At 48.2% G+C, this 215,931-nt stretch overlaps 18 protein-coding genes, 1 long non-coding RNA gene and 3 pseudogenes across 21 annotated transcripts; 7 read left to right on the forward strand and 15 right to left on the reverse strand.

The window, feature by feature from the left end:
- Positions 1-13,967: 13,967 nt before the first annotated feature.
- Positions 13,968-17,677, reverse strand: RND2 (Rho family GTPase 2). Its single transcript, XM_054593817.1, has 5 exons — positions 17,481-17,677; positions 16,916-17,003; positions 16,016-16,125; positions 15,175-15,309; positions 13,968-14,979 (listed from the first exon to the last, which is right to left on the reverse strand). Exons 1-5 carry the CDS (start codon positions 17,580-17,582, stop codon positions 14,725-14,727), a joined length of 690 nt encoding a protein of 229 aa, XP_054449792.1. The 5' UTR covers positions 17,583-17,677; the 3' UTR covers positions 13,968-14,724.
- A 1,405-nt stretch (positions 17,678-19,082) lies between these two features.
- VAT1 (vesicle amine transport 1) lies at positions 19,083-26,014 on the forward strand. The gene is made up of 6 exons (XM_054593890.1): positions 19,083-19,558; positions 22,377-22,584; positions 22,983-23,153; positions 23,247-23,336; positions 23,926-24,167; positions 24,325-26,014. Exons 1-6 carry the CDS (start codon positions 19,151-19,153, stop codon positions 24,406-24,408), a joined length of 1,203 nt encoding a protein of 400 aa, XP_054449865.1. The 5' UTR covers positions 19,083-19,150; the 3' UTR covers positions 24,409-26,014.
- Positions 26,015-26,067: 53 nt separating this feature from the next.
- IFI35 (interferon induced protein 35) lies at positions 26,068-35,405 on the reverse strand. The gene is made up of 7 exons (XM_054593891.1): positions 35,242-35,405; positions 27,829-27,945; positions 27,312-27,459; positions 27,133-27,239; positions 26,844-27,030; positions 26,641-26,747; positions 26,068-26,380 (listed from the first exon to the last, which is right to left on the reverse strand). The coding sequence occupies exons 1-7, from the start codon at positions 35,260-35,262 to the stop codon at positions 26,186-26,188; spliced, it is 882 nt and encodes a 293-aa protein (XP_054449866.1). The 5' UTR covers positions 35,263-35,405; the 3' UTR covers positions 26,068-26,185.
- Positions 35,406-37,252: 1,847 nt separating this feature from the next.
- On the reverse strand, positions 37,253-40,172 carry RPL27 (ribosomal protein L27). 2 transcript variants are annotated; one of them, XM_054593788.1, is made up of 5 exons: positions 40,051-40,172; positions 39,726-39,808; positions 38,608-38,777; positions 37,458-37,568; positions 37,253-37,347 (listed from the first exon to the last, which is right to left on the reverse strand). In XM_054593788.1, exons 2-5 carry the CDS (start codon positions 39,804-39,806, stop codon positions 37,299-37,301), a joined length of 411 nt encoding a protein of 136 aa, XP_054449763.1. In that variant the 5' UTR covers positions 39,807-39,808; positions 40,051-40,172; the 3' UTR covers positions 37,253-37,298. The 2 variants fall into 2 exon arrangements, with proteins under 2 accessions (XP_054449763.1, XP_054449764.1); XM_054593789.1 differs by having other exon boundaries at positions 39,726-39,937; positions 40,051-40,109.
- Positions 40,173-43,675: 3,503 nt separating this feature from the next.
- RUNDC1 (RUN domain containing 1) lies at positions 43,676-52,146 on the reverse strand. The gene is made up of 5 exons (XM_054593668.1): positions 51,640-52,146; positions 48,175-48,333; positions 46,712-46,910; positions 46,159-46,278; positions 43,676-45,730 (listed from the first exon to the last, which is right to left on the reverse strand). The coding sequence occupies exons 1-5, from the start codon at positions 52,135-52,137 to the stop codon at positions 44,865-44,867; spliced, it is 1,842 nt and encodes a 613-aa protein (XP_054449643.1). The 5' UTR covers positions 52,138-52,146; the 3' UTR covers positions 43,676-44,864.
- Positions 52,147-52,316: 170 nt separating this feature from the next.
- PTGES3L (prostaglandin E synthase 3 like) lies at positions 52,317-56,886 on the forward strand. Its single transcript, XM_054593654.1, has 7 exons — positions 52,317-52,607; positions 53,174-53,287; positions 53,394-53,460; positions 53,566-53,664; positions 55,139-55,228; positions 55,890-55,943; positions 56,443-56,886. Exons 1-7 carry the CDS (start codon positions 52,600-52,602, stop codon positions 56,476-56,478), a joined length of 468 nt encoding a protein of 155 aa, XP_054449629.1. The 5' UTR covers positions 52,317-52,599; the 3' UTR covers positions 56,479-56,886.
- A 1,594-nt stretch (positions 56,887-58,480) lies between these two features.
- On the forward strand, positions 58,481-68,156 carry AARSD1 (alanyl-tRNA synthetase domain containing 1). Its single transcript, XM_054593653.1, has 12 exons — positions 58,481-58,576; positions 58,807-58,938; positions 60,808-60,967; positions 62,976-63,033; positions 63,466-63,622; positions 63,719-63,835; positions 64,060-64,190; positions 64,388-64,454; positions 64,644-64,735; positions 65,162-65,216; positions 66,392-66,486; positions 67,919-68,156. The coding sequence occupies exons 1-12, from the start codon at positions 58,538-58,540 to the stop codon at positions 68,052-68,054; spliced, it is 1,239 nt and encodes a 412-aa protein (XP_054449628.1). The 5' UTR covers positions 58,481-58,537; the 3' UTR covers positions 68,055-68,156.
- Positions 68,157-94,246: 26,090 nt separating this feature from the next.
- G6PC1 (glucose-6-phosphatase catalytic subunit 1) lies at positions 94,247-102,320 on the reverse strand. Its single transcript, XM_054593623.1, has 5 exons — positions 102,016-102,320; positions 99,779-99,888; positions 98,059-98,164; positions 97,336-97,451; positions 94,247-95,912 (listed from the first exon to the last, which is right to left on the reverse strand). Exons 1-5 carry the CDS (start codon positions 102,243-102,245, stop codon positions 95,401-95,403), a joined length of 1,074 nt encoding a protein of 357 aa, XP_054449598.1. The 5' UTR covers positions 102,246-102,320; the 3' UTR covers positions 94,247-95,400.
- Positions 102,321-106,941: 4,621 nt separating this feature from the next.
- Positions 106,942-110,145, reverse strand: LOC129086917 (uncharacterized). The gene is made up of 3 exons (XR_008530866.1): positions 109,952-110,145; positions 109,123-109,359; positions 106,942-107,736 (listed from the first exon to the last, which is right to left on the reverse strand). It is a non-coding gene; the product is annotated as an uncharacterized LOC129086917 (long non-coding RNA).
- A 4,371-nt stretch (positions 110,146-114,516) lies between these two features.
- On the reverse strand, positions 114,517-123,374 carry LOC129087072 (membrane primary amine oxidase-like; annotated as a pseudogene).
- A 2,032-nt stretch (positions 123,375-125,406) lies between these two features.
- Positions 125,407-130,519, reverse strand: AOC3 (amine oxidase copper containing 3). Its single transcript, XM_054593865.1, is given in 6 exon segments — positions 125,407-125,726; positions 126,482-126,611; positions 127,029-127,314; positions 128,800-129,877; positions 129,879-129,920; positions 129,922-130,519. Coding segments are annotated over 6 exon segments (2,292 nt in total). The 5' UTR covers positions 130,402-130,519; the 3' UTR covers positions 125,407-125,450.
- Positions 130,520-131,218: 699 nt separating this feature from the next.
- On the reverse strand, positions 131,219-136,379 carry AOC2 (amine oxidase copper containing 2). Its single transcript, XM_054593886.1, is given in 5 exon segments — positions 131,219-131,680; positions 132,027-132,156; positions 132,392-132,677; positions 134,694-135,942; positions 135,944-136,379. Coding segments are annotated over 5 exon segments (2,271 nt in total). The 5' UTR covers positions 136,283-136,379; the 3' UTR covers positions 131,219-131,413.
- Positions 136,380-137,163: 784 nt separating this feature from the next.
- On the reverse strand, positions 137,164-144,751 carry PSME3 (proteasome activator subunit 3). The gene is made up of 11 exons (XM_054593618.1): positions 144,492-144,751; positions 143,791-143,823; positions 143,611-143,673; positions 143,312-143,416; positions 142,081-142,129; positions 141,445-141,557; positions 141,145-141,213; positions 140,955-141,022; positions 140,801-140,855; positions 140,587-140,673; positions 137,164-139,419 (listed from the first exon to the last, which is right to left on the reverse strand). Exons 1-11 carry the CDS (start codon positions 144,531-144,533, stop codon positions 139,339-139,341), a joined length of 765 nt encoding a protein of 254 aa, XP_054449593.1. The 5' UTR covers positions 144,534-144,751; the 3' UTR covers positions 137,164-139,338.
- An 82-nt stretch (positions 144,752-144,833) lies between these two features.
- Positions 144,834-146,727, forward strand: LOC129087027 (uncharacterized). Its single transcript, XM_054593803.1, has 2 exons — positions 144,834-145,275; positions 145,587-146,727. The coding sequence occupies exon 2, from the start codon at positions 145,602-145,604 to the stop codon at positions 146,649-146,651; it is 1,050 nt and encodes a 349-aa protein (XP_054449778.1). The 5' UTR covers positions 144,834-145,275; positions 145,587-145,601; the 3' UTR covers positions 146,652-146,727.
- Positions 146,728-155,247: 8,520 nt separating this feature from the next.
- BECN1 (beclin 1) lies at positions 155,248-164,323 on the forward strand. Its single transcript, XM_054593802.1, has 12 exons — positions 155,248-155,379; positions 155,668-155,796; positions 156,847-156,914; positions 157,802-157,860; positions 158,526-158,616; positions 158,725-158,861; positions 159,018-159,212; positions 160,112-160,258; positions 161,503-161,652; positions 162,128-162,188; positions 162,630-162,772; positions 163,517-164,323. Exons 2-12 carry the CDS (start codon positions 155,670-155,672, stop codon positions 163,683-163,685), a joined length of 1,347 nt encoding a protein of 448 aa, XP_054449777.1. The 5' UTR covers positions 155,248-155,379; positions 155,668-155,669; the 3' UTR covers positions 163,686-164,323.
- Positions 164,324-165,145: 822 nt separating this feature from the next.
- CNTD1 (cyclin N-terminal domain containing 1) lies at positions 165,146-172,000 on the reverse strand. Its single transcript, XM_054593656.1, has 7 exons — positions 171,832-172,000; positions 168,853-168,928; positions 168,396-168,564; positions 167,273-167,435; positions 166,656-166,800; positions 165,920-166,016; positions 165,146-165,316 (listed from the first exon to the last, which is right to left on the reverse strand). The coding sequence occupies exons 1-7, from the start codon at positions 171,998-172,000 to the stop codon at positions 165,146-165,148; spliced, it is 990 nt and encodes a 329-aa protein (XP_054449631.1).
- A 362-nt stretch (positions 172,001-172,362) lies between these two features.
- On the forward strand, positions 172,363-173,458 carry LOC129087076 (cytochrome c oxidase assembly factor 3 homolog, mitochondrial). Its single transcript, XM_054593885.1, has 2 exons — positions 172,363-172,599; positions 172,919-173,458. Exons 1-2 carry the CDS (start codon positions 172,386-172,388, stop codon positions 173,023-173,025), a joined length of 321 nt encoding a protein of 106 aa, XP_054449860.1. The 5' UTR covers positions 172,363-172,385; the 3' UTR covers positions 173,026-173,458.
- Positions 173,459-174,019: 561 nt separating this feature from the next.
- On the reverse strand, positions 174,020-188,978 carry WNK4 (WNK lysine deficient protein kinase 4). Its single transcript, XM_054593813.1, has 19 exons — positions 188,364-188,978; positions 186,807-186,979; positions 185,499-185,719; positions 185,077-185,234; positions 184,506-184,594; positions 184,200-184,416; positions 182,345-182,609; positions 182,003-182,124; positions 181,713-181,771; positions 181,496-181,613; positions 181,115-181,231; positions 177,013-177,150; positions 176,418-176,472; positions 175,711-176,312; positions 175,575-175,635; positions 175,056-175,464; positions 174,770-174,969; positions 174,499-174,596; positions 174,020-174,387 (listed from the first exon to the last, which is right to left on the reverse strand). The coding sequence occupies exons 1-19, from the start codon at positions 188,976-188,978 to the stop codon at positions 174,385-174,387; spliced, it is 3,720 nt and encodes a 1,239-aa protein (XP_054449788.1). The 3' UTR covers positions 174,020-174,384.
- Positions 188,979-190,098: 1,120 nt separating this feature from the next.
- Positions 190,099-195,007, reverse strand: VPS25 (vacuolar protein sorting 25 homolog). Its single transcript, XM_054593664.1, has 6 exons — positions 194,906-195,007; positions 194,551-194,696; positions 193,654-193,707; positions 193,199-193,287; positions 192,351-192,426; positions 190,099-190,733 (listed from the first exon to the last, which is right to left on the reverse strand). The coding sequence occupies exons 1-6, from the start codon at positions 194,956-194,958 to the stop codon at positions 190,621-190,623; spliced, it is 531 nt and encodes a 176-aa protein (XP_054449639.1). The 5' UTR covers positions 194,959-195,007; the 3' UTR covers positions 190,099-190,620.
- Positions 195,008-200,343: 5,336 nt separating this feature from the next.
- RAMP2 (receptor activity modifying protein 2) lies at positions 200,344-202,060 on the reverse strand. 2 transcript variants are annotated; one of them, XM_054593666.1, is made up of 4 exons: positions 201,878-202,060; positions 201,387-201,452; positions 200,900-201,008; positions 200,344-200,786 (listed from the first exon to the last, which is right to left on the reverse strand). In XM_054593666.1, exons 1-4 carry the CDS (start codon positions 201,975-201,977, stop codon positions 200,531-200,533), a joined length of 531 nt encoding a protein of 176 aa, XP_054449641.1. In that variant the 5' UTR covers positions 201,978-202,060; the 3' UTR covers positions 200,344-200,530. The 2 variants fall into 2 exon arrangements, with proteins under 2 accessions (XP_054449641.1, XP_054449640.1); XM_054593665.1 differs by having other exon boundaries at positions 200,900-201,017; positions 201,878-202,058.
- Positions 202,061-204,929: 2,869 nt separating this feature from the next.
- Positions 204,930-205,122, reverse strand: LOC129086930 (H/ACA ribonucleoprotein complex subunit 3-like; annotated as a pseudogene).
- A 2,730-nt stretch (positions 205,123-207,852) lies between these two features.
- LOC129086912 (heterogeneous nuclear ribonucleoprotein K-like) lies at positions 207,853-209,327 on the forward strand (annotated as a pseudogene).
- Positions 209,328-215,931: the final 6,604 nt, after the last annotated feature.

A 215,931-nucleotide genomic window follows, 5' to 3' on the forward strand; every position in this document is an offset into this window, starting at 1 on the left:
CATCGGCTTAGAGCTGGGGGCACAGAGTAGCTGCGCTCAGAACAGATGGTTTCCCTGAATTAGTTTCTCTAAAACCCTGTGTTCATAAAGGCCAAGAGTCAAACCTTTCAATGGAAGGTGGTGAGTACTTAGGGATCTGTGAATGCAACTCAACATCAGAACAGTCTGTGGGCAGCTCTCAAAGGCTGGAGTGGAGCATTGGGCAGGGAATTCAGAGGCCAGTAGTGGATAGAAATATGAAATTTGAGGGTTAATTAGAGAGGGGAGGTCACGCTGACTCCGATCTCCAGAAGTCTGGGCAAGAACTGGTGTCCAGAGAAAGTCTTCTAATTCCCTGTTGGTAATAAATAAAATATTTACTCTTGTAGCTCTGATATGTAACCCATTCCTCTTGAAATATAAGATCTCTGATATGAATATTTCATGTCTGTAAAATGACGGATCCCACCAGGAAGGGAGCTGTTGCTTTCCTTGAGGTAATTTTTTTTTCCTTTTGCTCCCTATTGCTGAATGTACAGCTTCATAAATAATTTTGTTTGCTGAAGGAAGAGAAAGTGTTTTTCATAAACTCATTACCCGGGACTGTTTATAGCTGTTGGAAGGACTGGGTCTTCCTGAGCCCCTAGTGTATGAGGGCAGTGCAGACTTCATTGTACATAATACGTTTAGTAAATGTTGTACTGTTCATCTGCAAATAAACTTGGTAGCAGACACTCCCACCACGTATGACTGTTCTTAATGCTCGTGCCCGCAGACTTCTCAGATCCTTTTCACTGTACTTCAGTCTCCTTGTCTGTACGAAGCAGGGACTAATAGTACCTACCTCCTAGGGCTGTTAAGGGTCTTTACAACCTATTGTATTAGTTTCTATTAACTGCCATAACAAATTGTCACAAATATAGCGGCTTAAAACAATGTCCATTTATTACCTCAGCTCTATAGGTCAGAAGTCCAAGATGGCTCAACTGCTTTTTTGTTTGAGGTCTCACAGGGCCAAAATTAAGTGTCAGCAAGGTTCCTTTCTAGAGGCTCTGGGGGATGAATCTACTTCTAAGCTCAGTTTCATGTTGTTGGCCAAATTGTTCCTTGCAGTTGTAGGATCTCTGTGTTTTTGCTGGCTGTTGGCCAGAAGTCATCCTTAGCTTCCAGAGTCCACCTGCATTCCTAGGCTCTGACCCCTACCTCCATCTTCAACACCAGCAATGGCTGGTCAAGTGTTTCTCACATATGGACTCTCTCTGACTTCCTCTTCTGTCTCATCTAACTCCTACCAGAGAGTTTCTATTTTCTTTATTTATTGTTAATCCTCACCCAATGATATGTTATTGATTTGAGAGACAGAGGAAAGGAGAGAGAGAAACATCAACATGAGAAACATCGATCACTTGCCTTCCGTACACACCCCGACCAGGGATCGAACCGACAACCTTTTGGTGTATGGGATGATGTCCAATTAACTGGGCCCCTGGTCAGGGCAAGAATTTCTGTTTCTAAGGGCTCAAGTGATTAGATTGTGCCAACCGCGTAATCCAGAGTGATCTCCCTATCTAATAGTCCATCACCTTAAGTACAGCACAAAGCCTCTTCACAGCAGTACCTAAATTCCTGTTTGATTAAATAACCAGGGGGCAGAAATCTAAGGAGGACATCTTTAGAATTCTGACAACCATTCCTCTTTAACACGCTTAATCCACAGGTAATAGTCTGTGCCATCATTTCTTGGCCTTTACACTGTCATAGATTGGAATCCTCTTTGAAGCAAAGAGAATGCAGTCCTCACACGTGCTGCAGTATTTGTAAGGAGGGTGGGCAGGTGAGGGTAGAGTAGAGAAAATGGAACTAGCTGCCATTATTACATTTTTATCTAGTTTAGCCTTCATCACAGCTCTGTGAAGTGGGTATTTGTCACCTCATTTGAAGAATGGGAACCAAAAATAAAGATTTTGCTCAAAAGCTTGTACAGCTAGGAGACGAATCCCATGCCCTTTTTATCCCATCAGTCAGCTTTTCATCGGCATCAGTCACTGACCCCGGGCCAGAAGGCGCCGCTTCAAGCCTCAAGGAAATTTGGAGATGGGTGGGTTGTGAGGGGAACTCGCACTCTACCTTCTTTTATGGGTCAGGTAGGGAGACAGTAGAAGGGTCCTGCCTCCAAGTGCCAGCTCTGCCTGGGAAAGCAGCCTTAGGCAAAGGGACTTACAGGATTGGGTCATGCCTACTCCTATTTCCGCTCCCATCCAGCATTCCAGCTTATGGTGCTTATCTTCCAGTTGTCAAAGCCTTCCAGTTCAGCCTCGCCTATAACATGACCTCTCTAGGGCCGCTACAAGCTCCCCATCTACCTGCCAGGAGTCCATGGGTCCCAGTGTTAGCGGTAAAGGCAGGCAGGAAGCAAGTGCTACACGCCCAGTCAGTCAAAAGTGTTTCATTTCCAGTGACAAGCCACGGCTTACTGGACCCTGGGGGTGAGCCAGGCCTCAGCCTGCTGCCCTCATCACTGATGGGTTAATAGAAAAAGCAACATCTATCTAGGACAGCCTGCATTCCCAGGAATCCTGGCTGAAAGCAGAGATGACTAAGAAACATTAAAACATTTTCTTGATTGTCTCAGTCTCCCAACAATTGTCCCCCCAGTCTTTTTTTTTTTTTTTTTTTTTTGTCTTTTTTTTTTCTTAAAGCTCTGTAACCTTTTCCCTAGAAGTCAACTTCTGGCCCTGCCTCATGATGCTTGGCTGGGTTTTTAAGCGTCTGATCTGATGATGGAGTAAATCTACTTGTTCCTTTCACGTCTGGCTTTAAGATGTCCTCCCAGTTTTCCATCCCACAGTTTTTAGCCCTCTCTAGGCAAGGCAGTGTTTAGGGAACTAGTTCTGTACTGCCTTTATCTCATTTTGAGACAGGATAGTAAAAAGCTAGGAAAATTCCTTGGCAAGTGGGATAGAAAAACAGACAGCTGAACAAACTGACCAGGCAATTTACAGCCAGCTGCAGATGGTCACCAGGGCAGAAGGCCTGGCTGGGGGCAAAACTGGGAAAACAGGGACCTCACCCCCAGGGGGCCCTTCCTCCCTGGAGATAACATCCAGGCCTCAGTTGTATTTCAGCTCCAGGCGCAGAAAAGCAGCAGAACCAGATAGGTGACACCAGAACCAACGGTGATGACTCTTAAGACCCCTGCCCTCCACTGACTAATCTGTAGAGACCATGACCCTGAAAGGGTGCACCTGGAGAACTGATTAAGAGTCTACTGAAACCCTCCCCTGAGACCTCCCCTAAGATTCCCACCTGCCAAAAAAAGATAAAAGCCTCAAGACAAAGGAACCCAGTGCATGGTCTCCCTCTGGGAATGCGCCTTTCCCTTCTTCCTCCCCCACTTCTTTTCCCACAAGCACGCATCTCCTAAACGATAAGGCAGTGGGCAGCTGGCAGCTTGTCCCAGGCTCATCCCCTGTCCCCAAAGCCCCCTCTGACTTCCCAGTGAGCTAAGGCAGCCCAGCCTACGCTCTCCTTTTGCTTTCTCTGTGTTATGCACTGCCTTGTTGCACTGTCCCCAGTTTTAATAAATGGTTCCTCATAGTCACCTGGATTCGTGCTGTGAAAGCTTCCCTACACAAAGTCAAGAACCCACATGTGACCGCTGGCCCCGGGCAGGTCTGCTCAGGGCCAGGCCTTGTCTGGTAAGCATTTCAGGAGATGAACCGCAGAGGAGCTGGAAAGGAAGAAGAGGATGGATTGTCATGTGGGTGCAAGGAGGGTCCTAGAGAAGAACTGGTAGATGATCTCCCTCCTCAAAAATACAGCCAGAATCACTAACAAAGTATTGGCTCAAAAAACATGCAGGAGAAAAGGAAAGAAATCAGTGTTGGGGTGGTTGGAGCAGAAGGAGCCAAGCCGCCCAGAATGTATCCTGTGAAGGCTGTGCCGAGTAGATAAGGGCAGCGCCAGAGGCAGGCAGCGCGGAGGGAGGGCAGGGTGAGGGGGGACTGCAGATCTACCCTCAGAAGCCCGAGAGGGAATGGGGCTTGCTAGCCAGGCACCTTGGGAGCTTGCTTATCAAAGGCTGTAAAATGGCTGAGCCAGAGGCCCCTTTACCGTACTTCAGTGGTGTTTAGCTCCCTCAAACAGCCTGTAAATCTGCCCATAACAAGGAGAAAATTAAAGAAATGAATCTGGGCAAGTAGGTAATTAAGGAGAACTGGAGACAGCCAGGTCCTGTGGAGAGCAGGGACTGGGGAGGGGCAAAGGGAGCTGATTCTGAAATGAATCTGAATGATCAGGAAAACCTAAGTGATGGTTTGAGGGAATGGAGAGCTAGAGAGACCCCCCCCTTTTTATGGGGGCCAGGAAACAAGAAATTCGGACTCCTAGTTTCAGGGACCCTGGAATCATAAAGCAGCTTAATACGCAATTTAGTGTAGTGATTCTCAAACCATGGTCCCCTGATGGGGAAGGGAAGTAGGTAACAATACCATCTAGGAGCTTGTTAGATATTCAAATCCTGGTGCCTCACTCTAGACCTACTGAATTAGAAACGGGGCGGGACCCAGAAACCTTATTCTGAAGCAAGCTCAAGTGTGAGAACCTGGCTTAGTGAAAAAGGGTGCTAATTGGTATAAAGTGTTACTATGGTCTAGTCTTTTGACTCCAGAAGAAGTGAATCTTAGTTTAGGGCTGTTAAGGAAAGCTAAGGTTTATGGGCTTAATAGTTAGTTCCTATCTACAAGGTTGCAGCAGCTGGCTTCAGTTGACTTCAAAATGGCCCTTTAAACAAATACAAAGCAAAGGACAACGATTAAATTATGTTAGCAACCTAGGAGCAGAAGGGCCAGATTGCTTAAAAAGAAAACCAAAAACAAAAAACAAAAAAAAAAACAACCCCCAAAAAACACCACACCAGCTAGCGGTTTAGGAGGTTTTATTAATATTTAAATTGCAGTGAAACCACAGCTGCAGCCTTTGACTCCAGCACAGAGATATGCAAATACAGCTTTCTAAAGAAAGGCAATTTCAGACAGCCCTCAAGGTAACAAGAACAAATAAAACAAATGATTTTGTAATTTATTTTTATTGACTGATCAAGAGCAAGGCACAGACAACCTGCCCAGTGACAGTCAGCTACCAGTGGGCTCTCTGAGGGAGGAGGAAGGTGACCTAGAAGGAGGAAGGCAGGCAGACTTGTAGGCTGCTGACAGAAAAGATCCAAAGAGGACAAAACAAGCAGCAGATGGAAGAAAACCAGTGGGGTGAGCGCCAGCTTGTGAACTGAATGGTCGCAGGTTCGATTCCCAGTCAGGGCACATGCCTGGGCTGTGGGCCAGATCCCCAGTTGGGGGTATACGAGAGGCAACCGATCTGTTTCCCTCTCTTCTTCCCTTCCCCTCTCCCTAGAAATAAATAAAGTCTTTAAAAGAAAAAGAAAAAAAAAGGAAGGAGCCCTGGCCTGTGTGGCTCAGTTGGTTGGAGAGTCATCCTGTAACCAAAGGTTGCAGGTTTGATTCCCAGTCAGGGCACATACCTAAGTTGCCCCAGTCTGGATGTATATGATTCCTGGTCCAGGTACATGCAGGAGGCAGCCAATCAGTGCTTCTCTCTCATCGATGTTTCTCTCCACCCCCCACCTCCAGCCTCCCTCCCTCCCATAAATTAAAAGGGAGGAAAAATGGAAACCCAGCAAACTCAGCCCTGGATTCTGAAGACCATTTCATCTGATCTTGCTGGCTCTCAGAAAAATAATAAGAATCATTAATGACTCTCATTTACCATGCTCTTACTAAGTCCCATGAACTATTCCCAACATACAAAGGAAGAAAATGATGCCTTAAGAGATCAAGCAAAGGTGGCAAAGCTTTGATTCAAACAAAGACTTGTGTAAAGCTAAATTGTGCTGGGAACCAGCCCTCGGAGGTGGTGAATAACAATAAGCTCAATGACTGAGGGGAGAATCCATGCCCAAGTCTGTGGTAGCCTGTGCTTGTGTGTATATGTGTGCATACATGTACTAGGGCTGTGGAAGACAGAAAAGATCCATTTCTGGCCTTCAAATTGCTTACTATTCAATAGGTGAGGCAAGAAAGCTATAGAAAATCTTTGCAGAATTGTGCCTTCTGGTTCAGAAGCCCTTTCGGGGCTGTGTGGTAGAGTCAGGCCTTGCCTGCTATGAGAGGACCTCTAGGGAAAGCATCTTAAGCCGGCCCTTAGAGCTGGAGAAGGATTTGACCAGGTGAAAAGGAAGCCAGGAGATTCCAGAAGGTCCAGGTAAGAACCACACCTGCCAGAATGGGGGGAGGGAGCACCTGATCCAAAGAGCAGAGTCTTCTGAGGATATATTTCTCCGACCCACCCTCCCAGTTTCCCCAGACTTTCCATCCCAAGCCCAAACCCCACAACCCCATGCTCCACCTGCTGCTCCCTTTCGGGCATCCTGACCAACAAATATGGGGACCTACAGATTTTGCTCACACTGTATCTGGTACTGAGCCTGCTCTGCTCTGCCATCTCCACAAGCCCAAATCCTACCCACCCCACCTCCTCCACAGAGCCTTCCCTGGTATTCCAGGCCAAAATCTCTCCCCATTCAGAACACCCCAGGAGTTTTGCTTTATTTATGACACTTTCTCCCTTTAAATAAGTTACTGAGTAAGTTATTTCTCTATCTGGCTGGAAGGTCCTTATGGGCAAGATTAGTATCACTTTATCTTTGTTAACCCAGCTGTGTTCCTGGCAGATTCCTAGCTAGGCACCCAATGAGTATTTGCTTAATGAGTAAGTTCAAGCGTGAATGAATGGTCTCACTGAGTGAAGGGTTTATCTGACTGCTGGCCCCACCCACAAAAACTTTGGTTCCTGATAAACTACTGATATTTGACATTCTGCCACTGGGAGCGGTCATTCCCTTCAATCTTCCCACTCATTTTTCCAGGACCCTGATTTACTCCAAAAACAATATAAAAGGTCTAAATGTCCAAGAATGAATCACTCTTCCTCTTCTCAGCCCACAAGTACAGATTTCCTCCTTGATTCTCTTTTGCCTATCAGAAGCCTACCCCTTTGTTAATCAAAACAATACCCCTACTCATGTGTCCTCCAACAAGGCATCCTCAAGGCTGGTTACTCAGGTCAGATAAATTGCTGCCACCATCACTGCAGAAATAATTATGACGTTCATGATTATCTTTTTGCAAGTTCAAAGCACTGGCTTTATTATTTCTCCCTCCTCACTTGTTCCCTGGGAGATGGCTGGGGTAAAGATTACTATCCCCACTTTATAGGTGATGAAGCTCAAGGCCAGGGCATTGCCCAGGGTCACGTAGTGAAATGGTGGCAGACCTGGAGCTAACCAGCCCGGGACTCCACGGGTGGAAATGCCCTCATTATGCTGTCTCGACTGTGTTTTGTCTGGGAAAGAGGGAGTGTGGACTCTGGTTGAGTGAGGGCAGGGGCTGGGGAAGATTAAAAAAGTTTGTGACCCTGTAAAGTTTTTTCTCTGCAATGCTGCAGCAGTTGGCACTGGTTAATTCCAGAGGAGCTGTTTGTTTGTTTGTTTGTTTTTAAGGCCTTACTGCATGTCCTAGATTAGAGAAGGGGAAAAACGGTGAATCTGACGGTAACAGACACACAGGTAAGCAGATGTTTGCCATCTTCTCTTGAAAATGACACAAAACCAAATGGTATTGTATATTAGCAAGAGAAACTCAAATTACAACTTATGTGGTTTTTCCCAGCTGTTAGGCTATAGGACTCTGGAATAAACTAGTGCCAAGTAGGTAGAAAATCTTCCCTTGGTGAAGCCTGTCCCGGGGGTTGGGTGAGGAGAGATCTCTCCTGGAGGGGAGATCTCTCCTAAGGGCTGTTTTAGGGCCCTCCGCAGCTGTCAGAGTGGGGTCATCCCCAAGTCCACAGAGGCTCTGAGAACCATGGAAACCAAGATCTGGTGCCTAATCAAATGCCAGAGAACTTAAGCGGTGCGGGGTGGGGAGGGCAGATCTCCATAGGAATTCAAGAGGCCATCTCCTAAAGCTATGGTCCTGGGGCAGGGCTGGCAGCGATGAGCTTTCCCTTCCACCAAAGCTCAAGCCTTCTCCCTGGCTCCAGCTCCAAGTGCAGAGCTTGTCCCCTTCACCCCAAGCCAGCTGTGGACTTTCCTCAGCTGTTAGCCCAACACCAGCCTCCATTACTCCTCAACCCTTGGCCGAGGGCTCAGCAGCTGCCTTGCGTACCGGAGGCCACGGGGTGCAGAGAAGGGCAGAGAGCAGAGCTCCTGAGCCCAGAGAGGTGGAGCCACCGCCCTGTGAAGGCACGAAATGTCACGGAATTGTACACCTTAAAACGGCTAATTGTATGTTGCATGGATTTCACCTCAGTTAAAAACAAAAACCGAGCCCTGTCTGATGTGGCTCAGTGGATTGAGCTCAGGCCTGCAAACCAAAGGGTCGCTGGTTCGATTCCCAGTCAGGACACATGCCTGGGTTGCGGGTCACGTCCCCATTAAGGAATATGCAAGAAGCAACCACACATTGATGTTTCTCTCCCTCCCTACCCCTCTGTCTAAAAATAAACAAATAAAATATCTAAAACAAAACAAAACAAAACAAAACTGAGCTGCCCTGAGAGAAGAGAGGCTGGGCCTCTCAAGGCTGTGAGGATTGAGGCTGCTTGCAGGGAGAGGCAATGAGTGACAAAAGGAAGGGTCTCCCCCCTTTTTCAATGGGACCAGATGGCAACTGGGGCTAGGCAGAAAGGCCCAATGGGGCAGCACTGGGGTCTGCGCAGAAGAGAGGCCCTCAGTGGAAGTGAGGAGGCTGCAGCCGCCGCTCATTTGCATCATAAGTGATTGGTTTTCCCTGCTCGTCCCTCATTAGGACACAATGGACAGTTGTTTGCTGGCGCAGCAGATCCCTTTACCAAGGGGAAGAAGAGACAAAGCAAGAGTGACTGATGGGCCATAGTGGGGAGGTGGCAAGTCCGCCTCCCCTCCTCTGTGTGCCCCCAGGCGCTAGAACTCTCACACAATGAGAAGGGACCTTAGAGAGCAAACCAACCCCATCCTTTTACAGATGAGGAAGCTGAGTTGCTAAGAGTGAGTGAGACTTGCTAAGTAAAGTCCAACAGTGAGTTCATGGGAGAACTGGGGCTTCCAGAATCTACAGTCTAGATTCTTGGCTCATTCCAGGGTTCACTCCACCTGCCTGCAATACCTACTCCATTTCCAGCTAGCTCAGGGGTCTTTGTTTCTGTGGTTTCTTTCCTTCTGTTCCAGACCTGGTTTCCCTCGGTTTTCTCTCCGGTGGCCATCTAATCATCTTTCTCTATTCCTGCCCCTTTCTATCGTTTCCTCTCAGTTTCCAGGCAGCCAGCGCAATTACTAAACTTCTAATTAACCCGTACCCTAACAAGGATGGGTCTGATAGGGGAGGCAGCAATTTTCCAACTGTCTTGGTACGTTTTGAGGGATAGATGGGGAGAGGACAAATATGTGTCGTGACCTGTCATAAACCAAGCACTAAGAGAGATACATGACACTATCTCATTTCGTCCTTTCAATCTTTCAAGGTGGGTAGGTATTCTTAGAGACAAGGGGCAGGGGCGTGAGAGGCTCAGAAAGGGTAGGTAACTTGTACTAGAGAACCCAGCTGGTTAAGTGGTACCTGTCAGACTCCAAAACCTCCGTTCTTCCACCTCCCACCCTGGCACAGGAGCTAAAGCAGAGCAAGAGACCGGCTGTTTCCAGGCTCAGGGAGGCACAAGCTCACTGAAGGAAGCCACTGCTTTGTTGCCCTCCCCCAGGCAGCGCCTGCCTCCCCCCCGACAACCCTCTTTACTCCCTGGTTCCCACCTTCCTTGGGGCCCCTTCTGCACAGCGGTGAAATCTCACAAATGCAAGCTTTTGCCCCTGGGGGGTTGGGGAGAGGGCAATCGAGAGGGAGAAACCTGACAAACCCGGTCCCAGACCTCTGAGGTCTCCCTCCTGCTGACACCCCCCACCCCCACCACGGTTCCCTGTCTGCCCCTTCCCTCTGCGGGTCAGTCTTGCCAGCATCTGCGTCTGTCTCATTGTGCTCTGGGGGAAGCGGAGAGCGGGGCGGGCGGTTGGTGAGTGGGTGTCTATGTGCATGAACATAAGGCCTCTGGGTTCATTCTGACACTGAATGAAAAACTCACCAATTATTCGTCCAATCTCATTAATATGCAGACAGACATCTGTTATTTAGGAGTCAACAGCAGAGGCATTTTCTTGGGGGTAGGAGCACTTATGTGCGTGTCCCTCTTGTCTCTCTGGCTTCTGGGAGGTAGCTGCTTGGGAATCACCCCACTGGCCCCAAGCTGGAGTCTCCCTCTCTCAGACCCTCACCCCCAACCTTGAGGAGAGGGAGTAGGGGACTGATTAGAGAGATGGAGAGAGACCTGGGAACCCAGCAGGAGGAAGGTGGGGGAGGGGCTGGAGTGTGTAGAACAAAGTCTTTTGTTGGTAGAGAGGGAAGAGGGGATACAACAAAGAGCTGAACCCCGTTCCTGGGGAAGAGAGTGTGGGGCTGGTGGAGAGAGCTGTGTCGGATTGCTGGTGTCCACTGGCAACCTCTGGGGCATGACTGCTTCTTCCTACCTCCCTCAGCCTTCAGAACCAGCCTGAGTGTACCTGGGGTAGGGTCACCATGGCAACATGGGGTCCTCACTCAGAGACTTCAGAGAAGGTAAGGGGGGGGGGGTGGCATTTAGAAAAATGGAGACGAAATGCCCCAGCCTTTGGAGGAGTCACTACAGCTCATGCTAGTCCTTAGGGCAGGTGTAAGAGCAAGGCACGGCCACCTCCCCTTCCTGTGCTTTGGCCTTGCTCCAGCCTTTGAATCCCTAGCACAGAAACCTCCTCCCAGAAGCCTCTCCTGATTCCCTCAGGCCCAGCTCCAAAGCACTGGATATCTAAGTTGTAAAAAATAAAAGGCGATGACATCAGCTCAGCCCTCTAAAGGGTCAAACAGCTTTCTACATCCTTTCTCCTCTGAATCTTCCTCAACAACATGAAGGAGATGTGGTGCCAGCTCCCTTTTTCCAGATGTGAAAACTGAGGTTCAGACAAGTGCAGAGCCTTGCCAAAGGCTCCCAGGGAGGAGGGGGAAGTGCTGGGACCCAGGTCCCCAAACCTCTGCCTCCAACTCTTAAGCTCTTTACATGACTGTCCCTCCTGGGAAGACCTACGACACAAGGAGATGACCTTCAGTCAGCTGAAGCATCTCAGGGCTTAGACCCAGCCCCTGCCCCTGCCGCAGCCCTTCCTTCTCCCTCCTCCCTCCTGGACAGGCTGATTGCTGAGGTTAAGAAGCACTGAAAGCATCACAGCATGATTAGTTGTTTATTTCATTAAATGATTAACGAGGCTACATTGTTTCCCATACGGGTGTCTAATTTGCAGGGGAAACAGCTGCAGAGGAGGAAGCTGAGTCTGACTCCTACAGCTGGGGTTGAGGGGTGGGAATCAGGTCCCCTCCCTCCAGCTTGCAGGGGCTTTGAGGATCAGGGGACGGCCCTATTGCCTCCTCCTACCTATCGGGCTCCTCCCTGTGGGGGTACCACCCCTCCCCAGAAATAAAATGTCTGGCAACCCAGCACTGCGGAGGGGACCAAAATCTGTTGCAAGTGGTGTTAGAAATGTATTAAACTTTGGGGGCTCCTCCAGCTGATTTATCTTCCTAATTATGTTTGCTTTAGGCGGATATTGAAATGCATTTGCCTTCCCGACCATGGCAGGAGAGGGAGGTTGGGAGAAGAGAGGGGCACAAATACTGCACTTTGGCTGTTACAGGCTTGAGCCTGCTTTGTACCAAAATCCAAAGTGGAAAAAGGAGGCCCTGACCCCACACAGCTCAGTTGGTTAGAGCATCCTCCTGATACACCAAGGTTGTGGGTTTGATCCCTGCTCAGGGCACGTATAAGAATCAACCAATGAATGCATATATAAGTAGAATAACAAATTGATATTTGTTTTTATGTCTCTCTCCCTCCCCCCACCTCTCTAAAATCAATAAAAAGAACCCCAGCTGGTATGGCTCAATTGGTTGGGCACCATCCTGCAAAGTGAAAGGCACATGCCTGGGTTGTGGGTTCAGTCCCAGGCAACTGATTGGTATTTCTCCCCCTCTCTTTCTCCTTCCTTTCCCCCCTTTCTAAAATAAAAAATAAAATTAAATAAAATTTTTAAAAAATCTAATAAATAAATAAAATCAATGAAAAGAAAAAGAAAAGAGAAGCTGCATGGCCCAAAATTCTAAGTTCCCTGTGGGGGAAGAGCTAGTCCTCCGGGCCTAAAGGCTGCGAGATGGGTCTGGGAACCCTAGCCCTTTCTAGCAACCTGAGTCCAGGACGCAGGGTCTCCGAGGAGGGCCAGGGTCAGCCTCTAACCGGGCTGCAGTTTGAGAGGGTGGGGTGCTCCTTGGCCTGAAGCTGTCCCAGAATCCCTGCGGAGATTGGCTGAGATGGACCAGGACTGGGTCCTGTAGGAGACGGATGGGAAGGAGTGTCTGATGAGCAAAGAGTAGGTGGGGATTTCTTTTCCACTCAAGGCTGGGCCCTGGGGAAAGAAGCAGCTAATTTATTTATTTATTAAAAGATTTTATGTATTTATTTTTAAAGAGAGGGGAAAGCAGGGAGAAATAAAGGGAGAGAAACATTAATCAGTTGCCTATCGTAGGCGCCCTGCTCCGGGGACACACTCACAACCCAGGCATGTGCCCTGACCAGGAATGGAACCAGCGACCTCTCACTTTTTGGGAGGCTGCCCAGCCAACTGAGCCACACTGGTCAGGGCAGGAGAAACAATTTTAAATGACTTGTGTTAGAACCAAACCTCCAGCCTCCATCACCTCATCCAGATAACCATCTATCCAAAAACCAAATCTGGTCACTTCATTCTCTGCTTGAAATCCCTAGTACCTCTTCACATCCTCAGAAGGAAGTCCTGATTCTTCTGTGGGCCCTGCACTGGCCTTAAAGTACCTTCCCGGCCTTGCCTTCTGCCCTTCCCACCATGGCAGCCCCAGCCGTGCCATGTTCTCTCTCGTCTCCATGTGTCTGCACATGCTCCACCCTCTGTCCTGAGTGCCTTTCCTACCCCTTTCCTGCCTGGCAAACTCCTCTTCAACCCCCAGGACCTGGCTCAGAGGACTGGCTCCCACAGCCAAGGCACTGCTGCACCTGGGGTACCTCTTTTTCCTGATGGGCTGGTCCCCAGGTCAAAGAGACTGGTCCTTTCAGTCTCCCAAGCCAGTGTCTGGCACACAGTTGGTGCTCAGTACATAGTTGCTGAATGAATGAGGGAGGGATTGGCTGTGGATTACGGGGGGAGCCCAGAAGATGGGAGGGAAAGGTCTGTGTTCTCTCCCAGAGTGTCTGGAAGAACTGTCTGGGGCTGGGGGAGGGGAGGGCCAGGGATGGTTCCTGGGGGAGAATGTCACCGAAAAGAGGCCAGTGGGACTGGAGCCAGCGAGGGAATACAGGACAATGTGAAACCAGACTCCGCGAAAACAGACCAGCACTGTCTTTCCTGGCAACAAGCGCTCCAGCAGCCCCTCCACCAGCTTTCCTTCTCTGGGAGGTTGCGGGGGGGGGGGGGCGGGGGACCCTAAACTCAGCTGATGCTCTCTCCAAAACCATTAAGGAAATCAGAATGGAAAGAGGGTGAAAACTCCTGCCCCCCATCCCCGCTCTGAGGAGACCCCAGAATTAAACCTCTGTCCCCTTGGCAAACTTCACTCTGGCCAGGGTCAGCTTCTGTGATGGGGAGGCTTTTGGTGCCCTCCCTACCCCCACTCCCAGGGCATTAGCAGATTCCAGGATGGGGGTGTACGGAAATGGTGAGCTAGGGGCCTGGACCACTTCAGCAGGACCCCTCCCACACTAGCAGGGAGCCCCAGCTGGGCTGACTAATGAATTGCACATCAGTCTACTTCAGAACCCCCCTAATGGCTTTAGAATTGTCTGGGTCATTAACTGAGATGAATATTCCCAAAATATCTCACTTCCCCACCTCCAGCTCCTAGGACATTGCTGATCCAACCCGTGACTTCCTCTACTGCTTCTCCGTGAGCCAGTTCTTCCTGAAGTCTAACTTTCCCTCCTGCTGCTAGAGATTGGTAGACTGTTTTTTGTTTTGTTTTGTTTTGTTTGTTTTTTTAAGCAACAAAACTAAAGCCACAGCCGTTTTCCATGGACATGGGCTTTATTTGGGGACTGTTGGGGGAAGAGAGGAAGGAGCTAGGACTGGTGGGTAAATGGGAGGAGGGGCTTCTCAATTTGCTTTTTAATTTAGTGCATGTTGCCTGGAGGTTAGGAGGAGTGAGAGCAGCTGTAGAAGAGAGAGGAAATGAAATAGAAAGTCATGGAATGGACACTTTTCTTAGGGATGAAAGCCAGGACCAGGTTACGGGGTCTGGGGGTGGGGTAGGAAGGCACCCTTCATATACTGAGGCTCAACCAAGATCCCCACTTGATGCCAGCTCCCCCTGCCCCATCCCAGCTCCTGGCCCAGATGCTGGCCCTGCTAGCTCCCTCAACTTCCTGTGGAGAGGAGGGGGATGATGATGTGGGGGATGGTGGGGTCCCTTGCCTGGGGGAAGTGCTCACTCAGCCTGCCCTGAAGTCCCAGCCAGAGTCAGGAGGTCAGGAAGTCAGGGTGCAGGCAGGGGAACAACTGTGCCCTTCGCCTCCCCTCCTGACACTCTGTCCTTCCCTTGCTCTTCACATGAGGTTGCAACTCTTGGCTCGATCCTTGTGTATCTCGCCTTCGTTCCCGTTCCCCCGGTCTGGCCGTCCTGCCAGCTGGGCAGATCGCTGTAGTCCCCGGCGTGAGTCAGTACGACGCAGTTGCCTATGACCACGGCCAAGGGAGGCCACTGTGGCCACGTGGAAGACATCCCTCACGCTGCGCTCAGAGGACCGGGACGAGCACTCCACATAGGACACGGCCCCCACCTGCTTGGCCAGCACAGTGCCCTGGAAGGGTGGAGTGCATGAAGAAAGTTATGAGGACTAGCCTGCAGCTCAGCAAGGTGTGTGTGTGGGGGTTGTCAAGGGGTAAGGTCAGAGGTCAGAGGCCAAGACAAGGGATGAACAAAATAGGGTGTTTTCAAATCAGAGTCCAAAGTGGGAGATGTAGGCTGGGATGAGGCCAAAGGTCAAGGGTCCCACCTGCTCGTGTGTAACAGGAATAAGCCTCTGCTTGGACAGCTCCCTCAGTGTGGTGAGGTCGGTCCGCATGTCCAGTTTACAGCCAACCAGCACAACCTTGGCATTGGGGCAAAACTCCTGAGTCTCCCCTTGCCACTATTTGGGGAAAGAAAGTAAGAGTTATGGAGGGGTAGAAGGAGGCACAGGGTGAACCATCCTCCACACCAGGAGGCCACCCTTCCTCACAGCATGCAAACACCAACACCCCTGCGGGCTGTCCTGAGTGAGAGGTGGGAACGGTGGGCTTGGGCTGAAAGCGAGGGGGGGGGGGGCGGTGAGAGAAGGAGCAGGAAAAGAGGGCCCGGGTAGGGCTGTAGGGTCTGTACCCGGCTTCCAGTTCATGGGCCATGAAGTGCCTGCCAGCCTGGAGCTTTGCCATTTCCACCCTCTTTCCCAAATTTGTTTCTGGGAACAGACAGAGTCGGCCCTCCCCGCCCCCACCTGGGAACTGGGGCTGCCTTAGCGGACTTCTGTCCTTTCACCATGGGCTTTTCTCATGGAAACAGGTGCCTGGAGAGGAGACCACAGGGCTCTCCTGAGCTCCAGGAGCAGCATTCTCATCCTGTCCATGCGGGGCTCCCATGCCCAAGAAGATGGGGAGGGTGGCTAAGAAATCTCTTGCTTACCTCTCCCTCCTCTCCCCCAGCACCCCCAGATGCCCTACCCAGCTCTGAGCACTGATTTCCAGGGAAGGGCGGTCAGGAGTCTGAGAGCTTCACCTACTCCCCAGCTGATGGCTCATGTTGTGCCATAGTTTTCTTGTCCCCCTCAGCCTAGCTTCCTTGCATCCCCAGGCTCCCACCTTCTTGAGGACACTGTCCAGTGTTTCTGGCCGGCTGATGTCGAAGCAGATGAGCACAGCGTCTGAATCAGGATAGGCCAGGGGCCGGACGTTATCATAGTAAGAGGAACCTGAGAGAAGACGGGGGAGGGGGCAGATGAGGGTCCTGAGTGAGTGGAAGGCCTGGGAGGGAATGGGAGACCTTAGCAATCTTGGCCAAGGGATGCTAGGGGCAGAGAATGGAAAAGAGCAGTTATTAATACCCATCAAGGAGTCTGTATTTCTCCAAGGCAGGGGCAGGCAGAAGAGAGGTTAGATGGCAGAACACAGCTCTCCACTTCCCTAGGGGTTTCTCTAAAAGTAATCATTCAATCTTTTCTGCATCTGAGGAACTCATGAAATCTCTCGACATTCTCGCAAAATTTCGTGTGTGCTTTCTGGGCTTTGACAGACATCTTCTAATGACCTCCAGGGGACTAGAGTAAAAATAAAAACCCTCCTCCTTTTCGGTCAAGGGAGAGAGCTCTCCCTCCCATCCTCTTGGGATGTGATCTCAAATTTCTATAGTTCAGTCTAGAGAAGTAGTTCCCACACCCAGAGACATTCTAAATATCTTTCCTAAGCCCAGCAATTTCCTAAAAAACATGTACCCAAATTTAAAAAAAAAATTCCTTTTCAACTTTCCCAGGTAGGCAGAATCCAGCAGAGGGGATTGCATACTGGCCTTTATCCTTCAGGACATGGTCTCTATGCATGTAAGCAAGCTCTGCCTCAGTTTCCCTAGCTCTAAGCAGAAAGTGGATTTTCCTTCCTCCTAGAATTAGATGTATGGGCTAAAGTGACTTAAGCCTAAAGGTCTAGCCCAAGGAGAGGTCAGAGTGGGGGCCTTGGAAGCCAGGGTGACCCCAGAGAGTTGGTTACCTGAAGTGTCCCACATGTTGAGCTCAATGCGGCGCTTGTCTATCTCAAAGCTCGCAGTGTAGTTCTCAAACACGGTGGGGACATAACTCTGCAGGCACAGATGGGTCAAGATGAGATCCTCCAGTCCTCTCCCCAGACCAATGCCCTCCTTACTCCCACACCCCGTCCAGCCCAGTCCCTGGACACAAGTTGGTTTGCTGTTGGGCAAAGGGGAGATCCCGGGAGCGGCTGCCTCAGGGAATCTCTGTTAGGCTCCCAGACCTCCTCCCAGCCCCTTCAGCCTCTAGTTCTTCCCCTCTCCGATGCCCAGGAACCCCGAAATCCTCCTAGCGCCCGCTCTGGGATCTTCTGTTTCCCCCCAAACCCCATTTATCTCACCCTGATCCTGACTTCCTCCCACCCCAATCCTCTGCAGTCCTTCCAGAGCCCCCAACACCACCCCACCGTCCTCTGAGCCTGTCTCTCGTCCCTGCAGACCCCAGCGCCCATTTCTGTCCGTCCCGCAGGCCTCAGTCAGGCAACCCCGCGGCCTCAACTCCCCTCTCCCAAGGAGCCGGTCCCTCACCCCGGGGTAGGCGTCCTTGGCGAACACCTGCAGCAGCGCCGTCTTGCCGCACTCCGCGTCCCCTACCACCACGATCTTGCAGCGGCCGCTCTGGCCCTCCATGGTCCCGGCTACACGCCGGTCCGCCGCGCAGCCCCCCTCCTGGGTCCCACTGCTGCCTCCCCAGCCGCTGCAGCTGCAGCCACTCGGGCCGCCGACACCGGCATCTCGCGGGCCCGCGCCGAGCCCCCACCGGGGGCCGCGACACCCCTTCTGCCCCGCCCCCAGCCCCGCGGCCGCGCCCCTGGCCCCGCCTCCCGCCCGCGCAGCCGGGAGGCGGGGCTCAGGGGAGCCGGGGGGAGGGGGAACCCGGGGAAACCAAGGCCCGAGAGCTGGGTTTCAGCGCGTTGCTGAGATCCAAGGGGCCCCTGCCGGTTTGAGATGGCCGAGCCGGGCCAGGTGTCAGATTTGACTTCCTCAGGGGCGGGGGCGAGCGGAGCTTGGGTGAAGTTCTGAGGGGTAGGGTTCTGAGGGGTAGCAGGCGCCCGCAGTTCGGGCCTTTTGCTTGCTTAAGCGAGCACTCAGGTGTGCTAGTGCAGACACACGCGGGGGCAACCATCGTCTTCCTGAGCAGGAAGGGGCGCGAGACTGTAGGAGAAGGAGGTAGCTTTTCGGGTTCGATCTCCATCCTCCTTGCTGATGTACTAGCAGGGATTCTTGGAGTTAAGAGGGTCTGGACTCGAACACACCCACCAGGAAAGCGGTGACGTCAGGGCTTTCCGTCCCTATGGCAACGGATGGCCTAGTCTGGGGCTATCTCCACATAACACCGGCCTGGACTAGCGGGGAGGCAAGAATGAGTTTCTCCAGCTAAAAGCAGGGTGAAAAGTTTTGGGGGAGCTATGTCCTCTGGTGGATACTACGGGAAGACGGAGTTGGGGAGTGAGGAAGAGGCAGATCAAATTGCCCAGAGTCACAGCCCGCTGGAGCCAGAGACAAGCTCTAAAGTCATTTCAGGCTTGATCCGGAATCTAACAATAATCGAGCCACTTCTTTGCCTTTATATGACATCTTTTACCTTTTAAAAGCCTAATCGAGGGTACTCGATTTAATTTTATCTTTACCCTTTAACAAGCAACATTTTCACCATTTTACACAAGAGAAAATTGAGGCACTGTGCTTTAACAAACAAAATCAAATGGAAAGTGTTAATGACTCCATCTCTCTGCTCCAAGTTTGCTAGTGCTAGACCACACGAAATAGGTCATAAATGGGCAGTCAGAGCCTGGGGAACAATTTGGTTGGGTTCTGGTCTACAAGTAGCTGGCTCCCCAACTCTGATGTCGGCTCAGGTTTTGGGGTCGTCTTTCAGACTGCCCCTTAACATATATTTTTAACTTGCATAAGGTTTATTATGAATAAGTAAGTGAATTAAGTCGTGATCTATATGACCCAAGAATGCCCTCCCATGTGTCTGTCCACAGACAACCCTCATCTCCACTTTTCACGCGTCCGCAGCACCCGTACACTGCCCCTGGCCCTTTAAGGAGGCGCGCGAGGCCCCGCCCCCGGGCCGGCACCCCGCCCCTACAGCTCCCGGTCCGCAGCTGCGGCTCCTCCTGACGCGCGCCCCGCCCTCCCCAGTTTTGAACCCTTCGTCCAGCTGTGCGCGCACGTCGGGAGACTCAGCCATGTCCGCGGAGAGAGAGGTAGCCGAGGTGGCCACCGTTGTGGCGACGGCCGAGGCAAGGGCCACGGAAAACGCCACTTCTCAGCCCCCGAATGCCGAAGCAGCTGGCGACGCCCAGCCACCCACGGCCTCCGAGGGGGCCGCCGCCCCCTCGCAGCCGCCGGTGCGATACCTGGTGCTGACGGGCTTCGGCAGCTACGACAAGGTGAAGCTGCAAAGCCGGCCGGCCGCGCCCCCGGCCCCGGGACCCGGCCAGCTGACGCTGCGCGTCCGGGCCTGTGGGCTCAACTTCGCAGACCTTATGGCTCGGCAGGGGCTGTACGACCGGCTGCCGCCGCTGCCCTTTACCCCGGGCATGGAGGGCTCAGGAGTAGTAATCGCGGTGGGCGAGGGAGTCAACGACCGTAAGGTGAGCGGGCCAGCGCAAAGCAGGGCTGCGCCGGCCTGGGTAGTGCGGCAGGAGGGGCGGGCGCCGGGGGTGTGGCAGGACAGGGGAAGCTGGCACGGACCCGGGTAGACGTGCATGGAAGGCGTAGTAAGAAAGGAGCCTGGGTTCTGAGGCTGGTGGAGAACTGGATTTGTATTTGGAGCTAGGGGATGGAGACGGAGTTATCGCCCCCTTCCCAACCATTTTTAATTTTGGCCGCCGCCCAGAAGCGGCCTTGGTAGTGGTGGGTGCGTGGGGCCGGGGGCGGGGGGGGGAGAACAATAAGGCGCCCACGCGCATGCGCGCAATGACCTTCCACAACGCCCCCCCCGCACCCGCCCCAATCCCCACACACGCAATCCCTAATAAAACCACACCTGTACCCCTACCCACCAAACACTCCCCGGGTAATTGTGGTCTATGGCTCTAAGTGACTGTTGATGTCTCGTCCCTCAAGGGAGCTGGAGGAGCTATGTAGTCGGAGCTGGGCGGGGGCACGTGGCTGTGCCAGAGCCCTAGTCACATGCAGCCCCGTGGTCTGTGGGTGTGTGAGGCGGCCCCTCCCAGACAGGGCCAGGAGAATGAGGCAGTCCCATCGTGGAAGAGAGGGAGACTGCTACCACCGGTCGCCCTAGGCTGCCAGTTTGATCTTGGTGGTGGCAGGGGTGACGTAGAAGGACAGAGTTGAGATTGGGTCTCTGGTTTTTGGTTTTGGACTCTGTCTCCCGTGATTGCAATCTCTCCACCTCCGGTGACTCAGCCATCAAGTCATGACCCCCATGGCTGCTCTTGGGAACGGTCTGGCGGCAGAACCTGCCTCAGCCTCGCTTGTGGAGGACCCTCGGAAACCCCGGCGGGGCCCATTTGGACTGGGGTGGGAGGTGTGGCCCCGGCAGCAGGTTGGCCCAGCTCTGCCGGTCTCTTTCTCCTTTTTGTTTACCATTAATCTTGGCCACAACCCCGGACACCGAGGAGTTCCAAATGACCAACTTTTGGAGAGACCCGGGGTGAGCCTTTGCCCGTCATTTGTTTAGAGGTTTATTTACCAATCAGGCCCGTGCAAGAGAGTCTTCTCTCAGATGTAACCTTTCTCTTGCGAGACCTGCCAGCCCTAGATCTGAGAGCTGGCATTCTAGGATTTATTGTACAAGCAGACGTCTCCTCTTTAAAGAATTCAGCTGTGGCCCCACCCTTTCCACTGACGTCTAAATAATCCCACTCTTGAGAAGGTACTAAGAGGATTTTTTATTTTTTTATTTTTTTAGTGGGGGGAGTCATAGTTCGTGCTACCGCTGAAGGCCACCCACCTAATCTCCCCTCCCCACACTTTCCACTTGGTAAATACAGGATATCCTGTCCAGGGCAAGAATCTGATTGTAAGAGGCTGAATTCTGTGGGGAGAGCCCTCCCTGCCTCCTGATATCAGGGCTGACCCTGCACCGTGATGGGCTGAAGGGTGGGCATTTAGTTTGGGTAAGTGGGGAGCCTAGTTCTGGGCCAGATCTGAGACTGGCTACCACCCAGACTGACCGCTGGGCTCTTCGCAGTCCTCCAGAGTGATCGCAGGATCAGTTTGTCTGGAGTCCTGGGGTGGAATAAGCTTCCATTCCCCAGACTTCACCTCAAATCAGTGCTTACAGGGAAAGATCCCAGCTGGCCCTCAGTCCTCCTCATTAATGGAATGTGGGGCCCTGAGGACATGAAAAAGGGTGTGTGGGAGTCCCATCCTCCTTCCCTGTGGATCCCAAGTCTCATTAGTATACAGAATTCCCATCATTCTTGGCAGGGCCTGAGACAGACCTGGTTGTCCCAGAAATGCACCCACACCTCCCTCTCCACGCTCTTCAGAGAGTGAAAAGACGCCTTCCTTTCCCCTGAGAATGCCCAGACAAGGCTTCTGTTTCCTTTGCTCCCTTTCCTTCCTGAAAGGAGGCTCTCCTGCGGGTGGCCAAGAGTGAGAAAAATACCTTTCCCTGGTGGGAGGGATTATGTGGCTCTCCTTGTCCATCACCCCTGTCCCCACCTCTGAGTGAAGGTATCTTTGGGCCCCCAGTACTTCTCCTGAGGTGACCACACCCAACCCTAACTCCTCAGAGACCTTTGCCTGTGCTGTGATACGGCCCTGACCACATTCTCCCTCGTCCTTCAGTTACTGGGTTGGTGGCCTCCCTCCTAGCTACTGTTCCTGTCATTATTGTTATCATTATTGTTGGCTAACACTACCAAGTGTCTTACTATGTGGCGCACATTTGGTAAAAAAAAAAAAATCACTAAATGATTTTTTGTCATTTAATCTTCATATCTGCCCTGTTTTACAGATAGGAAAACCAGGGTTCAAAAGGTTAAGTAATTTTTTATTTGCCCAAAGTCACATCATCAATAAACAGTGGAGCCTTTTTATTTTATTTTATTTTTTAACAGAAACAGTTTGATCTCTTTAACAGTACTTCATGCTTCTCACCTCAGGGACCTTACACAATAGTGAAGTCTTAAGATGTATAAAATGGAGATAAGGATAGTATCTACCTGAAAGAGCTGGTATAAGGATTAGTTAAATGTTTATATATGAAGCTCTTACAGTAGAGCCTGGACCTTGGTAAGCATTCATAAAGGTAAATTGTTATTGTTTTTGATGACATTATTATTATTATTATTACTACTACTATTAGTGTAACTAGTGCTGCTGCTTCTGCTGCTACTTCGTTCCCCGGAAGAGGGCCTTGTACATAACAGAAAGTCATAGACTGCCAATGGGTGAATGAATGAGTGACTGAATCATGCTCTTCTTCCGTTCTTCAAGGTAGGGGACCGGGTGATGGTGTTGATCCGGTCGGGCATGTGGCAGGAGGAGGTGACTGTTCCCTCGGTCCAAACCTTCCTGATGCCTGAGGCCATGACCTTTGAGGAAGCTGCTGCCTTGCTGGTCAATTACATCACAGCATACATGATCCTCTTTGATTTTGGCAATCTGCAGCCTGGCCACAGTGTCTTGGTACACATGGCTGCAGGTAAGAGGCCCTTCCCTTTATCCCTGCTCCTTACCCCACCCAGATTTCCTTCGAGGCCCCTTCTCTGCAGCACGGCTGGACTGTTGTCATGGTAACACTGGCTGCCTTGGCCTATGGCGCCAAGGCCTCTGCAGTATTGTTGCCATGGCAACATTCAGGCATCAGGTCCAGCCTGGTGTGCTATCCATAGCAACATGCCCTTGCTCCAGCACCCCTTCCTAGTCAGCCACCCTTCCCCCAGTTCTCAGTCATAGAAATTTGATGTAAGATGAGGGCAGAAGGTCTCCAAAGGAACCCAGGCAAAATGAGGGTGACGGGCTCGGTTCTTGAGAGGCAAGAATGGAGAGTGGTGGCTGGGTGACTCTATATCCCCTCCTTATGAAAGTGTCTTGTTGCAGGGGGTGTGGGTATAGCTGCCTTGCAGCTGTGCCGGACGGTGGAGAATGTGACAGTGTTTGGAACAGCCTCTGCCAGCAAGCACGAAGTGCTGAAGGAGAATGGGGTCACATACCCCATTGACTACCACACAACCAACTACGTGGATGAGATCAAGAAGGTCTCCCCCAAAGGTGGGGTCAGGGCAGGGATGGCGTGGGACAGAAAGGGGGCTTCCGGATTGATGGATTCTAATGCTATTCCTGGGCCCCCTTATTCTGTGGCAGGTGTGGACATCGTCATGGACCCTCTGGGTGGGTCAGATACGGCCAAGGGCTACAACCTCCTCAAACCCATGGGCAAACTGATCACCTATGGTGAGTCAGTGCGCAGGGATGGAGGGGAGAGTTAGGGGAGGCAGGGCGGGATGCAGGGGCACAGGGCTTTCGAATGAAAGGGGGCGGCCTGGCTGTCGCATTCAGACTGCTGCCTCCTGGGCATGGCTGCGGTCATTTTCTTTCACAACCTTTCCTGCAAGTCAGTCAATTCTGTGTTGTTTCTGGGCTCCGGTTTGGAGATTATTCTTGATGTGAAATCAACCAGTCTGCCTTTCTCTGTCCTACCCTCCTGAGCTTCTTGGGCAAACTGCATTTCCAGGTAAAAAATTAGTTTCATACATCCGAAACGAATACAAAACAATATTGAATGTACACTGTAATTGAAAAGTAAAATTTAAAATAACTACTTCACGTACATGAAAGTAAAGAAATAAAGATCTGAGCCGTTTTTGAGTTAGCTGGCATCTTTTTGGACCTGGGAGCCTGCAGGTGAGGGATTATCCAGTCATTCCCTGGTACTGGTGTGGATCGTTGTAAGGGGCCCCTCGGGGGCAGATGAACGTGGATCCAGACACGCAGGGATGTGCCTGGCACCTGGATTCACAGGCTGTGTCTCCTTGTTTCTCAGGCATGGCCAGCCTGCTGACAGGCCCCAAGCGGAACCTGATGGCCCTGGCACGCACGTGGTGGAACCAGTTCAGTGTGACAGCTCTGCAGCTGCTGCCGGCCAACCGGGCTGTGTGTGGCTTCCACCTGGGCTACCTGGACAACGAGGTGGAGCTGGTCAGCCCTGTGGTGGCCCGCCTCCTGGCTCTGTACAAGCAGGGCCACATCAAACCCCACATTGACTCCGTGTGGCCCTTCGAAAAGGTGAGTGCGCTGGCCGTGCTGAGAGGGCCTGGGCGGGGCTCCGGAAGGCTGGGGTCGCGGTGGCAGGGCTCCTGGGAGGAGGAGAGCCTCCTCCTTTAGGCTGCCTGCCTGGAGGGGCTGGGTAGCAATGGGAGCAGAGTCTTGTCTTCTTCTTCAGGTGGCGGATGCCATGAGGCAGATGCAGGAGAAGAAGAATGTGGGCAAAATTGTCCTGGTACCTAAGTCAGAGGAGGAGAACTAGGGCGGGGCTGGGAGACCCCTGGGACCCGGGAAGAGAGAAGCTGGGAAGCCATTTATGTGGACTGCCAGACCCTCCAAATTTCGTCCTCTGTCATAATGCTCTGCTCTCTCTCCCCCCAAGGTCTCCATGGTGATGACCTCCTCCCCCTGCCCCATTCTTTCCCTGTAGCCAGGGCTGCCCCCTCCCTCCTTCCTGCCCTCTGAAGAGGGTGGGAAGTGACCACTTGGATGTCTGGGCCCTGCCAAGGGGACAGGGAGGGTCAGAGGGAGACCGGCTGCTTCCTGCCCCCACCCTTTCCCTGGGCCTGCTGCGCTGCTTTTGTGCCAAGGCTAGCCAGTCCCTCCCCGTTCTGTTCTGCGTGCTTCCGCCTCTGCCTCATCTCCCCTCCTGCCCCTGCCCCACTGCCTCCCCAAAGAATTGAAATGTCAGCTCAGGATATGGGGCCAATCTCTGTGAGTCCAGCATGTCCCTGTTTTGCCCTAGTGCCCCTTGAATCCCAGGCCGACTAGCACCCATCTGTGAACCCCCTTGCCTCATTGCGTGGCCTCGTCCTCTTGTCCCCAACTTCTTAAGCACAATTGGGCTTCTTCCATCTCCTGGTTTTCTGCCACTCTTAACCAAGGTTGCCTCTTACAACAAGGGCAGGAACCTTACCTGCTCCCCCAGGTCAAGACTTTGTGGGAGGGACGCAGAGCCCCCTGCCTTCACTGAGTTCTCTGGATTTGTTCTCAGTGCCTTAGCAATGGAAAACCTGTGCTTGTGTATGTGTGGGGGGTCCCTGTCTCGCACCTCCCTCTCCACCCCTGCACTCCCCAGTGCCTTCCTTGTTCTGGTGGAGCTGGGGCTTTGCTGCTCCCCAGCCCCACAACACTGCCAAAAATCTGTGTGTGTGCCAGGGTCGGGGGTGGGAACGGGGAGCGGGGCCGCCCCTAGCCTTCTGGGTTCTGTGCCAAGTCCTGTCTCTCTCTGAGGCTGCCATTTCTCTGTCAGTAGTTGAGGAGGAGGTGGGGAAGTTTTCTCAGCCTTGCAGATAAGTGTGGCATTTACCAGCCGGAGCTCTGGAAGGCAATGCTATTTCTTGTTCTGGGACCAAAGTAAAAATTAAAGCACATGCCCATGCAGTCGTGGGAGGCTCCCTGCCCCCTGCCTTCTCAGAGCAGGGAGACACCTTGTCACACTCAGCCCCAAACTTTGTTTACATGGGTGGGGAGATGGAGCAGGGGAGAAAAAGGAGGGGGAGGGGTTAGGACCTGGGCCGCTGGAACCAAAGTGGGGACTTCCTGGGGTAGGGGTGTCACTCCCTCTGCTCTCTAAGCTGGAATTTAAGAAGGGTTAGTGCCCCAGCCATTGCCAATGGGAGGTGGTGGGGAGGGCTCAGCCTGTTCATTGTCTCAATGAGGCCTTCATGGTGTGAAGTGCGACTTCTGCTTTTGTGTACCCCACCCCGTTACCGAAGCTGCCTTTGTGTTTGTGTGTCAATAAAAAGCCAAACCCTGGTTCCTGGATGTTGCTTCTGAGAGTAGAGGGGAAGGTGAGCTGGTGAAAGACCAGCACTCACGGTGGAAAGAGGGTTCTGCCTCCATCCAGCCTCCCCTTCCCTGCCCAAGTCAAGTTTCCTTTCATGAAATAAAATGGGGAAGAAGATCATGCCATGCAGACACTTTTACTATTGTGGGGCGGCGTTTCACAGCCCGGAGTCCCTGCCCAGGATGATTGGCACGATCCCTCGCACCTGCGCGCGCGCCGGGCCCCAGCCCAGTTTGAGACGGGCAGGCTCCTAGCGGGACTCCACTGCGCTGAAGACCGCCAGGCCTCGCTCTCCGGGAGGCACGACCGTCAGGGCCTCCACCTCTCCTCCCCCACGGGTGGGCTTCTGGAAGTGGATCTGCAGGATGTCGTGCAGCTCCGGGCCTTCCAAGACGTCGGGAATGTTGAATACCAGCACGGACTGGGGCACTGGCTGGGACCTGACCTGGAAAGGGAATCGGGAGATGAGCAAAGGCTCGTGAGAATCAGGGGGCTGCGGACTGATATTGGAGCAGGCAGTGCCGGTGGGAGCGCGGGAGCTGGGGCGGCGGCGGGGGCGGCGGCGGGGACGGTGAGGGGGAGGCCTGGAGAGGCTGGCAACGGGCAGGTTGGCGGGCTGTGGGGACTCATATTCTTCCTCGGGCCAGCCTCTGGCAGGCAGGCAGGTTACGTGGACCGGCCCCCATTCTCCGCCTTCCTACTTACCTCTGCTTTCTGAATCTCTCCAGTCACGTAGGGAGAGACTTTCAGACGGAACTGCTGCCTACCCAACGGCACTGTGAACTCGCCAATCCGGCACAGGTTCTGGGCCACTGCAGGGACAGAAAGGGGTAGACCTTTAGCATCGAGGGGGTTCTTCCTCGGGGGCCTTATGCATTTGCTGTAATCTCGGTAGGGCCCTTGCTTACCTTCGTCATTAGCAAAGCCCAGCACGACGCCCCCATGCAGCAGTTCCCGAGTTTCCACGTCACCACCCCCATTCTTGGTCTTGCCAAAGAAGATTTCCAGCTTGTCCAGCAGTTCCTCCTCACTCAGCTTGAGCCCAGCAGGAAACCCTCTGATCAGCACTCTCTGGCTACTCACCTGGCTGGACACCTAGGGGCAGACAAGAAGGAATGGTCCCAGGCACGCCTCTACTCCTCAGTGCCCAGGGGCATGGCACCCCCTGCATGTCCCAGGACTTGGCTGTTCTATCACCTGGATGGTTGTCACCATGGGCAGCTCCAAGGGCTGGACCTGCACACGCAGCCGGCACTCCTCCAGCTTGATCTCATGTTCCTTTAGTTGCAGCACCTGCTTGGCCACTGGGTGGGAAGAGCAGGGTCAGTACCCAGAAGCCTCCCAGCCTCCCTCCCAAGGCTTCCCCAGGAGCTCACCCTTGGGGTCATCGAAGGTGACTAGAGCAGAGCCTCCAGGCAGAGGGTAGCAGATCTTCAGGTTGGAAATCAAAGACTTGGGCACTTCCCTGCCCTCCTGAGTGTGTCCTCGGAACACCACCGGGACTTCAGGCATTGGGAAGGGGTCCTGGAGATGGGGGAGGGGAGGCTCATGCAGCCTTCGAGGCTGGGAGAGTTCCCCACTCCCTCCCAGGAAGGAAGTGTTCCCAGTTCCATGTGACTGACACTGGGTAGAGGGATGAATACATTTATTGGGAGAAGAGCTGGAAAAGTGAGTGGATGAAAACAGGTCAAGCCTGTTCTGGCACTTTACATACAAGGTCTCGGTTTGTCCTCGCACAAGGCTGTGAGGGAGGTAGCTCCACTTTACAGGTGAAAAGACAGATTCAGAGAGTTCGAGCAACATACTCGAGGTCACACAGCAAGACGTGGCAGAGCTGCGGGTGAAACTAAGAACGCTTCTGCTTTTTCTACCAGGCCCCTTCTCCCAGCTTACCTTGTCTTGGGTGGAGTTCCTGAGTTGCTCTTTCATCTGCTGCAACTTCTGCAGCTTCATCTTTAGTATGGCCTGCTCCTTCTGAATGGTCTGGAATAGACTCCTTGTGTAGGTTGCCTGTTAGAGCAGAGGCGAATGACCAAATATCCACTGTCCTTCCCAGACAATGAATGAGACCAGGGGACGGAGGTTCCTATTGTGGACTCTCCAGGAACAGAGTTGATGCTCAGCCCAAGAACAACCCAACCCCTTTACCTGATGCTAAGCTGGTCCCAACCCCCTCTACTCAGAACTTGGTGGCCTCAGCTACTCTCTGAAGGCCAAGAGCTTTTGTAGCAGCCATGCTGGTTTATTATTGAGACCTAGAGTTTAACAAACACGGATTGAGCTGCTGCTGTGAGGTGCCGGGTACTGACACAGGGCAGTGGAAGATAAGGGTCTAGCCCTCAGGCCTGTACGAAACAGTGCCCAAGACTGTGCACAATCACACAACCGATCATGGGGGACAGCAGGAGTGTGGAGGAGGGACAGTCACAATGGGGTTAACATGGCTAAGGAGGCCTCCAGGAGGAGCAGGTGCTTAAAATTGCAAAATGTCATAATGCTATTGACTAACATGTATTAAGCACTAACCTGTGAGACATTGTGCTAAGCCATTTTGTTTTTTAATTAAAAAAAAAACTTTTTTTCAGACCTGGCTGGTGTGGATAGTGGATTGAGTGCCAACCTGTGAACCAAAAGGTTGCTGGTTCAATTCCTGATGAGGGCACATGCCTGGGTTGCGGGCCAGGTCCCTGATTTGGGGGCGTGCGAGAGGCAACCAGTTGATCGCACATCCATGTTTCTCTTCCTTTCTTTCTCCCTTCCCCCTCGCTAAAAATAAATAAAAACAATTTTTTTTTCAAATTATAAGAGGAAGTTTATTTAGAAAGTTAGAGGTAGTAAAAGTGAGCCAGCTGGGCTGCATAGACAGGGAACACGTTACAGAGGCAGAAGAATGGCCGTTTGAGCTTAGGAGAGGGAGAGGCAAAGGTAACGGGCCTGAGGGGAAGAACCGAGGGACTGAAAGGTGCACGTGTGCTCCTGAGGGGAGCGTGCCTGTGCTCAGCCATTTATATGGACCTTATCACTCAGTTCTTCCAACAGCCCTACAAGACAAATGCCCTCTTATCCTTATTTTACAGATGAGGAAACTGAAGCTCAGAGAGGTTAAGTGACTTTCTGGAAGGAATTCGTCCTAGGCAGTCTGACTCCACGCTGCTAATTTGCTCTCCACAATGAAGGAATTAAACCCAGAATTGGGGAATAATTTACTCCACATCTCCCATCTTGTCCCTTGACTGCCACCCTTTCCACTGTTCCAAGCAGCCTTTCGGGATGGTTGTGATTTGGAGCAGGTCCAAGGAGAGAGAGAGAGAGAGCGCGCCGAGGACATGGGCAGGGGAATGACACCAAGGATAGGAATAAATGCACCTTTGTTTGCGGATTGGAGCAGACGTTAGCTGGCAGAGTTTGCCCTGTGGTTGGGAAGCCTGATATATAAGGTCAGCCCAGAGTCTAAGAGTGAACTCTCTGAGGGTGACGAGACTCTGTCCTGGGCTTCTCCGTATCACCAGTGCTCAGCAGAGTCCCTGGCACAAAACAAGAATTCAGCAAGTGTGTGTTGAATGAATGAAGTGAATAAAGAGTAGGATGGAAGCGTGTTACAGAGAGCATTGAAGACATTCAGTGAGTTCACCAAATTTTCCATAGAGGAAAATTAGGGCTTGAGTAATGCTGGTTTATGAATAGTGAGAAATGTACCTCATTCTTTACATTTCTGTAAACAAGGGGTTGTAAGCGCAATACCTATAAGGGCCAGTGAGATGATGTCAGGGAGCTGAGGGAGCCAGGATAGCCTGATAGGGAGTGGTGAGGACACTGCCAGACTGGAAGAGCCTGTCCCTGCTGGAGTGGCAACCTCGGGCAGCTGTAACCGAGTTTTTCCACATGGGAATGTGGTTCCAGTAGCCCATACCTTCTAATTTTTAAGGAAAGTCAGAAATTGGTATTTTCATTGGAAAAAGATGGCTCAATTTTTAAAAAATACATGAAAAAAATAGGCTGGATTCAGTCCTCAGTCCAACCTCTTTTTACTTCTGCTTTAAATATTTTTTTAATTAAAAGATTTTATTTATTTATTTTCAGAGAGAGAGGAAGAGAGGGAGAAAGAGAGGGAGGGAAACATTGATGTGCAAAAGAAGCATCAATTAGTTGCCCTAGTTGGGGGCCTGGCCCGCAACCCCAGCAGGTGCCCTGACTGGGAATCAAACTGGCAACCTTTTGGTTTGCAGGATGACGCCCAATCCACTGAGTCACACCAGCAAGGGCCTGATTTAAATCTTGATCTAATGATATATAATCAGAAATCCAGTAGTTGGCAATGCTACTTAATAAATAGCTTAAGAAAAAGAACTAGTTGCTTCATAAATAGAGTATTTTACAGGAAAATTCAACCAGGAGAGTTTAGATGTGATATCAGCAGGAAATGGGGAATAGTGAAGATTTCTGAAAGGGGGAGCGAGGTGACGGGTGTGGCGTTTAAAGGAGATCCTGGCAGCGATGGCAGGATGAACTGGGGCAGGAGCTGTGGAGCGAGGGAAACAAATGCCGGCTCCGCATCTCTGGTTTCCACTGACCTGATAGGAGCTGACTGGGGCCTCCCACAGGAGGCACGAAGGGGCACGTGGGGGTGAGGACATTTCAGGAGGAAAAGCTCCAGCCTCTGTGGGTGTCTGCATAAAGGAGACAGAGGAGAATGACCCGGAGAGACGATGCCAGGTGGCAGACCTGGGTGCCCCAGAGTTTGGTGTCATGCCATTGTCCCAGCGGGCAAAGCAAGAGAGCCAGGCCTGCTAAGTGCCGGGCACAGTTGGACATCTCATTTAAATATCACGAAATGCCTCCTGTCTCCAACTCCTAGTTGAAATTGTCTCTTCCAGGGCCCTCTTAAGGATGACACAGGCCAATTGTAGTCACTTGAATTCAACGATACAGGCTATTTATTTACACAACAGGAGAACATGGCCCCCAAATGCGAGCCCCGGCCCATGTGATGCGCAGCTGAAATGGATTGCAGTCCGCCCTACATTGAGCTCATTGAGGGACTGTACATTCTGGATACTTTAGGGTTAAGCCTGTGATGTAGGGTTAATTTTGACTGCATACATTCTTCTGCCTCACTTGCTGAGTTTAGACCCTCACCGGCACATAAGATAAAATCTCCTGCTGTCTGTGCGCATCATGGGACGATCAGGAGCAGTTCAGCATAACGGTTAAGAGCACCAACTGGGGCCAAATCGCTGGGGTTTGCCTCAGCTCCTGCTAACTACTGCAAGTTTTTTAAAACTCTCTGTGTCTTGGCTTCCTCACCTGTAAAATGGGCAGAATAGCAGTTTCCACCTGTATTTAATTTTGTTTGGAAGTAGTGCCTGGCACATAAGTGCTATGTCATGTGTTTTCTATTTTAATAAACTCCATTTTATAGATGAGGGACCTGAGATTCATCAAGTTTAACTAACGGAACAAAGTCAATCAAACCCAAGGCTACTGAAGACGCGTAAGGTCAGGGACAGGACGTGGTGGCCAGGACTCCGGTCAGAACATCATGTGGTAAAGGTCGAAGCCAAGAGGATGGGAGAGCTCTCTGAGGAAAAGAGCCTTAAAAATGTACTCTTCGAGGTGACCAGGGCACGGGTCAGGAGAGAATGCAGAGGGGGAAACAGAAGACGTGGTCAGAGATGAACAGAGCCAGGGCCAGGAATGGGAAGTGTCACACACAAAGGAGGAAGAGGGACGAAACTGAGCTGAGGAAAAGGGGCTACCAGGAGGCCGTGTGCTCACTGCTCACTTCCTCACTCATTCACTCACTGAACAGTTAACATCTACCATTTGCCAGGCTCTGTCCTCGGCTCTGGGGACACAGAAGTGAACAAAACAGATGACACTTCCTTGCGGAGTTTACATTCTAGGGGATGAGCCAGACAACAAGCAGAATCAGTAAGTAAAATGTGTATTATGTCAGTGCTAAGTGTTATGGGTAAAAACAAAGCAGAGAAGGGAGGACAGAGAATGCTGGAGGACAGTTTTAAAAGGGGTGATAAGAATAGGCCTCAATGACATAGCTCGGTCATACACTTGAAGGAGAAGAAGGAGCAAGCCACGTGTAAATGTGGGGGAAAGTTCTATGCAGAGGAACAGCAAGAGCAAAGGCCCTGCGGTGGGAGTTTGCCAGGTGTATCTGAGAGGACAGTGCAAGGAGGGCAATGTGGCTGGAAGAAGGGGAGTGAGGGAGAGTGACTGGAAATGACGTCCCAGAGGAAACGGGGTGGGATCATGCAGAGCCTTTCACTAGATGTGAGGTGGGAAGCCACAGGCAGGCTTAAATGTTAACAGGATTCCTTGGCTGCCATGGGAATAGACTGATGTGGGGAACTGGCACAAGCAGGGAGATCACCCAGGAAGCCATTACAGTGTCCAGGTGAGCGGTGTTAGTGACTTGGACCAGGTGGTAGCAGTGGAGGTGGTGAGGAGTACTCAAGACTCCATAAAAATGAAAGAAAAAAAAATCAAGATAGACTAATTGCTGATGGATGGGAAATAGGATGTGGAAGAGAGAGAGGAGTCTGGGATGACTCTAAGCTTTTTGATCTGAGCAGCTGGAGGGGGGAAAAGCCATTTGCTGAGATGGGAAACATTGTGGGTCGAAGAGACTTGGGATAGAAAGTTAGGGGGTTATTTTGCACGTGTTATGTATGAAGTGCTTATTCAACATCTCAGTCGAGACATATAGTGGCAGTTGCGTCTACCAATCTAGCATTGAGGGAAGAAGTTTAGGCTAGGAGTATACATTTGGGAATTATTTACGCAGAGAGATTTAAAGTCATAAAACTAAATGAGAGTGACGGGGAGGGGGCGGTGTAGGCAGAGAAGAGGTCCAAGGACTGATTTCTGGGGCACCCAGCACTAAGGGGTCAGGGGAAAAAGGAAGAAGCAGCCAAGAAGAACACAGAGGAGTTGCTGGCGAAACCCAAGGGAGCGGAGAGGTGTGAAGAAATGAAGAAAGATTTCAAGGAGGAGGAGGAGCCAGCAGCTGTGCCAAATGCTGCTAACAGATTAACAAAGATGAAAAATGAAAAAAAGACCGTCAAGATTGAGGGGGAAAAAAAAAGTCCTGTTTATCACAAGGAAATGGTCAAAAGTTCATGTACAAGATTTCTTACTATTGTAGCCTTGTTTACAACAACAAAAAGAAAATGTCCAACCACAGAACAATAGCCAAATAAATATAAAATATGTAGCAATTAAAAGACATTAATAAAGAACATTTAACAACATGGAAAAATGCTCACAATAAGACAAAAGAGCAAAAGATAAAGCTGTATATAAGGTAGGATGTCCAGTCTGTTGATTTAAAAAGTTTTAATTCAGCCCTGGCTGGTGTGACTCAGTGGATTGAGTGCGGGCCTGTGAACCAAAAGCTCACCGGTTTGATTCCCAGTCAGGGCACATGCCTGGATTGCCAGGCCCCCAGCGGGGGGTGTGAGGCAACTGATGGATGTTTCTTTCCCTCTCCTTCTCCCTCCCTTCCCCTCTCTTGAAAAAGAAATAAATAGAAATCTTTAAAAAAAAAAAAATATTGTCCTGGGGAACTGGGTTATGAAAAGAGTGGTGATAATAGTAACAATAATGAACATATATTTAGTGCTTGGTGTTTTCACTATATTAATTTATGGATTATCTAGTTTAATTCTTGCAGTTAAGTATTCTTATGAGGAATCTTTGTTATATCCCTCATTTTTTAAACATTTTTTAAATCCTCAACTGGGGGTATGTTTATTGATTTGAGAGAGAGAAACATTGATCAGTTGTCTCCCATTTGCACCCTGGCCACGGATTGAATCCACGACCTGTGTACATGCCCTGACTGGGGATTGAACCACCAACCTTTTTTTTGGTGTATGGGATGATGCTCCCATCAACTGAGCCACCTGGCCAGGGCTAATTCTCATCCTTTAGACAAGGAAATGGGGCATAGACAACAACTTTAGAGTGAACAATAATTTGTCTAGGGCCATACAATTGCATGAACCAGTGTTTGGAATCAGGCAGGTTTCCTCTAGAGCCCATGGTCTTTCATATTACATTTAAAGGGCAAATGAAAAATATCTAGGTGAGAGATCAGCGTATTTGTAACAGGGTACTCTCAGGGAAGGGAAGAAACTGGAAAGGAGATGAGGTTCATTCATTCAACAGCTGTTTAGTGAGTGTCTACTGCATGCCAGGAACAGGGCTCGGCACTGGGGATCGAGTGAATTAGGCTAGACTGGGGACCAGTCCTCACCGAACTTAGTCTGGCATGCGTAGGGGCGTTCACAGGCCAGGAAATCGTGGCATAGCAGGCAGTGGGGAGGTTAGCTCTCAGAGGAGGTACACTTCTTCCTCTGACCTGGAAGAGGGCCCAAGGTTGAGAGGTAAATATGAGGAGGGAGAATTTGTTGGGGAAGATCTGAGGAAATAAGAATGTGAGAATTTCTTAAATGTTTAGAATTGTAACTAGAGCATTTAAGAAAATTTTTTATTGATTTTTAGAGAGAATGAAATATGAATTTGTTGTTCCACTTATTTTATTGTTCCACTCATTTATGCATTCAGTGGTTGATTAAGTCTTTTCTAAAAAAGATTTTTAAAAAATGTATTGATTCAGCCCTAGCTGGTGTGGCTCAGTGGATTGAGTGCTGGCCTGCTAACCAAAGGGTCGCTGGTTCAATGACCCTTGGGTTGCTAGTGTAGGGCACATGCCTAGGTTGCAGGACAGGTCCCCATTAGGGGACCCACAAGATGAAACCAAAAGATGAATCTTTCCCTTCCTCCCTCCCTTCCCTTCTCTAAAAATACATAAATAAGTACATCTTTTAAAAAATTTATTGATCCCAGACGGAGAGGGAAACATCCATTTATTGCTCCACCCACCTATGCGTTCATTGGCTGCCTCTTATATGTGCCCAAACTGAGGACTGAACGGAAACCATCGTGTATTGGATCAACGACCTAACCAACCACCCAACCAGGCCCTCCAATTCTTAAAATTATAGGTCACAGAACTCTTTGAGTATCTAATGAAAACTATGAATCCTCTCTCCAGAAAGATGCATTCGCACAAGGAATTCATCAGCTCCTGAAGTGCAGGTTACAGAATTGTCTTTGAGGCGATGGGTTAGGGACTTAACTCCACAGAGGACAGAAAACCCAGCCAGGCTTCTCCCCAGAGTTCTAGCAGCTCTAGGGGATGGACAGGGGAAGGCCTGGCCACCCAGCCCTGCCAGGAGTGCTCCTCTGCTTCTCCCGGTCCCCAACATTGTCCTCCTCACTTACATCATCTTCAGTCACTGACATGGGTCTGGGATCTGGCTGGCAGGAGCCGCGTCTTCAGAGCTGGAAAGAAGTGGCAGAATCCACCGGACTCAACTCTGGCGTCTACCGTCTGAGGTGCACTTTGAATGGTTCTGCCTGCAGGCCGTTGCTTCCACTTTCATTTCAGATAAGTCCCTGCCCTTCGTTGTTCACACGCCCTCCTCTGGTTTTTCCCCACCCCCTAGGAGGAGCCTTCCTGGGCTCTAGGGCGACTTCACTCAGCTAGGAAGCCTCAGGGGAAGTTACCTTCTGAAGTGCAAACTGAATTCTGGCCCCCAACCAACCATTCATTTCCTGTCAATCCCAGCAGAAGCCCATTGGTAGAATTTTGTCTGCTTTGTTAATGTATATTTCCCTAGAGCCCAGAATCATGCCAGGCACATGCAGACATTGATAAACCTATTGAATGACAAATGCAACCAGAACAAATCTCCATCAAGTTCACAAAGCTGTCACAATACCTAATCTGTTGAGAGCTGTTTTGTGCCCAGTATTGGTTCTGCTTTGCATGAATTAAACTCAAGTCTTTAAAACAATCCTTCTTAGTTTTACTTTTCCTGATTTTACATACGAGATTCTAAACTCCTGAAGCACATTAGTATATAAACTTGCCCAATGTCACATTATGTAAGTGAAGCATGTATCCAAACCTGGTTGAACATTTTTTGAACCTGGGGTTTGAGACAGAGCAAGAAACTTTTATTTTTTTGCAAAATGGAAGAGGGAGAAACACTGATGTCTGAGGTACACATTACCTGCCCCCAACCTGGGACCTGGCTCACAACCCATGCCAGGCATCAACCTTTTGGTTCACAGGCCTGTACTCACCCCACAGAGCCACACCAGCCAGGGCGAGAACTTGAATTTTTAGTTAAAGGAAGACTTTAAATTCATTTCCATTTGTGATTGAGTAGACAACGTAACAGAAGTGTCTCGATTAAGAGATGCCCAATACTTACAGGTGAGGAACCAAAATCAAAGTACGTAACAGTGTAAGGTTCCCTAGTATTTTCACCTAGTCCAGGGTTTTTACACCAAGAGTAACTTATTGAGCCCCTTTCTCACAGGCCCCCAACCCAGGTAGAAGTGTGCCAAGTGCCTCAGGTAAATAGGCCCCTGGATTCTAGTTTCATCTAATAACTTAGAACGAGCCCAGCTAGAAAGCCTATTTGTCTGTAAAACATGGTCCAAAGTATCCCAAGCCCCTTGAATCATACATTCCTAGCATTTTGTCTCTGCTAGTCAGGCTGTTAGGGTACCTCCCCCTGGTCCTGCTAGGAATGGCTGCTCTGGGCCTTCATACCTATCCAGTGTGGGCCTCATCAGGTACCAGCATTACTAGAGAACTAGCTTTAAATTTTTTAAAAAAGATTTAGAGGGGAAGTGGGGAAGAGAAACATCAATGTGTGGTTGCCACTCACAGCCCCCCTACTAGGGACCTGGCCTGCAATCCAGGTGTGTACCCTGACTGGGATTTGAACCAGCGACCTTTTGGTTCACAGGCCGGCACTCAATCCACTGAGACACACCAGCAAGGGCTAGCTAGAAATCCTCACCAACTAAATCTAAATCATAGGGTGGGTCTCTGGTGTGTAAAACCACCAGTGTTAAGGTTCGAGAACCTCGGTTAGTTCTCAATCCAAAGTAGCCAGTGCTCACCCACTCAGAGGGGCCTTTGGTTGTCACAACTGGTTGTGGTGGTGGGTAGCTCAGGCTCTCTAGGTATGAGCGAAGCCAGGGATGTCGAAAACCTGCACCTAAAAATGTCAGCAGTAGCCATTTTGGGAAGCAGTTTAGTAGATCACACTATCCTTTGTGAGACTTTGGCTAGTGCTCGGGTTGATAATCACAAAGGCAGATTTAGGTTTTATATTTTCGAATTCTCCCACAGTTCCTCATCTACTACTTTTTCATCTTATGACTGTTCTCCTTTCCCAGATTTAATAATACATGTAACAGGCAGAGAGATGGATTTTTTTTTTTAACTTTTAATGACTGAAACAAACAAACAAAAAGATCTAAAACCGCAGCTTCTGGAAGAACCATTTGTTCTTGCCGGTCTTGTACCTAGAGGGGAAAAAAGGACACCAATGAGTAGAGGACTAAAGAGAGACAAAATTCCCTTCACGGGAGTCAGTAACACCATACCCCAACACCCACCACCAAGCCTAACTTACCTCTCTTCGAACTTGACCTTGGCCTCCCGTCGGGCCTTGCGTTTCAGAGCAGGGTCTCTGAAGATGTCCTTGTTGACGACAGTTTTGTCCAGGGGGATATCCACAGAGTACCTGGAGACAATGGTGGGGAGGTAGGATCAGCTCATACACTAGCAGGGTCTTCACACAGTCACCCAAGTTCTCCCGGGACACGGGGGTGCCAGGATCTGACTCCACAGCAGCAACCATCAAACGCTGCCCCAAAGCCCTGATGGCAGTCTTTGGAAATCTCCAGTGTTAACACTCATTTACATAGACTTAAACCACTGAAAAACTTCACGCTTCATTCTCAATTTCCCCAACTACTCATTTGCTAGCTAAGAACCATCACTTGATAAGCATTTTACTTCGATCCCCATTGCATTTAGTGCTGTTCAAGTTCTGCCTATGCAGGGTCAGTCTTATGATGACAACGCAAGAGCCGGGCTGCTGGCTGCCTCAATCTCTTAGCTTCCCAGCACCTGAGCAATGAGAAACAGCCCTGCTCTTTTATGCCAGCAAACTAAGAGTAAACAAAGTCCCAGCAGCTAACTCTAAGGCACGTGCTGCTGGATTTTTGCGATTATTGTTTACGACTCTTCCAAATCTTGCATTCCTTTATAATCCTTGTATCAGGGTAGTGTTTGCATCGCACAATACTGGGAAAGGCCAGGAGCTAAAGGATCCAACAGTCAAGTGAAATTGAAGGAGACTTGTTTTCATTTTTTCACCTTTTCTGAAAGCCTGTAATAACTATCCTGTGAGAAAGGAACAGTGGAAGAGAAGGACAAGCCATATCCTACGCCCGTGTATACTGTGGATGGAAACAAGTTGAACAAATCTTTACTCAAGATTTAAAATTTCAGGTAAGAAAGAGAGCAAACTTGGAGATTTTTCACCTCTGCTTGGTTAAGTTAAGGAAATCACAGAAAGCGACAGGAACGTGGCTCCAAGATGTGTGAAAGGGGCAAGACTGGAAACCACGGCCACTTTCTAAGTCACAAATTGGAAACGGTATATTTTCCTTCCCCCCCCACACTGGCATGGTTGCAAGGTGGTGTCTCCTTACCCAGCAAGGCAGAGTTGAGAGTAAACAAATAGTCACTTTTATTCCCACCTGTGAAATGCTCACCTTGTGGGCATGAGGTGATTGTAGTTATACACTTTCACAAAAGACTTGATCTTAGACCTCTTGGCGATTTTCTTCTTGCCCATGGCAGCTGTCACTTTGCGGGGATAGCGGTCAATTCCAGCCACCAGAGCATGACTGTAAGGGCGGTCTGATGTGCCATCATCAATGTTCTGAATGAGCAAGAATGGCATTTGTTATCGATTCAGGGCCTACCAAGGCCATCTTAGATGTAGGTACGGCACGTACAGAAGGGTTACCCCCACTCCCAAGTCTCTGAGACCCACTACTTCATAGGGAAAAACCACACAAAACAGACACTTGAAGAGCAGTAAAGGTAAGAGCAGTATTCATGTGCACCAGGAAGAATCTGGAAAGGCTCCTGGGAGGTAAGGGTTTAAAATAAGTTAACATTTATGAAGTGCTTGCTATGTGCCAAGGACTACTTCTTTGGACTTTACAATCCTTAACTTCGTCCACGACTGCACTGTTGGTAAGGGGTGGAGAGGCAGGATCCCGAAACTGGCTGGCGAAGTCCACAGACCAGTCTCAAGTCGGTAGGGGAAGAGGAACTGCGAGTACCAGTGTCTGCCAAACATCTAACACCAGTACTGTACGTGGTCAGCGCTTACAGATATTTCAAGAGAATAAAAGATGTAGGTAGAGGGCAAATAGCGAAGGGAAAAAATATGCTAAATGACCATTTTGGGTAGAAACAACTTCTCCTTTTCTTACAGAATCCCAGCTGCTGCACTTACTCCCTGTTTGACCTCAGGTTAACTAGTCGACACCTCTAAAGGAATCCCCAGTGGTTACAGCAAGGAATGGACACGAAAACACCTGTAAATCGGCGTGCCAGGAACCAAACAAGCGTTCAATAAAAGTTAGCCATAATTACTATTTCAAATCTCTTTGGTAGAGGACGCATTGTGTGTGCCCAATTTAGATCGTTTGTTTTTATTTTCCATTTTCCTCTTCCAAAAGCTCTCTCCATCCCCACCTCTACCCGCAATGCTCAAGGATCCACGTCCTAAACTAGTTCTTTAATTCCAAGCTTGCCGCCCTCCGAAATCAGCCCGATTCCTGGGAAACACGGGTATACAGGCTCGCGCGGCTGGTACCTTTACGATGACCGCTTTGCGTCCGGAGTAGCGTCCCGCCAGGACCAACACCACCTTCCCGGGTTTCATAAACTTGCCCATTTCTGCAGAGAGGAACAAAGGGCCGCTCAGAAATCCTTAAGTCCAGCTGCGTGCGGGGCCGGAACTTCAGGCTGCGCTTTCTGTCGTCTTGGCCCAGGCCTCCGCGAGCCCTGTTCACAGGACAGGATCCACTACGAAGCCGCCAGAGACCGAGGAACGGTACGTACTCAGTACCGTCCCACAACTCGACCCCCGGACCGCGGATGGCGGTGGATTAGAAGACCCTCCCCTACTCTCTACTCACCGACAGCAGTCGCTCGGGCCTAGAGCAGAAAGGAAAGAACTGCACTTCCGCTAACCTTTCACCCCGGGGGCTGTGATCTCACTTCCGGTAATGCCCTTAAGTCTCGACCCGCCTATTGAGAGGTGTTCAGACTGTGGGTTGCTGGCGGAAGAAGCCGTTGTCGGGAAAGCAGGCCCTGGCCTCTCATTAATTCAAATCAAACTTTATTAGCAGATCCAGCCGTAGAAAAGAGCCACAGAGCGCCGTCTTTCGCGAACCGGTAGAAGAGCTAGGAAGGCTAGTATGCTCGCAGCCTTTTGATTCAGCAGCTCCGGGGCCCCCTTGGTTGTAGTTCCTTTTTCTGGCGCTAGGAGGGGACAGAGTTTGAAATTTCCTTTCTTGCTTTGGAAGAGTCAGGGAATCAAATGGGACATTTTTTAGGGTCCACCGTGTGAACCGTTGTTAGGGGTAAAGAGGGAGAGACGAATATCAATCAAATAAGACTCTTGTTCCCAGCATTTAGAGTGTCGTGATGTTTAGGCATTACAGACTAGAATAAGCAGTGAAGGAGGAGAAGGACGACGATGGTGCTGGCAGCTGCTTACCCTGTGTTAAGTCGAGTTAATCTATTTACGTATATTATTTCATCTGATCTTCATATCAACACTAGGAGATGGGTACTATTATCTCCATTCTATAGCCGAAGAAACCATGGTTTAGACAAATTAAGTAATTTGCCCAAAGCCCACGGCTAGTTAGTGCTAGAGCTGGGACACAGTCTCAGGCAGTCCTGAGCCTACTCTGTTTACCCTGTCACCACACTGAGCACCCACTCTGTGCTATTTAAGTCGACAGCCTATTTAATTCTCACAACTCTGCATCTTGGATATTCGCATTTAGACATGAGGAAACTGAGATTCAGAAAGGATAAGTTACCTTTCTGAGGTTGAACCTAATCAATAGTAAGAGTCAAATCTAGGTTTCAACTCAGGCCTATTCGGCTCGCAAATTGAATTTCCACTACTTACTGGAAGTGTTTTTAGATGGTTCTTTAGGTGTCTTCTGAGTGCAAAAAAAGAGAAACCATCTTGTAGTTTTTACTCATCCGAACACTGAAAAATCTCTAGGACTGGTCTCTGGCAAGATGTGGGACCAATCAGGTTCATCAGTCCCTTCTTGAGATTTTTCAGGCACCAATGTTTCCCTGCAGCCCTTAGAACACCATTGCAATGGTTTATCACCCTAATTATGTGCTTATATTTTTATATTCAGTTAAAATATTTTCTACTTTCACTTGGAATATGACATTTTAGAGTTGGAAGGGACCTCAGAGGTCATCTACTCTGCCCTCTCAAAAATGACAGTTCTACAGCAGCGAAGTCACAGAGTTGGTGACACAGAGCAAGGTCCCTCCATTCCCAACCCAGTGCTCTTCCTACTGTAAGATACTAGCCTGTCCATTTCTGCTTCCATGGACTCCTCCTAGCCTTCTTATCTGCTTCTGCCTCTTGCTCTTGCTCCCTTGGAAAATACAAACCAAACCCTGAAATCTTATAATTGCCTAGATTCTTCTCGCACTCTCCCCATCAAATCAGTAACTAAATTCTGTGAATTTTACCTTATGTCTTAAGTTTTTCTATCCTTTTACACCTGCTCCCTAACTGATCCAGCCTGAGTTCTTTTTCTTCTCCAGTCCCTCCTCAAACTTTTGTGTGGGTTGGAATTGCTTGGGGTGCTTATTAAAGGTGCATCTCTAACCCAAAGATTCTAATTCAGGCCTGGAGTGGAGCCGTATGATGTGTATCTTATTTTGGGAAGCTTCTCTAAACACAACTCTGAAGTCCACCACTTACTTGCTTGAAATACTTTGTTGACTCTTTGTACCAAAGTTTGACCTCTCCTTTCCTTTCTACCTTTCCTTCAGCATAAGATCTGGACTCCTCTACACCCTTCCTGTACCCTTTGTGATCCATCCAGCTCAGCAACTCAAAAATTCAACCTCTTCTGAGACCTGGGGTCTTTACTCAGGCTGTTCCATGTGTCTTTATTCTTCTTCATTGTAGCCAGACAAAAATCCTATCCATTCTTCAAAACCACTTCAGAATTCTCCCAGGTAGAATTAATCTCTTCCTTTTCTGGGTTCCTTCAGTAATCTAATTCATACTCATCTTTATTATAGAACATATCTTAGTTGGTTTGGATCAGTGGTTCGTAAAGTGTGACCCCCAGACTAGTAGCAGCAACAAAACCTGGGAATTTGTTAGCAATGCAAGTTCTCAGGCCCCATTCCAGAGCTAGCGAATAAAACCCTCTGGGGATGGGACCCAGCAATTTGGGTTTTAACAAGCCACCTAAATCTCCATTTGGCTTGGTCTCTCCTTAGCTACATGTGTGTCCTTTGAAAGCAGGGAATATGTTTTTCTTATCTTTCCTCAGTACCTAGCCTGGCCCAGGCGTTGATAGACACTCAGTAATGAATAATGTAGACTTTAGAAATCTTTCCAACAGACCCTGCACTTTCATTGGATACACATGCATTTTCCATTCTATACTTGCACACCCGTAGACCAGGGCTGACTATTCCTCTTCTCCTCCCTTGTTCTGTCTGCCTCACTCCAAGCGAAGGGCAGAGCTCTGTCCTGTTATAATGCAGATGATGCTGGTGACTAGCAGGTATCTGCTGAGATGCTGCTGGGGTTGTCTGTGTCTACACATCTTTGTTTCATGAAGAACTTGGCAGAGCAATGGCTGTATGCCCATTGCCCTGCAGCCCAGTTCTTTGGCAGCTGAAATTTCTGGCAGGTACGTGGAAAATATCTTCTCTTTCCTGAAGTGATGGTAGAGTGAGGGTGTGGACAAAGGAGAGAAACAAAAGATCTAGAAGCAGCATGATTCAATGAGGTAACATGATACAGTACAAAGACTATAGGATGTGGATTCAGGCCACTCGAATTCAAATCCCAGGTCTTTTCATCATGTAAACCTGGACAAGATATTTCACCTTTCTGCCATTTCCTCGGCTACAAAATGGGGATAACAATGTCCTGCCTTACAAGTAGTGACAGTTGAATTAGGATGGCACAAACAAAAATGCTTCCCATAAGCTAGCACAAAGCCTTAATAAATATTAGTTTTTGAGGATTAGAAAAATACTGGGGTGATATGGGCCTATGTCCATATAGCTATACCAGCTATTTCCCACCCTAAATGATATCTAGACAAATGGGTTTAAAAGTGCCAATTCCAGAAGTGGCATCTGTGGTGACACCTGCTGTGGGGATGCACGTGCAGGCCTGGGTGAGATGGGATGATAAAGCCAAGGGCACTCTTTAGCAAATTTACTCAGGGGAAAAACCCACCAACAAAGCTGAATTAACCCGGGGCAGAGGGCAGAGAAAAAGCAGAAAGGCCAGGAGCCAGACGTAGTGCAAGGAAATGATCTGGGTCAGATGGGTTGATAATACCCAGATACACCTACAAATCAAAGCCAAGGATCTCTAAGATCTTTATAGAGAATCTACACAAAATACTAGATTTTATTAGCAACCACAGGTATATCCTTTTTCACAGCATTTGCATTTATTCTGCTTCACACAGGAAAACTAATTCTAATGAATTCTCAACAATACATCTTAAATAACATTGAGGGAAAAAATTAAGTTAAAATGCACTACATAATAGTGCAGACGTAAAGTGCAGCTGGCAATTTAATACATGAAACATGCTGAATCAGTAGTGTTGGGGGCCCATTTGGTTTTCTAGAAAGTGGTAACACTTTGCCCGTCGTAGGCCAGTCCTGGAGCAGTATGCAGGCTGAATGGCAAATATGAAAAAGGCTAAAATACCGAGGACCAAATAGGACTGATCTGGAGTCGGTTTTATAATGAAGTGCTCAGCCCCTCGCCTGATAGCAGCAGTAGTTCCCACTCCCGCTGTAGTACTTAATGCATAATCAGACCTCCTCCCTCATCCAGCCTCTGGGACGAATGGAGTCACAGCTCAGGAAGGAGTTGCTGCTGGTCACTGATGTTTTCCTATCCACACTTGACTCAGTGGCAAGGGTTCTCTTGAGAAGTATACCTTTAACACGTCTACTTCTCAGAAGATTGTCAGTGTATTGTTAGGAGGTGCACAGAAGATAGATTACCTGCCAGAGGACACGGTACCAGATGATGGCTGTCACTCCTTATAAACCCTCTCAAAAATCAAAACACCATCATCGGTGCCATGAGAAGAGGACCACCTCATCAGGAAGGGACTTCAGTTCTTAACTCTACATGAGAAAGGGTTCGCATTAAAATTCACTTGTGGTTAACTCCCTCAGAAATGCTGTTCTCAGAATCTCACTGTCCTGGTCTTGGAGGCAGCTATGGACTCTACGTGGCCTCCGCTGACCTTTCTCCCAACCTGACTTACAGGAGCCTCAACTCAAATGTCTTCCAGGATCAACAACGCACTCATGTTGTCACTCACCATCACAAAGAGAATGGTTAGAGAATCCATTTGCTAGAGAATGGTTAGAGAATTTTCTAAAACCCAGACCTGGCAGCAGGAGTCAGTACATTAACGGTGTGCCACGACTGATTTCTTTTAGGTAGGCTCAGATACACGGGCCACAGGTACACTGTGGTTGCACACCACGTTACACACTCTTTAAACAAGAATCTCAGAATTTCTTTCTGAGATGCCAAGTTGGCAGGGAAAACCAGACTTTGCAGTCATTCGGCCTGGGGAGAACATTTTTAATCCTTCCTCCTACTCTCTACTCCTATCTTAGAAGACTGACCATCTATCTTTGCTGAGGAAGGTGCTGGGGTAGGGCCAGGGCACTCTCATCAAAAGGCATCTTTGATGTTTTTGAGCTGGCGCACAGCCAGGTCTACAGGGAGGCTGAACTTGAGGCTACTAAGGCGACTAAGTAGGTTGAGGGCACTCTCAAAGCCTGTGTGTGCCATGTAGCTCCAGGGCTGGTAGTGGGGCTCGATGAGCGACCCTGACTTGCAGATGAGGTTCACCCAGGACACGAGACGCTGCTCATTCAGCGCCATGCACACCAAGGCCTTCAACTCCGAGTCTGCACTGCGCTTAAAAGGGTCATGTTCCGTCAGCACCATGTGGATGGCTGTCAGTAGGCTCTGCTTGGGAGTCACAACAGTGCCCCCCATGACAGGCAGGGCAAAGGACTGGGAGAGCTTCCGGGCTGGGGATTCCACATAAGCGCGGCCGTTCTTAGCATGGTAGTACTTTACAAAGAGCTCCCAGGGATGCATGGCCTCAGGGGTCGAGGAGAAGGCTGGCAGCAAACAAGCAATGGGGGCCATGGCGAGGCTCATCCCTGGTGAGGACGCATACAATCCATGGGCCAGCAGGTCCCTCACGGCCACTGTCAGCTCCTTGCGCACAGCGGTAGTCAGCTCGTCCTTGCCTCCCAGAGACAGGTCCTGGGGGCTGGCAGAGGTGATAACGTGGTCCTGTGGCTGATGCCTTAAGGCTAGTTGCTTTACTTTGTCTACTGACACCTCCAGCCTCTTCAGTAAAGGAGAATAGTCCCTGTCAGCCTGGCCCCTTGGCCACAAGGTCTGTGGGATCTGGCCCGTGGTGCAACCGAACTGGCTAACAGCAAACATCTGGAGCACTGCCAGCGCTCGCCGCATCAGCTGCAGCCCCGTCTCCTGAACTCGCTTCCCGTCTTCTGCCTTTGCTGTTTGGAAAACACAGTGACTCATCAGTTAGGGCCATAATGACACGGGGGTGCATTCAACAAGTCACCAGATGAAATCAAGTCTTGCTTTTGAGCTATGTATGAGTCCCACATAAATCCAAGAGGCAACCAGGATGTCACTGGACTTACATTTTTTTAGTTAAGGATGCCACTGGGCTTCTTTTTTCTGTTAATAACAGCTACATTAAAATGTAATTCACATAGCATACAATTCACTTCTTTAAAGTGTATAATTCAGTGGTTTTTAGTATATTCACTGAGTTGTACAACCCTCATCCCCAAAATGAACCTTGTGCCATTAGAATTTCCCATTCCCCACTTCTTCCCAACCACTTGGTTAAGCCCTAGGCAACCACTAGTCTCTTTTCTCTCTCTACAGATTCACCCAATCTGAAAGCTGTACTTACCTTTGCTGTTTCCCGAAGGCAACCTGCTGCCGCCAGTCCCAGAGGTGCCGTTTCCTGTCTTCCCACCGGCCTTGCACTCGCAGTGCCCGTTATCTGTCTGCAGTGGGCTTCCCACTTCATCTGTAGTCAGAAGTTACAGAGAGACGATACTTCTTTAGCCCCTTGATGGCAGATTTTTAAAGAAGAGCATTTACTAGTGCCCACTACATGACAAGTCTTATGCATATATCTAATTTAATTGTGTAGAACAATGACTGGAATATACTAGTTGGCTCAATAAATATTTGCTGAGTGAAGGAAGCATGAATCATTTTATGGGTGAGGAGAGCGGGACTAACGAGGTTAGGAACCTGCCCGAGGATGTGAAGTCAGTAGGTGGCAGGGCTGGGATTTCAGCTATCTGGTTCTAAAGTCCATGTTCTTTCTACTCTACCATGCTGGCTTCCTTACTAAGTGATCAGAGCTCTCAACTAGTACGTCAAGACTGACACCTTTATGTATTAGTACTTATAATACATATAATTGTCACAACATCTGTTTGCCGTCCTCTGACCTTGGATGAAATTGATGAACATCTCGAGGTCTCGAATCTGAGTTTTCAGCTGCTCCACCAGCTGTTCTTTCACTCGGGCTGGGTTTACGATCTGAGCCACAGCTGCATCCACACGCTGCCGAAGCTCCTCGGTGGACAGTGAACTGATGTCCTCATTCAGATTCATGTCCAGTTTCTTTATTAACTCATCTATGATCACCTATCAAGACCACAAGCAATGAGCATACCCTTTGGAATTTTCAGGGAAAAGATTACGAAGGAGAGTCTTTATTAGTTTATCTCCTACCCTTAAAGAGAAATCAAAGACATAGATAACTCTCAAATATGTGAGAGAAATGATACAACTGCTGATCAAGGTAAGGAGAGACCTTTCACTTCTACATGAGTAACAAGAACCTTCGGTTCCTCTCTGACAGAAATGGCTCCTCTCGCTGTGAACGTTCCGCCAGCCTAGGCAGCTTTCACTCAGGACACCACCAGTGTGAATAATCCGAAGTGGCTGACGATCCAAAAAGCCTCATACTAGCTTCCCCCCGAGGTCTCCAAGAGAATAAATATTGGTTTCTCTTAGTTTCTAGTGCTCTCGTCCCTTCTTGTCCTACTCTAGGCAACAAAAGAAAAATCTTTACAAAACATCAAGGTACATTACAGCCAAAATATCCCAGTGACAATGCTAGAAACAATGAAATGTATGTAATGTAACTCCAGCCAGAGAAGCAGCCACATCACAGGGAGAGACAAACGTGTAGGGAGGCTGTAGCTGTATTTCTTTTCTTTAAAATTTTTTGTACCTTTCTTTTTTTGAGACTATTTTTAGAGAGAGGGGTGGGAGAAAGCGTGGGAGAAAGAGTGGGAGAGACATTGATGTGTGAGAGAAACATTGACTGGTTGCCCCTCACATGCCCCCAACTAGGGACCTGGCCTAGGTGTGTGCCCTAACCAGGAATCAAATTGGCAACTTTTTGGTTTAGCAACTTTTTGGTTCGCAGGCCGATGTTCAATCCACTGAGCCACCCAGCCAGGGCTGTAGCTGTATTTCTACCAGCAAATTTACCTGTCTACCCAGATGTTGCTTAAATAAATACAGCACTGAAGTCAGTCTGGATTCCTGGTATATCTATCAGCTGGTTGTAGGGAAGAAAGAGCTAGTTTATGTTGTATAATGTGCCGAAGTAGAATTGTTTTAATGATCCAATGAAAGTATTAGTTACTATTATATATCACTACTATTATTAATAATAACCAACAAAAGTATAGAGCTCAATCATATTATAAAGCTTTGTAACTTGTGTTTCCATGTGTGAATAAAGACTGGTCCCATGTAACAATAAAATTTCCCTTTGACGTGGGTCAGTGAAGGGATTCTCAGTGAGGCCCAGGGCAAACAAGCTGGGAAGGAGCAAACACCGGAAGGAGCAAGGGAACCTTAGGGAGTGGTGGAGGCACCTCTGATACCTACTTACCCGCTGTCTTTCCAAGACCATGGACTGCGGCAGGGAATCGTAATTTCCCTCTTGGTAGGCAAACGTTTCCAGGTCATCTAGTTGGGTTTTGAGCTGCAGTATCAGTTCCTTCTGCTTCTCCCTTTGGGTTTCCAGACGTTCCTGTTTCTCCTGCTCACTCTAAGATGAGAAAACACTTAGGTTTATTTCATAGGAAAAGAAAAATTCAGGGCACATCAAGAAATCTCTAAAGACAGTAATAACTAACAAAATGTAAAAGGTTTCCAAATAATCCAGATGAAATACAGAATTTATAAAACAGGCTCAAAATAAGAATAATTATTTCATACAGGGAAATTTATGAACTTTGTGTTTTCTTTAAGAAGCATTAGTCCTCATTGGAAATAGGATATGAATACAATGGGGCCTTTTGTTAAGACTGCTTTCCCCCGCTCCCCGCAAAGGTCTAGTTAGGATTGAGACAATTTATCTTAGACAAGACAGCCTCCCAGGAATTAGCCATGCCATCCTCTGTAGCCAATTACCACAGGACAACTCCTGAATGTTCTGTGCAGAGAATATGGACTTAAGGTTGCAGAGAAAGGATCTATAACTTTTAACTAGTTTTTTAAAGATTCAAAGTCCCTCCAATGTATTATAGACGTTTGTAAAATCAAAGGAATAAACAGATACCTGGGGCAATGAAAAAATATCCAGAGACAAGTAATGGAGGTGGGAAGATAATAGTGTTTTGTTTTTGTTTTGTTTTGTTTTGAATGTCTGGTTAAGCTACTCTGAGCAGTGACTCCTTTTCCCACTGTTGGACACTAGGCAGTTTCTGCATTTAAATTATTAAAATCCCTTCAGGGTGGTAAAGTCTTGCCAATATATACTCAAACACTGGTTCTTCCATGCCTTTCTTGAGTAGCAAAACAAAGCAAACTCAGCAAATCATGCAGGCATAAGGCTGCATTTTGATCTATAAGTCTATAGGATATTAAATTTAACCTTAAAATGGTACTTACCAAGCCCTCCAGAAGTAAGGTATGAGAGAGAACAAATGAAAAACAACAATTAACTTTTTGTCCAAAGTTATTTAAAAAGCAATGCTCTTTCTTTACTTTTATTCAACATGGAAGCACAAGCCTTTTCTCAGGATACTCCTTCTCCAATCCTTTCTGAGTGTTGTGGTTTTTTCTTAGAATCCTGTTCCGTTTCCTGTCTTAATGCAGGCCTAGCTATCCTTTATGAGAAGGTTTCCTTGATTTTCCCAGGCAGAACTGGTCATTTTCTCCACTGTATTTTGTACACACTTCTACCCTAACTCAGGTCACATTATAATTATTTACTTAGGATTCTGTTTCCTCCAGCCTACGAACTCCTGACAGGCAAAGGCTTTGACTCTGCACCCTGAGGGCCTAGCACAGGGTAAGTGCTCAATATACGTTTGTTTTATGCCCCTGAATCAGGTACAGGACACATTCTAGACACAACAGTCCTCCCCTCTCAGCGGTTTTGTCTTCCATGGTTTCATTTACCTGCAGTCAACCAGTGTCCGAAAATATTAAATCGAAAATTCCAGAAACAAACAATTCAAAAGTTCTAAACTGTGCACAGTTCTGAAATTCCGAGTAGCATTATGAAATCTTGAGCCTGAACAATCCCTTTTGTCCAGAGGATGCAGGGGTCCACGCTATATCCTCTGCGCGCCCACCCTTAGTCAGGAGCCATTCCGTTGATCAGACTGACTGTTGCAGCACTGTGTTCAGGTGACCCTTATTTTCCTTACCAACGGCCCAAAGCCATTCACCCAGCTTTTATTACAGTATATTGCTATAATTGTTCCTTTATTATTAGTTGTTGTTAATCTCTCACTGTGTCAAATTTATACATTAAACTTTATCATAGGTATGTATATATAGGAAAAAATATAATATATATGTTCAGTACTAGCCAAGCTATCAGGCATCCACTGGGGGTCTTTGAACGTATCCCCTCGGGTAAGTGGGGACTCCTGCGATAAACTCTGACTAGAGGAAGTTGTCTAACCAGCTCAAGAGGCAAGAAGTGGGTAAACTTTGTGTTTTCATTGTACCCCAATTTTATGAAGCTAAGGAAGAACGAAACCAGGTATAAATCCTGATTCCATTATCATGAGAATATTTGCTGAACTTTGTCACTTGCCATAATAGTTTTAATATGCTATGTATTGGAATATGAGCAAATGAGTTTAAAAGGATAGAACACTGAGCCCTGGTGCAAGGTAGGAAATAACAAATAATTTCCACTATGAAGTGAGATATACTACTGCTTTAAAATAATTAGAAACTGAAAAGAAGTAAATCATTTGGTTCATACATATCCCCCACTTGGCACTACCTGTTCATGTGTCAACATATGCACATGAGATTACAGCTGCTTATTAGGTATTTCTGGGCACTACACTTCCCCCGCCCCCCGCAAAGCTGTGCTGTTTCCAAAAGTGAAATGAATGACCCAAAGAGCACATCCACAGAGAATCCCGAAGTACTCCTCACACCTGAACAGGACCTGGCCCATAGAAATTTTTTTCCATCCTTCTCATTCCTTAAGAGTCTGCCAGGTATGTGGGTGGAACAGTAAACATAGGAGTGCATTGGAAACATTTCAGATGAAAATAATTCAGTATCTGTTACTGATAACTATTCTTGGTCAATACCAACTTAAGTGGGAAGAAAGCCATATGTGGATTGTAACTTGAAGAATAAAAGGTGAAGAAAAGACAGCGAGCCTCTTCAACGCCTGTCTACAACCGCACACGTGCAGAGGTTCAAAGACTGTAAGGCAATGTTCCCTTGGCGTGGTTTACAGATTCTAACTTCTTGAGGTAGGCTAACTTAAAGAATCCTGCCGGTTACCAGGGGAACCTCACTTAGAATACCTAGTTATTAAGCAGAATGGGGAAGGAGTTTTAAAATACCAGCATTAGAAAATTCATGTAATCAGTTGTGTTTCATTTTAATTACTAAGGTACTCTGCTATTCACCAAAGCTCTCAATCAGACAAGAAAGTCTAAAGATAAAAGATTCTCTAGATTCCAAGAAAGCACGGACAGATTAGACCTGCATTTCTATGATTTCCAATTAACTTGCCCTTCACTAGCCAATTTTCCCAGTCTCCAGGGTCGGGGCACTCTGTCAGCAAATGTGCCGGGACTTAAGTACTTTATAAGGTGAGCGGGAGCAGCATTGCTTTGGTGGGTTGCTCTGCTGCCCTCCTCGTCATCACGCCTTCGGTGGACACCTTCCAGCACAGGTTCGCAAGCCTCTCGGTCCTCCTGCCCTTCAGCGGGCTCCGCACACCTGTCTCAATCTTCCTGTCCCGGATGCGCGTACTCACCTAGACAGGTCAGCTTCTCGCCACTACTACCTCCGCCCTCGTCAGCATCGCCACCCTCCCAACTCGTCGTATTCCCATATCCCTCGAGCCCCAGCCCCAGCTGCTCACCTGGTCCTCGCCCCGCAACTGTGGCCGGTTCCCCGGCAGCCTGTCGCCCTCGTCGCTGGTGGGATCCTCGGGCCCCCAGTAACCCAGGACGTGAGGGCAGCCGCGAAAGGCAAAGTCCTCGAGCTCGCGCAGGAGGCGCTGCTGCTCCGCTGGCGCCCCGCGCACTACCTGGCGCAAGCGGAACTGCACCTGAGCGAAGTGCGAGGACAGCGCGAGCAGCGCTGAGTCCAGCCGCCGCCGCTCAGCCCGTAGCCGCCGCAGTGTCCTGCCAGGCGACTCAGGCGGGGAGCCCGGGGCCGCGCCGGGATCCTCGGCAGCCGCCTCTTCCGAGAACGCAGTCGTCCCAGGACCGGCCTCCGCCACCGCCCCCACCGGGGCCCAGCGCACCGCCTCGCACGGTGGCAGAGACTCCTCTTCTTCCTCCTCTTCGTCCTTCGCCTTTGGTCCAGCCACCGCCACCACCGTTACCGGCTCCTCAGCTACTTCGACAGCCGCCATCTTCCCGGAAACGCCCCACACGTCAGCCGCGCCCCCTTGCTGCCTTGGCAACGGCGCCGGGGCTGGGAAACCCGAGGAGCGGGTGGGCGGGGCTCAGGTGTCACCGAGTTCAGACGTCACGGAGGGCGGGCCTTCCCTGAGGATTTAATTCAGGACAATAATTTTGTAATGGACGCCTATTGTGAATCAGTTATTCTGTGTGTTTCTAAAGTAGTGTAGCCCTTGCCCTGCTTCCAGAGGGCGGGTTGTCTCTTCCTAAATCTGTACATTTCTGGAGACTCCACGCTGTGAAGGGCTGCAGGGATAATACTGTCCTACAGTCTCTCCGGAGTGCGGCTCCCTTGGTTGTAAGGCCACATTTTCCCAGCCTCTAAAACCTTCCCCTGCCCATATAAGGAGAGGCAGCTGCTGGGGGAGAGGATCTAAAGATAGCGGCCCCTGCCCCGGACAGCAAGAGCCGCCATGGCACGGTGAGTGTTTCTGGCAGCTCTTTTCCCTTTATATTAATTCCTTGCCCCACGTTTTCTGGGCGCAACAGGTTCTTCGAGGTCCCGTGGGAACCCCATACCCCGCGTCTCTGTAACTTTGGGGAGGTTAGAGGCAGTGCGACCTCAGTGGTCTCCATGACTGACTACCTCTCTACTCTCACACTTTAATTTTTTTTTTTATTAAATTTTAAAGAGAGAGAAACATTGATTTGCTGTCCCACTTATTTATGCATTCATTGGTTGATTCTTCTATGTACTCTGACTGGGAATCCAACCCACAACCTTGGCACATCAGGATGATGCGCTAACCAACTGAACTACCCAGCCAGGGCCAACTCTACTCACACTTTTGGGTCTCCCGAGATTCACCCTCACCACACACAGCCATTCCCATCATCACCCTTCCACCTCCTCTTGTTTCATTTAGCTCCATTTTGAGAGGGCCGTAGCATAAAATATCCCTATATTTTCCCCTCCTCCCATCTTTCCCAAATGCTCTCAGTCTTCCCTCTCCAACTCCTATGAAGCCCCCCTCAACTCCCCTTCAGGCAGCATGCCCGGACCCTGTGGTATGACAGGCCCAAGTATGTGTTCATGGAGTTTTGTGTTGAGGACAGCACCGACGTCCACGTGCTCATAGAAGACCACCGCATTGTGTTCAGGTAACAGCCCTCCCCTTTGTAGAACCTGGTTTCCCAGGGACATCTCCCTTCTCCTATTGCCCTACACTCAGCCTCCCGCATTTCCTCAGCTGCATTGTCTCCTCAGCTGCAAGAATGCTGATGGAGTGGAGCTGTACAATGAGATTGAGTTCTATGCCAAGGTGAACTCCAAGGTAAGGACGGGATGGGACAATAAGGTTTGGATGGGAAAGCTGCTGGGAAAATGGGAGATTCATTCTAAACCTCATACCCTAAGAATGAGACTGTCTATCTGGCAGGACTCTCAGGATAAGCGCTCTGGCCGCTCCATTACTTGCTTTGTGAGGAAATGGAAGGAGAAAGTGGCCTGGCCCCGGCTCACCAAGGAGGATATCAAGGTAGGGGGAGGCCTGCTCTTTCTCCTGTGCTCTCTATCCATGTATGCAGGTACCCGGGTTAGGTCTGGGAATCACCGTAGCCACCTTTGCCATCAACATTTAGTCACTCACTAGGTCCTGCTTCTTTGATTTCCTGGGTAGTATTGAATCCATTACTTTATTTCTTCCTAATCTGACCTCACCTATCACTGGATGAAGTTTGTTGCGTATTTTCAGCTCACCCCTGATCTATTTATTGCATCGCTCCCATTATGGTCTGTCTTAAACACACATTTGACCATGCTACACCCCTACTCAAGATTCTGCAGTGGCTTCTTTTCTCCTAAAGATTTGTAAATTGGCTGTCTACTGGTTGGGTCTGGCTCTCAAATTTATTTTACTACTCTTCACAGTGTTAAAAATTACTTTGGTTACTGATATTTAGAATTTTTGATTAGTTGTTCATATATAAAAGTGTCATTTCATCTACAATTCAGATTATTAGCTTCTCTTGAAAAATGGAGATTTTGGCCACACTGGTCTAAAATTCCCAAATGCCTAGAGTTGGAGCTTTAAATGGGGTGTGTGGTCCACCTCACTTTACTCCTTTTCATTATCTTCCTGACTCTTTCAGGCATTTGAGCTCACAACTTCTGCCCTTTACGTCGAAGTCCAAGCGCTGCAGCATGACTATAAGATCATGGCCTCCCTATTCCTCTCTCTGTCGCATTATATCCCTGCCTCAGACTCTCTGCCTCAGACTTCACATTCCAGCCACAGCAAGCTGCTTGCAGCTCTTTTGCACATGTCAGGCTGTTTCTCAGATTTGTACCTTTGCTCAAGCTGTGCCTCCTTCCTGGAAAGCCTCCATCACCACTACCTTCTCCCACCCAACCTCTGCTCATCCTTCAAGGTCATGTGACTCCAAGAAGCTTGGGTTCCCAAAATATCTCCTATACAACTCACCACCACCCTTCCCACACTGTATTATAATGGTTTACTTACATTTCCCTTCCCTACTTGCTTCCTGAAGGCTGGGACTATGTATTGAACATTTTATAATCCCAGGGCCAATCTCAGAGTCTGATCCATTGTATGCGTTCAGTCAGTATCTGTTAAATGAATGAGCGAATAACTTCTCTATTTGTCTAAGGGTGGGGACTTGGAAGATGGGCTTTGAAGGGTTGTCCCTGTCTTGCTTGGTTGACTCTATGATACTTTATGACAGTTATATTTTCAGATATGTTATCTCCCCAGTCCATCTTCTCTTGGAGGGCAGAATTTCTGTGCTTTTCCCTACTATGCCTGGCATTGTGCTTAATAGTCCTTGGTAAATTTTTATGGATGAGGATGGTGACGTGGCAGTCTGAAGGTGGGGTTAGTCAGAGGGGTGCGGTAGGGAAGGTCACTCCCATTGCCCTTCCTCCCCAACCACACTTTTCTATACACTTCTGCTGCCTTCCCGGCCTGCGACTCTCTGTGCTTTTCCTTGCAGCCGGTGTGGCTGTCTGTGGACTTCGATAACTGGAGAGACTGGGAAGGGGATGAAGAGATGGAGCTGGCTCAGGTGGAACATTACGCAGAGGTAATGCCGTTTTCTGCCCATCTTGATCCTGCTTTGCGTCTCTGCACACATTCTCTGGCGGATTGTCGTCAGGGCTAGGCAGAAATATATGAGCTCCTCAGACTGGCTGCTTATTGGTGCTGATATTCTCTATGTTTTTTTATGCAATGTTTATTTAGCAGGGATGGGAGATATGAATATTCTATTAGTGAAATTGTACACATAGATTCACTCGCTATTCATAGAGTGTAGCCTGTGTTCTGAAAAAGTTTGGCTAAACCTTTTTCTATTTTTCTGTAATTTTTGTTCTTTATTGTGTGTGTTGTATATGTGTATTTTCTTGAGCCAGACAACTTCATGGGAAGCTCACACTAAGCAGCATAAAATTCATTATTTCCCAATAAATTGCACCCTTCCATGTGTTAATTTGGTTTCAGAATTTCAGTACTAGTTACTCAAGTTGCAAAATACTACCAGACCCTGACTTGGATTAATAAGGAGGGTGCTCCGTGTGTTAAATTTCCTTTTAAAAAGAAAATCAATTTACTTTTCTCTAATTCATTCCCCTGATGTGTTAGGGGCTTTAAAGATAGGGCAGTTGTTTGGCTGCAGCCGTTCTTCTCTGGTCCGTCAGTATGCAGGTTGCTCTTCTCTCTTGTGACTACTTTACTCTTCCCACTAGCTTTTGAACAAGGTCAGCACCAAGAGACCTCCCCCTGCCATGGATGATCTGGATGTAAGTAAAGCCTGCCCTCAACCTTTCAGTTTCCTATTTGTCTTTAGAAATAAGGTACTAGAAAGTTCCTGCCCCTGTTCCTAGCATACAGTAGTTCTCAGTGCCTGTTAGCCAAATTTGAATTTGACACAGGAGGTTGAATGTTCTCCCACCTTCGAAAACCCCAGCAAGACCCTCCTCGCTCCCGTCGCTCCCTCTGCTTCTCCATCCTAGGGCAGATCTGGCCCCATTGACTATCTTTACAGCCATAAGGAGCAGTAGCATTAATTGAAATTCTGAAACTACATGATATATGACACAGTGCTGTGTATTGAGTCCTAGCGATTTGCTTTATTTTCTCAACTTTAAATCCTTCTATATTAGCCTCCCAAGAACTTGATTGACTCAGAAAATCACAAAAGAAAAGTGGGAGAGCAGAAGGGAGGGAGCAGCGTTTCTGAACACAAATGTTCACTCTCTGCATACTCTACAGGTGCTTTTGTCTTTTTCTTTTTCCTAGGATGATTCTGACAGTGCCGATGCAACAAGTAATTAACTTCGCTGCAGAGCTGGGGAGGATGCTGTGGCTGTCTTCTGACAAGCGAGGGCCTAGGCCTTCGTCCAGCTCTTTGGCTGTGCACCAGGGTCCTCTGGGATCTCAGATCTTTCCTAGAAGCTCTTCATTCAGGGTCCTCCTATTTCTTTACCTAGGCTATTTCTTTTACTTGACTATGGCTGCTGTATCAATGGCAGACTAGTAAAGAAGTAGACTGGCGGCCCTTCTGACTTCCTACCAATTGGCTATAATCTCAGTGTTTGGGCCACTCATCAGGGCTCTCCTGAGTATCTGAGCATGTGTACGTATGGATGTGGTAGAGCAGAAGCCAAAGCAGCAGCATGTAGATTATAATAAATCTCTAGGAACTGGTCTGTTTTCTTTCCTGCTTGTACTTCTTCCTCCTGGAAGCCTCTTCTCTCTCTATAGTTACCCTCTAAGGGAGGGGTGGGTGTCAGAGTTCCTAGCTCTCATTGTTGAGGCTGGAAGAAGGATGGTGGGAGCAGACGTAACCAAGCTGGGGTTCTTCCCCATGCACAGATCTATGCTCCGATTTCTCAGAGCAGAAACCAGGCTTTTGCTATAAGGCTTATACTACCATCCCTAGAACCAGCCAGAAACCCACATCAGCTTCCTGCATACTCCAGGAATCTCCTTATACTTTTATTTATTTATTTATTTATTTATTTATAGTTTTTAAGAGAGAGGAGAAGGGAGGGAGAAAGAGGGAGAGAAACATTGACATGTGAGAGAAATATTGATCGGTTGCCTCTCACATATCCCCAAGTAGGGACCAGGCCCACAACCCAGGCATGTGCCCTGACCGGGAATCAAACCAGTGACCTTTTGGTTTGCAGTTTGGTGCTCAATCCACCGCCAGTGCCAGAAATCTTTATACTTTTAAAGCTGACATTAGTTCTTAAACTTTAAAAACAAGACTTCTGATATAAAGTTATATTTGTATTATATTCTACAATTTACTATTTATTATCTCATTAAAAATTTTGAATCTCATATCCTATAACATAATGAAGTTTTTTCTTTATAGGTGATCAAAGAGGTTACAATAAGTGGCAAAGTTGCCACTTGAATTTGTACAGCACATCTCCTATCCACAATTCTGAAAACTGCAAAGTTCTGAAAACTGACCAAAAAAAAAAAAAAAAACAGAAACCAAAACTCAGCAAAGTAAAACATGACCTAAAATGATGTGAGGCTACTTATAGTATGTTTGTGCCATTTAGTGTATTTCTCAGCATAAATGAGTTTGGTTGCATGATGTTGCTCCAGAGTTCCAGATGGAGTGCGTTAGGTAACACATGGAGTGTGCGCTCTTCGTTACTACCTGAAAAATCCTACATTCTGAGAAATCCCAAATTCTGAAACATCTGGAGTCTTCAGGCTTTTATCGATTTGAAAGAGCAGAAAGTTACTTTTAACTTTTAAATGGTTTAAAGTTTTAAGGTATCGATTGCAGCTTGCTAAGTTCTTTTAACTTCTTTATCTACAGGGTCCAATTAGGTAGCACTAGTCACATGCGGTACTTGAAATGTGGCTAGTTTCAACTGAGATGTCAGTGTGAAATACTAGGTTTCGAAAACTTTGTATGGGGGAAAAAACTTATTTTTATATACCTACTACATGATGAAAAATATTCTGGATATGTGGAGTTAAATAAAATACATTTTTAACAAATGTGGCTTGCATTACATTTCTATTAGGCACGCTGCCTTGCATCCAAGCCAGTACCTTCCCCACCTCTACCTAACGCATTCCTGGAGACCAACGGGCTAGATTCAGTGCCTTGACAAGTTTAGGACGCGGTTTTGTCTTCCGGTCATTGTCAAAGTTTTACAACAGTTGCTGAACAGCCCAGAACGCCTGCAAGTAATATTTTCAATAAATTTGACCCAATCAAACTCCAGTCCTTGCTCTCTCGCTTCTGCGCAGAAACGCGCCCGTACTGAGGATTGTCCCCCTTCGGCCTCCATCCCCCGCCCCCCGCCGGCGTGTCGGGGCGGGCCGAGCCCCGCGTCTGGTGTCTCGGGAGAAAACGACGATGGCGTTCCGGTGTCAGCGTGACAGCTACGCCCGGGAGGTGGGGCCGGCCTGGCGAGGGACCTGATGCTGCCGAGCACATGGGGCGGTGCGGGAAGAGGGCGCCTTGTGGAGGGAGAGCCGAGCTAGGTTCAGTCCCGGTGTATGAGGGCTGGGGTCGGGGCAGCTAGGTTCAGTCCCGGTGTATGAGGGCTGGGGTCGGGGCAGCTAGGTTCAGTCCCGGTGTATGAGGGCTGGGGTCGGGGCTTATTCTCTCCCGTCTCTGTTCAGTTCACCACCACCGTGGTCTCCTGCCTTCCAGCGGAGCTGCAAACCGAAGGAAGCAATGGCAAGAAGGAAGTGCTGAGCGGCTTTCAAGTGGTGCTAGAAGACACGCTACTTTTCCCCGAGGGCGGGGGACAGGTAACTAGCACCTCCTGTCCTCCTCCCCGCTCCCTCGAAACCCCTGATTCCTTTCTGCCCCGATAGAAAATGCTCTCCTGTCCCTCTGTCCCCCAGCCGTAATGAACACGGTGGAAGTTCAATTCACTCCATTTGTCCATTCAGTAAATGTTTATCAACTAACCATAGCACATTCTGGGTACTGTTCCATGCTCTAAGGATAAGAGGTTAACAAAACAGTTCCTCTACATACATAGAATACTAACATTCTTGGAGAAGACAGACAAAACTGTTAATAGATACGTGCTATAAATAAAATTAAAGATTGAGAGGAGTGTGGGGATATTCTTCGAAGGTAGGGGGCAAACTATTTCAGTAGAGACTAAGGGAAGTGAGGTGGTTAAGCCATTGTGATTGTCTAGTGGTGCTGGTGGGGGAGGAGCAAGTATTCCAGGTGGCAGGAATAGCAAGTGCAAAGGCCCTGAGGTAGGATTTAGCTTAGTGTTTGATAGGAACTAAAAATGATTCCCGTGACCAATCATGACAGAGGACAGACTTCTCACGGCTGTGACTGGGTAGCAACAAGGTCCAGTGTGAACATGGGAAAGGCGGATACCACCGCCAAAGGTGGTGTTACGGGAGAGGCTTTAATAGCACAAAGGTAGGGAAGCCTGAAAGAATCTGACAGGTCTCGTTAACTGCAAATAGTCAGATATAGTTGAAGTGTATGGTGTGTGTTGATGGAGGACAGGCTGGAGATGACCTTGGAATGGTAAGTGGGGGCCAGTTCAGAGGTCCTTGAAGGATGTGATAAGGCAGGTGGACTTTATCCAGGGAGCTAGCATAAGCCATGAGGGTACTTAGGCAAAGCAATGACATGAGAGAACATGTTCAGTAAACTTGATAGTGACAGAGTTCCAATTTCACACAGCAGTGTCCTCGTTATTACAAGGATTTTCCCAGCACAGGTTTTCTGACCCGCTGAAGAAAATTTGTGAGCTCAGGCAGCCTAGAACATCTCTTTTTATATGTCAGTTCTTTTAGGAGGTCTTCCTTGATTACTTAAGACTGTTAGTTATCTTTCCTTTGAGCTCCTCCAGAACAAGGTACTTTTTCATGTTATGGCATGTTGTAGGTCATATTGCAGTTACTTGTTTGCATGTCTCTAGTCTTCTCCAGACTCTCAAGTTCCACGAGGGAGCAGGTCTTCCTTACATTGTATTTTTAGGCTGGCACAGTGTCTCGTAAGCAGTTGGCACTTGATATTTCTTTTAACTGAATGAATATTTTAAATTTATTTTTTATTTTAATCCTTACCCAAGGATATGTTTTATTGATTTTTAGAGGGTGAGGAAGAAGGGGGGGGGAACATTGATGTGAGAGAGAAACATCAGTCGGTAGCCTCCTGTAACCTAGGTATGTGCCCTGACCAGGAATCAAACCTGCAGCCTTTCAGTGTATGGGATGACCCCCCTGCCAGCCAACTGAGCCAGCCAGCCAGGGCTGAATGAATACTTCTGAAGTGCAGAAGATGGAGTGGAGGGAAGGAAGAAAATTCAGGTCATTTTAGAAATTATTGAAAAATAATCATCTAAACTAAGAGAATGAGGATTAAGATTCTTTGGGTTTTACTAAAATCTTCATTGTTGTTGTTACAACCTTGGTTTTAATCCTGTTATTTTATTCTGAAAAACAAAACATAGAGGTGTTGAGAGTGAAAAGGACAGAGACGGCTCCCTCATGGAACAAGGTGGCCCGCCTCCCTTGGCGTTCCATAGGGAATCTCAAACTCTGGGTGTGTTTCTCACACACTCCCTAGAGGGCCTTTGTATCCAGGAGTTAGGGTGAGCCCTGCCTCCCACCACTGATTATCCTACTTCTTTTCCTCAGCCCGATGACCGTGGAACAATCAATGACATCTCTGTGCTGAGAGTGACCCGCCGGGGGGCCCAGGCTGATCATTTCACACAGACACCCCTGACCCCTGGGACTGAGGTCCACGTCCGGGTGGACTGGGCTCGGAGGTTTGACCACATGCAGCAGCATTCGGGTACGTACGGCAAGGGCAGGGAGTCTCTCGGAGGGACAGGTGCCGTGGACGAGGACACCACGATGACAGAGATGTGGTCTGGGCTCTTTGGGAGTTAGCCTTTTGGAAAAGACAAACATTCAGAATCAGCTCCGATTGAGGCAAGATATGGTAGATGTTAGGAAAACAGTATGAGCAATTAAAGTTAAAGCATTAGGAAAACTGCTGGATTTGAGTATTATTAACTTCCCATTTGGTATCTTTATCTGGACGTCTCATAGGCTTCTTAAATGCAAAATGTCCAAAATGAGATTAAAAAGTCACCCAGCCTTGACCAGTGTGGCTCAGATGGTTGGTGTCGTTCCTTCAGGCGAGAGGCTGCTGGTTCCATTCCCAGTCAGGGCGTGTGCTTGGGTTGCAGTTTTGGTTCCTGGTTGGGGCATGTGTGAGAGGAAACCAGTCGATATTTCTCTTGCACTGATGTTTCTCTCCCTCTCTTTCTCCCTTCCTTCCACTCTCCCTAAAAATAAATAAATCAAATCTTTAAAAAAATTGCCCGCTCCTCCAGACCTGGTCTTCCGTTAGCATTGTCTGTGCCCAGCGCAGGGCGTTAGCAGCCACCCCATTGCCAGAATCCTGCAAGTTAGTCCAGACATCTCTTTGGGGGTAGCCAGTCAGTCACTGAGTTCCGCCGGTTTCTTTTCTGAATACGTCTTTCTCTTCCCGCAGACAGTGCGACCATCTCAGTCCCAGCTCTGGTGGTCTTTCCCCACATCTCTGTAACAGCCGCATGGCTAGTTCCCCCCGCCCCGTTCACTCTTGCTTCTTTGCGGCCTATTCTTCACAAAGAAGCCAAAATAACCTTTTAAAAATTAAAATCTGCCCCTGGCTGGTGTGGCTTAGTGATAGGAGCACTGTCCCGTAACCCAAAGGTTGCAGGTCCAGCTCCTGGTCAGGGCACATGCCTGGGTTGCAGGTTCATCCATGGTCCGCACTCGGGTGCATGCGACCCCGGTCTGGGTGATGCAGAGGCGTATGATCGATCGATGCTTCTCTCTGATCCGTGTTTCTCTCTCTCCCTAAAAAGGCAAAAAAAGAAGTCCTTGGGCGAGGCTTAAAAAAAAATTAAATCTGATCATGTCACTTCCCTATTTAAAGCTTTTCAGATGAGATCAGGCACATTCAGAGTGATATAGCTTTTCAAAGTCTTCTGTTGCTCATGACGAAGCTAAATTTGTAGTGGCGCCCAAGCCCTATCTGGGCTGGGACTTTTCTGCTGCTCCGGCCTCAGCTGGTGTCCCTCCCTCTTCTCTCTGCTCTCTGGCCATGCTGGCCTTCCTTTTGGTTCCTTGAACACATCCTGTTTCTCTCCTTTCAAGGCCTTTGGCTGTCTTGTTCCCATTGCCTTCATAGTTAATTCCTTCTCATCCTTCCCCTCCCTGTCATCAGTCAGGGATAATACTGTATCTCTAATATTAAGCCCTGTGCCTTGCATGTGGTAGGCACTTGATAAATATTTGTTGAATGAATGTGGCATATTAGGACTTCAGTTCAAATCCTGCCTCTGATAAGCTGCATTGCTTTGGCAAATTCTTTAACATCTCTAGGCCTCAGTTTCCTCATTTGTGAAATGGCATCATAAAGCCTCTTGAAGAATTCTTGTGAGGATTTTCAATAATGTATCTCAAGAATATTACCCATTGCATCCTGGCTGGTGTGGTTCAGTGGATTGAGTGCTGGCCTGGGAACCAAAGGGTTACTGGTTTGATTCCTGGTTGGGGCACATGCCTGGGTTGCAGGCTGGGTCCCTGGTGGGTGGTGTGCAAAGGCAGCCACACAGTGATGTTTCTCTCCCTCTCTTTCTCCCTCCTTTCCCATCTCTCTAGGAATAAATGAATAAAAATCAGTTGAAAAAAATATTATCCATTGCCTGACAAGTCTTCAACAAGGAAAATTTCTGTGATGATATTGTGGGAATATGTGGCTGTCTGGGCTTCTCATTCTTCTGTCCCTTGTTCTCTCTGCTCAGCACAGCATCTCATCACAGCAGTTGCTGATCATCTCTTTGGGCTGAAGACAACATCATGGTGAGCAGGAGGCGTTGGACTAACCGTAGAGCGTGGCCCCTGAGTGCTGGCTGCTTCCCCAAGGAATGGGTCGGGGTAAGGGGTAAAAGAAGGAGCAGCGTTCAAGGTCTGCCGTGTTCTCCTGTTCATCTTGAAGACGGGCGGTGGATGACCTTGTGTTTCTTAGGGAAGCACTAGGATGAGGAGAGATTCCTGCCTTTGTTTAGGATTTTGAGCCTAAAGACCTACAAGGTGAATCCTGGCTGTGTGGCCTTGATCACGTTTGCTACTACCCCTCACCTGTAAGATGGAAGTGACAAACTTACCTTGCAGGACTTTCCTGAAGATTAAATTAGTTAATTTACATGGCCATTCTTTGTAAACTGTAAACTTCCTTATGTTATTACTGTTGTCATTATCCACATCCTGTGGCTCTTCTGCTTCTTCGGACAGGGAGTTAGGGCGACTCCGGTGTGCGATTGAGCTGGACAGCCCCTCTGTGACGGCGGAGCAAGTAGCTACCATTGAGCAGAGTGTCAATGAAAAAATCAGAGATCGGCTGCCTGTGAATGTGCGAGAACTGAGCATAGACGATCCTGAGGTGGAGCAGGTGAGGGAGGAGCCGGTGGAGTGGCTTCCGGAGAACGGCCCTCTGAGGGCTCCTGATCAAAGTTCAGACAGCCCCCCTCCTTCCCCTGGGTCCTAGGTGAGGGGCCGGGGTTTGCCGGATGATCACGCTGGGCCCATTCGAGTTGTTACCATCGAGAGTGTTGATTCCAACATGTGCTGTGGGACCCATGTGAGCAATCTCAGCGACCTGCAGGTGGGTGAGGGGGGGCTTTTGAACGGTTGGGAGAGAGGGTGTTAGAGGAGCATGGGAACGTGACAGGGTTGCGAGTGATGGAGGGGGACAGCTGGAGAGTCCTGAGCGAAGTCACTCCTTTATTGCTTCCCAGCTGGGGGGGCGGTCTGGGTGTCTCCTCACCTCGGGTCCGGCACCCGCTGTGGTTTCTGCATGTGTGCGCGCTGCCCCCTTGCCTTGTGCAGGTCATTAAAATTCTGGGCACTGAGAAGGGGAAAAAGAACAAAACCAACCTGATATTTCTGGCTGGGAACCGGGTGCTGAAGTGGATGGAGAGAAGTTACGGAACTGAAAAAGCACTGACCACTCTGCTTAAGTATGTCCCCTTCTGTTGCCCCCTGTTTCTAAGGTCCTGGGCACCCCGGGGCTTAGCTTTCCTCCCCATAAGGCAGACAGAATAACCTGTCTCTGGGGGGTGAGAGGCATTCAGAGATGTTCAGTGCCCTGGGTGTACGCCCAACACCGAAAGCAGTTGGGAGGTGGGGCAGATCTCCACGGGCCTTTCTCTAGCAGGTGTGGCGCAGAGGATCACGCGGAAGCAGTGAAGAAGCTGCAGAACGCCACCAAGCTCCTGCAGAAGGTGATTGTTCCCTGGAGGCTGGAGAGGGCGTGTGCTCTGCCTGGAATAGGCCCCCGGACTCAGCCTCCCCACCCAACCACATGTGCAGTCTGTCAGAGCCCGGTGGGCGGGTGGGCGGGAGAACGAGGCGGAGGGAAGGCAGCGCCCTCGCCCTCGTTATCCCTCCCACCACCCTGCTGCCCGTTTCAGAACAACCTGAATCTGCTGAGAGACCTGGCCGTGCACATTGCCCACAGCCTCAGGAATAGCCCTGACTGGGGAGGTGTGGTCACATTACACAGGTGAGAGGTGGGGCAGGTGGCACTGGGCTTTAGGACTCGGGTCTCTCCCGGTTGCAGTGCCTAGTGGGTGACGGGTCTCTCACTGGTATTCCCAAGGCTCGGTGGACCCTAAGAAATGTGTGACCTGTAAGATTCCTTGGGTTTGCTATATCTTCACTCTAACTTTCATCATCTCCCCTCCTTCGCCATCTAACATGTCTGTTTGGCTTGGTGAATCCTATTAAGTGGAGACAGAACTAAATGCAAAGCTTGTTATGAACTGCTGGTTCTGAGAAGGACGTGGCGCTGGCCCTCAGCCAGCGCTCTTTCTCTTTGCTAAGGGTGTCTGGGCCTTCGCACAAGCAGGCGGCGTGGGGGCTGGGCACCCTGCAGCTTCCCAGCTCCTTCTCAACACGCGACTCACAGAGCCTGTGCCTCTTGTTGTAGGAAGGAGGGTGATTCTGAGTTCATGAACATCATTGCCAATGAGATCGGGTCAGAGGTAAGAGGAGCATGAGGTTCTCTGTGCGCCCTGGGTAGAGACCTAAAGGAGGCGATTAGTTTAGCTGAAGTCCCTCTACAGGAACACATGAAGAACAGGGAATAGCAGTTCATTCAGTACTGTTTTCTTATGGCCCGACCTTTGAGCCAAACTCTGTTTGAGGTGTTGAGCTAGGTCTGTGGTATTGACTGTTCTTGGCCTGTGACATTCACCAGTTTCCAAGCTCCTTTTAGCAGAGCTGGACCTTCTCTACGCCACCCTGGACTGAGGGCTTATTTTAGATACACGAGGATCGGCTAGGCCTTTGAAGGCCATCCCTTCCATTTTCCTTTTCCTCTGGCTTCAGCTGCCCTTCCTCGTCCCGCCAGTCCTAACTTCCAGGTCTCTCTTTCATATTTATTCTAAAAACCACATTTTGGAATACCTCTTCTGGGCAAAGCAGTGTGTCTATCTCGCTGTATCATCCTGTCGCATTTATAACTTAGGGTGGTAAACACTAGAGGCAGAGGAGCACCTTACCTGAAAAGATGCGGAGGTTTGATGGAAGGGGGCCTTGAAGACTGCGTGGTGGTCAGAGACAAGGGAGCAAAGGTGGGAGGCGAGGGAAACACAGAGGCTTAGGAAACGGGGTGCATACGGGATAGGTGGAAGCCAGGCTGCAAAGGTTAGGGAGAGAGAAAGGGCGGGAGAGAAACATCAGTGTGTGGTTGCCTCTTGTGCGCCCCCAACTGGGTGTCTGGCCTGCAACCAAGGCATGTGCCTTGACTGGAAATCAAACCGGCAACTGCTTGGTTTGCAGGCTGGTGCTCAATCCACTGAGCCACACCAGCCAGGCCAGTTGTGTCTTTTTAACATTGAACCGAAGTTCCTGTGGTCACTTTGAAAAAGTTTCTTGGCTCTGGTGGGCCACAGTGGATGGTCTGCATCATCACTCATCCAGAACATCACTTGTGATTTAGGGGAAAAAGCTGTTTTATTTTGAATTGAGATATGACACTGTATAAGTTTAAGGTATACAGCATGTTGATTTGATGTATTTATAATTGCAATACGATTTTGAAATCGGTTCTCCAGACTGAGCATAGTGCACAGGTTAGGGGGCTCTAACCTGTTAGGTTAGAGGAGAGATGAACCCTCAAGTAACAGAGGGTTCATCTCTCTGTCTTCCCTCCTAGGAGACGCTCCTGTTCTTAACTGTGGGCGAGGAGAAAGGCGCCGGCCTCTTCCTGTTGGCAGGGCCAGCTGAGGCCGTAGAGACCCTGGGGCCCAGGTAATCTGTGGACCGTCTTGCACGTCGTTAAGCCTAACATTCAGCCCTTTACTGATGACAGAAGCCACCATATCTACAATCTTGTATTGATTCACATCACAGACCGGGGAGGTGGGCTGAAATAATTATCACCAACTCTCATTCCCAGTTTTACAGGAGCCAGCACACCATGTGCCTGGGAGCTCACAAAGTGGCAGAACTGAGACTTGAACTCAGGTCTTTGGGCTCTCCATCTCCTGTGTTTTGTTTCTTTGTTTAGAAATTGGGATTCATAGGTTACACATGAGTACAGGTGCTGGGTTATCAGTAGGCAGATAAAGCAGGTGCTTAAGGCACTAGCAAAGCAGAGGCAGAAACTCTTTAAGGAGGGGAATTAGGATTTTTGAAATGAAATAAAAAAAAGCATTGATGAAATTGTTAGTGAAAAATTAGAACTTTATGGGACTCCTTTCCCGTTACTGTTTATATCTTACTTTAAATTAGATATGGTGGTGTAGTGCCCCCTGTTTTTTCTTATAAGAGTTTTCAAAGACCTGAGTGGCTCTGATGAATGTGTGTTCACACTAAGCATTGTAGGGAAGCAAGCTTTTAAAACAGTTCCTGACAGGTAGCCAGAATTGGCCTATAGACTGGTCTGGCCTGTGTACTATTTTAAACTTTTAAAATTAGTTGCTACATTTTAAAATTAGGAGATTTTCATTTATTTTTTATTTTCATTATTTTTTTTAAGATTTTATTTTTTAGAGAGAGGGGAGGGAGAAAGAGACAGAGAAACATCAGTGTGTGAGAGAAACATCGACTGGGGTTGGTTCTCCCAACTGAGCTGGCCCACAACCCAGGCAGGTGTCCTGACTGGGAATTGAACCTGTGACCTTTTGGTTCACAGGCCAGTGTTCAACCCACAGAGCCACACCAACCAGGGCTAAATTACATAGTTCTAGCTTTTTTCAAAAAAGGGGGGGAAGGCACTCTGGCAACGTTGGGCTCACATTCCCACGTGGTCCGTAGCTACGAGGAGCTTTACGGAACTTCTTTCTCCTTATATTTCCCCTTCTTTCCTTTTCAGACGGGACAGGTGTGTCCAGGTCACCCCAGTCCCACCTTTCTCCCTCAGGCCCAGTTTGCCTCACTGCTGCTCCCCGCAGGTGTTATGTCTGTGGCCCTTTACCCCAAGTGTGCACTCACCCTGCTCCCTGGAGGTGGCCGTAATTTATCTAGACACTTCTACAGTTTCCAGTTATTCACTCTTACAATAACTGTGGCATATTACGTTTGTGCACATGGGTATTTTTATGAAGGATTTCTGGAAGCCACGTCCTCCCCTCCCTCTCCCCGGCCCTTGGGGAAAGACTCGGGGCTGCTCTGGGTTTTTCTGTGGCTTCCCCTCTGAAGACCTCCCTCCCCCCTGACTGTGTCTGTGTCTGCTTCCCAGGGTGGCTGAGGTGCTGGAAGGGAAAGGAGCGGGGAAGAAAGGCCGCTTCCAGGGTAAGGCCGCCAGAATGAGCCGGCGGGCAGAGGCGCAGGTGCTCCTGCAGGATTACATCGGCTCCCTGAGGGCTGAGGGCTGAGGGCTGAGGGCTGAGGATGCGGCGCCAGCCTGGTGCTGCCACCACCGAGGCGGGGTCTGCATGGTCCACGGAAAGACTCTCTTGCACAATAAAATAGTTTGACTGGCAATGGTTGTAGTACCATGTGTAATTAGTTTATATAATACACTAGTGTGTTATGCAATAAGTATCTGAATAAACAGCTTACTAATTTGGCCCCATTAGACATAACCTCTAAGTGATGAATGTTATGTTGATGAAGTGCACTAATTTATCGAAACCTAAGCCTTTCAACATGCAGAAATGTAGCTGCCAAAGGAGAATGTGAGTCAGGCTGGAAGCTTAACCTGGCTAGGGCTTAGACTCATTCACATTAAAACAATTTTTTTTGGAGAGAGAGAGACATCAAGTTTGTTGTTCAGCTTATTTATGCATTCATTGGTAGGTTCTTGTACATGCCCTGACCGGGGTTCAAACCCACAACCTTGGCGCAGTGGGATGACGATCCAACCAACTGAGCCACCTGGCCAGGGCGTTATTCACATTTTTTTGCTTTTTTCCTTATCTCTTTTTCTAGTCTTATATTTCAGAACTGTAAAACTTGAATGACTTTGCAAATAGGTCAAGAAGCCACAATAATATGTAGTAGAAAGATGCTCCAACTCTTATTGAGGCAGAAAAAGGATGGGAAAAGAAACCATGAAGACTAATCCAAAGAAAGCTGGGGTAGCATTATTAAACTCAGACAAAGGAGACTTTAAGGCTATAAGCTATAATAACTTTAAGAATCATTGTAAGAAATCAAGAGGGACATGTAATGAAAAAAGGAAGATAAAATTCTCAATTCGTATGTGTTTAATAACAGCCTCAAAATACATGAAGCAGACAGTGACAGGTCTAAAAGGAGAAACAAATTCATAATTGAGAAAAAAAATCAGCTGATAGAACAAGGGGAAGCATTATCTTGAGGTTAAGAGCATAGACTAGGGTTTCACAGACCTGAATAGAAATCCTGGCTTTATATCTATTAGGTGGTGAAATAACAAATTAAAATAAAGCAAGGAAGTGACTGCTTTGAAGAGCCAGGCCAGCATTGCCTCTGGGCGAGAAGGAGTGAAGTGGGACAGCAGGGGCCCGAGGTGGGGGAGGGTGGCTCGGGGTGCCGACAACGTTCCATTTCTTCGGTAGCAGTTACATAGGTGTTTGCTTGATAATACTCATTAGCATCTACGTGTTTTATTCCGTGAGGCTGTATTTCACAATTTAAGAAGACCCCAGAAAAAAAAATTCTGGTTCTGTCACTTGCCTTGGAAAAGTTATCTTGCCTTTTCAACCTTTGGTGTCCTCACTGAGCACATGGCAGCGAGCGGGCAACATGTTCAACTGTAAGTGCCTAACACTGGATTCCCCAAGCGGACCTAAGGGCACGTAACTTTTTGCCCTACCGCCAGCCCCAGGCGAGCTGTGTCCTGGGGGTGCTGCGGACATGGGCGCACGTCCCCGTGTGCTTTCCTAAGTGATTCTGGAGCTACGACTGAGCCCAAGGGAGGCTCCTTTTGAGCCCAGCAGCTGCTGGCAGGTAGCTTCCATTGAGATGTTCACCTTGCTCACACGAGGACTTTGTTCAGGTGAGAGCTGTGTACGAGGCAATCCTGCTGCTGTTCTGCTAGAGCAACTGAGACAGGCAGGGAGCGTGGTACTTCATAGGATTTTGCTGGGAGGGAGGGAGTGGTTACCCAGTGCAGTGGCTTCCAAACTTTCCAGTTAAATGATGGGAACTTTCCTTCATAAAGTTTTGCACATGAAAGCCCAACGGAAGTGGAGGGAAGCTGCTCTCGCCTGGCTGGGACAGGGAGTTCTGGGGGCTCTTGGGAAGGCCCCGAGGTGCTCCATGGAGCCACGGGGCACCACTTGAAAACTGTTGATTGAGTGCAGCCGCCTTATTTTATAGATGAGCTTCAGGGAAGTCAGGTGCCAGAGGATACAGAATTAGTAATAGTACCATTGTGCAATAAGCCCCTGACGTAATTACTTGTAAAGATTAACTTCCAATTTAACAAGTAATATTTAGTGCGCCACTGCATTTAAAAAGTAGACCAATCCACCCAAAGAGCCTCCGGGTTTTTTCCTTACAGGGTGGGTCAGTTATGAAGTTTGGAGCTGTGCTGCTCCTCCAGATCAAACGCCTGGGTCAATCCAGGGCCTCCTGGTGAAGTGATGTGATGGCATGCACACGTGACATCCGTGTAGAAAGTTCAGGGTGCCGTGCCTGAGAATGTAGTCTGCAAAACTAGGAAATCTGACGGATAATCCTTGTAGTTTTTGAAATGAAAAGGAGGCATTTATTTACGAGTTACCTCTTAATCACAATGCCAATTTAAAAAGTTGTTTAGTACTGATTCCCAATTTCCTAACTAGGTTTCGGATCTTTCTAGGACTACCCTAATTAAGGTCACAGAATCAAAACAAAATTCTAGGCCTAGAGGAGCCCTAGAGATTGACAACTTGATCTAGTAAATGAAGAAATGAACTACACAACACAAAATTTACCATTTTCACCATTAAAGGAGATAATCTTTTTTTAAAAAAAGATTTGATTTATTTAGAGGAGAAGGGAGGAAGAAAGAGAGGGAGAGAAACATCGACGTATGAGAGGAACATTGATTGGCTGCCTCTCACACGCTCCCAACTGGGGGATCTGGCCCGGGCAACCCAGGCATGTGCCCTGACTGGGAATTGAACCAGCTGCCTTTCAGTTGTCAGGCCGGCATTCAATCCACTGAGCCACACCAGCTAGGGTGAGGAGATAAACTCTTAAGTGACTTGCTCAAATATATCTCTTCCCATCGCAGAGCACTGCCTCAAAATGCAAGGTTTCGTAGCCCAGGTGACCTTGTGCCTGACTTACAAATAATGCACAAACTCCAGTTATGTGTGAGTGAGTAAAACAGCTCAGTCCATGATGGGCCCAACTCCGACATTGCCACGTACAATGATAAACATTTAGCCCTTCCTTCAGGGTAAAAGCTCTCTGTTGGTGTTGGCAAAAATTATTCACTTTTATAATTAAAATCTTAAACTGAAATCAACTGAACACTCAGGTCCAACTATAACCTTTGCTGGAAGAGAGATGGTCAAGGCATGGACAGCCAGGATGAAATGACGGAAGGAGAAGAAAACCGACCCCCGGGGCAGAGAAGCCGTGGTTGTGGGTAGCCGTATTCTCCTTTCAACCCTGAGAGGATCGTTTTCAAACGAGCTCCTGGCTGTCAATGGGGTTCGGTGAGAACTGAGTTGCGTACACTAGACCTCTGGGTGGGTACAGGTCTGGTGGGTGAGTACTTTCCCTCATGTGTCAAGAGCCCCTAAGAAAGCGAATGACAGGGTCCAATTAGTCTTCTCCCAAAGCGAAAGGAGCTGAGACAACTTGTCTAGTAAGATTGAAGCCAAGGCAGCCTACTTGTCAGGGGCAGGAATGCGGAGTCCCAGGATCTCAGCTGGAGCCAGGAGGCGGGTGAGGGACAGCTGAGTGGCGGGGCGGTGGCCGGAGGAAAGGGGGATTTGAGTTTCGGAGGCAAAATGTAGGCATGTCCTGGGATATGAAAGGCATCATCAAGAGATTTTTAAAATGTATTTTTTAGAAGTCTTCTGCCATAGTCAGATGGCTCAGTTGGTTGGAGTGTCATCCTTCACATCAGGAAGTTGCAGGTTCAAAATCTGTGCAGGGCACATATCTGGGTTGCGGGTTCAGTCTCTGGTGGGGGCACGAATGAGAGGCAACTGATCGATGCTTCTCTCTCACATTGATGTCTCTCTCTCTCTTCCTCTGTCTCTAAAATCAATAATAAAACAGCCTCTGGGGAGGATTAAAAAAGTCTTCCTACCACCCTGCCCCTGAGCTACCCCATTTCCCTTGCCAGAGACAACTGCTGTCATCAATTTTGTATGTATCCTCTGGTAGTAGTTTTTTCATAGATGTGTATGAATCTTCCTTCTTTTGGAATACAAATGGCAGCATACTGTACACTCCTCTGTGTTTTGCTTTTCTCCGTTAAAGGAGTGCCATATATTAAGACAAAACCGTAGTGTAAAATTCATGCAGTACAAAATGACTCATTGGTGGGAGATGGGGAAGTATTATTTGCTTCAAAAGAAGATTCCTTACTTGCAGATGGACTCAAGCAGGATTCCCTTGAACAGAGACCCACGTGAATTCATTTCCTTGTGTGTGTGTGTGTGTGTGTGTGTGTGTGTGTGTGTGTGTGGTGTATGACCTCCCTCTGTCCCTCTATGTCTTTGTTCATCAGTTTATAATAAAGAGAGCAGTGGGCTGGAGGCCGCCCTTGCTTGCCATTGCTCAGATAGGTTCTGGTTATTATCCAAACCTGGGCACTTCTGGGAGTGAACGGGGACCCCCACACACCACACCAGAGCCACCGTTGCAGACCAGGGTGGTCCCAGGCCGACTGGGGTGTCTGGTGTCCCCGTGGAGACTCTCCCTGAGCCTCCTCACTTAAAAATGGAGACATGAACACGGCACCCTGAGAAAGGAGAAACTTTCGAAATAACTCAATGAGCAAAACACATAAACACGAGCAAATTCTGTGAAAACATCATTAGTTGTATAAATAAAGGGAAATACAGCAGCTGTTTTGTGAACTGGTGATGTCATTCCCGCCTGCGAAAGGGGCCTTCATCCAATGCCCCCAGGAGATGGAGGCAGAGGGAGAGGAACAGTTTGATTATTTGTTAGAGTAACATTAAACCAGCAAACAGTACCCATTAAGCAGATTAATGGGTATTTTGTTAATTAGAACAAAATGTGATAGAGTTTTATGTACACATACATGTAATAGATTATGTGTCCCAGAGCATTAATTTAACCCACTTTTACAGCTTAGAAACAATGAGGAGGGAGGGACTCCTTGTCTAAGAAAGTTTTATGATTCAAGTTCCCATAAATTGCTACAGACACAGACGCTGCAATTCACACAAAGGGGCGGGCCTTCCACGTAACTGTATGTGCACAGGTAGGTAGGAACTGGGCCAAATGCCAGCATGAGAAACGGGCTAAGAGCAGCGGCGGAAAGCCCTCTATTATTGTGCCTGAATGTCTTCTAGCCCCACCCCACCCTTTAGTCCTGAGTAGAAACCAGTGAGCTGGCCAAGCTGAGCTGGAATGCCAGGTCTCTTTCTTAGGGAGAACTTAAATAAACTCTAGGGTCCCGCTGGGAAAACAGATGGCTCAACATACCCTATTGAGAAAACTTCTTTCAGAAAGCTTGTGTGGCTCCCATTCCTTTCCTGAATTTGATCCAAACTATGACTAATGCGCCTTCGATGGAGGGCAACCAGGGCTACTTGGTGATGAGTGATGGAGAAGTTTCTTTCTTTTTCCAGAGAAGTCTGCACCTTCTGTGCAGACTACTGCTGGCAGCGTACCAGGCTCTCAGCGTTCGGGAACAAGAGCAGGTCTTGGTTAACTAACCTGGGCCTGTGTCCAGAGCAGAAGAGATGCCCATAGGGACAGTCTCCTCTCTCTTTGGCTGAACCTTTTAATAAATTCCCTTTAGAAACAACCTCCACCCAAGGCTTGCTGGTAAAATCCCTGTTCATCTTTAAACACCAACCTCAAAGCCACGTGTTGCAGAAATAACATTTCTCCTGTGTAAATGACAATTCCTCTTCCTTTCATATTGTCTTACTTGTTTTTGTTGTTCCTGTGCCTCTTACAATCGCAGAATTACTGTATTCATTTGTTCACTTATTCAACAGCTATGTATGGAGAATGACAATTCACTTGTTCATTTACTCAACAGGTATTTATTGGGAGTAGCGTGTGCTGGACACCGTTTTAAGAGCTGGGCCACACTAATGAATAAAACAGCCACGGTCACTGTTCTTATGGCATTTATGGCCATGGAGAAAAAAGGAAAGAGACAAGAGAATAAATGTAAAATTAGACAGCTGTTAAATTAAAGGAGAAAATGTCAGGGTGAAGTAAAAGTAAAACAGGGGCGGGGAGGGCTGTGGCGGCGACAAGCGCGGCTCGGAGAGGATTCAGTCTCGGGGGCCCCAGCGGCGAGCCCCCTCAAATGAAGCCGTGGGCCTAACAGGCAAACAGAAACAAAAGTTTGTTTTAAGACAATTCTGATGGTTTCCCCTTACGAGGGCCATCGCTAAGCCCTTCTTTGTAGGAATTCTGGAGCCGAGACTTGTCTTCAGCCCCAGAAGGTGACCAGGATCTTGAAGAGGCTCCTGGATTCATCACTGTGCTGTACGTAGTTCAGGACCTTTGATGTGGCTGCTCCAAGGAGGCAAAGAGTGAGACCAGCACGAAGCCTGTGCTATTCTTCTCCCCAGCGAGTCCCTCTCGGCGCTGCCAGGCCATCTCTTCTGGCCCCTGAGGCGGCCCTCCCGGCTTATTAGCAGAAGGTAGACCTGTTTCATACGCCTCGGCAGAGAGAGGGTGGAAGACGCACAGTCCAGAATAGACCTCATGAACACAGGGAAGGTGTGCTTGATAGGAACCTCTGCCAGCTGCAATCTCAAGTAATGAAAAACAGACTTCAGTGCCACTGCACTATTTTTATTTTATTGTTTGGTATGAAAAACCATTAGTTCTACCAGGCATTGTTCTAAACGGCTCATTTCATTCTCACAGCCGCCCCAGGAGATGGATCCTATTGTCATCCCCATTTTGCAGATGAGCGGACCGAGGACCAGGAGCTTGCCTGCGGTCGCTCAGCTAGTGAAGGGCAGGGCCCAGCTTCGAGCTGGCGGCCTGGCTCTCAAGTCCATCCGCCTGACTATCGTGCTGCGTGGCCTCTTGGCATGCCCATTAACATGCTTTAAAAGAGCACAAAAATTATATATATGACCAATATCTTTTCTTTTATAAACTAGCCTTTCTCGTGATGAAATAAGTGATTTTAGGATGAGGGCGTTTAAGGACTTTGAGGCTGTCTGGTGCTTCTGGCAAAGAAAAAGGATCAACTAAGCAAGCTATAAATAGAAATGAAAACCTTCCATTATAATGTTGCCATGCAGCCTCTAATTTTACCTCTGTTAGGGCAGGTACATACATTATAATGTTGGAACCGAAAAGCCAGGGGTTTATGATTTTAGAGTCCAAAAGATAAGCCCCTAATTCCCTGTATTTAATTCTAATCCTGTCTCCCCGTTTCTGTTATTCTGGCTTCTATTTCTATGGAGACAGAATTTCATGTGTTTCACATATGGTGCTAGAAAAAGTGTATTTTTCCCCCGGTTTTGGAGGCTCAGTGTGGGTGAATGGGGAATTTCACTCAGCTCGGAAAAGGCTGAAAGGCTGCCTTGTTGGACACGTTCGGCTGCCCGATTTTATTTTGCTTTGTCTTCGCGGTCTGTTGCCAGCAAGATTAACTCATCCTGAAGGTTTGCATGAAAACAAAATTTGAATTTTTTCTGCTCTTGTAATTTGCTGCTTGCCCCGGGCCAGAATCCTTTAGCAGCCTCAGTCCCAACAGCCGGCCACCGTCTTTGGAAATGTAACAGCAGAGGGCGCTGTGAGCCTGTGGTTGCCCAGGTCGGGCCAGAAAAAAGAAGGGAGAGAAAGAGCCCTGCTAATTCAGCCAGCCTGAAAGAAGGCTTCTAATTGTCTTGTTCTCTTGTTGCTTTTGAAGACCTTGTCTGTGGGTTGTGGAGTAATCAGACGTTTCCCAAAATGCAAGCAGGGAATCAAGAGATGAGGTGTGGCCTCTGGAAATAATCTATCATTTGCGTTTTTGAGAATTTTAACCCTTTTCCGATTCAATGGATGCTTGATTTGCCATGCATTTAACTCCACCAGGACCAGAGATTCTGACTAGTGGTGGGTCCTGGTTTACTTCAGAAAACGTCTGTTACTCCCACGTTACTAGGATCCCTCTGAATTCCCTTGTACTAATTCTATCAATGTCTACAAGATAACGTTTTCTTCTTCTTCTTCTCATCTGTTCTAAAACTGAGGCTTAAATGTTACCTCCAGGTTGTCTCTCAATCTTTCTCCATCTTCCTGACATTCTGCATCTTTAACTGCCTACAGCCCTCTTACCTCTTGATTGTTGATAGAAAGCAGCAATGATGTTCCCTATTTTTGGCTCTTTCAGTCATGCTTTGTTCTAAGCAACTTTGCTTTATGAGAATCTAGACGTCCCCCAGTGATAAATCAGTGAGTGACTGATTTTTAGAAAACCCTTCACGGCAGGCTTTCATAGCAAGACACGCAGATGAGTTCATAATATCACCTGATGGACACACATTGAGTTTGTTTGCTGCTTCTTACAAGCATAGAGCCTATCTGCCCTGGAGAGCTGGCATTAACTGTTTCTATGTGGTTTCATAGCCTCTGTGAGAGAGAGGGATGTGCAGAGGGAACCTGGGCACCATACGAAGACAGCTGTGGCTGCAAGACCAGCCTCGGACGGCGTCGGCTCTCACCTGGAATGTAAACTTGACAAGATTCTAGACAAGAACGAAATAGGCATACTGACAGACGGACAAGGACTCAGAAAGATCACCACTTGCGCTTCCTTTCTGGAACAAATGGACAATTTTTGGTTTGATTTGTTGGGTGAACTTCAGCAAAACAAGAGAAGATTTCAAGAAAGAGGAAAACCTAGGATTTAAGGAACAGCAGAACGATGGAGGACTGCAGGTACGGAAATTGTGATGTAGCAGCTGAATCCTATAACAAGGAACATTGAAGTCCTTGATGAGCTGAAGGCAAATGTCTTATCTCCCAATGAGAAAGTGGAAAAACAGTTAAGAACTTCTAAAAAAAGAGATGGACTGTTTAAGAAAGACACACTCTGAAAATAAAGCAAGCTACAATTGTTTGAAATGAATCTGAGAACAGACGAAGCAGAAGGAGCAGCATTTTCTATAGCACCAAGGCCAAGCCTCCTTTAGTCAGGTAATCTGGGGGCGGGGGAAAAGGACTGATGGATACTCTGAATTTGGGCACAGTAATTCTTTTTTGGGTCCGATCATTTTGGATTTATGATAGTTGCTAACCACAATTGTTTCTCCGTGATGCACTTTGCCGTTTCTTTTTCCATTGACTGCTTTTTATAGGATAGTTTCATTGGATATTTTTAGGTGATGTATTTAATTTATTAATTGCTATGAAATGAGCACTGACCAATTTCAACAAATATTTACTGAGTGCCTACCATGTGCCAGGAACTATTTTGGGTGCTTGGAATGCAACAGTGAACAAAACAATTCCTGCCCTTAACTGAGCTTATGTTTTGGTGATGCAGACACACGATCAACAATAAATCTGATCAGTATAGGAAAATGAAAAAGGTAGAAGGGAAGGGGAGAATTGGGAGGGGGGAGAGAAGAGTAGGAGGGTGGGCTGAAGTTTGAAATCGGTTGGGCACGGAAGTCCTCATTGAGAAGATGAGATTCAAGTGAAGACTTGACAGAGATGAAGCATCAGGCAAAGGGGTATCTGAGGGCAGAGTGTGGGGACAGAGTGCCAAACCCTGCAGCTGGAATGCGCCTAGCCTGCTCCAGGGACCGCAAGGAGCCAGGGCGGCTGGAGTGGGGGCTGGAGTGGAAGAGGGGAACTCAGAGAGGTAAGGGGTCTTGTGGGGCTGCCAGAAGTACAGCGCTTACTCTACAGGACATCTCACCCACTGAAGCATTTTAAGTACAAGGGCCAGGGTCTGACTTTCATTTTATTTCTTTGTTGTTGTTGTTGTTGTTGTGTTTGTATTGATTTTATTTTATTTTTTCCCTGACTTTCATTTAAAAATTAATCAGCATGGCTGCTTTGTTGAGAGAAGGCTCTAGGAGGTATGGGAGGTGGTGGGGCCTGTTAGGAGGCGAATGCTGGAACCCAGGTGACGGAAGATGGCGGCTCAGAGCCAGAGGCTGGTTTCTAGATGTACTTGGAGGTAGAACCTGGGGGACTTCCTGCCCGACAGGAGGTGGGAGTGAGTGTGAGGCACGAGTGAAGGACAACCCTTGCGCTTGGAGGCCGGTGCGGGTCAGGATGGGGCTGAGCCCTGGGGCTGGGCCCTGGGCGTCCCTGGCTAGGCCTCACTGCCGGGGTGGTGTTGGGTGCGGGTCCCAGGGGAGGTGCCCGGATGGCAGGGTCAGTGGGGGAGCTCTGCGCACGCAGCCAGTGTGTCCGTACCGGTGCTTACTGGCTGGTAGCAGCCCTAGATATTGTGCTTATCACTCAGCTTTTCCCTATTCCTTTCTCTTGGAAAATGAACTTAAAAGTAAGCTTGAATCTTAAACTGCTTTATTTTTTAAATTAAAAAAATAGGTTTTTGATAATCCAGGTACATATCAGAAAGGTCTTCAGATTTTTATGGGATTGACTAAATTTAACCCTCTAGAGACAAATGTTTCTCAAATTAATTAAAAAAACCCCAGCTAAGTATAGTGAACAAAAAAGAAAAAAATAATTGGGGAGAGCCTGACACTTTTTGACCCCACAGTTTTTATTCTGCTGTTTTGCTTATAAGGATCTTTTAACTCAGGCAATGTTTTCTCATAAATACACACCTTTCAATCAGAACTATAGCATTTTAATGACTTCCATTACAACTATATAAGCTGGGGGTAAAAAAAATCATAGTGGCCCAACTGACTCTTAATATTTTTTTATTTTCTTTTTTTATCTTTTAGAGAAATCTCTAATGTAGCTGATGAAATATTTGTATGAAGTTCAGCAGCTATTTAACTTGATGTTGATTTTTTTTTGGTTACATTCAATACTTCTTACTTCAAAATGTTAGCTGGAGTTATTTCTGGGTGATGAGATTGGATTTTTATTTTTTAAAATAAAAATATTTAAATTGTTTCAATTTTCATCTTTATACTTACAGTAGTTTCCAACACTTCTTAGAGAAATGGCCTTCTTTATAATTCCTTTCTGTGATACTTTTCTAATCAGAAAAAGCAAGAACTATGATTTTTTTTTTAATCTTCACATGAGGATTTTTTAAATTGATTTGAGAGAGAGAGAGAAACATTGATGTGAGAGAGAAACATCCATCGGTTGCCTCTGATTGTAGGTGCTCCAACCAGGCATGGAAACTGCAACCTAAGTATGTGCCCTGACTGGAAATTGAACCTGCAACCCTTTGGTGTATAGGACGATGCTCCAATCAACTAGCCACCCGGCCAGGGCAAGAGCTATAATTTTTAAAAATTAAAATAATCTGTGTGAACAAATGTCAACTCAGCAAAAAACAAAAACAAAAAACAAAAACAAAAAACAAAAACCAAAGTTCCTTGAAACTGTCTTGAGTTATGATTTTACCAGGAGTCATTGTCTTAAAGGGATGTCTGGCTCTCAGGAGGCCAGCTGCTTCCCACGACGCACAGGAGAAAATGCTGGCCCTGGTCTGTGTGTGTGGGTGGGGGAGGGGGGCTTCCTGGCTTCCTGCTGTTTGTGAAAGAGGGCGGCTTAGTCAACTAGATCAAGGAGACCGACCCAACAGACAGCATCGTCAACAAAGGGATGGCGTGATGGTGGTTGGCAAGGCATGTGAAGAATAAAAAAGAAAAGAAACTGTAGATTCAATTGGAAAAATCATTGTAAGTTCAGGACCTTGAACAGAAATGTGTTTTCCTGGTTCTGCCCCTGACTGTAGCCCGTCAACGGCAGCACTTCTGCCAACCCCCGACTCTCACCGAAAGGCATGAAGACTTCTTGGAGGATGGTTCTGCACCTTGGAGCAAGGAAAACGCAGAACGGGCCTAGAAAACACAGATCTCAGGCAGGTAGCGGTGGAAGCATAAGGAAGCCATTGGCTGAATTGCAACAATTTTGACATTGAAATGAAAAATAATTATGATTAACTGAAACAAGCTCAATTGTGAAAGGCCTCAACAAAAGTTGGTATATGATTTATTAAAAGGATGAATATAACAGGATATGTTAATTTTAATTAATGGAGGAATGTCAATAAATATGGATTTTTATTTTTTAAAAGCCCTCACCTGAGGATATGTGTATTGATTTTACAGACAGAGGAAGGGAGCGAGAGAAAGAGAAAGATCAATGTGAGAGAGAAACATCAATCAGTTGCCTCCCTTATGTGCTCTGACCAGGAATCAAACCTTCACCCCTTTGGTGTACTGGACGATGCTCCAACCAACCGAGCCACCCAGCCAGGGCTAAATATGGAATTTTAAAATTAAATAAGTAGGTTTGTATATGTTTTAAATCAGGAAACTGTGACTACACGAAATTAATGTGAGACAAATAGTTGTGAGAAAAGGTGGACGTTGTACTCAGAACAGGAAAGATTAATCAAGACTGGTGGTCACACACAATTAACAGAGTGTGTGTTGGGGCCTTGTAGTCGATCGACCCCAAAATTTCCCAAGATGAAGAATTACCCAAATATTCCAGAAGAGGAAAGATGAAACCTTAGAGCTCAATATTAATCATAATGAGATATGAGAAGACACACATACATTTTTAACACTTGTATCAGACACAGTCAATACTGTGTATCTGAATGAGAAGACAGTGGGATTTGGCTAAGCAAAATTGGAGAATGCACTATTTTGGTAAGACACACCAGGTTCCAAGGGATGAATTTTAAAAGCTGTATTGATGTATCAGGTCAAGTTTAAACAGAAAAGGGGAGCTCGGTTTGAAAAGTATGAGCAGGTCCGTATCCAGGTTCACAAACAAGCGGTTTACGATGCAGAGTCTGAACCTCGGCTGGTTAGAGGTATTATTGTTTTCTCTCTAATTTCTGAATATTACTGTAGCTCTCCAAAGATATACAAATGAAAAATTCTGTGAACCTGGGACAGTGTCCAATAACCCTGGAAAGAGAACCCAGGAAAATAAGAAAAATGTAGAGAGATGCTGAAGATGAAAACCGACACAACACTCATGTAACTACTAAGTGTAACTATGTGAGGATGAATTCTGTTATCACTGGGGTGTTTTGTGTTCCCGCTGCCTTTATGATGTTCGAGGCTTCATAAAGGTGACAAGGAATTGTAGAGTCATGGGGGCTGTGGAAGCAGTGTGGTCATTGTTGGTTAGGCCACCAGTAGGCTGGTAACTGCCAGCAAAAAAGTGAAAGTCATGCACCAAAAGCCCATGGCATTGAGGGTTTGGTTCACACCATCTCCCAGACCCTAGAACCTTTGATAGTCCATCTATATCTTGAAAAATAGCAACAAGTCTTCATCATGACTTCCTCATAATTGGCTGCTCAGTTTGTTCTGCCTACTGGGGAGAAATTTCTCCTGGGAAGAGGTCAGTGTTTCTATAAAAGCCTGCCCTGTTCCTTTGGGTTTTCAACCTCTTTGTAATTTTGAATTGGGAGTGCCTCGGAATGTCTTTTTATTGAGTCATTTGTGGAACTCTAACCTACTTGAATCTATAATTTGTTAGCTGGTTTTCTAACTTGGCAGCAAATAATTGTGTGTTTTTCATTTATTATTCAACAAAGAGTTACTGAGGCCTCCTTTTTCATTAGACCCTGAGGTCATGCACGATCATGATCAAAGCAGGCACAGAGCTGCCCTCATGGGGCGTCGAGTCCAGTGGAGAAGACAGGCAGGACTCTGGTAACCACAGACTTTAACGCTTGCTGGAGTAAAGGGGGCTAAACGCAGGCGTAGCAAGGGCTCCTGATCCAGGGTGGAAATGGGTGGACGAGAAGGTTTCCTTGCGTTAGCGCTATTGAATGCGGAGGAATTTACTACGTGAAGAGCAGAGAGAGTGTTCTGAGAACAGGGCTGTGCAAAACGCCAGAGGAGGCTGGAGCGTGGCAACCTAGGCTGTCATACGTGGGCTGAGGTGAAGGCGGCAAAGTAGATAGGCCCAGATCAGACCAGCTCCTGGAGGCCATATAATATACATATTGGGGGGTAAGAGCTTTATTGAGATGTAATTCATATACCATAAAATTCACTCATGTAAACTATAGAATTCACTTATTTTTAGTTTATCCACAGAGTTGAATAATCAACTACAGTCAATTTGAGAACATTTTCATCATTCCCAAAAGAAGCTCTATATTCTTTAGCAGTTATTTTCGTTCCTCCCTATTTGGGTTCTGGACTCAACACCAATGTGTGAAGTGGGACATACACCCCTCACACCTCCAACAAGAAACTCTGGGTGGGCGTGTGAGGGAAACACCTGCAAGCAATTCTGGGACCCAAGCTGGGTGCCCTGCAATTCAACTCGATTCTGCCACTGTCTGCCTGGAGTTAGTATCAGATTCCAGATAAGAAGGGTTTGGTCCTCCAGGGCTGTTGCCCCTGCCCCCGCCCCCGGCCGCTCATTTCAGATGCCATTCACAAGCTGAGGCTGTCTGTCACCCGCACTCCGGCAGGCTGGCTGTAGATCTATATAGATCAGAGTTTACAACAGCCCCTTCTGTGGACTTGATTAATTTGCTTGAATGGGTCACAGAACTCAGAGATACATTTTACTGATTAGATCACTGGTTTATTATAAAAGGATATAACTCAGGAACAGCCGGATAGAAGACATGTGTGGGGCACGGCATGGGGAAAGGACGCAGAGCTTCCCTGCCCTTTCCCAGCGAGCCACTCTCCCCACGTGTTCACCAATCCAGGGGGCTCTGAACCCCGTCCTGTTGGGTTTTTATGGAGGCTTCATTACATAAGTCATGGGCAATTGGGACAACCTCTAACCCCTCTTCCCTCCCTGGAGGTGGAAGCTAGGAACTGAAAGTTCCAATTTTGTAATCCTAAGCTTGGTTCCCCTGGCAACCAGTTCCCATCCTTAGGTATGATCCAAACATAAACTCAGACATGGTCTAAAGGGGTTTGTTATGAATATCAAGATGCCTTTGTACAGCCCTAGAAACAGCAGGCGTTGGTCTGAATGGGGGATATTAATGTGACAGTCATTGGGGAACAGCCAGAGGTCCCTGAAGGAAACAAATGGCATGCTCCAGCTAGACACTTTCAGGAGAGTTTAAGAGGGGTGTTGTTGGTGAAAGTGCAGGTGGGGTTGAAGGAAATCAATGGAGAGGAGTACAGCGTCCTGGGGGGCCAACAAACAGGGAGACGTTACACACTACACGGCTCACCACCCGCCCGCCAACCCCCCGCCCCCGCCCCGTGTGAACGGTTACCAGAAGCCAGAGAGCAGAGAGCTGTGTGGAGACGGGGGTAGGGGGGTGGGGGGGCAGGAGGGTAGGGGGGCGTCGCTCGGCAGAGGCTGTGGACCTCTGTCTGTCAGGGGCACCTGACAGATGCTCAGTGACCTCTGCTAGAGAAAACAGCACAGGCCCCAAACGGCATCCCTGATGTTTAAAGCTCATGATGCCAAACGTAAATTGAACACCTGGTCCAATCACGGTTTCAACCTCTCCCAGAAACGCAGTCTTAACCAATCAGCATGGAATTTTCCGGTTAAGCGCCAGTAAGGTGATCTGTCACCTGGGTCCTCTCCGCTGTGGAATGAAAAGGCCATCTGCATGACGAAACCCTTTGTTTTCTTTCCCCAAAGAAAAAGTGCCCCCTCACATAACCCTTTCTTTTGTTAGTAGCTCCCTTGTCCCACCCTTCCTCCTATAAAAATCTTCCATTTTGTACAGCTCTCTCTATTCATGCTTCTAGTTGCTAAATGGGATGTTTAACAAAGCCGTTTACATCTTCAGATTCACTCAGCTGAATCTTGTTTCTTTGACACCCTTCTGGAAATAAATGCCCTGGTCCCACTCCCGGTCCATTCCTTGTTTGTGTCCCCATCTGCAAAACCCAAATAAAAGCCTTGGGAACGGGAGCCTGCGGCTGCCCACGCAGGTCGGGAGCGGACAATATGCAGCACAGACGTACATCTTGAATAGGACGGGAGAGAAAAATGTGGCCAGAGGCAGAGCCCTGAGCCCTGGAGATGTCGCAAGCTGGGATGAAGGAGGATGAGCAAGCTGGCAAAGGAGGAAAGGGAGGAGTGGCGAGACAGAGTCGAGAAATACCGAGAGTGTCCTAGAAGCCAAGCTAAGGCCAAGACTTCATTGTCAGTTTTTGCAGATATAATTACCCACTCACAGAGCCATAATTTTCTTGCTTTTATCTATTTTATCCGCTACAGCCCAGAAGCATGGAAAATAGAGCTGCCTTTCGGATCGCTCCCTTGACCGCGAGCAACCCCACCGAAGACAAGAAGCCCCAGTGTCTCACAAATGCTAGAGCCCTCGCGGACTGCACAGAAGAGCCGCCGTTAAGGCCCGCCTAGCAGTTTCCCGGGCGCCTGCCAGCACAGGTTCTGGACAGAGGCAGACAGCCTGGGCTTGAATGCTGGCTAGCTACAGCGCCTTGGGCAAATGACCGAACTTCCCGGTTTACCCACCTGGGAAGTGGAAACGATCATGGGTGCAAGGATTAACGTAGGTATCCAGGTGAAGACCTGGGACATAGCAATGCTCAGAGTGCTAGCTATTTTAATTTCAGAAATGTCCGAAATATAGGAGATGCTCAATAAATATTTGTTAAGTGAATAAATTATTCCAGTTGAAAATTATTAAGTTAAATAAAAAAGATGGGCCCCTAAGTGATCATTGTAAGAGATTATCTTAAAAAAAAAAAAGAATTAAAAACCTTTAGGGTCTAAAAATTTTCAATACAGTAATAAAATGAAGATATCAACTGTAAACCAATAGTCATCTAAATGTTACATTAATTGAATAATCCACTTGTTGGTTTTCAGAGAAGAAAGGAGTTGCACAGATTGGTACAAAGAGGCGCAATGATATCAAGGAGCCAAGGGGTGTTCCAGAAGCTTTCCTGACAATGACGGGGCACAGCTGGTCATATGGGCAAGGATAGCAGGGCAGGCAAATTTCAGTGAGCAAGGAAAGGTCATTTAGCCCAGAATGCAACGCATCAAAACAAAAAGTATTATGTTTGCCTTAATTTATTTTTAATTGTTCTAAACAGAGGTTCCTTTGGATTAAAAAAGAAACATATTATTGTGGTTATGTAAGAGAATGTCCTGTTCTTAGGAGATAACATTCTCCTAAGTAACATTCTCTTATGAAGTATCCACAAGATAAAGGAGTTATGATGTTTGCTAATTACCCTTAAATGAGTGATCAAAAATAAGAATGTGGTCCTGGCTGGTGTGGCTCAGTGGATTGAATGCTGGCCTGAGAACTGAAAGGTAGCCGGTTCAGTTGCCAGTCAGGACACATGCCTGGGTTTTGGGCTAGGTCCCCAGAAGTATCTCCTACACATCGATGTTTCTCTCCCTCCCTTCCTTTCCCTCTAAAAATAAATAAATACCCCCCCCAAAGAAAGAGAATATGTGCATATATAGTGTGAGACAGAGAGAGAGAGATAAGGCAAATCTGGCAAAATGTGAATAATTGGTGACTTATTTTAGATGAAAGGTATATAGAAGTTCACTGCCCTTTATTTTTCACTTGAATTTTTTCAACATAAAGGTAACATGCTTATTATGCGACAATTGAGAAAAATAGAAATATGAAAAGACACAAATACCCATGATTCCATGTTGCCATTTTGGTGTATTGCCTTTCATTCTTTCTTAGGCTTTTAAAAATCATGTTTGATATTATAATATACAAACACACATATAATTAAAATTTAAATAAGACACATTTGAAATAACCCATTGTGTCAATTTAGATGAGGAGAAAGGAAACAAATAATTTTAAACACACTGAGTTTTGAAAAGAACCTAAAATTGACTATTTAAAAAAAGATTTTATTTATTTATTTTTAGAGAGATGGGAAGGGAAGGAGAAAGACAGGGAGGGAAACTTTGATGTGAGAGAGAGACATCGATCGGTTGTCTCTAGTATGTGCCCTGCCTGGGTACAGAACCCACAACCCAGACATGTACCCTGACCAGGAACTGAACTTTTGCTTTGCGGGATGATGCCCAACGAACTAAGCCGCTCTGGTCAGGCCCTAAAATTGACGATTGCAGTGCATCATTCAACCATGTATGCCATTTTCTACTGTAGTTCCTGAGGCTGTCTGGTGCAGTGGCCAGAGCAAAGGTATGCTGGTTCATTGACTTGGCTTGAATTTGACTCAGACATTTCCTAGCTCTGTGACCTTGAGATAATTTCTGCGCTTTCCGATTCTGTTCCCTCGGCTGTAAAGTGGGGATAACAATGGTTGTTGCGGGCACGAAATGAGTCGTATGCGTGAAGCCTTTAGCTAAGCGACAGGCACACAGTACGTGCTTATGCAGGCTGCTCATCGCCCTCATCACCCCGTCATCACTGTTAGTAGCTCAAGGAACCAGATGGTAAGAATGACTCGCTAGGTTATTTTTGTTTTGTTTTCGTTCGGTTTGGTTTTGATTATTAAACCAGGGAGACCAAGGCCCTCACGCAGTCACAGTTCCTAACGGTCACCTCCAGATGGTGGGTGATCTGAATGTCAAAGGCACAGAAGCAGTTCATTTCTCTCGCGGCCGGTGCCATGACCCCAGAGGCAGTGATGCCGAGAGTGCTTCTCCACTTCGCTTTCCACCTCTCTCTCGCCCTCTCCACCAAGTCTTCCCGATCCCTTGGCATTTGCCAGCTTTGCACCCTCCCCGGAACTCTCTCAGCCTCAGGTATCATCAGCTGACACGGCTCACAGACCTTGGGGGTCATTTTCTGCTCAGCCTGGAACACAGATATCGTTGGTGGGGTAGCGTTTTCTCAAGTTGGCCTAAAAGAGCTTGCCTCTGGCTAGACAGAGTGCCTCCATCTTTATTTTTGTTTTGTTTTCAAATTTTGTAACTCCCTCCCCTACTGAAGATTATACAAGAATAAGAGGAAAGTTAATTTTGTATATCGTGGGAAACCCAGTCAAACATTTGAAATGTTCAACTATACTACGCTCTGCCTAGAGAATATTCTGGCAATGGTTAACAAGAGCTATGAAACTTTTCAAACTTTGGCCCACTAATACCAGTTTTGGGAACATAACCCAAGGAAATAACCCAAAAGGGGAAAAAATGTAATTTGTGCAAAGATGTTCGTGTGCTGCTATTTATAGGAGTGAAGAGTTGGAAATAAGCCAAATGCCAAATAAGGGAATGTTTCGGCAAATTATGGTATAGTGACATAAGGAAAGACCAGTGAACTGTTTTAAGTGATAGGAATGTAGCCTCTGCTGGTTCCAGGGAATGTGTCGATTAAATTAGTTTAAGTGACAGAGAATACTGAACAGAAAGTTGACAACTATATAAAATTTGTGTTGAGCAAAAAAATTTGGAACTGAATTTCCAGGAAAGGAAAATGTAGTTCAGAGTTGAATTTGATACCTCCTCTGTAAAGTTGCTTGTGAGTTACAATATCTATTGCAATACACTCCAGAGTCTGACCATTTTGAACCTTAGAGAGCTATTTGAGCATATACAGTTTTATAATATAAATCAAACAGCAGAGTTCGTTGTGCAGCAAGTTTTCATAGCTACGCGCCAAGGCATGAGGAAGTGTGAACTCTAGCATCAGAACTCTTTGCTGTAGAATCGAGAGGCACCGAGGAAGACCCGGAGAGGTGCAGAAAAGACACGGTGGGTGCCATGACCTGTTAGGAATCAGTCTACTGTCCCCTGGCAGAGCGATCCTCAGACCTTGCTGAAGGCTTACCAATAACCAGTCCAGCTGCAAGGACCGATTTTTCAAATGGGCAGAGAAGAGGAAATTAGATTTCAGAGGCCAGACTATATCAGAGACGCCAAAGAAACATTTACAAAAGTAATACCAGCTTTTTTATGACTGTCACAGAGTCAGGCTATAGGCCTCATTCATACTTTTTTAAAAAACAAAACAAAACAAAACAAAACAAAACAACTAGAGCCCTGACTGGCGTGGCTCTGTTGGTTGGGTGTAGTCCAGCAAACCAACAGGCTGATGGTCTAATTCCCAGTCAGACGCATGTGGGGTGAGGTGGTGGGGGTTGCGGGGGCGACTGGTCATTGTTTCTCTCTCTCATCGATGTTTCCCTCCCTCTCTTTCTCCCTCCTTTCCCCTCTCACTAAAATCAATGAGCATGTCCTCTGGTGAGGATAAAAAAACAAACTAGAAACGAAAGAGTTCAGAATAGGAAGCTGGACAGCATTATTACAAAAGTAAGAGGACATTAACTCAGGGAGCTGTAAAAAGAGGAAAAAGGTGGATAAATATTTGTGGCAAGTTTGGGGTATATAGAATATTTTAAATATAATATATCTTGGAATTGAGTTAATATTTAACAGCTAGAAAGCAAGGAAATAGTCATTGGAATAATTAGTATTAAAGTTTACACAGCATTTAAAATGCGTTTTTTTAAGTGAATTCTTCCCTTAACATCATCATCAGAAGGCTATCTGGTATGGGATTGGTTTTGTTCTTTCTCAACCTTAACTTGGGCAGTAAGACACGAGCAAATTAGGCTTTTTCCATCAGCAAGTAATAGAAACTAAAACAGGAGATTGTACCAGCAGAGTTGGACACTGAGATTTATAGCAATGAGACATCAAGGAAATGCCTCATCTCCTCTGCCTTCTCCAAAGAAGTCAAGTCCAAGGTCAGCGAGGTTAAGCACGGGTGTGATGCAGTGTGTCTTAACTACGATCCTTGTTTGTTCATCAAGGATATGTTTTGTTTTCCTCATTCCTCTCCCTGGTGACTTAACAATGTTAAAGTAAGTCCAGAGCCTTTGGGGGGCAAAGGGAGGGCAGTTTGTCTACCAAATTCTTCCATTGGTGGCTCCTTGCCAGACCCCCCCCCCCCCAATCTTTTGCACATTTTATCCTGTGTTTAATCAGATCCACCTCTGTGGATACCTAGTAACAACTTCTGCTTCAGAATCTCTACCAAAGGCCTAGAGAGAGACAAGAGTGATTTTACTCATGTGAACCCGGAGGCAAAGGACTCTCTTTACTTGAGCAAGTTGACCTCCTTGGAGGGAAAATTTTAGAATTTAGAGCCACAATTCTCCCACTTCCAACAGGACTGGAAGAGGGACTGCGCAGCACAGAGAGCGGAACATTCCAACTTCATCTTCTCTGTCCTGGGCTTCCCGGGAGGCTCAGTGAAAAACAAAACTCGAAGGAAAACCTGTTTCCATTCCCAACTCTTCCCCTCACCAAGCTCTTTTCCAACACTTTCTTTCTTGCTCTTCCTCAAATTCACTTCCCCCAGGTAATCTGCCTCCAGGACTGCGTGTTGTAGGTATCCCCAGAGAAAACCCATAACTAATTGGAGATCCTAAACTCCTTCAGGAGAGGAGCCCCAAGTGAGCAGAATCCTCCCCAAGTCTTTTATTTGCCTTAAAGTGAAGTGAGCTCAGCTGCCCGCTCAGCTTGGGGAACTGACTCACCCCCAGTCATTATGTTTGGGGTCATTTGATCTTTGGAAGTTCTTAAAGCACGTTGTGTAGCTGTGCAGAACGCTGTAGATAGAAAACGAGCAAGGACGTCGCTCTGGAGACAGCTGTTTGACAGCCAGTATAACTAGTGAAGCTGCTGACAAAGCTTGCAGAGCCACCTCAAAGGCCGGACCTACTGAATCAGCTTTTCTTGGACCAACTCGGGTACCTGTCAGGATCCAGGGCCTCGCCTGAGGCTTCTGAAGCACAGGAACGAACTCTTTGGAGGCTTTGGTGCATTGACATGGTGGTTTCACTAGAGGCCGTAGGGAAAGACTATGCCGTTGACATTCCGTTGCAGTCATTGTATGGCCCGAAATGGATCTGTTAGGAGGGCGCCGGCAGCCTAAAGGCATGACCAAAATAAAGACATTGATTTGTGCCCCTTGGGTTATCACATCAATTAAGCCAAATTAGATCTCTCAACAGGTTCACCTGAGTTCATTACGAGCGTGGATCAATAGCGATCAGTGGCACATGGCCAAGGGGCTGGTGTTGAAGGAAGAGATTAGAATGAAAGTTGGGGACATAAAGATCAAATTGGAAGGTGTGCCTCTGCCAAGGGGTCCCAAACCGTTCACCACAATGGATGAGAAAGTAATTACATTTTCCAATCTTTTTGCCTCTGGATAGAAATAATGCAGCTAACATAGGACTGGATCCCCAATTCTGTGATGGAGCAGAATGAGGGGAGTCCTACCAGCCTTCGTACTTGCGAATTGCACTGAGCTTACTTGAAGGCAACGGAACACAAAAAGCAAAAGACGACAGAGAGAAGAAGGCATAAAGGAAAGCACTCGCCGTTTGCTGGCTGCAGAACTACCCTCATGCTAAAAACAAAAAACAGAAACAAAAAAAAAAAATCCCATAAGAACATCATGTTGTAGTTACATTTCTGCTCTGGAAAGACTTATGAAAGCAAAGGAAGAGAAGAGCACATAATTAGGAACAGGCCACCTTGAACACAGTTATTCTAGCTGTGGCTTTAATTTGGTTAACAAACCCTGGATCTAGTTCAAATGAGCGGGTTCAGTGTTTACTTAGGTCTCTTGCTTCTGTTTCAATAGCTTCATGTCCACATAGCAGCCCAGGCAAACGCAGGAGACAGGCACAGAGGGGACTGCTCTCTGCTAAGAATCGCGAGACCTGGGAACAGGTTAGTTATGTGACTTAAAGGAGCTAATTTATCTCTCTAAGCCTTAATTTTTGAATCTGTGAAATGAAAAAAATTTTTTTGAATAGCATTAATGGTGAGCAACTTTAAAAGGAAATAAGGGCCAATTCAGGAAAAATAAAAATAGTTATAGTCTTTTCTCTTTTTATTAAGAAGTAACAACGCAGTGGCAGCTTTTTAATCTTTCACTCTGAAATTAGATTTTGGGCTTTGGTTTGCCCATTAGTGGACTAGATAATATCTCGTTTCTCTTCTAGATTCATTAGGTTTTTGTTCTCTAATGGAAGTAGCTTTTGTTGACTGCTTCTTTGTACTATTTCAAGTTGATTCTTTCCTTAACAACATCCTCAGAATTCTATCTGGCCAGAGTGTTTTCCGTTCTCAAGAAGCTTTTGAAAAACTCTTGGATACAAAGACTCTTGGATATTGTTCTATTTTATTTACAGATACAGACTTTAAAGGTGACTATCCTAGTTCGGCAGTTACAAAATCGATAAGTGTTAATAATTCAACAGCTAAAGTAATGGTTTTCAAGGAAACAAGTCAGCAAATTTTGACAGGTTACAAATAACTAGTCAATTGATAAGGCTTGGAACTTCAAATATCCAGACATGTCTTCAAATGAAATGCTCTTGGAATGCACATGGGAACAATAAAGCCATTGCCAACAAAAGTAGGAGGAGCCCACTGACATTTCATCATTAAAATCAGATCACCTGGTCAATTTTGCTTTAAAAATCTTCTAAGGTGAAGAATTAGACAAAGTTATAATACAGGGTATGATCCTGGGAAATCAAGAAATGGCAAAGCCAAAAACACTATACAACTCTCTTACTAAGCCTTTGGAAAAACAGTGTGACAGTTCCTTAAAAGGTTAAACAGAATTACCATATGACCCAGCACTTCCACTCCTAGGTATATATACACAAGAGGAATTGAAATCACGGTTCCACACAAAAACTTGTACACAAATGTCCATAGCAACACTATTCCCAATAACCAAAAAGTAGAGACAACCCAAATATCCATCAACTAATGAACAGATAAACAAAACTTTGTATATCCATATAGAGAAATATTGTTTGGATATAAAAAGAAATGAAATACTAATACATGTTACAACACAGATGATCCTTGAAAACATCATGCTAAGTGAAAGAAGCCAGTCACAGCGAGTCACATATTGCATGATTCCATTCATATGAAATGTCTAGAATAGGCAAATCTATGAGACAGAAGGTAGATTAGTGGTTGTCTAGGGCTGGGTGGGTTGGGGTGAAATGGAGGTGACTTCTAATGGGTATGGGGTTTCTTTATGGAATGACAAAGAAGGTTCTAAAATTGATTTGTGATTATGGTTGTACAATTTGCTGGCTATGTTAAACAGCATTGAGTTGTACACTTTAAATGGATAAATTGTATGTTATGTAAATTATGTCTCAAAAAAGTTGTTCTAGCCCTGACTGATGTGGCTCAGTTGGTTGGGCTAAAGGTCACCAGTTTGATTCCAGGTCAGGGCACATGCCTGGGTTGTGGGTTTGGTCCCCATTCCGGCATGTACAAGAGACTACCCGTTGATGTTTTTCTCTCACATCTATGTTCCTTTCCCTCTCTTTCTCCCTCCCTTCCCCTCTCTCTAAAAATAAATGAATAAAATCTTTTTAAAAAGTTGTTATAAATTTTTGGAAAGCTATATAAATTTTGTTAAAGCACAAAAGCAAAACAAAAGCCTTTAGTGCAGCAACATTATACCAGGGAGCAGAAGCTGCACTTTCTTAACTGGTCTGTTTTCCCAGGGCAATAGCACAATTGCAGTATGTGTGTGTGTGTTTCATCCCCAAACTACCTCCCTGAAACTGATAGGCTGCTAGAACAATCTACCAAATTATAACATGCCATGAACCTTGGTTTAAAACTGTCCTTGGTCACTTAAACTTATTTCTAATCCTGAAGATTCATGAGTCATTTCAAAAGCAAACTTACCTCTATACCTTGAGGAGAGACCAGTGATCAAAATGTGTTAATACAATGGCTGTATTACGAGTTGATCATGGGCTGACACTCTTTCTGGGATTTACCCATCACAAATTCTAAACCTTTAGGGCTGTCCATTTCTAGACCTTGCCCATTCCAATAAGAGGTAGCAATCCTGTATTTGTAGAGTCTCTGATGTGAACAATTCTTCATAGTGTCTCTATTTTCTGTATATGAATTTGTACCCAAAGTTCTTGGTGGTAATTCTATCTTCTTGCTCTAGCTTGATTGTAGAAATAGTAAGCTGCCTTACTGTCTGGCTCAGACAGTCTGAGCATGACTTTAACTCTTTCTTGAAAGAAGACAAAGAGCTAGCGTTGTTTCGACACTGCTGTTAAACTTACATGGTTAGGGCTGTTCTAATACTTATTTTATGAAATACCTTTGAAATACGGCATCTTCATACTTAGAAACAAATATTAGCTCACTGGGAAAATTATTCTAAGTTTTATAATGTCTTTTGCCCACAGAAATCAAATTTTCCATGGCTTGAATTAAGAATCATATCTGGCATCTGAAGGGTGGTTTGCTATAGCCGCCAGCCTTACTGGCATCGTGGGGTACAGAGGTGAGGCGGGGAGAGGATGAAGCATGGACTCTGGAGTCAGGCTCCTGGCTCTTGAACTGGCCCCTCCATTCAGGGCAAGATCCTTAACCCCTCTGTGTCTACTCATATTCAGTGTGAGGATAAATTATAGCACCCACCTCAGAGAGATGTCGGGAGAATCGAGTTAACTGTATAAATAAATAAAATGCATAAATTTTATCTGTCGTTATGAGTCTTTATCAACCTTACCAACTGCTTGGTCCAGGGGCACTATTTACTTTCTTCCAGGATCCCATTGCAAGGAACCTGGAACAAATAAGTCACCAAGGAGGGGGGCCCTGCCTCGGCAGTGGGGTTCAATTCAGGCAGAATAAGGCCAGTTCCCTTCTCCCTTCGCGAAACCACCCGAGTCTGTTAGGGGCCTGGTTCCCCCTGAAGAAACCAAATCCAGGAGGGGGACTTAACTTTCCCTAAAGAAACATGTTCCAAAGGGCTGAAGTGAGTGAGCAGATCTCCCTGCCAGCCGACCCAGGGCTATGCTGACGGGTCAAGGCCTTTGGACCCAGCATGAATAAATAGAAAAACTCATAGTAACTCCCTTCAGCACTCCTTGGTGCTATGACTTTTCCTGTTCAGACTTTCTTTTAACTATACCCCAAACCTTGTGGACACAGGGTCATGAATTCCAGAGTCTGCCTAGTCTTGTTCTGCTGCTACAACTTACATTCCCTGACTGCTTAGTTTGGTAATGACCCTGCCTGTCTGCCCTCAAGTTGTGGCTTGATCCCCGAGAGCAACTCATTCTGACCTTTGGACTGGTAACTGATGTTGAATCTTGGCCATAAATGTTGTGCCTATGTCGATGTGCTCAACTCTACCTGTGCCCCATGGACACTTCGTAAGTCTCCATAACTCTAGTGGGGTTGCTGGCCAACCCAAGATAAAGCACCTTTTTTCTCCAAAGGGAAAATATAGGTACACAGAAACTAAATTATTTGTTTAGGGAAATAGAGAAGGAGCTAGAAATTTAGCGGAGCCAGAATTAGAACCTTCAGATCCCATTGCATCTAAAACATAGTAATCAACAAGACTTCATTCTTAAATAAAATGTTGTTTTAATAAAATACTGCACATATGTATTTTTCTTTTCAAAGATGTTATGACCAGGAAGGTTGGTGTGAATGATAATATATGGGGAACTATATAATTAGTAGCAAAAACAAGGACTCTCAAATAAATAGGCTTCAGCATTTTTTAAGGACATATTCTGCAAATCAGCTGAGACTGAAGAACAGGCAGGGAGACTTTCCTTCCAAGAATGTGCTCTTGGTTCACTTGGGATAGGGAAGGGCGTCATGGTTACCCTCCAGGAGTCAAAAGTAACATTGGAGTGACTTTCTGGAGCGGGAAACCCTTGCCTCTTCTTGCCTTTTGCCCCAGATTTTAAAGCGTAACTGAAACATAACAAAAGCACTGCCACGCAGTCACCTGAGGCATCTGAGTATCCAGCAGGGCGGGTGGGGGAGACGGTGGGAAATTCTGGGGGAAACAGAGCTGGGCTAATAAGAAGGAAGAGCCAGTGAGAAGGAGTAGAAGCTGACTCTGCCTGAACGTTCTGGCCACTGCAGCCATTCAGAGATCCCAGTAAATACAACAACCATGGGCGTATAATAGAAAAATACAAGATGCAGAATTATCCCAGTAACGCCTTGTTAGTCACACCTTAAGTTGGTCCCCCACTATTGAGAGTCCCTTATCTGAAGATTTAAGTACAATCAAAGGCACTTAGGTATCGTTTGACATAGTTTGAATGATATTCCAGATATAAAAAACCCCTCCTTTAATCCATCCTTCTTTTCCTACTAAATCCACTTCTCTTTTCTCCTTTTCTGGGTAAGAATGAGCACGGGTAGAGCATTCTCACGTGGCATTTCCGACCTGGGATTCCGAGCTGTCCCTGCCTGGAAGTCTGTCTTTTGCATGTCTGACAGCAGAACAAGAAATGCTTCAGGGAAAAACCCAGAACTACTCAACTTCTAACAGACAAAGGTATTCTCAGATACCCTTATTAGCTTTTCAAAAAACATCCCCCAATACAATTAGAAATGCACAGGCAGAAGCGGGTCACCCTAGCAGACTCTGGCACTTCTGGCCCCAGAGTGGGCTGGCAGAAGACGCTAGTTGCCCTCAATCCTTGGCACAGTCATTGACTTTAAATACTGAAGGCTCCACAGTCTTTACAAAGACTTCTTGTCTGGCTGGCCCAGGACCCGGGCGAGGCAGTAGGGGATGAGACTGACGGATGCCAGGGGCACTGTCAAGCTCTTGCAGAAGGACAGGACGTAGAAGATCAGCTCGACTTGGGATGGGGGTTTCAAAGAGTCAAAGAGGTGCAGGAAGACAAGGGAGGCCACGATGCAGCTGAGGCGGAACGGGAACCACTTGCTAAGCTTGCCCTTGCAGCTCTCCCTGTACATGCTGGAGTTGAGAGCCAGCCCCAGGCCAAAGAGGGTCCCCAGGTTCTTCAGGAGGCTGGCAAAGGGGGTGGTGTCAATGTGGACCCATTCTGGCCGCTCACACCATCTCTTGGCTTTCTCTAGAGTCCACAGGAGGTCTACACCCAGCCCCTTGAGCAGCAGGTAAAATCCAATGGCGAAACTGAACAGGAAGAAGGTAATGAGAAAGTATTTCTTGAGACTGGCATTGTAGATGCTCTGCATGTGGCGGAAAGTTTCAGCAACAGCAATGCCTGGGGGGAAGAAAGAATGACAATGAGAAATAGGAAAGAGTCTGGACCATCAGCTATAGGTGGGTTGGGAACCAACGGGTGACATGTCATCTGTCACCCATTAAATCATAAATGCTAGAGGGTCACCTGGTTTATTCTCATATGTGACTCCAACTTTTTCTCAGCCATAGACTCTTTCAGATGGAAGAGTCATGTCACATACAGACGCCTACTTCAGGTATGTTTCCTGTCAGGGGACCCTCATGTCCTTAATTGAATACCCTCAGGGCTGGAAAGCTCACTCCCACTTGGGCAGCCCATTTCATCTTTGAATGGGTTTGATTATTGAAAAGGTCTTTCTGCCCTGGCTGGTGTGGCTCAGTGGATTAAGTGCCAGCCTGCGAAGCAGTGGGTCGCTGGTTCGATTCCCAGTCAGGGCACGTGCTGGGTTGTGGTGGGGTCCCCAGTGAGGGGCGCGCGGAGGCAACCACACATTGATGTTTCTCTCCCTCACTTGCTCCCTCCCTTCCCCTGGAAAAAATAAGTAAATAAAAACCTTTAATAATAAAAATAAATAAAAAGGTCTTTCTTTTGCTGAGCTGAATGAAGCCTGTCCCCCTCCAATGCCATCTGTCAGTCTCAGCTCTTTCCACAGGAGTTAAGTTGTAAATCCAGAGCCCCTTTAACACATTTGAAGATAGGGCTCCTCCTCTCTGACCTACACGTTCTCAGATCTTTCCTGTAACCTGGATTCCAGGCTCTTTCTCAAACACGGAACAGGGCACTGAATGCTGTGTTACTTCTGTGGTTGCCATGGAATCGTCATCTCTCAAGTTCTCAGCACTGTTTTCAGCTCTTTGAGGTCTCCAGGGGGAAAATTCACAATTTCCCTGAAGCTTTATATTCCAATGCCTCCCACAAAGTCAAGAAAGTCTTTCTATACTTAGCCCAAATCTTTTCTGCCCCTTATTAACTGGATCTAAGAAAACACAAATATTCAAAACCCTGAACCTATTAAAAGGGCAAACTGTGAGTATCTATTTGGTTTGCAAATGAGTTTATTTAAATGAAGAGCTTTCCTAGGACACTGTGTTAATTTGTTAAATTTGGTATAGTCCCTTAAAATTAAAGTAGGGGCCACTCCCAACTGAAGACCAGTAAGAAATAAAGACCATAAAAACCTCAGAAACGTCAAGCTAATTTAACTGGATAAGCTATTTGGTGTAGTGCAACTTTCCTGGAACACACTTAATTGTGTAGATCTGGGCGCTCCTATAGGAGTCAATCATTTGAAATTACCCACCCACTAAACTTGACTTTCAACCCCCTAAACCTCTGTCAGCACTGAGAGCTACAGAACACGGCCGGAATGCTGGGTTTTGCCCTGATTTGGGAGAAGCAGGATAGGCGGGGGAGGGAGGGAAGGAGCCAGAGCAGCAGGTACCTGACAAGACTCCGGCTACAACCTGATGGGGAAAATGGGCAGCGAGGTAGATGCGTGACAGGCAGACGTTCAGCTGCACGGCCCAGAATCCCAACCACAAAACGACATTCAAAAACCTGCAAAAGAAGAGGCAGCCATAACAGAACCCCGATGCAGGTCCTTCAGCAAAGAGAACGCTGTGGAAATTTCACTTCCAGCTTCAGCAGGGGCATTGAAGCCCAGCAAACTTAGATGCCATCAGCGGAATATTTGTAAATTAATGCCTGGACCCAAAAGCTCAAAGATGCCTGTGAGCATCTGTTGGTAAACCCTTGCGTATGAGAAGTTGATTTGCGCAGTGGCTGCATACCCAGAATTCCCTGTAGTAAGAATGTCTTATGTTTCTCTGTTTATTTTAACCTGGATGGTATGACTCTGTGGCTGGTACAGAAATGGGTCTTTATTTAAATCCTACCTCACTGCTTGATCTCAAGAAGCCCCCTTACAACGTTAGGGCTTGTTTCCTTATCTGTAAAATTAGGGTGTGCCCTTGTGGGTGTCTTCCAGCCCTAGCACTCTGTGACACTAATCTTCACCCTCAGCAGACATGACTCAACTGTTATCAGTACCAGCCCCAAGTGTGGGATGGGCTGGGGGGATGTGAGGAGGAGCAGGTGGTGCGTCAGCCACAGAGAGGGCCACTTCCCACTCTCCGCCCCCCATACCCCAGGGCTGAGTTCTTACCGAAATCTGTAAGTGGGCTTTTTCTTTCCTCGAAAGATAGAGAGGGTGGATGTGACCATCACATAGTATACACCTGCCGTACCCATAGCATGGCCGGAGGGACTCCCTAAAGGGCAGGAGAGAGATGAATGAATGGATTAAAGGTGAAGGTCTCCATCTGGGAGACGGCTAGGTGGTGTCATCCATCCATCCCTCCATCCATCCATCCATCCATCCATCCATCTTGACATCCATTCATTTATCACCATTGAGCAAGTATCTACTGAGCTCCTATTACAAGCCCAGCACTAAGCTAGGCTCTGGGAGTACAGTGGTGAGCAAAACCAGAGAAAGCCCAGCTCTTGTACTTTTATACGGTTTACAGACTATACAAAACCATCAGAGAACTGGATGAATAATTGCAAGCTGATTTGCCCTTCAGTACCTTTCTTCCACTCCTCTTGTGCCCTCTGCTCCACTTGCGCTGGCCTCATTGCTTTCCTTTAAACATATTCCCACCTCGGGGCCTTGCCATTGTTAGTCTTTCTGGTTGGACAACTTTTCCTCCAGAGTTACCTTCTCCCCAGGGCTGGCCTGTACCCAGTCACTGGACTGTATTGGAGTACAAGGGCCTGGTCCTCTTGACCCAATTCAGGCAACTCAGAGGGGTCACCCCCAATTTCAGAGCTCCCTGTGCAGTTGGCTGAGGCTGCATTGCAACTAGACTTCTCCTTCTTCCTGGTTGGCTTCTGTATTCCTTCCCGTAAGAGCTACTCCTGATGGTAGCTAGACTCCTGCATGCTGATCTCCACCTGAGTCTGCTTTTTAAGGACCCCATAGGCAACACCTGGCCTTTTCTTTTCTCTTCCTCCTCTCTACTTCCTCTTCCTCCTTCTTCTAAATGGTCATCTTCTAATATTCTATATATTTTATTTGTGTTATGGTTTTGTATGTTGTGTGTGTGTGTATGTGCACATACACACCATTTAAATATCAGTTCTACAAGGGCAGAGATCTTGGTTTTAGTCACTGAGGTATTCCAAGTTCCTAGAACAGTGTTTGGCACATAGTGGGTGCTCAATAAATAACACCTGAATGAAGGAATATGGTCTGAAGTGAACAAAAGGCTTGTGATAACAAATAACTACAGCCCATGCCCTTGTTTAGGGATCAGGAATAGAGTCCCCGAGGAAGGGATGCCAGCACCCTACCCAAGGGTGAGTGAGACCTCAGGTGAGCGAAGGGGATGGATATTCCGACTACCTACTGAAAAACAAAACCTGTCATTTGATTGAACAATACCAGTATGGCTATAACTAGCAAAATACAGGCAGCGGGTGGGTTTGGACAGTCAGCGGCCAGGCCAGGCCAGGCCACTAGGAAGGACAGCCAGGGCCTCAGGTCCCTAGGGCTTAACCTTTCTTGGGCAAAGGGCCATAACACACTTACTTTCATGAGCCCTTTGCCCGTAAGGGTGCTGGCCTCTCTGGATTGGCAATTAAAAGTTCTGGAAACACTAGGCAGATTTCCAATGTAACGGCAATATACTGTTCAGGAAGGCCTTCTTGAAGTCAATTAAAATATGGAACTGCACCACCTTGAAGACCACGAGAAAAAGCTCGAAGGAATGGCTTTCCTCACATCCCCTCAAAGACAGCTTCACCCACAACAAATGTTCATAGTGGCCCACAGTGAGCGAGGGCCACCCAGCTGCTGTCTTTATAGAGGGGGGGACTCTCACCTGGCCCAGTCTCACAGGTGACTGGGAACTGCTTTATGTGTGGCACGGAGGTATTGCTGTAGTAGTCGGTGTCCAGGACCCACCAGTATGGGCGCTGCCCGAAGAGAATCCTGCGGAAAAGCAGAACTGGTGAGGGCGCCACCAGAGGAACCCTGGAGTCAGGAGCCCATGCCTTTGCGAAGGGAGAGGGGCTGGAGCAGATCCGTGTGAGACTAAACAGAAAACTGGCAGAGTGGCCGCCCCCAAGAAGGGGAACTGGGTGACAGGGAAGATGGGGGAGGGAGATATTTTATAGCACCTCCTTCATCTGACTTTTGCACTTTGGATTATTTGAATGCATTATTTATTCAAACAACAATAAATAAACCTGAGATGCAAAAATCAACATTGACAGCCAGCTATGTGACTTTTTTTTAAAGTCGAAGAAAAATTTGTCCTGGAAGGACACATGTGGAACTAGAGTTTGCAGCCTGAACTTGCATATCCTACCAGGTCCTACCTGAGTCTTTCTTCAGGCCTCAGGAAGAATAACTCTCTGTAAGGACAGACAAGGCTTCAGGTGCTTGCTCTGTATCCTCTTTTCTTTGAAACAGAGTATCTCAGACAAACCACTTCCTTTCTAAAAGGACTAGATATGTTTTTCTTGAAAACATTCGAAAAAATCTTACCCAAGGATATGCTTATTGATGAGAGAGAGAGACAGACAGACAGACAGAGAGAGAGAGAGAGAGAAACAATCTGTTGTATCCCATACACACCGGGACCGGGGATGAAACTTGCATCCTAGGTATGTGCCCTGACTGGGGATCGAACCTGCAACCTTTTGGTGTATGGGACAATGTTCTAACCAGCTAAGCCACTTGACCAGGTTGGACTAGATATATTTTTCACTGTGGAAAGAGGTGTCAGAAGTCAGCCTGGATACCTCCCCCGCACCCCCCGTGGTGGTGGAATAGTGATTGCTCATCAAAAGCAGAGATAGCCACTAACGCACCTCTACCAATTAAGAGAAAATCCATCATCCTTTAATTGAGATCAGATGTTTGGAATATCCAATTATATTTTTTTATTTTTTAGGGTCACGCTATTGAAAAGGAGGTGTTATAGACAGAACTTAGTAGATTTTTCAACAGAAATTTCAGAATCCCATCCATATGACTTGGGCTTCTGAGTCCAATACTTTTTTTTCTATTCTAAAGGACTTTTATTGTTTATGTCCAAAGAATATTAGAGCTGGAAGAGATTTAAGAATCATCTGATAAGAGTCATAGGTGGCGTTAGGGACAGTAAAGCTCGTAGAGGGCAACTAGTCCAACTCCTCATTTTCTACGTGAGGAAAGAGAGGCCGAACCAGTAATGTGCTGAAGTCAGCTTGGCACTGACTGATAATTATAAAATATTCAGGTATTTTTGCAAGTCGAACCCATCAGCAGCTTGAAAGTGGCTATAGTGGGAATATATGAAACAGTAGAAATTGACAAAAGTTAAAATCGGGGTTCTTCCCCACTCACTCCAAGAGTCAGTTTATCAGCACTGGATATGACGTGGTTCTTAAGTGCTTTGCTCCTGAAGCTCGCCTGCCTGTGTTTGAATCCTGCCTCTGGCCCTTGCTGCCCGTGTTGGTCTCGGTGCAGTCTCTTTATCTGCAATATAGTAACTACCTCCAGAAAAACACTTAGCGTGCGGCTTGGTGCTTACAAATGTTCAATACATGTTAACTATAATTATTATTGAGGTCCCAGGGGTAACCTGAATCCACAGATTATAAAACAGAGACAGACGCAGAGGGTTACTCTGACTTGCCCAGGACACGCAGCTGGCAGGTGGCTGAACAGAGCCTGGATGCAGCCCCGTTCTCTGGGGTCCTTCTCACTGCCCGCACAGGAGGCTTTTTAATGGTCTGTGTGTTCCCTGTTTTCATACATCGGTTTCCTTCTTTCATACCTATTCTGCTGCAAAGTGGTAAAACTGTGTTTCTTTGCCTGTAGCCTGTAGTTCAGACTTTTCACTAAGTCCTGCTGACCTTCCATCCATATAACAATAGCCTTTCCTGTATCTTCAACTCCCTGACAGGGTTTTCTGTCTTCTCTCTTTGTGCAGCTGATTGAAAGTCAAGAGGGGAGTGACCCGTGGCTTTCGGATTAGCGTGGAGAAGGCACCTTCCGACGGACAGACAGCTCCAGAAAGCATGCCAGGCTCTTCCCTTGCCAGGCTCCTCTCTGATGGCTCCTACTCACCACTTAAAGATGAGGTTGAGCCAGTCTCCAATCACGGCTACCCAGAGGAGCTTGATGCCCACAGCTTCTCGGAGGTGGAACCAGATGGGGAAGAGGATATAGAAGGCATTCCTGAGGTCTGCGATCACGGACACCAAGATGAACCAGTCCTGGGAGTCCTTGTAATTCACCTGGAGGTAGTGTGTGGACTGGATCCCGAAGTCGTGCAGGACGTTCATGCCTTCCTCCATCCTCACTCCCTGGTCCCTCAGGAAGCCGTCAGCCGAGCTCTTACAGACTTGGCGGTGATAGCTCTGCTATCAGCCTGCGTCTTGCCGGTTTTATACACCCTGTAACCAGTCTGCAGGTCAACCCAGCCCTGATCTTTGGACTCAAAAACCACTTTTGTCTGAAATCTACTGATCAAAGGTGCATCATCAGTAGGTTGATACAAATATGCTCAGGGTGATTTACGTAAAATAGAAAAACAGGCACAGAAAAACAGCCCGACCGGCCGTGTACTCTGCAGGGCCAATGATTAACTTTGGCACGCTGCTCGCCAGGGCCGGGGGCTGCCCTCTGGGCTCTGAAAGCCAGCCCAGAACACAGGACAGAGTCTAAATCACTTAGCTTCTTGCAAAGATGCCTGATTTCCCGAGCCTGCAACTGCACTTATTTGGGGACAAAGAAAAGTCTAACAAATCAAGTTTTAAGTTCTTAATTTAGAAGACAGGAAATTCTATTGTACTGGGTACATTCACCTTGCTGGGCCTTTCTTAACTGCATTAGGTCTAGGAAATACTTCTGCTTCGGGGCTCACACCCGTATGATTCCGTAGCTTAGGGATAGAAAATAATGATCTTGGAATACACTGATTAATTAATTCATTTAATGTCCTTAAAGTTAGGCCCCGTGTGGTTTTAACACATACGTTTAAGCAATAAAATGAATGTCCGTTCATGCAAAAACAGTGTGATGAATATGTAGTTCCAAATAAAAACACCAGCAAATTAGTGACTGTGGACCCTGGAAGGGGCTTCTATAGTTTGATCTTTCTTTCCTTTGTACTTGGAGATAGATCTATCCACCAGGAAGTCAATACAATTTTATTGTAGCCATGGATATAGTCAAGGAATAAATAAAAGTAACAAATGGCCAGTCATGGGAAGCCATGCTGCCTTCTCACCGCACAAGCGAAATCGTCCTGCAGCAGTGAAGCGCTGAGACCCCTCGCCTGCGTCCGCCAGGACTCGGAAGGAAACCGGGGCCGAATCAGGCGATGAACTGAGGCACGTTCTCTAGGATAAGGGCTAGTGGGGATAAAACTGTAAAAAGTCCACCTGAATTTCCCACTAGGAAGTCCACACTGCCTTGTAAGGGGTAAGATGGGGACAGGGAAAAGGAGCTCAGAGCTAATGAGTCTGCAGCAGAGGTAGACAACATCCCATGCTGGAAATGATTAAAGCACCATCCAGGAGGTATGGTCTGGTATTTTATCCCCAGTCTCATGGGCTCCCACCCACCTCAAGCAGACTCCAACTGCCCTTGACCACACTGTGCCTGCTGGTCTAAGCAGCCCTATCTAACCACGCCCAGCCTGGAGAGCTGGTAATGGTGGCGGCGGCTGTGGGTGGGTGGCAAATAAAATATGAACGTGGCAGGGTTGTGGGGAAGGGTGCTCTGTGTTCTCAGGACTGCTAGGCCACAGGCAGTGGGCCCCACTAGACGAGATGGCCTCTTCCCTCCACCCAGATAAGCCTTCCTCGAAAGTATTGAGTAACTACTGTTGTGATCCCTGCCGACTGGAATGTCTATGGTGTGAGGTGAGGTGAGGACACATAGGGCAGATACTCTCACAAAAGACTGAAAGGCCACTATCTTGTGCTCCACAGGGCTGCTAAGATCTCTGAGTGAGGTGGGGTTCCATCATGTGCTCAGCATATGGGGGTGGGGCAGAGGAGAGCCCTGTCTTTTGGAGGAACCTTGGGGAGAATGCTCATGTGGATAAGGGGTCCTGCTGGAGCCGATATCTGCCCCCAGGGCAGAGGACGAGCCCCACCCCCCCGCAGGCAAGGGGACCCTCTGGGTCTGAGCAATTATGTATCATCAGGAGATGCTTGGCTGGTTTCCACCTTTCTACTTCCAGGCCCTTCCTGCTGCCTCCAGAACATTTTTATAAGGTGCAGAGTGAGGTGAGGCCCCCAAAGACCCGAACCTGCTAGAAAGCTGACTGAAGAGAGAAACTGTGGAGCCTTCCACTGCTCAAAGGACTTGTGGGTATTTGAGGTGGACAATGTGGATGAGGTATTTGAGTTGCCGAAGGTTTCCATGAGAAATCACTTATTTAAAGAACTCTCTCCGGAGAGGGCATTCCATCACCTCCTTCTCACTCCTGTCATCTTCCCTCTCAAAAAGTTCTCCAGTTTAATTCAACAAACGATCCCTGAGCAAAGCCCCATGCCTGGCCCTCTGAGGAATTCCAGGTTAAATCTTGGTTGTCTTCTGGGACCTTCACACTCCGTTGGGGCATTGACACAACTGAACGTGTCGATTGGGGGACCTTTACGTTGAAACTGAATCCATACGTGTACCTATCAGTGAGCTCTCTATTATTTTGTCCCTGGTGGTGATGACTCAAGACTTACTGATGGCCTCTGGGAAAATGATCAGCTGAGTTTCTGGATGGAAAGTTACGTGGGCCCCTCAGCAGGAACACCAGCGGGGCATTCCTCGGGCACTTTCTCCGCAAACAGAAAGCCAGAGGCTTGGGGATCTTGGTTTGGGAAGAACGTGAAGGGAAGGTGCCAGACAGCACAGTCTGGTCTGCTGTTAAATAAGCTCAGCTGGTTCCAGCGCCCTGGCCCCTTCTCCTCCCAGACGAAGGTTGACTCATTCACTCAAACAAGTTTATTTGCCGACAGGGAAGCAAAGAGGGGAAGGAGTCATAATTTACCACACATCTCATCCAAAAATTGCTTTTATTACCCAAAATAAAGTCTGACATTACCTACAGCCAAACCCTCTATTCTGGCTGGGGCTCTGGGTTCTGTTGAGAGAGGAGCTGCCTTCCCACTCAGCCATGGTCACTAGAATGGGTCTTATCTGGACATCGATTCAGGGACACGAATCCCAACTTCAAACCAAAGCTTTGTCTGAGCAGCGAGGGAGGTTTCTCCAAAGGGTTACAACTCAAACTGAGAGATGTACAGCTTTTTTGTTGCTGTTTATTTCTTTTTAAGTGCTTTTTTCCCTCCCCACCAGTTGATCAGTGGGGGAGGTATTTGGGGGTAGACAGTCGAGACTGGCTAGCTCAACTGCTGTCACCTTGTAAGTGAGCGACCCTGTTCCATTTTTTTTCCAAAAAAAATATGTTGGGGAAAGCAGGTGAAGGGGCAGGCAGATTAATCATTGTTAGCCAGTGAAAATGGCTGACTTATCTCCGGCACGGTGAGAAAAGTTCAGCTTCAGGACCTTGAACCGTGCACTTATTGACCAGGTGCGGGGAGCGTGCTCTCTGTCTCAGGATGGGCTGGACATTCTGTCCACAGAAAAATAGCAGAGGACATTAGCTTCATTGTAAACAGTTGAGCTCCCTGCTCACTGCCTTCCTCCTGCCACTGCGGGGTTTGCTTTCTACTGAAATTAAAATGAATCATTGGAATCTTTACGGAATTCAGACCGCAGACTGACCTTCCTCTCCCCCTCCTCAAAGAAGCTGTTGTTCCCCCCGGAGAATATCCTGTTCCCACAAATGGCCAACCGGTTCCCTAATGACCAGATGGTGATACTTCCTCAACTCCCAATCAATGCTTTGGTGGTGCCAACCCACCCTGGCAGCCAGGAGACATCCTTGCTGTCGAGTTTGATCCTTTCAGCCAAGAGTTGAACTTGGTTGATGGTGCACAGCAGAGACGGTCAAGGATAGTAAGCCTCTAAGATAACGGTGGGGACTGTTTGGCAAAAGCTGTTCCTGGTCTGTACCCAAGGGGCAAAGAGGGGCTGTCTGAGGAGAGATGGGAGGTGTGAGCGGAAGGCCTAGCCCCAGACTGCTGTTCCTCCTCGCTCGTCTCACGGAGTCTTGGAAAGGATTGGGGCCAACTAAAGAAAAAGGGGAGGGCGTATGCCATCACTCACTCAGGCATAGCTCCGCCTGGTCGGGTGTGGAACACGGTAGGGACTAGGGATGGGTGGGGCGTAAAAGCTGAGTGGGTTTTTCCGTAGAAGACCCTCAGAAAACATCCTCAAGCTTCCAGCAGGCAGCCCAGGAGACCTGTCCCACACCGCCATCGCTAGGGCTTATAATGTAAAAAGAGATAGAATAAATAGGAAGAGAAAGCGTCACGTGATCTTGGTTAAGTCACTAGAGTTCTCTGGATTTTACTTTTGTCAGCTGTATGAGGAGGCTTGGTGACTCTCTCGCTCCTTTCTAACATTTTCTGACTTGGGGAGCTCCTTTGAAAGTAGCTCCAGTGAGGTGGTGCCTGACTTTTAGTGACTTAACAGAAGTAAATGATTCATTATGGCCAGAAAAAAAAAAGGGGTGCTCATATTTCTTAATTAAAATATGTCCAAAAGTAATGTATTCCCATGGCTGAAAAAAATTCAGAATTCGAAAGAGTATCCAGTGAAGTCAATTCTTCCTCTCACCTCGGGGCACCTCCCAAGCAGTGGCGCTGCCAGAACACAGCCGGGGCCTGAGGTGCGCCCAGTCAGAAAGCCTCCCCATCCCCCACTCTCAGTCAGAAGTCAGCCCCCTATGGAGAGCCCGGCACCCAGCCAGGATCCCGATCAGGGAGGCGGCCATCTTTCCCCCCTCCCACCCCCTCTTTCCCCCTTCCCCCTCCCCCCAGCTCCGCCCTGTAGTCCTTTAATCAACTCTTTCTTTAAGAGCTGTGGAATTTTTATCCCAACCAAAATGCCCATGTTGTACAGTCAGTTATTGTCCTTCTGTCTTCTGGAACCCAGTTGGGGAGCATAATTAGGAAATTAGTAGTCTTGGACCCTCTTAACCCACAACCTACCCCTTCTGAGGGTTCCCAAATGAGGATCATGATGCAGAGAAAGAGGAAGAGGTGAGGCCTGGAATTGTCATGAAAACAAACAGTGAGGTCCCCCCCAGCCACCCCCCTCAGGCCTGGAGAGGTCCAAGGAACTATTCTGAGCTATGAAAACACAGCAGGGCTATGCTAGGGAGTAAATAGCAGTCTGTCCACCGACGCTTGTCTCCCTTGGATGCGAGTCCTGACGGGGCCCGATGGCCAGCCAGCCGGTGGGAGAGACGCTGAGAAGGGCGAGGAGAATCTAGCACGCCTCTCCCCTTTAGGGTAGGAAGGAAAGTCAGTGTTTGTTTTATTTTGAAGATTTGAAAGATTTTCTTCGCTTTAACAGGTTTGAAGTGGAAGGAGGGCAGCCTCAGGATCATGTCAAGCCCTGGAGATCTCTCCAACCTTGAATGTCGGAGAGCAGGATGCTCCCTGCGCAACCGCAGCCGCCTCTGCTCTTCTGGGAAGTCATGGTGACCTTCTCACTGTCAAACCTGCTTCTTGGCCTTTTCTCATCCTTCTTTTTCTTTAATCTTTTGTCCATGTCTTCAACCTTTGCCAGCCCCAGCTGCCAGGTGCGAGCGAGGCGTCTTAGGCCGTCCAGCCCTAGTCTCCGTGCCAGGGAGCTGCAGCCATGACAGAGGTTCCAGGCGACTCAGGCAGAAGGACTGTCCGGCTGAGTCCAGCTCAGAGGGCCGACCTACAGGATAATGACCAGATAAAATGGTGTCTGATGGGTTCAGCCACTATTTTTCAGGGTGATTTTTTATGCAGTAACTGAAATACCCAGTAGATGCTGGTTAATAAAAGATTAAATAATAGCTAGTATTCATTGAGCATTTACTATACTGCAAGAACTAGTCTTGAAAAACTATACAGATTAACTCATTTAACCCTCATAAAAATTGTGCCCCCGTTTTACAGGTGATGAGGATGAGACCCAGAGAAGCAAAATAAGTTGCCCAAGGTCACATTTGCCAGGCCTCAAAAGCCCAGAATCTGGCTCCAGCAGCCACAGGGTAAACCTCTGCACCACATTGCAGAGTGAGGAAAACATTGACTCATGGAGCTCCTGCCTCAGAAACACCCTTCCTCACATGCATGCCAAGTTCTGTAGCATTTTGGGGTCCAATGCCCAGCTGGTGCTTCAGACTCGCCCAACCATGTCCTCTTAGTTTTGTCCCGGGCTCTGGGCCCCTCCTGCTGGTTTTAGGAAAAGCCAGGGATGGGGAACTGATTTACAGACCAGCTGCCTGTCTGTCCCATTTTCTCCTTCCTGCAACCTTTGCTGGGCTGCTGATTCCAGCTGCGCCGGGGTCACCTGGGGAGGAGTTGCTGGGGCTCAGCGTGTCAGCACAGCCCTCTGACCCGTGTCCTGGCCTGACCCGTGCAGCCAGGGGGATTTTTCATGGAGGATCTCTGGACGTTCTTCAGTCTCCTCTTTAGAGGTAGTCAAAGGAGAGACTGGATATGAGATGGCTTTTTACAAGGCAAAAACTTACTGGACTCTGACAACTGTTAATTGTTTTTATTTCGGATTTCAATAAAGATGTATTTAAGCACTTATAATGGGTGTGACACCATGCTGGGCAGCCGAGGACATGGTTCTTGTCCCAGGGAGCTCATGTTCTGTGATGAGGAACGGGGGTAGGGGAGGGGGGACGTGTAGACAATGAACTAGAGTTCGGTGTGTGAACTTCCGCTGTAGAGTTTTGTTTAAAGTACTAACAGAGCAGGGAGAACAACGCAATGAGCAGAGAAAGGTGGGGGGCGATATTTGAATTGGGTTTTAGAAGATGAATAAGGCATCACCAGATAAGGAGGGAGGGAAGGGAGAGAAGAAGGAACCAGAGGAAGGACGGAGGAAGAGCGTAGGCATAGGCGCGAATGGATGGGGACAGCCTGTTTGGGGGAGGGCATGGGGTCACGACTCTGTCGTTCAAGGCATCAGGATGGCAGGGGGCGTGAACAGGCTGTGACAACCTAATGCTCCCTGGAGAGCCAGAAGTTCTGAAGATTTTTAAGAGGCAGTTGGCCAAGGAAAAACTACAGAAGGAGGAGGGGAGGAAGGCGGGAATTCACTTACAATGGGTGTTTGTTCAGGACGTAGATGTGAAGTCCATGGCGAGGCTGGTGTGGATCTACCAGGAGAGTCTGGCTGTCCCTAGGACCCCTCGTGGCGGTTTCTTGGTGCTTTCCCCACGATCAGAGCGGGGGCATAAATCAGAAACTGGATTCATCAGCTCTCTGAGGGAGATTGTTTCTCAGGGAATATCTCAACGTCCCAAAGTAACAACTGAAGGCTAATCCTCAATGACAGTCACTGTCAAGGAAAAGCAATTATTATCAAAATACCAAACTGGTTCACTTACACAAGAGATATAACTGACTGGCCCACTTTTTCCCATGACCAAGGTGTGGCGGGGAACTGGCCCATCAAGCTATGAATCAGAATCAGCAGCTGGTCATGAGATAGGTTTTTTTTCTTTAAGTGTATTTTTTGATTATGCTATTACAGTTGTCCCATGTTTTCCTCCCCTTTAATCCCCCTCTGCTCTGCACTGGCCCCCCCGCCCCCGCCCTGCCACCCCGCCCAGCATTTCCCTTCTTAGTTCATGTCCATGGATCGTACATATAAGTCCTTTGGCTTCTCCATTTCCTATACTATTCTTACCCTCCCCCTGTCTATTTTGTGCCTACCAACCTTGCTTCTTATTCCCTGTACCTTGTCCCCCATCCTCCCCCTCTCCCCCTCCCCACTGATAACCCTCCATGTGACTTCCATTTCGGTGATTCTATTCTTGTTCTAGTCATTTGCTTAGTTTGTGTCTGTTTTTGTTCTTTCTAGGTTCAGTTGTCGATAGTTGCGAGTTTGTTTGTCATGAGATAGGTCTGACTGGGTCCGGTGCTGTCACCTGCATGGCTAGTGTGCCTCCGGGGCTGCTCCTGTACTGGCCGTGGGCCAGGTCCTCTGCGGCGGACATGGTCGGGCTGTCATTGCGGGGTCAGACTCTGTAATGACCCTTTTCTGTCCCTTCTGACAGACACATTATTGTTATTATTTTCAATCCTCACCTGAGGGTATGTTTATTGACTTTAGAGAGGGAGTAGTGGAGAGAGAGAGAGAGAGAAAAACATTGATGTGAGAGAAACATCAATCAGTTGCCACCTGTATGTGCCCCAACTGAGGATTGAACCCACATCCTGGGCATGCGTCCCGACTCAGGATTAAACCCACAACCCTTTGGTGTATGGGATGACGCTCCAACCAGCTGAGCCACCCAGCCAGGATAAACATATTCTATATGCATTTTATATTCTCTGCTCAGGCCCCTTTGGACAGTTTGAAACTAAACTGCTGTCCCAGCGTTTTCTCAACCTTGGCTACATGTTGGAATCACCTGGGGAAAATTTATTCTGCTAATGCTGAAGCCTCACCTCCAGAGACTGATTTACCGGTGTGAGGTGCCGCCTGAGTACGTGGAGTTTCACAAGTTCCCCTGTGATTGCTGGTACAGTTCAGGTTGAGAGCTTTTGCTTTAAGGCAATTGTGCATATTTTTGCTCTGATCCGTTGAATGTTGATTTTGCTCTTAGAGGTTCACTTACCCCGGATCAGGTGCCAAACGCTTCTCGAGTGTGACCTTGTTGAATTCTTTCACCGGGCCTGCCGGTCAGCGCAGGAGAACAGTGCTGCTGGGAAGGCAGTCAGGAACAATTCCACAGAGACCCCAGTTCAGCCCCAGCCCCGCCACTTACCAGCCGCGTGACTTGGGGCACGTGGCCTAATCCCTGCGAATCTGAGTTTCCTCATCTGTGGACCGGGACTCATAATATCTGCTTTTCAAGATTGTTGCGAGGAATCAATGAAGCAACAGGTGAAACTCAGCTAGCCCAGCATAGTCTCCGCCATGCTGGCTCCATTTCAATGGGAGAAGTGGGAGAAACTGAGCCATCACGTTCCTTGGGGGTCCTGAAGGACGGAGGAGCCCCTGTCCTGTTCTGGCTCATGGACATAGGTCAAGAGCATGAGAAATGTGCAGTGGGAAGGCGTCGGAGACCCACGCTCCGCTGAGAACACTGTAGTCGAGTTCTCCCCTCGGGACTGGATGCAGCCAGGAGGAAGGCTGCCATAGACGCAGACACCCACCCACCTGAGCCCGAGGGGGGCAAACGCGGTCACCCATCAGCCACAGGCCAAGTGTGGGAACGTGAGGCCGGCACCACTGAGAGGCCAGTCCGGGGAGCTCACACTGGTACCATGTGTGTTTGCAGGGGTCGGGGGGGATGCAAGGCTCCTTCAGTAGGATCTGTATGTCCAAGGTCCCTGGATGGCCGACATTCCCAAGGTGCCCTCACACTTGCCACATTCCCCCTAGAACTTTACTATTCTGACCCTTTGGTTTTCTAGGTTGCATTCCTCAGGGTCTGGTTGCTTCCTTCTCATGGCTGGAAAGGGACGTTCCCAGGAGAGCCTTCCAACGGGGCTCTCTGCGCACATCCTCCCTTGGGGCAGCTCAAGCTGTGCCCTCTGGCCCCACTGGGGAGCCCCTTGCATACGTCACTGGCTGGCAGGTGGCCAGAGTCCGCCACACAACCTAGGGACACAGGTGCCCTCCCCCGATTCCTGCACCTGGAGCAGCAGAGGTGGAACAGCCAGGAAAAGGATCCTTGGTTCCTCCACAGTGTCTGTTTTGGGATCATTTTCACCCCCGTGGTACAAATTTCTTTAAACAAGGAAAGACAAGGAAGTCAAAACATGGCATTTGTTTGGGTTGAGAGGGTAAAGAGAAACTAAATCTCTGATCCAAAAAGCTGAAAGGAAAGAAGGACCAGCAACAGCAAACCAGCCCTGCCTTAACCCTTCCCTGTCTGAGCACCTGTCAGCATATCCTGCTATTATTCTTGAATCAAGATCAAGGCACCCACGGTGTTTAATCTTTGTTCAAAGATCCCTTTGCCAGAAGAACTTCCTTTCTTTCCAGCTCACCTGGTTGAAGCTGGAGTGCAGGCAGCTCGTGAGGGACCGCCAGGACTTCCGTGGAATCTGAGCTCCCCGTGTGCCATTGCTCTCCGGTAACAAGCTGAGTTAGACCCAAATCTCTGTGCCCCGAAGACCCCAGGGTCGGCCCAATCAATGCCCTCCCCTACAGCTGGATCAGTGGCCTGGGAAAGGAGACCCCCCTTCCTGACCTCAAGGCCTCCCCTTCTAGAAAGGACACTGAGGGAAGTGGGCAAGATGTGGAAGCGGAGCTGTGGACGCTGTGTATCATGTGGGTTTCTCTGGCCTGGAGGCAGCTGACAAAGCTCGCTCTTTGAGCCCTACATCCTCCCACTTACTCTTGCCCCCGCATCCCTTCCTGGAAAATACCCCAGTTCTTATTCAAAGTCCACACCCCAGGAGGAACGGCAGCGACATGAGGTCCTGGAGTCTGTGGCCTGATCAGGCCAGGCCGGTCCCTACTGGGACGCTCCGAGCTCATGCACGTGCCCTGCCGCCCGCTCTCCCCCGACCCCCCCGCCCGCCCAAGATCAGGCCACTCCTGGCCTGGTTGCCTGAGTTCCCAAGGCTCTTTGGTTCCTACACTCAGTAACATTCTGATCATCTATCCTGACTGCTGCACAGTAATGGTCGCCACTGTCACCTAACGTTTCCTTAACGTTTCACCCACAAAACTCCCTAAATCGCTGCTGTCATTTGACCATATTACCCATTCCCAAAAGCACACTCCACATAATCTGTGTAAAGGGCAGGAACTGGAAAGAAGATTATTTGGCAGTGTACACAGATGACAAGGTGACAGGAGGAACATTTGTGTTCAGGTAGTGAGAGGCAGAGAGACAAGATGAGGAAAGCTGCCCAGAGACAAGTGACTCCCTCAAGGAAACAACCAGGGATTGTCTTTCCTTCCCACGAGACAGCCCCCTGCACGCCCAAGGCCCCCCCAGCCCGGGCACAGAGGAGGGCACCGGAGCTGAGGGATGGGGGAGACATACACGACCTGGGCAGCGGGGACATCCCCCCAGGGACCTCAGAAGGAAGACCAGGGAGTAGAGGCTGAAGTAACAAGAGGAAGAGAAGGAAGAAGGAACAGAGGGGGAATGTGCTAAGATGACATGGAATGAAGACAGAGAAGCACCTTCCCAAGAGCCAGGGATGGGATACAGGCCAGGAAGGGACTCTACCCTGGGGCCTGAGAAAACGGTTGGTCTCTAGAGGCCTTACCTTCATATTTGAGACCCAGGACAGAGGAGGAGCTGAGCAGGCCCCAGAAGGGTTCTGAATGTGCCCAATGCCACTGACCTGTCCATTTAAAAATGGTCCAGTGGTAAATTTTATGTATGTTTTAACCACCATAAAAAACATGGTGCAGTCACTCTGGAAAACAGTCTGGCAGCCCTGGCTGGTGTGGCTCAGTGGATGGAGCACAAGCTTGCAAACCAAAAGGTTGCTGGTTCGATTCCCAGTCAGGGCACATGCCTGGGTTGTGGGCCAGGCCTCCAGTTGGGGGTGCGTGAGAAGCAACCGATCAACATCTCTCACACCCATGTTTCCCTCTCTGTCTCCCTCCCTTCCCCTCTCTCTAAAAATAAATACAATCTTTAAGAAAAAATAGCCTGGCAGTTCTTCAAATGGCTAAACATAAAACCTAGAAATTCCACTCCCAGATACCCAAGAGAATTGAAAACATGTGTCCATATGAAAACTTGTACAAGAATGTTCACAGCAGCATTATCCATAATAACCAAAAAGTGGAAACAGTCCAAATGTCCTTCAATTGATAAATGGATAAACAAAATGTGGTAACATTCATACAATGGATTACTGTTCAGCCATATGGGATTGAAGTACTGTTTCAGGCTACATAATGGATGCACCTCAAAAACATTATGCTGAAAGAAGCCAATCACAAAGGACCACATGGTATATAGATACATTTATATGAGATTTCCAGAAAATAGGCAAATTTATAGTGACAGAAAGCGCGGTGGTTGCCTAGAGCCGGGAAGGGATTGAAGGGAAATAGGAAGTGATGGCTAACAGGTATGGGGTTTCTTCCTGGGGTGAGGGAAATGTTCTGTAATTAATGGCCAGTAAATTATACATATTAAAGACCTGAATTTTATGGCATGTGAATAATATCTCATTGTAAAAAAATAACATTTAAAAACTGTTAGGAAAAAAGTCTTCTGGGAAAAATCTTGGTCATCTCTCCAGCTCCGGCTGGCCATCCCTCTCCCATCTGGGACAGAAACCCAGCAGGTCTCGGGACAACAAGGCTGAGTCCCCCCTGTATCATGCATCACAGGTTCAGGATGCTCCCAGTAAGGACGGGGTTGCAAAGGAGGGTGATGAGAGAGAGGACCTTGGGGGCAGGGGAGGAGAGGATCTTAGAGTGAGACCAGGCCTCCTGGCTCAGTACCCACCTACTGCTCCCACACGCCCTGGCCCTGGACACAGTCCCCATCCCAGGGACCACCTAGTTGTGAGAGAAGCCCCCATGAGAGAAGGCAGGGAGGTCGGGGGCACAGTCGGCAGCCTTGGGGAGGCCAGCCAGGGGGTGCAGCATCCTGGCCCGCCCGGAAGTAGATGGAGTCAGCAGAATCGAAGGAGGGGTCCTGGTCAAAGAAGTTGTAGGGTCTGAGGAAGAAGCCCACACTGTTCCCCGCAGTCACCGTGTTGGAAACGTCCTCTGCATGTGAGATGTGCAGGAAACCAGCTGTCACCCAGGTCACCAAGTCCTAGCAGGGCAGAAGGAAGGGGATCGTGAGGCCTGGCTCTGCTAAGGACATGCGTGCCTCTGACAGTAGCCTTGTATGTAAGGACTCCACTGACTAACCCAGGAAAAATGTGATATCATAAAACTTCATTTCTTAGTATGTTCTAAAGACCCTGGAGGACCCCAGCTTGGGAGGAGGCGAAGCGGCCCATCCTTGCTCCTGCCACTTCGCCCTAACTGTGTTGCCCTGCAATGGTCTCGACGTTGATGAAGTCAGCGAAGCCCACGGTGGGTGTCCAAGGGTCGTTCAAGTTGTAGGTGCTGGTGCTCTGGGCTCCTCCTCCTTCTCCTGGGTCACAGCCAGCTGGTACCTACAGGAGATTTAAATTAAATCCACAAGGTCATTGACCTAGCCTACTGTCTGAAGCTGCACTGAAGAGGGAACAGAAAGGACCAAGCTCCCGGCTCAGTGAGCCTCTTTATTAGTCTCTGCTCACTTCCCGTTCCCCCTCTCTGTCTCTCTAACGTAGAGTTCCCACACTCGTTCAGCATCCTGTATCTCAAACATCACCCGGCCTATTGTTCAGACTCAGGGCCTAACGTCACACGTGTATCCGTTTAGGTCAGAGCCCGGGCCCTGGGTGCAAATGCATGGGCGCGGCTTGATTCCCATTTTAGGCCGATTGCAGTATCTCCAATGCCTGGATTTTAGAGGATACTCCCTCAGATCTGTGCTCCTCTCTTACTCTGTTTCTTCCTCCAATGCTTATCGTGAACATTTTAAACCTACAGAAAAGTTGAAAGAATAGTGTAGTGAACACTCATGTATATACCCATAATGCAGATTCTACCTTTAACATTTTATCGTATTTGATTCTACATGTATCTCTCCATTCATCCACCCAGTCAGTAGACTTCATTCTAAATGGCTGGAGATTGTGGCCACAGGACTGTAAGTGTGTGTGCGTGTGCGTGCACGTCCGCAGGAGCGGGGAGAACCTGGGTTCCCAGCAACATGGACCCCTCTTCCAAGCTGTTGCCCTCAGCTGCTCTGACACGCCCCCACTCACCTGCCCCAGCTGAAGGCTCTCTCCATGGAGCTGTTCTGGGGCAGCGGCTCTCCGGCAGAACTGTGGACCTGGATGCGGTAGCCCCGTGGGTGACCCCACTTGTTGCTTTGGTTGCCTTCCCAGGGGGAAGGTGGCCTGCTCCTCCGTCTCCAGCAGCTTCCGGGTCACCTGCAGCCTCTGCGTCTGGTGCTTGGGGCTCCAGGGTACCGTCATGGGGACAAAGCCCATGTCCTCAGCCTTGACCCAGTTCTCCAGTCCTGCCGGGGTGCAGGGAGGAGGAGGGAGAAGCAGTGGGAGGAAAGGCTGATCAGTGTCTGGGCCCCAGGAGAAGCCCAGAGCTGAGTATGCCCTCTACTTCCCTTCCCCCTTCCAAGATACCCCTGATCCAGAGGTGTCGAGAAGGTCTTCCTCCCTCATGTCATCTAGGGTAACAGTCTCAGATGCCTTGTGACTGGGCCTTCCCTGAGCAGCTGCAAGAAAGGGGGTTTACCTGAGGCTGGAAGCAGCCCAGCAGGTGATGCACAGTCGGACCTGTCTGACCTGAGGAAGGGGTCTGCGCCCCACATCTGATGCCCGAGGCATCGCCAGAACTGCCCTATCATGAAAATAATAGCAGCTGCAGCTCACGTTTATTGAACCTGAAGGTGCTGTGCAAGGCAGCATGCTGAGAGCTTTACATGTATGGATGCCTCACTTGTATAGCAGCCTCATGAAGGGAGAACTACAGTTTTCCCCATTTTACAGATGGGACAACTGAGGCTTAGAGAATTTAAATAACATGCCCTGGCTTACCACCTATGGCACTTGGTTAGTATTGTGTCAGTGCTGGGACCCTGGTCTGAGTCTGGCACCACCGTCTACCCATCTACACGGAGGAAACCAACAGAGAGTGGCCCCACTGCACGTGGACAGCAGACAAGTGGTCCCAATGCTGCTGGAGCTTGGAGGTGTTTCCTGTAGTTTGAGGTTTGGTAAGGAATTAAGAGCAGGGCCAAAGGCAGGCTGTTCCCTGAATTTTGGAGTTTTGAATGATTTGTTAGAGTCTCACTAGGTCCTGTATGAGGAGCCAATGTAATAATCTAAGACCAAAGAGCAGTAAACCAAACCATGTCAAAAGCTTCCTCCATACTTTCCAAGACTGGAAGAAAAGAGACTTATTAAGCAAACCTTCACTGCCCTAGTGCACACCTTGGGGTTTTCACCCATAGGTGATAATTAAAGACTAAGAGTTCTTTCTGGCATATCCACACAAGGCTCATGCAGATAATAACAATAGCTAATATTTCTCCATTCTCTGTCGGGGACTGTCCAGTGTTTTAACAGCCATCCTTGCTCTGATTGCCAGAGGAGTTGGAGGTTGGAGAGACGGGGTGAAAAAGGTGAAGGGATTAAAAGTACAAATTGGCAGGTACGAAATAGTCACAGGGGCCCTGGTTGGTGTGATTCAATGAATTGAGTGCCAGCCTGTGAACCTAGAGGTTGCTGGTTCAATTTCTAGTCAGAGCACATGCCTGGGCTGTGAGCCAGGTCCCTAGATGGGGGCGCGTGAGAGGCAACCAATCAATGGATCTCTCGCACATCCAAGTTTCTCTCCCTCTCTTTTTCCCTTCCTTCCCTTCCCCATAAAAATAAGTAAATAAAATCTTTTAAAAAATAGTCACAGGGATGTAAAATACAGCACAGAGAATGTACTCAATAATATTGGAATAATTTGTATAGTGGCAGGTGGGTACTGGAAATATCAGGAGATCACTTTGTAAAGTTTGTGATTGTCTAACCACTACGCTGTATATCTGAAACTAATAAAATAATGTTGAATGTAAAATGTAATTGAAAAATGAAATTTTAAAAATGAAAAAGAAAAGAGTTGCCATTGCTTACATGCAAAGATAAAAAAAGATGTGTGTCAGTTACAATAAGCACATATATTTTCAAGCTAAGTCCAATGAGAGAGCCTAAAAGCAATGAGATCCGTCATAATGAGCTCACCTGGGACCCAGATCTTGATTTCTAAATACTGTTCTGGAGTAAAAAGAACAAGAGTTTCTTGTAGAAATGGCTCATTGATTCCAGGGCTGGAGCAGGGAAAAAAACAAGATGAAACTGGAACATCTTGTGGTGCCAGTAAATAAACAAATGCTCGAGAAAGAATGGAGGTGTGTCAGAAGGACGCAGGCACCAACCGCGGGAACAATTTAAGCAACAAAATAAATGGTAGTATTGGGAGGACTGGGTTCTGACCCTTAAAACAAAATAAATATACAAGTACATATGATTATGTATATAAATAATTGAAAAAGGAGGGATAACTCCTCCCTATGGAGAATTCCAATTAATAAATGAATAAAGAATCAGGACAAAATTTAAGTGACCAGTGGGGAAGTAACACAGTAATAACTGATGCAGGGAAAATGCACCAATATATACTAAAATTAGTGGGTAAGAGTTTGCGAAGAGAAGAAATGGGGCATTTGTGTAACACCACAGTAACTTCTGCAAGATCTTTATTTTTTTAAAGATTGTATTTATTTATTTTAGAGAGAGGGGAAAGGAGGAATGGAGAAAGGAAAAGAATCCTTGACATAAGAGAGAAAAATCTATCAGCTGCCTCTCGTATGTGCACCGACCAGGGGCTGGGCCACAACCCAGGCCTGTGTCCGGACCGGGAATCGAACCGGCCCCCTTTCGCTTGGCAGGACGACACCCAACACACTGAGCCGCACCAGTCAGGGCCCCGAGGTATTTATTAAATGCAAATGAAAAAATATTAACTTTTACTGTGGAGAAAGCCAGAAGACACCACCTTAATCAAGTGTTCGAGGTCAACACCACTGACAATAAGACAGACATGCTGACATTGTGCAGCCCCTGACGTAATGCACTGAGAAGGACGTGACATCATTTCTGTGGTTTTCTCCTCCATTAAAATGTAAGTCTTTTGAGAGCAGGGATGCGGTTTCTTTTTCCTTTTTTTCTTTAATTATATTTTATTGATTATGCTATTACAGTTGTCCTGATTTTTCCCCCTTTGCCCCCCCCCCAGCACCCCCGCTCCCTCAGGCAGTCCCCGCACCATTGTCATGTCCATGGGCCAAGTTCTTCGGCTGCTCCCTTCCCCATACTGTACTTTTCATCCCCACGGCTATTCTGTAACTACCTGTTTGCACCTCTTAATCCCCTCACCTCTTCGCCCATTCCCCCAGACCCCTTCCCATCTGGCAACCGTTTGGTAACTAATGACTTTTCTCTTGCTGTTTTTAAGATTCTCTCTTTATCTTGCCCTGGCTGGTGTGGCTCAATAGATTGTGTGTCAGCCTGTGAACCACAGGGTCGCTGGTTTGATTCCCAGTCAGGTCACATGCTTGGGTTGTGGGCCAGGTCCCCAGTAGGGAGCGCACGAGAGGCAACCACATATTGATTTTTCTCTCCCTCCCTTTGTCCATCCTTTCCCCTCTCTCTAAAAGTAAATAAATAAAAATCTTTTTAAAAAAAGATTCTCTCTTTATCTTTAACCTTTGGCATTTTAATTATGATGTGTCTTGGAGTGGGCCCCCTTGCATCCATCTTGTTTGGGACTCTCTGTGCTTCCTGGTCTTACATGTTTCTTACCTTCCCAAATTAGGGAAGTTTTCTTTCACTATTTTTTTAGATAGATTTCCAATTTCTTGCCTTTCCCTTTCTTCTTCTAGCACTCCTATGATGTGAATATTGGATCTCTTGATGTTGTCCCAGAGACAGCTTATACTGTCCTCATTTGTTTTTAATTCTTTTTTCTTCTTGTTGTTCTGATTGGTTGTGTTTTGGTTCCTTAGGTTCCAAATCATTGATTTGATTCTGGGCTTCAAACACTCTACTTTTGTTTCCCTGTAACTTGTTTTTTATTTCAGTTAGTGAATCCTTAATTTCTGACTGTATCTTTTTTATGCTGTTGAGGTCCTCACTAAGTTCCTTGAGCATCCTTATAACCCGTGTTTTGAATTCTGTATCTGTTAGATTGCTTATCTCCATTTTGTTTAGCTCTTTTTCTGGAGTTTTGAAATGTTCTTTCATTTGGGCCATGTTTCTTTGGCTCCTCATTTTGGCAGCCTCCCTGTGTTTGTGTCTATGTATTAGGGAGAGCTGCTTTGATTGTGTGTCTTGGTAGTGTGGCCTAATGTAGTGGGTGTCCTGTAGGGTCCAGTGGCATAGCCTCCCATATCACCCAAGCTGGGTACTCGAGGTGCGCCCTTCAGGTAGGCTGAGTACACCCTCCTCTTGCAGTTGAGCCTTGGTTGCTGTTGGCAGGTCAATGGAGGGATTTACCCAGGCCAGTCAGCTGCAAAGGACCGGCTGTGACCACTTACCACCAACCTCCACCTTCCGTGGAGAAGCAGCTATGCAGGGGCAAGGTGGTGGTGCTCTGACATGGTCTATGGCTGTCCACTGGGTGCGCTGGCCCTGGGTATTTCCTGGGTGGTGCAGGCCAAGATCAGCTCCCTGCCAGGGCTATAAAGCAATCTGAGATGGCTGCTACTTGTGCTGGGCTTGGAGATCCCCAGGCAAAGCCAAGCTGTGATTCTAATCTGACTAATGTTAGTGCTGGGCCTGGGGCTCACTGAGGCCAGCTGCTGCTTGGTTAATAGGATTTAGGAAGTTCTGAAGTGTGAGTCAAGATCAGTCTTTCATATGGAAAAGCAGCTTGGATGCCCTAAGCTGGGTGGGGCAGAGTCTCTGAGTATCTCCAAGGCAGGTCATACAGTGTTAGCCAGGTTGATGGAGTCTCAGATATGGTATCAGCTTACCAGCTTTGTTGGGGGAGGGTTTAGCAAAGGGACAATGGCCTTTGCTGACCCTGATGCCAGACACTTCAGTTTTTCCCTGTTTACCACGGGTGCCTTTCAAGCTGCTACCCCAGTGTGGGAGCTCAGAGGGAGTGAGTGGAAGTACGTAAATCTGTGTGTGGGTTCTTTAAGAGGAACTGCTTGGGGCTTCAGAAATTTCTTCCATCAACTCAATCCCTGCTGGTTCTTGCAGCCAGAAGTTTTGGGGACATATCTTCCTGGCAGTGGAATCCTGGGCCGGGGGACCTGGTGTGGGGCTGGGACTCCTTGCTCCCAGGTTATCCCTCCTGATTTTTATCCACCATACACGGCTGTGGGACCTGCCCGTTCTGTGTCTGTACCCCTCCTACCAGTGTAGATGGATGTGGTTTTTTTAATACCGTAGTTGTCCAACTTCTATTCAGCTCCATTTCTGATGGTTCTGAGTGTTGGTTGTTCTATATTTTAGTAGTAATTTTGATGTGGTTGTGCGAAAAGGCAAGCCATGCCTGCTTATGTTGCCATCTTGACTAGAAGTCAAAGATGTTGTTTCTTTTGCTAAATTGGTTGAGTGCCGTGCTTGGCATAAATATGCATTCAGTAGATATTTGTTGTTTGCATGAATAATATGTCATGTGAAAAAATAAAAGTGTATCATATATTATATTTCTACATAATATACAATATAATAGATTCTATAATTGTACATGCAATATTTATTTTTTTATATGTTATCCTCACCTGAGGACATTTTTTCATTGTCTTTTTAGAAAGAGGAAGGAGGAGAGGAAGAGAGAGAGGAAAGGAGAAAGAGAAACATCAATGTGAGAGAGAATTGGATGAATGCGATTGGATGCCTCCTGTGTGTGCCTGGAGCTGGGATAGACCCTGCAACCCTTCAGTTATAGAGTGACTCTCCTACCAACTGAGCCACACTAGCCAGGATGCAGATGCAGTATTTTAAAATATGGAAGAAATTTTTTAAGTGGGGAAGAACAATTAATCAGCTCGGGGAAGGTCTCTTAGGAATTGAATGATTTACACATGTAGTCCATATATTTTTACATTTTTAATATTTCAATTACAATTTTTAAAGCTAGGCATGGAAACCTCAGCCCCCTCTCCCAGAATACTTTCCCCTCCAGGATGTCTTACCTCCTACATCCAGATCCACCTTGAAGTGGGCGCTGTGGGTGCGGACGGTGCCCAGTGTGTGCTCCTCAAACCAGGTCCCGTAACTTCGGGCAGCACCAAAGAGGAATGCTGAGCTGATGTAGCCCGTGGCATGGAATTTGACTTCTATGGCTCCACTGGGGTAGAAGATCGTATCCCACAAATAGTCATGACTGAGCAAGGTGGACACAGATCTGATGACCAGCACTGTCTCTTAAGGCCCCCAAAATAATGGGAGTGTCCATCCGAGTGGTATTGCCTCAGGGGGAGACCCTGGTTCTGTTCAAACACACAAAAGGCATCTGTAATGTCTTGGGGACTTGGGACTCCAAAAGGAAGTGCCAGTCCACGTAGGTGGCCAGGTAGGGGCAGTCTACCCCTCGGGTCAGGGGTGAAGAGAAGTGGTCCACGCCAAAGCTACCATCAGCGTACTGGCTTTGCAGAGCAGAAAGAGAATTGCTGCCATAGATGGTTAAGGCCTCCCGGACGCTGACTTCATAGGCCACTCTCTCTCCTTGGAAGCAGATGGCAAAGATCTTCGGGCCACTGAAAGCTCCAAGGCCAAAAGAGAAAGTCCACAATGAGGAGGCCACTCGACTCCCCTGGACACTGAAGCGGGGGCCCTGGGGGTGGAACTGCAGAGGGGGAGCCGGACCTGGGGGCGCCTGGGACTCCAGGGACCAGGACCCACCTGTGCCGTTGTCTGGGATCAGCACCACATTCACCAGGTCAGCCTCAAACTGCTCCTCCAGCTGAGCCAGGCTCTTATAGTAGCGGCCTTGAAAGAACACCTTCTGGATGGTCCAGCGGGCAGGGTCCAGGGCCTTGTGGTCTACCAGCAGCTCCAGCCCCACGGGGTGCAGGAAAACCCCAGCGCCTGAGGTGTTGTAGTAGAGGCCAAACCAGGTAGCTCGGTCCCCTGACCGCAGACCCCGGGGGGCCGTGTTCACTGCCACTAGGTTCCCTCCTTGGCGTTTGTAGAAGCAGCAGTGGTGGAGGAGACCGGCAGCCTGGGGCAGCTCTCTGTCGAAGATCATCTGGTCTATGTCCAGGTACTCCCGGAAGAGCACGGGGCGCCGGTGATAGGGCAGGGGCCCCCCGTGCCGCTCCACGGTCACATCCCGAAGGTAGGAGGGCCGGGGCAGCGGTCCCACCACCAGCTCACTCACGTTGGGCTGGGGCTGTCCGCCGAAGAAGACGATGGCCAGCGCCTCCCGGGCAGGTGGGGGGCTCCCCCCGTCCAGGTGGGCCAGGGCTGCGGCCTTGCGGGGCAGCTGCAGCTCCACCGAGAAGATGCAATTGTCCGAGGGGCGGGCCTGGGCCGCATCCACCAGGCCTGGCCCCAGCTGCTGGGTCAGAAAGCTCATCGCGGCCGTCAGCTCCTCTGGGCTCAGGTCTGCAAACAGCTGGCTCTGGCCAGCGTGTGTCCAGGGCTGCGCACTGGGAGGTGTGGAGGGGCAGTGGGGAAGCAATCACGTTCACGTTCCTTCTCGAATCCTTCCTCACCCCCAGCTCCACCTTCAGCCATGCCTATCACCAAAACACTACAAAGAGACAAAATAATGAAGACAGCCATAGCTAAGCTCCCGGGGTGTCTTCAGGCTCTCGAATCAGAAGGCAGAATGGTAAATAGAAAGCTAAGTCAATAAACAGGACCTGGGTACACGATGCCTCTTTCAGGTCCCTGGTCTCTAGCTGCTGCTGGGAAAGAGGCAGGATGCATACACTGGAGACCATCGGCCAAGCGCAGAGGGTTGAGTAGGCACGGAGCTGACACTGGAAGGGTCCAGGGCTTGGGCCAGGCTGGGGAGGTGGGGCAGAGGTAGGAACTTGGACTTTCAGTGGCCCACATAAGCCTCTGTCCTTCTGTTCCAAATCAAACACTCAGGGTCAGGGTTGGGGAACAAAGTCAGGGAGGGCTTTGTTTTGGAGATAACACAGATGGAAAGAGGAAGTGAGAGGGGCAGAAAGGGACTGTTCTTGGACTCTTCCTTCATCTTCCTGCCCGCTGCGCAGCTGTAAGTGAAACACGCCTGGCCACACCTATCTGCTCAGGTTCCATCATTCCTTCCTTTGGTTCAGGGTGCCTTCCAGACTCTGTTCCTAGTCACTCTCTCCTACTCACCCTGCCAGCCAGAACCTACTGGCAGCCCCAGGGATGCTTGGGAGTAACGCTGTGAACACCAAACACCTGGGAGGCGCTGAAGGCGGAAAGGCTGAGTGAGACAGGTCAGCGCTGTAAGCACCCTGCGTCACTGGAGCGTGCAGGGTGTGGGAGAGTCGGAAGCTGGGGGGTGGGGGGGTCCAGGGGCTGCAGAGTATAACAGAGACCCCCCCACATGCAACTTGAGCAGGACTGATCGGACAGGTTAGGGATCAGGGGGCCTGGAAAACTGGCTATGGAATTAACCTAGCAGCCTACAACCCTCAACTCCAGAAAACCTTCCTCCAAAATGTTGCAGACGCAGAGAGCAAAGCCACCTCTGTTTTCTGCTCAGTGATGTGCAGGAGGCCACCACGATCTGAGGAGCTGGGTCCTGAGGGAAACTAGGAGAAACTGGAGGATCCAGAGAAGGTTTTTGTCAGTGGGAAAAAAAAAAAAGTCAGGTCCTGGTTAGGCCCGTTTATTATTTAATTTGAAGAGGTAATACAGTCACATGGTTCAAAATTAAGAATGTACAAAAGGGCATGCAGTGCTGAGTCCCCTCCCTCCCCGGTCCCCGACCTCCCAGGTCCCTCTCCAGAGGCAACCAGTGTTACCTATTTCTTCTGAATAGGCTTTTTCAAACAAATCTATATTTATATTTTTCTCCCTCCTGAACCACAAACGGGAAGTGCATCATACACACTTCTGCACCTTGCCTTTTCATTGGAAGATTATTTCCTATTATTATACAAGAAAAATATAAACATATTTATAGGGCATAATATTACATTGTAAAGCTGTAACAAAATGTAGTTAGCCAATCCTCTAGGGAAGGAGACGTTCCTGTCCTTTGCAAACTCTTGCTATTTGTATATCCACCCCCAATCCAGACTCCCCAGGGATTAAGCCCTGGCTCATTGCATGCCGGGAAGGAAAATCCCAGGATATAAGAAAGAGTAGGAACAGGAGGAAGATGCGGTAGCCAAGAGGAAGAGGGAAAGAGGGAGGAGGACTTGGATAAGAGGGAGTATGGGTCAAGGAGCCCCTTGCGGCTCATCCGCACATTGCACACGATCCCCATTGTGGAGACCCGTCTCCATCTCCCAAGGCAAGGACTGGGGAGGCCAGGAGGGACCTGGAGACTGCCTGAAAACACTTGAGAAAGCCAGAAAGAAAGGGAGTCTTCTGGGGAAAAGTTTGGCTATCACTCCAAGCTCCTGGCTGGCCATCCCTTTCCTCTCTGGGACAGACACCCAGCAGGTCCAGTGGCAGCAAAGCTGGGTCTCTCCTGCTTTCCCCCACAGCCAGCATCACAGGCTCAGGATGCTTCCAGTAGAGAGGGGAAGAAAGGGAGGGCGATGACAGGAAGTGACCTTCGGGGATGGGAGGAAGGAACCTCAGCGGTTAAGGAAGGAGAAGAGGGCACCAGTCTGCCCAACCCACTGCCCACGGCTCCCACACGCCCTGGTCCTGGGCCCTGGACACAGTCCCCATCCCAGGGACCACCTAGTTGTGAGAGAAGCCCCCATGAGAGAAGGCAGGGAGGTCGGGGGCACAGTCGGCAGCCTTGGGGAGGCCAGCCAGGGGGTTGACCTCACAGTCCCCAGCATCCTGGCCCGCCCGGAAGTAGATGGAGTCAGCAGAATCGAAGGAGGGGTCCTGGTCAAAGAAGTTGTAGGGTCTGAGGAAGAAGCCCACACTGTTCCCCGCAGTCACCGTGTTGGGGACATCCTCTGCATGTGGGATGTGCAGGAAACCAGCTGTCACCCAGGCCACCAAGTCCTAGCAGGGCAGAAGGAAGAGGATCGTGAGGCCGGGCTCTGCTAAGGACATGCGTGGCTCTGACAGTAGCCTCGTATGTAAGGACTCGCCATGTTAGTCCCCCTTTCCTCAAAAGTGTCCTAAGTCTTTAAAGTTTTTCCTACTGGTCCAGAAGCCAAGGCATAGTGAATTCCATATTCACATTGGGAGCAACACCTGCCTCTCTGACCTAGCCTGTGTTCTACGTCTCTGACCTTTCCTATCACATCTCCATCAGCCTCTCCACAGCCACACGAATGATGACGCCACAAGCTACGCCAGCTCCTCCCCCTTAATTCCCAGAATTCCCAGGCTAGAGCTGATGGGAGGAGGATGGAGGAGAGAAGATCAGGTTGGGAGGCAGAAACGGCCAACATTCAGAATTGATCCTTTAGTGGTCACACGAGGAATGGGCTTTAGATACAAGAGAGGTGGTCCTCCCTGGTGACCTCCAGCCCTCCTTGACCCTGGGGCCTGAGAAGGACTCAGTCCACAAAGCTGAGACTTAGCGGGCTCTAGGGTCTTGAGGCTCCGCTGGGGCCTCAGCCAGCATCTGCAAATCAACTCCCAGCTTGGAAAGACTCCCTCAGGAGGTAATGGTCAGATCCACGAAAGTGCAGAGGGCAGGAGTCAGCTCTGCCCCTGAGGAGACCACGTGGTTTTCAGGGGTCCTCAAGATAAGGTGGGGCTGATCTTCATGCCCCCACCCCATTCACGGGCCCTCCCAGTCAGCTGACCTCTCCAACAATGGTCTCGTTGTTGATGAAGTCAGTGAAGTCCACAGTGGGGGCCCAAGGGTCATTCTGATTGAAGATGCTGGTGCTGCTGGGCTCCTCCTCCTTCCGCTGGGTCACGGCCAGCTGGTACCTAGGGAGGCACTGGTCAGGCCTCTGCGGTCACTAACCTTATCCTGCTGCCTGATTATGATGGAAGGGGACAGAGCACGAGGACCTCAGTTTTCTCATCTCATTCACTCAGTGACTCCGATGCCACCCTGGTGAGTCATCCACCACCTTTCCAGTGCCTCTTGTTCACCCCCTGCCATATCACAGCATGACCCTTCCCCCATCCAAAGGAGAAAAAGATTCTCAGTCCTGAGCTTCGGTCCTCCAAGGGAGGACCTGCCCAGTGCCCATTGCGTGTGCCTTTTAATAACCAGGAAATCCTTCTGGAGCTCTTATCTCACTTTGCATACAGTTTGAACTGAGTTTCCATTTGCCCCTCTAACCCTCCCTTCTCACTCTCATCTCCCCACAAGCCTCTCCCTAACACGCCCCCACTCACCTGCCCCAGCTGAAGGCTCTCTCCATGGAGCTGTTCTGGGGCAGCGGCTCTCCAGCAGAACTGTGGACCTGGATGCGGTAGCCCCGCGGGTGACCCCACTTGTTGCTTTGGTTGCTGGCCAGGTACAGGTAGCGAGGGGAGGCACTTCCCAGGGGGAAGGCGGCCTGCTCCTCCGTCTCCAGCAGCTTCCGGGTCACCTGCAGCCTCTGCATCTGGTGCTCGGGGCTCCAGGGTACCGTCATGGGGACAAAGCCCATGTCCTCAGCCCAGACCCAGTTCTCCAGTCCTACCGGGGAGCGGGGAGGAGGAGGGAGAAAGGGTGGGAGGGAGAGCTGGTCATGCAGCTGCTCTGTACCTACCTGGCTTCAGATGGGGGCCCAAAGAGAAGCCCAGGACGGAGTGTGTCCCCTACTTCCTTTTCCTCTCCCCAAAACATCCTCAGTCTTTTAGCCAAAGCCATCGATCTATAAAATACTTTGTCAAGGATTTTGTTGTTTCTTATTTCATTTGTTTGTTCACTCGCCTCATGAGCGACAGGGCCCAGGCTCGGCTCTGGGGATGCACAGATGAGCAAAACATCAGTCTTACCCTTTTGCTCTCCCAGGGGATGCGGGAGGCAATGCCCTGACTGGCTTGCAATGTGCGAGGGGCACGTTCAAAATTCAAGGTTATAGGGATAGAGGTGCAAGCAGGAAAAGGCCGCCTGGGCGACTTTGCAGCCTAGTCTTACAGGATGTTACCAGCAGAGATGATATAGCAGGGCGCCCCAGACAGGGACAAAACATGTGCAAAAGCAAAGAAGCCTGACCGTCTCATGCGCTGTGTGTGTCCAGGGACAGTTTGGCTGGGAGTGTGGCTAAACCAGTGCACAGGGAAGAATCTGAAACGCTGGATGGAGCTGCGCTCTAAAGAGAAGGGCCTCATAGGCTCTTCTGTGCATGGGATCCCGTAGGTGGTGGGGAGAGTGAGACCTGTCTGAGGGAGCAGGCTGGCCTGGGCTGGTAGGTCTCTCTGGGCACAGAGCAAACCCAGCATCTGGGAGGAAGAAGAGAGGAAGCAGCAGCAGGAGATCTAGCACGAACAGGGGCATGAGAGAGGGGCCAGTGAGGAATTTCAGATGTTTCAGAGTTGGAACAGGAAAAAATAAAAAATCTGGTGATCAGCTCAACGTGAAGAAGAACAGTAAAAAGATTCTAAGACATCATGTCTCCTTGGCTCTCTCTGTGAGTATCTGGAATGCTCCACAGTATCCATTTTATCCTTCACTTAAGTACAGGGAGAGAGAGAAAATCAGGAAGGAGGAGGGTCCACCTCCCTAGGAAATGTCCAGTCCGGGGTGTTCCATGACTGGCCTGCATGTGCCAGAAACTTGGCAAACAGATCCTCCAAAAAACCAGCAGATGCAGTGAAAAGAACCAAAAGACAAATGGCTGCCTCCCTGAAATAGGCCCCATGTGAGGGCCAAAGAGGGAAGAGGACAAAGGGAACCCTCTTAGCCCAGATCCTGCCTCCTCCCGGAGCTGAGCCATTTCCCAAGATTTTCTGATGAGGCCACGAGGAGGGGGAGGTGGCAGCTGTGCACCAGCCAATGACCTGAATACAATTCAGCATCCGATTTTCTCCTGTCCAGCCAAAGAGGGAGCATGAACTCCAAAACCATACACTCGTTCTCATATCGTCCTTCTCTGCATAACCATTGTAAATCCAAAACAATTAGAGATAACACTTCGGTCCCCTCTCCCAGAATACTTTCCCCTCTAGGATGTCTTACCTCCTACATCCAGATCCACCTTGAAGTGGGCGCTGTGGGTGTGGACGGTGCCCAGTGTGTGCTCCCCAACCTGGTTCCCATAACTTCGGGCAGCACCAAAGAGGAATGCTGAGCTGATGTAGCCCGTGGCATGGAATTTGACTTCTATGGCTCCATTGGGGTAGAAGACCATATCCCACAAATAGTCATAATTGAGCAAAGTGGACACAGATCTGATGACCAGCACTGTCTCTGTAAGGCCCCCAAAATAATGGGAGTGTCCATCTGAGTGGTGTCGCCTCAGGGGGAGACCCTGGTTCTGTTCAAACACACAAAAGGCATCTCGTAATGTCTTGGGGACTTGGGACTCCAAAAGGAAGTGCCAGTCCACATAGGTGGCCAGGTAGGGGCAGTCCACCCCTCGGGTCAGGGGTGTGGAGTACTTGCCAAAGCCAAAGCTGCCATCCATATAGCGGGTCAGCAGTGCTGAGGGAGAGTTCCCACCGTAGATGCTCAAGGCCTCTTGGAGGCTGATCTCGTACGCTAGCCGTTCTCCCTGGAAGCGGATGTCAAAGATCCTCAGGCCACTGAAAGCTCCAAGGCCAAAAGAAAAAGTCCACAATGAGGAGGCCACTCGACTCCCCTGGACACTGAAGCGGGGGCCCTGGGGGTGGAACTGCAGAGGGGGAGCCGGACCTGGGGGCGCCTGGGACTCCAGGGACCAGGACCCACCTGTGCCGTTGTCTGGGATCAGCACCACATTCACCAGGTCAGCCTCAAACTGCTCCTCCAGCTGAGCCAGGCTCTTATAGTAGCGGCCTTGAAAGAACACCTTCTGGATGGTCCAGCGGGCAGGGTCCAGGGCCTTGTGGTCTACCAGCAGCTCCAGCCCCACGGGGTGCAGGAAAACCCCAGCGCCTGAGGTGTTGTAGTAGAGGCCAAACCAGGTAGCTCGGTCCCCTGACCGCAGACCCCGGGGGGCCGTGTTCACTGCCACTAGGTTCCCTCCTTGGCGTTTGTAGAAGCAGCAGTGGTGGAGGAGACCGGCAGCCTGGGGCAGCTCTCTGTCGAAGATCATCTGGTCTATGTCCAGGTACTCCCCGGAAGAGCACGGGGCGCCGGTGATAGGGCAGGGGGCCCCCCGTGCCGCTCCACGGTCACATCCCGAAGGTAGGAGGGCCGGGGCAGCGGTCCCACCACCAGCTCACTCACGTTGGGCTGGGGCTGTCCGCCGAAGAAGACGATGGCCAGCGCCTCCCGGGCAGGTGGGGGGCTCCCCCCGTCCAGGTGGGCCAGGGCTGCGGCCTTGGGGGGCAGCTGCAGCTCCACCGAGAAGATGCAGTTGTCCGAGGGGCGGGCCTGGGCCGCATCCACCAGGCCTGGCCCCAGCTGCTGGGTCAGAAAGCTCATCGCGGCCGTCAGCTCCTCTGGGCTCAGGTCTGCAAACAGCTGGCTCTGGCCAGCGCGTGTCCAGGGCTGCGCACTGGGAGGTGTGGAGGGGCAGTGGGGCGGCATGCTGGGTTCACCCCCATCCCCTCCCCTGCCAGCCAGCAAGACACACACCAATGCAAAAATGGTGATGACCGCCAGAGCAAGGAGCACCAGGGTGGTCTTCTGGTTCATTGTCTTGTGAAGAGAGGGACAGAGGGTTGAACCAGAGTGAAGTGTATTCTCTGGTCACAGAACAAGGTCTCTCTTGGCTCCTATGCTGGGGCCTCCTGGACTCTGGTTTAAGTTCCCAGTATTCAGAGGCACAGGAGACTGAGGGTGGGAAAGACTGGGAAGGCTGAGGCCAGGGGGGCGGGGCGGAGGGGGGCTGGGGGGCGGGGCTGACGCAGGGCCGCAGTGATTTCCACAGACCTTACAAGGCTTTGTCTTCCAGGCTCCAAATTGGACTCTGCTCTCTGGGTTAGGGTTGGAACCAGGGGGAGATGGAGTAGGGGAAGGGAGAGGCATTTCAAAATAATGTAGCTGACCAGCCTTAGCACAAAAATGTACCGCCATCAAGGGGCAGGGTCTTCAGCCCCTTGTGTCCCTCAGCCCGGCTTCTTCCCTTCATCCCCACCTTCCCAGGGCCAGAGGTTCCCTACCCTGTAACTTGGAAGTACTGTTCTCTTTCCAAGGAAACCTTCACCCCCAGCCTTCAGTTTCCCAAGCAGCATTCCTTAGCCAGGCCTGTTGCCCTTGTCCTCTCTCCCCCATGATTAAATTCCTTGGCCAGAATCCTTAATATTCTCTGGGGAATTCTAGATACTTCAAAAGTCACATAGAAGAAATTCAAGTAAAAATCTTGTCATATTTTTTATTATAAATTGCACATATCATTTATTTTTACAAAACTCTATCTATTCTTCCATTTCAATGCACCTGGTTAAGAAATATCTGGTATAATGGTCACCAAATGTGAATGCTAGCTATTTCTGAGGGGTAGGATTTGTGGTATTTTTGCTTGAATATTTTAATAATATCATCTGTATAAATTTATCATTAAAAAATAAAACTAGACCTATGACTTAACCAAAAGGATACATGGGGGTTTATTGTGGGAAGAGGCTGTTTCCTGAGAAACTTTAAGAGGGTGGGAGTCAGGGGAGGAGAAATTGGAAAGAGAGAGGAAGGCACATAGGTCTTGGGGCTAAAAGTCTTGATAAGAGAAAGGAGGCAAGTCCGGGACACAAGCTGCCAGGTGGGGGATGCAGGCCGCAGGGTTGACATCGCAGAGCCCAGCGTCCTGGCCCTTCTCAAAGTAGACGCTGCCAGGGGAGAAGATGGATGGGTCCTCATCAAAGAAGTTATAGGGTCGGAGCAAGAAGCCAACTTTGTTCCCCACAGTAACTGTGTTGGGGATATCCTCAGCATGGGGGATGTGCAGGAAGCTGGCTGTAACCCAGGCCACCAGGTCCTGAAGGAAGAGGGAGGAGCTGAAGGACTTTGGAGGCGAGACTCGGAGAACCACCCCTCGGCCGCAATCCCCAGCCTCCACCCTCAGCCCTGCTTCCACCGCCTCCCAGCCCCAGGCCCACGTGGTGGCCCACGTGGTGTTCCATGTGACAAGCTGAGTGGTGGTCAGTGTCCCAGGGCTAATCTCACCCCAGGAGGGATGGCCCACATTGTTCATCAGAGAACTCCTTGGCTCCGGAATCAGAGACCTGGAAGTGTACCATCCCCTCCAATCTAATGCCAGGGTTCGGGCAGCCGAGACCCCAGGCACAGAGGAGCCTCCCTCCTCTGTCTCTAGAGCTACCGACCTCTCCTAAGAGCGTCTCATTATTGATGAAGTCAGCAAAGGCAACAGTGGGGGTCCAGATGTCATTCTGGTAATAGATGCTGCTGCTCTGTGGCTCCTCCTCTTTCCTCCGGGTCACCACGAGCTGGTATCTGACCAGGAATGTTGTGAGAGGGCGGAGTCAGAAAATGTCAAAGATCTTTACTGTCCCAGAAGTCCTTTGGATCAGATTCTGTGTAAGATCCTCTCCCATCCCATATCTGCTTGGATCTGAGAGGAGGTCCGGGGGTGGATGGTGAGCAAGGATAGCAAGTTGGGGTGTCCAAGAGCTGGGATGGGAAAGGGACCGGTCCTTCCCTACCACCCCGTGCCCAGAGCCCTCCTCACCTCCCCCAGCTGAGCGCCCTCTCCATGTCGCTCTCCAGGGGCAAGTGTATGCCGAGGGGGCTGTGGATCTGGATCCGGTACCCGCGCCGGTGACCCCAGGCGTTAGTCTGGTTGCCAGCCAGGTAAAGGTAGCGAGGAAGGGGGTTTCCCCAGGAGAAAGCTGTCAGGTCCTCCCTTCCCAGGACCTGCCGGGTCAGCTGTGGGCGCTGCAGTCGGTGTTCTGGACTCCAAGGAGCCGCCACAGGTTTAAACACCACGTCTTCAGCCACCACCCAGTTTTTCAGCCCTGCCAGAATGAGGGGAGGGAGAGGAGTTCCATGCCAGGCGAGACAGGTTCATCCCCCCAGGACAGCCCCCGCACCAGCCCGACAAAGGGCAGCAGAGCTCCTCAGAGAACACTCCGCGCGGGGAGCCAGGCGGTACTGACCTGCGGCCTCGCCCCTCTTCTCCAACCCTGCCCTGTCTGACACGGTTACAGGTGGTCGCAAGTGACCATTTGCTTTTAAATTAAAAACTCAAGTTCCTCAGTCACAGTAGCCACATTTCAAGTGCTCAGTGACCACATGTGGCTAGTGGCTGATGTATTGGACGATGCAGATGTAGAATATTTCCATTACTGCATAAAGTTCTGTTAGCACTGGTCTACCCTTGGACCGACTATTTGCTTCTTTCTCATTTTCTGAATCCCTACCCTTGGCACAATAAAAGCTCTTCTATGGCTGAGCTCTGTAAATGGAAAAGCACACGCAGGTGGCTGGTTACATTCTTGTAACTTATGAAAGGGACATTTGTCTTAGAGAAGCTGGCTGGAAAAACCCAGTCCCCTTCCATAGTACTCTGCATATCCCTCTCAGCTCTGAGAATTTCCTTTCTTTCTCAACAAGCTGGGGACCACTTTCACCTTTTTCAGAAGTGAGATTTATATCTTTAAATTGCCTGGGAACTCCTTAGAACTCCATTGCATTGATAACCTGCACTGGTTACCCCAACCCACTCAGCACTCGGTCATACATTTGGCATGTTCGCACTGTTGGTTCCTTTACACATGACCTATAGGAAGGCGGCTGGCACGGGAGGGGGGTAGGGGGCGCTCTACTGAAGCCAGTGCCCCTGCTGGTTGTCCTGTGCGCAGGGGGCCTGGCACAGCCTCTGGCCCACAGCACCAGCCTCTGCTGTACCCACCAGGGATCCAATAAATATCAGTTGATTTTACTTCCTAAGACAAGGCTCTTAAATACCAAAAATGCTGAAGAGAAACTTCAAATCAGAAAATAGTCCTATTCCAAATATGTCCAAGAATTGTTAATATGCCATTTCAATCATGCTATTTTCTTAGTTCCTCCTCCTCTCCGCCCCAACACCATACACACTCAAGTCATGTCTTTATACCCAAGAGCACAAGAGAATGTTCACAAGAAATATCCTTAGTTACAGCACTTTATGCTTGGGAAACCACTACCTTTCCCATCTCCCCGACCCTCCTGAATTCCCCTAACTGTAAAACGGAGAGGGTCTGGTGGGTCTCTAATTTTCTTTCTGGGTCCAATCATCTGTGATTTGACAAGTTGGTTACTTTCTGTCCCCGACAAAAACGTGTCAGGAGCAGCAAGTCCTCTTTGTGCTCCGAGCCCTGCTTGAGAAGTCCCTTTCGACACTTGCAGCAAGCCTGCTACGTGCCTGCCTTGTCGCTCGGGCACCCGCTGTGACAATGTGTGCTGACAGCAGTGGGGCGGCCCTCCCTGGGAGGACAGGGCCACCGTCCCACATCCCCGGGTGTCGGAACTCCCGTGGAGCAGCTCCCAGCTAGTGTCCCTGCTCCCTTCTCACGCCCTGGACCAGCTCTACTCAGAAAACCCCCTTAGGTGGACTGCACCCCACCGCTGCTCAGGCCCCTGATTCCCCTGCCTCCACTGACCCTCAGAATGAGGAGGAACTCAGAGCCCCAACTCCAGTCCACCCAGCTTCATGGCAAATTCACCGCCCACACTGTCCTTCAAGGCTAAGGCAGGCAGGCACAGCCATTCCATTTAAGCCAATTTCAGCATGGCCGCACATCCGAGGGGCTGGATGATCAGAGCTTGTGAGGGGGACCCTCTCCACCTTCTGCCGGAAAGCCCAGCATGTCACGCTGACTGCAGCTGAACGCAGTTCAGTCAGCCCTGGCTCTGCTACCACAATGACCTATGGAGCTGGAATGCTACCCTCTTGACTCCTCCAGCTTGATCTGGAGCAGGGCCGGGGGCGCGGTCTTCCTTCCCTCCACTCCACCCCAACTCTCGGTCCTCGTTCCCCCAACACTCACCTGCCACATCCAGGTCCAGCTTGAAGTGGAAGGCGTGCGTGTGCACCGTCCCCAGCACTTGTTCCCCCACTCGGTTCCCAAAGAGGAGGCTTTCCTCCCCACCACTCAGGAAAGCTGTGTTGACAAAGCCTGTGGCATGGACCCGCCCTTCAAGTGCCCCATTTGGGTACAGTACGAAGTCCCAAATGTAGTCATAGTTGCCTACAGTCGACACAGACCTGACTACGAGAGCTGTGCCGGCCAAACCACCGTAGAAATGACTCTGAAGGTGATTGTAATGCCTTCGAAGGGGTAGTCCTTGGGCCTCCTCGAATACACACACAGCCCCTGGGAGCAGCTGGACCGCCGCTTTGCCCGCTAATATGTGGACGTCCACCATCGTCGACTGATAGGGGCAGTCCACACCCCGCACCAAGCCCCGGCTGTGACTGCCAAGTCCATAGCTGCTATCCAAGTAGCGGGTCATCATTGTCTTGGGTGAATCAGCACCATAGATAGACAGACACTCCTGGACACTGACTTCATAGGCCACTCGCTCGCCCTTGAACCGAACATCAAAAATCCTCATGCCATTGAACACCCCATGGCCAAAAGTAAATGTCCAGAGGGAGGACACCACCAGGTTCCCTTGTACACTGTACTGGGAGCCCTGCGGTGAGAACTGAAGAGGGGGGAGAGGACCTGGGGGGACACGGGACCGCAGGGATGAGGCCCCGTTTGGCAGGGGCAGAGGCACTCTAACCGCTTCCAGGCGGCCAGCCTTAAACTCCCGTTCCAATTGGCCCAAGTCTGCATAGTAGCGCCCAAGGTAGAAGACCCGCTGGACAGCCCAGTGGGCAGGATCCAGGGCCCTGTGGTCCAGCAGTAGCTCCAGCCCCACTGGGTGAAGGAAAATCCCAACACCTGAGATGTTATGGTGGAGGGCTATCCAGGTAGTTCGGTCCCCTGAGCGCAAGCCCCTAGGAGTGGCCTGCACAGATGCCAAAGTGGAGCCATTGTAGCTGAAGACTGAAGCAAGGAAGACCGGCGCCTTGGGTAGCTCCACCTCTTTCAAATGCTTCCACATCTGGGCATACTCGGTTTCCAGCATGGGGCGCCGGTGATAGGGCAGGGGCCCCCCGTGCCGCTCCACGGTCACATCCCGAAGGTAGGAGGGCCGGGGCAGCGGTCCCACCACCAGCTCACTCACGTTGGGCTGGGGCTGTCTGCCGAAGAAGACGATGGCCAGCGCCTCCCGGGCAGGTGGGGGGGCTCCCCCCGTCCAGGTGGGCCAGGGCTGCGGCCTTGGGGGGCAGCTGCAGCTCCACCGAGAAGATGCAGTTGTCCGAGGGGCGGGCCTGGGCCGCATCCACCAGGCCTGGCCCCAGCTGCTGGGTCAGAAAGCTCATCGCGGCCGTCAGCTCCTCTGGGCTCAGGTCTGCAAACAGCTGGCTCTGGCCAGCGTGTGTCCAGGGCTGCGCACTGGGAGGTGTGGAGGGGCAGTGGGGAGGCTGGCCGGAGCCCCTGTGGCTGGTCAGCAACACATAGGTCAGGGCAAAGATGGTGATGAGGGACAGTGCCAGGAACACGAAGGCTACCTTGACATTCATGGTGAATGGTGAGAGCTGAACGGAGTCCTACCGGCTGCTCCTTCCAGCGACTGACATCAAATCAGGGTTTATATTCAGTAGGATGGACAGGAATGGAGAGAACTCCACCCTGTGGGTTGAACAGGAAATTTCTGGCCTTGATTTATATAATTCTGTTCCAATTTTCTATTCTGTGGTTTGGCTCAAGGCACTACTTCCACGTGCATAGCATCTCCCTTGTCCCTTCCCTCCTACCGGCAGCAAGATAGGCACTCCCTGCTGATTTCCATCATTGAGACCATCAGATTAGAGGGCACCTGAAGTAACGCTAAACTCTTACATTCCACCCAAAATGGGCCTGAGGAACAATGCAAATCTCAGATGCCCAATCAAGTCCTGTGTGCTGAACGCAGGCACTAAAACTGTCCAATTTTCCTACACCCTGGCAGGTGTGCAATGCCCATATACTTCCAGGATCGGCAGTAACCCTAAGGCCAAGCCCTTGGCCTGCAGGCTCGGGCCTCCTGTGCCTAGTCGGTGAGAAACGAGAAGTGGTGAAGGCCTGGGCCTAGCAGCCACATCTGCACACCAGTCCCTGCACACCAGGTCGCTAAGCTGTGTGACCTCAGGGAAGGTACTTATCACAAGTCTGCGCCCTCACCTGTAAAGAAGGGACGAAACACCCTACCGATTCATGAAGATTAAATGTGGCCATGCATATAAACTGCTTGACAGAGCATGACACAGGGTAGACATAAAAAAGTGTTAGCTACTGGTTATCTCTGAGACAGAACAGAGCAGACGTTCCTCCACTGTTCAAACCTTTTATCTCTTTTTGCAGAGACGAGGGGACCATTGGAAACCAGAAAGCTATGTTACAAGGTGGAAGTTGAGGAAACTTTATTTCAGAGGGAGCTAGGGTCCCAGATAGCCCTCCAAGTCATTTGAAACCAAGAGTCCCCTGGCATCTCAAGAAATTTAAGACATCATTCAGAAGGGAGAATCAGCGTACGGTAAAGACCACCACAGGGTAGGGCGTGACTTGACCCAGGTGATTCCCCACGTGGAACTAGAGCAGCCTCTACTGGCAGTTCATGGGTATCACTGGGGAAGGAAGGAGGGAAGGAAGGAAGGAGAGATCTTGTTGAGGGTTGGGACAGAGCAGCTTCGATTCCGGAAGAGCTGTCTTTCACATAATTCAGGCTGAATACCAATGATGGACCCATCCTTGCCTCTTGCTAGGCAGAAGTCTCAATCTTTCCATTATTTCAGAAAAAAGGGGAAGCTCAACTGGTATAAAGACATCCAATGGGGGGCTGGCAGTGCATGTGGAGGAGGGTATCCTGATACGCACACATGTGAATATGGTTACAGCCCCAGCCACCACAACATCGCACCAGGGTCTGCGGCTTTAGAAAGAGGTCAAAGTACCTGTATTTTTAATAATTTTTTGACATGGTAAAAGAATTTTACATTACGATCCAAGGGTAGTAGGGTGAGGAGGAAGGGCAGCAGAACAATCCAACAAACGAAAAGGGAAACTGAGAAACGCATTGTGGGAGAAGGGACGTGTTTTATCTGGAAGGGATCTGGAGGGTGGATAAGGGCACTGCCCAACTAAAATGCAATTGGTTTGTTACTGAGTACTATTCATGGGAAGATAGCATCCTGACTCCTCTATATAGCATATTGGGAGTAAAAAATGATACATCCAGGTGGAAATATGTTTAGGGGTTGGAAGACAGAGACAGGAAGAATAAGAAACAGACACTGAGAGTCACTAGCAGGCTGTCTGCAGATATTGACTCTCCAATAACAGTAGAATAAAAAAGTGGGGGATATCTCTGGAAGATTCAAGAGAGAGGAGGCAACTCTTCTATGGTTTTGACTTGCCCAAAAGATTTCCACATACACACAATGCACACACGCCTGTGTGTGCATGCACACACATGCACACGTCAGTGACTGCTTTCCCTGGAAGCACAATACTATAAATAAAAGAACTCTTTTCCAAAGGGAAAGCCCAGCAGGAGCAGCAGCATCTGGCCCTCGCAGCTGTGAACACCTCCACCCCAACTTACAGCTGGTCAAGGAAGAGGCAATCAGGAGCCAAGAGGACTGGCCTTCGCAGTAATGCCCCAAAAGACCCGAGTCAAAGAGAAGGAGCCTTCCCCAGTTGCTCTGCTTCTCACCTCTTGGTTCTCCTCCAACTCACCAGCCTCTGGGCACCAAGAGGCTACAGTATCAGGAGACAATGGGCCCTGGTGGATGACAACTAAGACAACTGTCACTTCCTGAACAGAGTGTGTGTGTGTGTGTGTGTGTGTGTGTGTGTGTGTGTGTGAGAGAGAGAGAGAGAGAGAGAGAGAGAGAGAGAGAGAGAGAGAGAGAGAGAGAAGGGAGGCAATCAGGTAAAAGAGTAGAAGTCAGATGTGCGTGTCTGTATGAGTGTCCATCATGCACATATGTGTATGTGAAAATTCTAGTTATAAAAACACCTGAAGGAGCTAGGGACTTAGCTGACGTCTAAGGTGTTTCTTGTCATGTATGTAGATGGGAAACCCGAAGTCATCACCAGGACAACTGTGGCAGGGAGGATCCAATGTCCCACATTGGCAAGAAACACTAACCTCGCATCAGAAGAGAGAAGCCGGTCTCCCGACCTCAGATCCTAAAAAAAAAACCACCTAGCACTTTCCTTCTAGTTCCCTCAGCTCCTAACTGACTAATCATCAAAAGGGAGAAAAAGAAACACAAAGCCCAAGTCACAGGAGGGTGGGGAGAGAAAACGCAAGTATTCTTGTGCCAACATCCTGCACACACAAACCTGGAGTTCTCCAGAAATTAGAGGACAGGTCGGGGTATTAGGGAAGGAAATAGAAGAGTTCCTGAGGCCTGAAAAAAGAGGTAAACACGTCACAGAACTACATGAGAGCTTCATTAGACTCTAACTAAAAACAGAGAGAGGTGTGATTACTATTTCCAGCCAGTTTCCCCATCACGATAGTCATGTAACAAACCAAGGCAATGTCGGTCTTGAGCCAGACTCACAGAGTCCCCTGGCCCTGGCCCTGGCCTCAGTACAGTGTCTCTGCGTTGCTGCTCCGGGGCCGTTTGATCTTCTCAATATTTTTCAGGATCATGTCATGTAGAGTGACCTGGGAAAAGAGAGATCAGAGAATCGCACATCTGCCCTACTCACACTTCAAAAGGAAAAGACCCCTCCCTACCAAGTCCCCGAACAATCATCCACACAGTCTCATCCTCACGCATCTGAACCTGAAATCAAGGTGGCGGCCCTGCCTCTCTTAAACCCCAAACTGCGTACATCTGGGTGTTTCCAAGGCTCTGAGCGTCTAACAATAACTAACATTTATTGTGCACTTAATGTACCAAGATCTGCACTGGGCCCTTTAATGTATTATCTCACTCATTTTTAAGAATTTATTTTTTAATTTTCGCTCAAGGACATGTTTACTGATTTTAGAGAGAGAAAAGGGGGGGGAGGGGGGAGGGAGGGAGAGGGAGGGAGAGAGAGAGAGAGAGAGAGAGAGAGAGACATCGATGTGAGAGAGAATCATCTACCAGTCGCCTCCTGTGTGTGGCCCAATTGAACCCACAACCCAGGTATGTGCCCTGACTGGAAATCGAACCTGCAATCTTTTGGTGTATAGGATGATGCTCCAACCCACTGAGCCACTGGCCAGGGCTCTCTCACCCATTTTTTTTTTAAAGAGTTTATTTTTTTATTTTTAGAGAGAGGAAAAGGGAAGGAGAAAAGAGAGGAAGAGAAACATCGATCGGCTGCCTCTCACACACCCCAACTAGGCACTGGCCTGCAACCCAGGCATGTGCCGTGACCGGGAATCAAACCAGTGACCTTTTGTTTTGCAAGCCAGCGCTCAATCCACTGAGCCACACCTGCCAGAAACCTATCTCATTCATTTTTTAAAACCATCTTTGTGCAGCAGATACTCTAAGTTCCATTTTAGAGCTGAAGAAACTAAAGTCTGAGCTTAAACAACTTGCCCAAGGCCACACATTAAAAGTAGGGTTGGTTCCACACCCAGGTCTGTCTGACTCTAACAACCTCATCTTCGCACTTATACTGTATTGCACTGCCTCCCATCGAGGGAGGAAGAAGGGAGATACCCAGCTAGATGCCCTCAATGATTTCATAGTTCTCGATACTCAGTTGACCAGCAGAGTTTGTTCTATTCATTTTACCTCTGTTCCCCATCTCGACCCCCAGAAGGTGACAAGCAATTTATTACCAGATCTAAGAGAAGTAAAGGCAACGGTGGGCAGGGGCCAAGGGTACTTACATATTGATTCCTTAGTTCTGATATGATGAGGCGAAGGCTGATATATTCTTTCTCATCAATCTCTGTCACGGTTCGGCGATAGTCCTCCTGAATGAAGGGGCAAAGAAAAAGCCAGTTCCCAAGGCCAGATTGTCCCCAGACAGCTCTTTCCCAAGAACGGTCACTCCTCCCTATCCTACCACTTCCACCCTCAGGCCACAGAACCCTTACTTACCACATGGGGATATTTAGCTATTTTAGAAACCAATTTGGCTCTTGTAATATAATATCTGGAAGGAGAAAGAAGAGGAGAAAGCTGCAGGAGACCCTGGACAGTGCTTACCGCCTCGCCAGTCCCCGATTCTTGGGCCAAGCCCAAGCAACCCTACCTGGAAATCTGGTCCAGATAAGATGCAGCTTCACTCTCAACAGTTCTTAGTTCTGCAACTGTCTCCTCCTGAAACAACAAAGACAACGACGACAACAACAGTAAGTCAAAAGCCACTTCAATAGACAAAGCAGGAGAGGTAAGAGTATCTCCCCGACCTTCCTCTCCAGTGTGTAATGAACATGCAGTACCTGAATGGACACCCCAAAGTTGTTCCCATCTTCTATTCTAGGAATCAGGAGCTGTACCCACATTTTGACCTGGAGGGTGAAAAGACCAAAATATATATGACAACCACGGCTGCTTCTGCTCACACCATGAAGTATACAATTCATGCTGCTGGGGCCAGATGCCAGGAGCACAGGAGCCAAGATACTTAGTCTGCCAACACCCATGTCACCTCCATGCCTCCAGCCCCGCCGTCCGTCATTTTTCATTGTTCAAGCCAGGCTGTCTGAAGTCAGCCCGGAGGTCACTAGCCCCTGCCTCACCGTGTTGCATTTCTCAATCAGCAGCCGGATCTCAGGTTTCACTTTCTCAATAATGTCCACCAGCTGCTGGTTGCTTTTTAGCATCCCATTGGGCATCACAAACACCTTGGTTCCTGGCAGGGACATGAAGAAGGCCAAATGATTGGGGTGAGGGCCAGGACAGAGCATCCCCACCTCTCTCTCTTCTTCCCCAGACCCGTGAGATGCTATGACCTCTGCCTTTTATCTGTCACAACCAACACTAACACCACCGACAGAATCAAGAAGAGAGAATGTATGGGTTAGCAAGTGAGTGTCTATAGTATGCCCGAAGTCTAAAGAGTAAGAAAATTAAAATAAGATCTAAAGATTTAAGGTGCCAACTATTGTTAAGAGAGGAGAAAATAACATGGAGCTAGGACTTCCGTGAGGAGTCTGCAATGCATAGTTGCCCCAACCTTTCTCCTTTGGCAGTTCACACTAAGTTGAACCCTCCCTTTTTACTGGAAAGTTAGGTTTAGAGTGCTAAATAATGACCATATTTGGAAGACTTGGAAATGCTAACTCTGGGAAATAAAATCGGATCCTGCTTCCAGGCCAGGAGAACACCAGACCCATCCTGCAGGGTTAGGTGGGGCAGGGCGGGGTGGTTCTTACCTTGAAAGGCCTCTTCACACTCATCCAACCTTCGCTTTTTGTAAGTGGGCTAGGAAAACAAAGAGACAGAAATTAGCCTGCTCTCAAAACTCACATCTCTATCACAAGTTACACTTCATACAAGTTCCATCATTTCTTTGACCCCCTAGATTATCTTATTAACGTATGCGATTTGCTAAGTACATGCAAGCCTTTAATAAAAGCCTCTAGCCACAAAGCAACTTATACTCTACTTGGTAGGAGCAATCTTCCAAGAAATACAACACATTAAGCAATTGGAGGAGAGGGATGGATGCTATAAAAAAGTGATTTACAACCCCTTTCATGGCATGGCACACGTAAACTAATTACTAAAATTCTGCAACATACCCAAATAATTATTTTTGCAGATATGACAAAAAATAGGTATAATTTTGATTCAGCCACACCAAACGACTACTGTCGTGTTGGCTTTTGTCATTTTCACTTGACAATCTAAGGGCAAAGAGGTCAATGCCCTGGGTTAAATAGGTGTCGCTTGTTTTAAAAATTCTTGTGGTGTACTGGTTGAAAATCACTGCTGTAAACACTAGGAAAAAAGAACCATTCAATGCAGGGTAAAGATAATTAAGGGAACATGTATAAGTCTGCTGGTTCCACAAAGAAACAAAATAGTCAATCAACACATTTTTTTAGCACCTGTTATATACCAGGAACAATGCAAGGTACTGGGAATACAAAAATGATTAAGACAGTTTCTGCTTTCTAGAAGTGTAAGTTCTAACAATGAGACAGTAATGCAGACAAAGAACAATACAATGTCATTAGAGTTATAGAATGTGGACATTTAATTGATAAGGACTAGGTAACAAAGATGCACAGCAAAGGCAGGGACTGCATTTATATGTCAAGAAGAACTACTCATCCCATAACAGGGCTCAAGATACTGAAACAGGTGAATAAAAAGTCTTGCTTAAAGCCATGGGAGCAGACCAGAAAACCTGAGGGAACTTGTAGCTATTAGTCCTATTTTGAAACTTACTCTAACACTGAGTAACATTAGCAAATTCACCTCATTCTATAAATGAAAATCAGGGTCTAAAGGGGGTGTACGGGAGTCATCACGTCTTTGAAAGTCCTCATTCCCAGATCCAAATCCTACTGTCTCCTCTGTACATGTGCAAGCTGACCAGGAAAGAGAGGACACAGAGCCTATTGCTTCAGAAGACAAAGGTAAATATAGGACACTTACACCGTCCAGTCCATCGTGGCTATTGGTGAGAAGAATGGGGTCAGGGACAGGGAGATTCATGTCTGAGTGGATCTGAGTTAGGTCATGGATGTTCAGGATTGGTTCCTGAAAGAGAGACGCCAACCCCCTAAACGTTAGTCTTTTCAAGATAAACAAAGAAATATTTCATTTGAAGGGCAAGAAATGAGAGTGCTTCACATGAAGTACAAAACAAAATAGAATCAACACGTGGTTTGTCCCATTTGACAGAAAGACCAGGACCAAAAAAACAGGGAAATCTGAGGAAAAGGGTCTCTCACCTTCAAAAAACTATCAAGTTCTAACAACTTCTTTGGGAAAAAATTTGCCACCAAGTCTTCTGCCTAAAGATGAGGAAAAATACATTAAGAATTGTGGGATAGATTCTCTCTACAGCTCTCTCTCCTTTGGGAAACTCCCAATTATTAACCAACACTCATTTTTCCATTTATTTCACTCACCTCACTTGTGATCCGCTCCCTGAAAGAATCAACCTAAAATTAACAAAGAGCAATTCAGTAAGAACAAGTCAGTACTTGGCAACAGAGGTGAGGGCAGGATGGGGAAACCCAAATCTAACTGTCTTTCCCTCACCTTGTAATTGTAATGAGAAGCTGAGAGGCCCCCAGACTGCAAATATTTTATTTTTTTGAGGACCCATTTCTCCATCTCAGGAGAGGGAAGCAGGCCTTGAGGGCAGCGCCCGCCTATCTTCCCTCTCTCCCTCTTTGTGTCTGAGGCTCTCTGCATTTGTGAGCAGAAGAAAAACAGGTAGATAGGACAGGTGTGAGCTCACAAACGTGCCAACCCCCGTCCAGACCTGGCCCAAGATACCAGGCAGGCCCGACGCCAAGGGCAGCGGCAGCGTCCGGAGGCGGGGCTGGGGAACTTCCAGCTGTCACTAGCCTAAAGCACTGAGTTTTCACCACGTGTCCGCAGAAGCGTTCCTAGGGCTCTCCATCACCAGACGAGTTACAGAAGGCCACCCTATATCATCCTCTTCCCCGATGCCGTTTTCGGGAGTGGGGGGGCTGGGCTGAGTAGAGCGGAAGCTCAGAGCTGGTGTCCCCAGGGAGACAAAGACGCCATGGGGAGTGGGGATCCGGTCAGACTGCTCGGGGATCGAAGCCAGGGGTAACGAGGCCCGGACAGGTGCCGCTACCTTGAGCTTCACTTCCTGATCCACCTTCAGCAACGAGGCCATGGCCGGGCAGGGCCGTGTCCGCTCCGCTGGAGACCGGAGGCGCTGTGGGCTCCGGGGAGGGGGTCAGAGGGACGAGAGGAATCTAGGCTGATCTCGGGACGCGGTTGCCCTCGCTGGCTCACTCACTGCTCACTTGCTCCCTCCCTCTGTGCCGTCTGCCCGCCCGCCCGCTGCTGCCTCCTGCTAGATGCCTGCTCGCTCAGTCGCTCGCCCTCCCGGCTTTCGCCACTCACGCCGGAAGTAACGTCACAGCCAATCGCCGAGACCGGCGAAGATGCGCACGTGCCCTGCGCAGCCGCACTGAGAGTGGGCTCCGGACTCTCCGGTGGGGTTCATATCTCTCGGGTTCATGCGCCCGGCAAAAGGGAAGTAAGGAGAAGGTCGCCCGTGGCTGGTTTACTGGGAATCGGGTCCCAAAGCGCCCCGGGAGCTGTTTGACTCTGTTTGCTCTGCACGCGCCTTCGCGGGAGCCACCGCCTCTTGGAGGACGGGACAGACTACAGCGTCGCGCCCCAGTGACGTCAGACGAAGGAAGCTGGCGGTCCGACGCTGGCTTCAGGAATCAAGTCTGCGATTCTTGTTGCCTTCTCTCGTTGGCCGAAGCTGTGGTGCTCTGCTAGAGCCAAACAGGAGACAAGGGCTATCGGACCAGGATTCCCCACCTTTATGCACCACTCATTCTCACACCCTTTGAGACCTCAGAGATCAACTGCCCGATGGGAAAATTGATGCCCAGCGTGGGGTAGGTTACACAGTGGTGCCAGTAAATCCTGGAACCAAAGGTCTCCTGACTTCTAGGACAATGCTGTATCCCCACTTTCCTAATGGAAGGCAAAGACCGTATCTTCACTCACCCATTACTTCTGTCGGTCTGTTAACATTGGTTACTTCTCTAAATAAAATAGGTCAGGACACTTTGCTAGGCTCTGAGACAACACTACCTTAGAGCCTAGACATACAAGGTCCAGCAGAAATGACACCCTTTTTAAAGTGGTATAGGATAGTATAAATGGACGTGTTGTCTTAGTAACCTTACTAACCTTTGTGTTCCAGGCTCCCTGAAGTAAAATGGCCCATCGACTGACAAGGGAACAGCGAGTGAGAGCAGTGAAGCTGTACTATCAAAACCAGTGCAACGGAGCAGCAACAGCTCGTTTGTTACGTGAAGAATTTGGCATACGACTTGTGCAGAGTCGGAACATCACCAGTCTGATCAGAAAGTTTGAGGCAACGGGCAGCGTGCATGATGCCAAAAGATCAGGAAGACGAGTTTCAGCGACGACAGAAGAAAAAGCTGCTGAATTACGGGCATCGTTGTTACGAAGCCCTCAAAAATCCAGTAAGTGTCTGTCAGGGGAACTTGGTATTAGTGACAGAAGCGTGCGAAGGTTGCTGGACAAAATGAAAATGAAGCCATACATACCACGTTTGCTACACTCCTTACATGATGGAGATTCAGACAGAAGAGTAGAATTTTGTGAAAGATTTTTGGCCAAATTACGTGAGGATGAGAACTTTCCAACCAAGATATGGTGGTCGGATGAGGCTACGTTCAAATTGAATGGCCATATCAATCGCCATAATTGTGTGTATTGGAATGAGGTGAATCCACACGTTATCTTAGAGAAAGACATAAACTTACCAGGGGTAACAGTTTGGGCAGCGATATCAGTCATGGGTATAATTGGGCCAGTGTTCTTTGATGGTCCTGTCAATCAGAATAATTACCTACATGTCCTACAAACAGAACTGTGGCCTAGAGTTGAACATGACTTTGGGGTTTACTTCCAGCAGGACGGCACACCACCACATTATGCATTGTGTGTCAGGGAATGGTTAGACGTGCATTTCGAAGGGAGATGGATAGGGCGACGAGGACCGCTGGAGTGGCCAGATGGATCCCCGGACCTAACTCCTCCCGATTTCTTTTTGTGGGGTGTCCTTAAAGATCTTGTGTACAAGACCGAACCCCGCAACATCGATGAACTGAAAGACAGAATTCAGGACAAATTCGCTGACATTACCATTGAATTATGTCGTAAGGCTTGCTTGAGTGTGGTTGGTAGGGTACGAGAATGTCTCGCGCAAGATGGACAGCAGTTTGAACATTTCACCTAAAAATGTCATCTGGTGTGCGTGAGTGTGATACTGTCATGTTACAGAAATACATGCTTATGATTTTACAATACAAGATTTGGTATAGATTACCAGCTCATAAAAAGGGGCGTTATTTGTGCCAGACCCTGTATAATGTGAGTCACTTAGTAAATTAAGATCTTCTAGTAGCCACATTAAAAAGTAAAACAGGTGAAATTAATTTTAATCACATTTAACCTAGTTTCTCCAAATATTATCATTTCAACGTGTAATCGATATTTTAAAATATTAATGAGATCACATACATTCCTTTCTCGTACCAAGTCTTCGAAACCCAGTAAGAATTTTACACTTCTGAGGTGCCACAATTGCAGTTCTGAATAGCCACATGTGACTAGTGGCTCCTGTATTGGACAGCACAGCTCTGGGAAATCAAAGGTAAGGAAGACTCTGAGCTTTCTGGTCTTGTGGGCTTAATACTGGGGAAAGACACCAGAAAGTAAACTGGCAACATAATTGCAAGTGCCTTGGGGAGGAAAGAGGTGGTCCTACTGGAGAAATTGAAAGACCAGTGAGCTGGGGGTGAGAGTGGGAAGTGGGGTGGAGAGGGTTGTTAGGAAACAAACGGGATTAAGTCCAAAGGCAGGTCCTCTGATCTACGTTTTGGGGTTTCTACTGCTGCTAAACATTTGTCCTGGGGAGGCCTCTGTGCTAAGTGCAAGGGAAGTGGGAATACGGAGTTAAAGAAAGTGCGACTGATGGTGGCCTTTGGAATCGGGAACCTGGCTTCAAATCCCCCTTCAGCTCTTTACTAACTGTGGTATCTTGGTAGAATTACTGAAATACTGAGTCTGAATTCCCTCATCTGTCAGTGGAGTTTTAGTCACTAGTAATGAATAATACTTAATTCTGTAAGGTGGCTGTATTGGAAATCATATATATTTAAAATGACTGGCACAGTGCCAGGACACAAGGCAGGCACTAGATACATAGTAGCCATTGTCAGATAAGCTATCTGTTAGTGTTTAGCATGAAGAGGTTACTCTTTATGTAATTGTCCCTACTTTTGGACTCAAAGTCCTTTTCCAGTTATTCAACACTACATACAACATAGCTCATACTACCCAACTTGCTTAACATCTGTCTGTCTTCCCCCTTTTTCCTCTGTTTTCTGTTACCACTTTTTCCTATTTAATTTGAAGTCAGATCTGAAACTTAACTTCAGGAATGCTCTCCCCAATTAATATCTCCTTAGTCTTATATTTTTAAGATTTTTATTTATTGATTTTTCTTTTACAGAGGAAGGAAGTGAGAGAATCATCAATTTGTTCCACTTATTTATGCATTCGTTGGTTGCTTTTCTTATATGCGCCCTGACCAGAGATAGAACCCACAATCTTGGCATATCGGTACAATGCTCTAACCAACCTTGGTGGATTGGTACGACGCTCTACCTGGCCCAGGGCCTCTTCACCTTATTTTCAGTATGCCATTACCCTGCATTTTTTTTTCTTTATTTTTATTATTGACACTATTACAGATGTCTCCCCTTTACCCCAACTTTGCCCACCTCCACCCAGCCCCCACCCCTCCTTACCTTGCATTTGTTTCAGAATTTATAACTTCAACTTGAAAACTTACTATGTTTGTGCTTGTTGAAATATGGCTTTGTCCTCGAATAATTGTGTTTTGTCTTCAAGTAGGTTGTAAAAAGGTAAATACACATTCCCTCTTTATTTCCCTTCCCCCTCCCTTATCCAAATTTTTATATATTACTCCACTCATTTATTTATTCAGTGAACAGTTGCAAAAACACCACTTTATTTACCAAACTCTATTCATTCCTGTGTGCTTATCAATCAAACATGATTGCTGATGACTGGTCTCACTTTAAATTCATGTCCACAAATCTCAAGTGGGTGCACAACACTGCCTGAGATCCTACCACAGGCTCTGGACACGTTTATTCTTCCAGACTTCATATGCCTGTCAATACCTTCTCATCTCCCCAAACCTTCGGTATCCCTCTCCTCCTACCTCAAATTTATGTTCTTGGCTCATTCTTCACTGAGAAAACAAGGGAAATAGACCTTTATCTTACCACCAAATCTGTCAATCTGCAAATACTTCCTGCCTTTCCTCCTCTTTCATTGAAGGAAACATCCCTGTTCCATCCCAAACCAACTCTCCCTTTTGTGCATTAGAACCCATCCCCTTTCACTTTCTTGAGGTCTGTGCTTCAGTGATTATATACTCCTTTTCCTATATTATACTTATCTCTTTACTGTATCACTTTCAAACATGATAAATATCTCCCACTTTGAGAAAAATCCTCCCTTGTACCCAGATTCCTCTCATGTTCTTTCCATTTCTGTGCTCTTCTTTATGGCAAGACTTCTTGAGCGATATTATTGTCTCTTACTCTACTTCCTCATCTCCCATTTACTCCAGTGCACTCTAGTTGGGATTTCCCATTCCACGTTCTCACTGAGAGAATTCTTGCTAGCTTACCAATGACCTCCATGTTGGCAGCCTCTCCATCTACCTGAATCTTTCAATGGTACCCAACACCTATATGCTGATGGCCCTCCATTTATTTCTCGAGTCCTGACATCTAGCTGAGCTCCAGCTGTCCACTTGATATCACTAGCTGGGTAGCTAATTGGCATCTCAAAGTTAACATGGCCAAACCAGGATTCTTGATTGTCCCACACACCTGTTATTTTTCTGCTCATTTCCATTTCAGTAACCAACAAAACCGTCCCCCTAGTTTTTGAACCAAACAGCTAACTAGCAACCTTGATTCCCCTTTCCCTCATCTCCCCACATCCAACCATCTCAGGCCCTGTCAGCTTTACCTGTTTAACCCTGTGTGAGTATGTTCGTTCTTTCGTCTCCTCACTTGTTACCCTAGTCAAAGCCACCGTCGTCCTTTGTCAGGACTGTTAAAATGACTATCTGGTCTCCATTTTCACTCTTGCTGCCACCACATTCTCTTCTTTACTCACACCCAAATTATCTTTTAATATGTCAACCATAGTTATGGCAGTATCTACTAAAGCTGAATCTATCTATCTGTGACCCAGATCCCAGCTCCAGAAATAACAAAAAAAAAATGCATAAGTATGTTCATCAAGAACATGAGAAAGAACGTTCATAGCAACACTAATCACAATAGCCTCAACTGGAAACTACTTAGATGTCTCAAGAGTAGAATAGATAACTAAATTTTATTATATTCATACAATGGGATACTGCATAGTACTGAGAATGGATAGGGATTTCACAAACAATATTGAGAAAAAGAAACCAAAAACAAAAGAGACCATATTGCATGATTCCATTTACATGAAGTTCAAAAACAGACAAAAACTAGTACATGGTGTTAGAATTGAGGATATGGATATTGTTTAGCCCTGTGGTGAGCAGCCATGGCTACTCTTGCTGCTGAAAGGGGGCTTGGGGCAGGAGAGTTCAGTGCTGGTTACGTAGGTGCATTCACTTGTGGGAATGCATTGAGCTGTACAATTATGATTTTTTTTTTGAGTTCAGCCTGATCATGTCTTCCCTGCCTATCACCCTTAATGGCTTCCCAGGTAACAGAGGCCCTTCTGAACCCCTCAGCTGAAGTAGCTTCAGCACCCTTGCCCCTACTTATTCTCTATCACATCATCCTCATCCTCTATTACTTTCCTCATCATACCTACTATATTGGTTCGTTGCTTTAACAAAATCCCAGAAGCTGGGTGGCTTAGTACAAGAGAAGTAAAGGTATCATCTCACAGTTCTGGAGGCTGGAAGTCTGAAATCAAAGCAGCTGGACCATGTTCCCTTGGAAGACACTAAGGAAGAACTTGTTGCAGGCCTCTGTTAGCTCCCGGAAGCCTCAGGTGTTTTGGCTTGGAGACAACTGTCTTCTCCCTGGGTCTCTTCACATGCCATCCCTCTGCTGATGGCTGTCTTTGTGTCCAAATTGCTCCTTTCTGTAATAACACCAGTCATACTGGGTTAGGGCCCGCCCTAACGACTCCATTAACCTGATCACCTGCAAAGGCACTACTTGCAAATCAGGTCGCATTCACAGGTACTGGGGTTAGGACTTCAACATCTCTTGGGGGAACACAATTCAACCCATAACACCTCCCATTACTTGAAATCATCTTATTCATTTGTTTAAATGTTTATTGTCAGATTCTCTCCTTTAGAATGTAAACTATTAGAACAGTTCACCAATGTATCCTCCTAGACCTAGCAGGGTGATTGGTACATAGTAGGTCCTCAATAAACATTTGTGGAGTTGATGACTTGGGGTATGTTGCTAAGTAGTCACAATCCCTCAGGCACTGTACACACTGACTCTTGTATATTATCCAAGCAGCAGGGCACACAGAGAGTTTACTATGTACCAGGCATTGCTCTTTGTACCTCATATCATTAGATCATTTAATCAGCACAGTACCCTACGTGACATACACTGTTATGCTTTCACTTTAGAAACAAGATAACAAGGCACACAACAGTTGAATCACTTGCTCAAGGTCAGTGTTGGTGAATGACAAAGACAGGTTTTGAACAGGGCAGTCTAGATTTTCAAACCCTCAGTTGTAATCTCTCTACACCCTGCCTCTCTAGAAGTCCATTACATCTCTATGCCTTTGTGAGACTGTATTAGTGGCAGCCAAGCAGGAAGAAATGGACTGGCAACCCTGCCCAGGTGAGAATTCTTTGGGAGTGATTCCACTCACCTCCTCTAGAGGGAGACTCATGTTGAAAGAGCCAAGAGGAAATACAGGAGAAAGTCAATCTAGTTCCATATATTACATCTAATACTAATTATAGGAGGATCACCTATGCTTTTTTAAAATTATATTTTATTGATTATACTATTACAGTTGTCCCAATTTTTCCCCCTTTGTCCCCCTCCACTCAGCAACCTCCACTTCCTCAGGCAACCCCCCTACCTTTTTTCGTGTCCATGGGTCATGTATATAGGTTCTTTGGCTACTCCATTCCCTATACTGTACTGTACATCCCCATGGTTATTCTGTAACTACCTATTTGTACTTCTTAATACTCTCACCTCTTCACCCATCCCCCACACCCCCTCCCATCTGGCGACCATCAAAACACTCGATATCCATGATTCTGTCTCTGTTCTTGTTTCCTTTGTTTTTTAGATTCAATTATTGATAGATATATACTTATTTCCATTTTATTGTTCACAGGTTTGATCTACTTTTTCTTAAATAAGTCCCTTTAATATTTCCTATAATAATGGTTCAGTGATGATGAACTCCTTTAGTTTTTTCTTTTCTGGGACACTCTATCTGCCCTTCAATTCTAAACGAGAGCTTTTTTGGGTAGAGCAGTCTTGGCTGTAGGTCCCTGATTTTCATGACTGATATTTCTTGCCAATACCTTCTAACCTGCAAAGTTTCTTTTGATAAATCAGTTGACAGACTTATGGGGACTCCCCTGTAGGTAACTAACTGCTTCTCTCTCGCTGCTAAGCGAGATGACTTAGCATCTAAGATGACTGCTGCTTGTGCTGGGCTTGCGGATTCCCACATGAAGCCAAGATGTGAATCTAGGCTGGCTGCTGCTAATGCTGGGCTTGAGACCTGTTAGCAAGAGGAACAGGGGCTGGGGGCTCACTGTGGCTGGGTGTTGCTTGTTTAATAGGACTTAGGAAGATGTGAAGCCTGAACCAAGACTAGCCATTCATATGGAAAAGCAGCTTGGTGGGCCCGTAAGTTGGGTGGGACAGAGTCTCTGGGGATCTGCAGGGTGGAGCAAACAGTGTTAGCCAGGTTGATGGAGTCTCAGATATAGTTCTGTGCCTCTGTGGCTCCATGGCTCTCTGTGGGGAGGGCTCAGAATAGGGACAATGGCCTCTTCCTGCCTTTCTGTCTGGGAGAAAACCGTCTTCCAGCTCTGCCCTCCTTAATGCCTGACACTTCAGTTCCTCCATGTATGCCATTGGTGGCTTTCAAGCTGCTCCCCCAGTGCTGGAGCTCAGATAGAATGAATCTGAGTGAGTCCAGGATCACCTACATTTAAAATAACAGGAAAGTCACTTCTGAAATTTACAATGACTTTCTAAGCAACATAAGTCACCAAGGAAAAAAAAGGTAGGTTTGACTTCATAAGAATTTCAAACTTTTGCACATCTGGAAAATACCTTAATAGGCCATTCATGCAAATTGATAAAAAATACTGAGCAAAATATTACCTAATAGATAAATGAGCAAAAGACACAAACAGAAGGTTCAAAGAGAAACAAGCCAATCAATACCAATTATGCCAATTAACAGAACAGGAAAGTGCCTTTTTTTGTTGTTTTATTTTTTGGGTTGTGTTTTTTTTTTGCCCTCATTCTGCAAATATATGATACCTAATACTGGTCAAGGTATTGCAAAACAGGCTCTCACACGTTATTCGAGGCAGAATGTGATTTCATACAACTGAAAATAATTGCTAATGTTAATCAAGAGACATGTACTAGCCATACTCTTTTCATCAGTAATCCCAATAGTGAGGCTTTATCGTAAGGAAGCAGTCAGCTCTTCAATGCAGTGTTACTGTAATCACCAAAACTGGAAGCAATGGAAATTTTCAGCAACATATAATTACATTAAGTTAGTGCTCTTGATGTGATGTAGCCATGACAATTACAAAAACTAGCAACATGGAAAAATATTTAGTATGTATTGTTAAACTTTAAAAGCAGGATACAAAAATTACATCTAAATCTAAATCTAATCATGTAAAAATACATAGGAAACATGTATTTTAATGGAAAACAAAAATTATAGTGTGGTGAGATTATGAGTAATTTCATGACACTATTCCCCTAACTTCCTGTATTATTATATTATTTTTCTGTAAAAGTTTAATTTTGTTTTGAATTAACTATAGGCTTATTGGAAAAAAAATCTAACAATATAAACTGTGAAGTAAAGTCTCTTTCCCATTGTCCAGTGAAAGACACTGCTTGCTACATATCACTTTGTATAACATAACATCATATCATACAACACATACAGTATACTATTGTTCATACAAATGCAATCATACCATGTATACTGCCTATAATTTTTCTTGTTTCAACTTACAATCATCTCTTGCCTCAATTCATGCAAAAATCTCCTAGCTGGTCTTCCTGCTTCCATCTTTGCCCCTCTTCAGACTACTCTCCAAGTAGTCAACTGAACCAAGTAAAAAGCAAGTTTATTTCATTCTTTTTAATGGTTTCCTAGTATTCTGCTTATTTACTTAATTTAACTTATTTATTATTTAACTTATTTAAACAGTCCCCTATTATGAAGGACACTTAGCAGTGAAAATTCTTGTACATACATGTTTGATCACTTGCATATTTATTAGGAAAATTCCTAGAAAGAGATTTTTTTCGAGCCAAAGAATATGAACACTTAACTCTTTGACAGACATTTCCAAATTGACCTCCAAAAAGATTATACTAATTTACACTCCCAGGCAATAGTACTGTAGAGTTCCCCAAATGACCGTCAACAGTACATGTCATCAATTGCTTGAGCCTTTACCAATACCATAAATGAGGAATGCCTCATGGAAATTTAATTTCCATGGATTTAATTACAAGTGAAATGAAACATCTTTTTATTTATCAATCTTGTTTTTCTGTGAGCTGCTTTTTCATATTCTTTGCCCATTTCATACTGGTCTGTTGGTGTTTTTATTGATTGAATGGGGTTCTGTATATTGAGGAAATCTACCTCTGTCTTATGAGCTGCAACTGTTTTCCACATTTTTCCTTTGTAATTTTTTTTACAGTGTCTTGGATAGTTCCAAAAGTTTTCATCTCTAAGGGGTAAAATTCAGTGTTCCCCTTTTGGCTTCCGATTTTCATGTCACGCTTAGACCTTCTCCACTCCAAGATTATTAAAAATACACACACTTTCATCTAGTACTTTTAGTCATTGTATTTTTGATACTTGGAACTTCTTTTGGTGTAAACAGTGCAGCAGATTATTCAGCTCACTACTATCTACATGGCTTTTTTGGCCCTATTCATCACTTACTAAATAGTTCATTTCCCACTGGTTTGAAATATTACTTTATCATATATTAAATCTCCCTGTGTATTTGGTCTATGTTTGAACTCTATATTGTTTCATTGATCTCTCTATTCCTGCATATTTTTATACGTTTCAATACCTGAAGTGTTTGACTTTCCCTAATAATTGAAATTTTATAATAGAAAATAAAACACAAAGTTTACCTCCCCTCCAAGTGTGTCTACCACTGTCCCAGGGGCGTATGAAAGAAAGCCCAGCTCTCCCAAGGAGAAACTTTTAAAACTGATACTGCAGAAAGAATTAAAGTGGTTCCACTCAAAAGCAACAAATCTGAAGAAAAGTCGCAGAATTAGGGAATGGCGGAAGCTCCTTGCTCTCTTCCAACTCAGGACCTCCACTTCTCGCAACCTTGGCCCACCCGCGGATGCCGGCAGCGTTTCCCAGCTCAGCCTCTAGGGGCCGCAGTCCGGCCCGAAAGCGGGTGGACCAGGACCGACCGCACTGGCCCCTCCCGCGGCGGCAGCGGTCGGGGCGTCACGTCCGGTCAGGGCGGAAGTCCTCCGCTGGCCGACCGGGAAGTAGCTGAAGACTGGGCGATGGCAGTTCTGGAGGCCTCGCTCCGGCGCAGACCCGAGGCCACGGTGCCCCCGCGGTAGACCGGACCAGGGAGGCGGGCTCCGGGCCCCGAGGTGAAGAGCGTCGAGGCCTGAATTGCGCGGCCTTAGAAAGGAGGAGCCTGGGAAACCTGACAGCCCTTGTTGCAGCCTCCCCCTCCCCCTTGTTTGGCTGTAAACTGCCTTTGCCGGGGCTGCCCCGGAAGCAGGTCCTTTTGATATCGTAACGTTCCTAAAGGGAACGACGCAGGCGGGATTTCCCCTCTTTACAACACCAGCAAGGCTGGTGGTAGCAAGAACGCCTTCAACAGGCGTTCAAGGGCGCCAGTTCTTCCTATCATCGCCTCCTTTCCATCGCCGTAGGAATGGAGGGATCTAAGACGTCTAGCAACACCATGCAGGTGAGCTTCGTGTGCCAGCGCTGCAGCCAGCCCCTAAAACTGGACACGAGCTTCAAGATCCTGGACCGTGTCACCATCCAGGAGCTCACAGGTCAGCGAGACCCTTGCAAAGAGGGTTGTCAAAGTCGTTGAAAGTGGGCAGCTTTGGAGATGTAGGTCTTACGGTGTCTATTCGTGTAGTCTGCCACAGACTCCCGTGTAATCCTAGGAAAGGCAACCTCTCTGGCTCCCTGTTTTCTCATCAGGAACACAAAGGAGTCCTGATACAGTGTACTTCGGAGAGCTTTCTGCAGTAGCAAGGAAAGGGCCTTCGTTTTTTACTCCTGTTTCAGAATAAAGGAATATGAATATATAATAATAAAGGGCGTTTTTGGAGAATTTACCATATACCAAATGCATTACATTCATTACTTTGTTTAATCCCTGCAACAACCCCTAGGGATCATTTTACAAATGAGGAATTGACGCTCAGAAAGCTTAAGTGACTTGCCCAGTAGTCAGCAGCAGGTAAATGGAGGAACGGAGTCTCATAGTCCCAAAAAGTGAGATGTAGTTTAAAACAAAACAAAACAAAACACTAAATAGGCAGTTTAAAAAGCTCATAAATCTGGAGTCAGTCTGCTTGGGTTTTCAAATCATTTACTAGCTGAATGACTTTTTTGCAAATTACATCACCTCTCTAGGTCCTGGTCTCTTGGTTTCTTTATCTGTAAAATATAAACAACCTCAAGGTAATTGTAAGGATCAAATATAACAAAGAACATAAATACTTAGGAATATGTTGGACAAATAATACTCAATAAATGTTAGCTATTGTCTCTTTTTTGAGGAGTATTACCTCTATTTTAAACTTTTTAATGGAAAATTCAAACATACAGCAAAGAGAAGAGCATAATGAGCTCTCTTGTGTCCATCAACCAGCTTCAAAAACTAGCTGCATTCTCTCATTCTTGTGTTCTCTGTACCTTCACTCACCTCCCATCCCCAATCATTTTTTTTTTTTAACTCTTATTATGGAAAACTTCAAACTATGTACTGAACCCCAATTACTTTCATACCCACTCCTGCTTTAATAAGATTCTTTTTTGTTTGTTTTGTTTTGGATAAGATTCTTTTGACTCAATATTTTCCTTGCCCTTAGCTCCATTACTTGCCACAGCCCAGGTGAAATCAGGAGAGACCCAGGAGGAAGAGGCTAACTCAGGAGAGGTAGGAAACACTGAGTGCAAACTGGGTTTCTGCAGGATACTTGGTGCTTCCAGAGCCCACAGACTTTTGGGATCTCGGGTTAACAAGAGACATTTTACATGATCAGGCCACTGTGGAGCACTGGAGGTACAGAAGCACATCTCAGGTCCCAGGGTCATTGAATGAGGCATCCATTCCAAAATGTGGACAGAGCTTCTTTATTTGAAGCAGAATTATGAGCCATTATAGGTGGGAGATGCGATGACCTATGTATCCAGGTCATCTTGGGGCATTCCCGGTTTACATCTGTTGTCCTAGGTAATTATTAACATCCAGTCCTCCAGTCTCAAAAGCATCCTGGTTTGGGCAATGAATTATATGATTACTATAGCCAGAAGGGATTGTCAGTGTTGGAGAACATAACATTTTTAAACTGTGATAACTTCAGTGATCATTTTCGTTGCCAAAGACAGATGTCATGAGTTTTTGATCACATTAAATTATGAAGAAAACATGTAAATTACCTACTCTTTTCTATGCCATGACAGACTTCATTGTAGTCTGATCTAGCTTTTTTTCTTGTGCCAGGATATTTAGGACATCTCACCCCTACCCCTGACTAGTAAGTGAGAAAACACATATTTAATTATTGTGTAATTGAGCATAACGTATTTAGGGAATGATGTTCCCCACAAAAAATCAAATGGAACTTGGGGGATGTCTGTACCAAGGGTCCTTTCTTAGTATGCAAGAATTGGCTAGATAATACCTATTTGTTCAGTTTCTGTGATTGATCAAGTCTTGTAATTATCAGTCAAGGGTAAAGACAAATAATTCTGAGGCTGTTTGGGAAATAGACTCCACCTCTAAGCTGTCAGAATTCTAATGCCCTCTTATTTCCTTCCCAGGAGCCATTTATTGAAACTCGCCAGGATGGTGTCTCTCGCAGATTCATCCCCCCAGCCAGGTGCCTACTACTCCTCAGCCCCCTGCTCCTTGCCAAACATTAGTAGAATTTTCATTGAATCCAGAATTGAGACCTGGAGCCAGGTGATAGAGATGAACCGCTATGTAGCCTTTTGGCTCTTCCCAGAAAAGATGCACTCCTTTATACCCAGCCCATCACCTTCCAATACTAATCAAGTTTTCCCTGGAGCCATTCACACACAGGAAGAGAGAATAGCTCTCATGATAAAGAATTGAGAAAGGTCAAGGGAGCGATTGACTAATAAAAGAGATGGGCTCTTGAAAAGTTTAAAAGTAGCAAATGTTCCATGTTCAGGTTCTTAGTTATCGATGCATGTGAAGGTGGCTGGCAAGGGGTAGAATATTAAAAAATGGTCTTTCCAATGCTTCCTTTTCTATTATAGACACACACATATCAGTTTTTGAATCCCCCTCTCCCTCCTTAGTCCATCCAGGCCAACCTTCGTGCTGAGTGCCCCTGTGGAAGACCAGCATGGCCTTCCCTTGGGACAGAGGTACCCTTGGGAGGTCAGTCGGGCTAAGAGTTGGGTAGGCACCGTGAGGCCCCTCAGCTGGTGCTTGAGAGTCTCTGCCACTGGCTCCGCAGTAGGTGGAGGAGGCCTCTCTGCTCCCTCATGTGGCCCATGGGCGGGGGGCTGTCTGCAGGATGATGTCTACAGAAAGTGCCAACAGCTTCACTCTGATTGGGGAGGCATCCGATGGTGGAACCATGGAGAACCTCAGCCGAAGACTGAAGGCGAGTTGGCCTCATTCCAGCGTCAGGCAGTGGGCGTGGCTGGTAGAGGGGGAGTGTCTGGGCAGGTGGCAAGGGGCTGGCCCTACCCTGACTCTCCCACACTTCCAGGTCACTGGGGACCTTTTTGACATCATGTCAGGCCAGACAGATGTGGATCACCCACTGTGTGAGGAATGCACAGATACTCTTTTAGACCAGCTGGACACTCAGCTCAACGTCACTGAAAATGAGTGTCAGAACTACAAGTGAGTGTCTCCAGAGCCGGGGTCTGGAAACTGACATCCGGGTCTTAGAGCTGTCACTGTTCTGAGACCGCCTGGCCCTCACCCAAGAGCTGTGCTCCACTCAGGTAAACAGAATAACAGGTTCTGTTTGGTAAGCATATTCTGTGTCCCTGGCAGACGCTGTCTGGAGATCTTAGAGCAAATGAATGAGGATGACAGTGAACAGCTACAGAGGGAACTGAAGGAGCTGGCATTGGAGGAGGAGAGGCTGATTCAGGAGCTGGAAGATGTGGAAAAGAACCGTAAGATAGTGGCAGAAAATCTCGAAGAGGTGCAGGCTGAGGCTGAGAGACTGGATCAGGAGGAGGCTCAGTGAGTGGTCACCCTATTCTTCTGTTTTCCTGCCCACAAACCTCCAGGAGAGGAAATGGCTTCCAGATGAATGTGTCTGATTAGTTTGTAAGCAGCTGTCAGCTGTCATTCTGCAGCATTTGCTCTGGGTCCTGGATATTGTTTCCAGGCCCTATTTTGAGAGGTTTCTTTGAAGGGTTATGTATGAAGGATCAGCATGATTCAGTGAAAAAAAGTGTGTTGATTAAATAGAGAACGAAGAGCCAGGGCTGTAGTCATAGCTCTGTGCTGTGGGAACTGGGCTCATTTGGGTAAGTCAGCACTGCACCTGGTATTTTCCTCTGGAAAGATGAACATATAAGCCTACGTTTGTTCTTTCTCAGCTCAAAAATTTCATTGGCGCTCTTGACCTGAGAGAGAACCCTTTGTCCATTTGAGGAGACGCAGTGCCCGTATTAACTGAAATAGGGGAAGTGAAGGACAGAACAAAAAGTTAATTTTTCACCAAGCAGTGTAACAAATTCCATTGGAAATGGTGTTTACTATTTAAAGGACAATAAGCATATAGAGGGGAAATTACAGAAGTTCAGTTATGGCCAATCCATGGAAGAAGTCACTGCTGACCCACTCACCCTGATCCCGGAAAAGACCAGACATCCAAGAGGTGTTTGGCCCTGGTTTGGAGACTTCTTTTTACCCCCACTTTTTGCATCCGGGCAGCTGGAATTTGAGGCATTCCTGTCACTGCCGGGCAAAACAACTAGGGCAAGTATGTTCCTTTCAGTGCGATCTGTGACAGATCTAAAAGATGCTATAACTAGATGTAACCATAATCACTAAGAATAAATTTTTAAGAGGGTGATAGAGAGATTTTAGCTCCCGGACTAACAGCCGTCAGTGACCCCCCTGGCTGCTCACAGGTACCAGAGAGAGTACAGCGAATTCAAACGACAGCAGCTGGAACTGGATGATGAGCTGAAGAGTGTGGAAAACCAGATGCGTTATGCCCAGATGCAGCTGGACAAGCTGAAGAAAACGAACGTCTTTAATGCGACCTTCCACATTTGGTAATGGGGGCTGGAGCATGAGGAGAACCTGAGAAAGACTGTCTGGGCCTTAGCTGTGGACCTCTAGCCAGGGTGCCCGCCTCCCACAAAATAGGACTGTCATCTGCGTTGCTTTCGTTCCTTGTGTTGGGCTAGGCACATTCAGGGGGCTGGAATTCTAGAGTTTAGCGCCATACGCTTTTCCAAGGAAAGGGAGAGAGCTGAGTCCTCCAGCCACATGAAATTCTGGTCCTCTGCCTGGAGCTGATTTCGTACCGTTAGGGTCATTCATCTGTTAATTTATTTGACATTTCATCCATTTAACTAGCATCTGCTGAGCATCTACTGTGTGTTAGGCACTGTTCTAAGCACTAGGATGGCAACGGCAAACAATATGTATTCGACCTTCTAGTTGATTATAATGTCGTGGAAGAGATGGATAAGTAATAGGCAATTATAGCACGGTGCGATGGTGGTTACCTAGGGTGCTGTGGGAACACATAAGGGCACCTTACCCAGTGTGGGGAGGCCACATGGAAAATTTCCTTTAGAGGAGGTTGATGTTTAAGCCGAAGTGGTGAAGTAGAAGTCTTCAGCTGGGGCGGGGGGCCAAGGGGTTGTTCCTGGCAGAGAGAATGTCATGTGCAAAGAAACAGGAAACTGGGAGTGGTGAAATCAGGGAACTGAATGGAACTTATTGTGACTAGAGATTAAGTATAAAGGGGAGAATGACAGGATATGAAACTAGAGAGTTACCAGTCCCTAAAGTATCTTAAAGGTGTTATGAAGGGATTTGGACTTTATCCGAAAGGCAGTGCGTGCCACTGAAGCATCCTAGGCAGGGAAATAACATAATCATGTTCGAATTTCTGATACCTTCACCTGCATTGTGAGAAATGGGGGAAGAGGGCAGTATTTTTGGTAAGGAGACTTGTTAGTAGGAATCGAAACGGGAAAAGAGCATAGTGGCATTGAGTAGGGGGGAGAAGTGGGCAGATTGAAGAGTTCGGTGCTTTTCTGCATGGAGGGAGCTGAGGGAAAGCGTTCAAGGGTGATGCCCAGGTTTCTGCTTTGGCATCTGAGCAGCAGGGAGAAAGATGGTGACTCATGTTTTAGACATGTATTTAAAGTACCGAGTAGGTATATGAATCTGGAGGTAAGGAGAGAGGTTTATGCTAGGTTTTAGGTGAGAGCAGGAAGTCTCAGAAGTTGCTAAGTGTTAAGTTCTCCCTGTATTTTCCCCTGCCCTTTGCCTTCTTCTATAGGCACAGCGGACAGTTCGGCACAATCAATAACTTCAGACTGGGTCGCTTGCCCAGTGTTCCTGTGGAATGGAATGAGATTAATGCTGCTTGGGGCCAGACAGTGTTGCTGCTCCATGCCCTGGCCAATAAGATGGGTCTGAAATTTCAGAGGTGAGAAATGTAGTCCTTACCTGGGGTGTGGTATGTCTTTGATATAATTTGTATCTCCGTCCTCATATTGCTTTCCACTATGGCTCCCAACAGCCTGGGAGTCTCTGTGGAGAGTGGCTGCTTCTGGCTTTCCCGTACCCACTGGGCTCTTTCTACTGATCAAGCGGCCCGTAGCAATGGTCCCCAACCCGCCATCTGTCTCCAGGACTTTAATGTTCCTCGAGCTATTTTCAGTTTTTTGTTTTTAAATCTAAACCATAATACATATTCATCCATAAAGGTCCCTAGACAGTTATATAATAAATATACGTTGTTCGGTAAGCAAAATCTTAAACATGGAGCCTGTGAACAGATGAGAGAAAGGGGTGGGAATAATCAAAGAGGTAAGAAGAAGTCTGAAAATCATTGGGTTCCGACGTCAGTAATCCCTTTACAAGGCGCCCTGTATCCATCTCTGTATGCACCTCCTTTTTAGGTATCGACTTGTTCCCTATGGAAACCATTCATACCTGGAGTCTCTGACAGACAAATCTAAGGTACTCTGGGAAGCTCCATTTTCACTGGAATACAAAATTCTTGTATCTCCTAACAGAATGGTTTACTCTTGATAATAGCATTATTCAGTTTTCTTCTTAGACTGAGATATCTCGTGAAGGGTCAGTGCCTTACCTAATTCAGGATTAGCTCTTTGAAGCCTGTAGAGAAAGTTAGTCTTTTTTATAGTCTGTTGAGAAGGGGTATGGGCAGATGAGAGGAGGGTGCGAGCCCTTGGATGGGGAGGGAATCACTGTGAGGCAGATGTTTCGTACGTTTCCACTGATAGTAAAGCAGTTCAAGCTGCGTTGTTATTTGCCCAGGGTTACTGTTTACAGTGCAATACAGAAAGAACGTGACTTGAAAGATTGGTAGGATTGGGGACAGTCTCTGATAGCCCGTCTTAGTGCCACACCCATAGCCAGTTCTCTCTTCCTGAGCAGGAACTGCCGTTATACTGTTCTGGGGGGTTGCGATTTTTCTGGGACAACAAGTTTGACCATGCAATGGTGGCTTTCCTGGACTGTGTGCAGCAGTTCAAAGAAGAGGTTGAGAAAGGCGAGACACGTTTTTGTCTTCCTTACAGGTCAGTATCCCCCGCCCCCCGCAATGCTGAATGAACCTAGAGTAGGACCAAACTGAACAGAATTGAAGGGACAGTAAGAATGGAGGCAAAACATAGTCTAAATGGTAGGAAAGCAGAGAACGGTGTAAAATCCCAGGACATTGATGGGCAAAGACTGACCAACAATGCAAGTAGGACAGAATGCGACCGCCTGGTCCCTGGAGAAAAAGAGTGCTGTCTCAGGCGCTTTGGGGCATTTTCTTGGCACACAGCTCAAGCCTGCTCTCCCATTTCAGGAAGGTTTTTCCTTAAGCCCTTGGAAGTATACAGGAATGCTTCCTTTGGTCAAATTGTGTAGGAGCCCGGTGATGGAGACCTTGGTGCAAGAGAGTAAGGCTGAGCTGTTTATATCACCCCAGAACAAAGCCTTTCTTTTCTTCTGCCTCCCTTCGCTCCCCGTGAGTTCAGGATGCCTAGGAAAACAGTGAGGAGTACTGTAACTCTCACGTACCCTCTGCTCCAGGCTTGTCATCTGTTTGGGTGTGTGTGCTGTCCCGGTACTCCACAATGACAATGAGGCTCTTGTGACAGCCTTCTTGATTTTTGGCTTTCAAGCAAATCCAAAATACACTATCGTTCCTCGCCAAGAGTTCTTTAATAGATAAAATGACGTGAATGGTCCCATGATTAAGTCCCTGCCCATTTGCCTGAACTGACTTAACTCAGATCTCAGTTACTAATGAGCTCTGCTGTGTCCATCTGCAGGATGGATGTGGAAAAAGGCAAGATTGAAGACACAGGAGGCAGCGGTGGCTCCTATTCCATCAAAACCCAGTTTAACTCTGAGGAACAGTGGACAAAAGCTCTGAAGTTCATGCTGACGAATCTTAAGTGGGGTCTAGCTTGGGTGTCCTCACAGTTTTATAATAAATGACTTTCCTTTTTCCTTAGGGAGATGTTTGCCTTAAAGGCTTTAAATTTTGTTTTGTTTGAAAAAAGGTTTTTAAATTAAATTTGGGTACTATTAAACAGCACATGTTTACAATACCAAAAAAAAGAAAAAAAAAATCTACAAAAGCCACTTTAAAATATCATATGACAAATAGTTCCCAGAGCTATACATGCCACGTATGGCTGTCAGCCTTTATTATAGTTTTGACTCTTAACCCCATGCCTTTCTTTCCCTCTCTCCCCTTAAAACAACTAATTTAAGTTTGCTTCTGGTTTGTTTTGGTTTTTTTTTTTTAACTGAGATGAATTGAGATTGATTTGTTTTTCAGTGGATTTCCTCTCTCTCAACTTCCTGCACTTAATATTAAATAGGAACTTTTGTGTCCACTGAGACGATGAGATGTATGAGACGCACAATTGGATAACGTGAAAAAAAGACATACAAGCTTTGGTCACCATGTGATGTGATCAGAAGCTTGAAATTTAATACTTCTCACTCGGTTCTAGTACTGAATGCCTGCTCTGCTCTGTGTTAGAGATACGAAATGGTGTTTGATACTGTTTGAGACATTATGGAGAGATTTAATTATTTGTAATAAAAGATTTGCTGCAGTCTGATAACTGCCCAATGTGCACTGTTGGGTTTTTCTTTAACTAAAATAGAGTACTTTGTATTTTGGGAGAGTTGAACTCAAGTGCAGGTATGTGGAAATTCTGTTGAAATGGGTTAGTGTTACTTTTTAAAAAGACTCGTGGAGCCCTGACTGGTGTGGCCTGGTTGGGTGTCGTCCCGCAAGGCGAAAGGTCGCTGGTTGGATTCCCAGTCAGGGCACAGGCCTGGGTTGCGGGTCCAGTCCCTGGTTGAGGCACACATGAGAGGCAACCACTTGATGTTTCTGTCTCACATAAACGTTTCTTTCCCTCTCTCTTTCCCCCCTTCCCTTCTCACTAAAAATAAATGAAGTTTTTAAAAAAAAAGACTAGTGGAAATAGCTGTAGAGAAAGCCCTATTTGTGTAGATCTCAGTAACAGAACAGAGATGTGAAACTAAGGGAAACAGAGGCTGCCTTCCCGCTCAGTCAAGGTCACCCAGATGGGCTCAGCTTCCGAGTCCCTGGTTAATACTCATCTTCATGTCTGATGTTCTCTCGTAATGAAATGAACAGTTAAAGAAAAGGCATAAGTAGCTTGTTAAATAAAAGTGAATCAACCTCACTAATATTTCTCTCTCCCAGCTTTTTACATTTTCAGTCTGATACAACAAAAAGGACATGCTTGTCCACCTTAATTCTTTCCAGTGCAGAAAAACAAGCATGAAGTTGGAGTACAAAACACAGGTCAAAAGATATTTGAAACTTTTTGTATCCTGGGTATTAAAGTAAACAAAGGGAGATGAGTGCAGTGATGGAAGGCTGTTTATATATTTGGCACATTCAGTCTGTCTCACGTGTTGGAGGAAGCAGCAGCCCTCAGAGCCCTGGCCACCGCATGGGGAGGAATAGGCCGCCATCGCCCGGGAGTGCTGGCTCCTACGCTGTGAGTCAGGATCGCATAAGAGAAGGCAGCAATGCTCTCCAAGGCGATGCCAGTGATGCTCTGCAAATGCCCCACAACCTTCAGAAATAGAGACAAGTTTTTGGTTTTTTTTTTTTTACTAAAGCATCTCAACATGTTTTAGTGCACAAGACAAATTGCTTGGGCTGTTCTCTCAAGTCCAATATAAATTTTTTCGTTTCTCTGGATTTTCTGAGAAGATTAAATCCAGATCCCAGTGTTTGCCAATAGCCAGATAACATTAGGATACCTTTGCCCTGGTGGTGGTAGTGTGGAAAGTTTCTGCTAGACATTTCACTCGGCTGGAGATAAGTTTTGTGAAATGTGAGAGGGATATTTGAGCCTTGACATTTTCTCTCTTTGGGAAGATACATTTATTGGACTTGAACATGATAGAGGATTATCAGCGGATTACGTTGAAGTCCAGTAAAAGGAAAGGAACAAGCCGAACTTGGACCTCCATTTCTAATTTCATAAAAGGAAAACTGGAGAACACTTTTCAGTCCTAACCTCGTTTTCCCTCTTCCATACCCTGCTCATTCATCTTTATCATGGGTCTTGACACCTATCTTTTATAGGTTGTCTTGTTTTCCTTTAACTAATGAGAGAGTGCCTTCTATTAAATGCGTTCTGACCATGCTGGTCCTGCTCAGTGGTACGTACCTGGCTCCAGCACTCATGGTTTTGGATGAAAGCACTTGCTGCAATGATTCCTACTGCCAATAGCATGAAGTCTTCTTTCACTGAAACAAACTTTTCCCTGAATGATTAAAACCATTATTAATTTTGGAGCTAGAATGAAATTTGACCTTCCAAATCTTGGGGTCATAGAACTTCAATTGTTCATGTTGATCATTTAGGATTTTTTAGACATGGAAAGAAATAGTCAAGTAATATCTAATTGACTCCTCTCCCAGTCCTCTGCCCCCTCCCCCTCAAATCAACTGGGATTAAAACATGAGCCTCCTGTCTGAACGGTTTCTAGGCCTTTTGTTGTTCCAGCTGTCTCCCTGACAAATGTAACTGTGAGGCTTTTTACACTCTGACTTTATAGTAATCAAACACTTTTGTCCAAGTTGCAACCTTGTGACTGGCTTTTTTCCCCAAGTGACTACAAATACAGTCCAGTAATCTCAAATTATAAACAGCTCTAAAGAAAACCAGGAAATAATTACTTGAAGTCATTTAAATTTAAAAGTAAGAGCATTTAGAGTTTTGCTGATTGGGCTCAGTCAACTGCATCCAAGCAACATACCGGACATTAATTCAAACCAGATAACCTGTGCAGATTATCTGTGGACCAGATGCCTTGCTAGGTCAATTCCATGCCCCATGTTCTCACGCTACATTCTGGACTCTCTGTTTCTGGAAGGAAGCTACACTAAAGGAGTTGCCTTACCCTTGCAGCTGACTGGGTGTGGAGTTCTCAATTGAGGCCCTCAGCAGGCTCTCATATACAGGTTCGTGCAGAAGATAGACTAGGTCGAGCAGGTTTAGGCAGGTTGCATGCAGCTGTGTGGCTGGGACCAAACAGCCATTGTATCCTAGATGGAGTATGGGCATGGTCAAGAGCATAATGCGGGTCTTTTCTGATCATAATCACAGTTGTTAACGTAACAGAAAACTGTTGAGCTGCTAATGTGCTTCCTGGTTGCTTTGCTTTACTGTGAGAGACCTCTTTAGCTGGAAGTCAGTTTCAAAGGACAAAGGGAAAGGTAGAGACATCTCCATTTGCAATCAGAGTATATCTGTTTTTTCCCCTCTTATCTCATGCCTCTCCATAGATTAACTCTTTGATCCAGTGAGAGAGTACCTAGTTAAGTCCAAACAGAAGCCAGGTGCTAAGACCTACGTTTCTTTCCCTGACAAGTACCAGAGAAAGCACTTTCCTCAGCCTTACAGCCTTCCTTCTGTTCCTCATTGGTGGGTTCTGCCCCCCGCCCCCAAATTCCTGGGTACACTCTCACTGTCTTCTGTGGAAGACTCCAACCCACAGTCCCTGATGCACTTAAGTACCTAGAACCTCCAGGAGCATCTCCACATATGCCAGGGGAGTAGGCAGATTGATCTGAAAGTTCAGGGACTTCAAAACATCAAGCTCTGACTCCAGCAATTCCTCTTTAGTGTGTAGATATCCCAGAGCCTGGAGGAAATTCAGGACTGTAATGTTGCTGATTATCTGAGCAAGGGAAAACGGAACAGCGAGGGAGGAGAAGAGTGTCAGAGTAAAGGTTGTCCATCTTGGCATGGTACACAAAGCGCGTCACAATCCAGCCCATGCCTTCATCTTGTCTTCTCTTTCTGGCAATTCCCCCTTATACTCAATGCTTGTCATAGAGAGCTTGCAGTTCCCAAACCCACCAAGCTCTCCAAGCCTCAAGCCTCTACACGTGCTATTTCCTGGATCTGGATCTCCCGTTCTCCCTCTTGTTTCTCCCTGCTTCCCTTAACCTCTCACCCTCTTCCCTCAGGATCTACCCATCTTCTACACCCTCTCCCCGTTCAAGAATTCATTTTCTCTATACGTCCTTGACTCTCGAAGGCTGATAAGGTAATTTTATAGCCCTCTGTATTTACACTAATCAGAACACTTTCTCACATTATGTGCCTGTGTGTCTTCTCTCATTGGATAGTAAGTTCCTTGAGAGCAGACAATATTTTTACTGCCACAGCCATGGCACCTAGGGCAGCATCTGGTCGTAGGAGACAATAAATATTTGTTGAATGAATGATATTTCATTATATAGGCATTGGGTAATGATGTGGAAAAGTTTTCCTTTATAAATGGAATATTTGCCTTTAATACTGATAGGTGTGTTGGCAATCCAGACATTTTATGTAAACTGTCCTTGAGTCCAAGGGGAGAAAAGGTGACCTGTATGAGTAATGGCACCTGTCCAGCAATTATACTTTGGGAACAGAACTTCAGGCTACTAAATAACTGCCCCTGTGTGACTGTGTGTGTGCGCGCCTGCACGTGCATGCATGCATGGGGGGTATGCTTTGGAAGCATAATTGCACTCCGGAATTTCCACATGAGGAGTGTCATCTAGCCCAGCAGTAGGTTTCTCACAGTCACCTTCGGATGAGCCAGTTTCTTTCTAACGCTAGGTGCCCATGAGCAACCCCAGCTCCTTACTTTGTAGTGGAAAGAAAGTTTGCTTGCCAGCTGAACACATGACACAAGACGCAGGATAAACTTGTTGAAAAGCTGCTCTTTCAGAGCCCTCCAATCCTGAGGTTCTGTCTTATCTCTGAGCTGGACTGTGGCTTGTCTGCAGATATTCTCTGCCTGCTTAACCATAAACCTGTAAAGAAGGGAAGGAGGAGATTAAACAATCCACACTCACTAAAAGGAGTTTCTCCTTCAAAGTATGCTACATCTTATCCTCTCCGATAGCAATCGTTGGCAATACACTTATATTCGTAATAGAGGATACAAAACCAGGTCTCATGGTAAGGGGCAGCTAGTACTGTTTTTCCAGGTGGGGTTTTTTGTTATTTATTTATTTATGTTTGCTTTTGTTTTTAAGACTTGGGTACATTAGCTATTTTGAGAGGCACCACTTACAAAGGCCTTATGCTCAGGGCTTTACCTTTCTAGGATTTCTACAGCCTGGTAGCTCACAGATTTCTCCAGACACCATTGTTCAGACAGGAGAAAAACAAACTCTGCCAAAACAGGAAAGAAGAGCCTAATTCACAAGGTGCAACCAAAACCACTCTGTGAACTCTTGGCATTGGGTAAAAGCCACGATGGGGGTAAGGGAAGAGGGTCAGGAGGTGAGAAAGATGAGACTGAAACAACCCAAACTGAGCTTAGTTCCTTTTGGTGCCAATAGGAGGATCAGAGGCATGAAAAGGAGGCTGACAGAGCGCCAAAGACAAGGGCTTACCAAGCCCCCTCAGTGACCCTGGGACCTTCCTGTGGGTCTCAGCTGATAAAAGGCTTACTTAGCCAGCTACACGCAAACATGCCAGCTGGTCTAATTGGCCACTACGCCATGCTGAGAACCCAGCTTCAAGGAAGATTCTGGGATGAATAAAAACCCCAACCCCTATATTGTTTGCAGTGGAATGTTGACAAGAACAGAAAGGTCCCTCCTGGAGCTTCAATATTCTTTATAATACTGTTTGTTTAGTAACCACCCTCTGGAGAACTCCCATTGCTTTACAAACACGATTCACCTTACAGCTGGGCATCATCTCTCCACCACCAGTTTGTTGGGTGAATGTGTGGTAGCTGAGCCTCTCCCTGGGAGCGAGTTTGTTACAGTGGAGAGGCTTGTTTTGAAGAAACATCCTCCAAATCAGGGAACATAGCCCAATTTGGGCGATAGGGAAGTCACTGGGAAGGAGGAAAGGGCAAGATACCTTGGCAAGATTTGAGGCTGCCTGTTTCTCTTTGAAAGAACCACCCCAGATAGAATTTTATTTAGTTTGCAATATCATTAGAGGGTGGAAACAAGGGTAAATGTTAGTTCTCAATAAAGAAAGCTGCAGAACTGGGAACTTTTAGCACTGATCAGCAAAGAATTATATACAATCGAATTGCAGTATGTCTTCAAAGGAAATTGGACTTTCTTAGAAAAGAACTATAAAAGTAAAGCTAGTACAAGATAATTTAACAATCTACTCGACACACATTGCGCATAGACAAAACTGTATCATTACAGAGACTAAATAAAGCTCTGCTAGCAGTGTCCAATGAAGAGAATTAGTTTAAGCAATTAAGCAAATTACCCTAGAATAATTGTATTATTAGCCACTCCTTTCATTAGGTGGAGTTTAGGCTTTCGTTGTTTTTTGTTTTTGTTTTTTGTTTTCCTCTGTGTGTGTGTACAGTTGTTGGGTTTGGTTTTGGTCTGAATTATCTAGGCAATTGTTTCTACTTTCCATTTTAATTTGCCAAGAAAACTGAGCTTGAGTTAGGTGGAATGGATAAGGGTTATACCTCTCCCTTGCTGGCTCCACCTCCTGCACTTACAAACTACTCAGATCTACTATTAACTAAAAGGCACTCCCCCTCTATCCTTTTAAGCTAGGGCTTTATCTCTCTAATTTCTCGAAAGCCTAACTTACACCTGCTGCTTCCACTTCATCATTCACTTCCTAATGTTCTACAATTTGGCCACTACTTTATCCAGCTTGTTGAAATGATTGTCTTAAAGGTGAGTAAATATGTCCAAACTCTTAAATATCATGGCCCTTTTGCCATCCCCATTCCTGTTGTTCACATCCCTGAAGCACCTGAAACTGCTGACCATCATCCTTCTTGAAACTCTCCCTTTGGCTTTCAAAGACCTCTTGGTTCTAGTCCCAAACCACTCCTTTTATTCCCCTTGTGACTCGTCTTCTTCCTACTCCAATTTCTTGAACACAGAATGTTTCCCCAGGAGCTGTCCTTGACCTTCTCTTTTCTCCCTCTAGTAGTTCATCCTCTGCCACAGTTTCAATATATCATTAAGGAGGTAATTTCCAAACCTTTATCTCTAGTTCTGACCTCTCTTCTGATTTTTCAAACAGCCTGCTAGAAATGTCCCTCTGTTTTACAAGCACCTGAAACTCAGTAGATGTAAAACCAAAGCAATTATCTTTCACAAACAAAGGCCACGCTTCCTTCTGTTTTGTTTTTTTAAATGTATGTGTGTGTTTCCCTTAGTGGCACCACTATATTCCCAGTCCCCTAGGCTCAACTCCTTGGCATAATCATCTTTGCCTTCTTCGCTTCTTAATTTCAGCCATTGTGGATCCCTATATTTTACCTCTGAAATGTTTTTAATCCATCCCCCCTGTAATTCCCTCAGGCCTAGTACCTAAACTTACTAACACAGACTCTGCTGGTCTACCTCCCTCCCATCTCTCTCTACTCCAATCCATTGTTCACATCACAGCCAGAATATTTTTTTCTGAAGCAAAGGTTATAGTCACATCACACCCATATTAAAAAAAAACCTTCAGTGCCTCGTTTTCCTACTAAGCCAAGTATAAACTCCTCACCGTGACATTCAAAATTCCACATAGAATGTCTCCAAACTACCTTTCTGATCTTGATTTCAGCTACTTTTACAAATGCTCTAGCCACCCTGGACTAACTGACTCACACTTACTCTAAGTGTCCCTATTTCCATGGCTTTACTTGTGTTTCAATCGCGGGCTCTGTTTACTATTTTTACCAACCGAAATGTCATCTTTCCTTCAAGGTCTAGTCCAAGTGCCACAATGCCTGGAGGACTCCTTTAATTCTTCCTACCCCCACCTCGCCCCATCCCTCCTTTCAACCCCCATAAGAGCTTGTTTTATCTAGTATGCCACCTATCTAACCATACTTGCACCGAAGCATTTGCAGATTTGTCCTAATATTCTCCAAGGATTATATATGTGGTTTGAAAACAGGGACTAGATCTCTATTTCATCTTTTTATCTTCATACATGTGGAAATTGAGGGTAGAGTCTACCCCCAGCACCTGGCATACAGTAACTTATTTGAATTAATAAACTCAGTCTCAAGGTCGGTGCCTCGAGAAGGATGCGCAGGTCTCCCCTAAACCCGCTCCCTGGCCCTGCGTTCACACCCACGATCCGGGTCTCCCTGAAGCTGCCCATCCACCCCGCAGACTCCTGCACGGCTTGCTCATTCTGCTGGGCCAAGTGGAGCAGAGCGTCTTCGATTGTCTCGGTATCAACAGCTCCAAACTGAAATTCACTGAGTGAGGCCAGTCTTGGTCTCGCAGGTCCGTCCATTTTCAGAAACTTCTATGGACACCCAGAAGGCCCCCTAGGTCCATACGCCGATCCCCTTAGCTTCTCTCCAGGGTCTTCTGCCACACTCTGGATTCGTTCTCCCGTCTTGTGTGCTTGTCCTCGCCTCAAGTCTGAGGGAAACCCAATTCCCGCCACAGCCTCGAGCCCTCCGTAGTCTTTTCCCGCGCCAACGGCCGCGGACCCCTCAGCCAATCAGAAAACACAGCCTGTTCCCGTCTCCCCCGCCCATCCCCTAAGGCCAAGAGCGGCGCTCGGTCAGTAGAAGTAAACGCGGACTACAGCTCCCAGCGACCCCTGCGACGGCCAAAGACTGCTATTCCCAGAAAACTCTGCGTCCCGAGACTGCGAAGAGTGGCGCGGCAATATGGCGGCCCCCGGAGCTGGCGACCCTGTGGATGCCAAGAGTGGACAGGCCCCTCTGGCCCAGCGCATCGACCCGACGCGGGAGAAGCTGACTCCTGCGCAGCTGCAATTCATGCGGCAGGTGCAGTTCGCCCAGTGGCAGAAGACTCTGCCACAGCGGCGGGCCCGGAACATCGTGACCGGCCTGGGCATCGGGGCCGTGGTGTTGGCTATTTGTATCCGTCTCTACTGTAGATTCAGGGAGACGGCATATGGGAGCAAGAGGAGGGCAGTGTCGGGGCTGTAGAAAGAACCTGAGCTGTGAAAACCTAACGCTGAGCCAAACCTCTGATGTACCTTACTTTGTAATTTTAAGGTGCTCTTTTAATATAATTCATTAATAATAATGGAGTCGGGGTCACGGCTCGGAAAAACAGAGGGCAGAAGAATAAGTCACTGATTTGGGAGGGTGAGAGATTAACAAGTGTAGTGGAAGCAAGTCTAGGAAAAGGCACTGTGCATATTCCAAGTGGTTTCCCTAACCCACCTCCGCAGATGGTTACACCATCTACTCAGTGTCCCAGGAGCGTTTCCTAGATGAGCTGGAGGATGAGGTCAGAGCTGCTCGAGCCCGAGCTACGGAAAGGGCATCAGGACCCTGATCCAGGTGGACATTGCACATCTCCAACCTGCTGGAGCCCCGTCACATGATGGATGATGCCCCATGACGTTGAAAGCGAGTAGAAGCCTGCTCACAGCATTGCTGGCCACCTTACCTTGGACAATTATTCAGCCCAAGAAGCTATGGATTTATGCATTTGGCCGTTGTCAAGGGAACATTGCCCACCTCACATTCACTGTGTGTGGCAGCTGAGCCCTTCTTGTTGTTTGTTTTTTCTTTTTTGAAAGGTATCCAACCTTGGCTTTTCCCAGGCTTTCTGACTTGGTGGTTTATCCCCCCCTCACCTCCCAGGGGCTGGGAGAAAGGAGGACAGGAGGTGGGCTGTTATGGGAGTGGGTGTGGCAACTCTGTGCAGTATTGGAGCCTATGGGAAAGATGGGGTCAGGCTGAGGATAATAAACTGAGTCATCTCTCCTGGAGTCAGGTGAGTGTGTTGCGGCTGACACTTCATGCTGGAAAGCTCCACAGGCAGCTGCAGCAGTGGCATTGCCCCAGGGAGCCATAAATGTTTAACTAGAATTACTTTTTCCGTGAGATCTTTCCACCTGATTTAAGGGAGAGCTCATGGTGGGTCACTGGGCTCTTTGAGACTGAATCACATCATGGGGGTGGGGGGAAGGTCACTCGTCCTCTGTCCCTCAAGAACAACACACTCTTCCAACTTCACTGCCTTTTCCCACCCGTAGAGAGAAAGAGGATGGATGAGGGACAAGCAGCTTTCATTTTAACTTCCATTGGGGCCTGCCCGTGTAGACCTAAGGTGGGATCTCGATGGAATCTTCGCTTGGTGAAGTGGATCATTAACCTTGTAGTTTCCTCATGAACTGCTGGCAGGAAACCAGCAGGCTGGGCATTATCTACCCCTGCCCTGTATAGTGAGAGGAAGAGTCCCATCTGAGTCCTCCCCTTCCTTACTCCACAAGCCTTTGCCCCCAGCTCTTAATGCCTGACAGATACAAATTCGGAGTCCTGGTTTCCAGCATTTTTATTGGCTGCTGCTAATTCTGGTTTGAGAACACTCTGTCCATTTGCCCAGCTGGGAGTGTGCCCTCTGGAAGCATCTGCACTTGGGTGGGACTGCTTAGTGGTTGACTCTTGGCTGGGGAGGTAGCAGGGATGAGGATGGTAGGCTGCAGAATTTAAACCTCTACACACAGCAAATAGCTCTCACGTTTGGTTCCTCCCTATAATGGAACAGCACTCTCCACGCCCCTCTGTCCTTCCTACTCCCTCAGTGCCGAGGCCTTCCTTGCAGAGTTGTGTTGGTCAGCAGACTCTGGGAGCACAAGCTCCATGGTGGATCCTGGTGTAGGGGAGACACATGGCTTCTGTTCTGAATTCACTAGAGGGGAAAGAAAAAGCACTGAAGAAACAAACTGCCAGGGTGGGTGGAGGGTGAAGCTGCAGCCGGTTACCATTCCCTGGGCTCTCCCTCCCTTGGGCCTGCCCTCACCATCCTGCCAACATCCCCGGCGAATGTCACCCCCTTGCTTGCCCGCTGCTCCTGGGAGCCGGTGCTGCTGCCACTCAGGGAGTTTCTTCGTATGATGCCTGGGTGCAGGATGGGGAGGGAGAGCACTGTGTGAGGGAAGGGGCCATGGGGAGGGGGACTAGTCCCCCCACCCCCCGCCAACCAAGGACAGACCCCCCAGGACCTGGAGCAAAGCTGCATCACTAGGGGAGGGGACTTGGGAGAGATGGGGCCCTGGCAACTGCAGTCTCACCGGGGCCTGGAGGCTCAGAGCGCTGCAGGCTGTTGCGTCGGGAGGTGGGGAAGCTGCCCTTGGAGAGGCGGCGCTGGCGGCTGGACAACATAGCAGCGGGGGCCAGGATACCTGGTGGGGGCTGCTTCCCAAGCCTGCTGTACAAGTCCTCAATTTCCTTTTTCTGCAGTGTCTGTAGTGCCTCCACCTCTGACAAGTGCCTAAGGATGCACCAGGAGCATAAGGGGGCAAGCTACATGCTGCGCTCCCAGGCCCACTTCTTGCCCTTTGTCCTCCCCAGACTCACTTCTGCCGAAGACTCTGCAGCTCAGCCCAGAATTCCTCATCTTCCCCGCTGCTCTCTGATTCCTCACTGCTCAGACACAGGCTGCTATAGGAGTAGTTCATCCACACGGGGCTGGGATGGCTCAGGGGCTGGGGGCTGTCCCCAACTTGGGGTTCCTTCCCACTGTCCCTTTCCTCCTCAACTCCAGTCCCCAAGCACTCGGCTGCACGGTCGCTCTCAGCCAGAGCCTCCCTGGCCTCTGGCCCGCCTCCAGCACTATCCTCTGTGTCTGAGCTTTCTGAGGACAGCTGAGGGGTTGGAGGCTTCAGGGAACCAGAGAGAGCTGGGGATGTTGGTTGCAGGGGAAGAGGCTCAGCTGGTTCCTTGGATGAAGTCACCTGGAAACGCCCAACAAGTTGGGGCTTTCCCTCTGCAGAGAAACAAGGAGGGAGTCATGGAAGGAGGGAGAGAAATCAGCGGCAGTATATACAGTGGAGGGAAAATAACGGAAAGTGGGAGGTCAGTGGGCACGGGCCTCACCTTCAGAGATGGGCGCCAGTCTGGCTTCACCCAGGAGTGGCCGAGCAGGATTTGGGGAGGCCTACAAAGTGTGGATCCGTGAGGAGAGAAACGATCCAAGGTGGAGCCCCTTTAATCCTCACGGCTTCCTACTCACCTCACTCTCCAACTCAGCTGTGAAAGATGAAGGCCTCTCCTGGCCACAAGGAGCAAGGGGAGGGGAAGGGGGCAGGCTCGGCAAGGGACCGGGAGGGGCTGGAGGAGACTGGGAAAGGAGCCCAGGTGAGGGGGACAGCAGGGACTGGGCCACAGTCATCACGGCCAGTGAGAAGGCACTAGCGAGAGAGAGGAGAGGGGCTGCTGTGGTGGCGGGGAGGGGAGAGGCGGAGGAGCACGGGGGGAAGGAATGAGGCATAAGGGGGGCCGGGGCACAACTGGGAGAGAAGGGGGGTGGAGAGCTAGAAAGGACAGAGCTCTGTGGAAACTGAGAGGACGGGACTGGAAACTGGGCTGCGCTGGGGGGAAATGGCAGTGGAGAGCTGGGGGGCTGTGGAGAGAGACTTGAGACCTGGGAAGAAACTGGGGAGAATGGGGAGGGGCTGGGATGACATGGGGAAGTGATGGGGAAGATGGGGCTTGGGAAAACCGGGGTCCCGGGAGAAAACAGGGTTCCAGGAGACGAGGGGGTTCCAGAAGAAGACGGGGAGGTGGAGAAGGCTGCCCAGCTGCTATGCTCCAGGGAGGTACTGCTCTGGAGCTCTGTTGGGGAGGAGGGTGTGTTGAAATTCCAGTCCTCCGTTTTCTGTGCCTTTCCCAGGAGCCACCCAAGGGCTGGGAAGAGCAGGGACGGAACTCAGTACATACCACCGGACGGGTTGGGGAGGGGGCCCGGGAGGGCAGGCAACGGTACTGGCTCCTCCTGAGAGAGAGAAGGGGGCCCACAGTCACAGTGGGGAAGAGCCTCGTCTCAGATGGGAGGCTTCACACTGGGGTTCTTAAACTAGGGCTCTTGGACCTCTAGGAGTTCACAGATGAATTTCAGGAATTCCAAATTGTATTGCTGAAATATTTAGAGGTAAAGGGGCATGATGTCTGCAACTTAAGTGATTCAGGGGGAAAAAATGTGCACACACACACAGAGGGGGGAAAGAGAAAGAAAGCTACTGTGGCAAAACAATTGGCACATCTAGGCTAAGAGTATCTAGAGTTCTTTGTACAGTTCTTGCAACTTCTTTCTGTACGTCTGAGGTTACTTCAAAATAATGAATGAAAAGGAAAGTATGCATTGAACACATTTCTCTAGAACAAGGGTCCACGGCTTTCATCAGAGGCTAACAGCCACTGCTTTATGTTCCCAGAGATGAAGAGCAGTTAGATCCAAGGCGACTGGTGAGGCAGAGAGGAATGAAGCGGGGAGCAGAGAGTCCGTTCGCTCCTGGAGGTGTCCTAGGGGTCTGACCTGTGGGCTCAGGGGGTCTTCAGCAGCCTCCACAGGGCCAGTATCTCTCTTCAACAGGGTCTCCACTCGCTGGATAATCTCCCGAATCCGGCTCAAGAACCCGGCTCGCTCCGAAGGCAGAATGAACTCATTATACACCTGGCAAGGGTCAGCAGGAAGGGGAGGGAGGGTTCAGTTATCTGCTCATCTCTCTTCCCTGCCGCAATCTTTAACAGCCAGCCCTTCACCTCACCGCTTCTGCCAACCACCAACCTAAAACAAGTATTTAATAAATATCTACTGTGTGTCAAGCACTGTGTGCTATTAGCTACTTTCATCTACAGCTAAGAGCAGTGGCTTTCAATTGGTGTGCCGCAAAAGGCACATGGGTAGCGTGCTGCGAGAATTTTTTTTTTTTAAGAATCACTTTTTTAAAAAAGATTCTATTTATTTATTTTTAGAGAGGGGACAGGAGGGAGAAAGAGAGGGAGCGAGACATCAATGTGTGGTTGCATCTCACACACCCCCTACCGGGGACCTGGCCTGCAACCCAGGCATGTGCCCTGCGCTGGGAATCGAACCTGTGACCCTTTGGTTCACAGACCGGCACTCAATCCACTGAGCCACACCAGTTAGGGTTGCAACAATTTTTGAAACATTAATACCTGGCTATTTCGTCGGGGGCACTGACCTCTTTTCCCTTAGAATGTCAAATTAAAAAATGACAACAGCCAACACAATTAATAGTCGTCCAGTGTGAATGGATCAAAATTGCACTTATTTTTTGTCAAACTAGCAAAAAATATAACCAATTTTTTTGGTGTGCCGCAGAATTTTAGTAATTAGCTTATGTGTGCCATGAAATGAATAAGGTTGAAAATCGTTGGCTGAGAGGAAAGTAGATGACATTCATAGGATGCATGTATATACCAGAGGCTTTACATATCTTATCACATTTAACACCAACAACAGCTTTCTGGGGTGTGTATTAACACCCCCATTAGAGACTTAAGACAATCAATGCTCACAGAGTGTAAGTTCAGTTTGCCCAAGACCACAGCATTTGCACCCAGATCTGTCTGCAGCCAAAGCCTGAGCTCTTTCCACTACTGCCTCACCTGCTTTTGGACGAAATCCCTGCTCTCACAGGGTGTATAAAGTACACCGCACAGGCACAGGTGTGCACGCACGCACACCCACATACACACTTAAGTAAAAATAAGGCAATCAATGGTAAATAGAACATTCGATTCCATAAACACTTATTGAGCACATACTATGTGCCAGGCATTGTGCATGGTACTGTGAAGAATACAGGGAAGCATTAAACAAGGTCCTGGTCCTCCAGAAGCCCAAAATCGACTGGAAGAGACACATACATACAGAACGCAATACACTGCAAGTCAGCCCACAGTATGTATGATAAAAATGCTACTCCAGGCAGGGGAAGGGAAGAGTTGTTGTTTAATGGGTATAGCGTTTCAGACTTGCAAAATGAAAAAGTTCTTGAGATCTGTTTCACAACAGCGTGAATATACTTAATGCTTATGAACCGTCCGCTTAAAAAGGGTCGAAAGGGAAAATTTTATGTTGTGATTTTTAACCACAATTTTTAAAAATGCTATTCCAAAGAGAGATCAGGTCATGCCACCTTGGGGAGGGAGGAGGGGGAGCTGGGGAGCTGGGATGGTGTCGCAGAGCTGGGCCTTGAAGGATGAGTGAGAAAAACAGCCCTTCATCGAGGACCTATTGGGTATGGACACTTCTCACATATTATATCATTTCCTTCTCATATATATTATATAACATCTCTTAAATTATACCAGAACATCTTGCAGAATAGGTATTATCACCCACATTTTGTTCATAAGCAACTGAGGTTCAGAGAAGTTAAGAAACTTGTCCAAGTTCACTGAATAACAGCTGTATTTGAACTCGGGTCTAATGTAAAAGCCTACCCTTTCCTCTGTTCCACACTGTTCATCAGGAAGGGAAGGGCAGCGTAGGAAGAGAGAACAGCATGAGTAAGAGCTCTGAGGCATGAAAAGGCATGGCCCATTCACAAAATACAGGAGACCTAAGTGTAGCCGAGAGTGCTGGGAACTTTCTAGACCACAATCCAGAATTTGGATCTTACTCTGTAACCACAAATAGCCACTAAAGATTTGGGGGCAAAAGCACAAGATTAAAGTCTCAGGAGAATTCTGCTGCAAGAGGAGGAGAGGGTGGACTGGTAAGGAGAGAAGAAAAGAGGACAATGGGTCCTGGGTTCAGGGAGCGAGCTCTCTGTGGCAGTATGGGATCTGAGTGAGCTTGAAAGCCCAGCAGAGAAGGCTCTCAGGCAAGAGATGAGAGAGCCCCGAGGAGATGGAGGCAGAAACAGAAAAGCACCCAGCCTCTTCAGAGGACTATTAAGAGACTAGGGTGACTGGAGGAAAGATTCTGGAAGGGTCAAGTAGCTTGATGGGAGGTGATAAGCTTGCGTGCCAAGTGATAGTTTGTCTTTGTCCTGGACACAAGGTGAATGGCACGATAGAGGAGAAGTTTTTCAGAGGAGAGCGCCTGAAGCCTGAGTTTTCCGCCACCCTCTGTCCTCCCTCACCCCAGAGGCGGCCGTCCGCCGGCCTCGCTGCACCGAATCTGTTCTCCCAGAGACCTTCTCGTGACAAAAGCCAGTGTGATCTTGCCTTAGGCCTGTGCCTCCCTATGCCACCTCCTTGAAACTCTGCCCTCGCTCAGTTTTTACTAACACCTTTCAGGGCCCCTCCTATTTCTCAGGCTCCATGTCTGTGTCCTTCGAGGTGTCCACGGACACACACTCTCAGATCTTCTATGGCCTCTGGTTTTGCAGGCCCATCTCCCTTCACTCGCAGTTCCATACTGACAACTCCTAAATGCACCTCTCTAGCCCGGCCTGACCACATCCTGCTTCTATGGAGAATCTTACCTTGACTGTCTGTCATGCAAGCTCATCAGGCCCCTAAAAAAGCCCACTTTCATTCCCAACTACCCCGCTCCTTCGCTGGTCTACTCCCGGTGGTTCCTCCAAACTAAGAGTCACCCTTGCTATCCCCTCTCCCTAACACCCTCTCATATCGAGTCAGCAAATATTTATTGAGCATCTACTATGTGCATTGTGCTATGTCAATAACTAACTGTGTTAGGGAGTAATTTATTTTCCTGATACCCTCTTTGCTCTCCCATGTAATATATCCTTTCCAGTCCACATCTGGTTTTTCGTATCCACCTGCCAACTGGATTCCCTACCCCCAGCCCACTCCCACATTCCATGGCAGATTGGTTTTCTTAAAACCTAGTCTCACCATATTACACTCTGCCTAACTTTTTCTTTCTTAAAGAAAATGGGTTTTTAAAAAAAGCTATTGGTTTTTAGAAACAGAGGGAAGGTGGAGAGAGAGAGGGGGAAACAGTGACTCGTTGTTCCACCCACGTAGGCATTCATTGCTTGACTCTTGGATGTGCCCTGACTAGGAATTGAACCCACAACCTTGGTGTATCAGGACGATGCTCTAACCAACTGAGCTACCCAGCCAGGACCACTCTGCCTAACTCTTAAGGCCATCTGTAATCTAGGCCTGCTCTACATGCCTAACCTTGCTTCCAGAAGGGCTCCTATTGAAACCCTTAATTCCAGTGGTCTCCTCATGAAGCCTTCCCATCACCATATTCCAAGTCACTCCCTACTTCCATGACTTCGCTTATGCTGTACCCCCACTAGACAGGTCCTTTCCACCCTTCACTGCCATGCTTACCCATCTGTCAGACTTTGCATAAGTCCTACTTCTTCTCCCTCCTGCCCCCAACCCATCCTTTACTTACAGCCAGTGTCATGCGTCTAGCAAGTACTTCACTGTGGCACTTGCCAATACTCTATGTTGGTCTCAGATTGTTCCAGCTGAGGATCCAACCCTCGCTGGGTAAACAAATCTCCTCCAAAAAGAAGAGATTTCTTCAGTGAAATTGTGCCAAGTGCCAAACTGCTTTAAAAACCCTCGCTGTTGGATAGTTAGGGATGAGGGGGGAGTGTTCAGCACCAGGGAATCCCTGAGGGATACTCTTGTCCCAAACCCGAAGACTCAGTCCTCATCTTTCTCCCCCTCACCATGGCAGCTGCAATCTCTTCCGGGCTGTCCCCATCCAGGTCAAATCGGAAGGTCACCATCTTGCTGTTGTGCGTCTGTAGCTGGCACTCAACCACTCTGTCATTCTGGTCTGAGACCTTCAGATTTAAATTCAGCAAAATAGAGGCGGTCAAGCCCTCTATCCTCATCATGTGTCCCCACCCCACTCCAGCCAAGTGATGACGTTGGACTGGAATTGAAGAGAAGCAGACTTCGCTCCCAAAGTCTGCTATTAAAACTGGCTGCCACGTGGGTAGCAGTCACACACTGCTACTGCCCTTTTCTGGCTGACCTCCACAGCCTCCTGACAGTTCCCTTCTGGTCTTCAAGGCTGTCCCCCACCTCTTCTGCCTCTTCCTTACACTAGTGACCCGAAGTCGGGATCGAGGTCTGCGCCGGAGATTTCTCCCTAGGGGTCTCCTCATGCGTCCCATCCCTTCACCCACGTCGCTAAGGCCCGATGCTGCATCTGAGGCGTAGCTACAAAAGGGAAAGGAGAGAGGAGGAGTGTCAGAGTGGACACAGACCCCAGAGCTCCGTATGTCTCACCCTAGCGCCCCGGTTCACACCAGAACTTACCTGTCTCCAGGGGAAAAGTCACTGCCGGGGCCAGCACGTGGAATAGATAGGGCAAAAGCCTGTAATAGGATATGGGTTCTTGAGATCAGGGAATGATCGCTGCTGCGATCCAGGGAGATAGTTTCAAGGATGCTGAGGCACTAGGGAGATGGAATTAAGGGAGATGAGGACAAGAGGGGTGGATTTCCAGGGACATGGGGCCAAATCATGGGGCTGGCTTTCACAAGGAGAGAGATAGGTCATGGGCTGGGAATGGCTGGGAACCCCCCCCCAACGTGACCCCCTCTCACCGAGGGCAGGCGGAGATGGGGCTCAGCGGGGCTGGACGGCACCCCACAAGGGGGCTGGAGGGCAGGGTCCGAGGCATCCAGGAAGCCGGAGGAGCTGAGGTAGCCATCAGTCTCGCAATCCGCTGGCAGGGCAGGGGATCAGAGAAGGGGAAATGAAGGAGAGTGGCAGCAGAGCGGGGGGCGGGGGCTGCCTGAGCAAGGAGGGGCCTGCAGTTGTCCAGAAGGAGCTCAATGGCTACATGTGGAGGGCGGGGTAAGTGACAGGGCTGCTCGGCTGAACTGGGTGGGGGGGCAGAGGCCAAGGGTTCTAGGGCCTAGTTCTCAAGGCCAGAGGTGACTTACAGGTGGTCGATGAGTAGCTGGCATGGCGGAAGAGAAACGGCTGGTGCTGGTCTGCCTCTGGCTCTTCAGGCTCAGGGGGGAAGGAACTGGGGAGACCAGGAGTCATGGGGACGGTTGCTGGTGGGGGTTCTGGCTCAGGGGGGAGGGCCTCCAGCTCCCTAGCTTTGCGCAGCTTCTCACGCTTTCGCTGGATCGCGGCCACCCGTTCCCGTACTGCCCGGGCTACTGGCTGGTAATCAGCTTCGCAGACTAAGCCCAGGGCCACCTGGAATAGGAAGGCGAGGAACAGTTTGGGGCCCCCCCTCAAAGTCCCATCAGACACTTTCTTGGGGCCTCCAGAATATGGGAAGTAGGGAATCAACATTTATTGGGTACCTACTATACCCATGAACTGGCAGCTCCTTATATTATCACTATTAAATCTCCCAATAACCTCCTGAGGTGGGTCTTATCAATCCCATTTTAGAAATAAGTGGCCAGTTCACGGTCACACAGTAAGTCACTTGCTCTCATTTGGGGGGATGGGGTGGAACATTTGACAATATTTGGAGACTTTTTAGTTGTCATAACTGCAGGTAGGTGCTACTGACATCTAGTAAGTAGAAGCCAGGGATTCCTCTCCACATCCTGCAATGCACAAGACAGTCCCCAAAACACAGATATCGGTAGTGTCAAGGTCAAGGACCCCTATAAGTAATGGGTCAGGATTTGATCTCAGGTAGGTCAGTGTTACGGAGGCCTGTTTCTATGCCACATTTCAATCATTTTCTCAGGTTCTTGACCCAGACCCACAATAGACAATTCCCCACCCTTTCAACTTCTATTTTACTATTGAAAATCTCATACTCTCTCCCTTCCCCCTCAGGCCTTCCTGAACCAGCCCCCCAAGCCTCTTCCCCGACATCTTCTACCTCCCTTGTATACCTCTTCTGGACCACCAGCTTCCGTTTATCATCTCTTTATTCATTTCAACAACAAGATTTGCCAGGCATGTAAAGGAGGTAGGGCAGGGTGATCTGACTTAAAGGCTGAACAACCTGTATTTAGATCCAGCTCTGCCACCTACTTGCTTGACACCTTGGGCAAGATATTCAGCCTTTCTGACTCATCGTAAATCAGGATAAATCATTCCATGTAGGGGTAGTAACAATAATCAAGTGCATGTGAAAGTGCTCTAAGCCGTGTGCACAGTGAGCTCTTAATGAGCTCCTACCGTGGGTCAAGCACTGTCATGGACAGAAGAATCAATAAAACACAGTCTCTGCCCTCAGGGGGTGTACAGTCCAGTAGAGGAGAAGGACAGAAATGTATTCTGGTGGAAAACAAAACCTATGGTGGCGGGTCCTGTGACTGAAGACCTGCCGAAGTGAACAGCAGCATTGAATGTTGACTCGAGAGGGACAGGCCTCCTGAAACTGACAATTCTGAGCAGGAAGGAAGAAAGAGAACAAAAGAACGAAAGAGGTTGGGGGGGGGGGTGTGAAAAAAGAAAAAAGAAATGTGTCCATAAATCGGAGAGAAAGGCATTCCAGAAACATCTTCAGCTCAGCAGGAAGTAAAGCAGGGAGGTTGGAGGGCCCAGGGTCTGTTTTGGAAAAGAAAATTTTCAACGTGTTGAATACAGGATGTGTGTGTGGGTGTGTTAAGAAGGAAGGGGGAAAGGAAGGGAAAAGAAAGGAAAAAGGAAAGGAAAGGAAAAAAGAAGAACTGAAAATAAAATAAAAGAGAAATGAAAAAAGAGAAAAAAGAAGCGGAGAGACACGGGCAGGAGACACGGGGAAGAGTGGGCTGGGCCCCTTCCCCACCGCCCCGAGCCCCTCACACTCTCACTGCAGGGCATCCGTCCTCCGCTCACCATCTCCTGCGCCACCTCCTCAGCAGCGTCACGGCCCAGCTGGAACAGGAACTCGATGGCCTGATTGTCCCGAGGGCGCCCCCCGCGTCGCGCATCCTCCATGCGTAGCCAGAGCTTGAGGTCCGGCTTCTCACCGTCATCTTCCTCTGCCAGCTCCACGTGAACACCACGCTCCTCGCGGAAGAACGCGTGAGCCAGAAGGTCCTGGATGGTGAACCTGAGGGCGGAGCAGCGGGGAGCTGAGCAGGGCGGCTGCCCTTCCTTGCAACCCCGCCCCCCCCCCCAACCCCGGCTCCCTCCGCCCACCTCTCATTCTTATCTGTGCGGATGCAGCCTTCAATGATCTCCTTCACCTCGGGTATCTTCACCTTGTAGAAGCTGTTGGGCTTTGTGCCCTGAGGAAGGGGTTGCATTAGCCTAGTGCTCTCTGTTCCCCCCCTTCTTGGCTTGACATGCCCCCACCCCACCCACACACGCCCAAGGCAGCAGCACTTGCAAAAGGACCTCCACTGCTACTGGGAGATTTGATTTCAAATCCCACTTCCTCCTCCGCTCCCTGGCACATATGGACAGTATGACCTTAAACAAATCTGCCTCTAGGTCAGTTTTCTTTTCATTTGTAGCACTCCACAGGGCAGCTGGAAGGGTCCCATGAGGAATGGAAGGTGGAATCATAGGGAGCGCTACACACACATCATTATTCTAAACAGCTTGTACTGGAGACGGAGGAGTGTGTGTGTGTCCACTATCCTTCAGTGTAAGCCAGGGCATCTCTGTGTCTAGCCTGTTTTCATGAAGGGAAAGGGTATTGACCTTGGGCTGGCTGGGACAGGAAAATGGGAGGGGACCTGGAATTCCCTCTCCCCACTCCTCTCACCGAGGTGACCTTGCGGTAGATTTGTGCGGCATTCTGGCACTCTGAGTAAGGGTACTCGGAGGTAGCCATCTCCAGCATGCACATGCCAAATGCGTACACGTCCACGGCCTCATCATACTTTTCCTCGTACATCTCTGGGGCCATGAACTCCGGGGTCCCTGTCGGATTCACAGCAGGCATCAGGCTGCAGGGCCTCCCTTCTGGCTTGTCCCTCCCCTCTGCTGTACAAAGGCGAGGCAGCCCTCCAGTTCTGGAGTGCACCTCGGTAGGAGGGAGAGGGGATGCCATAGGTCTCCCCACTTTCCCCATGGTCTTCTAGCTCTGTGGAATTTGGAGGACCTTTCTGGGGGATAGGGAGACCCCAGGCTCTCTTCTGACATGGGGGAGGTAGGAATGGCAAGGACCCCCCTGGAGGGACTCACCGATGACACTCTTGGCAAAGGAGGCGCGCTTGAGCGTGGCCAGGCCCAGGTCACCGATCTTGACGGAGCCTGTAGGGCCGGTGATAAAGACGTTGTCACACTTGAGATCTCGGTGAAGGATGGGGGGTACCCGGGAGTGTAGGAAATGAAGCCCCCGCAGGATCTGTCGGCTCCAGCGCTGAAGGACTCGGGGCTTCATCTCACGGAACCGCCTCAGGTATCTGGGGAGGGCGCACAGCCAGGATTGTGGCGGGGAAGGGAGCCCCCACTGGGAAGTACCCCCAGCTCCACCGGCACCATCGCCTGTGCATCTTTTGCCAGCATTTTAGCCTAGGTCTGCACCAGGATCCGGGGAGAAACTGAGTCGGGAGGTGTGGTAGGTCAACAGGAAGTTTTAGGGCTGAGGTCAAGATGCTGTGGAAGCGTGGGAAGGGATGATTAACCGCCCCTGCGTGGGGAAGGGCTCCACAGGGGAAATAGCTTTTGTGTTGCATCGTGAAGGATGAGTAGGAGTTCAAGGGTGAGAAGGGGAAGGGATGGAGATTTTCCAGGCAGAGGAGACACTGCGCTCAAAGGCTCGGGGACAGCGAGCCCCAGAACAGGGTGAGGGGAGGTGCGGGGAATTTTGGTTTGTCTGGAATTTTGGCTGAAGATGAGGCTGGATCCTAAGGACTGTGAGCAGATTAAGGGGTGTGAACTTTATCCTGAGGGCTGTGGGAGACCTTGAAGGGTTAAGAATGGGAGTAATAAGGTCAGATTTGCAATGGAGAGCGATAACCCTAGACTGCAGGACGACTGGATGGCTTGGGGAGGAGGGGGAGAGAGTCGGGGAAGGCCCTTTGCGGGGTGGGGTCCGTTGGTGGGGGGTGCCGTGCTGCGGGTCTCCAGGCCAGCGAGGTAGATGGCAGTGAGGTGGGCGTGCAGATGGGGCAGTGAAAACCAAGTAGGGAGATACAAGGAGGGACTTGAAAATAGACTGATGGGGCAAGGGGATGCACAGAGTGGACAGAGGAGGCTGTGGCCAAGACCCTCCCCCCAGGCTCTGGTCCCCAGCCTGAATCTAAAGCTACTGGCCCAAAAGTAAAGCCCACGGGGCTCACTGCCTTTGGGTCTGGAAGGGGAGAGCCCAAGTTTTGGCTGCGGTGCTGAGGGGACCTTGCCGTTCACCAGGGCAGGGACACAGGAGGCGTGGGTGAGAGGTTGTGAGCCTTGTGCTGAACTTGGATACAGAGTTTGAGGAGCCTGAGAGAAGTTCCAGAAGCAGCAGGACCTCCCACCACCACCCCTCCCACCAACCGCAGAGCTCACGTCTTGAGCGTGCCGGAGGTCATGAGTTCGGTGACCAGCACGATGCAAACCTGGCCCCTCAGCACTGACTTCCATGAGTCGTAGAAGCGGACGATGTTGGGGTGCTGCAGCCCCTTGAGCATCTCCACCTCCTCAGAGAATCGCTGCCGCTCAGCTCGAGACAGTTTCCGAGTCTGTGGGGTAGGGGATTGGGGTCAAGGTCAAGTCAGGCCCAGGCCCCCATGGGGAGGGGAGAGATGGCGCACAGGGGGCGGGGCTGGGGGGAAGGGTGAGGGTTGAGGCTCTAGGATAGGGCTGGGTCGATGGGGTCGTTTGCTTAACCGGCCGTAGACCTGGAATTCCAGGTCCAGCCCCCTCAAGCTGCTCCAAGACACGCCCATCCTGGGCCTGGGGCCTGCACCCTGGACCCCCCGCTGGACACAAGCGTCTTTATGCGGTAAGTAAGGTCCAGGAGCTCTGAGCTCAATAGCGCCTTTGTGGCCGCCCGGCCAGGACGTGGGGCGGGAGGGGGCGCCCAGGGGCTGGCAGCGTGCTGGCAGCAGGCAGGCAGCGGGCAGACGGCCGGCAGAGAATTGGGGCTGGCAAGGGGGTTAGCCCCAGAAATTGAGAACTGCTAGAGGACAGGAGGCGGAGGGCTGCAGAGCGAGGTACAGAGAAAGAAAGGAAGGATCAAGGACCAGATGCCAGACTGTCCCCAGACCCATGGCTGTCCCGCTCCTGTGCCATCTCCCTTCCTCACCGCCCCCCCAACCCGTTTGGCCACCTCTCGTAGCCTGGCCTAGAGCCCGGGGCGCGGCACTGGCAGGAACAAGGGGCAAGCCCAGAGCCAGGGCTCTGGGGAAGACCCTTCCCCCAGGTCTGAATCTGAAGCTGCTGCCCCAAACATAAAGCCCATGGGGCTCCAGTGCCTTTGAGTCTGGGAAGGGAGAGCCCAGGCGAGCAGTGGGATGAGGAGCAGGACTGGACTGGGGCCAGGGCGGCGGAGCTCCTTGTCTCCCCCAACCCGCAAATGTGGAGAAGTCCAAGAGTCTAACTGCCCCAGAAGGGGCCTGGGAGGGCCCCATCCTGCCAAAACAGCCCTAATCGTCTGGAAGTGGAGAGGACCCTGCCGCACCTCCTGGTCTACCATCATCCCAGCCTCCTGCAACGATCGAGGAGGGAACAGGAGGACCAGTGTCACACTGAGGGTCTCAAGACTTAGGGGAAAAGAGGGACCCCTGTGGGAAAGTAGTGAGGCCAGCCACTTTCACAAACCTGAACTGGCTCACTACCAAATTTCCCAACCTACCTTCTAGTTCTCAGGGTTGAGTATGGAGACTTTAAAGTGAGAATGTACAGACCCATAAGGGAGCCACCATACACCACCTGCCTCAGTTTCTCTTTCTGCAGCCCAGAATCAGCCAGATCCATAGATCATCTGAGCAAGTGGGAACAGGAGTATCTCTGGACATTTGATGGAAAAATACCACTCTCTTGTTGGTGTCCCCTGGGTCTCCCACCCCAAGACCTTCAAAGGATTCCACCCCAAGCTGCCACCGAGGGGGCTCCCAGCCGCACCTGCAGCTCACACCAGGCCACCTCCACCGTGGTGTCGGTGTCTAGTCCTCGATACACCGTCTTGAACGAGCCACGTCCAATCTCAATGTCAAACTTGAGGTATCGGCCGTCCGGCGACGTTGCCACAGCCTGGGTCTCCGTGTCCTCCTTTTCCTCCTGCGCCCGCCGCCGCTCCTGGGCCGAGGCTTCGGGGATCCTCGGCGGTTCCCGGGACCCCAGGCCTCCTGCGGAGCACGCGAGCTCCGGACGCGCAGAGTCTGCAGCCTTCACTGGGGCACTCCCAGGCCACGGGCTCTCGGGGGGTTCTTCGGAGCTAGGAAGTGGGCTCCTTGCGGGGTCGGGACCAGCGGAGTCTGGAGGATCGGGGGGCTCTGGAACGGGGGAGGTTGGCTGGGACCAAGAGCTCAGCAGCCCCAAGTCGACTGAGCTTCGGCGGCTGAGACGGGAAGAACGCGGCCGGGGCTCAGCTTTCCCGGAGAAGCGGCGTGCCCGGCGAGGAAGGGGCCCGAGGCGGGGCGGCCCAGTGGCAGCGAGAGGGGGCGGGGGCTTCAGGGCCAGGTCAGCCTCAGCCTGGGACATGGGGACTGAGGTCTCTGGGGCCGGGGGCGCCAGCATGAAGAAGGGTCAGAGACCGCAGGGCGCTAAGCCCGGCAGCTGGAGCGGAGGCGGCCTGACAGGCAGACTGGCTGGGTGCGCAGCACTGGGGCCGAGCGACTGGGGCCCTAGCCCCCAGCTCGCCAGCCCTGGAGCCCCGCCCCCAGCCCCGCCCCCTCCAAGCCGGACGGTGTGGATTCTGGTGCACAGCCCTTCACCTCGTCTACGGCCCCGCCCCCGGCCGATACCCCTCCCCCTCCTCCCGGCGCGCACCCGCCTTCAGGCTGTTTCGGGCTCATTCCTAAGAGCTGGTGCGAGGTGCTTAGGTGTTCTCCCGCACTGTGAGAGTACACGAACCTGCTTGGGGCAGGGGCACAATGCTGGATAAGGAGGAAACGTGACTTCGGCTTCCCGGCCCTAGAAAGGGGGGTGGCTGGGGGACAGTACCACTGGCCTGCACTCCCCAGATAAGGTAGCGCCACCCCTCCTAGCTGTCCGTAGTAGTGCTGGGCTGACAATACAGAAGTCAATGGAAAGGTTTGGTTTTCTCCAACGCCACCATCCCTGGCGGCACAGGGATGGGTGTGTGCACCCTAGAATGAGCCCCACCTCCCAAACTAAGGACCCGGTCACCCATCCCTTCCCCCTCCCTACCTTGACCACAGCTTGGCGCTGATTAGAGTGGCTGTTTTTGCTATGTGGGCTCTCCTTCCTCCCCCTTCTGTTTGCCAAAGTTTCCAATGAACCAAAGTCCACGTCCGGTTTACTCCCCCTCAGCTCTTCTTGGCCTCAACTACCTCACCCAGACCAGATGGATGGAGGGAGGGGCTTCAGCGGAGTTCAGGACTTTCGTTGCGGGGGGGGGGGGGGGTGAAGCCAGGGGAAGCCATTAAGTTACTCTAGTTCAGACAGAAAGCAGTCTGTCCCCAAGCTGTGTTCCATCAGCACTCCCCCACACAGCCCACCCAGCAGATGTAAAACCACAGGCTCATTGGAGCCAGCCAGCACTGGAGGACCTTTTCATGTACAAAGGCCATAGGCCCCTCTCCCTTCTTCCAAGCTGGGGTTTGATCAAGGGGTTAACACTTCACAGACCTCCCCATGCCGGTTCCAGTAGTAACATCAGAGGCAGGCAGTGGGGTTGAGCTTTTTAATATCATAAATCACTGTCTGGCCCCGCCTCTCACTGCCCTGCTCCTTCTTGGGCCTCCTATCTTCACATTGCCTGGAAGGCTGCCTGCAGCCAGGGCTTCCACCATCCCCTGGAAAGGATCCAGCACCAGCCTGAGAGGGGAGGCAACAGAAGCTAAAGGGGTGGGAGGGGGAAGAGACAGAAGCTTGTGTAGGCGTGTGTGTGTGTGTGTGTGTGTGTGTGTATACTTACATGTGTGAACGCATGTAAAGTGCTGGGTTTACAGACCCTGCCTCAGGGACAATCAAGGACATAAGATAGGGCAAGGAGAAGCACGTCTTTTCCCAGTGGCGCCTCAGCCTCTCCCTATCCCAGGGACAGACACATGGGGTAAGTGGGAAACCCATCCCTGGACTGAAGCCCTTTTGAGTCTGGTGGAGTCACAGATCCAGTCTGCGGGGACACTGGGTCTGTCTCCTTTTGAAAGCCCTGGAAGGGTGGGAGGTAAGGCGTGAAGGAAACAGGTCTCTGCTAGAAGAACTTGACGCCTCGGCCGTCGCTGATGGTGATGATCTCCGCCTTGTGCTCCTGCTGTAGGGCCTGAAGAGCCCGCAGTAGGGTTGCCTCATCCAGCCCATGGAACTCTGGACAGAGAGACAGGGGCAGTCAAGGACGCTCAGCTCCTTGGGGCTGAGAGCCTCTGAGGAGGGCAGTCCAGCTGGAAGCTGGGACCTGAAGAGGCCAGGATACATATGTGCCATCTACACTGCTGCAGCTGCAACCCGCCCTTCCTGGGTGCTCCTGAAGAGCAAGGGTGGAATGTCCCGGCCAGGTAGCCCCGTTCGTTAGAGTATCATCCTGACATGTCAAGGTTGTGGGTTCAATCTCCAGTCAGGGCACATTCAAGAAGCAACCAACGAATGCCTAAATAAGTGGAACAACAAATCAGTGTTTCTCTCTCCCCCCTTTCCTCTCTTTCTCTCTTAAATCAATTTAAAAAAAGAGTAAGGGGTGGGAGAAAGCTTTAGTTAGCATAAAATGAATATTCATGCTTATTTCCCCCTTCTTGATTCTCCTGTCAGACTCAGCCCCCATGTACACCCCAATCAGTGTCTGATGCACAAGAGTGACACCATTTGCTTGCGGGCCAGAGGGGGCCTTGACAAGCAAGGAGGTCAAGGGCCTCGTTACTGGACACTGACAATAGGGAGGTCAAGGCCCTTGTTATTGGACACTGACCCTAGTTGCACATCCGTACTTATCATGAGGACCTGTCCTAACACAAAGAAGTATAGCCATACATCTGGCCAGGAGACTGTTAAGGTCCAGCCCAGATACCTGCCCTTTCCTTGTTAAAAGGAACCAGGCTGGGAGTCAAGGGCCAGCTGCGTGTCCAGAGATAAGGCAATACACTACAGGGAGAGGAGAGAGGCAGGAGGCAAGCCCTAACAGGCTTGCATACCTTATCCCCCGTGGGAGCCCAGCTCTCGAGTCAGGAAGCTTGCTTTCTGAGGAAGCCTCCAGCTTTGCCCAGCCTGAGTGGTGGGCTGGGCAAGGCTGCAGCACTGAAGTCATAGGTGATGGTGGGCGTAGCAAGCAGAGGCCTGCAGAGCAGGAGGGAAGAGCCAAGAGCTATAAACTCTGTTGGGGCAGTCGGGTCCTGGCAGGAAGGGGAGGCACCTCCCTTTCCCCAGCTAAGGCTGGACATTTTGGTGATCCTGGGGATCAGAATATGAAGGCAGAAATAAAAGAGCTAAGGGAAGATTTACACTATATAAAAATCAAACAGTATGCAAATCATTGCCTGGCCAGAAAACAAGTATTTAAAAAGGACTGAGGGTGTTGGCCCAATCCCTTCAGCTAACACCCACAAATCTTAAGCCCTCTATAAGAATAAAAGGTGAAAGAAAGCTTGAGCCAGCAAGAAATGAGATTTCAGGCTTAATTTCCTGTCCTGGTTCCTCATGTGGTGTCTATACTCCTAATTCTTAATTTTTCATGGGTCACAAATACCCTTGAAAATCTGAGAATATGGATTCTATCCCTAGAAAAATACACATACACTCCACAAACAAAATTGGGGGGTTTTCTCTGTATGTGAATTCAGGTGCTTTATGAGAATAACGGACATGGGTTAAGAACCCGTGTACGATGTAATATTTGGAATTCAGAGGCAGAGGAATGGGAAGTCTGAATGTCAATTAATCAAGGCCTGCAGAGGGGATTCAGATGATAGAACTGGGGAAATGGAAAGGCATTACCCTCATTCTCCGTGTCTTCCCCATTGGTCAGTTCATACAGGGTGAACACAGAGTTGTTCTGGCCACTCCTGGAAACCTACGGACACAGAAAACAGGGATTGAATAAGGATCAGGGATCTCCTGGGAGAAATGGCCAGCTCCACCTCCCTGACCCAAGAATGGTACCTAGTCCCAAATCAGGGCTGTCACCTCTGCAGCGAAGTGGCTAAAACCCACAAACCCTACAGGTGCTATATTTAGATGTGTGCACACACATTCGGAACCACTAACCCACAGGCCTTCATGTGTCTGAGAGTGACCTCTCATTCTGGTTGTTTCCCCGTTCAAAAATGGGCGGTATGTGTTTGTTTTATTTGGGTTGTTGATGCTTCCTCCCCTCCGTTCTCTCTTGGGAATATTTAGAGCTGGTGGTGGCTGGGAATTTGGGGGGCAGAGTCGTTCCCCACACCCACAATGGTTCAGAAGGTCGAATTCATACTGTGGACAGCCATATGGGTATGGTGGGGGAGGGGCCCCGTGTTTTTTTGTTGTTGTTTTTTTTCCCTTCCTTTCCCCATTTATCTTCTGTGGCCAGAGGCTCCAGCCAACAATAGTACTCGTGGTTCCCAGTACTGCACTCTCCAAACACGCCCTCACATAGCCTCTGGCCTCCAACAGGCAAAGAAAGGGAACTTCTGTGCAGCCACGGAAATTAAGTCACTGAAAGAATCTTGCCTGGAATACCTTCATTTCCTCTTTCTGCCCCCTCCTACTTTGCTTAGCCTGGATCTGGGAACACCAGGTATCCACTGAGCACTGATATGATTCTCCTGTGCCATGCATTTGTCATTGCAGCAGAATAGTCTCACCCACTGATAGATGAGTTTCCCCCATTCTTCTGGTCTCCGCCACATGATCAGGAAACTAGACTTGTTCTTATCCAACCACTCCAGGTTCCCTGCAAAACAGATACTTATGAAAGCATCATGTTCTAAGAAGGGGCAAAGGCAAAAACCAAGGTGGAACAGAGCAGAAAAGACTCAGCTTTCAGAAGGAGAAATTCAAATTTTGCTTTACTCTTGCTGTCTGGAAGGCACTCATTCCCCTTCTATGTATCTCCTTAGGTCTTAGGTCACTCAAGGAGAGGTTTTAGCTTTGTATACCAATGGGGAAAAGGGCCTGGGCAACGGGGCTGTCTACTGTACAGAGAACTCTGGGCTTCAAGCCAGAGGAGAGAAAATAGTTATTAAAAGACTTGTGTTAAGCTACCCTCAGGAAAACCCAACTAGGAGGAAAAATAAGGAATCTGGGGAACTGAACCCACCTTTCTTCCTCAGTTCCTCTAATACAATCTGGATTGATTCCACAGGGAGCTTCCCTGATTTAAGGTTAAAGGAATGGCATTAATGGAATACATTGGGTGGGATAAAAATTTGCAGAGCCAAGTTTGGGGGCACTGGAGGGATTGAGCAAAACAGAAAAAGGAAGAACTCATGAACACAGGCAACAGAGTGGTGATTGCGAACAAGGAGGGTGGTGGGTAGAGGTGGGGGCATAAATGGCAATGGAGAAAATACAAGAGAAGAAATCACGGAGCCTGTCTCATGCTGTAAACCACCTGCCCCCTACCTCTCCCTCCCACATACGTATACATGCAATTCCCAGTGGGCTATAAATTGGCACTTCCTGGATATTGGGGGGAAGAAGTTAAACTAATCCAATTTAAAAGAAGAGCTTTACAAAATGAAAGGTACTACGTTTTCTCATTCTCTGTCCTCTCTCCTTCCTGCACAGATGTTTTAGGTATGAATCAGGCAGCAAAAACAAATGACCCTTACTTCCGTGGAGGAGGGGAGTAGGTGGAGAAAATGACTAAAGATACTACCTGAGGTTAAGCCTCATGATGACCAGCACTGACCAGAAATTCAAGAGTGGAAAGGGCTCAGGTTGAAAAGTTTGGGACTTGGCTTCAGAGCAGAGGTTCTAAGACCTGAATGACACCTGGGTACCCATCACTGCCTAGGACAAGAGGTTGTGGTGCTATATTTGGGTTTGGGGGGTAAACTGGATGCCAGCTCCATATACCTGCTCTTTCCCAAGACCAGTATTAATGGGAACCTGGCTACTGTGGGTGAAGGGGTGGGTGTGTGTGAAGTCTGGGCATGTGGCAAAGTGTGGAAGTGCAAGTGGGTGGGCTGTGGAGGAGCCCGAGGGAGGATACGCTGTAGCTTCACGTTGTTGAAGAGCGGGCTCTCCTGGGCTTCCATCACCGTCATGCTGGACTGTTTGTGCAGGCGGCAGAAGGATAGGACCAGCGAGCACCAGGCGGCCAGCTGCTTCTGCCGAGTGTCCACGTTCGGCTGTAACCTGCCGGGTGAAGGAGGTGGGTTGCAGAATTACAAGGAGAGGGCGAGAGGAAGCACTTGCCGGAGGCGCGTCTGGGAGAGAAAGTGAGGGGCTGAGAGCAGTGGCGACCGGGTCCTCTCTCCCCCTCCCCATGTGAAGGATCAGGGCTGAGCCCGGGGTCCGGGGAGGGAAGGGAGGCACAGCGGGGCTTCTTGGGGTCTAAGCCTCACGTAAAGAAGGGCGGGAAGCGATATTGCCACGGCCACTCGAAACTCATCGCCATCGTAGTAGCCCAGGAAACCCGGAACCTCCGGGCAAAGGACTTCCGGTCTCCGCTTCCGCACGTCCGGGCAGAAAGCGCAGCAGAAAGGTTCCGTACCCTTCTCGGGAGAAGAGGGGGCCAGTCTAGAGGAAAGGAACTTCCTTTTCAGCCAGTCCCTTACCATTATCCTATAAATCCTTACCGTTTAGAGCGGAAAGGGCCTTGTGAAGTCTGAGTCACCGGCAGAGAAGGGCAGTGACTTCCTCACGGCAATACAGTTTGTTAATAGAACTGCAGGTAGATTCCCAGGTCTCCAGACCCCAACCTAGGCTCGTGTCGGCTATGCTAAGCTTCTTTCATTATTAACATTTGTGTCAGTCAATTGCCATTTAAGTCAAACCCCCAATTCCCTAGTCTCCTCAATTCCTATAACCTTCGACTCCACAATTCCTTAATCTCCTGCAGCACCCGTGGGAGCACATTTGTACATTTTATCGGTGGAAACAGCTCTGATTCCATGATTCAAAGTTGCCATCTTTAACCACAGCCATCTCTCTCTCTCATCTCAAGTCCTCACCTCCTGGTCTCAAGTCCAAGACCCCATCCCGTCCATCTGACTCCTTAACCAGGTTAGACTACTCAGTTCTGTCCCCTTGCCTACCTACAGGCTGCTGGTGAGTTTCCAAACCAGGAGTGTTGCTCCCTGCCCACCTACACCCCCTTTTTTGTTATTCCTTAGCAGCGGAATATTACAAAATTAAAATCACCAGAACATGCTGACTGAGTGCCAGATTCCTTCACTAACCTCATTGCTGGGCCCTCAATGCAGCCAGTGACCCTTTGTCTTATTTTTTTTTTTTTTTAAGTTTATTTGAAACAAACTGACAATATATGTCCAGGAGCAAGATCTCAAAAGCTCCTGACCCTTTGTTCTTTATTGACTCCCTGTCACATCCCTCAAGGTAACTCTTAAAACTTTTCCACACTCATCAAGCCGTTCCATGTGTCCCCATTTCCCCTGCCCCCTGCAGAATGCCATTTAATTCTATTTTATGAGATTGAGACCATGAATGTAAACCTATTAATCTTTTCCTCTTTGTCTATCATCATACTTGATTCATTCCTCAAAAATTGCTCTCCACTTTTACTGCTTCCTTTTGAACTCAAAAGGAAGAAGTGTTACTCTTCATTTACAAGGCCAACCCTTTGGCATATGTTCTTGCCTCACCTTTTCAACTTCTTCCAGAACTTCTCTGTGCATTATCTTCCCTCCTTTTCTCCTAGTCTCCTCTCTCCTAGTCTATAAATATGTGGAGGTCATCCCTATGTGAAAATATGTAGCATCCTTCTAGTCCAAAAGAATAGATGCACCCCTGTGTTCATTGCAGCGTTAGTTATATAGCCAAGACGTGGAAACAACCCAAGTGCCCATCAGTGCATGAGTGGATAAAAAAAGCTATGGTACAGCTCTGGCTGGGTAGCTGGGTTGGTTAGAGTGCAGTCTTGATATGCCAAAGTTGTGGGTTCAGTTCCCAGTTAGGGCACACACAAGGATCAATCAACCAATGAATGCATAAATAGGTGGGACAGTAAGTCGATGTTTCTTTCTTTCTCTCTCAAAATCAATAAATGAAAAAAGAATTTTAAAAAGCTGTGGTACAGTCAGGAGAGGTTAGGGGGTGGAGGGATTCAGCAAAAAGGAAAAAGAACTCATGGACATGGACAACAATGTGGTGATTGTAAGGGGAGGGGGGATATAAGGGGACTAAATGGTAATGGAAAAATACAATTTAAAAAAAACTGGTATATATTCACAATGGAATACTACTCAGCTGTAAAAAAAAGGAAATCTTACCTTTTTGTGACAGCATAGATGGACCTGGAGATTATTATGCTAAGTGAAATAAGCCAGTAAGAGAAAGGCAAATACCATATGATCTCGCTTATATGTGGAATCTAGTGAACAAAATAAACTGACAGACAAAACAGAAACAGAGGCATGAATACATGGAACAGACTGACAGCTGTCAGAGGGGAAGGAGGATGGGGAACTGGATGAAAGAAGGTGAAGGAATTAACCAAAAAAAAAATATATATATATATACACATAACACATAGACACAAACGTGTGGTGACAGCCAGAGGGGAAACGGGGGGCGGGGGGGACGCGGGGGAGGTGAGCAAAGGGAAGACGGAAGGAGGGACAGAATGAGGCTTTGCTTGAGGTGATGGGCACACAATGCAGTGTGCAGATGATGTTTTATTGATTTGTACACTTGAAACCTGTATGGTTTGGTGCCACCCTCTCCATTTCCTATCTGATCTTGAACACCTTCTTTGGGCACAGTTCCTGGTTCACAGAATGCCCAACAAATATTTGTTGAATGAATGAGTGAGCCATTCAACTGATAACGTTCTTTCAAAGGGCACCATCTCCTCTGCTCCCACGGCGCTGCCTTATCCGTGTTCTCCTATTGTCTCTCTAATCTTTCCCTTTGTCTCCTTTTTTCCTCATTCTTTCAGTGTGGGTTTTTCCTAAGTACCTAACCTCAGTCTTCTTTTCAGTGCACGTTCACTCTCAGAGCTCCCCTCCCTCTCATGGCTCTACATAGCGTTTCTACATAGCGTTTCTGTGCAGAGGACTCCTAAACCCATGTTTTCAGCCCCACCCCGTTTCCTCCACCACCACGCCATTTCTAACTCATTGTGAGATATAACAGCTTGTTCCATTTTTGCCTCATATTGCATATCCTTTTCTTCAGGCTGCCTCCTTCTCTTAATGGCCTTTTTTTAAGAGACTTTATTTATTTTTAGAGAAGGGAAGGGAGGGAGAGAGGGAGGGAAACATCAATGTGTGCTTGCATCTCATGTGCCCCCTGCTGCTAGGGACCTGGCCTGCAACCCAGGCATATGCCCTACACTGGGAATCGAACCGGAACCCTTTGGTTCACAGGCCAGTGCTCAATCCACTGAGCCACACCAGCTATGGCAGCCCTTTTCTATTATTACTTCCATCATTGTCTGAGTAACTGAGGTTCAAAACCTGAGTCAGCTCTAATCTCTCCTCTCTGTCACCTGTTTCATATCTAAATCTGGTTGATTCCCTCCTGTTTTTTAATTATCTCTCCTACTTTTAAATTACTTTTCACCTCCCCATTCAACACACTTCAGTTCATATTCTCCTTGTCTCAAGCCTGGATTATTACAATTGTTTCCTAATTCATCTCCCTTTCTACTCTCCCTCTAAGGGAATGCACTCCATTCAAGGCCTATCCATATAGCGATTCTACAGTCACCCTTTTGTGATCCTACCTCCCTTTCTTCTTCTGCATTCATACAAACATTTGGTTTGTACTTCCTGCCTAACTCCCATCACACACTCTATTGTTTTTGTTTCTTTGCACATGTCAGCTCCCCTACTAGATGAAAGCCACTGAGACCAGAAGCCAAGTCTTACCTAACTTATCTGTCCAATGCAATATACCATACATATGTATGTATGTATATACCTACACAGTGTCTTAGACCAGCATGACCTTGATGTACATTAGTAAAATTCATGAAGGCAAGTGTGGGCCAAGAAAAGCATAGATATATCCTTGAAGAAGACATACACACTCAGTGGAAACAGAAAAAAGGTTTATCTCGGGTGGAAGAAGGTGTGTCTGTAGAAAGACAGATACGTCCTGAGAGGAGAAGTGTGTTCCAGAGAAAGAATACATTCTAGGAAGCATGCAAGTATCTATCTAGGGAACCGACAGGTATGTCTAGGAAATGGATGTGCATACACTCATGGAGACAGATATTTCAACAAGGAGGAAAGGCAAGTTCCTGAAGAGACTTTAGGTGCCACGAAGAATAAACAGGTGTCTTTATGGAGAACAAAATTGTGCTTTAGATTTTTTTTTAAAGATTCATTTATTTATTTATTTATTTATTTATTTATTTATTTTTAGAGGGAGGGAGAAAGAGGGAGAGAAACCTTGCTGCAAGAGAGAAACATCCATCAACTGCCTCCCCAGTGGGCCCCGAAGAGAGACTAATCTTGCAACCCAGGCCTGTGCCCTGACTGGGAATCAAACCAATGGCCTTTTTTGTCTTGTGGAATGACACCCAACTGAGCCACAGCAGTCAGGACTTCCTAGATGTTTTCGATGACCTGGCAGGTTTGTCCCAAGGAGCCTCACTGTCCATGGGACCTACAGGAGTGTCCCTATACCAAAATGGTGAGTCAGAGACTAGGTATGTCCCCAGAAGCGATGTGGGTGAAAAAAGGGTGCTGTAATAGATCACAAACTCCTAACTGGGCAGGTCATGGTGGGTAGTCACGCCCCACGCATGTAAATTTTTAGTAAAAGGTTTATCCTTGCCTTAAGCAAGCCCTGTCCATTGTTCCCATGTATCTAGGTTAACACACCTTTGAAAATGCCTCTTTTCAACCCCCTGCTTCTAAGACATAACCACTCTGGAGGGCAAATAATCTTAACTGTCCTATAATCCAATCTCCATCTTGCGTTCTCCCACCTTCACACAATCTCAAATGCATTAAAAAAACCCTACAAAACTGTAATTCTTCAGAGCATTTGAGAGCTTGCTGCTGGCACATGCTGTCAGTTTTGGCTCACATACACTTTTATAAAAATTCTCTACAGGTTTGGACATTTCTTATGTCGACAGCGGGGAAGCATCGTAAGGGAACATAAGTATGATTCGGGAAGCCGACAGAAGGGTACAGTTAAGAAACAGTGTTTGCTATGGAGATGACAGGTCTCTGACCTCAGAGTCCAGTCTCCTGTTTTGAGCTTCTTCCACTACACATCCATCTTCTGGTTTTTGGGCTTTAGTGGACACCAGGGGGCGGTAGAGCTGTAGGCCACACCCCCAAGGTCCAGAACAATGTAGGATGAGGGCCAGGGACCTGGAGGGGGGAGTCCTGGGGTGAACCCAGCAGGAGGAGCCCCCACTGCCTCTGCCCTCAGTCCTGAGGTCCTCAGGGGAGGGCTCCAGCTGGTCAGATCAGTGTTCCCTTTCCCAGTCTCTAGGCGTGAACATGAATGAGGGGAAAATTCAGGGCTCCTGGGCAGGCCCCCCTTCCTTCTTGCGGGAGTCACAGCAAGAGTCCTCCCTCCCCCCACACCTCCCCAGCAGTTGTCCAGACAGGAAGGGAGTCTCTTCCAGCTTGTTTCCTGAAGCTGGGATTTAGATAGGAGCAGGAAAGGCCCCACCTTGGGAGGAAGGGATGTACCAGTGTGGCCTTGTGTGGGGGTGGAGGGGGGACTGTGAGGGGCAGGTAAGTGAACAAAACATGGGTTTATCCCTATTGTCCCAGCTCTGTCGCCCAGAGCTGAGGGCCCGTGAGAAGGTCAGACTCTGGGAAGGACACAGGCCCCCTGGGATGGGGCGGACAGTGTACAAAAGGAACCTTTTATTTTGAAGATTACAGAACTTGTGCCGTGACCCCACCCAGCTCCGCGTCCACCAATCTAAGGCTCAGTATGGGGGGAGAGGGAGAGAAGGAGGTGGGGAGACCGCGCGAGAGACCTGGTGGCGGCGGGGAAAGGAGTAAGGTGGCTGCTGAGAAACTCATGCCACCTTAGGTCTGGGCTTCACTGTCTTTACTCCTCCACACCACAAGGGTGACCAGGAACGGGATGAGGCAGATGGGGGCTATGATCATGGCCAGAAGCACATCCTCTGGGGGGTCTGAGAAGGTGGGCTGCACCAAGGAACAGTTGGCAAAGTGGATCTGGTGAGTCTCAAAGATGTACTGTTCTGCTATGGGATTGGGGAAGCCCAGGCCAAAGTGGTCCGCATTCTGTTCCAAGCAATTTTGCAGGTCGCTATAAGGCCTGGGGGCAGGAGAGGACTAGAGTGAGGGGGCGTGCCCCACATATACTCGAGGCCCACCCACAAGGACCAAGCCCCCACCCCGGCCCAAACCACCCTCCAGCACTGCCCTTACCTGCTAATTATGGCCCAGTCGCACCAGTCTCCTTTGATAGAGTCCATATAATTCTTATAGAGTTGCCAGCAAAGTACAATATTCTCAATGTACGCTTCCATCGTTTTCTCTGTGGGCACTAATACTGCACATTGACCACACTCCGCTCCTCCCTCCAAGCCCTTTGGTCCAGGTACTTCCATCTAAGAACCACTGGCCTTGTCTTTAAACATAGGAACTGCCAGGACAGCCTCAGAAAGTTTCCAAAGCAACACACTTGTAGCTGAGGCGAGAGTCCCAGCTTAGGAAAATTTTAATGCCTTCCATGTGCACCGCACTTCCCAGACTGACAACAGTTTGCACATATATTTTTTTCTAGGGTCTTCTATCCCACCTGTGAGGTGGGCCAGCTTAGAGACCTGCCTTGTAAGGGGGGGGTGGAACTCTCCCCACTGACTTGCCTCTCCTCTTGCCCCAGGCCACCTTCCCACGGAGGCAAGCTACTCACCTTCTGACTCCAAGCTGCCTGGGGTGGTAAGAAGCTGAGCCACGGAATCCTGGGGCTTCAGGATAGCTGTGGGCAGAAATGGGAGAGGAGATGGAATAGCTGGGATCTGAGCAATGGAGCCTGGAGGATGGGTGTCAGTTGGAGGCTGAGACCCTTGGAAGTCAGACGAGACGGAGGAATAGTCCACCCACAGGGTGCCTCAGTGGGCAGAAAAGAATACCAGCTCCTTTCCACTCGCATTCAGATCCTAAACCTCCTCCGTCTTCGCCAGTCTCAGACCTCCCAAAAGCTCTCCTCGGGGACCCGCTCCGGCTTTCCTCAAGTGGGAAGCAGCTTGAGCGGAGCCCTTACCGAGGTGGGGCCGGGGACTGTCCGAATGATAGTGTCGTCCGCGCCGCAACCCGGGGCCCGTTCCGCTCTCGGCCGTCTAGCCTCCCTCTCCTCCGGTGCCTCCGGCGCTTCCCACCCGCGCCCCGGGGCGTTGCGCTCACCGCCCAGCAGGAGGAGGAAGCGGAGCGCGGAGGGTCGCCCCGCGCGGGTCGCCGGGATCCACGGGCCGCCGGCGGCGCTCTCTGCCCGGAGCGGGGCCATCGCGCGCGCGGCAAGCAAGCGAGGAGGGGCGGCGGCACGGCGCCGAGCCCGGGCGGGGGCGCCTATATCCCCGGCCCCAGCCGCAGGAAGCCGCGCCGCTTCCTCGCAGGGGCTGGGACAGCAGCGGCCACGTGGGGGGCGGGGGCGACGCCCGGGGCCGGCGGGCTGTACGGGCAGTCAGAGCCCCACCCGACCCTGGCGCCCGCCGCTGCCTCCGCCTCGCCGGGGAAGGCCCACCCTTTCTTCCAGCTCACCCCGCGGGGCTGGACAGCTCCCCTCGTAACCCCAGAACCCGGATCCATTTCCTGATCTCGGCCGCGTGGCGCCCAGGACTCGCTGGAATCTCCCAACATCCGCTTCTGGACTCTACTTGTCCCTTCTTTTTCGAGGGGAGGTGGGCAGGGGTGGACGTAGGTCGGGGAGCGAGCTGCCCTCCGAGAGGCTTGGAGAAGAGGGAGCTCAGGGGGCCTCTCAACGCCCAGGGTTAGGGCTGCTCTGGGTGGTGGGGAAGACGCCCTGGAGCTGGGCTCAGGGTTCCCAGTTTCCCTGGGAACACCCACTGATGTCAGCCCGCCTGCCAAAACCGGGGAGGAGCAGAGAGCCGGCCCTCCAGAGTCGGTAGGAGGCCTGAGGGTAGAAGTAGAGGGAAAACCAAAGTCCCAATACCTCCCTTCGAGGTACCTCCTGGGGCCTAGACCCATAAACAGGATTGGGGACAAGGGCAAAAGCAAGATGACTGTGTCCTCAGACGGAAGGTGGCCACAGCTCTTCAGGACCAAGGTTGTGAGAAAGGGTTTAGAATCTACAATGTGTGCCTTCACTCATGAGATGGGCACACTATTACCCCCGCTTCGGAGGGAAATAAGCTAAAGCTGAAGGAAAAGAGCCCAGAACTTGGAGTTCAGAATCTCTAAGTCCTGATTCCATCTTTTTACTCTCCTGAATGACTCAGTTACCTTCACAAGTTCTTAAGTGTCCTCCCATGTAAAATAGGGACATTCCCCTGGTCACTAAACTGCAGTGAAGATGACGTCCGTGAAAGGGCGTTGCACTCGCTCAGTAGATGATAGTTTCCTTTCCTCCTTCCCTAAGGTCTTGCCTAAGATCACACTGCTGGCAAGTAGCATGGGGATCCTGAGGCCCCGGGGGCCCTGCCTTCTGCCACACACAACTGTCTTGGTGGCCTGAGCCAGAGCTTCATTAGTCTTCATTAGCGGAGGAGCCCCGGAGCTGGCTCAGCCATGACCGTCAACTTCAGACGCAGCTGTCAGCACCGAACTTTCCTAAATTACTCCCAGACACTGACCCCTGACCTCAGCTGCTGCTGTTGTCTAATTTACTGATCCCTGCCCACCACGAATTATCTTTCTTGATCTCTCTGCAAAATCTTCATCTCAGGGTCTGAGGCTTTTGAATCATAGCCACTGATAACCTGTGGCTCTCCTCCATAGTTGGGGTCAAGAGGTTGCTTTAGAAAGGCATCCGGAGGGAGAAGGGAGGTGGCTTGCTTGGCGTGGACCCCAAGGCCCTCCCTCCTGCAGAGAGAGAGAGTCATCTTCTGCAATGTGCAGAAGAGACCCAGGCACCCTGGAGCCAGTTCTGCCAGGGAGAAAACCTGTTCCTTCCCTCCAACCTGTGACTGTGAAAGAAAAAAAGAAAGAAAGAAAGAAAGAGAGAGAGAGAGAGAGAGAAAGAAAGAAAGAAAGAAAGAAAGAAAGAAAGAAAGAAAGAAAGAGAAAGAAAGGAAGGAAGGAAGGAAGGAAGGAAGGAAGGAAGGAAGGAAGGAAGGAAGGAAGGAAGGGAAGGGAGGGAGGAAGGGAAAGAAGGGAGGGAGGGAGGGAAAAGAAAAGAAAAGAAGAAAGAAAACATGGCCAAGAGGAAAATTCTCGGTGATAAGATGGAAGGAGGAAGCAAGGAGGGACAGAAAGCAAAACCAGCCATTTCCACTGGGCTGGGGTCAGAAGAACTTGAGTCCATAGTGGTTGGGACTGAGTTTGGGGTCAAGATTAAAGTTGATAAGGTTTCAAATAGGGCAGCATGGTAAAATGGATAAAGAAAAACATTGGTTAGGATTCTGAAGGCATTGGTTAGGACTCTCTTGCTGTGTTAACCTTGGGCAGGCCATTTCATGTGTTTGGAGCTCAACATTTTCATATACAAAATGAACATAGCAGCAAAAGGAAATACACAGGTGAGTTGGTAGAAAGTGTGGTTTTTAGCCTAGAGTTGGGGTTAACCTTGCATCAGGATTGGAGACCGCAAAAGGAGAGCTTGTAGTCATTCCAGAATGTAGAAGTCCATACCCTCCTGTTGCAGATCCTGGGAACTTTCTCTCCTCCTGATTTTCCTCTTCCTGCTTTTTCTTACCAGTTAGGCACTTGGATGTTTTCACTGATCCCTGGGAGCAGTCTGGTAACTTGGGGTCAGCTATGGAGGCCCTTTGGGGCTCAGTGGGGACTGGAGACCACACCTTCATCTTCCAGGTTGCCTTAGGAGATATTCCTATGTTCTGCAGCAAAGGGACAAAGAAGGGCTTCATTAGGGACAGCTTCTTTCATGGGAAGTCCTATTTTCTACACCCGGGAGCCCTTACCTTCTTTTTCTAAATCCCCTTATGTTTTAAACTGTATCATTTTTGCTATAAAAATATACTTTTTAATTTCATATAAATACATAAGTATATACTTGTCACATAATTTCTTTTTTCTTTCAAATCATTTAAAGAACCTGGCAGTGAGTTGAGATATAAAAAGAAGACTCAGGCCTGCTCTCTTTCGGGGGGATGCTACGATGGTTGCCTCACACAAGCGTAACCACGGGTGACAACGACATGGGATACCAAAGCGCAAGGGTGGTCAAGAAGGCGTCAGGGCTCACAGATTAAAGAGCTTCATTTTGGAAAGTTTTGGAGGGGTAACAGGGGACAGGAGAAACATGAAATTTAAGGGACCCTCAAAGGACAGGACAGGATTGCTGAGTTATCAACACCTTGAAATGTTTCTTGACATGATTCGGTGTGGAGAGCATTTGTCTTCTGGGGAGCGCTGAGCAGGCTGAGCTGAGCAGGTCTGTTGTCCAATAGGGTCGAAATTCGTCAGGGTCTAGACCCAGTGTCCCTGTTGTTGAGGTAATAGTGGAAAAACATGTCCACACTGAGGCCAGAGTTTCCGATTTTCTCTGCAGTTCAATCTCTGTTGCAAAATATCTAAACACAAAACACTCTATAGCCCCATTCCTTTCTCATGCACCTCCTCACATGTTTTGCACTTAAAAAAAGCATAAATAGTCCTGGCTGGTGTGGCTCATTGGATTGAGCACTGGCCTGCGAAGCAAAGGGTTGCCTGTTTGACTTCCCAGTCAGGGCACATGCCTGGGTTGCAGGCCAGGTCCCTGGTGGTGTGTGTACGAGAGACAACCACACATTGATGTTTCTCTCCCTCTCTTTCTCCCTCCCTCCTCCTTTCTCTAGAAATAAATCAGATCTTTAAAAAAAGAAAAAAATTTAAAAAGCATAAATATGATTTAATATTTGTGTTGTTCAGTGATTTCTTTTTTTACTTAATAACATGTCTTGGATATCTTTCCATGACACCATATATAGATATGCCACTCTCCTTTTAGCTGACATATAATACTGTTTTTAGTCTTTTTTTAGTCTTACATCCAGTGGAATCTGGTCTTCACATTCCCAATACACTCCCTTATTCCCCTGTCCCTCCCCAACTTCCACCTCTGGTGTTTAGGAAGTGATTAATATGCTTCTGGTCCAAGTGAACATTGACCTGAGTTTTCTGGCCCCAACCTAGGTTGACTTCTCCTGTGTAAGGATCCTACTGTCTGTAAATTTCCCTTATTTACAGGCTAAGGGCCACCCTGCCTAGCGCAGGGGGAGAGATTTGGAAGTGCCATTTCTAATCCTCAGCCTTCCCCATGCGTATGCACACACACACATGCGCATGCACACACGCACACATGCACACATGCACACAAATCTAAAACAACAGGAGTAAAAAGCACTAGGGGCCTCTTGCGCAATGAAATTACACGTTGGACATCCTGGAATGGGTGTCTCTATGGTGTAGAGACATTCACACATGCTGACCTCTTCCCCAGCTGTCTGCAAAATAAAGAGAAAAGCACAGGAGATGTAGGGGAGAGTCAGGGTCAGGGAAGCCAGAAGTGCTGGCTGGGTGGGACTGATCGTTCCAAGCTGGAGCAAGGAGACAAGACATCTTCAGAGGGCAGAGAGGCAGCAAGGAGAACCAGAGGGCTGCAGCCAGGGAGCCAGCTGGCTAAGGAGGGGCAGACAAAGGGTTAGGACACAATTACTAATCTCTCCCCAACCTCCTCATCTCCAGAAAGACGGCACACTCAGTATGAGGAGCATGAACACTTTTCAGAGGGAAAATGGTTATCAAGAAAACTTTGGCTCTCAGACTGGTAAAAAGCATAGAAAATGGTCAAGTTATATTCCTCATCAACTGCTGAGGATTTAATAGTAGCTACCATTTATTGAACAATTACTATGTGCTATACAGTGTGTTCCCTGACACATGTGCTAAACGCTTTGCACAAACTTCTTAAAACCTACCGCCGTAACATCAGAATTATCCTCTCCATGGGTGAAATGAGAAAAAAGGAGTGTTTTGCCCAAGGTCCCAGAGGTAGTATTTGAAAAAGCCAAGATTTGAACCCAGAGCTGCTTGATGCTAAACTTCATGCCTTAATCTTGATTTATCACTTCTCTATCCCTCTAAATCAGAATATTGATTTCCTATTGGGTCTTGAAAGGAAGGGAGAAGGATTGACTTTCTTCCAAGACCAGATCAACCCCTCCAGAAATAAAATCCTGCACACAACTTACTCCCCTCCTTCCCAGGCTGGCCCATGACATCACATGTGGAGGCTGTTTTTATTTTTTTTTAAAGAACCCAGGCCAGATTTACAAGAACAACGTTCAGACAGTGTGACTGAAAAGGACCGTGGCCAAGGACCACAGCACACGCCCAGCAGCACTGAGAACACTGCTGGTCCCTCAGCACTTGAGGCTGACTCATGGTTGCTGTCAGGACCAAGTGTGAGATGCCAGGATTGCTTTTACCCTTCCTCCATTCCTGGACTGTCCTATGAAACCATCCGCAGGGAGGCTTCTACCGTCTCCCAGCACTCCACGAGGCTGAATGTTGTGTATGCGGGGTTGCCCTAAGGTCGCCAGGCAGTATGCTTATTGGCTCAGATAGAATGTTCCATTTAAAACTCACGACTCTATTAAAGAACAGCACACTTTACTGACGAAGAACCTGAAGCTCAGAAAGATTAAGTAACTTGTGCAAGTCATGCAACTGATAATGATACAGAGGTCTTCTTGATGCTGAAGCCTGGCACTTCACCTCTGCTCCGCAATACCTGATTGAAGTCCACCTGCTAACCAGCTTGCTAGACAGAGCCAAATAGCAAGGGATGAGGAAGAGTGGCCAGACGGGCAAGCAGAGAGGGCTCCTCAGAGCACAGAGGGCCTTCCCCACTCAGTACGCCCCCTCTCCTGACTGCCTGCTTCACCTACAGACAGTATCTCTTCACATCCTTTTCCCCAAAGACCATAATGCATCAGATCAGCGATTTTCAACCAGCGTGCCACAAGAATTGTTAATATATGCAGGGGCTCTGCGCTCGTTCTTTGTCTAGCTGTGACCAGTTGAGGCAGCATGGTGGCATAGGGACAGTGGCCTCACGTGATTGGTGTGTCCACATAATCCAAGAAAATGGAAACTGAACAGCTAGTGCGAGGGTGTCTAACCTTTTGACGTCTCTGGGCCACACTGGAAGAAGGGCTGTCTTGGGCCACCCATTAAATCCACAAACACTGAAGAAAACTGATGAGCCAAAAAAAAGTTTTAAGTAAATTTACAATTTTTTTGTTGGGCTGCCTTCGTAGCCATCCTGGGCTGCGTGTAGCCCTCAGCCCGCGCGGGCTGGACACCCCTGAGCTAGAGGAGCCATTCCTAACACCAAAACCAATGGTGAATTTGGCAAATGCCCTGCAGAAGATATGGAAGAGGAACAAGCTTTTAAAAGATCTAAAAACACTGAGGAGATGGTTGAACTACATATTCTGCTTCAGAGCAAGACTGCCAGGGCAGTGGTTGGACAAGGAGGCAAGAGCATTAAGGCTCTGCGTACGGACTGCAAGGCCAGTACTTCAGTCCCAGACAGCATTGGCCCCGAGCACCTCTTCAGTATCAGTGTTGATATGGAAACAACTGGAGAAATACTGATGAGAATCAACCCTACCTTGGAGGAGGGCCTACAGTGGCCATTATGTGCTGCCACCAGCCAGCTCCCCCTCGAATCTGATGCTGTGGAATTCTTAAATTACCAACACTATAAAGGAAGCAACTTTGCCTGTGAATCAAGACGGTTGATTTGTCAGAGTCTGGCAGGAGGGATTATTGGGGTCAAAGTTGCTAAAACCAAAGAACTTCGAAAGAAAACTCAGACAATCATAAAGCTTTTCCAGGAATGCTGTCCTCGTTCCATTGACAGAGTCGTTCTTGTTGGAGGAAAACCTGGTAGGGTTGTGGAGCGCATAAAGATCACACTTGATCTTATGTCAGAACCTCCCTTCAAAGGATGAGCACAACCTTATGGTCCCAAATTTTTACAATGAAACCTATGATCATGGTGGCTTTACAATGATGTTTGATGACTGCCGTGGACGTCCCGTGAGATTTCCCATGCAGGGAAGAGGAGGTTTTAACAGAATGCCTCCTGGTCGGCGTGGGTGTCTGATACCTCCATCTAGAAGAGGTTATGATGATATGAGCCCTCAGCCAGGATCTCCTGGATGAGGTGGCCAGGGTGATAGCAGAGTGTGGGGTCTTCCTCTTCCTCCACCACCACCACCTGGAGGAGGAGATCCAATGGCCTTTGACAGAAAAGGAGGACCAGGAGACCGTGATGATGGCATGGTTGGTTTCAGGGCCGATGAAACTTGGGACTCTGCAATAGATGCAGGGAGCCCTTCAGAATGTCAGATGGCTTGTGAACCACAGGGTGGCTCAGATATGATCATTCCTATGCAGGGGGTCATGGCTCATATGGTGACCTTGGTGGACCTATTGTTACTACACAAGTAACTATTACCAAAGATTTGGCTAGATCTATTATTGGCAAAGGTGGTCAGAGGATTAAACAAATTCGTCATGAATCAGGAGCTTCAATCAAAATTGGTGAGTCTTAGATAAGTCCAAAGATCAGATCATTACCTCTACAGGAACACAGGACCAGGTACAGAGAGCACAGTATTTGCTGCAGAACAGTGTGAAGCAGTATTCTGGAAAGATTTTCTAAGACTAGTGAAGAACTCAAGGAATTCTGCATTAAAAAAAAAATCTGCTTCTGTTTTTTAAAAACCAGCATTCCACTGCTTCATGGCTGTTCTGCATTTGAGGTGCAGTGAAATCCTTTCTGTTCACCAGATGTGGGGGAGGGGTGTGCAAACTCTACCACTGAAATATTGAAACAGCAGCAGAATGAATTTTAATTTGTGTTCATTGTTCATGGTTAAAAAGCAAAATTGTCCCTATGTAATTATTTTTCCCTTTGCTTCTCTTTCTTATTTTTCTTATTTTTTTTCTGTTTTCTTTTTGCCTCTCCCCCATGTAGTTATTGTGAATGCTTTGCTTTGTGGTCACTTTAAAATTTGGGGAGGGGTTTGGGACAACAAGGAAAAGTAACAATAGTTCATATGTCCCTGGCATCTATTCAGAGCAGTGTGCAGAATATAATCCTCTTTTGTAAGAAACATTTTATGAGTTTTAAAATAATGAAACTAAAAGATTTTTTAAAAATAATTTTTAAAACATGCAATACCTGAGTATTTAGTTAGGGGCACTGGCCTCTTTTCCCTTCGATTGTCAGATTAAAAAAATGACAACAACCTGCCCTGGCGGGCATGTCTCTGTGGATTGAGTGCCAGCCTGTGAACCAAAGAGTCACCGGTTCAATTCCTGGTCAGGGCACATAACTGGGTTGTGAGCCAAGTCCTCCGTTGGGGTGGTGTGTGAATGTGAGGGGCAACTGATCATTGTTTCTCTCCACATGGATGGTTCACTCTCTGTCCTTCTCTTCCCCTCTCTCTAAAAATAAATAAAATCTTTTTTAAAAAATGACAACAGCCAACACAACAACTGACCTGTGTGAATGCCCTGTGTCAAACCATAAATATATCAGTCATATAATAGAGTTGCATCTTACTGGTCATGTAGGTGTGCATGTGACTGGTTAATTCTTGGAAATCCTTATGTACAAATATAGGCACCTGATTTTTAAAAATGTCATTTGGAGCCTGGACCAGCGTGACTTAGTTGGTTGGGCATCGTCCTTCAAAGCAAAAGGTCAGCAGTTTGATTCCTGGTCAGGGCACCTGCCTGGGTTGTGGATTTGGTCCCCAGCTGAGAGGCAACCAACAAGCAACTACTCGTGTCTCTCTCACATTGACATGTTTTCCCCTCTCTTTCTCCCTCCTTTCCCTTCTATCTAAAAATAAATAAATAAAATCTTTCTGAAGCAAAAGGGTAGGTAATTACCATTATTTTGTAAATCAATAAAAATTATACCTATTTTTGGTCAGATCAGCAAAACAAGGTTTTTTTTTTTTTTTTTGGTGTGCTGTAAAATTTTAGTGATTAGTTTATGTGTGCCATGAGATGAAACAAGGTTGAAAATCACTGCATTAGATGGACAATGAGAAAAGCTAGTGACATTATGAAATAAATCATTTTCCTAGATCATAACAAGGATCTATTATATATTAAGCAAACATGACACTAATAGTGTATGTGTGTTTTAATATGTGTAGTGTTTGTAATGTGCGCTTAAGAAGTATTATCAAAGGCAATATTTTCCTCATCTGTAAAATGGTGGTAATAATATATACAAATTATAAGATTTAAAGCAGTGAGAGCAGGACTTGGCCCGTAGTCCATGTATATTATTGTTATTATTTCTATTGCCTTAGTGGTTAAGGGCATACACTCTGGAGTCACGCTAACTGAGTTTGAATCCCAGCACCGTCACTGATTTAGCTGTATGTGACCTTGTGCAATTACTTAACTGCTGGGTTTTTTTCTTATCTGTAAAAATGGGGTTACTGGCATACATCTCACCAAGCAGTAGCGATAATGCATGTTTAAAACATTTGGTACAATGCCTGGAGCTAGTAGGCACATGATAAACAGTAGTTAACTATTACCAATGGTCCGCTGATTGATTTTGACACCAATTCAACACCAACAGGATTCTCCAATTTGGGGTGCAGTGGAAAAGGAAACTATTTGGTACAAATGGCTCAATGATAATACAACACAGCTGTGAAAACAGTACAGCAGTGAGACTGCCCCCCAGGCAGGCAGCTCCCCTCTGCTGGCGTCCTGCTCCAGTGAGATATTATCGCTTGGTGAAACCATAACCTTGAGGCTTCAATGGAAAGTCTGTCTTCCCAGCCAGGAGGGAGCTGGCTCATATAGACAGAAGTCTCCTCACCTGGTCCCTGATTGGTCTGTCCTCATGCAAATAAAGATGCTAAAACCTCACAGTTTGATTGGTCCAAAGGCACTATCCTGATTGGTCAGAATAGAGCTGCTCTTATTGGTTAGAGCTCCACGGCTCTGATTGGATGGGGAAAGCCCTAGTCCTATTGGTTGGAACAGGACTCCAGGAAACCTTTATAACAGCTGGCTCAACCAGCATTAACCATGCAGGAATGCATCTTAGAGGCACAGAGGCAGGCAGTAGTTACAGGGGCTTCTCCTGAAGTGCAGGTCGCCTCTTGCACACCCCCCAACCCAGGCATGTGCCCTAACCGGGAACTGAACTGGCAACCTTTTGGTTTGCAGGAAAACACCCAACCCATTGAGCCACACCAGTCAGGGCAGGCTCTGTTTTCTTTACTTGAGCCCACCAGGAGCCCTTCTTAGTAGGTGCCCTTTTTTCCCCTCCTTCTCAAGGTTCACACTATCATAATGTGTAACACATATAATTATGACAACTGTATTTCCAAGGCACTCTTGAGATCCTTCCTGTTTTGTAATTTTGTTCTTTTCATTACATAACACTCCTTTTATTGAAAAGACACCGACTTTTCAGTCAAACGGACCTAGCCTGGGTTTGAATTCCGGCTCTCCTATTTTCCAGCCACGTGGCCACGGCCCATGTTGTCGGTCTCCCTGAGCTCAATGTCCTTCTCTGTAAAATAGGGGTAACAGTACTACCCGGCATCTTTCAAGAATTACACCAGTCGATGTAGGTTCACATCCAATATCTAGTGATTATGTGAATGCTAAGGGCAACATGTTAAATATATAAATAAATGTGATTCATTTTTGTCTCTTTACATCCATGTAATCTGTAGATAGATGTATGCAGTTTTCTTGCTCCAAAAGGGTTTTTGTAGCCTGCTATCCGATCCTAGCCACAGTGAAGTTCAAAGGGCCGTGTAATCAGAAGTGTGAAACCCTGCTGAGAGCCAGGGAAGAGAGGAGGGGAAGTCACAGAACCAAGAGGCACTCCCCTTTCCTGTCTGGCTGGGATTTGTTTGTCTGCCACACAGGCTGTTCCCTGTTGATATGGAGTGTCCAACTTTGATTGGCATCTCCAATACAGAGGAAGTAAGGAGCCCCCTGCCTTTCAGGGGTTGCTTTTCTCTGGACTTGTAGAGTAGAGTCCCAAACACATTTCTCTTTCTGGCGCCACTGGTGGGAGTAGAAAGCCATGGAGAGAATCCAGAATTATGATGTCAGAGCTAGAAGACCTCAGAGAAAGGAAGAGGTAGAGTGGAGTTATTCAGAGCATGGGTTTGGGAGTCAGAATGACTGGGCTCAAATCCTGGCCACACTGCTTACCAGCGAGGTGAAGGTGAGGATATTACTGACTTCATATGAAATGAGATGACCCATTGTAAAGCACGTAGTACACTGCCAGGCGCATAGTGAGTGGTCAGTATTTGAAAGCTCTTATTATTTTTCTAGTTCTGCAGTTTTACAGTTGAGGAGCTGGATGGCCAGAAAGGAAGCACAGCTCATTGACTGTCCACCAATCAGGGCTACTTCCCAGGTAGCGCTGTGCCAAAGGCGTGTCCTGTGGGATCAGGGCCCTGCATTAGCTGTGCCAAGAGAGCAAGAATGGGCAGCACGGCCCCAGCTGTGGGGCTGGTGCTTTCAGAGTGTGTGCAAAGCAAGGCATAGACCCCACCCAGGCAATCCCCACAAAAGAGAGTTCCTTCCTACCAGAAAAATGCGTGGGTTTTTGTGCATGTGAGTGTATTTTTAGAGAGAGAGGGGAAAGGAGGAAGAGGAACACCGAATTGCTGTTCCACTTATTCGTGCATTCATTGGTTGATTCTTACATGAGCCCTGACGAGGCATCAAACATAAAACCTCAGCATATCAGAATGACGTTCTAACCAACTGACCTACCCGGCCAGCGATGGAATAATTTATTTTGTAATTAATAAAGGCTAAGAAGGCCCTTTAATATTTTGGCTTGGAGGCTCAGCCAAAACTTATAACAGCCATGGACAAGCATTCTTTGTGGACCTGTTCTTACTTGCTGAATTGAATGCACTACTATGATCCTGAAGCAACTAGAGGTCAGGAGCTAAGCACCTGGGCGTGGAAAGCTAGGTTTCTGAGACCAGAGGACAAAGTGTCCAGCAGAGAGGAGAGGCTTCAAAACTTGAGCCATGTTTCCAGGCTCAGTAATGTCTAGGCCTCCACTTGCTTTGGAACTGCCTTTGCCTCTAAGTGTTCAGGGAGGGGTCTGGCGCTGGAGCTGGCCCCACCAAGGCCTGGGCAGCAGCCCCAGTTTCTGGTGACCTTCCTGTAGACTTTTAGGTTGTGCTTTGCTTTGTTTTGTTGTTTGTTTCCTCACAGCAGGGTGGCCTTTCCCTGCTTCTGGGTGGGAACTGGGGGAGGGAAGATGGTTCGCCCCCATCTCCACAGCTGTGTTTACACTTCCCTGTCAGAGGCTGTCTGGGGCCTAACCTTTGCTTAGCCCTTTTTGTCCCTTCAGAGAAATGCTATTTGATATCCCTGTGGGCCTTGCGAGGGAGGGGCAGAATGAGTCAAGGGGTCACCATCTAAAGGGGGCTGGAAGGAAGGGAGAAATGCTGCAAGGGAGGGAGGAAGAGGGCGGGAAGCTCCGTTTGAATTCTGGGAAGCATCATCTCCTTCCCTTTCTATCAGTGGCCTGAAGACCAGCAGGGGACAAAAGTACACTTAGATCCTGCCTGCCCCAGAAGGAACAGAACATGATATGTCATTTCTAATCACTGGGTAGAACAAGATCTTGCTTTGTGATGGGGATGATGTGAGTGCACAGAACAGAAAGTCTTCCCTAAGGCTTCACTGGGGCCAGTAGTCAGAGTTACAGCATGTTGAAGCCAGTAAGATCATGCTAAAGTACACATAAATTAAAAAAGATTTAAGGAAATGGCCAAGTAAATAATGCTCTTCTCCAGGGAGCGAGCTGAGCTGGTATTAATCAGGATAGGCAGTGTTGCCGGACTCTCAGCCAAGCCCAGGAGAATGGCTGCCAAGGCAAATCAGGCATCAGGTTTCAGAAATTAAACACATAATTTTATTTTTCCGCAACAGGGAACTTTCAGAAAAAGAACCAGCTCTATTAGGCTACTCAGCACACTTTGTTCAGTTTCTTTCGACCCCAAAGGCCTCCAATTTAAGAGCAAGATGAGCAACTGGAAGCCAGAAGTGCCACGGTTATTCCTTTCTCCTATTGACTGCCCAGAGGTGGGGCTGGAAGGAGTGGGGCAGGGGTAATGGTGCTGTTTTTCAAAGGTCCAGCTGCTGACCACTAGCCAACAGTTTTTCTACGAATTTATGGGACAAAGACCTGAAGGGCTGGAAAAGAAAAAGTCATAGAGGAAGAGCTGGCCAAACAAAGATTGGCTGATAGTTTTTCATGAACCAAGGTCAGCAAAGAAAGAGGCTGGTCTCAGGGAAAAACTCTCTCCCATCACAGTGAGGAGTAACCAACTGGCAGACAAGTTTTCCCCCAAGAACCCCATGCTTATTGGTGATGAAGAAAGTTGTTTTTACAATTCTCCAGTGAAAAAGGATTGCTAAACCCTGGGTTTAGTCCGACGCCAAGTGTTGCTGTGGGTATCAGAAAGGTGTACAATGATGCAGTGTCAAAGTGCTACTGGAGTTGCGCAGGACAGACCCGGGAGGGCTGGAGCCTTATTGAGGAGGTGGAGGCTGAGCTGAGCTGCAGAACTCTGATCTACAGCTTTGACATACATTCCCCCACCTTCCTTCTTTTCCACCTCAAAATATTTCTGTAACCATATTTTCTTTATTATTGCGAAATTTGTTTCTCTCCTCTTGCCACTTGGCATACTCTCCTAAAGCAATGTTGTCCATTCCCATGATGTTAGTTACCATCCCATATATTGATGATTCCCCAATTTCTCTCCAGTCTCAGTCCTAACAATAGACCTTCTGAACATCTCTCCTTAGGTAACTCATATTCTTTTTTTTTTCAACAATTATTCATGTAGTGTAATGATTCTCAAACTTGGTCACGCAGTGGAATCACCTGGGATGCTCTCGGAACCGCAAAGCCCAGGCCATACCCCAGAGCAATGAACCAGACTCTCTGGAGGCAGGAGACAGGCTACAGTTATTAAAGTTCTCCAGTTTTCATTTCAATGTGAGCCAAGTTTCTAGAATCACTGATGTAGAAGGTATTGGGAATGGAAAGGAACATCATTGCAAATCACCATATATGAAGGAATTGTTTTTATTTGGCAGTTAATTGGATAGAAACAAGAGAAAAACAGCAAAGTCAAAGTTTCTGATAAAAGGAAAAGAACACTAAATCAGGAACCCTGAGACCTTGGTTTAAGATCTGACAGAGCAGTTTTTCATCTGTAAAA

The sequence above is a fragment of the Pteronotus mesoamericanus genome, unplaced genomic scaffold (assembly GCF_021234165.1).
Source record: "Pteronotus mesoamericanus isolate MK-2021 breed Mesoamerican mustached bat unplaced genomic scaffold, CSHL_Meso_final scaffold_476, whole genome shotgun sequence".
NCBI classification, from domain to species: Eukaryota; Metazoa; Chordata; class Mammalia; order Chiroptera; family Mormoopidae; genus Pteronotus; species Pteronotus mesoamericanus.

Bases quoted from the DNA above. Each gene is read 5' to 3' on its own strand.
- RND2 (XM_054593817.1), bottom strand. From the start codon at position 17,582: ATGGAGGGCCAGAGCGGCCGCTGCAAGATCGTGGTGGTAGGGGACGCG. The intron at 16,126-16,915 runs GTAACCAACTCT...GTCTTCTCTCAG, and splicing joins CAACATGTGGGACACTTCAG to GTTCCTCTTACTATGATAAC. The intron at 15,310-16,015 runs GTGGGAGCCTGG...TTCCCCAAATAG, and splicing joins TGGACAGTGTCCTCAAGAAG to TGGCAAGGGGAGACTCAGGA.
- VAT1 (XM_054593890.1), top strand. From the start codon at position 19,151: ATGTCCGCGGAGAGAGAGGTAGCCGAGGTGGCCACCGTTGTGGCGACG. The intron at 19,559-22,376 runs GTGAGCGGGCCA...CCGTTCTTCAAG, and splicing joins AGGGAGTCAACGACCGTAAG to GTAGGGGACCGGGTGATGGT. The intron at 24,168-24,324 runs GTGAGTGCGCTG...CTTCTTCTTCAG, and splicing joins CCGTGTGGCCCTTCGAAAAG to GTGGCGGATGCCATGAGGCA.
- IFI35 (XM_054593891.1), bottom strand. From the start codon at position 35,262: ATGTCAGTGACTGAAGATGAT. The intron at 27,946-35,241 runs GTAAGTGAGGAG...CTGCTCTAACAG, and splicing joins TGTCAGTGACTGAAGATGAT to GCAACCTACACAAGGAGTCT. The intron at 27,460-27,828 runs GTAAGCTGGGAG...CCCCATCTCCAG, and splicing joins GGAACTCCACCCAAGACAAG to GACCCCTTCCCAATGCCTGA.
- RPL27 (XM_054593788.1), bottom strand. From the start codon at position 39,806: ATGGGCAAGTTTATGAAACCCGGGAAGGTGGTGTTGGTCCTGGCGGGA. The intron at 38,778-39,725 runs GTACCAGCCGCG...TTGCTCATTCAG, and splicing joins GCAAAGCGGTCATCGTAAAG to AACATTGATGATGGCACATC. The intron at 37,348-37,457 runs GTAAGTTAGGCT...TTTCCCCTCTAG, and splicing joins AAGGTCAAGTTCGAAGAGAG to GTACAAGACCGGCAAGAACA.
- RUNDC1 (XM_054593668.1), bottom strand. From the start codon at position 52,137: ATGGCGGCTGTCGAAGTAGCTGAGGAGCCGGTAACGGTGGTGGCGGTG. The intron at 46,279-46,711 runs GTCAGAGGACGG...TTCTGACTACAG, and splicing joins GTTCATCAATTTCATCCAAG to ATGAAGTGGGAAGCCCACTG. The intron at 45,731-46,158 runs GTAAGTACAGCT...TTTTCCAAACAG, and splicing joins GCCTTCGGGAAACAGCAAAG to CAAAGGCAGAAGACGGGAAG.
- PTGES3L (XM_054593654.1), top strand. The intron at 53,665-55,138 runs GTAGGGGGAGGC...TTTTCCTTGCAG, and splicing joins TCACCAAGGAGGATATCAAG to CCGGTGTGGCTGTCTGTGGA. The intron at 55,944-56,442 runs GTAAGTAAAGCC...TCTTTTTCCTAG, and splicing joins CTGCCATGGATGATCTGGAT to GATGATTCTGACAGTGCCGA.
- AARSD1 (XM_054593653.1), top strand. From the start codon at position 58,538: ATGGCGTTCCGGTGTCAGCGTGACAGCTACGCCCGGGAG. The intron at 58,577-58,806 runs GTGGGGCCGGCC...GTCTCTGTTCAG, and splicing joins GTGACAGCTACGCCCGGGAG to TTCACCACCACCGTGGTCTC. The intron at 58,939-60,807 runs GTAACTAGCACC...TCTTTTCCTCAG, and splicing joins TCCCCGAGGGCGGGGGACAG to CCCGATGACCGTGGAACAAT.
- G6PC1 (XM_054593623.1), bottom strand. From the start codon at position 102,245: ATGGAGGAAGGCATGAACGTCCTGCACGACTTCGGGATCCAGTCCACA. The intron at 99,889-102,015 runs GTGAGTAGGAGC...GCTTTTCCGCAG, and splicing joins CTCAACCTCATCTTTAAGTG to GATTCTCTTCGGGCAGCGCC. The intron at 95,913-97,335 runs GTACCTGCTGCT...TCTTCCCCCCAG, and splicing joins TGTAGCCGGAGTCTTGTCAG to GCATTGCTGTTGCTGAAACT.
- PSME3 (XM_054593618.1), bottom strand. From the start codon at position 144,533: ATGGCCTCGTTGCTGAAGGTGGATCAGGAAGTGAAGCTCAAG. The intron at 143,824-144,491 runs GTAGCGGCACCT...TGTTAATTTTAG, and splicing joins ATCAGGAAGTGAAGCTCAAG to GTTGATTCTTTCAGGGAGCG. The intron at 141,558-142,080 runs GTAAGAACCACC...TGTCCCTGCCAG, and splicing joins GTGTGAAGAGGCCTTTCAAG to GAACCAAGGTGTTTGTGATG.
- LOC129087027 (XM_054593803.1), top strand. From the start codon at position 145,602: ATGGCCCATCGACTGACAAGGGAACAGCGAGTGAGAGCAGTGAAGCTG.
- BECN1 (XM_054593802.1), top strand. From the start codon at position 155,670: ATGGAGGGATCTAAGACGTCTAGCAACACCATGCAGGTGAGCTTCGTG. The intron at 155,797-156,846 runs GTCAGCGAGACC...CCTTGCCCTTAG, and splicing joins CACCATCCAGGAGCTCACAG to CTCCATTACTTGCCACAGCC. The intron at 159,213-160,111 runs GTGAGTGGTCAC...GGCTGCTCACAG, and splicing joins CTGGATCAGGAGGAGGCTCA to GTACCAGAGAGAGTACAGCG.
- CNTD1 (XM_054593656.1), bottom strand. From the start codon at position 172,000: ATGGACGGACCTGCGAGACCAAGACTGGCCTCACTCAGTGAATTTCAG. The intron at 168,929-171,831 runs GTGTGAACGCAG...CTGTTTTGGCAG, and splicing joins CAGGGAGACCCGGATCGTGG to AGTTTGTTTTTCTCCTGTCT. The intron at 165,317-165,919 runs GTACGTACCACT...CTATTTCTGAAG, and splicing joins ACCATGAGTGCTGGAGCCAG to GTTGTGGGGCATTTGCAGAG.
- LOC129087076 (XM_054593885.1), top strand. From the start codon at position 172,386: ATGGCGGCCCCCGGAGCTGGCGACCCTGTGGATGCCAAGAGTGGACAG. The intron at 172,600-172,918 runs GTATCCGTCTCT...CCACCTCCGCAG, and splicing joins GGCCGTGGTGTTGGCTATTT to ATGGTTACACCATCTACTCA.
- WNK4 (XM_054593813.1), bottom strand. From the start codon at position 188,978: ATGCTGGCGCCCCCGGCCCCAGAGACCTCAGTCCCCATGTCCCAGGCT. The intron at 185,720-186,806 runs GTGAGCTCTGCG...CGCCCTCCCCAG, and splicing joins ACCTCCGGCACGCTCAAGAC to ATACCTGAGGCGGTTCCGTG. The intron at 175,636-175,710 runs GTGAGTAGGAAG...CACACTTTGTAG, and splicing joins CAGCTGAGTTGGAGAGTGAG to GCCTCCCCAAATCCTGCTCG.
- VPS25 (XM_054593664.1), bottom strand. From the start codon at position 194,958: ATGGCGATGAGTTTCGAGTGGCCGTGGCAATATCGCTTCCCGCCCTTC. The intron at 194,697-194,905 runs GTGAGGCTTAGA...TTCACCCGGCAG, and splicing joins CGCTTCCCGCCCTTCTTTAC to GTTACAGCCGAACGTGGACA. The intron at 192,427-193,198 runs GTGAGACTATTC...CTGTGTCCGTAG, and splicing joins GGAAACTCATCTATCAGTGG to GTTTCCAGGAGTGGCCAGAA.
- RAMP2 (XM_054593665.1), bottom strand. From the start codon at position 201,977: ATGGCCCCGCTCCGGGCAGAGAGCGCCGCCGGCGGCCCGTGGATCCCG. The intron at 201,453-201,877 runs GTGAGCGCAACG...TTCTGCCCACAG, and splicing joins CTTCCTCCTCCTGCTGGGCG to CTATCCTGAAGCCCCAGGAT. The intron at 201,018-201,386 runs GTGAGTAGCTTG...GTGCAGTATTAG, and splicing joins AGGCAGCTTGGAGTCAGAAG to TGCCCACAGAGAAAACGATG.